Source organism: Natator depressus, chromosome 10 (genome assembly GCF_965152275.1).
Source record: "Natator depressus isolate rNatDep1 chromosome 10, rNatDep2.hap1, whole genome shotgun sequence".
Lineage (NCBI taxonomy): Eukaryota > Metazoa > Chordata > Testudines > Cheloniidae > Natator > Natator depressus.
Window position 1 is genome coordinate 19,583,564 of NC_134243.1, and position 204,880 is coordinate 19,788,443.

Here is a 204,880-nt window from a genome sequence, read left to right on the forward strand (position 1 = left end):
GGGCAAACGTTTTGGCCTGAGGGCCACAGCGGGGTATGGAAGTTGTATGAGGGGCCAGGAGTGCTCACAAAATTGGGATGGGCGTGTGGGAGGGGGCTCTGGGTTGCGTGCATGCTCTGGGGTGGGGCTAGGGATGAGAGGTTTGGGATGCAGGAAAGTGCTCCAGGCTGCAACCAATGGGTTTAGAGGGCGGGGGGGATGGGGTTAGGGATGGGGCAGACTGTTGGGGCACGGGGGGGAGGAGGCTCTGGCTGGGGGTTGAGCTCTGGGGTGGGGCTGAGGGGCTTGGGGTACAAGAGAGGGCTCTGGTCTGGGATCAGGGCTGTAGCAGGGGATGGGGTGCGGGGCAGACTCAGGGTGCAGGCTCTGGGTGGTGCTTACCACAAGCAGCTCCCAGAAGCAAGTCCCCCCCCTCTGGCTCCGAGGCATAGCCAGGCGACTCAGCGCGCTGCCCCAGCTGCAGGCACCACCCCCACAGCTCCAGGAACCGTGGCCAATGGGAGCTGTAGGGGCAGCGCCTGTGGACAGGGCAATGCATAGAGCCACCTGGCCATGCATCTGTGTTCTACGTAGGAGCTGGGGCAGGGGGAGGGTGTCACACCGGTTGCTTCCTGGGAGCCATGCGGAGTGGGGCAAACCCCCAACCCTGCTCCCCGGCAGGAGCTGAGGGCCAGATTAAATGGTCTGGTAGGCCCGACGTGGCCGGCGGGCTGTAGTTTGCCCACCTCTGCCCTAGTGTAACCTACTCTACACTGCTATAGGGCCCATGGTGCACATTACATTTATGTAGATGACATACTATAAGTGCAGTGTAACAAGTTCTCTAACTGTGCGCAGTGGAGGGCTGCAGAGCATTTGCTGATGATCTACCCTGAGCTAGTGGGTCAGAGGATGCTGGTGCTCCCTATTTTCAGTTGAGAGAAACAGAACTATTGGGAGGAGTAAATTAAGGGCCTAGGCCACTTCCCACTGAAGTTAGGGGAAGTCTTTCTAGGGGCTTGGTCAGGATTTAGATCAGGCCCTGCATGAACCAGTGTAGTTCATATACCTCACTTTTTTCAAAACAGACCAAATACTGGCCTAAAACACAGCTATATGCACATACATTTCCAAACGTTCAGTGCAAGCAAGTGCTGTAGTTACCATGTTTTTAATAGTGAATGCAAGAAGATATGAGCAACACTGAAGATGTTTGAGTACATAACATGTAGAACAGCACACACTATATGGCCACTTTTCTTCGCTACCTTATGTACACTATACAGCCAGCAACTATATGAAACACATCTGATATGCAGAGCTGGTGTAGGGCTCAGACAGTATCTCTTAGGCACGGTATCAGTGTTCAACTGATAATGTGTACAGTCTATAGCACATGTAGTGCAAAATATCCCTGTGCAGCGATGGCACTATACCCAGCAGGAAAGGGTGATAAGCATACATACTACACTACTGTGATTAAGCAATCAATATTTGGAAATATTTATTTTGTAGGTCCCATAATCAACCTGCATTTAATTTTCCTTGTAATGTCTTATATAGTTAAGCTAAATAAGATTGTGTAAAAACACAGATTAACTACAGGTAATACAAGTGGAGTTAATCAGAAATCTTTGTATTCTCCAACAGCACCACATACCATATCTTGGTTTCCCCTTACTTGTCTTATACTTAGATAGCTCCAAAACCCTTCGGGGGAAATAGAGATGTAGTGTATAACCACAGACAGACAATGGAATACTACTGTCCCACACAACGTGTTTGAAGGTCAAGATGGACCGACCCGCACGCACGCACACACACAAGCTCTCCACCTCAGGAGGGCTGAGAGTATGCATTCAGTACACAGTGATCTATCACACCTACTGCTGTTCAAGGCAGAAGAACTACTGACAGACTCTAGTAGAAGCCAGGATATGTAGCTCTCCTTCACAGCAGAGTCAAATGGCAGAATTTACATAGCTCATTATACTTGTAATTGTTCTTTATTCACTTTACACAATAAAACTAGAATGGTCCATTCACACCACAATCGAATGTTTAAATATTAACTTTTGACGGACTTAGTATAATTAAATATTTCTAAATCAGATTTCATGCATCCTGTTCTTTCTTTAAGATATTAAAAACTAGTTGGAAGTTGTTTAACCCTTCCATGTCTACCATGACCCATATCCAAAAAAAATGGGCACAGAGTAGTACTTAATGTGTATATGTACTACGACCCCCTACTACAATGGTTTTAGATGTGTCCTCTGTGGTGGCTGCCCCACGAAGGATATACACCTTAATAATACTGACAACTACTAAGGATTAAGTTGAAAACACTGAGGTTCTGGAGTTTGTAATTTATTATTTTTAATAGCACTGTAAAATAGGTAAAATATGCTGAAAAGATAATAGTCCTTCTTCTGAAGAGGTTACAATCAAAAGGCACATGTGGGTACAATATAAGGCAATACATTGCAGGACAGACAAACAAGAGGGTGATATAGCCAGAATGCTTCATGGACATGACAGGTCTTCCAACGAAGAGGGAGATGCCTTACTAGGAGCAAGGCATTTCCAAGCAGAGGGAAGGGAAACCTAGTATGAAGTCAGAAGTGGAAAGACAATACCTAATCTGTCTTTTCCTCATCTTTCTCTCCAGACAACATAAATGCAAAGATGCCCACACAAAACTTACATCACTACAAAAATACTCACACCTTCTTGTCAACTGTTGGAAATGGGCCACCTTGATTGCACTGGCCTCATTAGCACTACAAAAGTAATGCATCCGATGAAGTGAGCTGTAGCTCACGAAAGCTCATGCTCAAATAAATTGGTTAGTCTCTAAGGTGCCACAAGTCCTCCTTTTCTTTTTGCGAATACAGACTAACACGGCTGTTACTCTGAAACCTCCCTTGATATTCACCCCTGTTGAGAATAGGCCACTTCCACCTTAATTGAATTGGCTCGTTAGTACTGACGCCCCACTTGGTAAGGCAACTCCCATCTTTTCAGGTGCTATAATATATATTCTGCTTACTGTATTTTTCACTCCATGCATCTGATGAAGTGGGTTTTAGCCCATGAAAGCTTATGCCCAAATAAATTTGTTAATCTCTAAGGTGCCACAAGGACTCCCCATTGTTTTTACACAAAACTTAATTTCAAAGCCCAGGTTCAAGATCCAAAGTATTTTATGAAGACCATTTGCCTTGAACCATCAGGCTGTCATTATACCAATGATAATGACCAGAGTTGATGGTATTCTTGTTGTTCTAAAGTTTATCCAAAACATTTAATAAAAAAACCCCACAGACATTGACAGTACATTGTTCCACCAGCCTCTCAACTGGAACAGGTGTGCTATCGTATTTGGTGGGAGAGCATTCAGGTTGATAGGTCTCATAATTTCAAGCTAATTTGACAAAATAGATGGATTCTTTTTTGCAGTACTGCTAAATAACCTACAGCAGTTGGATTCTTTATTACTACATCTGAGGAAAGTTAGTTTAGTACTATACTTATTCTGATTTTGTTTCTTGATAAATTAATTATTGTTTTTTCCTGTAAAATAAAAGGAGTACTTATGGCACCTTAGAGACTAACCAATTTATCTGAGCATAAGCTTTCGTGAGCTACAGCTCACTTCATCGGAATGCATCCGATGAAGTGAGCTGTAGCTCACGAAAGCTTATGCTCAGATAAATTGGTTAGTCTCTAAGGTGCCACAAGTACTCCTTTTCTTTTTGCGAATACAGACTAACACGGCTGCTACTCTGAAATCTGTTTTTTCCTGTGTAATTTAAGTATTTCCATACAGCTTTCAGATATTTGGATGGGCTGTTTAGATGCCATCTTGCTTAAATTGGTAAAGTCTGACACAGTGGGATTTCAAGAATGCAAGTAGGTGTAAATCTATGTCATTGTTAAATAATTTGTTGAGAATTATACCCGCTTGCATTCTTGAGATTTCACTGTCAGACAGTACCAACTTTAGCGAAGATGGCATCTAAACCAACCCATCTACATATAATGGAATATAACAGAGAATGTATACTAAATATTATTTTAAAAGTCTATGGGGCTGATTAGTATTGCAACATGAGTGGCAATAAAAGATGTAAAAGCATCAAGAGAAAATGAAAGTCCTGCTGGATTTAGCAGGAGTTGGATCTGGCTCTAAATTAAACTTCTATACACTTCATTCACCACAGAAACTTTGAACAAAATAGGCTACACCACATCACCAAAATGAACCATTGCCCCAAAAATACAGAGCACTTTGCCATAACGAAGGGGGGGGAGTTCAGAGACAGGCATTATAGAATTCCAAAGACTAAAATCATGAAGGGGAAAGGGGAAAAAGAAAAAAGAAAAAAAAAACCACTGAAAAGGTCAAATGTGTACTCAAGCAGTGCAAAAATACAAAAGCAAAATCCTGAACTACAGGGAAGCCCAGTGTGGACTTCAACTTGGATTTCATAAAACACTTGTACATCAGCAGCTGGTTATACCTGCTTTGCAGAAAGATAATACATACAAAAGAAACCACAAAATTACACAGAAATTAAATAGCCTTTGGGGTACCAGAAAAAAAAAGTTCTATTTTGAATTCAAAGATTTTCTAAAAAATGATAAAAATCAATGGCAGAGAGACCAGGAGAGAGTACTGAGGGGAGGGAGGAGAAGAGTGCCAGTGCATCTGCTGTAAATTAAGGGGTAATCTATAAAAATGCACATGGTGGAAGTATTAGACAAACAAAGGGAAAAGCAAGGATTTCCAACTTGCTATGCATGTTAAACAAGGGACCAATTTCATCCATGGGGCAACTCCATTTATTTACATCAGGCATAAATTCAATATGATAGAGAAGGTGCTCTTTGTAACTATCAGGAACAAGTTGATGAAATTTTACCACCATATTAAAGAGGGACGGTTCAAGTGATTTTGCTGCTGCTAGTGGAGATCTTCCCTTTCAAGGTATTGCTAAATCATCCCTGGCAGTTTGGATTTACCCCTAGGGTTCAAAAACAGTTGTGTAATACAAATGTTTTGCTTTAACAACACACTTAGAAAATAAACACTGTAAATAAAGGAGTCATGTTCCCACATAACCAAAAGCAGACTGATCTATTTAGATCTCAGCAAATCCAGGTTATTTATCCATACTGATTGAGTTGCTTTCACATTTTACACACACACACACACACACACCCCCAATCCTGCATGGAGAACCAAACAGAACTCTACATGCACACAGAGTCCCAGTGATTTCAACATTTCACAACATCCACTTTCACAGGTCCTTTTTATGTTTTTTAAAATCTCATTTTTATTGTGAGCCTAAGTACAGAGAGCATCCTTTTATCACAGAATATAAAGGGGTACAATTAAAAAGCAAAGATCATCCACTTCCTAGCAGTACCATGTTTATAAGGAAAAATATTGACACCCCATACAATTACAAAAAAAAAAAAAAAAGGCAGGGGGAGGCCAAAATGAAAGTTTCCATGGTAGGGATAATCTATAGTTGCAAGTCCCTGCTTATATTTGTTCCAATAATATTCATCATTTTTATATATGATTTTACTAACAACCTTGAATCCAATCATAAGACCAGGGCCTGAGTAGGCAGACCCTCTACAGCAGGCGTTCTCAACTTTTTTCTTTCTGAGGCCCCCCAAACATTCTATTAAAAACTCCACAGCCCACCTATGCCACAATAACTGGTTTTCTGCATATATAAAAGCCAGGGCCAGCATTAAGGGGTAGTAAGCAGGGCAACTGCCCAGGGCCCCATGCCACAGGGGTCACCATGAAGCTAAGCTGCTCAGGGCCCCAGGCTTCAACCCCGTGCCGTGGGCCTTAGACTTGCTGGGGCCCAGGGTAGAAAGCCAAACACTGGTCGTGCTTGGAGGCTGCCCTGAAACCTGCTCACAGCCCCCCAGACCCATGGTTGAGAACCACTGCTCTACAGCAGCAGTTCTCAAACTGTGGGTCAGGACCCCAAAGTTAGTACCAACCCCATTTTAATGGGGTCACCAGGGCTGACTTAGATTTGCTAGGGCCCAGGGTCGAAGCCCGGGGCCAAAGCCAAAGGGCTTCAGTTCCGGGTGGCAGGGCTCAGGTTCCAGGCAGTCCTGGGGCTTCGGTCCTGCCCAGGGTGGTGGGGCTTGAGCTTTGCCCCACCCCTCCTGAGGCAGGGGGGCTCGGCCAGACTCAGGCTTTGGTCCCTCCTGGGGTCATGTAGTAATTTTTGTTGTCAGGAGAGAGTCATACTGCAATGAAGTTTGAGAACCCAGGCTCTACAGAGACACCAAAGACTATATATGTGGACAGACTCCCCAGGTAGAGAACATTAAAAAAATAAATAAATAAATAAAAATAAAAGGTAACTGAGAAGACAAATTTCAGAGTTGCAGCCGTGTTAGTCTGTATTCGCAAAAAGAAAAGGAGTACTTGTGGCACCTTAGAGACTAACCAATTTATTTGAGAAGACAAAGTGAATAGTTAGTCACTAAAGGCATATAATCACCATGAGTAACATGATGCATATATAATCAAGTGTATTATTTAAAAATAAGACCTCCAGAACTTTTCCTCTCTGCATATGCTTTCCTCCACCCCAAAAGGGCCTTCCCTTTCGCATAGCTTTCTCTTCTTCCTCAAAGAGTAGCTAGGCTTCCTTTCCTTCCAGTTCCCCCACTGAACCCCGCAGAGGGTCCGCCCCCCGAAGAGGTCAGAAGGAAATAGATCGTTGTATATTTCTTTGTCAGCCAAAGCGATTAATGACAAACTCATATAATGCAGCCAAAACTTGGGGATTTATGCGAAGGGCTTCCTTCCCTTCCCCACCCACCCACCCACCCACCCACACACACACACCCACACACACACACACACACACGGCTAAATCCACCGCAACAAACACTCCTCCCACCTGCCCAAACTCAAGGGCAGAAACTAGCTCCACCCCAGGCTCAGTGGACAACATCTCTCCGTCCCGCCCCAGAGAGCCACTTTCTCCCATTCAAAACCCCCCACGCTTCGGAACGCTCCAGCTGCCACGCACCCTGAGTGGCTCAAGGCGCAGCGATGGAACGTTGAGACAAGCGCCATTTTCGCTCCGCCTCCCCGTTGCCGGTGAGCACAGTAGGCATGCGCAGCGCGCCCGTTGCCCTAACCGTGACGTTTTCAGCCGGGGCCTTTCACTCTCCTCCTAGTCCTCGCCCCTCAGCGGAGTAGTGGCCGTTGGAAGATGGCGACTATTGCCGATTTGAAAGCAGGTAATGGCTGCCTGCAGGGAGCAGCTGTTCCCGGAGCGCCCGCGCTGCGCGGGAGCCCCTGCCCGCACCGGGGTGGCCTCTGGCGAGAGGCTGGCAGTAGGAGCCGCTGGGGGCAGCGTGTGCGCCTGGCTGGCGTTGCTGGGGAAATCCTTGGAGCCAGGTCCCAGGGAGGTCGAGCGGCGCCTCCTCAGCTAGCGCCGGGTGGCCCCGGTTTCGTAAGCGGAGATTCGCTCCCAGCCTGGCCCACTGGGGCTTCGCCCTGACAGACAGTGGGGCTAGAGGCCCTGCCCCCGGTAGCGCGGCGCTCTCTCCCGGCGGGGTGGGGCGGCGCTACACGTGTGGACACAGCCCGCCGTCCACAGCCGCTGGAGGAGCTCTGTGGGCAGCGCCTGTGCTTGAATCGGCTTTCCTCAGCCCCAAGGGCCGACCTAGCCCTAGAGTAGACAAGGCCCCAGGGGTAAGCTAGGCGATGAAGGCACTGCTGCGCCCCCTACCCGTAGCTTGTCTTCTCTCCGCTCTGTCTTGCACAGAGTAGTTACCCCTTGTTATAAACACACCTTCTCTTAGCAGTGAGGCCAACGCCAGCGTTGGGCAGGAAAAAGAGGGCAATCAAGCCTGCATTTATAATGGAGAGAAAAAAATAGGATAAAAGCTCCTCACATGTTTCCTTTATACATATAGAAACAAACAAGGGCATGGATCTAGTTCTCCCTTCCCCCCCATCAAAATCTTTGAGTTAAAAGCTGCTTTTTTCTATATAGAATCATAGACGATTAGGGGGGTAAGAGACCTCAGGAGGTCATCTAGTCCAACCCCCTTGCTCACCACCAACTAAATATAAAGAACATTGAGAAAAATCATCTTAACGTTTGAAGTTAAGCTTTGTAAACATGGCACAATAGGTCATGTACTGTATTAAGGGCTTGATCGGGTGGGGCCCCAGGGGCTATACTACTGGGTGCAAGAGACTGGCAAAGTCATCACAGGCATTGGGACCTAGCCTTTGACTCCAGGAGACACCATTATTATTTTATTAGGATCATCCACTGAGCTTGCCTGGGTTGCCTCATACTCCTGAGCTGTAGCTCACAAAAGCTTATGCTCAAATAAATTTGTTAGTCTCTAAGGTGCCACAAGTACTCCTTTTTTTTTTTTGCAAATATAGACTAACACGGCTGCTACTCTGAATCCTATTTTAGATTTTTTCTGCACCTATGTTATGATTGGCTCAGTTCTTAAATTACGAATATTTAAGACTCCTCCCACCACAGAAACTTACTCATTTCATGGAAGGAGGGGAGAAAAAAAAACCCAATTGATCTGCCCAGTAATTACCAGCCCTTACTTCTGGACAGTTTTGGGCACTTCACGTAAATGGCCTTGCTCTGTCTCTTTGCATCTGTACACAGATGAGAAAATAACGGGTTTGTTTAAGGGCCTCCCTTTTGTCTCTAAACAAATAAAATATTTCAGTGCAAAAGACATATGGGTCATATAAGCAAAAGTCTTGGATTGTTAGTTCTTTTGTTTTCTGGGGGTGGGCGGTGGGGGAGTTATGTGACAAGGGAAGAGGAGCAGAGTGTTTAACCAAAAAGGAGCAGCATTGGCGTCAAAGCAGGACACTGAAGAAGGGACAACATTCTTCAGAATGCAACCTCTAGGGTGGATTTCAACACCTGGGAACTGGAGGAAAAAAGTTGCCATGGCTGCAAGTCATAAAAATACACTAATTGGGAATATTTTCAATAAATTTCTGTACCTCTGGCTAAAAATGAACACCTGCCAAATGTAAATAATGCAACAACGATGCAAGGTCTGGTTGTCAACATGAAACCTTATGAAAAATGTTACTCAGAAGGCAGTGACTTTGAAGGTGTGGACATTTCTGAACAATCTGGATCAACTGGTTAGTAAACTTATTTTTGCACTGTTTATATGGGCTGCCTACCATGTCTTACTGTGCTAATAAATAACTTAGATTGTCATAAGTTTGTGTTTTAGCTTACTTATTTTGAAAACAAATATTTTGAAATTCATAATTGGTATGTTTGTTTACTGCTGGATGTGATGGTTAGTACTTATTGGAAGCATCAGCTAGGGTCGGGGGGTGTCAGGCCCTTAATACAGAAGGGAAATGTTTTACGAACCCCAGGCCCTCCCACCACACTAGATGCCGGTCCAGTGCCCTATGAGGTCTGGCACCCAGGAGTGTCTTACAGCTGCCCTCCCGGGGCCACTTCCTACCTCCTCTCTATTGATCACGTTTTCGAGTCTGTACCAAAAAGGTAATAGAAAAAAAAAGGTACTAGGTGCACCTTCAGTAGGCTCCCCGTTACCAAGAAAAGGCTGCTATGCCATCCCTTCTCACGAGTTTCCAGGGCAGCTTCCTTTCCCTGTCTTGTCAGGCCCCTTTCTGAGTTGCCTGGCTTCCTTTTAAGCTTCTCCATCTGGAGCATTATCTGCAGGTGTTCCTGAGCAGGGTCATCAGAGTAGCTCTTTAATGCCTTCATTTTTAGTGCAGTGTTTATATTCCCCTGTCACACTGGACTTCTGAAATGGTTTATCATTCAGTATAATCAAACATCCTATGTGAAGATTTCCTTAGGCATTTGTGAATTTGAAAAAATTTCAAGCTGTTTGATATGTTACAGATAAGGGTTTAAATAGATTTAGAGTATTTGATTTAATCATTTTCCTTTAAATATGATTTATTCTAAACCTAGTTTTATAAACAGTTGTACAAACAGCTGCAATAGGAAGACTTTCATTTACAATCTTTTTTTAAGCAGTGCACTGAGTAATAGTGAGTGAGTGACTTTTTTTACCGTTTTGTTTCAGGGTCCACTTTAGATATAAGGGGTTATGAAGGTCCATCATCTGCAATGTCTACAACTTCAGAGTCATCTGCTGGCACCTCTAGTAGTGCTGTAACTAAACATACAGGCAGTAAATACCTGTATCGACAAAAAGACTCCTCTTCCAGTAAAGCCATGAATAAATTCATAAATCAGGGCCAGCAAATAAAAGACTCCATAGATGAAAAGATTGCTCAGTTCATTTATGCAACAAATTAGCCCTTCCATCTTGTTCAGACCGACCATTTCATCGACATGACCAGGCTACATGCCACCAGGCGGAGCAGACATTGCTGGAAGGTTGCTGCATACAGTGTATCAGAAGGAAATTGAACAGTGTGCAAAAAGCATTGATAGGAAATTTGTTAATCTAAGTCTTGATGAGTGGAGCAATATACACAATATGCAGTAATATGTGTTTGTGTGGCAACAGAAGATGGTGATGTCTATCTTACAGAAACAGTCAATACATCAGGAAATGCTCATATAGCAGAATACTCAAAAGTAGCAGCAGTAAAAGCGGTAACAAAACAGCAAAAATTCAAGTGTGAAGTACATAACTTGGTCACAGACAGTGATGCAGATGTAGTAAAGATGAGAAGAAATCTAGAAGATAAAGAAGGGAGCCTGTAAACTGTGTAACATGGGTGAAAAGCTCATTTGCTTCACTGAAAAGATCAGGAGGATCCAAGCTAATTCTCCCCTAAGATGTAAGATGGAATTCAGTGGGTGACTGTTTTGAGCTATTTATTAAGTACTGGCCTATTCTGATGACATTTTATGAAGAAAATAATGGCAAAAATAGATGGAACTATTACACCTAAAGTAGTCAACATCGGACTAAAGAGGAATGTAGAAGATATGCTGAGTGTACTGAAATCTATTTTCATAACCTTGGACAAATTGCAGCAGAAAGATTGCTACTGTATTGCTGATGATGAAGAAATTTGGAAAGAATTCAGACATTGAAGAAATGCCAACAACAAAGTTAAATTGCAGGCCATAAAGTAGCAGATGGATCAAGCACCTATGCTACCTCATTTCTTTGCCAATATTCTCAACCCAGAGTATGAGGGTAGATGCTTAATTGCTGAAAAAGAATATGTAGCTATGACATGGGGATATAATAATCACCCAATCATTCTAACCATAATACATTTCAGGGCTGTTTGCTGCTGTTTTAAAGACAGCCATGCTACTGAACTGGTGGAAATCATAGCTAATCACCTGAAACAGAGCTTATTGAAGTATTAAACCAGCTTTTGACCACAGAAGTCTCTATTGCAGGCACAGAAAATATATTTTCTTCATCTGGACTAATTCGAGGTTGAAAAATTGATTGGGAGTTGAAAAAAAGCAGGAAAACTTGTCTTTTACAGTCTGTGAATAGAGATGAGGAGGGAGGGGTGAGATCTAACAGTCTTAAGTTTGAAGGACAGCCTAAGTAACTTAAACGGTCTCATTTTCAGGAGACTTAGGCAACTAGGACTTTAAGCTCCAGTCGCTTTCACTTAGGCATATTGGAAAATTTGCCCAAAGCTGACCCAAAATCAGTTTAAGTCACTGACTACAGTTAATACCTGTTTCTTTAATAATGATTGAGTTGTAAAATGTGAAACATGTTTTGATGAGAACATACCCAAAAACATTTAAGGTTTTAATAAAAAAATAAATTTTACATGCTGTTGTGTAACTCTAGTTTCCAATCTAATGCAGCTTGAGCAAAAAGTTATCTAGTAAATGAGCAAGATATTCACCATTTTCTAACATTCTATAAATGTACAATTAAGAATCTGAAAATTGTAAGCTATAATTGCATAAATGTATTATAGTGTATCTTCCTAAGTGACAAAAAGATGTAGCAAATCTAGTGTATAGACTATTTAGTTGTAAATCAACATTTTAATTTTTATATGAACCAGTGAGTGCACCTTTCTTTAGAAAAATAAAGGAAGTACAAAAAGTTTATTAAAATTGATTTAAATAGCTGAAAAAGTAGTATCTAGACTTCATGGTTGCAGAGAACGGTTTGGAAACACAGATTCTAGTGACCCCAGAAGGCAAATAAATAGAACTCATTAAAATATTTCTCAAAATTCATTATTGTTTACCAACGTCATGATTAGTTTTGGGCCCTGACTCATGATTTTTGAACACTTGGTTGGCAGCACAATACATAGTATGTATTGCTGACCAGCCAATAGGTAATACCCAAATCAGATACAATGCGAGTATACTCTGGTCTTTCCTATACTAGGAATTTTGAAATAATTTCTTACTGGTTTTAGCAACATGGGAACCTTCATAGAATCATAGAACAGAGTTGGAAGGGACCTCTGGAGGCCATCTAGTCCAACCCCCTGCCCAGAGCAGGACCAATCCCAACTAAATCATCCCAGCCAGGGCTTTGTCAAGCCTGACCTTAAAAACGTCTAAGGAAGGGGATTCCACAACCACCCTAGGTAACGCATTCCAGTGTTTCACCCCCTCCTAGTGAAAAAGTTTTTCCTAATATCCAACCAAAACCTCCCCCACTGCAACTTGAGACCATTACTCCTTGTCCTGTCATCTGCTATCACTGAGAATAGTCTAGATCCATCCTCTTTGGATCCACCTTTCAGGTGGATAAAAGCAGCTATCAAATCCCCCCTCATTCTTCTCTTCTGTAGACTAAACAATCCTAGTTCCCTCAGCCTCTCCTCATAACTCGTGTGTTCCAGTCCCCTAATCATTTTTGTTGCCCTTCGCTGGACTCTCATATACTTGAGCTCCCAGTGGCTGATATTGTTTTTAATTTCATGTTATCTAGCTTTGCTCGGAGATGGTCTCTAATCAGTGCTTAAAAAGCCAGCCGCCTTGTCCATGCTTCAGATCCCATGCATTTCTCTTCATAATTAATAATCCTTAACCGCCATTCCAAATAGTTTGGACAACTGACTTTTTTTTAATGATTAAGTTACATAAAATGACTGATTCTGGGGGTTAGTATTGAATAATAAGTTTATGACTATATGCAGTAATAGAAATTCTTTATGTATTTAATAGTACTAAAGGACACGTTGGAAAAGAGAGGTGCACTGGGACAAATAAAAGCAAGAATCAGAGCTGAAGTTTTTAATGCGTTGGATGACCAAAGTGAACCACGGCCACCACTGTCTCATGAAAATCTTCTAATCAATGAGCTAATTCGTGAATACTTGGAATACAATAAATATAAATACACTGCATCTGTTCTAACAGCAGGTATCAGGTTGGCTTACTGACTTCAACTGCTTTATTTACAATCTCTATTTTAATGTATAATAGGTGGATTAGCTCAATAAATCTGATCGTATTACATAATGACATAAGTCAGAAAATCTTCAGGGTTATGTGTGTACCCTTTCCCTTTCTCACCCCCCTCCCCCCCCGTTCCCTTCCTTCCCCTCAGCTTGTCTTGTGAAGGTTAGTGAAGATAAATAAAGTGTAGGCGTCTCTCTTTTCCCTCAGACATCAGGCTAAATAATGGCATTAGTCTCTGAGAAGTGTCTATTTCCCAGGCTCCTTACCATAAGGTAAATCCTTTGAAGTAGCAACTGATGCACAGGAGATGATGGCTTTTTAAGGCAAAAATTAACAGTCTGCAATAGCAGGTGGAGAAACATTCTTGCCAATTAAGCCCAATCCCATGTGACGCACATATAGTATATGGAATGCAAACTGCCACCACTGAAATGTCCAAATATTTTCTGAAATGGGAATCAGAGTAGCAGCCATGTTAGTCTGTGTCCACAAAAAGAACAGGAGTACTTGTGGCACCTTAGAGACTAACAAATTCATTAGAGCATAAGCTTTCGGGGGCTACAGCCCACTTCATCGGTTGCATAGAATGAAACATATAGTAAGGAGAGAGGGACACACACACGCACACACACACACACACACACACACGGAAGTTGCCGTACAAACTGTGAGAGGCTAATTAGTTAAGATGAGCTATTATCAGCAGGAGAAAAACTTTTGTAGTGATAATCAAGATTGCCCATTTAGACTGTTGACAAGAAGGTGTGAGTATACTGAACATGGGGAAATAGATTCAATATGTGTAATGACCCAGCCACTCCCAGTCTCTATTCAAACCCAAGTTAATGGTATCTAGTTTGCATATTAGTTCAAGCTCAGCAATTTCTCGTTGGAGTCTGTTTTTGAAGCTTTTCTGTTGCAAAATTGCCACCCTTAAGTCTTTTACTGAGTGACCAGAGAGGTTGAAGTGTTCTACCGGTTTTTGAATGTTATGATTCCGGATGTCAGATTTGTGTCCATTTATTCTTTTGCGTAGAGACTGTCTGGTTGGCCAATGTACATGGCAGAGGGGCATTCTGGCACATGATGGCATATATCACATTGGTAGATGTGTAGATGAACGAGCCCCTGATGATGTGACTAATGTGATTAGGTCCTATGATGGTGTCCCCTGAATAGATATGTGGGCAGAGTTGGCATTGGGCTTTGTTGCAAGGATAGATTCCTGGGTTAATGTTTTTGTTGTGTGGTTGCTTGAGAGTATTTGCTTCAGGTTGGGGGGCTGTCTGTAAGCGGGGACTGGTCTGTCTCCCAAGATCTGTGAGAGTGAGGGATCATTTTTCAGGATAGGTTGTAGATCTTTGATGATGCGCTGGAGAGGTTTTAGTTGGGGGCTTAAGGTGACAGCTAGTGGTGTTCCGTTATTTTCTTTGTTAGGCCTGTCCTGTAGTAGGTGACTTCTGGGTACTCTTCTGGCTCTGTCAATCTGTTTCTTCACTTCAGCAGGTGGGTATTATAGTTTTAAGAATGCTTGACAGAGATCTTGTAGGTGTTTATCTCTGAGGGATTGGAGCAAATGCGGTTGTATCTTAGAGCTTGGCTGTAGACAATGGATCGTGTGGTGTGTCCTGGATGGAAGCTGGAGGCATGTAGGTCAGTATAGCGGTCAGTAGGTTTCCAGTATAGGGTGGTGTTTATGTGACCATCGCTTATTAGCATAGTCGTGTCCAGGAAGTGGATCTCTTGTGTGGACTGGTCCAGGCTGAGGTTGATGGTGGGATGGAAATTGTTGAAATCATGGTGGAATTCCTCCAGACTGGGAGTGGCTGGGTCATTACACATATTGAATCTATTTCCCCATATTAAGTATCCTCACACCTTCTTGTCAACTGTCTAAATGGGCCATCTTGATTATCACTACAAAAGTTTTTTTCTCCGCTGATAATAGCTCATCTTAATTAATTAGCATCTTACAGAGAAGGTGGAAGTTGCCATACAAACTGTATGGGGGTGTGTGTGTGTGTATATATATATATAAAATTCTTACTATACGTTCCATTCTACGCATGTGATGAAGTGGGCTGTAGCCCACAAAAGCTTATGCTCCAATAAATTTGTTAGTCTCTAAGGTGCCACAAGTACTCTTGTTTTTTTTTTAAATGAGAATGAGTATTTTAAAACATACAGTCCCATTTATATTTCCATTTCCCATCAAGTCAAGTGCTAAGTGGAAATATAAATGAAGGATGAAAATTCAGGTGTCAACAAATGATTCCAAACTATATTAGCACTCCAAATGAGGTGGAGGACGGTCTTATGTCTTGGAGTACTATGAATACACTATCTAATTGCACCCAAGACTTGGTTAGCGGATACTCAGTAAAACGTAGGATTGAGGGTAAAAAGGAGTAATCCGGTGTTTGAACAACTACACCTATGCTTTAATGCTATTGATTATATTTCAAATATTAGAATGATAGTTATATTATTTAATTGCACTGTTCATAAAATAAAACTGTCCTACATATTTATACATATTTGAAATTGGTATTATTGCTGCTGTTGCCTGTTTGAAATGTAGTATGAAAAAGACATGTAACATGCTCTAATTGTGCTTAGCAATAATATTTAAACTGGAAAGATGCAATCATTAGATTGAAAATAGTTGAGTGAAGCAATATGAAAGATGTTCGAGTAAGGAGCTAATATAATATTTGTACACATTGTGACATTGTCCTTCAGTCAACTTTCTCTTAAAAGGATATTTTAAATGTACAGATATGTCCACAGGTCTTTTGATGGGGAGAGAGAGGAAGGAGTTTGTGGATTCCATTATGTGCGGTATCAGCTTGATATTTATAACAGTATCCCTGTGGGGAAAAATAACTTACCAAGTATTATTTATTTAAAAATGACTTCCGTAGTGGTTTTTCTTTTATATAAAACTTTTCTTTAATAATTATCCTCTACTATAAAGTTCTTCATTTATTATAGGAATCCCATGTAGTATTGGACTCAGAACCATCATGGGAATAGAAAATATCTAAACAGTGGGAATATATGTTAAAGGTAACGTGCACTCTGATGTTGTTCCAAAGACTAGAGGGGGTTTTTTTGTGTTTTTTTTTTTAAACAAAAAAAAAAACAAAACAAAGATTAGCAAACTTTTAGTTTAGTTATTTAAGAACTTTGGGAAAATGTTTAAAATATTTTACTTTTCAGAATCTGGTCAACCTGAAGTACCATTGGATAGGCAATTCCTTGTCCATGAGCTGAATATAATGGAAGATCCAAATAGAAGATCAGTGTAAGTAGCTTTGAAATCACAGTGCACTGTATTCAATATGTGCGCCACATTTTCTATGCCTGCTGTAATATTTGTTTAAGACCCATGTAAATGCTATTTACAGTCTTAAGTCTTGGGGAACGTGCAAATTTTCTTCAGAGGAACTGGCCTGCTCCAAGGGTGTAATTCTGCTTTGCACAAGCATGTTACCAATTTATGTAGTAACTTATACACAGTTAGCATCTGAAATACATATGCTGAACTGTTCTACCTGGTTTGTGAAAGTCTCCAGACTGCGCATTAGGACCACAAAATGCAAGCCTCAGACGCTACTCTTTAGAGATCTGTTCTCTGTGATTTTCCATACATCTTTCAACTGACTCCAAAGTCAGTTGTAAAATTGTGCTTTGAGATGTCCATGTGAATTTGTGTGGTGCTCTTTGGCATGACATTCATAAACCAATGAAATGATTACCAATACAGAAACAGTTACTAATTTTGACAAATATGAATAAAGAATCAAAGGATAATTTTTTACTTACCCTGATTTAGGACATTCTGTATGAGGGAAGATGATCAAATAGGATTGCTTTTTACAAAATTAGAGGAATGTGTTTTAGGTTTATTTGTTTACAAACAGAAGGAAAAAGAGCATTAGCTGTGACAGTTTTAAGCTAAATAATTTTGAGACAGGAATTATAAACCTTGAGTTAAAAACCCAATGTTTGGGAAATAGTTATGCTGAAGAGTGAAGACATCTGTCTGTCTACATTCTGGGAACCAATACTGAGGACTAAATGGCCTTTTCCTGTTCCTGGACTCTTTATGTTCTTTGAAATTAAAAAAAAGGGGGAAGGGGGGATTCTTATGCTCAGCACTTTACATTCTGTGTACACTACTTTTTTTTTTTTTTTCCTCTTAACAGCCCTCTCTTGTATGGAATTATAGCTCATTTTTTACATGGTAGTAAAGGAGACATCCATGATACGTTTCCAAAAGGATCTTCACTGCAGTTTCCAGGACGGAACCTCAGCAAACTACCTAATGAAAGAAATCGAAAGGGTGTGTATGTCTTAATCTCCAGCTTGGTTTCCCTCAGGAATTTTTAGGTCCTACAAGAAGCGCCAGCACTGTGCCTTCTGCCCACCACTGACTCTGCTCTGATCCGTTCTCATGCTTCAAAGGGTGTAGTTTAGCACAATTATTAGAGAGAATTCTCCATTCCAGATAATCTGGTATTGTCAAGTAGAACTTGACCACTATTCCCCCCACCTCCCATGCCCTGTTTTGAGCTTGACATGGAGGTTTTATAGAACAAAGATGCTAACAGTTGGGAACAGTCATTGCCATAGATCCATAGGTGTTTTGCATGTAAAAGTGAATTCACAAGCTAGATCTCTATAGTCAAAAGTTTGCCTAGTCCATATTAAGTTATTTCTCTAGTTGATTTATACGCATGTATGAAGTTATCAAGAACATGAAAGTGGAACACATCAGAATGCAAAATAAAATACACTTGGTGTATAACCTCTTCTACGCAAAGAATGCATAAAGGCTGAGATTTGTTTTTCCAGTTTTTCTTGTGGTGATTGTTTTTGATAGAACTATGTTAATATTTTCAAAACTTGTTGGCTAATCATATTAAGATCCAGGGCCGCAGCATATATCCTGCTACAAAGTGCTACATTAATACTAGATGTAGCTGTATGTACATGAAAGAAATCTTTGCTCATACATACCATAGCTAATTTTATGAAGCAAGAATCCTTCACTTCTGAAAGTGTCTAATGGATCTCTTTTAAAAATGAAGTATTCGTACACATTACCTTGTAACATCTAGGTAGGAGAAAAACATACATTTCTGACTTACCAAGACCAAACACAGTGAAAAGCAGATGTGAAAACTGTTCACAGATCTTGTTTTTGCCATCAAATGTCTTGATAGTTAGAATTTTCATCTGAAATGGGAATGAACGTTATCTAGAAAACAGACATTTTTAAAATTGCACACAGTGAAGTTAAATATACAGCCTTATTTTAAGTATTAGATAGCTAATATAACGCCAATATTTGAAAAGGGCTCTAGAGGTGATCCTGGCAATTACAGACTGGTAAGTCTAAAGTCAGTTCCGGGCAAATTAGTTGAAACAATAGTAAAGAATAAAATTGTCAGACACATAGAAGAACGAAAAGGAGTACTTGTGGCACCTTAGAGACTAACAAATTTATTTGAGCATAAGCTATAGCTCACGAAAGCTTATGCTCAAATAAATTTGTTAGTCTCTAAGGTGCTGCAAGTACTCCTTTTCTTTTTGCGAATACAGACTAACACGGCTGCTACTCTGAAACATAGAAGAACATAAATTGTTGCGCAAAAGTCAACATGGTTCCTGTAAAGGGAGATCATGTCTTACTAATCTATTAGAGTTCTTTGAGGGGGTCAACAGACATGTGAACAAGGGAGATCCAGTGGACATAGTGCACTTAGATTTCCAGAAAGCCTTTGACAAGGTCCCTCACCAAAGGCTCTTATGTAAATTAAGTTGTCATGGGATAAGAGGGAAGATCCTTTCATGGACTGAGACCTGGTTAAAAGACAGGGAACAAAGGGTAGGAATAAATGGTAAATTTTCAGAATGGAGAGAGGTAACTAGTGGTATTCCCCAAGAGTCAGTCCTAGGACCAGTCCTATTCAACTTATTCATAAATGATCTGGAGAAAGGGGTAAACAGTGAGGTGGCAAAGTTTGCAGATGATACTAAACTCCTCAAGATAATTAAGACCAAAGCAGACTGTAAAGAACTCCAAAAAGATCTCACAAAACTAAGTGATTGGGCAACAAAATGGCAAATGAAATGTAATGTGGATAAATGTAAAGTAATGCACATTGGAAAAAATAACCCCAACTATACATACAATATGATGGGGGCTAATTTAGTGACAACTAATCAGGAGAAAGCTCTTGGAGTCATCGTGGATAGTTCTCTGAAGATGTCCACGCAGTGTGCAGCGGCAGTCAAAAAAGAAAACGAGATGTTTGGAATCATTAAAAAAGGGATAGCGAATGAGAGGGAGAATATCTTATTGCCCTTATATAAATCCATGATACGCCCTTTCTTGAATACTGCGTACAGATGTGGTCCCCTCATCTTAAAAAAGATATACTGGCATTAGAAAAGGTTCAGAAAAGGGCAACTAAAATAATTAGGGGTTTGGAACGGGTCCCATGTGAGGGGAGATTAAAGAGGCTAGGACTTTTCAGCTTGGAAAAGAGGAGACCAAGGGGGGATATGACAGAGGTCTATAAAATCATGAGTGGTGTGGCGAAAGTGAATAAGGAAAAGTTATTTACTCGTTGCCATAATATAAGAACTAGGGGCCACCAAATGAAATTAATGGGTAGTAGGTTTAAAACAAATAAAAGGAAGTTCTTCTTCACTCAGCGCACAGTCAATCTGTGGAACTCCTTGCCTGAAGAGGTTGTGAAGGCTAGGACTATAACGGGGTTTAGAAGAGAACTGGATAAATTCATGGAGGTTAAGTCCATTAATGGCTATTAGCCAGGATGGGTAAGGAATGGTGTGCCTAGCCTCTGTCTGTCAGTGGGTGGAGATGGATGGCAGGAGAGAGATCACTAGATCATTACCTGTTAGGTGCCCCAGAGGGAGCGAACCTGGCATTGGCCACTGTCAGTAGACCGGATACTGAGCTGGATGGACCTTTGGTCTGACCCACTATGGCCTTTCTTATGTTCTTAAGTATTGCTGAGCATGCTGCGGTTTCTATTGTCTTCAGTGATAGCTGCAAGTAGCCAGGACAACTGAAACACACGAGTTACGTTTTTTTCACTGCCTATGAAAATTTTAAGAATGTTACAAATGCTTGAACCTCATTAACAAGAGACAGATGAGTTATTCTGGTTGGTAGATAGTAGGAAAAGAGTTATGTGCAATTTTTCCTGTAGTTTTAGAAGTCAGGATTTGCTGACGCTGAACATTACCGGTGTTACTGATTTTGCATTGAGAATCAGTAAATCCCAACTCCCAGTGCCAAATGTCACCCACAACCTTTTTCCAATTTTGCTTCTGAGGAAAAGGCCCCAATTCCACTTTGTCACACAACTATAAATCTGGAATAGTTCTACTAGCATCAGTTGAATTACTTCAAGTTTACGCTGGAATAAGTAGGAGCAAAATTTATCCCATACTCTCAAAGGGTTGGGGGTGCATACACATGAATATATATTTTTATGCAAAGACATTTCTTGTATGTTCTGATCAAAATATTTCCAGTAGAAAGTTCTCATTAGTTCAGGCATCTTTCTTTAAGTTTAATTTACGCCTTTAGGCCTAAACACCCAATTTCCTTTAAGGGCCTGATCCAAAGCCCACTGAGATCAGTGGGAGTTTTTCCCCTGACTTCAGTCATCTTTAGATCAGGCCATAACTGATCGTACCATGTTATATTGTAATATCACAGTATTTACTTTCCTGTTTGTTTCTAGCCACTTTGGCCAGGTCCACACAGGTATTTAATCTCCTAACTTTCACTGAAATCAGTGGAAGTTGGGGCCTAAACACTTGTGGATCTGAGCCTTTCTCCCCACCTGCTACTGATTCTGACTAGATACAGTGCATTTTCCCCCTTAGTGTTTTATGCACAAGGGAGTGAAAGGGACAGTTGTTCCATGATTTTTTTCCTTGGATAAGCCACTCTGCCATGTTTTATTTCACTTATGTGTTTGTTGAGATTTGATACTTTCCCTTAATTGTAAATCCTGAAAATCCTGCTGAAGATTGAAATGTTTTATTCTCTTACATTATCTACAGATAAAAAGCATTGTATACAGGCTGTATTTTTATATATAGATTTATTTCTCATGTAGGGGTGTCAAAATGGGAGGCAGTGACAGTTAGTTTCCTTTCTGTCACAAGAGGGTGCTAAAGCAGCAACACTCAGTACAGAAGCTGGGCTTCTCAATAAGTAACTAGTTTCTATTTTAGTTACATCTCTTTCTGTGAAGTATTATCTCTAAGTGTTTACATTCAGTGTTGTGCTGGTTAGTTTAAACAACTCTAACTTTAGTCATCAGTCTTGCAATTGACTCTGCTCCAGAGCTCCTATGGAGAGCTCATTGATTTCAGTGAGACTCCACACCAGGAGTCAATTACAGGATGGGGTATTAGTTGTTAGACATTACTACCTCTTTATGTAGGAATGATAACTGTAGAAGAATATCTTAACGTTTTCATAGAGGAAGCTTTAGTCTTTAGCTTTAGCCTATTTGTATTGTGAAGAAGCTGATGTGCAAAACGCAGCTGAGGAGCCCACAAAAAGCAATTGTTTTAAGATACCAGATGTCTGATTAATTCTTCAGTAAGTCTTACTATGAAGAAGCAAAATCAGTCCAATAGAATAAATAAGTCATCTTGAGAAAACAAATATTTCAGCATTCTGGAATCTGTTTTCCCTTTCTGTATAAATAGAACTCTTAATGAGTCATATATGCTAAACAATGGAAGAGCAGACCTTTATTTTTCATGTTAGAAATGTTGTTCTTCATGTTGTCCTGTGAGTGTTCTGGTATACTTTTGAGCATGATACATCATGATGGGGGTCCTGCTATATACTGTAATTTACAGTATGTTCCAATATATAAATCCAGTACATTCAATATGTACGAGTTGAAGGTGCGTCCGAGAACTGTAAGAAGACTGAAAGCTCATTCTATTAATACTTATTCAAAAAGTTATAGCTGTATAGACAAATTTATGGTGCATAACTGCTAATGCAAAAACTGACATGGATGAGCTTCCTAGCCTCGTCCGGTCTTAAAATGTTCTGTGTACTGAGGTTCAGATTACTAAATTTTGTTGACTATGACATTTACATAGAAATGTCTCCCCTGACTCTGCAGATGCATAAATACTTATACTACATCTTTTGTTAATTTTCAGATTCAATTCCAGAACCAGGGAGGATGGCTGGCACTAGCATTGAAGATCCCCTAATTTTACAGGGTGTAAACAGATGACAATTCAGTTTTTTGTCCATTTTTCATTTAAACAATGAAGACTGGATCCTGCAAACCCTTATTCACATGAATAGTTCTTGCTTACATAAGTTGTCCCTTTGGCTTTGGTGGGACTTCTTGAATGAGTAAAGGCTACTCATAAATCAGACTTTGTAGGATGAGGCCCACAATAATTTATTGCTGGAAGAGCAAAGTTAGCTCAGGGCCTGTTCCTGCTATGCAAGAAGGGGCCCAAAATGTTTTCATCTATAAAAATAAGAATTTTCAGGAGTATTTATTCTATTCCAGAACTCACTATTTAACTCAATCTTTACTCTCATTACTTTACACTACTTTTTCTGCACCTGTGAAATTACTATTACTGTACATGTGAATAAAAGCTAACTCCATTTTCTGTTTTACTTTATGCTGCATTTGACTTGCAAGGGTGTAAACTTAATATTTTAAGCATTATTTGATAAGTGGCAGCCTCACCACTTCCTACAGATAATCAGTGGAAAAACTAACTATGAAAACAGAACTAAAATGCCTGACGGAATGTTTGACTTTACTTCCCTGGAAGCCACAACTATATTTATCTTCATGCTATTGAACAACTATTGTCAAGTCTTCTTTTCCAGCAGGAGTTATTATAAATTGTATGGAATTAGTATCAAGCACACAAATGGGAGGACTGTAAGGCCTATTTTTTTCCTAAGCAGCTTAAGAATCAGAATTAGAGGAAGTTAAAACTACAGCTACATAGTGAACCACCAGTTCCCAGAAAATTCATTCATTTTCACCAGGTACTTAAATTTCCAAACATAAGTAACTGAGTTTGAAAGGCATGTGTCTGTGTAAGTGGGCCTCAAGTTGATTTAACAGAATTAATAAGTGTATTTAAATAAAACTCCCAATGGCATGAATAGGAGGTTTGCCCGAGTAAAGGTTGTAGATTTGGATCCTTACTGCGGTTTTTTTCCTTTATCTTGGTGTAGCCTGAAGCGGACCTATGCTATAAAGTTAGGTTGGCTTGACTATGTCACTGAGGGCTGTGAAAAATTTCCACAGCCTATGCAATGTAATTAAGCCAACCTGCACTCCAGTGTAACCACCGTTAGGTCAACGGAAGAATTTTTCCATTGACCTAGATACTTACCTCACAGAGAGATGGATTTACTACAGCGACGAAGAACCTCTTCCGTTGTAGGGAGTGTCTGTGCCAGCAGCTATGCTGCTGTAGCATTTCCTGTGTGGACATACCCTAAGTGTGCGTGAAGAGAGGGGAGATAAGGTAAAATAGCAGCACAGGTAACTTTTGATTTAGTAAGCTCTCAAGGAGAGGACTGTCTTCTTATTTGTGTTCGTACACTTCCCAACAAAATTGTGCCTTGATCCCGATTAGAACCTGTGGGCATTTATATTAAAAAGTGTTCTTTTGATTAGAACATAAAAATGGCCATATTGGGTCAGCCCAATAATCCATATTTAGCCTAGTATTCGGTCTTCTGACAGTAGCCAATACCAGGTGCTTCAGAGGGAATGAATAGAAAAGGCAATCAGTGTGATCCATCCCCTGTTGTCCACTCCCAGCTTCTGGCAGTCAGTGGGTAGGGACACCCAGAGCATGAGTTGCATCCCTGACCATCTTGGCTAATAACTACCGATGGACCTATCCGCCATGAATTTACCTAATTCTTTTTTAAATCTAGTTGTACTTTTGGCCTTCACAATGTCCCCTGGCAAGGAGTGCCACAAGTTGACTGTGCGTTGTATGTAGTAGTACTTCCTTCTGTTTGTTTCAAACCTGCAGCCTGTTAATTCATTGGGTGATCCCTGGTTTCTGTGTTATGTGAGAAGTAAATAACATTTCCTTATTTACTTTCTCCACACCAGTCATGATTTTATAGACCTCTATCATATCCCCCCCATAGTCATCTTTTTTCCAAAGTGAACAGTCCCAGCCTTTCTTCTCTCTCCTCATATGGGAAGCTGTTTCATTTTTGTTGCCCTTCTTTCTACCTTTTCCAATTCCAATACATCTTTTTTGAGATGGCGCTACCTGAACTGCACACAGTATTTAAAGTGTGGGTGTACCATGGATTTCTGTAGTGGCATTATGATATTTACAGTCTTATTATCTATCCCTTTCTTAATGGTTCCTAACATTGTTTGCTTTGTTGACTCCGGTTGCACATTCAGCAGATGCTTTTAGAGAACTATCCACAGTGACTCCAAGATCTTTCTTGAGTGGTATCAGCTAATTTAGATACCATCATTTTACGTGTATTACTTGGCATTTATCAACATTGAATTTCATCTACCATTTTGTTGCCTAGTCACCCACTTTCAGGTGGTGATCATGAGATCTCTTTGTAACTCTTCATAGTCTACTTTAGACTTAACTGTCTTCAGTAATTTTGTATCATCTACAATCTTTGCCACCTCACTGTTTACTCTTTTCCCAGATCATTTATGAATGTGTTGAATAGCACTGGTCCCTGTACACATTCTTGGGGGACACCTCTCTTTACCTCTCTCCATTCTAAAAATGAAGGATTTATTTCTAGCCTTTGTTTCCTGTCTTAACCATTTACTGATCCATGCGAGGACCTTCTCTCTCATCCCATGACTGCTTGCTTTGGTTAAAAACCTTTGGTGAGGGACCTTGTCATAGACCTTCTGAAAGTCCAAGTACACTATATCCACTGGTTCACCCTTGTGCACATAGGTTGACCCCCCCCTTTAGGAATTCTAATAGATTGGTGAGGCACGATTTCCATTTAAAAAAGCCAAAAAGTTAACTCTTCTCCAACAAATCATGTACATCTATGCATCTGATAATTCTGTTCTTTACTATAGTTTCAATCAGTTTGCCTGGTACTTAAGTTAGGCTTACTGGCCTGTAATTGCAGGTTCGCTTCTGGAGCCTTTTTAAAAAAAAATGGCATCACATTAGCTATCCTCCAGTCATCTGGTACAGAGTCTGATTTAAGTGATATGTTACATACCACAGTTAGTAGTTCTGCAATTTCATATTTGAGTTCCTTCAGAACTCAGAAGACCTTACTAGGATATAACAACGTGACCTGTAAGGTGAAACCACAGTCATGAAGGATAATTACAGGTTTAAACAGGAGAGAATTGTCAATAAAATAGATGCCCTACGTCCCTGATTTTATAACATATCAATTATATTATCCTCACAGGGTCCACTGACCACAGAGGCACCTCCCTGTTGGCCATCCTGGGAATTAGCTCTGCCAGACTTGTACTCCCCCTCCAGTGATGTCTTCCCCCATCCTGTCTTGCCATGCAGCCCCTCTCACTACAGGAATTGCAGTCTCCTCTTCATGGTTTGGCCGTCCAGCCAGATCACAAAGCTCCTCTCCTTCCAAGGAATTCGGAGTCTTTCTAGACTTGCTGGCTGGCATCTCCAGTGCCCCTGCCACTTCCAAGTAGCTGGTAAGGGAACCCAGGCCCACCCTCGCTTCTAGCCCGGGACCTTATAACAAGCAGCCAAGATCTCTGTACTGTCTGACCCTTTGTTGCTGTTTCCTCCCTATCTGGCTCCCAACTCGCTCCATGCAGGGAGTTGGTACAGAATACTTCCTCCAACTCCTCCCTCAGTTTCCTGCCTTTATACAGGTGAGCCTGTTTCTTTAATTAGGGCTTTCCCCTCTTCATTCTATCAGATTAATTGGCCCTCCATTTTCTGGCCTCCATTAACCCCTTTCACTGCTGTGTGCTGTGGACACCATATCACATGCTCCTTGCACTTCTACCTTAAAAAGCCTGAGTCTGAACTCCAGAGGACCAAATTCTACTCCCTTGTGTACACACGAGGTTCAGTTTAGTCCACAAGCATCATCCGAGAATTCCAATCATGTCTTCCTGTCAGGAGTGAGGAGTTAAGGTCCTCTGCAGGAAGGACCTTCCCCTACCCAATGGTTTAGATGAGATATACAAGGAGAATTCCCATGCAACACAAGCACTTTTCTCTGCAGCCTTTCATCCCCTCTAGTACAACTTCTACAGGAGTTGCCCTTGGCTGCCTGGGGACTCCAATGGGAGTTCATACTAACTTTTATGGAAATTTATTGGAGATGTATGTTGCTCCCATGGATGGAGGCGATAGCGAATCTGGTACTTGCCTGTTCCTCACCAAAAAGACAATTGTGTACTCTCTATGCAGGAAAGGAAAGGCTATTGGGGTCTACTTTAAACATATATACTCCACTAAATTGTGGAATGGGGATTTAAATTTGGATTCAAGCCAGAAATCCATTTTAGGACCAAAGGAAATGGATGGGCTATTTTCTTACAAAAGTTTAGTAATTTGGAGCCAACTTAAATAATATGCTGAGGTTCCATATTGATCTGGGGGTGCGGTAGCTGCCATAGCATTTGTTTTTAATCCAACCCTTAATTTGTATTTACTTGGGCATAAGGTTTTTTGGGTAAAAAACCTCACTTGTTCAAATACATGGAGTGAAAATTACAGATATTTATGCATGTATCTGTAATTTTCACTCCATGCATCTGACGAAGATGGTTTTTTACCCACGAAAGCTTATGCCCAAATAAATCTGTTAGTCTTTAAGGTGCCACCGGACTCCTTGTTTATGTGGATACAGATTAACACAGCTACCCCTCTGATACTCAGTTTGTATGTACTTTAATCTTTTTACATTTACAGAACCTGATTTTTCTTTGGAACATGACGAGTTTATTATTGTAGCAACCAAAGCTAAAACACACTCTTAGTGATGTTTATTTGTATAACACAGCCTTGGAACATTGACATGAACATTTACCAGCCCAGCCACAAGTGTTGCTACTTGCATTTTAGCATAATAGTTGATAATAATGAAAGATGGATCATCCACCAAGATCCAGGCATGGAGGGATGCTGTGCATAAGGGATTTCCCCATTCTGATGTGGTGGAGGGAAGGTTCAACTCCCTCCACAGTATAAGTGTTTATTTCATAGTTTTCCATAAAAAAAAACGTACTTAGGTAAACTAAGCTCTCTTATTAAGTACTTGAAAAGTCAAACCTTAAAGGTATAGATTCCTAAAAAAAAACCCAACCCTCTATGCACTAAAAAATAGATCATATTAGTGATCTCATATTTCACAAATTGCAGTTAAATATATTTACTCTAGTGTAACATTAATCTTGAAGTATAATGGCTTTGGGATATTTTCTGACCAAGTTCTTTCTACAGAAATCAGAAAATGAAAATAAAAAATAGAAGTAAATAGCTAAGTAATTGGTTTTAAAAGTACCAGCTACTAGCAAATGCACAATTCCAAATTATTTTGAAGAGGATGCTTTTAATGTGAATATTATGTGCAAGAGTGATCTAGGGGTTTTTGTTTGTCTTGTTTTGTTTTAGCTAGAGAGAGAGAGAATGAATTTGGGGTTTATGTGCTTAGCGGAGCGTGATAGCACAAACTGAGGTGACAAGGAGCCTTAGCACTTCCATGCAGCTATCAGATCTGGAATGTTCTTTAGAACAATTTACACACAAGAGGGAAACATATTTATATCCAAATCTTTGCTGTCCCTTAAATTCAGAGGAAGCTACATTAATGGGATTCATAGCATCAATGTAATTTCAGAGATATTCGCTTCTGTTAATTGCATAGAATTTTCCTATCCATGCCAGCACACCTCCCGAGTTCAGTTACATGTTCCTTCCTTAGCACCCATTATTCCAGGCTGCAGCCAGACAATCACTTTGCCAGATGGGTGACTATCACGCACTGGTAACATTTTGAAAAAGAAAACCTGGAAACGTATTCATGTTTTAAAAGAACTTCTTCCATTAATAGCTGGTCACTGAGTGGCTTAGAGACTAGATCTGTGTGACCCAGCCAGTCTGCATGCATTGGTCAATAAGGGCTTGATGCTGCAAAGTATTGAGAACTCTGACCCTGATCCAACAGTAAGCACTGGGACTATGCACATACTTAACTGTTTTGCTGGTTTGGAGGCAGACTGTTTAGCACCTGGCAGGATCCAGTCCTAACAAACTACCGTCCTACCCCAAAATCTGTTAGATTAAAGAGAGACTCAGTGACAGGTAAACTGTCATTTAAAAAAAATAAGCTTCCTAATCTTTATAACCACCAATAACTTAGCCATTACAACATATTAGAGCCTTTAGTTGATGTTTCATTATTTATACTCTTACTTTTCTGCATTTCATTCAGGTTGCACAGTGGAAAATAGACTAGTCAGTTTCATTTTTATTCCTAGAACCTAATCATTTCCAATTTCCCCCCCCCGAGGCAGCAGCAGGATATTTGGTCTGAAGACCCAGCAATCAGATATTTAAATCCAATCTCCTCAATGAGCTAAACTTTTTCTAGAAAATAGACATGAAAATATTTTTGCAAACCCTACATTCGGGGCCTCTGGGGTGACAAAAATCTTTTTAAACCACAAAGACATTGTAAAAGGACAAAGCTGGATATCAACATCCCTTGCTTTAAAAGTAGAAGTCTAATTTCACTCAACATTTATGTTTCATAAATGCCCTCGTATTCAGGAGACAGGTGACAGTTAGCCTCTGATCATATTCTATTCCACTGACATTTTCTTATTTAGATTTTATCTTATATATGGCTTGCTGGCAACTTGGCCTCTGTGGCAGTTCCTATCACGCATGGCTTCCAATTGTAACTCTGATATATACCCCCCCCTCTAGCTTTTTGTAAACTTTCCAGTTCAGTTTAATATCACATCATACATCACTCACCACCATTTACTCTGTTAAACATGCAACCTGTGTGTGTGCATGCAGCAGTTCACCAAACTGGAGGAACAATTTCCACTCCTTTTTAAGCTGCTATTAAAATTCATATATATTTGAGACACAGCTCTATACATTTGTAGGGAACATTTTAAGGTAATTTTGATGAATGCTATATAATCCAGTGACACTTTTCAGAGGGCCCCGTGGTTTTCTTTACCTCTCTGTTTAATAGCTAAGAAGCAGCAGAGGAAGGGCAAGATACAGGGTGAGTTACCTAGCAGATAACCTACTATCAAGGAGGTCCTAGCTTTCTTTAATTTGGGGATTGATTTTCCTCTGCCTGGATTTGCCATAGTCATTTACACCTGTGTAAAGTGGGTGTACATTGCTACCTTTCTGACTTTGGTAGGGTCAGGACCAGCTGTAGGCACCAGCAAAGCAAGCACGTGCTTGGGGTGGCACAACTCCAGGGGCAGCATTCCGGCCACTCTTTTTTCTTTTCTTTTGCTTGGGCAATTGTGCTCTCTGAACTTGGGGCAGCAAAAAACCTAGAGCCTGGATGGGGTTATGCTCTTACTTTGCCCAGGTGGAAATGATCACTCAAGGTGCAAGGCAGAGTAGAATCTGGACCTACATCGGCAGCTAAAGGATGCAAACAGCAGGAGAGCCTGCCTGCCTGCACTGGAAGTTCAGATTTTCCCCGCTGACCAGAGTTGGTCAGATAATTTGCTGACATCCATGAATTTTGTGATTGTTTTTCAAATAAGTTATTCACATATAACTCGTCCCCCTCCCCCACCCCCCCCTTATTTGTCCAGCTCTGCTAAGGCTCCAACAGCTGGTCAGGTGCAAAGCAACAGTCTGGGTCTCTTGTACCACACAATGGTTAGATTAAAAATTAAAATGATACAAAATCACCGTAGCGCACACTGAATGGATTAAAAACTGGCTAACTGATAGGATGCAAAATATAACTACATGCAGAATTATCATGGAGTGGGTGTGTTTCTACTGGACTCTGCAGGGACTGGTTCTTGGCCCTATGCTAGTTAACATTTTTATCAATGACCTGGAAAAGAACATAAAATCATCACTAGAAAAGTTTACAGATGAAACAAAAATTGGGGCAATAGTAAATACTGAAGCCAGGCGCAAGGAAACTATGCTTTTTAATACAGCTCAGTGTAAATGTATTATGTACCTCTAGGAACAAAGAATGGAGGCCATATTTACAAGATGGGGGACTTTATCCTGAGAAGAAATGACTCAAAGAAATTTGGGGGATGCTGGTGGATAATCAGTTGAACATGAGTTACTAGAGCAGAGGTGGGCAAACTACGGCCTGTGGGTCACATCCGGCCTACGGGACCCTCCTGCCCAGCTCCTGGCCCAGGAAGCTAGCCCCCAACCCCTCCTCCGCTGTCCCCCGTCCCCTGCAGCCTCAGTGAGCCGTGCTGCCAGCTCAATGCTCTGGGCGGCTGGGCAGCGCAGTTGCAGAGCCACAGCCTGACCCGGTGCTCTGGGCAGCGCGGCTGTAGTGCTGCCATCCACCCGCGCTCCAGGCAGCGCGGTAAGGGGGTAGGGAGCAGGGGGTTTGGATAGAGGACAGGGGAGTTCGGGGGCTGTGATCAGGGGTCGGGGGTGTGGATAGTCAGAGTGTGGGGAACAGGGGGGTTAGATGGGGCAGGGGTCCCGGGGGGGCAGTCAGGAATGAGAGGAGGGGCTTGGATGGGGTGGCAGGGGGTAGTCAGGGGTGGGAGGTTCTGGACTGGTCAGGGGACAGGGAGGAGGGCGGGGTGGATGGGACAGGAGTCCCTGGGGGAGCCATCAGGGGGTGAGAAGTGGGCGGGGGGTCGGATAGGAGGCACAGACACAGCCTCCCCTAACCGGCCCTCCATACAATTTTGGAAACCCGATGTGGCCCTCAGGCCAAAAAATTTGCCTGCCCCTGTACTAGAGCAACACTGTAGCCCAAAAGGGCTAGTGCAATATTTGAATGCATAAACTGAAGAATCTCAAATAAAAGTAAAGAGATTATTTTACCTCTGTGTTTGGCACTGGAGCCAAACACTGCTGGAATAATGTGTCCAGTTCTGGTGTTCACAATTTAAAAAGGACGTTGAAAAATTGGAGAGGATTCATAAAAGATCCACATAAATGATTAAAGGGTTAGGATAGATAAGGATAGATTCAAGGTGCTCAATCTATTTAGTTTAACAAAGAGAAGGTTAAGGGGTCTGATCACAGTCTGTAAGTACCTACATTGGGAACAAATATTTGCTAGTGGGCTCTTCAGTCTAGCAAAGATAGGTTTAACATGATCCAATGGTTATAAGTTCAAGCTATATTCAGACTGCAAATAAGCTGTACACTTTTAACAGTGAGGGTAATTAACCACTGGAACAATTTACCAAGGGTTGTGGTGAATTCTCCATGACCGGCAATATTTAAATCAAAATTAGACTTTTTTTTTTTTTTTTTTTTTTTTAAGATATGCTCCAGTTCAAAAGGAATTATCCTAGGGGGAGTTCTCTGGCCTGTGTTATACAGGAGGTCAGATTAGATGATCAAAATGGTCCCTTCTGGCCTTTGAATCTATGAATCTTTATTCATCATACTAGGAAACTTTGGTTTTTAGTCCTAATGATTTCAAAGGTGAACAGCCCAGCCTCCTTTCACGGAGGATGCCCGTCATTCCCAAGGGAGAAGGGGTTATTTCAGGGGACGGAGAGGACTATTTGAAGTCAATAAATGCCATTTCAGCCAGCACTGTGTTCTGGCTTTCTGGGTAGCTCTGTGCACCATATTTAGTCTGTTGCAGCGTGCGGATAGCTTCAGTGTTTCATATCCGGTATGCTGATGGGAATTCCTGGAGGATCCTAGCTTTCCCTTTTTGGGATGTCTCCCATGCACCGGTCTTGCTGAACAAAACTGTTTGCTACTGGGGTTGGGGGGGTGCAGCTGAGGACTGAAGGTTTCAGAGGAGTTGACAAGGACCAGATTCACTCCCAAGGCTGGCTCCAAGCACCTTGTCCTCCACTCCCCCAGCAGCTGGGGCCTGCCTCCTGTTCTTTCCACTACATCGTAGGGACCATTGCCCAAGCCATTTAACAGTCCTCTTCTTCCTTTTATGGACAGAGGGAAGTATTTTTATATAGATAAGTTATTTACAACACTTTCTCAGGAACTGGGCTGAGCTGCAAAAAGCAAGACCAACTTCTTCAAAATTGGTGGGGAGCTGGGAAAAATAACCTTATTATGCCCCAGAGACAGACAAGGCTTAAAACAGCCCCAGGCTCTAAATGTTACATAAACACAAGGCAACAGAGAAAGACCTCCACCCCCACACCGCTGCTGTGTTGGAAATAACCTCCCGCTCCCAAACAACTCATACTGAACCCATCTTAGCTCCACATCAACAGGCTGATAGTCTGACAGGCTTTTGTAATGGGATCTCAACTACAGCTACCCATGATCTGGCTTTCCCCTCTTGCTGGACCCCCATCTGGGAGGCATACATGAGAAGATAGTTTATGTAAGGCAGGAAGGGGTTAAAGTGTCTCATTTGCTTGGTCCAACACACCAGTTCCATTCTGGGAAGTGGCAAAAAGAAACAACCCTGTTAATTTCAGGCACCTCCTAGAGCTATTGCACAAGGTGAAATTGGATGTCAGGAAATAAGGGGCGACACCCAGGACATAGTTCTGTTTGGATTTTTGTGTTTGATAATACTAAGGGAAGGTTTGGGGGAAGAGTCACCAGCCCTGAACTGGGCCCCTCCAGGAACGAGGTTCTTGACTGATGATCTCTCGTTTTTAGCCCAGGTACTGAGGATTTTCCAGCAGGAGGTGGTTTCTAGGGCCCCTCCCCATTGACCAGATTCTCCTCCTCTATATAGGGAGGCTGCAAAGCCAGAGAGGATTTGGACTGTTCCAGTTGTTAGCTGTACAGGTTCCAGACTCTCCAATTCACTCTCTGCTTCCCTACTTGGATATTTGTAAGTACTACAGTGACTGAGGACTTTCCTGCCGGGGGAGGGAGCTGGTAGTGAACAGATGTTTCTAACATAGTTACTTTTAGCAATCTAAGCTATTGTGTACCTTTGCAAAAGCAATTTATTTGTGAATTACTTTCAGGTTACAAACACTTGCTGCTTTACTTAAACTGTATTGTGACAGACCTACAAAACATGCTTGATTGGCTTACACCTGATCTGCATGTTGCGAACAGAGCATTCAGTTTAAAATTCACTGAAAGATCATGGTAAACTCAAAATTGCCAAGTGGTGTGAGAAATTCAGAATTTGTTTTATATCACTGCCATAGCTGCATCTGTTTACATAGAGATGTAGAGAAATACACAGTAGATGTGTGTAATATAATAATACTTGGCAATTCTATGGCACCTTTTCCAGACAATGACAGGCACAAGCACTAATTAACTTTAAATACGTATCCAATAAAGATGCTTTAGTAAAAGATGCAGTAGGAGTTTAGCAGTAGGTTTTCTTTATATGTTTTCAATACTAATATATAAAATAACTTAGTTTTAATATTTAGTTGATTACAATATACTGGTAAATGTATTTCTGATTAAAATATAATTAGCTTTGCAAATTTTATGTTTAATTGCATAGCAAAAAATACCTTTTAAAATACGAAAGAAAAGCATCACCTTTATTATTACATAAATAACAACGTAGATTTGCATGTTAAGAATAAAGAGAAGGCACTGCTAAATCAGATTTCTTCACTGTTAGTAAAGTTTATATGCGTAGGTCTGAAGATTTTTTTTTTCCTTGAGAGGAAGAAACTAAGCAATAAACTCAAATTTGTAATAAAAGTGATGTGAATAAAGAAAAAAGTCAGTAGATGGCAGTATAGAAAGCATCATTGGTATCCCAGAAGAAAAAAAATCTCACTGACTTTATATTATCATTTTTTTAATTAATTAAAATATGACCCTTCCAACCTGGGACAGAAAAGTCAGTAAACCTGATTTGTTATTTCACTGTTAGATATTTTGTAACCAATATTTTTATTGCAAAAAATGTTCATACTTTTTTTTTAAATAAATCACATTGTATCTTATTCAAAAGTTTCCATTAGCTATCAGCTCCTAAGAATGTACTTTGTAAAGGGTCAATATTCTGAACTACTAATAGTCAACATCACTTTTAAACCTCAACCACTGAAACCAAAAGAATGAACTGGAATATTAACTACTGGAAAGCTAAAAGCTGGATGGAGTGGTAGTTTTAATTTAGTGCATGTTACTGCTCTGGCTGTATTCACTTGGATGTAAACAATGATTTTTTTTTATCACATTTGCAATGGACATGTTATTCCCTAAAAGGTATTTGTTTTGAATTTGTTATCATTACATTTTTGTGGAACAGTTAGTATTGAGAAGAACATGACCATATATGGTAGCATCATGCATGGATGTATGCAGTGGATCCAGAGCTCTTTACAAATTACTATGATTTGTTAGCTGTGTATGTGCTGGCTTTTCTTTTAAACCTGTTCATATTATAAGAAATTAGGGACAGCTTCTCTAGACCTTGTCATTTACTGCTCTGATTAAAAGATGGCTCAGTACATGCTGCTTATATTCTAGTGAACAAACATCCATATTCCAGCGTATATTGAGGCAAATTCACTTCTGCAGACAGTGGAGTTAAATTTGGCAGGAAACTGGTGTATTAACTTTTTTTCTACAGTTCATAATGTATGTAATAACCTAAGATAAAGCAATCATTCTGATTTCTTTGAAATCTTTAACTAGCTGTCAGTTACACAATCAGTGTTATGTAACAACTTGAATTATAAGAGACTGGAAAGTCTGCCAAGCAATCAAAGTAATTAAAAGAAAAATAGACACTAAGTTTTTCAGTACTGATAATTTCATTAAATGGAGAGTTTAGAAGAAAGAGCCATATGAAACAGTTAAAATACTAGCGCTTAAAACCAGCTCAAGAGAAGTTGAAGTTAAAGCTATCAATAAGTTAACACTTAACTAATTAACATACATATTAATATCCTCTTTGTTCAGGTGGGAAATGGACATTCAGAGATTGTGTCTCATAGGAGAAGTCTGAGAGCCAATATTAGAATTCAGGAGTTCCTGGTTCCCAGTCCCACACTCCTACTACACTACTGCTGATTGCTTCAAAAAATTTGATATATCGAGGCTAGTGAATTCACATGTTGGGGGGTTGACAACAAAGCAGCATGGCACCTCATGTTTGATTTTACTGACATCAGTCTCACCTGCATTCTGAGTACAATAGCAGCTGACTAAACCTCATCCTGTCAGAAAACAACAAACTATTATGCCCGTGCCAGTGCTTTAATTGATGCCAGGCATGGGCTGTTAAGTGCAGCTTCAGAACCATGGAATTCCTGTTAAGAATATTTAGGTCCTGGGGGGTGAAAATACTTCCCCACTCCCCAGCTCCCCTCTCAGGAAAAAAAAAAAAAAAGAGAGAGAGAGAGAGATAAGAAAGATCTTTCTAAGGAGTTATCGTAGCACAAGAAATTATGAATTTGGGCCAAACAGCTGGTTACTTGCTGTGTTCTCTATTCTGATACTCCTTATGAGGACAGGAGTTGTTTGTGGAAGTCATATTGTGCAAGTGGTGATGGGCAGCCACTAATCTAACAAATATTTCCCCTAAGCCTGTGATAAGTCTTTTATACTGGGAGGCATGTGCTATAGAAAAGAGGGGTGAGGAGTAATTGCTTTCCCATTTAAACAAAAAAAAAAGAGTCTCTCTTAGCCAGGATCAGGGAGGCAACACCACTTGATCAACAAAGTTTTAATTAATTGCACTTCCTGGAAATGTTTATACTTTTCTCCAAGAACAATGTACACTGTGTATATTTATTGTAAAGCACAGCGGTCAAATTCCATCATTTGAAAGGAAGTGCAGAAGGGCAATGAAGACCATGGAGAAATGATCTGGGGTTGGGAAGAAAGAAGGAAGAGTATCCTCTCGTGAGAATGTAGGGGTACATGTTCATGTGTGTTTGTGTACAAATATATATTCTGCACTCCTTTATACTGCTGATTGGTGCATTCCAAAGGCAAAAAATTCACACTTCAAAACTGTTTTGTGAACTACAGAGATGTCATCTCTAGCAGGACTGATTGAGCAGCAGCCAGAATGGGGGAGATTCCATCACAACCTGGGCAATTGCCCCAGCTCTCCCTCCTGTTTGATGTGGGGATTTCTAACAAGGGCCCTACAGCACATCACTATGTATAATTGTGCATATAGTATTGTGGCAAGACCAATGTTCAAATTGTGGCAAATTGCCAGCACTACTTTGATGGGTCTCATGCTTTTTCTTCATGGGGAGGGTTCAGGGCACCATTTCTCACCCCTGAACTGGGGTATTAACTGCCCCACTAGTGTCCTAGAGGAGGGGAGTGGAGAGGGAGGGACCCAGGCCCACTCTCTATTCCGGGTCCCAGCCCAGGGGCCCTACAGATAGCGGTAAACCACTTGAACTAGCGGTTTCTTCCCCTGGGCTACTTCTCTCTCCTGCCCGTCAGCTTGTGGGGCTTGCTGCCCTCCCTCTGCACAAACCAGGTGTCCCTTTACCTAGGGTCTTGGTCTTCTTAGCCCACCGCAGCACTTCTCCAAACTCTCCTCTGCTTCCCTCCAAACTGCTTTCTACTCCAACATCAATCCACTCTGCTTCAACTCCTTCCCTTGTCTGATTGAAGCAGGGAGTTTTTATCAGGTGACTGGCTTCAGGTGCTTTAATTGGCTTCAAGTGCTTTAATTAATGTATAGCAAACTTTCTTCCTTCTACAGGGAGTAAGGCTCCCTCCTAACACTCTCCTGCTGCCCTCTGGCCATGCTGTATCACAAAATATAAAAGTTTGATTTGTTTTAGCACCCAACTGCAGCCATGGATTAAGGCAAGATCTATGGGGCCAAGCCTTGGGGTCATAGGGTGCTTGAAACGAGCAGTGGGTCTCATAGGAGAATCAAGTGGCAGCACACAGCTGATGGCTGACTACTGGCTGCCTGCTTGGGTGGGCTGGGTTGCCTTACACGGGTGGGAGATCAAGGGCTCATGAATGGGAGGAAGAAAAGAAACCACCTGGAGGACCTGGGGGGGTGCGGGGGTGGATTAATAAATGTCTTTTGAGGAGGGAAAAATGTAGGTTAATTTGAGTCCTGTTTATCCGTAATCTACTTTCCTATAAGTTTGACACGTAAAGGGTGCAGCGAGAAAGTTTAACATGAGCTGTCTTACACAAGAGCTCCTGACTGTAGACCAAATCCTACTCTTGGATACATACATGCACCTCCCATTGAAGTCAATGTATTCTGCACTGTCTGAAGCTTCTGGGTACTTTTCAGCGGGAGCCTCACACAGAGTGGAATTTGGCTCTCTTGTGTAACAACTCAAAGCAGTCATTAACTTCATGCCAAAACTCTTCCAGAATCAATAGCAATAATCAGCTCACATATGAAAAGTATCGGAAGAGACAGGAGAACATAGTTCAATGGGATAGACCTCTTTCTCTGTGTATCATTCTGTGCTGCATGTAAAACGCTTGTGACTTCTGTCAACACTTGTTTTTAGGCACAGTAAGGAAGGGAGATGTGAACTTTTTCTTAATCTATGTGACTAAAACTGTTATGCCCCTCCGTGGGTTCAGCTGGTGCCAAGATCCAGTGGGTGAATTTTCCATCTTTCATTCTTCTGACAATGCTAGTGTCAGGAAAACAAGACATTTAGAGGAAAGTCATTTAGTGGAGTTTGAGATTTTCAAAGGAGTCTAAAGAAATTAGGTGCCCAATTTCCACTCAATTTCAATTAGACTTGTTCATCCAACCCCCTTCAGCTCCTCTAAAAATCCCAGTCTTTCTTTAAGGTGTAATATTCATGTTACTCCCAGAGATCCATGTGACACTTGGATACTAAAGTGTGTGTCCGCTTTGCCAGACAGAAAATTGTTGTGCAATTATGTTCACAGTGACTCTTATCTCCTTCCAGGTGAGGACTGTTTTGGTTAGCTGTGTGTAGTCTCACTGGTTGACTGTAGTGGTCCATAGCACTCTGGTCTTTGAACTCGCTCCAAACTTTTTGTTTGGATACTGTGAATATTCAATTCATTCTCACCAGGGAAAGACCTGCCTTTTGTCTCTGGGCTGTTTTCTTCCCTTTCTCCCATTTTTCCTCCCTGCCTTTTCCTCCTCAGATTTGCTGCCTCTCTTTCCCCAGTTCTTCTTCCTGCAGAACCAGGCAACCTTACCTATTCTCACATATTCTCTTCCCGGCTTTAGTGCCTTTGCTACCATCACTTTAACTCCTCCTTGTCTTCCTTGGTGCAGCCACAAGGAACCTGACTGGGGACCTCTTTTCTGACCTGTTGGAGCAGGAAAGAAAACCAAACAGCCACCTTTTCACCCCGCTCTGGAGTGAGTGTGGTGGGCTAGGGGAGATGGCTTACAGCTATCTGTGCTTGCCGTCCCCAGCTCAGCCACTTGCTGACATCTGGTCATCAACCAGAGTGCTGGAGGAAGCTGCTGGCTGGGAGTAAGCAAAGCAGCTACAACTTTCAGCTGAGGAAAGGAGCTGTACTGCAGCTGCTTTATCTGAGTGCCATTAGAGTTGGGTACAGGATGCTGGTACAGCATCCCAGCTTATACCAGCCCTCTTTGAGTACCACATTAGATGAGGCCTACGGTTCCAAGACTAGTTTCAGGCTTGTTACATTTTTTCTGTCCACTTCTTGTGTGCATATCTATCCTTGGACAGAATAGTATGGAAAGAGTAAATTAAGCTGGCTTCATCAGTCATGGATATCAGAGTTAGTCTGAGTCTGCTGCTAAACTCTTAACTTTCTTTTCTTTTTTTCTCTTGACCTTTTTCTTAATCTGGCTTTTCCCTGACTGCAACGGAATTAAAATGGTTTGAAGTAGTGTTTGGCAATCATTTGTTTCCATCCTTTTTTGGAATGCAGTCTAGGAATTTGTTCTTTTGCTAATTATTTAATTATTACATTGGCATTTCAGTATGCACCCAGAAAATATTTAGATAACAAGATATCTTATTTGTCTCTCATCTCTGTTAGCTCTGAATTGAACAAGAAACAGGGATATGTCAGGCTTTTGCTACTCATTTTAAAGCGGTGCACTGAAAATCTGAATTATATACACTAATTACACATTATTTTTTCTGTCGATCTTTTGTGTAAAATCTCCAAAAAAGAAATACAAGTGATAAACCTATGATCATGTCATTTTAGTGTCATCAAAGCTTTCAGTTTCCCTAGATGATTTCGTACACAGTAATCCAAAATGACAATGATCTTGCCCCTAAAAAGCGTCTCTCAGCCAAATCAGTCCTATAACGCTTCACCAATTTTCCTGCTTGTCTGAGCAAATATAACTGATTAGGAGGAGCAGTATTATGTGTGATGGTAATACACTCCTCTTCTTCCTGCACCTCAGTCAACTTCTCTGGAGAAGCACAGGGAAGAGCTCAGTCTTTTCAGGACTTTAACAAATAATAAAACTGCATAGAAAGTGCAATACAATTTCATACTATAACATTTAATATAGAAAGACATTTGCTACCAGCATTAGGAATACTTATGAAAACTTTTCCTAGAGAGCTATTTTGTTGTATCTCTACTGGGTTTTCTCATACAGATTTCACCAATTGGTTGCTGTTATGTAAGTTTCAGTGCAAGGAATACCTTAGCACCTACACATGTACACTCCCCTCCAATCTTTTCACAGAGATGACTTCTCTGTCTCTGCAGTGTGGCATCAGCAGTGCCTATGTATCACCTAGGCTCCTCAGAGCCAGAAGAGAATGGCAGCTCCAAACTCTTTAATCTCTTCAGCAAAGTAGTCTGAGCAACCTCATGGCCAGTCGCAATTCTTGTCCTGGAGTCAATAGTTGGCGTCTCCTTGGCTTCCAGCAAGATAAGGAATTTGGATTCAAAATGGCACAGGCTCTGGAACACAGGAGACGCATCATAGTCCTGCATTGTTCAGCTACTGAGTCCCCAGGAGTGTCACCACATCCCCCAATCTTTTCCCCACTGAGCTCTGATTGGCTCAGCTCTCAGATGGTGAATATGTGGTACCTGTGAGACTGCTTGCCCTGAATGGAAACCTTCTGCATTGTTTCAGAGACAGCTACTGAGCATGCCCAATAACTACCACACCCCTTCCTCTAAATGTCTTGGTGCCCTTCTAACTGACAGTATGTCTACACAGCAAAAGCTGTGAATGGGTAGGCTATCTAAACCAGCTTGAATTCAGGCAGCACGTTTAGCAATATTGGTAGTACAAACCCAGCATGGACCTTGGGCATGTACTTGACTCAGACCTTCATCCTAGTTCAGTTTATGAAAAGGTCCAGCTAAGCATTACTTTGTGACCTCATTATCCACAGAGAGCTCACAATTCAAAGTGACAAGTGGCCTAAATAAGCATTGTCCCTAGCTTATATATTTTCCTCCTCTGACTCCCCATATTCTCATTATTTCTTGTTTAGTGCCCATCACCATTATCTAGGTCTATTTTTACATGGTTTAGAATGATTAATATCGATCAATATTTTCAACAAAGAGGGAATTCAGACCTGGTCTACACTACAAAGTTAGGTCAATATAAGCCACCTTGTGTTGACTTAGTTTGCATATGTCTACACTTAAATTTGTCTCCCACCAACATAAGTGTCCTCTTACAGCAACACAGTAAAACCGCCTCCCCAAGTGACATTGAGCCAGGGTCAATGTACTGAGATCAATGCAGCGCAAGTGTGTTACTTATATGGGCCCTAGCAGTCCTACAGCAGCTGTCTCACAATGCCTGACAGTAAAAGATCCGATCACAATTGTGAACTCCACTGCTCAGGGGTCACAGAGACCAGAAGACAGCCTCCCCCTTAAAGTCATGGAAATTTTTGAAATGCCTTTTCCTGATTGCCCAGCTTGGCAAGACACCCAGCTGCTCTCCTTTGTTGTGTGCAACTGCCCAGCTGACGATACCGGCTACATGCTCCTCACGCGCTCCAGTTTGGGGTAGACAGGAGATATTGGATCTCCTTGGCTTGTGGGGAGAAGAGGCTGTGCAAGCACAACTACAGACCAGCAGTAGAAACATGAACATCTGAGCAGATTGAACAGCGGATGCAGGAGAAGAGGTATGACAGGGACCAGCAGCAGTGCCATGTGAAAGCGAAGGAACTGGATCAGGTATACCAGAAGGCAGGGGAGAGGCGAACAGTTAATCTGGTGCCAGGCCACAGACCTGCCACTGACAAAGAACTGCATGCCATATTTGGCAGAGATTGCACCACCACCACCCCGCAGACCACCATGTATACCTCCAAGGAGCCCGAGTCACAGGTCCTTGGTGGGAACAGTGAGGATGAGGAGTAGGTGGAGGAAGAAGAGGCAGAGGATGGGGGAAATGCAACCACGGAGTCCAGCTGTGCTGCAAGCCAGGACCTGTTAGACTCCACATAGTCCAGTCAGTCCCAGCAGTTGAGCATGGGCGAGCCCAGTGCATGGAAAGGTATCTCAGGTAATAGTGTAATTGTATTTCCCATTACAATGATGTACAGATGGCACCCACAACTTAACAGGACACAGCTACTGACTTTCATTAATTTACTCCTGCCGGAAGAGTTAATGTTAAAACGAAGAGAGGTGGTGTTGTCACCTGCTTTTCATTCCCCTGTAGAATTAGGCAATGGAAGGGATTTGTTTATGTGCACAGGGGTGTCCCTGGAATTCTTCTCAGAGAGCTCAGCGGAACTTTCATGGAGGTATTCTGCAGTCCTCTCCTGAAGGGATGGCGGCCGTATTTCTTCTCCGCAGACTTTCCCACTGCAGTCAGCGATAACTTCAGCTGGCACCCTTACAGTACACAAGCTAGCCGCATCTGGGCCTGGGCAGCTTCAGGACACCAGCAGCCCCTGTGCTGTCTGTGCCTTTGTCACCCTCAGAAGAGAGATGTCAGCTAAAATCACCACTGCCTGTGGAAATGGTGCTAGTATTCAGTGCCATTGCCCTATACTCATAGTTTCAGGCAACTGAGCAAATCCCTCCTCATTTCCCTCACCCCTGGGTGGCCAGACTCAATATGCCTGATGCTGTGAATGGAGCCATGCACATGCATTCCAAAGCAGAAGTGTCAATAAGCAGGTCTTTGCTTAAAACTTTAGGGGAGCAAGGGAAGGGAGTTCTGAATCTTCACTTTTGTGTTCCGTTGTGACTATATCGACAATGGTACCTCTGCGTCTTTTATCTGTAGCTGCTGCCATTGCGGACATGAGGGGTTACCCCTCCACATCCGCGAAACACCTGAGGCAGATAAGGAGGAGAAAGATGACGACTCTGGATGACTCGTTCAATGAGATCCTGCAAATCAGTGCTGCATCAGCCATAAGCAAAGGGTCTGGAGGGGGAACATTGCAGACAGCCTGGAGAAGGAAAGAGTGGACAGGAGAAAGACCCAGGAGCCCTACCAGGAAAAGGAGAGGGAAGTGCACCAGGACATAATGGGGCTTCTCTGTGCTGCAGACTCTTGTGGACCTACAGGTTCAACAATCCCAGGCTCACCTCCCTTTGCAGTTCATGGAGAACTCCAGTACAGCACCTCCCTACTCACCCCCAAACATTCCACCTGCCATTAGCGTCCCCATCCCTACCCCACCACTCCACCCTGGGTGACGTTAAGACAACCACAGCTTCACATACCCTGACCTGTGAAAGCCACAGTTGCTGTATATGTAGGTAAAATGGACATGAATGTCTTTCCCCTTATAAAATTCTGTTCCATTAATTTATTATTTTTTTAATGTATTTGCTTTTCAGTTGCACAGATTTTTCTTTGCACTGGTTTTGTTACTGAATAAAATTCTATTATTTGGAAAATAGTTCATCTTTATTAGTTCACAACATGTGCTGCAGGGTGCCTAGCAGTTCTGAAAGCACCCACTTGTTACTGTACAGTGTGACACAACTCAGAGGATAAGTGACGAACAGTGTAATAATCAAAAATATACAGCAAGCACTGCAAAATTAATAGGTGCATTGACAGTGGTAGATTCAAAGATATACACCAATCACCACACAGTTCCTAACTGGCCCCAAAACAGCAGGGCACAGTGTACCACAATGGCTTACTGTGACTCTCTGTTAAAGTGCTCTTTCAAATCCTCCCTGAGCTGTATAGCTCCGTGTTGAGCTCTTCTACTAGCCCTTGTGTCTAACTGTTCACACTCAGCAGACAGCCACTCCACCCCAGCAGCAACTTTCCCCCCTTGGCTTTGCAGATGTTATGCAGGACACAGCAGGCAGCTATACCCATTGGGATGTTTTTTCATTCAGATCCAATCTTGTGAGTAAACACTAGCATCCCTTCTATCTAGAAAAAGTGCATTCTACAGTCATTCTGCACCTCCTTTCCTTGAATCTTTCCTTGGTACTGTCGAGGGGACTGGTATATGGCTAGATGAGCCAGGGGAACAAGGGGTAGGCCGGGTCCCCCAGGATCATTATTGGTTTTTCAACATCACCAATGGTAATCTGCTAGTTGGGAAAGAAGGTCCCTGCTTGTAGCCTTGTGAATAGTCCTGTGTTCTTAAAGATGTGAGCATGATGCAACTTCCCTGAGCAGCCAACACTGATGTCAGTGAATTATTTCTGGTGATCCACCAATACTTGCATAACCATAGAAAAGTAGCCCTTTCTGTTGATGTACTTTGTGGCAAGGTATCCTGGTGCCAAAACAGGGATATATTCCACCCCATTTCAGGAACCTCATTGCTGCAAATCCATCAACCTATGGTCTGCATATTGCTGGGACTCAGATCTGCATGGCCAGAGACAATTAACAGCCCTGTACACTTGCATGACAATGGCCCCCCGAGTGGATTTTCCAACTCTACAATAATTTCACACTGACTGATAGCAATCCATCATTGCTAGTTGCCAGAGCACTGTCACCACTCACTTCTCCACTGTCAGTGCAGCTCTCGATTTTGGTCTCTGCACTGGAGGGCTGGAGCAAACTCAGCACAGAGATCTAGAAATGTGGCCTTGTCTAACTGAAAGTTCTGCAGCCACTGCTCATCATCCCAAGCCTGTATCATGATGCAATCCCACTACTCAGGGCTCATTTATCGGGCCCAGAAGCTGCACTCCATCATCTGCAGCTGCTCTGTGAACACCAACAACCACCTTGAATTGGTTCTTGTTGTGTCCCACAGCACTCTGTTCTCCAAGAAATCATCACGTTTCTCATTGCTTTGATTCTTCTCCTGGCTCTGTAAATACCAGGCGATCATGCATCCTGTGCTTACAGTGCGTATGACAATAGTGAAGAGCTGAGCAGGCTCCCAGCTTCTGTTAGAGATGGTGGACTGCAAGGGTTTGTGGGATTTTTTTTAAAAAGGTGCAACAATTATGGGATATAGATGAATCATAGAATCATAGAATATCAGGGTTGGAAGGGACCTCAGGAGATCATCTAGTCCAACCCCCTGCTCAAAGCAGGACCAATCCCCAATTAAATCATCCCAGCCAGGGCTTTGTCAAGCCTGACCTTAAAAACTTCTAAGGAAGGAGATTCTACCACCTCCCTAGGTAACGCATTCCAGTGTTTCACCACCCTCCTAGTGAAAAAGTTTTTCCTAATATCCAACCTAAACCTCCCCCACTGCAACTTGAGACCATTACTCCTTGTCCTGTCCTCTTCTACCACTGAGAATAGTCTAGAACCATCCTCTCTGGAACCACCTCTCAGGTAGTTGAAAGCAGCTATCAAATCCCTCCTCATTCTTCTCTTCTGCAGACTAAACAATCCCAGTTCCCTCAGCCTCTCCTCGTAAGTCATGTGTTCCAGACCCCTAATCATTTTTGTTGCCCTTCGCTGGACTCTCTCCAATTTATCCACATCCTTCTTGTAGTGTGGGGCCCAAAACTGGACACAGTACTCCAGATGAGGCCTCACTAATGTCGAATAGAGGGGGACGATCATGTCCCTCAATCTGCTCGCTATGCCCCTACTTATACATCCCAAAATGCCATTGGCCTTCTTGGCAACAAGGGCGCACTGCTGACTCATATCCAGCTTCTCGTCCACTGTCACCCCTAGGTCCTTTTCCACAGAACTGCTGCCTAGCCATTCGGTCCCTAGTTTGTAGCTGTGCATTGGGTTCTTCCGTCCTAAGTGCAGGACCCTGCACTTATCCTTATTGAACCTCAGATTTCTTTTGGCCCAATCCTCCAATTTGTCTAGGTCCCTCTGTATCCTATCCCTGCCCTCCAGTGTATCTACCACTCCTCCTAGTTTAGTATCATCCGCAAATTTGCTGAGAGTGCAATCCACACCATCCTCCAGATCATTTATGAAGATATTGAACAAAACCGGCCCCAGGACCGACCCCTGGGGCACTCCACTTGACACCGGCTGCCAACTAGACATGGAGCGATTGATCACTACCCATTGAGCCCGACAATCTAGCCAACTTTCTACCCACCTTACAGTGCATTCATCCAGCCCATACTTCTTTAACTTGCTGACAAGTATACTGTGGGAGACCGTGTCAAAAGCTTTGCTAAAGTCAAGAAACAATACATCCACTGCTTTCCCTTCATCCACAGAAGCAGTAATCTCATCATAGAAGGCGATTAGATTAGTCAGGCATGACCTTCCTTTGGTGAATCCATGCTGACTGTTCCTGATCACTTTCCTCTCATGTAAGTGCTTCAGGATTGATTCCTTGAGGACCTGCTCCATGATTTTTCCGGGGACTGAGGTGAGGCTGACTGTCCTGTAGTTCCCAGGATCCTCCTTCTTCCCTTTTTAAAGATGACATGGGATGGAAACAGTTGCATGCTGGAAAGTTGTCCCTTTGCTCCCAGTCACCCCTGCATTGCATTACCAAAACTTCCCAAAAGACCATGCACTGGACGATGGTGGGTGGCACACCGGGATACTTTCCCATTGTGCACCTCACTGTGCACTGACACAAGCACTCCTGGTGAGTATGCCCAGTGTCAACATAAGAAACCAGATCTGACACACACAAGTGATATAACAACTGTGGTGGCTTTATGCAGATGTAACTTGCGTCGACCAAAGTTTGTAGTGTAGACATGGCCTCATACTGCATGCCTGGCCCTTCTGCTTCTCACTCTCCCCACAATCATTCCCCTCTCTCTACTCCCACCCAGCACACACAACACTGAGGGTATATCTACACTATGAAATTAGGTCGAATTTATAGAAGTCAGCTTTTTGGAAATCGTTTTTATATATTCGAGTGTGTGTGTCCCCACAGAAAATGCTCTAAGTGCATTAAGTGCATTAACTCGGCGGAGTGCTTCCACAGTACCGAGGCAAGCGTCGACTTCCGGAGTGTTGCACTGTGGGTAGCTATCCCACAGTTCCCACAGTCTCCGCTGCCCATTGGAATTCTGGGTTGAGATCCCAATGTCTGATGGGGCTAAAACATTGTCGCGGGTGGTTCTGGGTACATATCGTCAGGCCCCCGTTCCCTCCCTCCCTCCGTGAAAGCAGCAGCAGACAATCGTTTCGTGCCTTTTTTCTTGAGTTACCTGTGCAGACGCCATACCACCGCAAGCATGGAGCCCGCTCGGGCAACCGTCACCGTATGTCTCCTGGGTGCTGGCAGACGTGGTACTGCATTGCTACACAGCAGCAGCAGCCCCTTGCCTTGTGGCAGCAATGGTGCAGTAGGACTGGTAGCCGTCATCGTCATGTCCGAGGTGCTCCTGGCCACGTCGGCCAGGAGCGCCTGGGCAGACATGGGTGCCGGGACTACATTAGAAGTGACTTGACCAGGTCATTCTCTTTAGTCCTGCAGTCAGTCCTATTGAACCATCTTATGATGAGCAGGCAGGCGATATGGATTGCTAGCAGTCCTACTGCACCATTTTCTGACGAACAGCCATGAGATGTGGATGGCTTGCAGTCCTTCTGCACCATCTGCTGCCAGCCAAAGATGTAAAAGATAGATGGAGTGGATCAAAACAAGAAATAGACCAGCTTTGTTTTGTACTCATTTGCTTCCCGCCCTCCCCCGTCTAGGGGACTCATTCCTCTAGGTCACACTGCAGTCACTCACAGAGAAGGTGCAGCGAGGTAAATCTAGCCATGTATCAATCAGAGGCCAGACCAACCTGCTTGTTCCAATAAGAACAATTACTTAAGTGCACCATTTCTTATTGGAACCCTCCGTGAAGTCCTGCCTGAAATACTCCTTGATGTAAAGCCACCCCCTTTGTTGATTTTAATTCCCTGTAAGCCGTGTCGTCAGTCACCCCTCCCTCCGTCAGAGCAACGGCAGACAATCGTTCCGCACCTTTTTTCTGTGCGGACGCCATACCAAGGCAAGCATGGAGGCCGCTCAGCTCACTTTGGCAATTAGGAGCACATTAAAAACCACACGCATTATCCAGCAGTATATGCAGCACCAGAACCTGGCAGAGCAATACCAGGCGAGGAGGCGACGTCAGCGCGGTCACATGAGTGATCAGGACATGTAACCAGATTTCTCTCAAAGCATGGGCCCTGCCAATGCATGCATCACGGTGCTAATGGGGCAGGTTCATGCTGTGGAACGCCGATTCTGGGCTCGGGAAACAAGCACAGACTGGTGGAACCGCATAGTGTTGCGGGTCTGGGACGATTCCCAGTGGCTGCGAAACTTTCGCATGCGTAAGGGCACTTTCATGGAACTTTGTGACTTGCTTTCCCCTGCCCTGAAGCGCATGAATACCAAGATGAGAGCAGCCCTCACAGTTGAGAAGCGAATGGCGATAGCCCTGTGGAAGCTTGCAATGCCAGACAGCTACCGGTCAGTTGGGAATCAATTTGGAGTGGGCAAATCTACTGTGGGGGCTGCTGTGATGCGAGTAGCCCACGCAATCAAAGATCTGCTGATATCAAGGGTAGTGACCCTGGGAAATGTGCAGGTCATAGTGGATGGCCTTGCTGCAATGGGATACCCTAACTGTGGTGGGGCCATAGACGGAACCCATATCCCTATCTTGGCACCGGAGCACCAAGCTGGCGAGTACATAAACTGCAAGGGGTACTTTTCAATAGTGCTGCAAGCTCTGGTGGATCACAAGGGACGTCTCACCAACATCAACGTGGGATGGCCGGGAAAGGTACATGACGCTTGCATCTTCAGGAACTCTGGTCTGTTTCAAAAGCTGCAGGAAGGGACTTTATTCCCAGACCAGAAAATAACTGTTGGGGATGTTGAAATGCCTATAGTTATCCTTGGGGACCCAGCCTACCCCTTAATGCCATGGCTGATGAAGCCGTACACAGGCACCCTGGACAGTAGTCAGGAGCTGTTCAACTACAGGCTGAGCAAGTGCAGAATGGTGGTAGAATGTGCATTTGGACGTTTAAAGGCGCGCTGGTGCAGTTTACTGACTCGCTTAGACCTCAGCGAAACCAATATTCCCACTGTTATTACTGCTTGTTGTGCGCTCCACAATATCTGTGAGAGTAAGGGGGAGACGTTTATGGCGGGGTGGGAGGTTGAGGCAAATCGCCTGGCTGCTGGTTACGTGCAGCCAGACACCAGGGCGGTTAGAAGAGCACAGGAGGGCGCGGTACGCATCAGAGAAGCTTTGAAAACCAGTTTCATGACTGGACAGGCTACGGTGTGAAAGTTCTGTTTGTTTCTCCTTGATGAAACCCCCCGCCCCTTGGTTCACTCTACTTCCCTGTAAGCTATTCACCCTCCCCTCCTCCCTTCGATCACCACTTGCAGAGGCAATAAAGTCATTGTTGCTTCACATTCATGCATTCTTTATTAATTCATCACACAAATAGGGGGATAACTACCAAGGTAGCCCAGGAGGGGTGGTGGAGGAGGGAAGGAAAATGCCACACAGCACTTTAAAAGTTTACAACTTTAAAATTTATTGAATGCCAGCCTTCTGTTTTTTGGGCAATCCTCTGTGGTGGAGTGGCTGGTTGGCTGGAGGCCCCCCCACCGCGTTCTTGGGCGTCTGGGTGAGGAGGCTATGGAACTTGGGGAGGAGGGCAGTTGGTTACACAGGGGCTGTAGTGGCAGTCTGTGCTCCAGCTGCCTTTGCTGCAGCTCAACCATACACTGGAGCATACTGGTTTGATCCTCCAGCAGCCTCAGGCATTGAATCCTGCCTCCTCTCATCACGCTGCTGCCACATTTGAGCTTCAGCCCTGTCTTCAGCCCACCACTTACTCTCTTCAGCCCGCCACTTACTCTCTTCAGCCCGCCACCTCTCCTCCCAGTCATTTTGTGCTTTCCTGCACTCTGACATTATTTGCCTCCACGCATTCGTCTGCGCTCATGCTGTCCTCCCACACTGACAGAGCACAGAGAACATTTCATCATGAGTGCGGTTTTTCTTTCTTTCTAATCTTCACTAGCCTCTGGGAAGGAGAAGATCCTGTGATCATTGAAACACATGCAGCTGGTGGAGAAAAAAAGGGACAGCGGTATTTAAAAAGACACATTTTATAAAACAGTGGCTACAGTCTTTCAGGGTAAACCTTGCTGTTAACATTACATACATAGCACATGTGCTTTCGTTACAAGGTTGCATTTTGCCGCCCCCCCACCGCGTGGCTGCCCCCTCAACCCTCCCCCCTCCCTGTGGCTAACAGCGGGGAACATTTCTGTTCAGCCACAAGCAAACAGCCCAGCAGGAACAGGCACCTCTGAGTGTCCCCTGAAGAAAAGCACCCTATTTCAACCAGGTGACCATGAATGATCTCTCTCTCCTGAGGATAACACAGACAGATAAAGAACAGATGTTGTTTGAACACCAGCAGACATACACTGCAATGCTTTGTTGTACAGTGATTCCCGAGTATGTGTTACTGGCCTGGAGTGGTAAAGTGTCCTACCATGGAGGACGCAGTAAGGCTGCCCTCCCCAGAAACCTTTTGCAAAGGCTTTGGGAGTACATCCAGGAGAGTCGTGAATGCCAGGGCAAATTAATCCTTTCACATGCTTGCTTTTAAACCATGTATAGTATTTTAAAAGGTACACTCACCGGAGGTCCCTTCTCCGCCTGCCGGGTCCAGGAGGCAGCCTTGGGTGGGTTCGGGGGTACTGGCTCCAGGTCCAGGGTGAGAAAAAGTTCCTGGCTGTCAGGAAAACCGGTTTCTCCACTTGCTTGCTGTGAGCTATCTACAACCTCATCATCCATCATCCATCTTCTTCTTCTTCTTCTTCATCCCCAAAACCTGCTTCCGTGTTGCCTCCATCTCCATTAAAGGAGTCAAACAACACGGCTGGGGGAGTGGTGGCTGAACCCCCTAAAATGGCATGCAGCTCATCATAGAAGCGGCATGTTTGGGGCTCTGACCCGGAGCGGCCGTTCGCCTCTCTGGTTTTCTGGTAGGCTTGCCTCAGCTCCTTCAGTTTCATGCGGCACTGCTTCGGGTCCCTGTTATGGCCTCTGTCCTTCATGCTCTGGGAGATTTTGACAAAGGTTTTGGCATTTCGAAAACTGGAACGGAGTTCTGATAGCACGGATTCCTCTCCCCATACAGCGATCAGATCCCGTACCTCCCGTTCAGTCCATGTTGGAGCTCTTTTGCGATTCTGGGACTCCATCATGGTCACCTCTGCTGATGAGCTTTGCCTGGTCACCTCTGCTGATGAGCTCTGCATGGTCACCTGCAGCTTGCCACGCTGGCCAAACAGGAAATGAGATTGAAAAGTTCGCGGTTCTTTTCCTGTCTACCTGACCAGTGCATCTGAGTTGAGAGTGCTGTCCAGAGCGGTCACAATGGAGCACTCTGGGATAGCTCCCGGAGGCCAATACCGTTGAATTGTGTCCACAGTACCCCAAATTCGACCCGGCAAGGCCGATTTAAGCGCCAATCCACTTGTCAGGGGTGGAGTAAGGAAATCGATTTTAAAAGCCCTTTAAGTTGAAAAAAAGGGCTTCATCGCGTGAACGGGTGCAGGTTTACATCGATTTAACGCTGCTAAATTCGACCTAAAGTCCTAGTGTAGACCAGGGCTAAGTTATACAGTCTTGAGGAACAGAAGTGGCCAGACCTAGCAAATAGATTAAATGCTAAGGAACCTGAAGTTCCTGAACTGCCTGGACTGAAAGATTAATTTTAGACTGCTCTGTAAAGGCCTGAGCCAAAGACTATTGAAGTCAATGGAATGATTCCCACTGGTTTCAATGAACTTTGGATGAGACCCTAAAAATGGCAGTATTGTAGCCGTGATGGTCCCAGGATATTAGAAAAAGGTGGGTGAGGTAATATCTTTTATTGGACCAAATGATTGGCAGGAGAGAACTCCAGAGGCAGTGACCTTCTAGTGAGAATGCTTAGTGCTAGAAGCACGAAGATACACAAGGGCAAACACTGTTGCACTACAATGACATGAGTGGTTCCTATCTACAATGTATTTTTCAGTCAAACTGATCCAGAATACAACCATGTATGTTGTTGCAAGCTTTCCTATGTATATATGAGTTTATAAATTGCAGTAGATTTCTGTAACATTTCTAGGCTCTTGTCAGATTTTACAGTTTCCCAATAAGACTTTAATTAGTAACAATTTCCTGCAAGAGTCAATAGTATTTTGTAAATACCATCTGATTAACAGTTTTAGAGGGATATTAGTGAACTCCACTCTGCCCTGACAGGATTAAGGTAATTGAGTGATGGTGGCAGCCGTATATAAATTAATGAAAATCTGCCCAAACATCTTTTATGGACAGATTCAGAACTACTAGGTGATGTCCATGACACTAACAATAGTACTGTGTAATTTCTGTGTGATCACTATTTAACCATGTTTTGTTTGGAACTCAGAATTCACATTTGCCTTCTTTTAAAACAAGGTTTTACTTTCTCAACAGGTGACTCTTGAGTCAAAATGGCCCAGAAAACTCAGCTAAGTGATGATGAGAAGTTCCTCTTTATAGACAAAAACTTCCTTAACAGCCCACTTGCCCAAGCAGACTGGACAGCTAAAAGATTGGTATGGGTCCCCTCAGAAAAGCAAGGATTTGAAGCAGCAAGTATCAAGGAAGAGAAAGGAGATGAGGTTATTGTCGAGCTGGCAGAAAATGGAAAGAAAATTGCAATCAGCAAGGATGACATCCAGAAGATGAACCCTCCAAAATTCTCCAAAGTGGAGGACATGGCAGAGCTGACTTGCCTCAATGAAGCTTCAGTGCTGCACAATCTAAGGGAGAGATACTTCTCAGGCCTAATTTATGTAAGTAAACTCAGGCTCATCGCTGTTACCTACTGATATGTTGACCGAGTCCTGTCATGAAACTGACACACCTTAGCCAGTACAGAGGTTCTGTGTTTCTGAACAATAATGACATGTGTAGATTATGCCTTTCCTCCTGACGCTTTCCAATGTAAAATGCATTTGATTCATTTTCCCATTTGACTTTTTTGTATATTCTACATTTTCCCCTGTTTGACTTCTCCTATTGTAACTAAGGATACAGCCTCTGTAGTTCTGTTGCACACCAGCTCAGGGGAAGGCCCAAAGACTTGCTAATTCTGAAAGAACAGTGGTGGCTTTGGAGGTTTTCCTTAAATAATCATAGAATCATAGGCAGGGCCGGATTAGCTTTTTGTGGGCCCAGCACTAAACATATTTGTGGGCATGGGGATGGGGGCAAAAGCACAGTGAGGCAGGAGCTAGGGTTGGTCCCTGGAGCAAGGGAGGGGCCATGGGTAAACTGCAAGTGCAGCAGGGCTGGGGAGGGAGTAAACAGGACCCCCGCCCCTGCCCACATAGAGCGGGTACATACCTGGTTCTACCCTATTCTCTTCGTCTGTCTGCACTGAGCTGCCCCTCCTCCCGCAGCAGCAGGACAGGTTCTCTTCCAGCCCTGTGGGGTGGGTGTTGGGAGTGGGAGGAGCAGAGGCTAATGTGGTTATTCCTATAACTGGACTTTTTGTTTCCAGTCAGCACTGCTAACCGGACACCCAGGTTCCATTTTCTACTGGAGTTTCCAGGCTAAAACTGGATACCTGGCAACAGGGGTGCCAGAAAAGCCTGAGGGGGGAGGAGGGGCAAGCAATCATTTTTAAAAGTGAGAGGGCTAAGCCTTAAGGGCGGGGGGGGGGGGACAAGGGGTGAGTGGGCTAGGGAGTGGAGAGGAGCTAGTGGGCACGGCCATGTCTGCTGTACTGCCCAGGTAGGTTGGAGACTGTGGGGATCAGCTGACACAGTATTCCCAGCCCAGGTGCCGTGACAGCCAGTGGTGGATTTAGTGTTAATGGGGCCCCCTGGCCCTGTGCTCAGCTTCATTTTTGGGGCCCCTCCTTGGGACCCAGACAAGAAAAAAAAATTCTCTCTTATCTCCCCCCGCCCCCGTTTTTCATTCTTTTTTTCTTCATCCTCCTCTTATGAGTAATAGCAAGTAAATGAAAATAAAGTGAGGTACCTTGATTGTTCTTGTAGTCTAACTTATTTTTCCACAGACCACTTGAAAATCACGGAGGGCCTCGATGGACCACTTAATGATCTTTCCAAATATTGTAAAAAAACGTTTGGGTACGGGGTCTGGCCAGGAGCTAGGGTGAGGGACGGGGCTCAGGGTTGGGGCAGGAGGTTGGGGTGTGGAGCGCTTACCTGGGGCAGCTCCTGTTTGGTGTGAGGGGTGTAGGTGGGAATTTGGGGGGGGGGTGCAGGAGCTCTCGTTTGGTGCTCAGGATGGGGGTGGGGATGTGGGAGGATGCAGGATTCAGGGCATGGGGTGTGGGGGGGGCTGGGTATGTGTGGGGGTGCAGGAGGCAGGGCAGGGGGCTGAGCAGGGGGCTAGGGGTGTGTGCAGGGGTCAGGGTGGGCAGAGGGTGTGGGCTCAGATCGTGGGGGGTGCACCCCGATTCCAGCCCCTTCCCCAAGGCCCTGCCCCCTCCTCTTCTCCTCCCTCTCTCTGGAGCGGCGAGCATGCTGAGGCTCTGCTCTTCCCCCTCCCTCCTGCCAGCAAACAGCTGATTGGCGGCAGGGAGAGGGGAAGGGGCGGGAACGCAGCATGCTGGGGGAAGAGGTGGGGGAGGAGCTTGGCTGCCGCAGAGCCTGCCCTGCTGCAGCAGGAGCCCCAGGAGGCAGCACCAAGCTTCTGCCCCCGCAGGAGAGAATGGGGTGGGGCGGAGAAGAGTGGGCCGGGGCCCCCGTGGGCCCAGTGCCATGGTAAATCCGGTACTGATCATAGGATCATAGGACTGGAAGGGACCTTGAGAGGTCATCTAGTCCAGTCCCCTGAACTCATGGCAGGACTTATAATACTTAGTCCTGCCATGAGTGCAGGAGACTGGACTAGATGACCTCTCGAGGTCCCTTCCAGTCCTACGATTCTAAGTATTATCTAGACCATTCCTGACAGGTGTTTGTCTAACCTGTTCTTAAAAATCTCCAATGATGGAGATTCCACAACCTCTCTAGGCAATTTATTCCAGTGCTTAACCACCTTGACAGTTAGGTAATGTTTCCTAATGTTCAACCTAAACCTCCCTTGCTGAAACTTAAGCCCATTACTTCTTGTCCTGTCCTCAGAGGTTAAGAAAAACAATTTTTCCCCTCCTCCTTGTAATATTCTTTTACGTACTTGAAAACTTATGTCCCCCCTCACTCTTCTCTTTTCCACATTAAACAAACCCAATTTTTTCAATCTTCCCTCAGAGGTCATATTTTCTAGACCTTTAATCATTTTTGTCGCTCTTCTCTGGACTCTCTCCAATTTGTCCACGTCTTTCCTGAAATGTTGCACCCAGAACTGGACACAGTACTCCAGCTGAGGCCTAATCAGTGCAGAGTAGAGCAGAAGAATTACTTCTCATGTCTTGCTTAAAACACTCCTGCTAATTAAACGGAGCCCCAATCTTGTTCCTATTGAAATCAATGGGGGGTTTTCTCATTGACTTCAATGGAAGCATGAGTCAGCTCTCAAGTGTTTCAGACATACTTCTCCCCGCCCCAAAAAAACCCAACACCACCAAAACACTACCCACCTATAGGGCCTAACCCCGCGGTCCTTTCTCAGGCAATATTCCCTTTGAAGTTAGTGTGGGTTGCCAGGGTATAAATCAGCACACAGGCTCCAGTTCAGCTAGTTACTTCAGCACATGCTTAAATTTAAACACATGAATAGTTCCACTGGAAATCAAACAGAACTACTCGTATGCTTAAGTGCTCTGATAAATCAGGACCATAATTCTGTTCAGTATATTCCATTCTTCGTCTAAAATGTTTCCCTTTTTTGTTCAAATTACTGATCAAAACAATTTGGAATTCTCTTGATGTTCCTATGCATTGGACTTGTACAGCCAAGATATTTCCATCCACCAGTCCGCACAGATGTATTTTATCATTACCAAATCCTATAATTAAACATAACTACATCTACTGAATTGTAGAACACGAGACTCCATGATATCCAGTAGGGACTTCACCATTGCTCTCGATTTTATGTGGCAGATACTCAGATACTGTGGTGCTGGGCAGCAGTATAATGCCTCAAGATGGGTAAATTGTGCTGCTGTGATATTTGTCACCAATGATTGGATGGAAATATGGAGCTGATCTGACAGATTTTACTGTTTCTTTTAAAACTTTCTCATTAGTAACATGAAAATCCTTAAAGTGGAAGGTAGGAAATCAGGCAGAAAATTAGGTAGTTATGCAGTGCTACACAGAGACTTATTAATCATCAAATAAAACCTTTTAAGAGGTGTAAAATCTGGTGCCTTTCATTTGGGAGCTTGATAAACCTAGCAAAATCAAGATCTCTGAAAGAAGTTCACTATTGCAAGTTCCAGCATTTGAGGTTATGATTAGATTCTAATCCGAGAGAGGAATATATTGAACTGTTTGTTAAAGCGTCATTGAAGGGACACCATCAATTTAGAAATCACACTTCTGTCAAAATGTTTTGCTGCTGTTACAAACAGCACCTAACATAACTAAGTGAAAGAAACTAGAAGGGGAAATTTTATCCATTTTTTGTGTATTTACTTTGCTCATTTGACAGCACTTGTGAATAGTCAGTCCCACTTTCTCTTACATAGCTACTCAGTTTCCCTTGTTACAGGACTTACATGTAGCAAAAGAGGAGAGAAAAATATTTTTACGAACAGGAAAATGTGATTGTAAAAATCAGAAAAAATTGACGGGGGACACAAGAGCAAGCATAGTATCTGAAACTACTTTAAACTTTCTCATTTAACTAGATTTCAATATGATCGTGTTAATTTAACACACAAATTAATTAATATAATTTGCAGTACAATGGCTCACTATTTCTTGCAGCAGTAAGGAACAATAGCTTCCATCTACTGTTCTGTGATATACAAAACTGCCCATCCTTACTCAAGCACTTAATACTAGTGAACTCGCTTATAGTTCAGAAAAAGCGGGAGGCATTTAAACAGAGCTCCTAGCTTCATTCTCATTCATTCCTTAACTAATCGGAAGAATTCTCTCCTCACTTTTAGTCATGCAATGCATGCATTGACTTCTTTGGAACACATCGACATAACTGAGAGGAGAATTTGACCTAAGTTGTTTTTAAAAAATCTTTTTCCCTGAAGAACATCTCTAATGAAATGTGGACTCCTCATTTTGCTATAGATAAGGATAACTTGAATAGAAAGTTCAAATTACCTGCCCTGTCCATTTACATTATATTGCCTTTTTAATATACATTCAACAACAAAATTGATCAAGCATTATAAAAGCTCCCTGCAAATAAGCTTTGAGGAAAAGGTTAAGATATGTCCTTTTTTTTTAGTGCTTACTAAAAGTATGTGAAATGGGGATATTATCAGAGGAAAAACAATCTGACCATGCAGAACTAGCATTTAAGCCAACGATGCTGTTGACTTCGCTATTATTGCCTGCTGGCATTATCTTATTTAAGAAAATATGATTTGAGCACTTCCCAGACATGAACTCTAAGCACGAGTGCTCAGTTTTCTTGAATGAGAATGGCTCATTTGCTTCTGTTTTCCACGGGGCAGGCTGAGGCACTGGAAGAAGATAGAACCTTTACTGCTTTCACTGTAGCAGACTCCCCTAAAGTGGCTATTTTCTGGAAAAACTCCAAGCCTATTTTAGCGCATCATGGAAAATTAAGAAAGAAATAAGGATTAAAATTGTCCTTCCTCTTGCTATCATATTTCATGTTGCTCAGAAAAAATAGAATCTGCCTTCTAAACAACCAAGTCCTACACAATCCTAGATCAAAGGATGATGATAAACATGAATATCGGTAAAATATTTCATATATATTTCAAGCAACAAGTGACAAAACTTCCATTGACTCTATTGGGAGCAGAAGCAGGCCATTTGTGTAGGTAGATTAGATTAGATTGATAATTTCCCATTAACACTAAATGATGTCACTATGAATCCCAGGAAACATACTGTCTGAATTTTAAGGCAAAAATTGGGTGTAAGTATTAAAATATAGAAAAAATATATTTGGACTAGAACCAGATTATCTCATGGTGTCTTTCCTTAAATAGTTTTTATCCTAGAACCATATAACAGAAGACATATTAACACAACTCTCTGACTACAGGTAAAATTTTAGGGTAAAATTCCACTGTCTGATCTACATACTGGAGGCCGGAGTCTCAGGTGGTGTAAATCAGCATAGCTTCTTTGTATTCAGTGAAGTTATCTCAATATTATCTGTTGTGGACCTGGCCCAGGATGTAGACTCTACTGTTTGGCTCTCACTCCATGGCTGGGGGATTGATGTCGGTGGGAGATTTGCTCACATAGAGCAGTATAGTGAAGGTCAGGCCCATTGTTCACATTGGAAAGACAACCTATGGGCTATGTCTTTCCACATTGTCTATGAGGTTAGGGCATTGCAAGGTGAGCAAATTCAGTTTCCAAGGCATGGCTGTATCAGATTAGTATTTGTCTTTCTGAGGCTTGAAGTAGGAGAGATGTAAGTAGTTTGCCCAATTCCAGTAAGTGCATCTCAATCAGATGACTAGAGAGAAACCATAATGTCCCAGCTGCCCAGAACTCAAAGGAAAATGATGTGTTTTTAACGGAGAGAGCAGAAGGAATATTTCTAACACTAACGGAACACACAAAGTTTACATCCTTAGCGCTTACATAAGATTTTAAAAGGCTCACTTCTCTCCCAGGAGTCTGCAAGGACAGCTGTGGCAGAGGGGCGTTCACCTCCTAAGGAGGCGGGGGCAGGAGTAACATCTGCCCTTTCTCAGAGGAGGAGTTTTAACCAGCCTGTGGTTGGTAGGAGTCCCATGAGTGGAAGCTGCCCAGAAGATGCACTGAATCAACACGTATCCAGGGTGCCATGGCCCTGCCCCCATCCCTAGATGGCCCAAACTATTTTCTGGGCTGTGCCTGCCAGCTCCAGACCCTCTGTGGACTGGCATGTGGGTGACTTGAGCTTCTGAATCCCACTGTCCGGGCAGACTGTATCGTTGGGGCTGGCAGCTTGATTTAACACATGCAGAAATATCTTTTAACCCTATGATAGACTATCATAAAATCTTGCCTACAGAGTGCTTCATATGCACTAATTCTCCTTCTCAATATCCTCACCAGGTAGATGACCTGGGATTGTAGCTGAGCTTTCACAAGCTGGGAAAGGAAGATCTCAAGTAATTTGCCCAAAATCAGACAGAGCCTATGTCAGAGCTAAGATTAGAATTCCGGAGTCCTGTGCGTGGATCAGTAGCTCATATTGTCTCCCTGCTTAAATAACCACTTCACTATTAACTTCTTACTCTTTAAGGCCCTGATTCAGCAAGGTACTTAAGCACATGCCTAATTCAAAGTACATGAGTTATCCTACTGACTCCAGTAGGACAAATCACATGCTCAAAGTCAGGTATATTCTTAAGTACCTAGCTGAATTGAAGCCTAAGTTAGAACTGTTCTTAAATGGGAAGTCTACATGCTTTTTCGGGGGGAGGAAGTGATGTTAGGTATGCAAGATAAAGTTGCCCAGCTGTCCTTGCTTTTAAAAGCCTTAAGGGAATCAATCTTTCAATCACTATGTAACCTTAAACTGTTATTTAAAACTTCTAATTGTTTTAGACATATATAGTCCTTCAACACTGGTTTATAGGAGTCTGAGACAGATTTTTTTTTTTAACTGAATATTTGCCCAGTCTGAAAGAAACCCCACTATCCATTTAGTTCTGAGCTCTTCTCTCTTTCCAGTATACGGGATCATTTCAGAATGTTTGGAGTTGGGACTTCCCTTCAAGAGTCCAATGCCAAAGAGAATCCAGTGTTAGTAACTAGTGACCTATCAGTTCTAGCGTAGGGACCTTGAAGGAAGTGAAGAGCTTGACCATACTTTCCTTGATATCTCACATAAGAACATGCAAATGCAGCAGTAGAGTTTCCAAAGGTAGTAGACATGTGAGCACTGGGATCCTTTGACCTAACCAGAATTAGACCACAGGAGTTCTCCTGCACAGTGCAAGTAACCAACCTGTTGATCAGCACTGCAAACTGATGGATGCTATTTCTGTGTTTGCCTAATACCATATACGGTGTTCAGTCTGTATTTAAAACTTGTACTGTTTCCTAATATAGTCAAGAAAGGGAAATCCCTGTGCCCATATTTTAAGTCTCTGCTCAAGGACACAAGCCTGCAGAGATGCCTTTGCGTGGTCACATTTTGGAGGTTCTTGTGATGGCTACTGTACAGCTAGACCTATACTCAAACATATTCCTTAGATTCAGGAAGGAAAAGATCAAATAGAAGCAGTCTCCTGTGAAATAACTCAAATGGTATATTAAAAAACTGTCCAATAATAATTCATCTATATAAATATAAATTAAAATAATGGGAAGATGTTAAATTCGTAAATGATTGTAGTTCCCATTCTACAACACAACTTTTTTCCTTCTCATTTTCTTTTTTAAATCTAACATGAAGTTTTGATTATGAATAAATGATCAGACAGGTTTATAGTTCTTTACCTGTGAATTGTTTAAGAGCGGATACTGAAATCTGCTAGCTAGCCACAGTCATGCAAACAAATTTCAGCCTGTGAAGTGCTTGCAAACTGTTCACTTTGACTACCTGCTATTCATTATTTGTGGTACGTGATTAGTCACTTATGTCATGTGCTATTGTTTCTGCTACTGATTGGATAGCTGAAACCTGTTAAAATAAAAGCATAATGAAAAGCAAATGATGAACAACAAATAGTCAATGTTCTTGTTTGCGTGAATATCCTTATTCACATGTAAAGAATTATTCCCTAAATTCTTGTGTTAACAAAAACCCCAAAGCCAGGTAATAAGGACATTCATGTGGTCTGACCAAGCAGCAATTTGGAACTAGAATGAATTTTTTGCAAACAGCCTTTGCAGTATTCATCCAGCTCTACATTATGTACATACCACCCTACTTTAAAAAAAAAAATCAATGTCAGTTTCAAGTTTTTTCCCAATTATCCTGAGATTTTAATTTAGAGAATTGCTATCTGGTTAAACAGAGACTGTAATGTTTTTCAGCTCATTGAAATTGCTCATATACAGATCCATAGGCATTTCCATGTACATGCAAGCACTAAGAATGGTGGTGGCCAGTTCTGCCCATTCACCCTGTGCAACCCCAGCAAAGTAACTGCAGTCAAGAACTATGGCACGTGGTATGCAAAGTATGATATTTCTATCGAACTTGACATTTGAACATTCTTGTAGCTATCTCTTATTGTTAGAGATGATTAGGTGGATATGTAACTGAAAATTCTTACTTCACCCAGGTATATGTTCTGATTTCTCTATGGCTATATCATCGTTGTGTTGTATAAAAGGCTGTATAGGAAAGCGATTTTCTTATTAAAATATTGTGTTAAATATGTTTGATCTTCATGTTTCTCAATGTTTCTTGAAACATTCTGAGTTACACTATTCTTCTCTATTCGGTTTTCCTTGCAGACATATTCAGGCCTCTTCTGTGTTGTGGTAAACCCATACAAATACCTGCCCATCTATTCAGATAAGATTATTGATATGTACAAAGGGAAGAAGAGGCATGAGATGCCACCCCATATCTATGCTATTGCAGATACAGCATACAGGAGTATGTTGCAAGGTAAGGCTGGAAAATATCCTGGCTTAGCAATGTTTATAAAACTTAGAAATCCCTGAGCAGCAGCAGAATATGATTGTTATAAAAGTTTATTCCATCTAGGAAAGGAGCACAGTCAGAAGAAGATTTATAGCTCTCTTCAATTACAGAAAAGAGACATGGGCTTTCTAAAGCTTCCCGAGGAATTCTTTGGCAGGAATTGCGGTCCATGAACATTATGTGACTCAAAAAGGAAAAACAATCGATTCACCAGTCTGAGTGGAGGCATGTGGGCAGGGTTTAAAGTCAAGCAAATAGTTTTGGCAAATACGGGCATGGAAAAAACTCCCTTTGTACATGGAGACTATTCCAAGGCTAGCCGCTAAGTTTTGCTGACTCCTGGTCAGCGTTACTGTGTGCGTGCTGCAGTAAAGTGAAGCCAAGTGAAATCCAGTAACTTCTTGGTGACTATCATTTGGTTGCATTCTCACATTTTGGAGCTGGGGTCCTATCTTCGGCATCAAGAATGCAATCAGCTTTCTAACGATAAAGAGAATGAGCTGCAGTGGGAACAGGATCAGGCCCAAAAAGTAATGTGGAAGAGACTTTCGAGGTAACATACCTCCTCTCACTCGTGCTGTCATTGTTTTATCATAGACTCAGAGAAATAACCTCTTGAGGCCCCATCCAGTCGTTTATCTAGTCCATCCCCCACATATTGAAGTGGGACCAAGTAAACCTAGACCATCCCCGCCGGGTGCTTGTCTAGCCTCTTCTTAAAAAGCTCCAATTATGGGGATTCCACAACCTCCCTGGGAAGCCTATTCCTGTACTTAACTATCCTTAGTTAGAACAGTTGATCCCTGTCTTCCTTATAACAGTCTTTATCACAGAGGTTCCCAAACTGTGGGGTGCGCCCCCCTAGAAGGCATGGAGGAACGACTAGGGGTGTGTGGCAGGACCCAGGACAGCCCCGCAGGGGGGCAGGGAGGGAACGCCACCCATCCCCTCCCCACCACCAGATTTGCTCTGGGCCCACTCCCACGCCTGGCCCCCTCCTAGTCTCCTGTCCCAGCACCTACCCCCATCCCCAGCCTCGGTGCGGTTCCACTCCTGGCCCCGCCCCCAGCCTCAACTGCTGGCTGCGGTTCTGTTTTCGGCCCGGGGCCGAGGCTGGGGGTAGGGCTGGGAGGGGAGCCACATCTGGCTGCGTGCCCGGCTGCCGGCTCCCACGACAGCACGGCTGCGGCTCCACTCCCACGCCCAGGCCCTCTCCCAGCTCCACACCCATCCCCAGTCTTGCCCCACCCCCCCCACACACGTGGACCCGCTCCCATCTCCAGGAGGGCGGCAGGGTGCGGATGGAGGTAAGGGGGGGTGCAACCCTCAAAAGTTTGGGGACCGCTGCCTTAACATATTTGAAGACTGTTATCAGCTCCTTCCCTCAGTCTTCTTTTCTTTTAAGTTTCTAGTCCTGTTTTTTTAAACTTTCCTCACAGATCAGATTTTCTAAATCTTTGTTTTTGTTGCTCTCTTCTGGACTCTTTCTTCAATTTGTTCACATCTTTCTTAAAGAGTGATGCCCAAAACTGGACACAATATTCCAGCTGAGGCCGCCCCACTACAGAGTAGAGTGGAACAATGAACTCCCATATCTGACATATAACACTCCTGTTAATACACCCCAGAGTGATATTAGACTATTTTTTGCAGCTTTATCACATTGTTGACTCATATGCAGTTTGTGATCAACTAGAACACCCAGATCCTTTTCAGCAGTACTACCACCTAGCCCAGTGGTGGTCAAACTTTTTGGCCCGAGGGCCACATCAGGGAATAGAAATTGTATGGAGGGCCATGGATGCTCACAAAATTGGGGTTGGTGGGGGAGTGGGTGTGGGCTCTGGGGAGGGGCTGGGGGTGAGGAGTTTGGGGTGTAGGAGGGTGCTCTGGGCTGGGACCGAGAGGTTCGGAGGGAGGAGGGGGAGGGGAGATTATGGCTAGGGCAGGGGTGTGGGAAGGGGTTCGGGTTCTGGCTGGGGGTGCGGGCTCTGTGGTGGGGTGGGAATAAGAGGTTTGGGGTGCAGGAGGGTGCTCTGGTTTAGAGAGTGGGAGGGGGATCAGAGCTGGATCTGGGGCAGGGGGTTGGGGCGTGGGGAGAGGCTCGGGGTGTGGCCCCTGGTGGGCTGAATCTGGCCCGAGGGCCATAGTTTGCTCACCCCTGACCTAGCCAGTTATTCTCCATTTTGTCTGTGCAGTTGATTCCTCCTTCATAAGTATAGTCCTTTGCATTTTGTCGCTACTGAATTTCATCTTGTTGCTTTCAGATATAAATCTGTAAAGCCTTATGTAAAAGCTTTTAGTCTAAGAAAAACCAACAGATTTTGGGTGGTGGTGGGGAATAGAAAACAATCAGTTTATAACACTGCACCAGTACAGGGTAAGTTGACATATTGGTCTACTGTCTCAGAACCAGCCACAAATGTGGTTCAGAAAATTGGGGTTCAGATGAACTGCACTCTTTGTCCCCTGATTGTTTGAGCATTTAGATGTTGAAAGATATTGAAAAATGAAGTTCAAGGGCCCAGTCCTGCAGTCCTCATCGAAAAATTTTGCCTGAGCAAGAACTCCCCGACTGGGCCCTGAGCTTGCTTGACTTGGGAAAACAAACCAGGAATGTTTACAAAGCAGTATTGCAGCCCAATAGCTGAGCTACTGAGAAGTACTGATTTCTTTGTAATATATTGTTTGTGTAATAAGCTTAAGCATATGTACACAAAAATGTGATTGCTATTCAGAGAAATTGTGCAGAGCTCAGCAAAGCATTTTGCACCCTGTATTATTTGTGTCATTTTCCTATGTAGTCAATTTATTCAAAACTCTATGAAATACTACAAGTATTGTTCTGATGCTGTATTTGTGCCTTCTCTCTGAGAAATATAATTGATAATCTTAGTTGCTAGGTATAAGGAATCAAAAATTAAAGTTACCAGCCCTTAACCAATAATCTGGAATATCGTAAATGGTGGCAATTGTTTCATTCACAAGACTTACCCAAGACACAACAAAGGAAGCTAATTTCCTGTTTTTCCATGAAAAGCAGTGCTCCTCTTGTATAAGACTGGCTTTGTTGTGTTATTATGTAACATCAACAGACCCCAGTTGTCAGGATTGAACCTGGGACCTCCGGAGCTTAGTGCATGAACCTCTACTACGAGAGCTAAAAGCCACAGGGCTGTTAGCTAAGGCTGTAGAGCAAACTCATTAATCGCTGTCTCACTAAGTGATCTCTGTGCCACTAGATGGGACAGAACACTACACCCAGAAGGTGTGTGGGTTACAATTAGTATGTTAGGTTCTGCTTGCAGCCTATATTAACTGACCGTAGATAAATAATAGACTTCAGCTGACTTTAAATACCTAGCAGGGTATTTTAATGTAGTTGGATATTAATATTGAAATACATCTGTTGCCTATAGGCCAACAGTTTCAAATAGTGGGGACCTAAAGTGAGGTCCCAGAATCCATATTTAGGAAGTAGCCGGGTTTTTTTATTATTATTATTTTCCCCCCAGAAGACGTGAGCACTCACAGCTCCCTCTGACTTCAGTGGAAACTGTGAGTGCTCAGTACTCCTGAAGATCAAACCACTTACTTCGGTCCTAAATATGGATTCAGGTGTCCAACTTTACACATCTGCACTTTCAAACATTGGCCAGAGTGTGTAGAAATATATATAATCCTATTTAAATCCTGGGCAATCAAGTAGCTGCCATATTGTATCAGCCTTTGTTAGCTTTGTGGCTGATGTGATGAATGCACAATTTGCTTTTCTTATCTAGAAACCACTTTGACTTCTCCAGCTGAGTGGGAATGGAAGATAGGGTCACAGTCTGACATGGAAAGCAGGGAGTTTTGACACTTCACCATAATGCACAGAGAAGATAACAGACAATGTGCCTCCCTCCCCTAATTATAGCAGCAGTTACTCTTATAAAAACATGCATATCAAATCCTCTTACACTCAAATTTATTGCATAAACATACAAGGGTCAGATGCTGGAATCTAGCTTAATGAGATCAGGGAAGTCTCTTTCCAGAATAGCATAACCATGGTAGAGTAACCCACGCAGTATAAATTGATGCCATATCCAGTCCGTACTGTATTTGTCTGGTTTTAGAACTACCCCTTGACATTAGGGACACAGTGCTGTCTAGTGGCGAGAGCTAGAAACTCAGTCAGGTTATGCACTGACGTGAAAGAGGAGAGGTGTGTGAGAAGGATGAAGGCCAAACATCAGTGCCTCTCTCACAACTTCACCATCACCGGCCACAAATTAACGCCTGACAGGAATGGTGCCTTTGCTCCATAGGAAGCTTGTTACAGAGTAAAACAGAAAGGAGAGGGTTAAAGGCTACCTGGCTGACATATGATCCAACAGGGGTTTAAGGAAGTGGTGTCCTCTTTCCAGGAGAGAAGGGCAAGGGAAAAGCCTCTGGAGATTACAGCCCTTGTAGGGCAGGGGAATTACTTTGGTTTTGGTGTTACTTATCAGTTTTAACCAGAAAACTGTGCCCTGAGGCAAAGACCTGAAACAGACTTGGGCCTGCTTCGGTTCTTTCCTGAGCTGGTGAGATAGCCCATGGGCTTACAGAGCATCCTCACTCTTGCTTTTCCTGGCTACCTCCCCACCCTCCTCAGTCTTCCTGAAATTCACTTGCCGTTGAGAGATTGCAACTGCTCGTCTCACAGATTTTACCTTGGAGGACTTTGGTTTGTTTCTGTGTTCCTTGTTGTGTTTGAGGGGTGGCGTTTTAGGAGTTGTGGTGAGTTTTTTAAAACGGCAAATAGAATTCCTTGTTTGTTTACCCTGCCCTTTTTTGACTCCTATTGCTGGCACCAGTTCTGAGGGGATCTCTGCTGTTGTGGCAATGTGATTAATGTACTTCTTTGAAAGTTACCCTTCTTGACAGCGGAGAGGAAGAGGACGGGTGGGAGGGAGAAAAAGGGGGATGAGTTCATGAGAAGAACCTAAGAGTCTTTAACTGGATGTACTTTGACTGTCTGTAACACTCAAACCCTACACAGCAGCAGTTCAATGGGAGGAGCAGTCCCATGAGATCTTGTCACAAGCCCAGGACACCCCCCCACTTCTTATTTTATTTATTTATTTGTAAATGGTATTTTGGATTCTCTCCGTTTCAGCGAGAGCCCCAGCTGCTTTTGATACTTTAAAAACTGTGCTTTTGTCTGTTTGTGCTTTGCACACCTATCTGAATCCAACTTCAAAATATCTCCATTTGTTCTACCAGACTTTACCCCCAGCTGGAGTGGTGAAAGTGCATTTCGGTGGGAGTTGCGGGTGAGCGACAGAATATGTATATATAAAGTGTATGGACACGCACTGGCAAATATGGGGTTTGAACAAATATGTTTACAGTTGGAGTGTAAACAGAAAATCATGTTAGCAAAGCATGCATTGCAGCACTAACTCCCTGCATATTTTCCTTGTGAGTTTTTAGTATCTTGCTTAGTCAACAGGCATACAGTGTCCTTTAAAAACCAGGAGTATCTTTATGTTTATAAAGTGTGAAGAATTGTGCTTTAATATTTCCTCCTCAGGACAGCATGGCCCAGGGCAATCCACTCACTTATCCTTGGCTGACGGACTTTGCTTTCATAAGGGGGCAATCCCTCAGCTGGTATAAATTGCCATAGCTCCATGGAAGACAACAGAATGACGATGACAACATCACTGGCTGAGGATCTGCCCCCAAGAGTTTGTAATGCTGCTGGAGTAAAAAACATATCCAAATACCTAAGCAGAGAACTCTTCTTCTATTATGCATTTGGTCCTCGCTAAGTGGCACTCCCCCTTTGTTTGGTTCATATTTAGGCATCAAATATGAAGTCTGAGATAAGTTTTTGAGTTGTTCTAATGCTCAAAAACATAGCCAAGGAAAACCGACGTTAAATATTTGGGTACCTGCCCAACACCCACACAAATGTGTATTCAAACGAGGGGAAAATGTAAGGAGATATTGACTGGGAGATAGACACACAATTCCCATTAACTTCACTGGGAGTTGAGCACCTAAATCCCAGAGGTGATGTTGAAAATCTTATCTATTAGCTCTTCCTCTGAGAGTAGGGGACTGGGAGTCTTGACTAATCAATCTAGCACCATCTGTCACTGGCAGTGTGACGAGGGCCCAATCACTCTCTTTGAGCACCCCTGTTTCCTCATAAATGTAATGGGCATAATAATACTTAATATCTCACGGGACATGTTGTGGTTCCATCCATTAATGATCACAGAGGAGTTAGAGATCTTTGAATGAGAAGCAGTATCAGTGTGCAAAGAGTTGTGCTTCTGATAAGGGGTTCTGAATCTACTTACAAGTTTTCTGCAATGTTTATCATCTAATGGTGATGGTATCTTTGCCTCACTCCCCCTTATTTATCTTGCCATCTCACAGATGGATACTCTTCTGCCCAAGCATCTTTAGAACTGCAGGTAAAAACCCACTACCATCTAAGGCTATGTCTACACGGGGAATTGAACAACACAACTTGTGTCTTTCAGAGGTGTTTAATCCCCACCCGCCCAAAAGACAAAGGTTTTGCCTGGAAAAGTGCCAGTATGAACAGTGCGTTGTCAGCAGGAGAGCTGCTCATTGGGGGTGGAAGTTTTTTGTCAGCAACAGAGCTGACAAACAGCAGCTACCTGCACAACTTTTAGCGGCACGGCTGTACCGACACAGCCCTGTCGCTAAAAGCTGTGTAGTGTAGACATAGCCTCAGACAAAGAAATGCTCCTCTTGAGCTGAATGCATTATTCACTCAATCTGCTTCAGCCTCTTTTCCTTCCCCTCGCACCCCCGTGCTCTTTTGGTGAGCTCTTAATGAGTGTTAATGCAATTTGTGGCAGTGCATCAAAGATTCAAGTGTCCTGCTCTTTATAATGGAGGGGAAAAACTAATACACTCAGGTGAATAAAGTACTGTACTGACAGGATAGAACACAAAGCAGGCCAGGAACCAGATGCTGTAGCATTGCTTCACTTCACAGTTCAGTGTGCTAATAGTTGAACAGTCAAAATTTACACAGGTAAAAGTGGGGTGGGTAAGTACTCCTTTGGGATCCAGGAAGTGGGTGGGCAGAAGCCCGCCCACTGCTACAGGACCTCCCCCCAGCCTAAGGGGTGGATCCACAGGTCCAGGATTCCAAATAATTACGGGGGACAACTAAGGAGATAACAGGAACCGGAGTGAGGTCACAGGGCTAAATGAAGAGAACCTGACGGGGACACCAAGAAGAGAACCCCGGACAGCGGCCAGATCTGTGCCATTGATGGGGCCTTTCAAAATGCCTTCTATATCTCTCATTGCCCATTTGATATCAGAAGTCTTGTGAATTTGAAAAGTGTTCAGAACTATGAATCAAGTGCTCATTGACTGCCCCTAAGCACAAGTAAGTGCTTGAAGCACTGTGCTGTTAAGATTCTGCCCAGATTTTCAAAACAGTCTTGTAAGATCTTCTCTTCTGGCAGTGGAACTGGAGGGAGGCAATTTTCTGATTTCCCCACTGCCACTAGTAGTGAATGTAGCCATTTTGTCTCTGTATGCATAGGTAGACGAATTCATGGTACACACTCTGGCTCTGCTCAGATAAGGCAGAAACATGCCAAGTTATCACCATAGAGAGCAGCCATGAACTTTTTTCTGCTTTTGACTTTGTTTCCTTTAATCTAAATGAAAGAAAGAACATATGAAACGTCTCCTTGAGACAGCACTGTCTCTATCGAGTTGAACTAAGTAATATTGAACGTCCTTGCAGACGAACTATCAAGCTAACCTTATACTTAAAGATGAGGTACATAGAAAACAGCCTTACAGATACATAGCTACATACTTCACAAAAGTGTGGTCATCACTTCCCCACCCCCACCAAAAGGCGATTGGACTTAAACACGGAGGGATGTCAGTTTAGTAGTATTGGTCAATGCTGATGTGCAAAGCCAGCTTGGGTAGCAGTAACAATTGGGATAAAGCATGCATATGGATGTGAAGGCTCTGTCTGTAAGAATCAAAGATGAAGAGAATCTATTACAGCCTCCTGCCAACTCCAGAACCTTGTTTCTTTGATGTAAAAAGCCATGAAATAAACAATTTTAAAAACTGTATTGCTTGGAAAGCTTGGGTTAAAAATAATGAAAGAAAATAAACTAGTTAATAAGTGGGGGAAGAGGGAGGGAGAGAACCTGCACCTTTAAAGTTTTTATTAGATTCATACAAGTTAAAATGGTGAAAGGGGGCTGCAGATGAAAAGCCATCTTCCTGCTGTGACTTTCATGGGACTGCATCAGACACATCCCCTTTAGGCAGTGTAGCCAGTATAAATGTAAAGAAGCCAATGTCTGATCACAGCTTCAGTCGGTTTTCTCCTTTTATGGTAAAGCTGCCAACTTGCTGCTTCCTTGTGAAAAACCATCAGATCATGTTTGTGATTAAGCAGAACTAACTGGTCTATTGAGAACCTTGGGGCACACAAGAGTTACAAACAGACTGAAGGCATATCAATAAAACAGCTCAATAGCTTCTAGAGAAAACAACTTGGGTTTTCAGAAAGACTGGTAGGGGTGGAGATGATTTTAGGGCAGTAGTCCCCAAACTTTTTACCTTGTGCCCTCCCCTTATCCCTGTCTTTGTGCACACATACACACCCACCCACCCCCCAGAGCCGAGCCACAGCTCAAGGGGGACGGGGACGGATGGGGATGGGGTAATGGGGCTGAGGCTGGAGCCACAACTGGGGGGTGGGGCCGGAGCCCCAGGTGTGGGGCCGGCAGCCAGGACCAAGAGCCAGGAGCGGAGCTGGGTGGCACTGTGATGCTCCCATAAGGGCTGGCCCAGGCCCCAGCGCGCACACACACACATACACTCCTCTGCGCCCCCTGAGGGCGGCACACCACACAGTTTGGAGACCTCTGTTTTAGGGCACAAAACTGGGTCTGTATTCGCTGGGGGGGGGGGGGGGGGAGGAGACTAAGACTTAAATAAAGTCCCCACAATTCTGAAGGGAATACCGAGGATGGTTATAGCAAGATTATTTGAGTTAATGTCAAATCCAAGAACAAAGGCTATGAACCAAAAGGCCATTGGGCCCTGGAAGAAATATTTTGGATTTTTTTTAAAAACACAGGCCCAGATCCTGTAAACACATATGTATTTTAAGTACTTGCATGCGTAGTACCCTCAAGTCGAACTACTTGCATGAGTAAAATTAAGCACATGTATAAGTATTCTCACAACAGGGCAGTGAGTATAAGTACTCTCGCTATCAGGGCTGACCTTAGGATATTTTGGGCCCTACGCCCTTATGCCCAATGGCAGCCCCGGGGGGGGGGGGGAGGACGAGGCAGCAGAATATGACCCCTACCTAAGGAGACTGCAGTGCGCACTGGGTGCGTGGGAGCCGACTCGCTCTTACCTACTATCATGAGTGATGGGTGAAGTTGCCGCTTGGGGAGGCTAGCTCCCCAGCCCACCTCTTCTGCCTGCAGCCCCTCCCATACTCCACTCCTGCTCCGCCCAGGCCCCCGCCCCACTCCACCCAGGCCCTCCCCTCTCCCCACTGTCTCCCCACCCTCTTCCCTCCCCCACCCTGCTCACCCTCTTCCAGCCAAATCCCTGAACCCAAATGAAGCAAATGATATTGAGGGGGCAGGGGGGAAGGAACCACTCTCCTGCAATTTCTTTCTAAAGCAAATGAAGCATGTTTTCCACTGCATGCCAGATGGTGAAGACTGGACATGCAGAAGGAACCTAATTAAAAGTACTGAATTTTGGAATAAAAAAAATATCCATCATAGGTTGTTGGTTTTTTTTTTTTTAATATATATGCCCTGAGGTTTGTCAGAGATTTATTTGCAAAAACTTTGTAGTAAGGGCGAGTCAGCTGTCTTGCTGAATACTATGGGATACATGGTGCAGCTCTTCTCTGTTTTACATTTTCTTAAATTAGTATTGCTAAGATGGTTTTATATTTTAAATGTACTCTTAAACCTTCATAAAGTAATCATTCCAGATTACTACATATTTAACTCACTGAAACAAAGACATTATTTTAAACTAATCAGTCACAGACTTTTCCTGTGTTCATAACAATTTTCATTGTTTTTAGAAAAAGGGAACACTAATTTACTTTGTGTGATCTCCCTAACAATAGACATGTTTATGAAATTTCATCGAAGTGAGCTGTAGCATTTATTTATGCGCAAATAAATTTGTTAGTCTCTAAGGTGCCACAGGTACTCCTTTTCTTTTTAAAAAATATGTTTCCAAAGATTTTAGGCATAACAAAGGAGTTTATATCTTACTAGGTACTGATTTTGCTGGAGCGTTCTCTTAAAACTAATTCATCAGATAGTCAGAAGTAAAGAAAGGGAAACTCTTTGTCCAGCTCTCTTGAAGGAAACAGTTGTTGTCCCTTTAAGAAAAAAGAAAAGGAGTACTTGTGGCACCTTAGCGACTAACCAGTTTATTTGAGCATGAGCTTTCGTGAGCTACAGCTCACTTCATCGGATGCATAGCATATCGTGGAAACTGCAGAAGACATTATATACACACAGAGACCATGAAACAAAACTTCCTCCCACCCCACTCTAAGGTGCCACAAGTACTCCTTTTCTTTTTACGAATACAGACTAACACGGCTGTTACTCTGAAACCTGTCCCTTTAAGGGCTCTCTTCACTGGGTGGGGTTGGGAGGCGGGGGGGGGGGGGTGAAAAAAGAAGGGGATGGACAGAAAGGACAGGAAAACTTTGGAACCAAGTTTGTTTTTAACTATAGTAATTAAAAATGTGTATTTTAGATAAGGGTGGTCTTTTGAAGGATTTATTTAAAAAACTATATGTCTGAAGACCCAGGCATTTAAGGCTATAGATGATTGTGCATCTAAAAAAATCTATGCAAGGATTTTTTAGAGATGTTATTTTATAATCTTTACCAACTCACTAATTAAATATTTTTAAAGCAAATTTTAAACCAAGGTCCTGTAGACTAACATGTTCTGAGTAAATATTATAGTAATGCGCCACTGTTTTTGTCAGTAAATTCAGAAACTGACAGTATATACCTGGGGGTTGGCAAATGCCTGTTAAATGGCTTCATTACCACTTAACATGGCTGTTACTCTGAAACGGCTCTTTAACAGTTTCACTGTTGTGCTAATAAGTCTGGCAGGCTTTTTCACTTTTAAATTACTAGATCCCCTGTGGAGGAAGACTCACCAGGCTGCAGCAGCCAGTTGTGGTGGGAGCCTGCAGGAAGGGTCAGAACAGGGATAGGAAGAGGCGGGAGGGTAGACACTAAGACCCAGTAAGAAAAGGAGTACTTGTGGCACCTTAGAGACTAACAGATTTATTTGAGCATAAGCTTTTGTGAGCTACAGCTCACTTCATCGGATGCATGAAGTACTGTCCCAAATTTTCAGGTGCCCTATGCAGCCGCGTATGCCTAAGGACGGCCCTGCTTGCTATCCGCGGCAGAAATAGCAACCAAAGTGGATAATTCTAAAAACTAAATGAGACATTATTTGAAGGACAAGACATGTTGAGGTCTGACCATTAATTCAAACGAAAGGATGGCTCTTAACAGGCTCTCTCACTTCGTTCATCCTTAACTTTTGCCATTTGTTAGAACAGCTGATGTGCAATCTATTGGTATTTGTATCTTTGGAAACCTCTTTGGAATTATCTTTGGAAACCTCTGTTCATGCATGTTCACGATTAGTTTGTCAGTAAGAGGATTAGCAGGATTCAGAGAATGCATGGGTCAATGAGATGGAGCTGAAAGCCTAATGACTTTGTATGGCTGCCAGGTGGGAGGAGGGGAAGATGGGGATAAATCCTGGGGGCCAGTGCATGTGAGTGAACAGGATTCTATGGGTGCCTTGTGCAAGTTCCCCTCAATGCCAATAAGTCTCTTCTCACAACATTCCAACTCAGGTGGTGACATACACACCAATGCTAGCTTATGGGGTGTACCTCTGAGAAGCCTGAGCTGCTGTATGGTCTCTGCTTCACTTTGTACTCTCCGATTGACACATAAATTACACCCAGAGCAGAGCTGGGAACTCAGGACATTTCTGCTGATGTCCATCAGGGCAGTAAAAGAACACCCAGAGGTTACAGTCTGCTTGGGTCAGCCAGACTCCAGCTGGTAGATGCAGAAGCAGTCAAAGCAGGGACTGCTGCACCCCCAGGTGCAAGACCCCACACAGACTCTGGGGACACTGGGACCCAGGTGGTGTCTCTCCCACCCTGCTCCCCCACCCACAGGCAGTCTTAGCGGAAAACCATTGAGAGGACCCAGCCAAAGTCTTTGGCTGGCAGATGCAGAAGCAGCCAAAGCAAGTGCCTCTGGAGATTGAGAACTTTCTACAGTTTTGACTGGACTGTCTCTGCCCTGTGCTGAGTAGCTGCTTGCTCCAACTCTCTGCCTCAGTCTCTTCACCTACTTGACCCACTTCACCTTCTTCTCTGTTGCCCCATACCCCCTTCCTTTCTATGTGTATTTAGCTTATCTCCTCCTTACTAACCCCCTCCACTTACCCACCCAAATAACTGTGGAACTAACATGATGTTTACTGCCATCACACATTGTTCACTCAGCTGGTGTGTTCTACCCCTTCCCCCAGCCTGTGTCCATCTTGTCTATTTAGACCATAAACTCTCTGTGGAAGGGATAATCTGCTATTCTAGCACAATGGGGCCCACTCTTGGTGGCCCTCAGACACTACTGTTATCAACCATGATTATTACAGTATTGAGAGAGCAGAGAGAACGGTCAATGGTGAGTGAGGGACACAGTCTTTACTGAGAGCAGGGCACTACTAAAAGGTGGAATTAAGTACTGCTGTTTAGCAGTTGAAAGGATTGAGAGAGAAGGGAAAATGGGGAGAAGAACAAGAGCAGAAATGGATAAGAAAAGAGAAGTGGTTAGAAAATCTTGGGCTGCCTTATCCCATCCGAGTATTTTCTCATGTCCCCAGGGCTCAGAAATTCCATTGGAAGCTCTGTATCTAGGAGTTACTGTTCTGTTTTCTTTAGGGTATTTATGGCTTTATGATGCGATCATCAATACATACCAAATGCTTTGGTTTATGCACAAGTCTATTTTTAGCAAAAATTCTATCTCCAACTTAAAAGAAGTCCAACTCAGCCCTACTTAGAAGTTTTAGTCCAATGAAGATGGCTCACTACTCCCCTGGTCAAGAGCATTTTGAGAGGACCCTATCATATTACCTTCTAGTAACCAACTTCTTAGTAAAATAAATGTAGCTATTTAGTTTGTACCAATCTACAAACTAAAGCTTTTAAAGTACGCTACTTACAGCATGAGTATTCAATGAAGAAAAGGACTATTATTGTTGTAGGATCTGATCCTACACCACTGAAGGAATGGGAGCAGACTCTTAATATCATTTTATGATAAGTAGAATCAACCACAACCATTTCTAGACTTGTGATATGGAAGTCGGTTTACAATCGTACAAACTTAAGAGGCTAAATTCACCCTATTTTGCCACATTTTTATATATATATTGTGATGAAGTTCCTCCTCTACCTTGGTGGGTCCTCTGCTTATTGGTGGATTTTGCTTGCCTCAGAGATTCACAGTAGCCCCCAGTTTGGCCACTTTCATGGCTCAAATCTGCCATACAATCAGATAACCTTATCACTGGCCAGCATGGGGGAAAAAAAAGAGTAAGAACAATCCCTATAGTCTCTGCCGATCCACCATGTGGGTCAGGGAACAGCCTAGAGACCTTCCCCTCTGGTGGAACCTCCTGTGTTGGATCAGGAGTTGGGAGGTTTGGGGGGAACCTGGGCCCGCCCTCTACCCCGGGTTGCAGCCTAGGGCCCGTGGGCTGCAGCTGCGTAGAGTGCCTTCTGGAACAGCTGTGCAACAGCTACAATTCCCTGGGCTACTTCCCCATGGCCTCCTCCCAACACCTTCTTTGTCCTCACCACAAGACCTTCTTCCTGATGTCTGTTAACGCTTGTACTCCTCAGTCCTCCAGCGGCACGTCCTCTCACTCCTAGCTCCTTAAGCACCCCTCACTAACTGGAGTGAGAGCCTTTTTAAACCCAGGTGCCCTGATTAGCCTGCCTTAATTGATTCTAGCAGCTTCTTGATTGGCTGCTGGTGTTCTAATCAGCCTGACTACCTTAATTGTTTCCATAAAGTTCCTGTTTGTTCTGGAACCTTCCCTGTTACCTTACCCAGGGAAAAGGGACCTACTTAACCTGGGGCTAATATATCTATCTTCTCTCACTCTCCCGTAGCCATCTGGCCCAACCCTGTCACAATATGTATATAGTAGAGAAAGCTTTGATTAATTAGATATGGTATGAATTAGCACCCAGTGTTGGTAACCTAGTAGCAAAGCATACATAATTAAAGGGGATGTGCAGCACTCTGTACCTCAAAGCAACACCCTGGAACCCCCATATTTACCACTGTCATATAATTGATATGTTTTGTACAAAGTATGCCTTGCGAGGTATCATTTTGAAAAACCTCATCTGTTGAACATTAATGTCCTAGTGGATTGTATGTGCTATCATTGTATGTGAAATTAGGAACTTTTGCTACATGTGTGTGTTACTGAACTATGTTGTGAGGTGGGGACACCCACAACCAACCTTTCAGGTACAGAAATGGAGTAGCCAGATGTGCTGATGGCCTATTAAAGGGAATTCACTTTCCCAGTGACCATCCCAGAAGACTTCTCAGAGAGAGCACATAGACAATGCTTTACCAATGGGGGAAGACCCCCGTGTCAAAAGCATAGATCTTTCCAGCAAGCTGGAAAAAACTATAAAAGAGGGGAAGTGACATCATGACTTGCTTCATTCCCCCCACAACTCAACACTTGGAAACATGTCTGGAGGACAAAGACTTTGAACTAGGGACGGTTGTCCTGGGCTGGAGGGGAGTTAGAGCCTGTGTACTGAAGATCTGTGACCTGTTTGTACCATCTATCACGGTGACAAACTGCTTGATTCAAGTCATGTTTAGATTATAGAACTCAGACTGCAAATTTACATTTATTTCTTAGGTAACCAACTTTAATCTCTATGCTTACTACTTATAATCACTTAAAATCTATCTTTCTGTAGTCAATACATCTGTTTTGTATTTCATCTAAAAACAAACAGTGTGTTTTGGTTGAAGTCCTTGGCTCAGTTTACAAAGGTTTGTGTGTATCCTCTCCAAATCGGGGGAGAGGCGGACTGGGTAATGAACTTACACTGGTCAGGCTTTTGACTAGAGCAAGATGGTATAGTTCTGGGGTGCAAGGCTGGGGAGAATTGTCTGGAGCCTCTCTATTGTTGGTTCATGAGTGGCTGGGAGAAGCATTCATCTAACTCAGTTGGGTGTGTCCCTGACTGTGGATATCTGTGTACAATACCTGCCAGAGGTTTGTAGCTTGCCAACAGGATCATAGTGCAAGACAGAGCCAACATTGGTGAGACAGAGGGCTTAGCGGTCCCACAGTTCAGGTTACACGCTAGAAACCCCGTCACAGGATTAAAAAAATGTTTAAAGAAGTGTTTAAAGAGAAGTCTTGAAGACAGTGATTCATGCACTAGGTACACAGTCCTATAAATATACTTTTATTGCATGATAATTTGTCTTCCTAAATGAGAACAGGATTTCCCATAGTTAAAACAAGCCAGTTTCTGTTAGCAATGTCAAATGATTCTATCAAAATGTCACAGATCTCTAAAAAATATTGAGTGCTACACCTTCAGGAATCTAAAAATTGCTATCCACCTTTTCCTGTAATTGTGTTATTTGACTGCTTATAACTAGTGATGTAGAATCTGACAAATAACTTCCTTGCATTAAAGCACAAATCTATGGTTAGCAGGAAAACCGCTTGATTTTGAGAAACTGAATTAAGAACTAATTTTGTCTCAGCAATTGCTCATTTTTAAAATAGCTTTATGTTGCACTGGAGCATTTCATCATCATGTTTTGTTTCTGCAAGCTACTGTTTTATGACCGGATTCAGAGATCCTAACTCGTGCTAAGCAGTAGGTTACTCTGCAAGCATTCCCCCTAAAAATCAGTGGCTACTCACAGAGAAAGGTCCTACTCAGTGTGAACATACCTGGCTCTTATAAATTTTTACTGTAAATTCTATAGGTCAGATTCTGAAGCCTTTACTTAGGCAAAACTCCCATTGACCTTAATGGGAGTTTTGCCTGAATAAGGAACCAATTGAAACTGGGAAAAGACTTTAGGATTTGGCCCTAAGTTTATTAGGAAGTGTCCATTGATTATAGGGGCCTACCTTGATGCTAAACCAATGACATGTTAAATTCTATACAGAGACTTTGTGGGCAATTGGAATAGTACTGTATATACAGTAAAAGCTATTTTATCTGTCACTTCACCAATTGGAAAGCTCTATAAACCAGCATTTTCAATCTTCATTGAAATGCCGGTTATAGTCTGGTTGGTGTGGGGCCAGCAGGGGATTGGGGCACGAGATGGGGTGCTGAGCATGGGCTCTGGGAGGGAGTTTGGATGCAGGAGTTGGCTTGGGGCGCAGGGTGCCAGATCTGGGGGCCACTCACCTCGGATGGCTCCCCACAAGTGGCAATCTGTCCCAGCTGCTCCTAGATGGAGGCGCAGCAGGTGGCTCTGTGCACTGCCTCCGCCCTCAGGTGCTGTCCCCGCATCTCCCATTGGCCGCAGTTCCCAGCCAGTGGGAGCAGCAGATCCAGTGGGTGCTACAAAATAATAGTCATAGAGCTTAAGGCCAGAAGGGACCTTTAGATCATCTAGTATCTGACTTCTTGTATATCACAGGCCATTATATTTCATCTGGTTACCCCTATATTGAGCCCAATTACTTTAGTTAAACTAGAGCACTTCAGTCCTCAAGAGACTGAACTGTTGTGTGCCACAGCTAGAGAGACCAAGATGCCAGCAATGTTTGAGGACCCTGCAAATGCCAGGGAATTGATTCTGAGAGAGATGCCCAGCTGGTCCTAGTGGGTGACTCAAGCCCCATGCTGCAGAGGAAGGCCAAAAAAAAAAAAAAAAAAAAAAAAGTCCCTGCCAATCTGTCCTGGAGGAAAATTCCTTCATGACCCCACATCTGGTAATCAGTTTAATTCTGAGCATGTGAGCAAGACCCACCAACCAGGCAAGTAACAAAGAGAAGTCTCTGTACTTCCTCAGAGAACCAGTCAGCCCTACCCAGGGTTCCCATCTGCAGCTGTGGCCAATCTCAGGTATTTCTAAGGAGGGGGGAGGGGGGGGGAGTTGAGGAGGGGGAAAGAATACACCTGTATCATGGGGAAAAAATTCTTACCTGACCCTTATGGGCAACTAGCTGAAGCCCTGAAGAATGGAGATTTGATCAAAGCCATTGTCTGCCTGCAGAGCTATAAGCATTATGGGTATGTTGAGGGCAATATAGGCAATTCTGTTGGACTCCACTGCAGAGAAATATGCACCCCATAGCTGTACTTCTACATGGTGGAAGCTGATCAATGAATATTCTTTGGCCTACTTCTTAGCAAAATTGGGATTTGAGGTGTATTTGAGGATTCTGCTCAGAATCAACAGCCAGAGCTCATGTGAAATCTGTCAAGGAAGTTGGCTTGTTCCTTGGGGGCCTACCACAGAGAAGACTAGTGGGAGTTGAGCCCTCAGTGAAATTATTCTTGCCACCAATGACCAGCAACAGCATCTGACATGATTCACGGTTACCAGAATTTTGCCTAACATGATCCTATACGTTATTTTTCAGTTTTTAAAAGTAACTCAGCACAGAGAATATTTATGATTACCTCTCCCCTGAATTATGGGCTCTAAATGTCAGAATGAATAGCTCTTCCAATATTCCTGACTGGAAACATATCAACAATCATATTTGGGTCAATAGACTTCATGGGTATTTGTTTTAATGACATGATGCCCATTCACAAGTTGGCAGAATGTTTATCCTAGAACGCAGGTGACTGCAGATGGGAACCCTACAAAATGCTAAAATGTGATGTTCGATCTTCAAACAGTTGCAGAAGAGTAGGAGACTGAAAGATGACAAAGACAGGCCCTGGGCCCTGATTCTTTCCCCTTGGGGTACCAGTAACTTCAGTTGAAGACAATGGGAGTTTCTGGTATTCCGATTAGGGTGGATCAGGGTCCAACTGTAAGTTCATCAGTACATCTTGAGAGGGCTCAGCACAACACAACTTCAATTGAATTGTTGAGAGCTAGGGACACTCAGCACTTCCTACTGTATCTTATCAGGCTGAGATAAGGTTTTCCCAGATAAGCTGTTGAAATGCTAGACTGCATTTCTTTGGGATCACTTCTGGTTTGTTCTTCAGTTTGCATTTGTGAAATCTGAAGTTCAGGTTTGTCCAGTACAGATACTGTGGTGGTTCCCTGGGCACAACCACCACCGGGGTGGCTTTCATTTTTTACTTTGCTTTGGGGTTTCTCCTAGCCACAGTTTCTTTTGAATTTAACTTTGGATAGGTGATTTCCAGGGTTTGTTGTAGAGTAAAGCCCTCTCCAACTACCCTGTTTGCCTCTGGCCCTACTAAGCACCCTTGACATTTTTTCTTATACTTTTCAATTTAATTCAGTGTCCCCTTCTTGCCCTAGACCAGACCATTACTGTTACTTCCAACCCCTAAAATCACTCTTAACTCTCTTCTGTGCTCCCTGTTCAACCCCTTCTATGGTCTTCTCTGCTCCCTGATGCTCCTCAGTCTCGTGCATATTTTCCTGGCCTTTCCCCAGAGCCTTTACCATTCATTCTGCTGCTTTTCCACTCCCTCACAGTCCTCATCGCTCATGGTAGAAATCTCCTCTCGAGCTGCAGCGGAGCTGAAAGAGCACTTTACTTAGGCTATTTGCACTTCCCAACTTTTATAGTTCCTATACTACCAGAGCTTCAGCTTCTAAAGCTACTGATCTACTAGCATTTTAGCTTTGAGTGGCTTATCTATTGGGTCATTCACTTAGTCTCGTTAGGAGGCTTTTATTGGTAAGTGTAGTACAAACTTCTTTTCCAGTGCTATGATCCTCTCTAGAGAGTATCATTACAGTTCATCTCTAATTAAATTTTAAAAAGGTGTTTGAATATTTAACCTTTTGTTCTTTTTGTACAGAATCCTGGTGTTAGGGACACTTAGTTTAACACTAGGACAGATTGCCCGAGATGTGATCCCAACATTTTTGACTGACTGTATCATCAGAGTTTGGAGGTCCAGGCAGGTCCTGTTTGTTCAAAAGAATTCTTGGTCAATACAAATAGCTCTGTCAGTGTGCAACTTTTCTTGTTTAATGAATGGATTTTTCTCTTTATTCACAGATCGAGAAGACCAGTCCATTCTGTGCACGTAAGTAGAATCTGATGTTTATCTTGGTTCAGGGCCTGACTTAAAGCCCATTGAAGCCAGTGGATAGAGTCCCTTCATCATCCATGGGCTTCGGATCCTGCCTTCAGTGAAAGGCATTTAACTATTTTTAAATTGATCAGATTATAAAGCAGTTGTATTTGCAGGAGGAAGCATGTCACCAATAATTTCAATGATCTTCTGAAGTTCAGAAAATTCAGAGCTTACAGAAGGACTTGTGAGGAGCGTAGGTGGGTAAATTCTGTGTTTAGGAAACCCTTAGGAACACAAAGCCTCATGGACATTTGCTAGTGTCCATTCCATTTTTTGCTCGTAGTAGCTTAATGGAAAGTCCCAAGTCAGGTGTCAGTACAGAGATATGTGAGTAACGTGCATGTTTTTTTGTTGATTTTGCCCCCTACTGGTGTTGGCTATAACAGGATCTGTCCTGAAAAGAACTCCCAAGAACAGCACAAGCCCTTGAGGCTTGATCATCAGTAACTTTAGTAGCAGGGCTCCTCAGTTGCTTGGAGTCTATGCAGAATGCATCAGCATGTTAATTCAGTGGGCTCAGTGACTCTGACCATAGCATAGCTGCTCTGCATTCTTTACATTGCCTTCCAAGAGAGTAGAAATGTGACTTGGAGCTGACACAGTTTTTAAAAGCTCCAATTAGTCTAAGCCTTGGCTGTTCTCAAAACCTCCTCTTTGAGCCTTGGCCTGATGAGTGTCTGCACTCAGGTAGCACCTGCTTTTAGAGATTTGATGGTTGAGCCTTGGTTGGAAGGTGGGCCTTACTGTGTGGAACATACTGCACTCTGCAACCCCTCTGCTTGTTCTTTGCCCCTGTTTAACAAAACATGTTAAGACTTAAGCACAGGTGTTTTAGATTTGATTCCATATCTGTGACCTGCTCCTCCTCCTCCCTTTTATCAGGGTGCAGCCCCTCAATTGGCTTTAGTTGCTTGAATGTCAGAGAGAATGTTTTTATTGCATTAGATTTTGTGTTTGTTAGGTAGCACCCACTTAGTCTCAGTGGAAGTGGGGATGGGGATGTGGTTCATAAATAAAAATCATCATAAGCTGCAAAAGATGGTGATTATATTAGGAGCTGGAGGGAAGTCAAGATCATACAGTGAAGTCATACTCAAACCCTCTCTGTGGGAGGTCACTCAGTCAACGTGTGATCTCTTGGGTCTATGACCATGTACCTCGATCCTGGTTTTAGAACAAGCTGCATTGACCCACAGTGCCTCAGACCCTGGAAGGTGAGGAGAATTACTCATTGGAACAGTTTTATGCTATGTCTAAGAAACACTAAAATTATGGGCCAGACCCTCAACTGGCACAGACTGCAGTAGAGCAACACAGATTTACAGCAGCTGAGAATGTGGCCCTGGATGTCTTTAAAAAAAAAAACACTACAATGCTTAGAATATTAATGAGGCACTATAAACTGTCCATTTACTTCATTTTCCCAGGACAAGACTTGTCACTTTAACAGAGCCTAAATTTATGATGAGTACTTGCTCCTTCCATTCTTGTGCTTTAGGTTTATTTTTCCATTTGTGTCTCATCTCTTCCTGTTTTCACTCTTGAAGGTCTGCATTTTTATGGGAGAAATCTCTTAATAAGCCATGCCTTTTTGTTAAGGCTTGCATTTCTGAAAGTCATAGTACATGTCCTGTATGTGCAGCAAATCTAATGTTTCTTCATCCTGACTGACAAAGTTGGATCAAGTTGTTAGATTTCACACAACCCAATGGAAAGGAAATGGATTCTTTATTGGATCTCACAGATTGATTTGTGCCCTCTGTGCCATTCTACAACTACAGCAGCTGATTTTCCAGATGCTTAGAGTAATTCTTGTGTGCTGGCAAGATCGTTGCCTTTGCTTTAAAGCAGTGCATAGCTCCTGATAGCTGCATTTAGTTCAAACACACTAGGAAAGCTAAAATATTTTTGAAGAACTGTAACTTCTAGTGCGTTATCAGCAGCGGCTGGAGCCCCAGGCCCTTTAAATTGCTGCCAGAGCCCCACTACCGGAGCCCTGGGGTAGCAGCGGTGGGGCTGGAGAGGAGATTTAAAGGGCCTGGGGCAGTAGCCGCGGCCGAGCCCTGGGCCCTTTAAATCATCCCCGGAGCCCTGCCGCCACTTCCCCAGGGCTCCGGCAGGCTCCAGGGACGATTTAAAGGGCCTGGGGCGGTAGTGGCGGCTGGAGCCCCATCCCCGAAGCCCTGCTACCAGAGCCCTGGGGAAGCAGTGGTGGGGCTCTGGGGATGATTTAAAGGGCCCAGGGCTCCAGTCGGAGGTCCTGCCCAGGGCCCTTTAAACCGCTGCCAGAGCCCCCGGCTGCCGCTGTTATCCTGGGGAGGGGGAAGGAGGTACTTGCCGGTACAGGGTGGGCCCCGGCTGGCTCTGACATCCAAAACACTGCTTCCAAAATCCTCTCTTTCTTGCCTATCATTTAGGTCTCATTTTCATCCCATCACAGCTAGTAATATTCCTTCATACTACTCTAAATAACTTCTCCATCTTTACTATTTACAGCTTTTAAATGGATACACAGTGTCATGTTCCCACATGTTTTTAAACCAAGTTCTACATGTTGGGCTCTAAAACTTTCCTCATCAGTCCAACAACCAAACCATTTCTGTTCTCTGAACTCCTTCAAATCCATCATTCTGGTACTGAGGTACAATGGGCTACACACTATTTAAGGTGCAGACTCCTGAAGGATCTTATAGAAAAAGGACTCTTCCTTCCCTGCTCAGTGGTGAGTGCCTTCTGTGACTACAGCCCCAAATTGCTTTTTAGCTCTGCTCTAGGATACTGCTGACTTGTATCTAATCTCTTTCTTAACACTTCACTCTCAAATCTTTGAGCACATCCTTGTGCAATCACATCAGCTGTTTCCTGTTGCTTGCATTTTGTTCTTAGTAACTGCTGTTTGTTGCGATAAAACAGCACAATCAAGGATTCTCTAGCTTTCCTCCACACTCCTGAATTATACTTCCTCCCAATTCACTTTGTTCGTGAGATAAAATGTTTGTGGAGCAAATAAATGAATCTTTCAAGTGAATCTATTCTGAATTTGAACTGCTACCTTCTTTGCATCCATTCCTTACTGCATTCAGTTCAGTTACCTCAGGATCACCAGGCTTCCTTATTCCATTCCCACTCAGATGGTTTCTTTTTTTTGATCAGTTAGTTGTAGATCCAGATTCTGAGTGTGTAAATGGTTCTGGCTTTTACAACTTTAAAAGTTTAAGTCAACTTGTTGAAAAGAACTGTGGTGCTGAGGAGTTTCTAGACTGTTAACTAATGTTTCTAGCTGCTAAAATTAAGTAGATCAGATGATTTCAATATATAAAATTTATATTAAAGGCTAAAAATATGTGAAAGCAACTTTTAAATTTGCACATTTTGAAGTGCAACAATTCAAGAAGTGCAAAGGTAATAAAGTTCCAACAACAATGCTGTATCAGAGAAGTTATATACACCTGTAGGGGAGTGTGTGTGTATACAACCAAGAGAAGGATTATTGCATAATTTGTTTTTAAATTGAAGCCATGCCTTTAATTAACAGTGTTCTGACAAATAGTTTCAAACCCTAATTGGTACCCACACTTCATTTAGGGGCATTAGGTAGAGAGGGGAGGAGTTCCTACTTGTTACTATTTCTGCTGTTTGGCTAAAGATTGTTTTGTGCAAGGCTGGGTTTAAAAGGTAGTAGCACATGGGTTTACATTGCAATGGTTGTAGCTTTATACTGAGAAAGCATAGTATCCTATGTATCTATAAATGAAGGTTTAGAATCTGTAGAATTTAGTGCAAATTCTTGGGATGAAAAAGATTTACTGTATTTTTCACACCTGTGAGCTGCTTCTGATGCTAAAGGGTTGTTGGGGTTTTTTTTTTTTTTAATGGGGGGGCGGGGTGGAGGGGATTTTGCTGTGCTTGTTTCAAAGAGATCTTTACTGGACAATCACCCTCATCCAATTGTCCCAGCAGCAGCTCCAGTTTGAGTTAACTGGTTAGAGTGGATGGGAAGGGACAAATGTACACAGATGTCAGAGAGAGAGAGTAGGATTTCATAGCGGTTGCCTAATAAGCATGCTCAGAAGTGATTTCCCAATCCCTTGTTTAGGTTGGAGAAAAACTATAAAGGCACTAGTCCTCAGTAAGAACCATGGGCCAGATTTTTTAAGGTATTTAGGAGCATAGAGATTGGTGGCGTGGCATTTTTGAAAATCCCAGTAGGTGCCTAACTCCTTTAATTTCAAGGGGGCTCATTTCCATGGGAGTTAAGCACCTAGGACCAACATCAATATGCAGTCGAGTGCATCAGGTTCAGTCATTTTGACTAAGGAGAAAAATTCTAACCATACTCTTTTCTCCTACTGTTCTAGAACTCAACTGGCTGAAGGGAGTTTGCTCAAACTTAAGACACACCCACCCTTCAAGTAGAGACAAAACATGAAAAAATTCAGTTAAAAAAAGTGAAGGTGTTAGATGTTATGAACCTGGGAAAACAAGATTTAAAAAAATTGTTGAGATCTTAACCACTGAGAGCCCTCCTGGGTGCCTACTAGAATGGTCCCCATGAGAATTCAAGCCATGTTACTTTCAATTCTATCTACTATTTTACAAATTTGTTTCCTTTAATTTTTATGTATTATAAGCTATTGTTCTTCAGTCTAGTTTAGGAAATGGCAGCTAATCCCCAGAAGAGCTGGTGAGGCTGGGCTGTGACCTCTCTTTACCATCCCCTGGGCAGCAGCCCCAGAGGCACCACAGACATACACCAGGCATCAAAGCCAATTCAACGGCTAGTGCAGGCAAATGCCTCTGCCTGGCTTCTCTCCCACACAGACGCCTTGTGTAGCTCCAGAACAGGGGATAGAGCTTTCGGCTGAACTGAGGCTGCTTGGACTCTTTCAAGCATGCACACATGCTGAGCAAACTTCATGGTAGGCTCACTGGGCCCAATTTGGAGCCTCTCCAGAGTCACTGCTAGTATGGAATAAAGACAGCTTTCCATTACCCTCACCCCTCTCAGATTCTCAGGCCTGGGCAACACTAGGGTGGGGTTTGAACTAAGATATGCGACTTCCACTATGCTATTCACGTAGCTGAAGTCAAAGTATCTTGGTTTGAGTTACCTGGCCATCCGCACCGTGGCAAGTCAACTGCGGCAGCTCCCCTGTCAACTCCACTTACTCCTCCTGCCGAGGTGGAGTACAGGCGTTGATTTGGGGATCGATTTATCGCATCTCGATGAGACACGATAGATCGATCACTACCCGCCGAGCCGGTGGGTAGTGAAGATGTACCTTGAGTGTGGAGCATGCCAAGCACGCCCAGTGTAATTTAGAGCAGCCCCTGGGATTGCTCTTACTTCAGGAGGCTTTCCACATGGCCAGAATATCCAGAATGCAGAGAGCTCTAGCCACATCCCCATTCACCCATGCCAGTAGCTTAGAGCTGTTACACCAGTTCAGCTAGATTCTGAGAGCGAGGTATAGGCCCAGTGTAATGCTCAGCCATGGGGGTGCAGAGCAATCCGGCTGCTGGACTAGTGTAGAAAGGCTGGAATGCAGCTGAGAACCCGGGCCAGTAGTGTGCTTTTATTCCCCTATTGAGTCCTTAACCGACAAGGCTGGTAAAGAGTGGCTTAGAGAGGGTACAAATTTCAGCGCCCCTAAGCAAAGAAAAGAATGGTTGCTTTTCACGGACAGGGCCTCTAAACTCAGCCATATGTTTTTACTTTGGCAAGAATAATTCATTGGAAGGAAGTGGGGTAGGAGATGTGCATTGTAGGTAGATGAAATGTTGCATTTGTAGTCCACAGACTCACGAGATAGGTGTTATTTGGTTTCTATTGCGCACTGTGAGGAGGTTTCTACCTTTGCAGTTATAATTATTGTGCTGCCTCTTTATTATAGAGAAGTGGGATTTACGCTTTCAGAATGTCTCAGATACATGACCAATCTGTCTAGTTCTTCAGGGCCAGGATCAAAGAGCAGCGGCCGACTTTGGGAGATAGGATCCCATACTCCCACTTGTGAGCAATCCAGAAATACATGCTGAGATTTATAGACCACCACAAGAGAGGGCCAGGCACCTCCAGGGAGGTCAGGGGCCCTGCTGTGGAGTAGACCTTGTATAGGGTTCAATCCTAAAACCCTGAAAGATGCTTGTCAGACAAAGCCCCACCTGGAAACCTATAATGGGGGAGATAGTGACCAGGTGCTGGGAAGGGAAGTGAAGATTATAGAGACCCAGGAGGGGAGAGAGCTAGGAGGAAAACAAGGTACCAGAGAGTTTCTTTCAACTACTTTACCTACTGTAGGGCATGGCACAGCAATAGAGTATATTTTTGGCATCCCAGGACCAGTTGTTTTGGAAGGTGATTCTTTGGCATACTATGTCATGACAGGTCAGCAGGACCAGTGCTTGGCTAAATTGTGCTACAGGGCAGTAGTTCCAGAAAGGACACCATCCAAGATGCTGGCCACCAAGATTTCAGTAGGTCGAACAAGCAAAACACAGAAGGCACCCTACAAATACCTAGATGGTTGGGGAGGTGAGGGTGGTGGGAACGGGTGAATCTGGGCCAAGCCATTTTAGCCCTCCATAGTTTGATATCAGTTTTCACATATATGTGATGTTTAATCAGTGGGATCAACTGTAAACCTTGAAACTATGATGTTCCCTTCAGATTACAGATGCTACCTATTTTGCTTAATGGATAGCAGCGCATCAGACCTGTTGATCTCCATGGTCTTTTAGCAAAGATCAGGTGCAGCATGTTAGATACAGTCTCTTGATAGGAGGATGCATCTCTTATAACCAGACTTGATCTAATAGCTCTTTACTCCATTTCCTGCTGCTTTGATCCTATCTTTTTATTGCATGCAAAAGCATTTGACATTTAGGAGCATATTTAAACTTTTCATTGTCCACTTCAAAATAAAGTAAATAAGCCTCACAATTGATGTGTAGAAAACAGGATGGTGTTCAGCCAGCTTGGAAGAAAAAAGGGTTAAGGAGACAGCACAGAGCAAAATGTTAAGTAACTTGAGAGCTGCTGTATCATAGTATAATTACAAGTAAAATGATGCCATATATGGTAATACTCCCAGGGATTTAAGAGAGAGCCCAGTGATGGGCACTGTTGCCCTGGGAGAGAGGAAATGCAGTTCACGTAGTGATGAACTGAAAATAACCTTTCCTAAATGAAATCATTCAAAGCTCAGGGCTTGTTAGAAGAAAGTTTTTTATTTTTCCAAAAGGCAAAGTTGTAAGGTAGATTTGTTTGAAAAGTCTGTATGCAGAAGATTTCAAATTGGTGTGCTTAGCTTGGAATCATTCCCAGGACACTTAATTTTTTATCAATAAAACATGGAAATGTTTCAACTCTGAAGCCCATGCAAGGAGGGATCTGTCTTCTAAATTGTGCAAACTAACCCAGTCCTGTGAAAAGGAGCCTGTTAATTTTGTTAAACTTCTGCAAACAAGAACACGTATCATGGAGTACCTACCATAGGAGGGAATTGTACAGAAAAAAATTATATTTCCTAATTAGGAAAAGAACCATAATTGATGCTATGAAATAGGTCCAACTTCAAAGGACCTGACTAAATGTCAATGGGAGTTTGTATATGCTTTTGTAAACCCACTTAATGCAAAAAACAAAGTCTAAATAAGAATCAGGCCCCTAAGATCCCTTGATGCTGGTTTGGTAGCGTGAAGGGGCATTAAAGGGAGTTTAAATTATATTCATACTCACTTTAAGGCCCTTTCAAACAGCCAGGGGAGTGCAGAGGGACACCTTAGGTTATGTCTAACCTGCAATCGCTGGGTATGACTCAGCTCATGTAAATACATCCAGACTAGTGTTAACCTAGCTCGTGAAGTACTGACACAGGTACTGGAGTATGGACCGTGGCAGCATGGGGTGGCTTGCCTGTGCTGAAGCCAAGTAATTACTCAGGATTCTAGGCAGGCTTGCCCACACTGAAGCCCATGCCACCACATCTTCACTGGCAGTACCCAAGCTAGCTAGCTAGATTAAAGCTAGCTCAGATAGGTCTACACAAGCTGCCATTACTCTCCAGGATTGCTGTGTAGACTACCTTTTGCTAAAATGAGACCGGGGCCAAAAGAATCTAGAAGAGGCAAGGTAGAGTAACATTAGGTGTAGGGAAGGAATAGTTGGGCTCACAGTGTAGCTCAACTCTGAAAAGTGACTATGTAAAAATGGTACCCTCTCACTCAGATCTGCTCCCAACCGTCTGATTTCGGAGTCAAGTGTGTTTACTTTAGTGCCAAAGATAAATGTTTGATGCTTTTGACAGTTAGCCCAGTAGAGCTCTGGGCAGAATGAGCTGGATTCTTTTCTGGCTCGTACATGCTCAGTAAAGTGAGCTAAGTTTCAGTTGCAGGGCCAGATGTGCCCCTCACTTTTATCTGTTTAGCTGTGTTGAAAACAGAGCTATAGAGATGTATTAAAAATTTAGCAGGCAAAGCTGGGGAGTCCAAAAGAACCCAGCTTGGCTTCCACATCCCAGGCTGATTTTGCTGTTGTTGGGGGAGGCGGGGGAGAAGGACATTATTTTATTTGTAAACAAACTTGATCTGGAAATCCATTGAGAGTGTCAGTGTGGAAATAGAGCCCCACTGCACCAATTCACAGTTGCTTTACCATCTAGAACTGCACCAGTTAGGGTTTCCCCACATCAAGGAGCCCTCTGTGAGAGTTGCACACAGCAATCTTATTGGGCTAGGTCCTGGCCTCTATATGATCCAAGCTCAATGGGAGTTTCACCACTGTCTTTGAGGGGAGTCAGATCATTCCCATATTATCTGAGATTTTTAAAAAATCTGAGCAATTAGCTCTAGGATTAAAATAAACTATGGAGTGCAAATGATTCTTGCCACTGCTGTTGGGTCCCCCACCTTCCCACTTCAGAGTATTTGCAGACTTATCTCCTTCCCTTTATAAATGCTCAAATATTCCCAGAGTGAGAACAGTCTTTCAAACATGCACGACGTCTTAGCCAGTCAAGATACAAAAAGAACAAAGCTATGGCCCTCATACTGCGTTCGTGGCATCCTGAATTCAGGTAGAATGTGGGGTGTGCAAGAGATGGCAGGTTGGGGTAGAATGCTGAACTTGATTAGTATAGTATTCATGCTCTTACTATTTACCCTACATACCGAATCACATCATGGAGGGAATCCAAGAGTCACCTGTGTTTCTCTTTTAAATCCCCTCCCCCCAGAGGTGAATCTGGTGCAGGTAAAACAGAAAATACCAAGAAGGTCATTCAATACCTGGCTTTTGTTGCTTCCTCGCATAAGGGCAAGAAGGACACCAGTATCACTGTAAGTGACCTCTTCCATATTCAATAGCTTGCTGCTTTCCTTTTTTGTTTAACTTGTAGTTTATCAGGACTGTACTTAGCCAGCTATGTTAACAGCAAGTCAATTAAGTGATCAAAATGTTTGCTACTTCCATGTCTTGCCAAATAGTTGACATATTAAGAGTACACAATCACAGTTTCATGTTTATGGAAAAAACCCAACAACTTTGTTTGGCATCCCTTTAGGCACAAAGTCAGAATGTACTGAGCTGGAAGAGAGTATTCATAGCTTTCCATGGGGATATCATCTATTTACAGCCTAGAATGGACTGCATGAGCTTCACAGGGAGTTACATTCCCTATTTTCCCTACCTTTGCCTCTTGGCAACTAAAAAAAAGTAGAAAAGCCATTAAATAATATTGTTCAGCTCTACTAGGGAAAAGTATTTGAGCAAGATCAAAAGCAGCGAGGCACTTGGGAGCCTATGTCCCAGTGATCTTCAGAGTGATAAGGGCTATGTCTACCCTACAAGCATTACAGCAGCACAGCTGCAGCATTCCAGCTACATCTCTGTAGCATAACAGCAACAGAAGGATTCTTCCCTCACTGTAGGGAATCTACTCCACCCCAAGAGGCAGAGGCTAGCTCAATGGAGGAATTCATGTCAATTTAGCTGCATCTACACTAGGGGTTAGGTCAACCGACCTACCTACCTCACACAAGAGGAGGAATGTTTCATAAACCTGTGTGATGAAGTGAGGTTGATCCAATTTTTAGGTTTTTGAAAAGTTTACCCAACATCAATTTTATAAAAGCTGTAGCAATTCAAATTTATGACACTGTCACAGGGTGCACCACTCACCACCAGACTGGTACCTCCTCCTGGTATACTGGAGGCTGAGATCCCTCCCATCTGTGGTTTGCACACCATCACTCAGTCTCTGCTGTCCACCTGCAGCTCCTCTCAGCCTCAGGAACCCCAGTGATCTCTTCATGGCTCAGCCCTCCAGCCATGTTAATGTCCATGTTCCCTCCTTCAGGGAGGTTTAGCACCTCAATAGTCCTAGACAGTCTTCCCACTCACTGCCTCTGTGCCCCTCACCCAGTGGCTGGTCAGGGAATCCAGTGCTATTGTCTTTTCCAGGTTCCAGCCTAGGTTCCCTCAGCTCAGCAGTCTGTGCTTTCTCTCTTCATAGCCTCACTACCATAACCCTAGGCTTCTTCCTACTGAAGATGCCCCTTTTCTTCCTGGGCCTACCAGTTCCTAACAAACTCCTCCCTCTTCTCAGGAAGAGTACCATCTCTACTTATTCATCCCTCTCTTCTCAAAGTGTCCACCTTTGCCCAGCAGCTCCTGGGCTTTATAAGCCCCACCTATTCCTGCCCAGCTAAGCCTACTTACTTAATCAGCTGCTTATTGTTTTAATTGGCCCATCTGGCCTGCATTAAACCCCTTACAGGGTGAGTGGGGGATAGTCACTCCATCACAGACATAATGGGCCCGCTTCAGTAAGAGATTTCCATGTACCAGGAATGCAGCATTAGGCCCAACATGCAGGTCTGGCTGGCTCAGACAGGGGTTTGGTAATAGAATATGAAGCATTTTTCTTTTTTAGGTCATCAGTTAAAATTTAGCTCAGGCTGGTAGTGCCTGGAAGTTGAACCATTAGATGGTTGTTTAGACTGTGTGAATGAGACAGTCTTACCAGTCCTTGATAGATAAGTATCCACAGCACACAACAAGCGTGGGGAAGCTTGTGCTGCTCTTGCTGTTCCTATACCTATTATGCAGACATATAGAGAACTCCAGCATCCAGGGTTTCAGTCCGGCACCTTTCACTGGCATTATGTTCACTGAAAAGAAACTGAGAATAAAGGCCTGGTATTCCTGAGGTGGAGCACTTCTGAAAAATCAGGCCCTAAATGTGTAAGTGTTCAGTGGCCTACGGGAAACAAACAAATGGTTTCAAGGCCATTCCTAATGGCCAGCTAGCCACTTTGCCACTACAGCTGGTGCTAACTGATACTCTTTTGGGAAGACTCAAGGGCTAAGCACTGAACTGGCCCTGAGACCGATCTGGTCCTGAAACTCTCACCGCTGAACATGAATCCTGTCAAGTAAGGACGAGGCAGAATGGTGAGGAAAACTCAAACTGCTCTCTGTTCTATGGGCAAATAGAAGACTTCCATGTCTGGGGCTGCTGACTCACTTATATTCACCCTAAAAATCTCTAGCTGCATTAAATGCCCTAGAGGAGGCTTAGGAATTTATCCTGAAAAAAAATATTCTTTGGTTTGTATTGAGGGACTAATTTTATGCCTGATCCAAAGTCCATTGAAGTCCATGGACAAACTCCTACTGGTCTCAAATGGAGTTTGGATCAGGTCTTTTATAAATCAACTCCTTTTCAAATGAGCCATGTGCGCACTGTAGTTATACTCTTGGTATGTCTATAACAGATTGTTCCCATTTGTTTCCCCCAGTTTAATTTGTATAGAGAAACTGTTGGTTATTTTTATGTAGAAAAAACAAAACAAAAGAGCCACAAATGTATGTGTGATGGAAATACTGATGTTTGTTTTATACCACATTATTCAACTACAGCAAGGTCCATCTTTTGCTTACGTGAGTAACTTAGACTGTTCGATGTGTGTTAAAGGCACTGAGTGTAGATGTGCATGCTATTGTTGCACCCAAAAAATTAAGATTTTTGTTGGAACATGTAGTTCTTGTATCACATGAGAAAAAAGCAACAATAGCACCAATGTTCACATGTATTAACCCTAACTGTGTCAAACTCCAGGAAAAGTTGAAGTCTGACACAGAGGGTTGTCTTTCAAGTGGCACCGTTTTCTCTGTGTGTGTGCGTGTGTATATCCAGATTTTCATAGTTTGAATGAATTTTCCCACGATCCTGAAAGAGCCAATCAGCCTGAAATTTGACCATATGGTTTCTGAATGAAAGTACCCAGAGACTTTCTGTGCTTCAGGTTGAACTTTTTAGGACTGTTGTGAAATAATTCCCAATCCATCACAGTGTGTGATTGATTTGTAACTCTGCATGCTTTCCATTTGATATTGCTTATAATTCTGCATTTTTCTACAACCATGGAAAATTATGCCTGTCTGCAAAACTTTGCATGCTTCCCAACTTGCTCCTACAATTAGTAATAGTACAAAAGGCTTTCAGTGTGTCTTCTGCTCTTTTATTAGTGTGGTTCTTGAGATGCAGTGTTGCTTGTGAATTTCCACTCAGATTTAGGTTAAGATTGAGGATCATGTTAGTTTAACCTCTGATATATCCTCTGTTGATTGTATTTAATATTTCATTTGACAAGCTGCTTTGAAATCTCATCTAATTTCTATCAACGATGGACTAAATTAACTGCTAGTGTAGACAACGGAGGTTAGTGGAGATACACCTGCTTACACTAGCTGCAAATTTGGAACTATGATTAGACAACCAATGATTTGTACTGTCCAAGTGGGGCTTACACTGTCAAGTTAAGGTCTTTGTGCCACTCTAGTGGCTGATCCAAAGCTCTGTTATAGCTCTCCATTAATGAGGTTGCTTCTTTAACTCAAGCAGTGGAGGTCTGTGCTTACAGTGCTCTAGAACATGGGTTCTCAACCGTTTTCTTTCTGAGCCCCCATCCCGCCCCCAACAGGCTATAAAAACTCCATGGCCCACCAGTGCCACAACAGCTGTTTTTATGCATAGAAAAGCCAGGGCACACATTAGTGGGTAGCAAGCAGGACAATTGCATGGGGCCCCCTGCCACAGGGGGACCCACAAAGCTAAGTTGCTTAGGCTTCAGCCCTGGATGGTGGGGCTCGAGGCCCTGGTTTCATCCCTGTGTGGTGGGGCTTTGGCTTTCTGCCCCAGGTCCCAGCAAGTCTAATGCCAGCTCTGCTTGGTGGACCCCCTGAAACCTGCTTGTGACCCCCCCAGGGGGCCCCGGACCTATACCTATACCCCTGGTTGAGAACCACTGCTCTAGAAGGTCCTAGGATCAAACCCTGCTCTTGGCACAACTGGGGTTGTTATAATGGCAGAGTATAATTGGAAAGAATTGCCCAACCCAGTGTAGCATGGTAGCAGCCTTGCACAAGGAACCTCTCTGGGTTTTATTTCCAGGCAGTTATTTTTCCTCTAGGGCTCTTAAATTAGCTAATTTCTATTCCTCTTCTTCCAAACTACTAGCTAGATATTTTCATAGTTCAGCCTGGTTGAGACCCTTAGCTGAATAACCAGGACTCCTACACCTATACACCAACCATGTCCAAACAGAAGAGTTTAGCAAGATGTTAATGAGCTGTTGCCTTTTCTATGGTCAGGCCTCTTCCCTGTCACACAGTACAGGGCATCTATGAATGACAGTGATAGTGTTGCCAGGTGTCTGGTTTTTGACTGGAATGCCTGGTCGAAACGGGACCCCGGCGGCTCCAGTCAGCACTGCCGACTGGGCCGTTAAAAGTCCAGTCAGTGGTACTGCAGGGCTAAGGCAGGCTAGTCCCTACCTGTCCTGCACCATGCTGTGCCCTGGAAGCAACCAGCAGGTCTGGCTCCTAGGCAGGGAGGGCCATGGGACTCCACGCGCCTTCCATGCCCTGAGCACCACCTCCACATTCCCATTGGCAGAGAACTGTGGCCAATGGGAGCTGGGGGGGCAGTGCCTGTGGTCGCTCTTGGGGCTCAGTGTGGAGCTAGGACAGGCAGGGAGCCTGCCTTAGCTCTGCTGCGCCACTGACCGGGAGCCGCCCAAGAAAAGCCTGCGCCCTGACCCCCTGCCCCAGCCCTGAGCCTCCCCAAACCCCTCATCCCCAGGCCCATCCCAGAGCCTGCACCCCCAGCCAGAGCCCTCACCCTGCACACAAACCCCTGCCCCAAGCCCACTTCCACACCATGAACCCCTCATCCCTGGCCCCACCCCCACTCCAGAGTTCACACCCCCAGCCCAGAGCCCATAACCCCTCCTGCACTCCAATCCCTGCCTCAATGCACAACCCCCTCCCCCACTCTGAATCCCTTGGCTCCACCCCCCCCCAACTTGGAGCTTCTTCCAGCACCCCAAATCCCTCATCCCCAGCCCAACCTCAGAGCCTGCACCCCCAGCCAAAACCCTCACCCCCTCCTTCATTCCAACTCCCTGCCCCAGCTCAGAGCCCCCTCCTGCACCCTGAACCTCTTATTTCTGGCCCCACCCCAGAGCTCATATCCCCAGTTAGAGATCTCACCCCCTCCCACCCCACATTCACTGAACTGGGGCAGGGGGTAAGTGAGTGAGGGTGGGGGAGAGTGAGCCACCGAGGGAGGCGGAATGCAGTGAGCCGGGGAGGGGACTCGGGGAAGGGGTGGGGCTAGGGTGTTAGGGTTAGCCAACTTTCTAATCGCACAGAACTGATGTTTCGAACGAGAGGGAGCTAGCCCTGCATCGGGGATGGCCTTATAAACAGATGTATACAGAGTGTACATTTTTCTGTTTCATGGCAAGTGGTAGTTTCCTAAGTTATTCCCTCTGGACTCAGTCCAAAAGTTGCCTTCGTTAACTGTTAACTGAGTAATTTACATTCTTGTAAAAGCTTAATATTTTTTTTAACAAATTTCTACTTTAAAAGCTATGTTTGAAGTGGTATACAGAGCATTGTATAAAGAGTGGCACATAGCAGGAGAAAAATAAAAGAATAGGACACCTGGAAATAAAGGTTAATACGGATTCAGAATGTGACAATGAATTATTAGTATAGATGAGGAGGAGGAGGAGGAATTCAGATGCAACTCGCCTCAGGCAGAATTACTAATTGTTAACATCATTGTGCTAGAAGTAGGATTAAGTGCATATTTGCTTTCATTGCATGATTTGCTTAATTCACAATTACTAATCAAAATTAGCAATATAAGAGTGTGTAAATTTGCATGGGAATTCATGGTCATGTTTTGAAATAAAGTAATTCATTTCCATATTCAACCTAAATAGCCCTGCATGTAATGTGATTAATAGACTTGGTGTAATCTGCTTTATATCTTTGTGCAGCATTACATTAAAATTCTCAGCAAGTTTTTTTCTAATTACATCATTTTCTATCATGAGATCTCAGTACACTAACTTGGAAAAAAGTCAGTAGGTTCTAAGTATTTCAGCAGGTAATAAAGTAAAAATATCCATATTTGACACAGAACAACCCTTTTCATTAAGGCAAATCAGTAAAGAGGCTAAAAAGATAAGCAGACTTTGATCCTCAACAAGTAACAATGCTGGAAAAGGGTCTTATTTATTTTGTGTACAGAACAGCAGTAAACTGCAGTGCACCATTATATAAACACAAAGATTACTAGAGGAAAAAATAAATTTACAAGGAGTGCAAAAATAAACTCAAGTTGATTTAAGCCTAAGTGTCTCAGGTATGTGCATTTTCTGTTTTCATTTAAATAACCGATTAATTCAAGGTTAACTTGCATCTGCATGAATTTTAGGGTGAGCTGGAAAAGCAGCTTCTTCAGGCAAATCCGATTCTTGAAGCTTTTGGCAATGCCAAAACTGTGAAGAATGACAACTCCTCCAGATTTGTAAGTAGTAGAAATTCTCTGAGTGCCCCATAATGACAGTGTGCAGATGGCTAAAAACCCTCAAACATTGGGAGGTTTTTGGTTTTTTGTTGCTTTTGTTTTTGTTTTTTTAAGAGATTCTCCATAATAACTCCCCTTAAAGAAGTGATTTAGGATTTCTCCCTGAATCATTATTTTGGCATGTTAGAAAAAGAACAACACACTAAAAGTTGTCTGTGTCATAGTCTACTCAACGTTTAGCAGTACACGCACCTGGCCTCTGCCAGAGGTATTTGGCTTAATATTCACTTTCAGAACATTTTGCCAACAAGGTCAGTTTTCTTCTGGCATGACTTATTTAGCAGGAGTGTTAACATGTGAATTAATGACTGTAAGGAAGAGAAGGGAAAATCATGAAGTTTCAACTTGACATGATACAGGCTAGGGTTGGGGTTTTTTTAAACAAACATTATCTAAGTCTGCTCTTGATGAAGTAGTAACTTCTGTGGGAGCAGCATTAACCCAACCTTTCCTCCTTGTGTGCGTGTGTGATGGTCTAGATGGCAGCCATCACACTAGGGATTGAACTCGGCACTTGCAGAACTAAAAGCACAAACTTGAGTTAAAGAGCCAAGACTGCGACTAGGGACTATAAGTTGTTTGGGCACAGAGAGGGATACATAACATCACTCAAGCAGGCTACACTATTCAAGGTTTTTTTTTATTTCAATACACTACTAAGATAAGATACTAAAGTGGCTTTCACAATAAATACCTGTGACAATAATACACTATAAAAATGAGGGTGAAAATCCCAGGAAAATCAGACTACTCTTCTCAAATGTGCACAAGCCTTAAAATAGACTTTATTTTATTCTCAAAAACTGCCCACTTCCTTTCAGTAACCTTCCCATTTGGCCAGTTTTCATATTGAATAATTTAGTCTCGAATGGAGCCAGGATTCTGATCTTCACTGGCTTGGATTGTCTCATTTATTTCTTAAAAGAGTCTTAAAATAGATGATGCTTCTATGTAAAGATAGCGCCATGATCTTGTGTATTCTTTCATGGATAATAGATATTAAAAGAAAACAAATTTGTTCTGATTTTTAATTAAGGAGTTGGGAATGCAAGATTCAGAATATTAATTTACATGTTAAAAACAAACATTTGCAACCAAAAATCACTAATTTAGTAGGAGGTAGAAATGCTACAACAGTGGAAGGCTTATAAAATAACTCGACTCAAGCGCAAAGCATTTTACCATTAGCTAAGCTATAACTTTAAAGTAAATAAAAGTAGTAATTTTAATGGTCACTAATATTCAGCTTGTTTGGGTATAATCCTCTGTTAGCCCTTTAGCGTGGCTCATGACCTAGTTTGTGAGGTACCAGGTTCAGTTCCCAGTGACAGCCAAGATAGTAGTGGTTATATCTGTACCCTGATCAGCATGTGGAGGGTCCTCTTTTGTTGAAGAATCAGCTACTGCCATGGTATTTCCCTGCCTGTCCCCCACCCGAAGATATCTTTCAGGGATCTGTGTTGAGGAGAAAGAAGAGATTCACACCATCTCTCCACTGACCTTTCAGAAATCAAGGTGGAACTATAAATTCCATGGCCACTTGCAGGATCCCTGGGGTTTGTGAACTGCAACAGAGGCAAATCTCTGCAAGGAGAACCTCAGAGGCTTGCTTCCCTTCAGCCTCCTTCCAAGAGGTTTTGCTACAGGAGGCAGCAATTGGGCCTGTTATTACAGAGCGGACATGTTGTAACATGCCTCTTAAAATATGCTATAAAACGCAGAAAGAGCCCAAGCCATGTCCTCTTCTCGTTGACAGGGTAAGTTCATCCGCATTAATTTTGATGTCACCGGCTACATCGTTGGAGCAAACATAGAAACTTGTATCCTTTTCAGTGAGCTCTATGGGAAACTAACTAGGGGGAGCAAAAGGAAATAACATAAACAGACTTCCTTGCATGCCTAAGAAAGGCAAATATCACTAAGACTGATATAAACAAAGGGCAGGGAGGGAATTAGCTCCATTTATGCTGATACCAATTTTGCAGTTTGTCTCACTCTCACGTTTACATTTTCTGTTCAGACTAATCAGTTTGTTTTCTCAGCTATCTGGACAGAGCACACTATCCCCCACGCAGCATCTCAGAAAATACTGACAGAACATCCCACCCAATCAGAGTATACTTTACTATCAGAGTCAGTCAAATAAACCATGTGTTATGGTAATAAGTCTTGTGGTTAAGACCCAACTTGGGAGATACGGGTTCAGTTTCAGCTCTGTATCTGTGTGACTGGGGCGGGTCACTTAACTCCTGTGGCTTAGTTTTCCCCATCTGTAAAAGAGGGCTAATACTTCCTCACCTCTCCATGGGGCTGTGCAGATAAATTCATTGTGTATGAGATGCTTCGGTACTAAGGCATTGAAGCCCATATAAGATTAGATTAAACTCGATAAATTTATGGAGGAGATGGTATAACATGATTTTGGCAATTAATTGATCTTTAAATATTCATGGTAAGTAGGCCCCATGGCCTGTGATGGGGATGTTAGATGGGGTGGGATCTGAGTTACTACAGAGAATTCTTTCCTGGGCATCTGGTGGTGAATCTTGCCCACATGCTCAGGGTTCAGCTGATTGCCATATTTGGGGCTGGGAAGGAATTTTCCTCCAGGGCAGATTGGAAGAGGCCCTGGGGTTTTTTTTGCCTTCCTCTGTAGCATGGGGCACAGGTCACTTGCTGGAGGATTCTCTGGACCTTGAAGTCTTTAAACCATGATTTGAAGACTTCAGTAGCTCAGACATAGGTGAGGTTTATCGCAGGAGTGGGTGGGCGAGATTCTGTGGCCTGCATTGTACAGGAGGTCAGACTAGATGATCATAATGGTCCCTTCTGACCTTAATATCTATAAATCTATGAAGTACTAAAATAGATGGACTCAAAGAAAACACTAGTGATAATATGCTGTTGGAAACTGTCTTTTGTACAGTGTCTACTACAACAAGGTCCTAATCCATGACTGGGGTGCCTAGGTGCTATCTCAATACCAATACATAAGACATTTACTTTTTCTTCAGCAAAGTTACAATAGGAAAGATGCAGGAATCAGGATTAAACCGACAAGAGGTGCTCTCCAGCAGGAATGCGTTGGAATCATTTCAAATTCCCCACCCCTTGTTAAGCTTCTCCTGCCAAACTGATGGGAGGATTTCCATTCCTCTGGAATCACCTTTTCTGTATCTGTACTGCTAACCCAGCCTTGCCAGACATTACTTATCCTTGGGGCTCATAAAATATTTGTTCCGTGCCAATATTTCTGGCACTGGAGTGCACCACCTATGTCCAAATGCTGGACATTTGCAAACAGCTTTTCTGGTGCAGATTCTGCAGAGTCCCGTACCTGGTCTTCACATCCTTTCCCCGCCCCCCCCTCCATTTCAAATGGCAGACTGAGGGTATGTCTACACTGCAGTTAAAAACCTGTGGCTGACCTATGTCAGCTGACTTGGGGGCTTAGGATAAGGGACTCTTTCATTGCAGTGAAGATGTTCATAAGCCAAAAGCTTTAAAGTTTGCCCCAGCCTGAACTAAAGGTCTGATCCTGTTCCTTCAGGAGACCCTGGTGTAGAACCAAGGGCTTAAAAGAACCATTACTGCACTATTCTTCACAATTCATCATTGGCAGATGCTGTGCCATATGTACATGTTGCCTACTCTAATTTTAGCAGATTAGATATTCATAAAAATAGTTAATCATTATTTTTACTTTTATATCTCCTACACGGACCTTGAAAGCAGTACTTCTGGAAAGGTGCGAAGACACTGGTTGATGTTGAAAGATTTATGCTAGGATCTGATTCCCGGACTGGTTATTCTTGAGGAAGAAGGACATCACAGCATGACATGACAGATATCATGTAAACTATTCAGATTAGGCCTGGTTCTGTAAACACCTAGGCCTACATGTAACGAATGCTACCATGTTTAGTGCCATTGGTCAGATATAAAATGGGACTACTCATGGTACTAAGCACTCAACCAAACATTCGTATCACTTCTTGTGAGTATTTCAATTGACATAATCAATAAGCACTGTATATGGTAGCAAGTGATTGCAGAATCAGACCGTTGGATGTTAGACATGCTAACATCCAACATGTGCCACTGGTTATACGAAGGCAATTGGCAGTGTTAGGATGCACGGAGTGAAATATGCCAGTAAGATTTTTTTTTTAACCTACATAACGCCCAGATTTGCTTGAAAAGTCTCGTGCTATTCGCCAGGCTAGAGATGAGCGGACATTTCATATCTTTTACTATATGATCGCTGGCTCTGGGGAACAAATGAAAAGTAAGTTCAGCTTAAGACAGGTGACTATCTGAGCAGCAGTTGTGAAGGGCTGAGTTCCATAATTGACCTTAATGTCTGAAACTAATTTCAGTCATTCAATCCTTGCTATAAGTAATGAGTTCCTTGACTATTCTAAACAATTCTACTTAAGAGTTGTAGAAATTTCCCAACTTATGTGCATCTGTTACTGGTGGTTTGTAGTTCATAGGTCACCCCAGCACAAATAGGAAAGGGTCCACTAATAGATCAGGTGCAAGTCCCCAGGTCTAAAAAGGCCTAGTTCTAAAACAAGTAAAAATGTGGGATTTTTTAAAAATTTGAAAAAGCTTTATGGAAACAATGGATCAGATCCCAGATGGTCAGGAAGCGCACAGCACTGCTCAGAGATATAGTACACGCTGTTTTTTTAGCATCATTCCAGCAATCAGGAATTGCCAGGACAAATGCCCTCTTTCCTATAGCCATTCCAATTTCACGGCAGCTGTGAGAATACATTTTTAAAAGCTACTAGTGAGTGGAGACACCCACACTCACTCACAAGTTTTGAAAAATTATGTCATGGTAACTCTACACCACCCAAAATTCCATACACCAGGCAAGTCCACAGTTGTCAAACAACTGATTTTGGGGGGGGGGGGGGGGTGTGTGTCTGATTTGCATCAAGGGAATGGACTTAACGGTCCAAAGATTTGAGAACTTAAAACGACTTTATACTCTGAACAATCAATGGGATTCAGATTTCTCATATGGGGGTGTGTGTATCTCTCTTTTCTCTAAGTAGATTTCTCTCTTCACCTTTTATAGAGGATTTATTGCTGGAAAGTTTCAACAACTATACCTTTTTATCTAATGGCAACGTGCCTATTCCTGGTCAGCAAGATGATGAGATGTTCCAGGAGACTTTGGAAGCCATGACAATTATGGGTTTTAATGAAGAGGAGCAGCATGGTAAGAACTGATAGCAAGCTTTAGGTCAAGTAAAGCAAGTACTTTTACAAGCATCAGCTTATAGCTCTAAGAAATATTGCTGTAATCCCTGTGCACACTTTTACAGCAATGGAGTCTTCTCAAGATGTGCCACTATGTGAGCTGCATGTAAATGAACATCTAGTTTCATATTAGGAAGTTAATATTATTCAAGGCTCAAGTCCAGGCCTCTCTGGAGATGCATGGTCTTGTCACTGGACTAGGAACCAGAAATCCCAGAGTTCTAAACCTACCTTTGACTCCCTCTGCAAGTCATTCAGCCTCTATCTCAGATTCACCATCTGTCGAATGGGGTAATACCTCTCTCCCTCCAAAGTGCGCTTGTGCTCTAAGAACTAATGGCGCTATGTTCCCTTCTACTGCATGCTGAGGAGGTGAATAAAACCACACAAATTCCATGGAAATGGATCCAGGGTTTTCCCATAGAGAAAATCTTCCCAGACATACAGTTGCCTCTTCCATCTGCAAGAACATGGGAACTCAACGCTGTATGATCAAGGGAGATATAATCAGATGGATAAGGGATGATGTTGGAGGACAGCTATACTACATGGCATGCTCTCCTTTCCATTGTGGGCCACATAGCATGCAAAGCAGAATTAGTTAGTGGTACTGGAACAGCATTAACTCCCCATAAAATCTTTGAAACCCATTGTAGGAGATGATATAACCAGCGCTGGTCAGCAGCGAACAGCATGGTGATTAAATTGCTCATACTGTCAATGCTTGAGGAAAACCCCTAAAAAACTAGGAGACAGCTCGTGTGTGTGTCAGTCTGGCTGGCGATCTATGGGGTTTGGGATCAGAGAGGCCACTAGAACCCTGGCAAACAGTCATTATCAGCCTCACCTCAGCTCTCTAAACTTTTCATACAAAAAGAAAGGGGGAAGGATGATGCAGCAGGATGTCTGGGGTGAATGTTGGATTTGCTATGCAAGGAGGCCTAATTGATTTAATGTTTGAAAAGACTGACAAAAATAGAAACTGCTATGTAAGCGTTATGTTGTTTTAGGGTGGAGGTTTTCAAAAACACTTAGCATTAGCCTAATTCTGTCCCCACAGAAATAATGGTCAAACTGAACATCTTGAAAGTCCCACCCAGAATGTGATTAAACTGGCAGGAGTTCCAGAACTGAAAATGGAATAAGTTATAAGAGGAGAAGAGTTACTATTAGATTATATACAAAATATAATGCATAGAACAAACACAGAGATGTAGTGCATATGTATCTTAAATGTGGATCAGCTGAAATTTCTACATTTTTTTTTTTGCTGTCTGTGTGACAAATTACAAAGGTTTTTTCCATCAGTGTCAGAAGTGACAAATCCCATGAGAGCTGCTTGGAGAGGGAACATCACATGCATTCCAAACCCATTTGAATGCCAAACCATCAATACAGTTGTCAACATCCAGTAGTATTTTAAAAATTGGGTCTTGAAAGGTAAAACATGGCTATTAAAGGACAGACTTTTAAGCATCCTATCTGACAGAACTTCACACATGCTCACTATTAATGACCATTTAATGCTACTTTTTAGGCACTTTCCAACAATGATGACCAAAAAAAAGTTGCAAAATATTATTACTTAAATTTGAAGTAATTGGACCTGCCTTGGGCAGTTAATACTAGTATTACCTGCAGGTTCAGGGCAGAGGGAAATGAACAACCACCTAAACTATCTTGAAAATGTACACGATGCAGACATAGAAGAACCATCTTAATAGTAGATTTGTGGTTTTAATTGTCATGACACTGTATGTATGCTTCTCCCCCCTGCGTAGTGTTAGTCTTCATACCTGAAGTGACACCTGGTGGCCAGGACAATGGAGATCTCATTACTGACCACATTGATCAAAACTGAGCCTGTGGGATGCTGTGAACTCCATCAGCTCCCACTGATTTCATTAGGAATGGAGGGTGCTAAACTCAGCATAGCACCTCTCAGGATTGATTCAAAAGTGTCTATTTTAATAAAGGTGGCAGGTCTCACCTCCCATCAAGGCATGCAGGAGGAGATGATGCCTGCACCTTTCACTGGCATCAATAGTAATTCTTTGTATTGATCCCTTAATCCCCCATGCCTGGACCCCCAAAATATGAACCTGCTGAAGCATCATTCTCTGCTTGTACAAGTTTAGGAGTCTAGCAAAAAGAAGAATTAACCCCTGAAAGACAATCTGGTTTGTAAAGTGACAGTGTATTTTAACATCTAAGGCAATGCAGTGTTATGTTAATGCACACTTTCGGAATTGCATTTTAATCAGATGTTTTGTATACTAAATACTTAGGCCCCAATCTTGCAAGACTTATACACGTGCTTAACTTTAATTCCATGGAACCAATAAATTAACAAATAATCTACTTCTAAGAGCAAAAGACAGACAATTACTATAAAATAACGTACTGCAGCACAGTAGTCCCCAACCGATGGTCCATGAACCATCAACAGTCCTCAGAGCACTAAGTGGTGGTCATAAATACCTGACATGGTGCTGGCTGCTCTTATTTCCAGCTACTAAACGGTATTCAAAGTGAGCTACAGATACACCACCTGCTTTCCTAACAGGACTTCCCCGGTAAGCAATTGCTTTAGTTGCTTCTGGCGCTTTGCAGTCACCAAGGCAGGGAGATGGCCCTGATAATCATGAACGGAAGGGGAGGTGAACTCACAAGAGACACTCTCTAAAGATATGGTCTACACTATAAAATAGCTCTTGTAGGGAACATATTTGATTATATACATATTATTTCTATTGATAGAATTCCTGACATTTTACTCTGATTTATTTTACAGCTATGCTGAAGGTTGTTTCATGTGTCCTACAGCTGGGTAATATTATCTTCAAGAAGGAGAGAAATACTGATCAAGCTTCTATGCCAGATGACACTGGTATAATTTTATCTCTTCAAAATTTAAATTGAAAACCATGAATAGCATAATAAAATGACTGTCAAAGGTGGACTCACTGCTTGTGCACAGCCTCGTAGTGTGGCATAATGTAGCATGGCATAATGTAGCATAGCAGGCTCTTCTCATCTAGTACCCTCTGCTGACAGCTGCTTCAGCCCTTCAAGGCTCTGCCTCTTCTCACCACTCAGCCCGCCAGCCAGGTCACATTCAGTCCAACCCTTTCCAGGGTAACAGAATCCCACAAAACAATTGTCCAGTGACCTTACATCAGGTGTCTGACCCCCCAACTCTGAGCCCTGTGGTCTTCACTCCCCTTGTCTCAAGGCTCTCCATAGCCCTTGCCTCAAGGATGTGTGTGGGAGGGAGGTTCACACCACCTTTCTCCAATCACTGATAGGGGTGCCTAGATCCTCCCTCTACAGCTCAGTACTACTGTAGTGAGCAGTCAAGTTCTGCTCCTTTAGACCCCTTGCTGCCTCCCTAGACTGTTTTCTACATTGGTCCATCTGTAGGCCCCTTTTACCCTCTCTAGGTTCTACAACATTCCTTCCAGCTCTTGTAATGAGCAACACCTCCCAGAGCTTCCTCCCCAGAAGTCCAATTCCTACTCTTTTTCTGGGATCATCATAGCAGTTTTCACCACTCCCCTGTCTTTCAAGTGTTCCTCCTGACCTTCTTTCTAGTCTGGGCTTCTTCTCTTTATACTAACCACCCAGCTCCTCCCTTGCTGGGTCTTGACTTTAATTGGGCCTGACCCACCCTCCAGGTGCAACCAGGGGTGCTAATTGCTCTCTGACTCCTATTAATCCTTTCACTGCCAGTGTGGAAACACACCCCAAGACAGACTGTTAAGTAAATGTAATTTGTACCAGTCTTCTCATTTTCATTGTTGATTTTCACTGATGCTGCAACTATTGAAAAAGAGATTCTACACTTTAAATTAACAAAATTAACATGCATTGTATCTGGTGATCTTGAGTTCCTAGGTGGCTGAACAATACATATGCTGCTGGTGTTGTGAATGACACTTATGGAGTCTCTTTTGCGTATGCATGAGGAAGATATTTTCATGGAATGGAGGGATAATGTGTTCATCACTAGTCATACTGCTAGCATGAACATTTATTGATCTACCATGAGAAAATCCAGTGTGAAATAGAGTTTTATTCTCTTTATTGTAGCTGCACAGAAAGTGTGTCACCTGAGTGGTATTAATGTGACCGATTTCACAAGGGCAATTCTAACACCACGGATCAAAGTTGGACGAGACGTTGTTCAGAAAGCCCAGACGAAAGAGCAGGTATCAATTTGTGATCTCCTTAACTCCGCTAACCTTCTTCTTTAAAAATCGGTGTGGGGGAGAAATGGCAACCCTGTCCCCTGCACCCCATGTACTGTTCTATATGGAAGATAAAGTTTGATTTTGATTTGTTCTTTCATTTCATTTCTTCTTCCCTGCCCTGCTTTAATAGGCAGACTTTGCGGTAGAGGCTTTAGCCAAAGCAACATATGAACGTCTGTTCCGTTGGATTCTTAGTCGTGTGAACAAAGCTCTGGATAAAACAAAAAGACAAGGAGCTTCTTTCCTGGGGATCCTTGATATTGCTGGATTTGAGATTTTTGAGGTATGTGCTATTTTGGCACAAGATGATCTGAACATTTTAACTTCCCACTCGTGTATTTCACTCTTTCGTTTTAGTTAGTCTTATTATCTGTCTTTTTCTAAAAATCTTAAACCCTGATCCTGCACTGCGAACCAGGTGGGCAGACCCTCTGCAACTGTGCAGCACCAATAGGCTCTGTATGGATGCAGAGATCAACCTGCTCCATCCTCAGTGGAGCACTGGGACCTTAAGCAGCGCACTAGACCTGTGTGGGGTGGGAATACACTGAATATTGTTCTGTGAAGTTTGTAAAGAGGCTGCCTGGGTACTCAGAAATTTAAGGAATACAGTAAGTGGATTATAAACTCGTACTACTTCAGTGATAAAGTGGCACCTACATAAAACTATTGAGAATTACATTGAGTTGAGAAAACAAACTTAACTATAGCTGGTTAACCTAATGTCTAAGAGTTTAATGTAAATTTTCAGGTAAAGCCAAGGTTAGGGTAGTAAAATCTACTCCCTTATAATGTAACGATTATTGCTAATGAAAGTACTAGATGATACAAAATGTTATCTTACTATTCAAATTTCTCTTGTACATTTATTTTTAAATATAATCATTCAGTTCTTTCATCCCATTTTCAGGTCAATTCCTTTGAACAATTGTGTATCAATTACACAAACGAGAAACTTCAGCAGCTCTTCAACCACACAATGTTCATACTGGAGCAGGAGGAGTATCAGCGTGAGGGCATTGAATGGAATTTCATTGACTTTGGCCTTGATCTGCAACCTTGCATTGAGCTGATTGAAAGACCAGTAAGATTACATGTCTTTCTGTGGGACAACATTGTGTAGGTTGGATAAGGGATGTTTATATCTCAGTCCAACAGGGAGTTTGGGTAACCTTAGACTTTTTGGCTCAATTGTTTCAGAGTATGATTATAAATAACCTAGAGGAAATTGAAGGTGGTTTTCTTTCATTGCATATGACTGATGTGTCTACTGCTCATGTTGCAGAACAACCCGCCTGGTGTCCTGGCTCTCCTGGATGAAGAGTGCTGGTTCCCCAAAGCTACAGATACATCCTTCGTAGAGAAACTATGTCAAGAACAAGGCAGTCATGCCAAGTTCCAGAAGCCTAAACAACTCAAGGACAAAACTGAGTTCTCCATAATCCACTATGCAGGAAGGGTACTGGACAGGACTAAGCTCTCTCACTATATAAAACTTGTACCTCTTTGATGTCCAAACAGTGAAATATACAGCCAAAATGTGATAGATTGCCAAGAAATAGAATCAAAGTACTGAGAGTGACTTAGTTTGCTGGAATAAAAAGTGCTTTCATTCTGTAACATATAGAAAGCGCTCAGAACTGGTCTAATTCTGCTCCCATTGAAGTCCATCCCTGGTGAAATCCACTGATTTCAATCTGAGCAGAGTTAGCCCAAAGCTGAATGTTTCTCAAAATGCCACTACTTTGGATTCGCCAAATAAATTCACAAAGATAGTAGGGGTCCACTGATGTGGATATGGCAGGAGGATTGGGGCCCTGAAATATGAGTGCATTAACCTTGAAGAGCTGGGCATGTACCAACCTTAATCCATGTGAGCAAATCCTATCTACACAGGGCATTTCACATTAATTATTATTATTATTATTTGGAGTGTTGTAGTGCCCAAAGTTCCCAGTCAGGTTCAGGGCCCTCACTATCAAAATTCCTGACTGACAACAGATTTTTACACGAGTGATATTTTCTAAAGGTTAACTACAGTGCAAGTGCCTGGCTAACGAAGAACATGGATCCACTAAATGACAATGTGACTTCTCTGCTGAATCAGTCTTCAGACAAATTTGTGGCAGATCTTTGGAAAGATGGTATGAATCTGAACTCTAAGCTTGTAACGTTGTGTAAAGAGCTGACAATGATCCTTTAGGAACTATTCTGATTGCTTTCTGTCCCTTATCAGTGTTAGGTACCGGGCATTAAACTCCTTTTCCCTAAACTTATTAAATCTTTAAACTATACTCCTCAGAGACAGCGTGTATGGCTTAAGCTCCATCAAATCAATTACTTACTTAAAAATGCCATCCAAAAAGATCATGAAAATGAAGATTCAGCATGTAGCTGTTATTGAACATGTAACATTGAGCAGCTTATATTATTGTTACTTCTGAAGAGTGATCATGTACAATCCATATCTCACTCCCACCTCTCAAATAAGTGTCCCATGGGCATTGCTAAGAAGACGTAATTTCACTGGCCCCTGCGAGTATGATCTTCTATTACATAGCACTTTTAATCTAAAAGAATCACAAGGAGCTGTACAAACATATGTGTAATATAAACAGCAGAACCCTAATTTTTCCAAAGGACATGGAGGATACCCCAAACATTCAGATAATCAGGGGAAATGACCCAGAAGGGAGTGTGGTCCAGTGTGTGCAACACTGGGGTGGGAATCAGGAGGTGTGGTGGGGAGTTTTCCCAGTTCTAACTTGCTAGGTAATTCTATATAGGGGTGTTGTGAGGAGACATTAATGTTTGTAGACTAAATGTAAATGTAGCCCATACATAAGGGCTAAGTGTTCTATATTAATAGCCATGCGTTCAACAGCAATGTATTCAGTCATCAGTCCCTGAGAAGTTGTATTTTCAGCATTGACACAGAAGTAGTAGACCTTACCAGATATTTAATCTTCTCTATATCTATGACTATTGCCACTAAACTTTTATATAGTACCACAATATACGGTTAGATTATACTAGATTTTAATATGTGCAATCGTGCCAGAAGCAACGAACTTTGAAGATGGTCTGTCCGAGAGGTTCCATTCACACTTGTTTTTATGTTTCAGTGGACCGCATAGTGGGGCTGGACCAGATGGCAAAGATGACTGAAAGTTCACTCCCTAGTGCCTCAAAAACCAAGAAGGGCATGTTCCGTACTGTTGGGCAACTCTATAAGGAGCAACTGACCAAGCTGATGACCACCCTAAGGAATACAAATCCAAACTTTGTCCGTTGTATCATTCCAAATCATGAAAAAAGGGTACGTTTCAAATGCTCAGGTTTCAAAACCTTGGCACAGAGCCCATTGTTCCTGTCATGTTCTAGTAACTCTAACAGTATACTGTAGACTCCACTAATTCCCAGACTTTTTACTAAGGAAATCCTATCCCAGCCTCATGTGGAGGGGAAGCTCCAGGAGTGGGGATGGGTTGGAGAGGAAGCTACCCCATACTCGCCCCACAATGGCAGCTCCTGTCCATGGTGTTGGACCTGGCAGTGAGTGGTGTTACCTGGCACATGGGATCACAGCAGCACTCAGGTTTGGCCCAGCTGCCCCTAATGTCATGACAGAGGGAAAGCCAGACCTCATTTGTGTGAATGGCATTGCAACCTGGTGCACAGGGTCACAGAACCACTCAGATTTGGCCTGGCCACCTCTCCATCATGACAGGGGGGCAGCCAGGCCAAATTTGAGTGAGTGGCACTGTGAACTGGTGCACTGGATTTCAACAACAGGTCACAACACCAAGACAAGGAAGCCAGGCCCAGGCCCAGGCCCAGCCTCCCGGGACAGGAGCCACCACTGTGGGGTGAGTGTGGGGCAGGGTTGGTCTCCCAACCTGCCCCCTTGAGGCCTCTACAGCAGGCCCACAATCCATGTACAGCTTTCCCATGACCCACTGGTAGATCATGACCCACTGCCTGGAAAACACTGTTGTAGATGACAGTAATATAGAAGTATAGAAAGAAATGTAGGGCTGGAAGGGACCCTGAGAGGTCATCAAGCCCAGTCCCCTATGCTGAGGCAGGACCAAATAAACCTAGACCATCCCTGACAGGTGTTTGTCCAACCTGTTCTTAAAACCTCCCATAATAGGGATTCTGCAACCTCCCTTGGAAGTCTATTCCAGAGCTTAAATACTCTTGTAGTTAGAAAGTTTTACCTAAATCTCCCTTGCTACAGATATAGCCGATTACTTCTAGTCCTACCTTCAGGGACGCAGAGAACAACTGATCCCCATCCTCTTTAGAACAGCCCTTAGCATGTCTGAAAACTGGTATCAGGTCTCCCCTCAATCTTCTTTTCTCAAGACTAAACATGCCCAATTTTTTTAACCTTTCCTCATAGGTCATATCTTCCATTATAATGCTATGCCAGTAATACACTTTCCAAACGTCTATCTTCCTTCCTCATTTATTTTATATGCTAAAACTGAAAATATCTTTATTCCATAGGCTGGCAAACTTGATGCCCATTTGGTGCTGGAGCAGTTACGATGCAATGGTGTCTTGGAAGGGATTCGTATCTGTCGGCAAGGATTCCCTAACAGAATTGTCTTCCAGGAATTCCGCCAGCGGTAGGACACTGCTATAGGACCATATGATTTGGAGTGTTGTAATACACATTCACCTGTGCTGAAACTAAGATCACGGCTGTGCTAAATAATCAGTTTTCCTTTTCTATGCCATTTCCGTTTACAGATATGAAATTCTTGCCGCAAATGCTATTCCTAAAGGATTTATGGATGGGAAACAGGCTTGTATATTGATGGTGAGCAGAGTGTTTTCAACCAAAATTAATGAAGTCAGGAACATACATTTTACATGGAAATGGTTAATTTTTCTGCTAACGGTGTAAAAACCATTCCAATGAAAAGTACTTAAGACTGTACTGTAATGACAGTGTCAACAAAATATCCTTGTTTCCCTCCCAATAGATCAAAGCATTAGAACTTGATCCCAACTTGTACAGGATTGGACAAAGTAAAATCTTCTTCAGAACTGGTGTTCTGGCTCATCTGGAAGAGGAAAGAGACTTGAAAATCACAGATATCATTATTGCTTTCCAAGCTCAGAGTCGAGGCTACCTGGCAAGAAAGTAAGACTGCACTGTCAGAAACACAATAAGTCTACGGCGATGTATATCATGGTGTGTAGTTATCTGCATTGCATATTGAGGCTTTTTTTTAAAATGAGGTTTATGGTTATTGTGACATTTTGGGTGCCACTGTAATGCAAAGGTGTCAGATGCAGTACATTACATAAGACGGCATACTCCTTCCCCCTAAGATCAATTACATAGAATAGATGTACTTCAACTACTTAGACTGTAAACTGTAAGTATTGTCTTTTTTATTCTGTATTTGTATGACCCTTGACACAACAGCGTTCTGGTCCATGACTAGGAATGCTAGATGCTACCACAATACAAATAATAAAGCTGATGCCATTTGCAAAGTGTTAAACCCCATTGATACAGAGCTTGGACCTGAAGCACTGCGCACTTGAGTCACCTGACCATATGTCCAATTAATTTGAACCCAACTAAGCACTCTAAGAAGTAAAAGTCCATTTTTTAAATATTAACAGTAAAGGTTCTTCCCTTGGGCCCTGCCATCAAAGCCCTCAGACTTCTGAGCAAACAGTTTTAAATATGATATGATTAAAAGAGTGAGGACCTGAATAAAAAGCCTAGATCTGACTGCCTGCATACCCAGGATTCTGGAGACGTCCATACTCAGATCTGGATTTTGTGGTTTGATCCCATCTCTACAATTAAGCCATCCTAAAAACAGCAGAATAAAATATTGAAAAGGCAGACAAAATTACCACCTTTCCTACGGGTACCACAAATAATGAGACACTTTTAAAGTGAGAGCTTGCACCAGACATCCCAAACTTTCACCAGTGTTGCTTTTTTTGAAATGTATTGTGCAGACAACTTGTGCTCACTATTTTCAAATTATTTGAAGGAAGTTGCTTTGTATTTAATTACAGGGCCTTTGCCAAGAGACAGCAGCAGTTAACAGCAATGAAGGTCATTCAGAGAAACTGTTCTGCTTACCTGAAGCTAAGGAACTGGCAATGGTGGAGACTGTTCACTAAAGTAAGTGATTGTCATTCAGTGAATTTCTCTTCAGCCTTCCAAATGAGAGAGATTGTCTAGGATTCCAAGTCATGTTAGGAGGAAGGACTTTTACTGATCTATAGGGCCTGCTCCAAAGTCCATTGTAATCAGTAAAAGAGTCACATTGATTTCAGAGAGTTTAAGATTAGGCTCATTGTCAGAAAAGTTTTGAGCATATTTCTGGAATGTTATTAAAAGTATGGGTCATTCGGTCTTTATTCAGATGATGAAAATAAGCCCCTGAAAAGGATTCACACAAGAAGAATTAGCATGTTTAGATCTTTAATTTCATATCAGAAGTTGAAATGAGTTAGTGAAGAGGTGCCCTGCATCACAACTCCCCAGGAAATCTTGTTCTAATTGTCCCGCTTCATAAGTCTCACCGGAGAGTCAAAGGACTGACATGACCCAAAGAATGAAATAGCTTTTTTAACAGAGAAGTGGCCTTTCATGAGCGTTGCTGAAGCTCAATGGTGTGAGGAAGCTTGCACTGCAACTGACTGTGTTGTATTTGTCCACTACCTTCATAATAGAAAAGTTCGTCCGTAGGGCTGTCAGTCTGGCATCCTTGATAAATATTGCATTCACTAAAATAAATGCTGAAAAGGAACATTCACACTTGTTTTTTCAGGTGAAACCACTATTACAAGTCACCCGCCAAGAGGAAGAAATGCAGGCCAAAGATGAGGAGCTACAGAGAACAAAGGAAAGGCAACAAAAAGCAGAGAGTGAATTGAAGGAACTGGAGCTGAAACATAATCAGGTGACATACAGTTGTGGACCACTACTGGAAACTTTATCAATTATTTTATTTTTAGAAGCTTATTAAATGTTACAAAATACATCAAAAGGGTCTGTTCTCCTTACGCTTCTGATCCTCTTAATGTCAATGGACCTGAACCAAAGCACTCTGCAGTCCACTGCCAGACTTCAAGAGCCTGGACCCCTAGATCTCCTGTCAGTGTAATAATCTCTATTTACTGGCAGTCTAGGAGAACCATGGAATCATAGAAATGTAGGGTTGGAGGGGAGCTTACAAGATCATCTAGTCCAGCCTCCTGCACTGAGACAGGACCAAGTAAACCTAGACCATCCCTGATAAGCATTTTTCTAAACTGTTCTTAAGAAGCTCCAATGATGAGGATTTCACAGTTTACCTTGGAAACCTATTCCAGAGTTTAACTACCCTTATAATTAGAAAGCTTTTCCTAATATCTAATCTAAATATCTCTTGCTGCAAATTAAACTGATTACTTCTTGTCCTACCTTTGGTGGACATGGAGAACAATAAATAGGTCATCGTCCTCTTTATAACAGCCCGTAACATATTTGACTTAACACGTCGCCACTTGTCTTCTTTTCTCAAGAGTGAACAAACAAACTTTTTTTAACCTTTCATCGTAGGTCAGGTTTTCTAAACTTTTTATTACTCTGGTTGCTCTCCTCTGGACAATCTCTCCCATTTGTCCATATATTTCTTAAAGAAAGCAGCACTGGGTAACTTGTGAGCTAAGTTTGAAATGCATATCCATTTATCTGCATAGCTATGTGAAGAAAAGAATCTCCTTCAGGAACAGCTTCAGGCCGAGACCGAGCTATATGCTGAAGCTGAGGAGATGAGAGTCCGCCTAGCTGCTAAAAAGCAAGAGCTGGAGGAGATCCTGCATGAAATGGAGGCCAGGATTGAAGAGGAGGAGGACCGCAGTCATCAATTGCAAACAGAGAAGAAAAAGTTGCAACAACAAATGCTGGTACTGTAACCTATGTACAGGTCATGCACTTGCACCTCGCTGAAAAAAACTGGCAACTACTGATCCTATGAAAGTGGCTGCTATATAGTGCTTTATGGAATATGTATCCGCTGCACGAGTGGTTCTCACACATTTGTACTGGTGACCCCCTTCACACAGCAAGCCTCTTAGTGCAGCCCCCCCTTATAAATTAAAAAAACCTTTTTTACATTTAACACTATTGTAAATGCTGAAGGCGGAGAAGGGTTTTGGGGGGAGGCTGACAGCTAGTGACCCCCCATGTAATAACCTCGCGGCCCCCTGAGGGGTCACAACCCCCAGCTAGAGAACCCCTGTGCTACACAGTAGTAGGAATGCTTTTCTGCTGTTTTCCCCTCCATGTAATTCTTTATAGTATACAGGCACATTCTTCCCCATCCCTGTTTAAAATATTTAAAGAGTTTCTTTTCTAAATAGCTAGATTACTAAATCTTTCCTTCCTCCTTATGGTTCACCCATTTCTTAAAACTAGAAAAGTTTTTAATATGCCCATATCTGTTTGGGCAGGCCTGAAATAGGCCCTGTAGTACATTCATTTTTAGAGTTCATGTTTTTGGGGGCTTTTTTCCCCAACAAAAAGGACCTTGAGGACCAGCTGGAAGAAGAAGAAGCTGCAAGGCAAAAACTACAACTTGAGAAAGTAACAGCAGAGGCCAAGATAAAGAAAATGGAAGACGACATTCTCGTAATGGATGATCAGAACAACAAGCTGACCAAGGTCAGTGTCATGGGCCCAGTTTTCTACTTAGTGCAAAATCAATGTAAGATGAAAAGATCTCCTCTTCAGCTACAATGATAACAATAACTTAGCACTTCATAGTCACGTAGCTAGCAGGCCATAAGCCCTTCGTGTCTGGAATGGGCTGGTGACAACGTTGCCATGTTTATCCTAGACCATTTTAAATCTTATTAAAAATCTAAATGTTGTTGGCTTTTTGAGTCCTCTAATGGCAAAAAATATTTCCAAGCAAAAATCCCCATAGCAGTTAAGCAAGATCAGTGGAAACATTCCCCTTTAGCTCCTAGAAAGAACAGACAGCTCCCCCTATGCACAAAACTTACTAATTCCTTTTAACTTGTAAAATTGTACATTATCATCTAACTGTTGTTTAACTGTATTACTGCTACGTCTTGATGCTACCTCCATTAATGTCTATACCACTTAGTTTCTAAAATAACTGAATACTAAGAGATAAAAGACAGTTGAGCAATAAACTTTGCTAAAGGATATCTGCGTGTTCCTCCCAATCTGGGATAATTGGTATAACTTCTTATGCATCAAGCTAAGTATATAGGGTCACCTCATGCAGAGGGCCAACACTTCATGCACCACTTACCTCCTATTTTGAGGGCTTTAATTATGCATAGGCCTTGTGCTGGTCCTCTGGACGGGAGGAATTTCACCCATAAACCCTAAGGCCATGATTCAGAAATGCACTTGAAGTACACATGTGTTAAAATACTTTCCTAAATCGGCACCCAAGTGCTTACTAGCATAGAGTGGGTATAAAGAATCTAATCGTCTAGTTCATCTCATAGAAAGCATCCACCACTTTCCATTGCCTCTATAATCAAAGTGCTACATGACACTGTCAGGAAATGTGGCATTTAAAAAGACCTGATTTATTTTTTAGTGTGTACACTGGCATTTCATAAGCATGAATAATATATGTTCTATCTGTAAATGGAAACTTCTTTTTCTTAAGGAAAGAAAACTCCTTGAAGAGAGAATAAGTGATTTAACAACAAATCTTGCAGAAGAAGAAGAAAAAGCCAAAAACCTTACAAAGCTGAAAAACAAACATGAATCAATGATTTCAGAACTGGAAGGTATTGTAAACCAAAGGTGGTTTTATATCAATTGCTTACTTGACTTGTATTTTTAAAAGACTCCTTTAAAAAATAGAGATAATACATTTACCATCTAGGTTTTCTGAAATTCCGGAACCAGAAATTCTGTAGTAATTACCAAGTAAAAATTATTTTTAATGACAGTCCTGGTGGGCTCTTTCCAAGTAGGCACAAATGTAATTTTAATTGTTTTGTATGTTTGTTTTTCACTTTTAATTTCAAATGGTATTTGCCAGATTCAATATTCTGGGGCCAGTTAGAACTACGTATTACAATATTTATGAGAAACCCAGGCTTTCATTTATTACAAATCATTTTTTTAAAATCCAAGTCAGACAAAGGTAAAAGAAATGAACAATTTCATTTGTGTTTCTTGGAGAATGAACCCAACCTACAAAAGCTATGGGATGGGAACAATGCATAAGCAAAACAGAGGTCCCTATTTTGTTACAAAGTCAGCACAAAGAAAATATGGCAAAAAGTAGTGCTTCAGAATACTGGGGAGCAGAGAGCTCATAATTTATGGATGGACAGAAAGTAAAGTTTGTGTGCTAGTTGCAAGTCACTAGCCCTTAACCACAAAAGAAAATTGACTTGTAATTCCGTGTATAAGCAAATGGAGAAGTACAGTGACCTCACTGGTTTTCCATGTATACGTTCCTATGTTCAGGATCACTTTGAGAATTCCTTGGGCTGACTCACTACCCTGACAAGAATCCTTATTTTTCCAGTGCGACTGAAGAAAGAAGAGAAGAGCAGACAAGAACTGGAGAAGACAAAGAGGAAGCTGGAGGGAGAAGCTAGTGATCTGCATGAGCAGATTGCAGACCTACAAGCGCAGATTGCCGAACTAAAGATGCAGCTGGCCAAAAAGGAGGAAGAGCTGCAGGCCGCTCTTGCTAGGTATCCAACTCCTACAGACAGAAGGGCCTGAGCTGAAAGTGCAGATCTGGACATGCACACACCAATCCCCGCTCACACTTTGGGAAAGTTCAGCTCTGAATCTGATCTCTGCACTTTGAAGTGCAGGTTATAGACAAAATACACGGCAAATTACTACAGGTCTGCCCCGACCGTGAATCATTCAAATAAATGGGGGAGAGAGGGGAGGGTTTCCAATAAACTTAAATAGAAGCAGGATCCTCAGGCCATGAGAAATCAGGGCTTGAAATGTCACTGGCCACCATGCCCCCACTGAGCAGTAAGATCCTTCCACACCTCAATATCCTCTGGGATACTGTCTCTCCAGACAGGTGCAACAATGATTTTCCCAAGTCTCCCCTCCCCTCCCTTCCATATTTCTTTCCTGCATTGGGGGCCCAGTTTCTTACATGTCAAACAGTTGAGAAAGTCTTACTCTGCAGATACCAGTGATCCTCCCAATTGTCTATGTCATCCAAGAGATGAAGACACCACGTCTACTTCTGTCATTCTCTCTCCATGCTGGTTAGGACTGTCTGCACAATGAGTTAAAAGCTGAACCTAGCACATACATTCAAACATATATTTAGGATGGGATTTTCAAAAACTCTTGGAGTTGGCCTAATTCTGTTCATACCGAGGTCAATAGTAAAAGCTCCTATGGATTTCTAAAAGACTAAGAGTTAGGTCACTCAGAAAACCTTACCCTTAAATACACAGTTTAAGCTATACTAACATAAGATGTTGTGTTATCTTATCTATTATCTGGTGTTGATTAATTACATTTCCTAGTAAAATTAAAATTAAAAAACAATGAATTCATTTAGGTTATGTGGATTGAAATCATACCACCAGCTCCCAACAGCTCAACACACTTGAAATTTTTTTTTATATTTACATCATACTTTTTTTGTCCAGGCTTGAAGATGAAATTGCTCAGAAGAATAATGCCCTCAAAAAAATCCGTGAGCTGGAAGGTCACATCTCTGATCTCCAGGAAGACTTGGATTCTGAGAGAGCAGCAAGAAACAAAGCAGAAAAACAAAAGAGAGACCTGGGTGAAGAGCTGGAGGCCCTGAAAACAGAACTTGAAGATACCTTGGATAGCACAGCTACACAGCAAGAACTCAGGTATAAAGACCTAGCATATGGTAGAAAAACAAATGTAGCCAAAACTCACTATAAAAAGACATAAAATCAGAAAGCACTATTTCAGTAAAATATTGCATAACACATATCTAGTGATATGTAAAGATCTGCACATCTGGCGGGAACAACATGCACAAACCCCAGTGCGAGGAACTCTTGGATTCTTATTCAGGCTCTGACAGTGTTGCCCTACGTAGGATTGGACAAGTCACTTAATTAACTAATAGTTCTAAAGTGCTACTATAAACGTGCTGCTGCTGCCGCCATTATTTATTATCACTCGGCTGTACAATAACACAGTATTCTGTGTGATTAGATTGTCTCCTAGCTGTTCCATTCGTGTGTGTATTGCTTTGCAGAGCAAAGAGGGAACAGGAGGTCACAGTGCTGAAGAGAGCTCTGGACGAGGAAACTCGGACTCATGAAGCCCAGGTCCAGGAGATGAGGCAAAAGCATAGTCAGGCTGTGGAAGAGCTAACAGAACAGCTGGAGCAATTTAAACGGGTAAACTGAAACCACCACCCTGAAAATGGGTTTATCTATTAGACGTGGATTTCTTTTACACAACGTATTTTTCTTTGCCCTATGCATTCAGGCCAAAGTAAACTTGGACAAGACCAAGCAGACACTAGAGAGAGAAAATGCTGACCTGAGTACTGAAATCAGGTCACTAAATCAGGCCAAACAAGAGGTGGAGTACAAAAAAAAGAAGCTGGAAGTGCAACTTCAGGAGCTACAATCCAAATACACCGATGGCGAGCGCGTCCGGGTGGAACTCAATGAAAAAGTCCATAAGTTGCAGGTAAGAAATACCTTCTTCAGTGACCTGAGAGGCTCAGTGGGACAACTGGATATAGAGTGACTGACTTATTCTGGGTCCCACACAATGGTGGTGCTAGTACAAACCATTAGTCATTTCTAATTAAATGCCCATTCCCAACAACTGTTAACTCACAAATGCAGCAAAAAAAGGCTTCTTAGCATGTTATGTAGTAAAAATAGAATACGGTTTTATTCTGTATTTGCATTTGAAAACCAACTTTTCCAAATCAATTTCTTCGTAACAAGTTGCATTCCATTGGGTATAGACCTCTCCACTCAACTAGGGAGCGTGACAGAGGGAGTGGGGCACAAAAGCAAGGCACCCTTTGCATGGAGCTGTTCTACAGCAGTACTGGACAAATGGAGGTTCAATAAAGTTGCCGGTGACAGAATTCCAAGAAACCTCCACCCCAAACATAAGCCTACCTGCTGTGGATTGGTTCCACAGCCCTGAAATCTCACAAATTCTCTTAGCAAAACTTTGGCAATATCCACCATTCTGACATGATTTTTGCTGTCTTGAATTACATCTGAACTGGAAAACAGGCCTCTTCTTGGATTCTGGAAGTGACCCAGAAGCACAGGAGCAGGTTCTGGTCCTGGCATTCAAATACAAACTGCGATTCAGGAGTCCAGTCTGGACCCATCTCAAACATAGCTGGGGTAGATGAGATTGAAGCTATACAAAATGACTGAAAACATTCAATGTGATTTTTCTTTAGGTTGAAGTGGAAAATGTTACCAGTTTGCTCAGTGAAGCAGAAACCAAGACAATCAAACTCACTAAGGATGTTGCAAGCTTGGGAGCTCAGCTACAGGATACACAGGTAGGCTTCCCACTGGGACAACCTGTATAAAACATATTGAAAAAGAACAAAAAATGACCATGTTCTATTATGATGATCTCTGTAGGAGCTGCTTCAGGAGGAAACTCGGCAGAAACTGAATGTAGCTACCAAGCTTCGCCAGCTGGAGGAGGAAAATAACAGCCTGCAAGAGCAGTTGGAGGAAGAAGCAGAAGCAAAACAAAACCTAGAGCGACATATTTCGACACTGACAGTACAGGTACAGTGGCACAGTTAGAACATTAGCTCTGGTGCTCAGTCTTTACAATAGGTCCATAGATTACAGATCTCTAATTATCCCTATACATCTTAGCCAGTGAACTATTGTTACTAGGCCAGAAGCACCAAGTATAGGACCTGTAGGCCAACTGCAGCCTGTGGAATTCTACAGGGCAGCCAGTAGCCACCCTCTGTAATGCAGAGGAGAGTGTGACCACAGGATTACTGGTGATACCTTGGTGCAAGATCACTCGCCTCATGATGGAGTCTGGTGCAGTGGGCCTATAGCCTCTGTAGGCTGCCTCATGATGTTAAAGATGAGTGACTGCTGTCAGCCTCATATTGAGTGCGTTCGGTGCGCGCCTGTGGGTTCCTCGGACTATGTCAGGTGCAGCCCACTGTTGTGCAGACTTAGAGTGGCTCTGCTTTACAGACTTATTTCATTCCTTGAATTCAAATATCAGCTTTCTGACTCGAAGAAGAAGCTCCAGGAATATACCAGCACAATAGAGAGTATGGAGGAAGGCAAAAAGAAGCTCCAGAAGGAAATTGAAGGGCTCACGCAGCAGTTTGAGGAAAAAGCTGCTTCTTATGACAAACTGGAAAAAACCAAGAACAGACTCCAGCAGGAGCTGGATGATCTGATAGTAGACTTGGACAACCAACGCCAGCTGGTCTCCAACCTGGAGAAAAAGCAGAAGAAGTTTGATCAGGTATGAGCTTATGGTCAACTCCCTTCATGTTATAACCTAACTCTGCTGGGAGTCATGGATGCAGAGAGTAAGTTGTTGAGTGGGAATTAACATAGTTATAGAAAAAGATTAAAGTTGCATTATTTACGCCATGATTAATTTTGTATCTGCATATTCAGGGACCTTTCTCTGTAGTCATTAGTAATCGACAAGACTAATGCAATAGAAAACCCTACACTTAATGGCTTTCTGTATTAATAGGATTACTGTGCTCAAACTGAGCATTTTTATATTATTGGTTTATAGATGCTTGCTGAAGAGAAAAACATCTCTTCCAAATATGCAGACGAAAGGGACAGAGCAGAAGCTGAAGCTAGAGAAAAAGAAACAAAAGCTTTGTCCTTGGCCCGGGCTCTTGAGGAAGCTTTGGAAGCCAAAGAAGAACTGGAGAGAACCAACAAATTGTTGAAAGTGGAAATGGAAGATCTAGTTAGCTCCAAGGATGATGTAGGCAAGAATGTAAGTCTCACAATATATATCACATATAACTCTTTCAGGGATAATCACTTAAATTAATAGTTAACACAAAGATCTACATTTTCAGTGTGGAAAGTTCTTCACAGTATAAAATCCATTCAACAGTGTCAGAAGTTTTATGCAGAATTCCGTGAGCAATTCCATCTGCATCCAGTCCTATCAGAGACTCAGCAATGAATTATGCTTACAAGCCTTCTTTAGTCTTGATCAACAGCAAGTTATTGATCTTGAAGAGGATTATTTGCCTCATTTCTGAGAGAAGACAAAATTAAAGCAGAGATTGAGAAGTATTTGCTAACCCCGTAAGCAGCTTCCAAGTTGTGCAGTTCACAAATCTGAATTGATTAATTGGATTTGATTTTGCCAGCAGCTACCACTGTGACTAAAAGATATGTCCACAGCTGACTTGGCAGAGTTCAGTTGTGACAGGATCCAAAGCAGTGTGATGGCTCTAACAGGTGTCTGTGTCTTTGAGCTAAGAGCTTCAGAAGGAAATAAAAATTAAAAGGAACCCTGTTAACTTGATTTGAAAGGGGATATTTCTTCCTCTCTCTTATTCTAGTGGCATGATCACATCACTACCACTAAGCGTTTATTTTCACAATTGTTGGTGTTTAGACTAAAAATGAATGCTAGGATAACATTTGGTATCCAGGGTCTCAGTCTATGAATAAGCTGAATTTTGCCTTTTAAAATAGATTTATAAGGGTACAAAAAATGCTAGTTTGCCACTTTTTTGTGTGTGCTCTTGAAACTCAATCCATCCTCTCTCCACAATTCATATATTCCAATTTTTTCCATGCTATAGAATGATCACATTACATTACATGTATTTTTAGATTGATTACAATCAGTAAAAACATTGTATTGATTTCTCATTGCATGAAAGGTCCATGATTTGGAGAAATCCAAACGTGCCCTGGAACAACAAGTGGAGGAGATGAAGACACAATTAGAAGAGCTGGAGGATGAGCTACAGGCTACTGAAGATGCCAAGCTTAGATTGGAGGTTAACATGCAGGCCCTCAAAGGACAGTTTGAAAGAGACTTGCAAGCTCGAGATGAACAGAATGAGGAGAAGAGGAGACAGCTGCTTAAACAGGTATAATTCGTTATCAGTGACACTGTAAATGCTTACTCAAAGTAACTGCAAATCCCCTGGCTTATACCATTATTAGTAAGTGCTTCAGGATAATAAGAACCAAACATTCTTCTTCCTTCTGCTTGGCTGAATAAAAGTTATATAGACCATTTTGCTTTGCTTAAAAAATAAGCTGCAGTTATAGCAGTGTTATTGCTCGTGGGTATTTCAGTATAAGGAATTTGACTGTAGAAGACAGTGATTTAACAGTGAGATTCCATTTAGTGTAAATCACCTGAATAATGAACTCTGACATAATGGCTAAAATGCTCCCCAGGCTTTCAGTGCAAGTAGTAAAAGATAGGTCCCAAATATAATACCTGGCTTCCCTGGATGAATCATTAATGACAGTGACCTGATCCAAAAATTCTGGCAGGGAAAACAAACAATGCTGAACCTGTTGGTAGAGGTGATATTGTGACTACAACACAAATATTCCATTCATCAACTGTACTACACATGTATCCCTCAGGACAGAATCAAACTTTGGTCTTTTACCACCCCGAACTCCAGTATTTGAGCCAAACGAGGATTTATTTCAGCAGTCAGTGGTATTGTAAAACTACTGGAGCTTTTATTACCTGTTGGCAAGCCCCTAGAACAGCATAGTACACATAAGTCGGGAGTAAGTAAAGTGTGTCTAAGGGTGCTAAAGTGTACTAGTAATCCTAAACAAAATCTTCTTTGCTATTGGTTAGCTCCATGAGTATGAAACAGAACTGGAAGATGAGCGTAAGCAACGTGGCCTGGCAACTGCAGCTAAAAAGAAATTAGAAGTTGACATTAAGAATCTGGAAGGTCAGGCTGACTCTGCTAACAAGGCTCGGGAAGAAGCCATTAAGCAACTTCGTAAACTACAGGTTTGTGGCTCCTGAGACTGAATAGTTTTCTGTTGGGTCATTGATGTGACTTGTATAACAGCAAGTGGAAATTAGATGTCATTTGTGACCTCGATGCTAAATAGATATAACAGATATTATATTAGAGAGGGGTTTGAACCAAGACCCCAGATCCAAAATGCTTAGTTAATGTAGTTTGAGTGACCTTGAGATAGCTGGCTTAGAGAGTGAAAAATATCATGTTTTGCAGTAGACAGAGACGCCACAACTAATTGATCAGCACGGATGTGCTATTGGCATCTCTGTGGAAAACCTAAGGGTTCCATCAAAGAGGTGAAGCAAAAAAGGCCAGATGTGTTGATAGGACTCAAAATTGGCTCTCCACTACATGGACGTAGCACTGTGTATTTTTGAAAAACCAGCTATCACATTTGCACCTGCATGAATAGTAGCCAGTTTTCAAAGACGCTGTATATAATGATCAGTGATCGAGGGCAGGATTGAGACTTGACAGGACAACTCTTAAACACACGAAGGGATTGTCTAGATGGTGAGTTAGTGTGCGGCAAGCTGGAGTATAAATCTACAGCACGATAGCCTGCAGCATACTATCTATCTGCGTGGATGCTGTAACTGTGCACTAAAAGTTCCCAGTCCTGTTTCAAAGCAGAGTAGATCAAAGTGCATTATGGAACTGGGTTAGTGCGTGACAGAAGGGTCCACACGGACAGTTTTGTAATTACATGGAAATGAGTATTTGTTTTGTTCAATTTTCTTTTCAACAAAATTGTGATAAACGCAGACAAATACAAATCCATCCTTTTTCTTTTTAACTGTCTGAAACCAGGGTCAGATGAAGGACTTCCAACGAGAGCTTGATGATGCCCGTGCCGCAAGAGAAGAGATATTTGCGACCGCTAGAGAAAATGAGAAAAAAGCCAAGAACCTAGAAGCAGAACTTATGCAGCTGCAAGAGGTAAAGTGTGACTCTTAGAGAGTACTAGAGTGCAGGCTGCACAAGATCTTTGGTAACAAAACAGAGTTGTACCTGAGGGAACCAAATCATTAAAAAAAAAAGAAGTGATATTGGCCGTGGTGCAGGGAAAGCTACAGTCAGAATCTCTTATAACAGGTTCTGTGGACCTCAGTAAAAACCAAGGCCCAGATCCTCAAAGGAATTTAGGCACATGACTTCCATTTAAATGGGCCGCGGTGCTTAGAGATGCTGAGTGCCAAGAGCTTCCTTTAAAACCATTAGCCTATAAGAACATATTTTTCACTGGATGGAAAAGAAAAATGTACTGTCTGTTACAACCCCTATGACCTTTTCAATAATTTTGTACTCCTGACATCTTTCATCATGTTTTAAATGGATACAATCCTTGTATCTGGAAGCACAATAAAACACAAACTGCGGACGGGTTGGATAATGCATATTTTTGTTCCATTAGTCTATGACTATAGAATCATAAATTGATATTCTGGTGACAGAAACGTCTGACAGAGGTTGGGTTTAAAGAGACATCATGGCTGATCAGTCTCTCACCCCATGGTTGGACTGAACTTTGTTTAACCCTCTTCATTTCTTTAATACACTGGCTGTTTGTTTCCCCTAGGATCTGGCTGCTGCCGAAAGGGCCCGCAAACAGGCTGATCTGGAGAAAGAGGAACTGGCTGAAGAACTTGCAAGTGCTGCTTCTGGGAGGTAAGAATTGGTAATTATTTTCAAGTGTACCAAAGCCTTGCTAAATACCTCTCAGTAGCCAACGTTTCTGTCCTGAAAAGCGATCTGTAGCTCCAACTTTGCCAACGCATACACATATGCTTAGCTACAAATATGTGGCTAATTTCATTAAAATCAATGGGACTACTTATAAGTTACTCATAGATATGAAGGCCAGCAGGGAGGAGCAAGTGAGGTCTCTAGTAACATAAATAAGATGGCAACACAAGACTCATTTCAAGAATACTTCCAGGTTCTCCATGAGTCTTCAGCACCTGCCAGTGTGTTGCAAGACATGGTCAACTGCTCAAAACCAAAAACTACATGCTTTACAAATTTAAATTTACAGGACTAGCCTCCAGGATGAGAAACGTCGTCTGGAAGCTAGAATCTCCCAACTGGAGGAAGAGCTAGAAGAGGAACAAAGTAATATGGAGGGAATGAGTGATCGCTTCAGGAAAGCAGTACAGCAGGTACAGTCCATTTGAGTGTGTCTATAAGTAAGAGGGGTGTAAGGTGTACGTATGTATTATTAATACATGTGTGTTTCTGTCTGTACCCATCCAAGTGTGAGTTTGTTTTTGGACACACCTTCAGAGAGCATCCAGAAAGAGACTTCATATTTTATATTAAATTGCTCTAACTCCCTTTTCCCAAATCTAAGGTAACAGCTGTAGATTTTAAAGTGCTCTCCCTAAATATTTCAGTCAGAGCAGCTGAATAACGAGTTGGTAACAGAGCGCGCTGCGGCACAGAAGAATGAAAGCGCTCGGCAGCAACTGGAGAGGCAGAACAAAGAGCTGAAGAGTAAACTGCAGGAAATGGAAGGAGCTGTGAAGTCCAAGTTTAAGGCTACAATTGCTTCTCTGGAGGCCAAAATTTCTCAGCTTGAGGACCAAGTGGAACAGGAATCCAGGTACTTGGACACTGCAACTCAACCCTCACAGACAAAGCCATCCTTTTATTTAATTTTAATACAGGTAATCAATTATTTTTGTCAAGGTCCAAATTTCTTGGTCAAGGTATAGTCAAAGTCCAGACTTCAGAGAAAATAATACAAAAGCAACAATAATAATAATGGTAATAAGTAAATAAAAAGCTTTCACTATCCGTTCAAACGTGTCTGGCAGTCCGGGTTTGGCCAACGCTCCACCTATTGACTACCCGTGTTTTAATATATAAATACCAAAAATACTAAAAGGTTTTCCAGGATTCTATTAGTGGCATTAAGGTTTGGTAAAGAGGCTCACACACATGAGCAGTGTTTCTTTGGAAAATGATTGGTTCGTATCAAAACCTTGCATAGGACCAGTTTTGGGAAGAATTTATTATTGAAAAGTCTTCTAGAATGTAATAGAAAACAGTTTCCCTGCTGTAGAATTGTACAGGCTTGCCAAAAAGCCTAGATGAAGCATCTTATTCTCTAGGTTTTCAGAGTAGTTTCTGTAGAAACCTATTAGTTTACCCTCCTTTACATTCTATACTGGCTGTAGGACCAGTTCATTAGCGCTATAGTCTTGTTGTTTTGGGCCAGATCCTGACTGCACTGGCAGGACAGCAAGTTCTGCAAAGGTGTCTAGTTAGCATGGTACTCTGCCTCAAGGGAGTTCTCTGCTTGCCAGGGTGCATGGCTGTCTGGTTCTATTTACCTCCTCCCCTCTCTCCCCAGGCTACTATCAACTGAGGGTAACATTTAAGCAGGGGGACGGAGCAGAGTTTTGAAATTTGAGGACAAAGGGAAAGATTCCTTCTGTCTCAATACAACAAGGACCAGACCATTTATTCTGGCTGGACTTGGCCCTTTACGCATGCTGATGCAACTGGGCATCATTTCAGGCCTCATTGTGCACATACAGTAATTGCCATCCTTCTTGCACCTCCAGTGCAGCATAGCCGACTAGCTGCCAAACTGTCCAGGATTGTGGTCAGTGGTGTGGGTCTGCACAGTCGTCACTTTGGACTCTCAGCTGCATTTGCTTGTTGCAGGTTGGGGGTGCTGTTGGTGTCTGCATCAGGCCAGAGCCTCTAGTTCTCTCACTGCAGCTGTTATCTCGGACACTAGTGTGATTCTGAGAACTGTAGACTATTCAAAGTAAATATTTGAGAATACCCAGCACATTGTCAATTGCCTGTGATAAGAAGCCAGGCTGCTGTCTGTCTTAACTCTCTCTTCTAGCCCATTTAAATGGGAAAAGCCTGCACAGGTGAGGTGGTAAATGACTCCATTCTATGGCAGCAGGAGGCCTAAATCACAGTGGAAATGATACATGAGCAGGGACAGGTAAAATGAGCCAACACTGCATCTCTCCCATGCTGTGAAGCCAAGCTGTGCAGTGGGAATACATGGAGAGAGGGGAGTGGATTGTGAACAGGCCAGCAGGGTTAGGCCAGGCCAGTGGCTCCACAGGATGCATAGATCTGCTGGACCATAATCCTGCATGGAGAAGACCTAGTAAGCTATGAGCTGGAGTAGAGCTGTGCTGAGCACTTGCTCCACACCTGCCATCTGGGGAGGAGGGAAAGTGTTCTGTCCTTCCCCCCAAAAACACTCTTGCAGGTCCCCATTTTTATTCACTTTCTGACTAAAGAAGCAGGGTTTGGCTGTAAGCAGAAAACTAGTAAATAACTAGTTAAAAAAAAAAAACACACCCCAAAAAAGCAAAACAAACAAAAAATCCCAACCATTAGAAATGTGGCAGATGGCTATACAAAGATACCAGGGCGGGCAAACGCTCCCTGCTCTCATATCTAGAAACACACACAGGACAGGTGCATAATGAGTTGACCCATGGGAGAAGCTGCTGCTTCCTTCAGTTTTTACATAAGTCAATAGCATTATTCTGAGGAAGGCTTTTGATATGAGGATCACTCATAGAATCATAGAATATCAGGGTTAGAAGGGACCCTGGAGGAGGTCATCTAGTCCAACCCCCTGCTCAAAGCAGGACCCAATCCCTAACTAAATCATCCCAGCCAGGGCTTTGTCCAGCCTGACCTTAAAAACTTCTAAGGAAGGAGATTCCACCACCTCCCTAGGTAACGCATTCCAGTGTTTCACCACCCTCCTAGTGAAAAAGTTTTTCCTAATATCCAACCTAAACCTACTCATGCTTCTTTTCACAAGCCCTGTGCTCCTAAGAATTCTCCGTTTTCCAGATCAGTAAGTGTCATGCTGTCATTTGCAGAGAGAAGCAGACCACAGCCAAGACACTGCGTCAGAAGGACAAGAAGCTGAAAGAGGCCTTGCTGCAGGTTGAAGATGAAAGAAAGCAAGCGGAACAATACAAGGACCAGGTAATGCACTCTGTGATAGGGATCCAGCAGGGGAGGAAGGGGCTGCTGTGACTACCCAGGCTTGTGAGGCACCTCTAGCATGAAGTAGTCGTCTGTGCTCCCTGACACAAGCTGCCTCTGGCCACACAAGCACTGCCTTCCCAGCCTCCAGACCTTTATGCAGGTTAGTGCTAGGCATATGCCAACCCAAGTCCTACCAGGTTTGCTATCCCGAGGGGGACAGCATATACGCTAGCTTGTTGGATTCAAGTGAGGATCTGCTCCTAATAACCTCGCAGCTCTGAGATCTTAAGATAATAATGGAGACATAAATGGGTACATATAAAACAAAAAGTATAATGCTTCCTAGAGTCTAAACTCCTCTTTAACAGGCTAAACCCTGGTCTAAAGTAGTTTGCCTTAGGTCAGAGAATCTCCCAGCATCTCCCACCACCCTGGCTGTGATCTCTTTCAGGAATGCAAAAAGCACTGCCCTTTTTGCTTCCTTGGTGAAGGATAAAGTAATGTCCTTTTGCATTCCTATATCCTCCCAAATTCATTGTTGGTCCCCAGAGTCAGGATGCCCCTCCCCCTACCCCTCGCTTTATTCCCTGACATGCAGACTTCACGTTGACTTTACATCCTCATATTGACTTTGAATGCAAAGGGGGGTTTCCATTGTGTTGGCTTACAATGCTTAATGTGCATGTGAACCAAGGCAGATGGGTGAATCTACATCCTTTGTCTTGCAAAAACTTGTTTGTTTATCAACCTGCCTGGATTCAGACTTAAAAAATATTTTCCAGTGTATACATAAATTCCTTACATATATTTCACAATGATATTAATGACCAGTGTTATCCTGGCTTTCATTTAAGATCTCAATGACATTCTTTATAGATAAATACCATGAAAACTGTGTGCTAAGTGTAGCAAGTTTGTCAGGCCTGATAGGAGTTGCTGTTATAGAACAATCAGCCCTTTTCCAGTTAAAAGAAAAGGAGTACTTGTGGCACCTTAGAGACTAACCAATTTATTTGAGCATAAGCTTTCGTGAGCTACAGCTCACTTCATCGGATGCATTCAGTGGAAATGCTGAATGCATCCGATGAAGTGAGCTGTAGCTCACGAAAGCTTATGCTCATATAAATTGGTTAGTCTCTAAGGTGCCACTAGTACTCCTTTTCTTTTTGCGAATACAGACTAACACGGCTGCTACTCTGAAACCTTTTCCAGTTGGCATTGAGAAGTTTTTAGGGTCACACCTGTTCTGCCTCAAAAGAGCCCAAGAAGGCGGGGAAGACAGCTGGGCCTCGTTCTGGAGCAGGCCTTTTAAAGGAAGGGTTTAGGTTCAGAGAGAGCAACACACTGCCTAGATCCCAGCCTGACAGGGCCTCTGGTTGCTGGGCCTAGGAGGAGGAACTCTGTACTTTGGATTAATGAGACTGTTGGTGCAGTGTCTCCCAAAGAGTCAGGGCAACTCTGGCATATTACACTGTGTAGTGGCTCACTGTGAATGTAAGTCAGCAGGACCCCACAGGGGCTGCCACACAGGCTGTTTGCCAGTGGAAGAGAAAACAGCTTTTTTTCCCCTGTAAAGTCCTTAACTAGACTCATGCTTGACAGCAAGATTTTCTATCCTCCATACCAAGACAATGACCAACTGCCAACGCACTGGTCCTGGCCAACCAGCCACCTAGAACAGCCTGACCTGGCACTGGGTCATAACTTACTGGGTTCAGGTGCCTGTCCCAACTGGCCTCCTGTAGCCATCTGAGCTTTTCACAGGGCTGTTGACAGAGACCACTCTTCATCTCAGAACCTAAAGTGTTAATTTCAGTTGAGACATATCAAATACATGCAGTCCAAAAGAGCAGAGCTAATCTTACTGGAATGTCACAATAGCGGCCACAGCAGCTACTTGCAAGTGTAGAGAGTCAGGAAAGTACATCACCGTGAATAAAGGGGTGCAGATGGAGGAACGTAAAACGTTCTGATCTCTTTAAAGGAAACTCAAAACTCTAAGCATTCCTCTTACTTCTCGCTCAGGCTGATAAGAGCACCGCCCGAGTAAAACAACTGAAAAGACAGCTGGAAGAGGCTGAGGAAGAGGCCCAGCGCATCAATGCAAACCGCAGGAAACTGCAGAGAGAGTTGGACGAAGCAGCTGAAAGTAACGAGGCCATGGGCCGGGAGATGGCTTCACTGAAGAGCAAACTCAGGTAGGGTGGCTTTGTTTTTTACTAGCTTTTTTCTGTCTACTAAGGAGAGATTTAGAATTCTAAACTATAGCAGAATTTGAGGAAAGAAACTTGGTTTAGAAGAAACACCCTGTTGATGCTGGGGAGTTATGGGTTCCCCACATCTGCCCAATTAACATCATAAAAATGCTACTCATGGGTCAAAGACCTGAGGTGAAGTTATGACCCAATCAAAATCAATGGCAACACTCTTCTCGACTTCAATAGGGCCAGGGATTCACCCTTCAGGAATGAGATGTTTCAAAAGCATTCAGCACTCAACTACCTCTGCTCCCATTGAAGTTAATGATAAAACTTCTATTGGCTTGAATAGGAACTGAGTTAGGCCAACAGTGACTTTTTGAAAATCTTATGCTGGAGTTGAGACCCTTGAGGGTGATATTAAGAACATATAAGAATGGCCATTCTGGGTGAGACCAGTGGTCCATCTAACCCAGTATCCTGTCTTCCTACCAGGGGCCAGTGCCAGATGTTTCAGACGGAATGAACAGAACAGGACAATTTATCAAGTGATCTGTCCCCTGTTGTTCAGTCCCGGACAGCTCCTTGCAGTCAGGTTTAGGGATACACAGACCATGGGGTTGCATCCCTGATCATCTTGGCTAGTAGCCATCGACGGACCTGCCTGCCATGATATTTATTATGTGCAGTACTAGTTAGCACTCTTAAAGCTAGTCACCTGTCCCTCCTCACCCCACTCACACTGGAGAGATGACTGAAGTGATACCCCTGAAGTTCAGAGACTTGAAGTTCTGTAGGGAGTCAAAGGGCTTGTCAACACTTACAGTGCTGCAGCATGCAGTTTTGATGCTGTAGCGCTTAGTGAAGACACCATCTATGCCAACAGGAAAGTGTCTCCCATCGGTGTAGGTACTCTACCTCCCCGAGGCGGTAGCTAGGGCCACAGGAGAAGCCCTCCTGTCCATATAGCACTGTCTATGCCAGGAGTTAGGCTGGTATAACTACGTCGCTCAGGGGGGTGGATTTTCCACCCCCCTGAGTGACATTGTTATCCCAAGGTAAGTTTGTAGTGTAAACCAGGGCAAAGGCAAACCACATGCACCCTGTGACACTTGCCCAAGTTGCCTCCCTATTTCATACATTGACCAGTCGGGTTTCAGCGTCACTGTGTAACTGAGAAAAGTGTCAAACTAGCCACTTCCATTTTCTCATTAAATATAACACGCCAAATAATACAGTAGTCATGCAGCTCTATTAACACTCCTAAGCTTTAATACAGCTGTCGAGCCTGTGATACCAGTGACATGAACAAAGAGACCAATTGGTTAGAGGAGAAACAGCTGCCCCTACAATATCTTCCTGTGTAACTTTAGTTCATGCTCTTTAATAAAATTTTTTTTAAAAAATTAAACTATCTGCCTAATCAGATCCTTCCAGCTATTGTCCAAGTGACTGCTAGATGTATGGGTAGTACATTTTCATAATGCAGTCCAAGGCTCACTTCTACTCACCAGGGTTTTCAATAATATGCTATGATATACTTTGTTGAATTATTTTAAAGTAACTTACCTGAAAGTGATAATGACCATGTGCTTAGCATAACTGCTCGGGACTCTCTATCTCTGTTTCAGAGGGACACAGGAACCTTCGCAGTGACTAAGCAGGTATCATGCCTTCAACTTTGCAGCTAGCTTGTGGTGCACAAATTTCCATTTTCCTTTTGCTCAAGTAATTTTTATGTGAGATTTCTGCAAACTGTGAAGGCTTGGATATCTTGTCATCAATTTGTTGTATCAAAGGAGACAAATATTACAATAACTCTTTTCCATCAGCTGTTTGTCAGTTATTCATCTTTCTTACAGCTAGGTTGTGTTATGACATGGATTTGCAAACATTGCATTCTCACTTTTCTCATAAGCTCTGCTGACAGAAGACATAGAGTTGCTCTTTTTTAAAATTTCTGCATGAAAGTAGTCTTCCTTGCACTTTTTAAAGTCCCCATTAAACATGGAAATTTTGCAAACAAAATATAGCTTTGATTAATTAAAACAGCTGAAAACATTAAAGGCACATGGATATGAACAGAGATGTTGCAGCATGTTAGAATTTCACAGTACTACCAATGCACATTTCATATGGTGAATTCTTTAATGTAATCAATTGGTAAAAATATCTAATCTTACATGTGCTTTGGAAAAAAATTATTTGCATGAAGTCTGCCATACAAACAAAGCAATCTAATCATAGATTGTGGATAAGCTCCTGCCCTCCAAAGCACATCAATATATGCCTGTATTGAATAGCTACTATACATATAGCTACTATACATAACGTATAGAGCAGCTATTTGTGTATATTACGAGGCATGCCTACGTGTTCCGAGATAGGATAGAGTCACTGCTGTTTAACGCATGGAAATACCCTATTGAAGTCGTATTGCTTTGATGCTTTAAGCTAAATAGCATCTTACTTTACACCTGCAGAAGTGATGCTAAGCAAATAGCATTCTGTAATATTTGTGGATCTTCTCTGTTTACAAATATGGGGCTTTGTTCTCGTTACACAAATATTTAAAGATGACATTTTGTCCTAGCAACTGCCTTTAAATCAATTTAACATATTTGCATGTGATTAGTGCAGGGCTATACAGTTAGTGGTTGAGGTGTAGTAGTGCTTGTTCAAAGCTAGATTAAATGGAAAGCGAAATACAAACAAAATGAAGTGCTTTGCAAGGGGTTTTCATCTTGCAGTAGACATGGGGGAGCTTTACCTCTGGCATAACAATTTCCCTTTTGCCCTTTGTCCACATGCAAAGCTGCACCAGTTTATCTAGTGGTGTGATTAAAGTTGATTTTAGGTAAACCAGCACAGATGACTGTGTGGACATTCTTAAATAAATATAAACCTGGTTTATATCCCAGTTAGTTTAAGAAGCATGATTTAAGCTAAACTGAAATAAGCATTACATAGGGGTTTGCACCAATTTAACAACCTGGACTTCAGTTCCATTATTGCAATTTATATATGTAAACTAGGGCTTGGTCTATAGTGTGTTAGCGTCTGTGTAGTTTGCATTATCTAATCTAGGCGGAGGTTTCATTGCAAGTCTGGGTTGGGCTCTTCCCCCTTCAGTCCAGCCCCATTATTATTCTCCCATCCCAAATTCTTCTGTCACACTGATGCAACTCTTTGAAGTCTGAGGTTGTATCTACTACAGAGCCTAGGGCTTTTTCCCCCCCACCATTCAGTGCATTCATGGGACATTTACAAGACCAGCACTTTAGCACCTTTGATATCTTAAACAGTAGAAGTGAATCTTAAATATTGCAGATTGAGACAAACTGTACAGGAGAGAGAGCTGTTTGCCAAGTGTGTAACAGAACAGAAATGGATGCCCCCTTTGTTTTATATTGCATGTTATCAGTGACAGGATAACTAATTAGTTCTCAAACTAGGTTTTAGTGGCTAGTTAATTGCTTGCTGTAGCAGAGAGAGCGGACATCACAATGAAAGCTTAATTTAAGGGTAGTGACATACTGAGCAGCCTAGATACCACAGAGTGTCACAATGGACATAATAGGCTTTTTGTACCCTTCTAACAACTTTAGAATTCAGCTAACATTCTCACATGCTTACCCATTATGGTAGATTTACTTTTGGGCTTGATTAGTGGCTTCAATATAAGTGAAACTGACTTAGACTTTTGCTAGGACAAAAGAAACCTTAAGTATTTAGGCATGATTGCTATACCCCAAAATGAGTAGTTGGACGTTTAGCCTCACATTAGTAATCTTTGCACATTGTTCAGTGATCATGAATTTCCTTGCTTATATCTGAGCTCTCAAGCCTTTACAGAAGGTTTGCTTAACAATGGGAAGGTGATAGCAGCCACCATTTTACTAGCAATTTTACTGTCATGTTGAAGTAATAACACTATGGCTGAGAAGCTGTTTTTACTTCTAAGCTGCCACCTGTAGTACCTTGCTTCTTCTTCTCCTCTCTCTCTCCTCTCCCCTCCCCCCCACCTCTTTTACTCTAGCCCCACAATGGAACTAGGATGTGGGGGGAATTCTCCATGCTTGGTCTGTGACGGTGAGATTTTGGGGGGGGGGGGGTGGGGGGGGGAAAAGGAGCAAGCTGGAAGAAAGTGCATTCAATGAGCTTCTCTGTGAAACGCACATCCCATTAATTTCATGAGAGGCATGGATGTAGTCCCTGGGGAGGAAGGAGTGCATTGCTCAGTGCTGAATGAGTGGCACTCCACTCCTGTGCACAGTGGTAGAGTCCTTAAGGGGGTGCATGCAGGGAGCGGGAGCTTCACTGTTCTACACAAATCAATTTCCCCTCCCTACCTACTAAGCAAGCAGAGGGAAGCTCTTCATTCGCTACGATAGAAAAAGATAAACACTTGTGCACCTCTGTGGTGGGAGGTGTGACTACTGCAGAAAAGCAGCTGTAATATTACAGTTCCAACACACTAAAGGCCTTCAGCAGTCACTACTTGGAACAGTATATTCATGCTCTGTTCAGAAGTCCAGGGCAATCCCTCTGAATCTTCCTCTGGCAGCAGGGATGCAGTCCTGACTGCTGCTAGATCCAAGTACTTGCATTTCCACTCCCCTCCTTCACATACACGCAACACCACACCTTTATGTGCAAAATGAGTGACTTAGTCTCTCTGTTTGGACTGAGCTTTTCAAAACAAACAAATGCAATAGCTACACCAGGGGCTGCGATTGTGCATGAACAAAGTCAGAAATCCAGTTACAGTCCCATGTTACACAGACTCAAAAGTCCCACCCAGCCATAGACACCAATACAAAGTACCAACAAGGGCTACAGAAAGTTGCCTTGAAGCCATAACTTCCCTGACTACTTCGCATTTATGATCTTCAATCCCACCGATGCAGTTACTGGGCTTTGTACACTTCATCCAGTCTTAATTTGTAAAGAGTTTAAACAAACTAAAGCCTGTTTTCTTACTGCAGGAGGGGAAATGAGCCACCATCTTTTGCCCCCTCCCGTAGATCTGGAGGCAGAAGAATAATTGAAAATGCAGCAGAAGGTTCAGAAGAGGAAGCTGATGCAAGAGATGGAGATTTCAATGGAACGAAAGCCAGTGAATAGATAACACGCTCGCAAACTACACTGCAGCAAGGTGGAAGAGAATACAATATTTAGCACTGCATAAATCAACTTAGTTCCAATGCCACACCCACCCACTCTGATGGCAATGATAAGCGCACAGCTGCCTTCTCTCCAATGTATAAATGGAAGTTTTAGGTGTTGCAAACTTATTTTATTAAGAAAGGTATTTTGAAAAGGTTTACATTGAGTAATTCACCTTGAGAACTCAGTCAGAAATGCAAATTCGAGAGAGAGAGTCAACTTAAATCCCAATGGACAGAGTATACGTGCAGTTATGCTACAGAGAGCCATTGGCCAGCTAATCCTTTCCTAATCCAGCCGACCCTTCCTTTCGTCTTCCTATTCAATTAATACAGTATAGGCATTTTCTTTTCCTGGATGCTACACCCTGATGCACTGGTCACAAAATGGAAGTGCCTTCTTCAGTCACTTTTCAAAAATAAAGTATCAATTGTTCAAATGAAGTCAAACTGTTATTGTTTTATACGCACTTCAGACACAAACATGAATAGGTTATAAATCATTACATTTAAGTATTCTCTTTAGGAATCAGTTGGGTGCAATCTGATATACTGAGCAGGAACTTAAGCTGCTGTTGACCTTGTTAGTATTCACATACCTTTTTGAAAAAAGTCAAATTACAAAGTGATTTTATATGAAAAATTCAACATGTAATTCTTTATATTCCTTAGCAAAGAGGTTCTCAAACTGTGGTCCGTGGACCAGTGGTCCGCAGATAGTTCCCTCTAAGGCAAGCACCTGGGTGGTGGCACACGAGAGAACGAAGGGCCACCCACCTACTTAGTGAAGCTGCGCGGGCATGGCTCCACTAATTAGGTGCCTGGACCCTGGAGAAGAAGCACATGTAAGGTGAGGTGGTGGCCTTAGGAAGAATAGGGGGTAGGTGGGAGGGCAGTGGGGTGAGAAGAGGTGGCGGGGAAGTTTGGGACTTGCAGGGCTGCGGTGGCCAGAGAAAAAGAGGCAACTTTCCCCAGCTCCAGGGCTGCAGCTGCTGGGAAGAGATGGCTCTCCTTCCCAGCCCCAGCTCGGGGGCTGCTGTGGTGGGGGCGAGAGGGCACATCCATCGCATTAGAAAGGTAAGACTACGGATATTAATATATGAGTTGTGTGCGGTTTTTTGTAAAACAAAAAAAACATTATTAAGGTTTACAATAGTTAGCTAACGGCATGAACAACACTGGGAAAGATCATTAAGTGGTCCGAGACCCTCAGCAATTTTCAAGTGGGCCGCGAAAAAAAAAGTTTGAGAACCACTGCTTTAGCATATACTGTTCATTGCTAAACAACTCTGCGAGGACTCTTCTTTTAGGCTACACATGACTGTAGACGTTTTCCTTTATGTATCCTTCTCAGAGACTAGCGGTCATACTCAATACCTCTGGTGCAATTTTGAAGCCTTTTAGAAGAGGTATTTAATACAATGATCAATACCATGCTAATTCTGCACATTCAGGTACTAGCTTGAAGCCATTTAGCACTGGCTGCAGTGCTCCAGCTGGACTGCAACCCTCCACTCAGGGAAGTGCCAGGAACTATTGGACAGGCACCACAGAAGCCCCACAGACACGCTGGTACTTCCAGCAGCTGGGAGAGCGTGCTAGCAGTCCAGCAGGAGCGCACACACAGCAAGGCAAGTTAATGTGACACAATTAAGTGAGAGCAGACAGTTAGACTCTAGATTTTAGGACAGATGATCCTTAAAGAGCAAGCCTGAAGGCCAGGAAACAACTTGGGTGTAGATTCCAAGGCGGTGAATATGCATTCAGATCAGTAACTTTAAAAAAAAAAGTGAACCCAAGCCCCATTTCAGCCAGCAGCAGTGAGTCCAAGGAATTCAGAGGGCAGCCACATTCTGTTTATAAAAAGACCAAACTGATTAAATGAGAACCCAGCAGGGGCCATTAGGCTGAGAGATTCTGAAGAGCTAACACTGAATTGGTGCTTGGCCGATTTCTCTGCTCAGCTACTTATTACAGTCCAACCCTAATTCTGTAAAGATGCTTCCAAGTTTGGCTTTGCAGCTCATATGGCTGGTGACCCAGCATGCAGGAAGAAGGGAGATTGAGGCAGTCAGGCTTGAAACTGCTGAGCTGAGAATGGGCCTAAGCACAGAGATCTGGAGTGGCAGCAGCACAGTGGATGCTGAAGGTTTCAGGAAGTCTTCAGGCCCATGGAGGGGCTGGGGAGAGAGAGAGAGAGAGAGAGAGAGTGTACTAACATGCAAAATGTGCTTCAGAGAAAGGCCTGAGAGATGAAGGATGGTCCAGTAGTTAGGGCACTATCCTAGCATTTGGAAGTCCTGGGTTCAAGCCCTTGTTCTACACATCCTGTGTGATACTGGGCAGGTCAGAGGGTTTATCTGCACTTTGAAATTTACCAGAGTAATTATTCCAGAATACTGTATTCAGTATAAGACCCCCTGGGGACACTTATTCCAGAATAAGAGCGTCCACACAGGGAGCTATTCCAAAATAGATATTTTGGTAAATTTTCAAGTGTAAACAATATCCTTCGCCTCTCTCTGCTTCAGTCCCCCATTTGTAAAATAGGGATAATAGTACTGCCTGACCTCATAAGGGCATTGAGGATAAATACATTAAAGACGGAGGCCGTCAGGGACAAATTTTTAAAGATATTTAGTCTCCTAAAGATGTGGATAGGCACCTACTGGGGTTTTCAAAAGTGCTTATCCGCATCTTTAAATTCCTCTATCTGTCCCTCAGCTACTACAGTAATGGGGGGGCCATATTAGTACAATACACAGATCTCTCCTTGGGCAGCCACTCCTAGAGGTATGGGCGGAAGGACCAACCCCACTTAGGGCAGAGAACATGAACATTTTTTCAAATCATTTTCCACTAGATCTGCTGATTGTGGCCTTGTTTAAGCTCCCTTTTGCAGGAACACAACTGAAAAACTGGTTAGCCCAATATATGCAGGTAAACTGTAAATGCAACTGGCAACGAATTCACAGATCAGATAATATTGTCCACAGACTAATATTCAGAATAAGATTTATTCTGTTCACTGATTAAACCAGACAATTTAGATTTACAAAGAGTGAGATTAAGATGTGGTTGCTTACTATACAATAGTATCTGTATATGCAGAGCTGAATATTAAGAAAAAAAGTCATGTATTCATGTGTTGTGCAAAAATAGTTTTTGCAAATTCACATTTCTATAACATGGTATAATTATTGTTAGTGAACCTACTCCACTTAAACTCGCAGCATTATTTTGTTAGACAAAAACCCATCTTAAGAGTTCATTATCCTAATAACCTTGGCCAGCATTAAGAATTTCTGGGGTTACAACATGATTTCTAAGTTAATATCACTAGCAACTAGAAGGGGTACGTTCTCACATTAAACACACAGGGCACATCATCAAGTGTAGGGTCAGAAAACAAGAAGCCCCAACCCATCAACTGAGATTAACCCTATCAATAGATCAGTGTTGTATATCTTGCTATGTCCTGCCATCACATAGTGACTGCAGAAGACATGGGTTTGTTACATCGGTGCAAATACCTCTTTTCTGCATTACTACATATTTTAGAGTCTCTTCAATATTTGCAATCAAGGCATTTTTTCCTTCTTTAACCATTAGGAAATCTTAATGGCAAGTTGCTCTCACCAATACCATCTTACCACCTGTAAGGCAGATTGTTATAGAACGGGATTCTGACAACGAATTAATTTCCCCACACGGCTTTATTTTAGACTTGCAGTTGCATTGATTTTGGTTTAAAAAAAAAAAAAAAAAATCTTGCCAAGGAACTAAAATGTAGATGGAGACAAACATTTCTCTAATTTAAGCCATTGATCCATGCAGCACACTGCACTGGAAAGTTATAACACCATAACTCTCTTGCTAAAACAGTAGTTGTGCTCCAGAAAATAATTCCGTATTTATGGGGAGGAATACTGTCTCTACATTATATAGCAGGTCATGAGTTTTGACCAGCAGTTTTACAGAAGCAGCTTTCAAGAAGCGATTTACAGCAGCTGATGTAGGAAAGTGATTCACAGTATTAGACTGACCAGCAGTGCTACTTTGTCACAGCACCACACAACTCAGTCTTGTGGAAAAGGCTGAGATTGCAGGGGACTGTTGCCAATTGCTTGGTGTAGTTCTCATCCACCCTTATTCAAATTAACTACTGTGACTGCTTCTTTAAAAGACAAGGGTTTAAAAAACGAAACAAACTAATAAAAACACCCTAAACCATCATGGCCTCGTCATCTCAGAATCTTCTCAGAGTAACATCTGGACGACACCCTGTGGGGAATGTGCCACGGGTGCAGGAATATTTGAAGGCCGGGTTCCAAACTCCAAGCGCTTCCCTAACCTGTAAATACAAACAACAGCCTGATTGCAATGCGGTGTATTGCATTCACTGTACATGCATGTTCAGTTTTTGCAGTCTGTTAGGTCACTGCTGTGTAGTAAAATGCATCACTCAGCATCAAACAGCACAAGGAACTAACAGACAAATAGTAACTCTCAAATCCAAATGGCAGTTCTGACACTAAACTTGGTAAGTCACTTAACTTCTGTGCTTCAGTCTCCCCATCTGTAAAATGGGGCTAAAACAAACCTCTCTCCTGCCCACTGGTGTGAAGTGTATTATGCTTGCTGGTGCTAAAATACTCTTTTCAACATTACATCAGTAGGAATATTGTTTACACATACTAATATGCAAACAGATTTATAAAACCCAATAAGGAAAAATCTACAAGAGCTCATGAAGATTCTGCTCTTCCTTTCACAGTAGTGTCTCCGCATCAGAAACTCTCCTTAAGTTCTACTGCTTTTGGTAATAGGGCAATGAGAATTACCAGAATTCCAGCACTAGGGGCTTGGTTCTGAGGGAATACAATCAACTGGGAGTTATCCAACTCCTTCTCCAGAAGGAGCATTTTTATATTTTGGGTGAGCATTTTATGTGCAAGTTGGAATGGATACTGCATACATCTGATTCACAAAGAAAAGAATGTGGACTAGATCATGGGTCGTCTTTAGACGGGCACCGAGCTGCAGCTGGAAACACCTTTGTTGATTATTTACAAAAAGCTGATTAAAGTGTTCAGACAAAAATTTACAAGGTTCCAGACTTAGAATGTAATTGAATTACACAAAAGAGGTCTAGGCAGCTGCACCCCAGGAAAGAGCCTTGGTGATGCAAAAGCAGAACTTTTATTATTCCATTCTCCCATAATAAGAGAGCATAAGTAATGACAAGGGAAGCAGGCTCCCCATCCATCACTAGCCTCCTGGGCCATCCTTTGACAAGAATATAGTGCATGCAAACCTTTAACTGACCCCCTGGCTGTCAACATCCCACTCACCAGGAGCCCAAAATAAAACACTGGATCGTACATTTATGCCGAAAGTGTTTTACATACGCTCTATAAATTATATATGTTTTTCAAACAGAGCCCCAAACTAAGCTCTGGCATAGCACATTTCAGCATATAGTGTTAAACATTTACAACTTGGGGTAAAGTTTTCAGAATTGCGACAGCCTCCCAAGGAGCCTAAATGGCCAAGTCATTTCTGAATTTTTTACCCTTATATTCAAACTGTTTCCATTACACTTAAAGCCTTCAGCTAGCTAGTTTGAATGGTCAGCGATCACGTGATACACAATATAGGACAACGTGCTTTTAAAGGAAATATACATTAGCCTGTTGTAGTTGGCTAGTCCATGCCCTTTTTAGTATCTTCTTTTCCATTATGCTAAAGTGCAATGCAAAAAGGATCCTGAAGTAGTTCATCCCTTTTGAGAATGAAGTATGGAGGGACAGTGTTACAGATGTAATGTAATGGCCCCAATTTTATAAGGGACTGGGAGGTCTACCAGAAGAACAGAGAAAGGGCATTTTCCAGCCACTCAAGACAGGACTGGTCAGAACACAGTGTCTCAGCTAGCTCCCTGCCTCCTCCTCATGTGAGCAGTTTACTTCTGCCAGATCAGACCACTACTTTACGAAAGGAGCCAGCAAAAAGTGTGAGGCATATCAGGAAGATGGACCATTTATAGGAAGCTCAATCAGCAAGGAGCTGGATATCTGACTGGACAGGAGCAGTTTGCAAATGTCAGAAGATATCCCATAGGAAACAGAGAACAGGAGGCGTTTGATAGAGTATACTCCTCTTAGCCCAATCCCCAGCCACTCTGTACCTTACCCCCAACCCCCCAGCTTTTAGCCCCAGACTTCAGACTCACTTTAGAGCATCAAGATCTGTGTATAACCAAACCACAGGATCAGCGTTAAGAAACTGCAGCCGACCAGCACTTACCCGTTATTGCTCAAAGGCATGTGGGAACTGCTCAATCGTTTTTCAAGGCCATCTCTGCTCTTGTTCAGATACATGGATGAGGACATGGCGGGTCTGCTTGGAGACTGGTCATACACAAAGTTTCGACAAGATGCAAGTTTGGATTCCAGAGCCTAAAGCAAACAGTTTATCTGAGAGTTAAACATCATTCTCTCCCCCAGCACAGGGCCCATGGAAGAATTTTCTAATAATTTACAAGGACTCTGACAGAAGAAGCTTTTAGCTACTAGTCCCAAATCCATACATGAGCTCTGAATTTGAAGGAAGAGGTACTGCTGATACACAAGTCTCTCTGGCTTCAGGATCAGGCCCTTAAGCGTCTCATTAAATGGCAACATTATTTTGTATTTTGGGGGGGCTGGGAGGGGAGGAGAGAGGTAGAGGAGTTAGCGCTTATGTTATGGAGGGAGAAGCAACTGAGAATTCTGTTAGTTAAAACAAGAGCCTCGACTTCCCCAGAGGTTCACGCACCTTTTATAACTAGGCTGCTTTTAGAAGCATCACTTCTTTATGAAGCTAAATGTTCTTTCAAACCTTCTCCCCAAAGCCAATACACACCCACCCACCGTGTGGTATGCCTGGGGTCTCCTGAACACATTACTAAAGCTGTCACCACCAACAAGCTAGATTCTGCCTCAGACACCTCGGAGGAGGACTTGGCCGGAATTCTTCCCGGGCAGCACTTCTGGTGCACTTGAAGCGAGTGCAGTATATTCCCTTAGCATCGCACTCATTCACACTGCCCTGCTCCACTTTTCCCTCCCCCTCTCGATGCTCTTTCAGATGGGAGAAAAGTCTACACTGGCTGGCACATTGAGTGGTGCAAAAGCCACAGGAGAGAACGATTGGCCCTTGTTGAGGTACATTCTAGCTACACAGAGGCCTGAGCTACAAAATAAAGTTCACAATTTTCAAATCTCTTTCATGCAGAATTAGAGTCTGTTTGGATCCAAGTTTTGGTCTGAGTTCATCTCTACAGTTTAACTCATTCAGTGGTACAAAGGGTTAACGCTGGTTTTCATTCTCATAGTACAAACATAGCCACCCATCCCCTTTCTGCATAGCTTTAGCTAATGACTAAATCCTTCTTACCCCTACTTTCCGTAGTAAGTCTCCCACAATGTTTAGCGCCGATATCCTGGCAGCTGGTGTGAGAGGAGTCCTGCTGTAACTATCCTCAAAACCTTTGAGAGAGAGGAAGGGTAAATAAAAGGGATATATTTTACGCATTATATATGAGAAAACTTAGCAAAACCTTAAGAGAGAGATTGTAAATGGTGAATACCAATCTTCTCTCCTCTCTTTTTAGCTGAACTGCAATTTTCTTGTTTCCCATTAGAAATATAAATCACTGTATCTTTCCGACATGACAAGTTGCACTGAAAAGATGCTGGACTTTAATTTGCACTGGTTTTGAAAGCAGCTTTTAAACCTTTAGATTTCATGAGAAGTGTTCTAGTCTGTCTCTATAACTTGCAATGGAAGCAAAGAGAGAAAGAAAGGCAGGTCATCCAGAAAAGTTCACATGACCCAAGGCTTTATGGTCTGTGTTGCAAGAATTCCTGGATCCTCTCTCTTTTATGTGAACATACTATAGCGTGTCAAGTGCTTCCAGCTGGAACACAGGATTTTAGGCTGAGAGTACCACAGTCAGGATATACACACATTTTATTAGCCACTTACTAGAACTGTAACACTGAATTATTAAGGTCAGAAACTATCACAAGAAAACACTCATGGTGTATGCGCGCACACACACACACACAATACAGTGAAGTTCCCTAAACCGAATTTCTATTCCTTTTTACTCAATTTAAAGAGTCTGGGCAGGTGGATTTGGGAGTTATTTAAATTTTTAGTGTTCATAAAAATGAGCAAGTAGTACCACTGGAGAGAGCCCATATTTTATAATTTGGAACAGACAAGTCTCCCGTTGTTCCAGAATGAAGTATCTCTAACTGGCTAATTCAGATGAGTGTGTCTGGCGTGAAAGATTGTGTTGAGACCTCCAATCTCCTTTCTACCAAACTCATCCAGATTCAGGGATGGTTAATGACTGCAAATTATAGCCTCGTGAACTACCTTGCCCCGGAAGGTGTTTTGTTTTTTTTTTTAAGCTCATGTTTTAATACAACTGGCTATAAATGCACTACATTTATAATGCACTGGCTATAAATCTACTCAGACATTCATACTGAACCCATGACAGGTATTCAAAATAGATTACTGTACTTCGCTGTGTTAAATACTTCAATACCTGTCATGTTCAGTTCCACTTTTCTCAGCTTCTTCTGTAGTCAGTAGTTTGATAGAAATTCAACATGTACCAGGAACAGTGACTCTAGACTGAAAAATTACTCAATGCACATTGGTATTGTGCATTAGCCTTACGTTAGCAAATGCCAGTCACTTACCTCTTCTAAACGTTCCTGGGGTGCTTATACTGACATTGGGTCCCCTATGAACTGCAGGAGTTGAAGGCACAGATAAGGTCGCTTGCACGGCTGTGTCCGTTCTTTCTGCCTCCCGTGTACTTTGTATCGGTGTTTTGGGTTTCTCCTGTTTCTGCTGCACTGCAAGTTCTTGCCTTAAGTCTAAAGGAGAAGGAAAAGGTACAAAGCATTTGGATACATGTCCCAATCTGAAGCTACAAGGTGCAAGAAGTGTTTTTGCTTCGTCAAAGTACGCTGTTAACACTGATAACCCCAGAGTGTTTCACCAGCCACAGCTGAAAAAAAGAAATTATTCAGCTTCCAAAGAACGTGTACACCCCACGAATCTTGGCACTAGCCACTTATAACTGGTTCAAAATCCCAGGTTCCAGAATGGGAGATCAGCAAACTAAGCTTTGTTGGGACAGTGTAACTCAAAACACCCTCAAGCTTGTGGTCCCTCCCCTCCACACCACCTCCTCCCCAAAACAAGCACAGGGCCCTCCCTCCCATTATTGTTATCTAGTTGTAGGTTCTTCTGTGGCGCTCATTTTCCTAACAGAGCGCTACACAAATGTGAATGAACTTATCCTCCCTACATCCATGTAAAATGTGGAGTTTAGTACCCCTGCTTTACAGATGGGTTACAGAGGCACAGAGAGGTGAAGTGACATGCCCAAGGCCATGTGAGGTCTGTGACAGAGCTGGAAATAGAACCCATTTCTCCCAATTCCTTGCCCAGTTCTTTACCTACAAAGCCATCCTTCCTCTCTTCTGGTCCTACTGCCAGAGACAGCAATCAGGAAACTAACTATTGCAGCTGTGGAGGGGAATCAGCACTCACTCATGGCGTCTGTGTTACACACTGTCCCTCCATACTCCACGGTCCCTTTATTCTCCTTACTGGCTCCGCTCTCATGACAGAAGTGGACAATATCTCTGTTGCATTTGTTAAAATTCATGTCCTGTCAGCTCACAATGAAGCAGGCAGTCAGGCCACAGAACGCATCCCTCCAAGTCGGTCAGCTTTTCTTATTGTTTTAAAGTACAGAGGCAACGACAGAGAAGAGAGCATTCTGGGATACGTCTCTGCCTGCATGGTCTGCTCTAGAATGACAGCAGTACTTCAGAGGAGCAGGGTGGACAAGGCTACAATTTCCTTGGGTGTTTCTACAAGTCAAAAGAATATTTAGAAAATGCACCCAACATAGCTAAAAGCCCAACTGACAAAACACTGAATTCTACAATGTTTACAAAGTATGCCTCCGATTTGCAGAAACATGCCAGAAGCTACAGTACCACCCATCCCGCTCTCCCTAGGCAGGGAGGAGAGTGGCATGCGACTACTATCCAAGATAAGTGCCCAGACAGGATCTCTATTCCACACCATCAAGGAAAGTGAAGCTTCCATCGACAGTATTTCTAAGGTCTCTCTCTTACTATCTCAACACCATATTCGAGGGGCGGATTTAATGAGAACTTTGGAAGGCGGGAGGACAGGGGTGTATATAAATCAGTTAGTTGACCTCTGGCTTCATCTTTCAATCGCTGCACTGATTCCAGGAGGTTCTCTTTCTCATCTAGCTCACTCTCCAGAAAGGCATTTCTTTCAATGGCCTGGTTCAAACGCTGTTCGAAGTCCTCCAGAGACATTATAGTGGCTCTGTGTGTAGAAAAAGGATGTCAAAGAAGTCATTAGGTTCCTAGCGCATCTAAAGCGCCAACTCAGATGCAAAGAAACTGCTGTATTTCTGGTGTGAGAAGCTCCAATGTTTTAATTTTAAGTTTGCAAGAAACAGACTAGCCTCACATTCCACTCACCCACTTATAGGAAGGCAGTAGCTCAACACCTGTAGCAAGAGCAGACAAGTACCACAGTGGACATGCTCAATTCTGCTAGCTTCACAAAAGAGAGAGAAAGAGCTGGGTAGGGAAGGGTTAAGAGCATCTGCATTACCTTTTTGCTCTTTCCAAGTCATCATTTGCTTGCTCGAGTTCCCGAATGTACTTCTGTAGTTGATCTTTAATAGCTGTCGTCTGTGCCAGGTCATCTTCTAGTGCAGAGATCTGCTGGTAGCCTTCTGAATGTTGCATTTCAATTTTTTCCTAAGCAAAGGTAGACCAAACACCACATCAGGGATTTAGCACCGCACAGCCCCTTCCTTTCTGCTCCGCTGTGCTTACTCAGCCTTTCCCAGTCAGAAAGGAGGAGGTCCTGGTAAGCCATCTTAGAACTACCATCTTTCACATGGGTTAAAACCAATAAGGACAGACACTAGCCTCTTTCCATCAAGCCAGACCTCTGCAAGCTGATCCCAGGAGCTATCTTCTTGGCTGCTGGGTGGGAGGGCAGGATCTCTCTTCCTCGCTCCCTACACGTTGATGGAGCTAGGAGATCTAGCCTCACTCACCTCCATCACAGACTGCTCCCTACTCTCATGAGTGCTTACACTAGTTCTCTTTCTCTCCTTCCCCATTCCTGCCCTTCATGGGGAGGAAGCAGTTCTATCCTCTGTAGCGAGTTGGGATTTTCAGTGGTTCTCTCTGTGGGAGAGGCACAAGACAACACCATCTCATATGCTCACAGGTGAGCTCCCAGCTCTGTTTGAGGCACATGTATGTACCAGACAAAGAGCACTCCCTGCTTCTACCCAGGACCAGGCAGAGCATGATCAGTGTGCTTCAGCAGCACAGCACAGCACAGCACAGCACAAGAGAGCCTAGACTCCAGGAGGGAGGAAAGAAGAGTGCCTTGGAGACAACTTGGAGGAAAAATACTAGTCCCTCTGCTTTAAGTCCATGCAGGTGGAAATGCAGACCCACCCCATCACCAACCTCAAGACCTGTTTCATGACCAACAGCCACAACAGACCTGTGTAGCGGACCTAGATCTTTTGTGAGTACATGCTTTGGTGCTCTAAGCACAGGAATGGAGGTCAGATAATCCTGAGTTAATACCCTGGCTGTGATGCTGTTATACAAGGCCTTGAGCAAATCACATAATTTATGTGCTTCATTCCCACCCACCCCATACTGTGAAAAGAGAGAAGTACTGACCTGCCTCCCGGGGTGAGGAGCATTAGTATGTGTATAGAGCGCTTTGAACATGAAGTGCTGTAAAAATGCTGAGTATTATTTTTATAGTGCCCAAGGATATCCTGGGACCTTTGCAACACAAGACCTAGTAAACTGACTATAAACAAAAAGTGAAACTGTCCAAAAGGAGCAACAGGGTAATACAGGAGAACCTCAGACTTATGAACACCTCAGGAATGGCGGTTGTTCGTAACTCTGAACAAAACGTTATGGTTGTTCTTTCAAAAAGAAATGTTCAGTTGTAAACTTAATACAGCTTTGAAACTATGCAGAAGAAAAATGCTGCTTTTAATCATCTTCATTTAAATGAAAAAAAAAAAAAGCACAGAAACAGTTTCTTTACCTTATAAAATCTTTACTTTAAAAAAAAAAAAGTTTACATTTAAACACATTACTGTTCTGTATTTGCTTTGGGATTTTTTTTTTTTTTTTTTTTGGTCCCTACTGCCGCCTGATTGAGGTGTGTGGTTGACTGGTCAGTTCATAACTTTGGTTTTTGTAGCTCTGAGGTTCAACTGTAGTATATTAGGAGCATAAGTGGCAAATATTCTATTAGATCCCAGTGCCTAATCAGGGCTTATCATCACATATCCTGTAAAGTCCTTTCAGTTTCTGCAAGGCTCTTCAAAGGCTCAGGGTTCTACATTAGCAGATCCCAGTGCAGGGATCTAGAGTCCTAAAATTCTTCCAGATGTATGCATCTGGGATTATTGCCTATGTTACTAATAGAACATTTTTTAAAGAGGATGTCAGTATCCCTTTAGGGCAGAGACACAATCTAGCCTGTATTGCAATAATTCACGCACTAAAACCTTGGCACCAGATCACCTTAACATGCAATTCCTTTTTCTATGGTCCCAAGATTACCATCTATTAACACACCTAAAGCATTTATAACTGCAGGAGCTAAGCGCAACAAACTAAAGTCACTGAAAACAAATCCACATACTGGAATTAACAAGATGAGAAAAAGCAAGGTCTGTAGCCTATTTTTCACGTATTTAAAGAGCGTTATTTCAAGGTGTGTATTAAGTGGTACAGAGACAATGAAGTTGGGGAAATACATTTTCTGAATTCAAGAAATTCTGTATTGATTATAGGATCAAAAGTGTTAACACTTTTGCTCCCTCTCATTTTGAATTTCTTGGATAATTACCAGTCTAACTTAAGTCACCAAACACATAGCCCAATTACCTACAGCAGTGGTGGGCAACCTGCTGCCTGCACGCAGCCAGCCAGCAGATTACCCTGACGAGCAGTGTACAGCCCGCGGGCCGCAGGTTGCCCACCAGACCTATAGCTAGTCACATAAGGTTCACTAAACAAGCCCTCTGAAGCACTGTTTCCAATTAGTGTGAACTGTATTTCGGAGGGAGGCGGAGGAAGCACAGAGGGCAGCCTGGGAAGCTCAAAGCCATGAACCGCATGGGCCTGGCAAACTTTGTATTTTTGACCTAAACGTAGATGCAGGTCCTTGAAGTAACCCAGTTAACAATGCTGCTCAACAGCCTCATGAGTTTAAAGCTTCTCTCTTGAACTGACTCAAACAAAAGACAGAACGGATAAGTTTGGGCCTTTGTTTTTAGCTAATTGTAATAAACAGTCAGCTGATTTGCTCATCAATGGAGACACTGTTCCTTCACTTGCAGGCTGCTACTGTCATTTTCAGTCTGCATGAATAAGCCAATTGTTAAAGAGTTTGTGTCACACAGAATAAGTTCTTTGCAGTGGAAAACAATAATTTTGTTTCCCCTAATGCAGTATGTTTATTCTCCACTTTTGAGTCAATTTTTATTATTCCTATCCCAAACTGCCCTGGTAATATTGCTTCTCATCTTCTCCCCATGGCGGAGAGAGAATTTATTCTTCCCTCATGGGAACTGATTGGAAGTTTTATTTTTGCAGAGATATTTTTCCTCCTCTTTCCCAAACCTGTCAGCTTGAATGGGTTTATGTGGCTTGTGTGACAAACTAGGCCAACATTCCATACAAGAGGTTACACAACTAGAATTTTAAGGGTGTTTATATGGGATTGTTTTGTTTTAAATCACACGTTGTAATAGCAGCAATGTCTGGATTTGTTTTGGGTTGAAATAAACAAAACTCCCACAAAGTTGAGAAAAACAGTATCTTAAAAGTGGACTAGAATTCTTTAGTATCCCCTTTTGATGTTTCTTACCTAATTACTGTATTTGTGTAAGCAACACATACAGCAAAACCCAGTTATAGTTATACTTGACTCCTGTTAACTCAGTACTGGATCCAACTGAGTAAAGTAGATCTAATTAAATTAATCTTGGTCTCCACAAATATTGAACTGGCCCTTGGAAAATGCTAAGCGTTTTACTTCATTTTTTTAGAGAGCTGATGTTTTAAATGATTTGCAGATTAACTCCTTTTAAAAAATAATCTTGTTGGCATTTTGTAGCTAAATTTTGGTGACAAACTTTTGTCAAGTTTAAATGAATTTAATGAAGTTAAAGCTCTCAATTGTGGAGAGGAGGAGGTATTTTTTGGGGTTGGTTTTTTTTTTTGTAAAGGATTATTTTCAGCATCTTGTCCTTCTTGGAAACTGAACCAGACTAACTTCTTTTTATCCTGCAGCATTATAGCCCAACGGCATCACCATCTTATGTCCCATCATTACTATCTCCCAAGATATTCTTTTAAAAAAATTTAATTATATTCCCTATTAAATAAAATACTTTGCATTTTTTCCTTAGAGATTTTAATTCGTAAATTCATTATCCCACTTCACAGATGGGGAAACCACATGCAGAGAGGTTACACACCACTGGGAGACGTAATTTAGAGACATTTTCAGAGCCAGGAATAGAAAACAAGTCTCCCAACTTCCACTGAATCATGCTTCCTCCTATTTAGACATTAGGTACCAATTGACATTTAGACATTAGACATGAGTCACAACGACTACTTTTTAAAACAGACTTAATCCACCATTCAAGTGCAGCAGCTCAGCACAACTGACTTTCCTTCTCCCGGACCTTGACAAGATCATAGACTCATAGGGTTAGAAGAGACCGCAAAGGTCATTTAGTCTCACCCCCTGCCAAGATGCAGGATTTGTTGTGTCTAAACCATCCAAGACAGATAACTATCCAGCCTCCTTTTGAAACCCTCTACTGAAGGAGCTTCCACACCTCCCTCAGCAGTCAATTCCATTGTCCTACTGTTCTTACAGTTAGGAAGTATCTCCCAAGATTTAATCTAAATCTGCTATGCTGTAGTTCGAACCCATTGCCCCTTGTCCTGCCCTCTGTGGCAAGAGAGAATTATATCTTTTATTGCTTTGGTCTATTATATGAGACTGTATACTTGCATTGTACAACAAAAGAAACGGGGGGGGGGGGGGAAATAGGGCAACAAATGAGGAGGAATTCTACTACAAATGTAAGGGTTCTCCCGTCTGGAATCCATCCGAAAATACATCCAGTGTCTCAGCAAACAGATGGCTAGTAATATTAACTACAGTATTCAGACCTAAGAACGGGGAAATATATTGATATTTTCTTATTATCAAAGCAAACTATATTGTTGCAATTTGTTGATAAACATCTTTATGAACACCACATTTCTAATGCTGCAGCTCCACATTTCCCTGATCATCTGCACACACTGCCCTTTCTCTGCTGCTCCTTTACCTTAATTGACTCCAGTTCCATTCGAAGGCGATTGTTTTCCGACAGAAGGTCTCGATTTCTGAATTCCGTTTGTTGCAGCTGGGTCTCCAATTCTGCTTCATATTCTCGGCTCCCTTCTTGGAACTCACGTAGTTCCTCCTGTGTATTTTCTGCACTGGAAGCACAATTCCAGCCAGAGAATTACTTGGGTTCATTTTAATAAAACAAGGAAATTCCGCTCACCTTAGTATAAATGTATGACAAAATAAAATGCTCCTCTAATACGACAGGCGGGCATAGATCCTTCAGTTACCTATGCGTGTTCAGAAAGGAAAATAAATGATTGTATGAAAATGCCTTTCAATAGTTAAATCATATTTGTTCACCTACACTCTCGCAGCAATTTGTCCTGGAACAGAGGATTACAAACAACACAGTCCGTCTTTACGTTAACAGAGACCAAGACAACAATAGCATCCACCTACCTTTATGCACCATATCCTCAGTCATGCTCACTTATCTGCCAATTTAAGCTATTTATATTAAATATTCACCTGGGTGAAAACTCATTTGCTGAAGTTTGATATAAGAGATAGAACGCAAACAAGCCTGTCTTCAGAGTTCATTCAAATATTGCTACAATGATTAAGAATAGATATGAATATTAAGTATCAACATGCCATCTCAAAGCCTGATCCCAGGAGGGATCCACTGACAGCAGGATTGAGCCATCTGATTTGCAAATCTTAAAAATCAGCAATTTGACATATTGAGTCATGAAAAATTCCATTTACTCTGACACAGTTTGAACTGGAAAGAGATGCAGAAAAGACTCTCTACCTCTGCTGGGAGTTCACTCCCTCTGTGGATGGTGCTAAACCATCCCTACTTAGCCAACATATTCCTGACTGAAACATATTTCTGAAAGATTATTTTAATCTCACTTTTGGAATGCTGAATGTGGCAGGCATCTAGGTATATTGCCCCAGCAGGCTTCCTCTACACAAAGTCAGATTACATAGCCACAGTCGTCCCTTCTGGCCTTAGAATCTATTAGGGCTGTCAATTAATCACAGTTAACTCATGTGATTAACTCAAAAAAAATCAATCATGATTAATCACAGTTTTAATCGCACTGTTAAACAATAGAAATCCAAAATATTTAATAAATTTCAATTGGTAGTTTTTCTACATTTTCATATATATTGTATTCTATGTTGTAATTGAAACCACAGTGTATATTTTTATTACAAATATTTGCACTGTAAAAATGATAAAAGAAATAGCATTTTTCAATTCACCTCATACAAGTACTGTAGTGCAATCTCTTTGTTGTGAAAGTGCAACTTACAAATGTAGATTTTTTTTGTTACATAACTGCACTGAAAAACAAAACAATGTAAAACTTCAGAGCCTACAAGTCCACTCAGTCCTACTTCTTGTTCAGCCAATCGCTAAGACAAACAAGATGTTTACCGTTACAGGAGATAATGCTGCCTTCTTATTTACAATATCACCAGAAAATGAGAACATTTGCATGGCACTTTTGTAGCCGGAATTGCAAGGTATTTATATGCCAGATATGCTAAACATTCGTATGTCCCTTCATGCTTCAGCCACCATTCCAGAGGACATGCTTCCATGCTGATGACATTCGTTAAAAAAAACAAAAAACAAAAAAACATTAATTAAATTTGTGACTGAACTCCTTGGGGAGAACTGTATGTCCCCTGCTCTGGTTTACTTGCATTCTGCCATATATTTCATGTTATAGAAGTCTCGCATGATGACCGCACATGTTGTTCATTTTAAGAACACTTTCACTGCAGATTTGACAAAACGCAAAGAAGGTACCAATGTGACATTTCTAAAGATAGCTACAGCACTCAACCCAAGGTTTCAGAATCTGAAATGCCTTCAAAAATCTGAGAGGGATGAGGTGTGGAGCATGATTTCAGAAGTCTTAAAAGAGCAACACTCCAATGTGGAAACTACAGAACCCGAACCACCAAAGAAGAAAATCAACCTTCTGCTGGTGGCATCTGACTCAGATGATGAAAATGAACATGTGTCGGTCCGCTCTGCTTTGGATTGTTATTGAACGGAACCCGTCATCAGCATGGATGCATATCGTCTGGAATGGTGGTTGAAGCATGAAGGGATATATGAATATTTAGTGCATCTGGCACGTAAATATCTTGCAACACCGACTACAACAGTGTCGTGAGAACAACTGTTCTCACTTTCAGGTGACATTGTAAACAAGAAGCGGGCAGCATTATCTCCTGCAAACGGAAACAAACTTGTTTGTCTGAGCAACTGGCTGAACAAGAAGTAGGACTGAGTGGACTTGCAGGCTCTAAAATTTTAGATTGTTTTATTTTTGAATGCCGGGTTTTGTGTACATAATTCTACATTTATAATTTCAATTTTCATGATAAAGAGATTGCACTGTAGTACTTGTATGAGGTGAAATGGAAAATACTTTTTTGTTGTTTTTTACAGTGCAAATACTTGTAATCAAAATATAAAGTGAGCACTGTACACTTTGTAGTCTGTGTTGTAATTGAAATCAATACATTTGAAAATGTAGAAAACATCCAGAAATACTTAAATAAATGGTATTCTATTATTAACAGTGAGATTAATGGTGCAATTAATGTTTTTTAAATAGCTTGACAGCCCTAGAATCTATTAATTTTCCTGGAGGACTGTAGCCTCAGGCTCTCCTACACAGATTTCATCATCTCACTAGAAGTTCCTACAATGAATTACAGGATCTATAGCCCTCTAGGAAGACAAATTATGGACATAAATTCATTGTCTTTACCATTGTTTATATTTCATAGCCAATTCTTTCCAGTAGCTGGTTTCTTCTTCCACTGAATTGAAGTGATTTCCTTCCAAATCTTCCATGATGAAATCCCTAGAAGTCTAGAATTCTTGTTTCATGTTTTTCTGAAAATTAAGGAGTTGCAAATTTAGGAGTTAGCATCTTCCTGTTACTGCATTATCCCATTGCTTCTTCCAGTGGAATTATCCCCCAGGCATAGTAGAAGCAGCCTCATTTTTGGAGACATGCTCAGGGTTTAGTTGATCACCATATTTGGGATCGGGAAGGAATTTTCCTCCAGGGCAGATTGGCAGAGGCCCTGGGGGCATTTTCGCCTTCTTCTGCAGCGTTGGGCACGGGTCACTTGCTGGAGGATTCTCTGCACCTCGAAGTCTTTAAACCACGATTTGAGGAATTCAATAGCTCAGACGTAGGTTAGAGGTTTGTTATAGGAGTGGGTGGGTGAGATTCTGTGGCCTGCGTTGTGCAGGAGGGCAGACTAGACGATCACAATGGTCCCTTCTGACCTTAAAGTCTATGATTCTATGACACTTAAAACCAGATTGGACAAAACACTGCCAAATACGCATCATGCGAGAGGGAGGACTAGATCATTTAATAGGGATTTTCTCTCTCAAGTTTCTCTGAATCTATTGAAGGTTGGTACCCCCACCAGATTACCCAGTGTCTTCCACTCCCTACCTGACTATATGGTACTTACTGTTCAACAGAACATTAATAGACATTCCCAGCATAAGCAGTAGGTACAGAAAGCAGCTGAGGAGGGAGACACCCCAAAACACACGCTGCCCAGTGAGAGAATGAGAGAATCCCTGAGAAATGCAGAAAGGCCATGTGAGCAAGAAACCAAATGCTCTGATCTAAAAGAAAATACAACTAAGTTTGACTTTAGCAACTCCAGAGACATGGCAGCTACCCTTGAAAATACGCAGGAATTTTACTGAAACATATAAAGGATCTGGGGATAATGATTTCCTTTGGTAAAGGTTTCAAAAGTGCCTATGTGATTTAGGAGCATATAGATCTAAGTCATTTAAAAGGTAAAATTTAAGAAGTATCTATCTAAACTCTAAGACTCTATAAAGTACAAAATAGAAATAGAACGCAATAGAACAGCTATCACCCTGAAGCCTGTGATGCACTATAATAAATGCATTAAAGTAGAAATGGTTTTGTGTGTGTTAGTCACAGGGCTTGTCTACACTTACGGAGCACTAAACACTAGAGAGGCGCAGCTGAAGACGCTACCTATGCAGACAGGAAAGCTTCTCCCATCTGCGTAGGTACTCCACCTCCGCGGGAAGCAGTAGCTATGTCAACGGGAGAAGACCTCCAGTCGACATAGCCCTTCTACTCCGAAAATTAGGTTGGATTTTCCACACACCCCTGAGCAATGTAGTTCTACGGACATAAATTGGCAGCGTAGACCAAGCCTCAGAGTGGAGAAAGGTCACAATTAAGGCCTCTAGACAGTCTGCTCTGTGCAGTGCTGGGCAAGGCAAGGATTACACAGAGGCTGACATTATAAACCTAACAGCATCCTCCAGAGATTGAAAACTGTAAATAAAGGTGGAATCTGGCTCTTCATTTACAAAGGCAGGCAGCAGAAATACTGGAACCCTAAACTGTGAATGGGAGACGCAGAGTCAGCAAGCCAACTCCAAATTTTAAAGTCTCAGCTTTAGATCTGTTTATTAATAAGCCAGTAAGTCTCCAGATGGCAAGCTTAAAAAGAGAAAGAGCAAACACATTCAAAGCCATCAATGACCATTTGAAGATTTTTCCAGTCACACACGTAGAGCCTGATCCTGCATTTCACATGCACCCTAACCTTTCAATTTCAACTGGAGCTTTTGGTGAGCAAGAAATGCTTGAAAACAGGATTATATGATTAAACAGTTTCAAAAGCATCTAAGCCTCAAATTTGTAAAGATATTTTAGGCATTGCTTTGTTTGGGCATAAGTCCCATTTTCAAAAGTGACTTGGACAATTAGAAGCCTGAGACTCACTGAAAATCAATGGGACTTAGGACCCTAAGTGCCCAGGTCACTTTTAAAAATGGGACTTGGTTCCCTAAATCACTTAGGCCTTACAACGTTGACTGGACCACCACATGAGTACCTTTAAAATTCATGGCCTAAGTCCCCACTTGACACTCAAAGGGAATTAGACACTTCTGAAAACCTTTCCTTTAAATACCTGGGGTGAGGGAGGGGCGGCGGCGGCTGGGGGAAGTGGGGAAAACCTGAAAGTGTTTAAACTCATAGGAGTTTGGTTTGTTTAAAAGGGACCAGCGAAAAAAAACAAAATGCTAATAAAACAAGAGGTTTACACCCTTCTGCAAACAAACAAGACCACCACACTTGACCTAGTGACATTTCCTGAAGAAGTCTCAGGACTTCCAATTGTGGATATATTTATGGAAATGTATGGAAAAAGCTAAGAATGGGATGGGTGGGAAGTACTAACTCGCTCCAAATTATATTCATGTCTAGTAATGTGAAGCTAGACCATGCACAATTAAGATTCTCGCTTTATTTTTAACAAGTTGAAAGTGCCTTTGATTTTAAATAAGCATTTCACATGCGGAGCGCTCTGCACGAACATTAATTAATCCTCACACCACACTTGGGAGGTGGATAAATATTACCCCCATTTTACAGATGGGGAAACAGAAAGGGAGAAGGAAAGCCACTTAGGCCACAAGCCAGATGTGTCACTCAGATTAGAAATCAAGAGTGGCCAACCCCCAGTACTGTGCTCAACCCACCAGAAAAGACAACAGACCACATCATCCCTTCGGTGGGTGTTTTCCACACACTCAGAACAGGAACTTTCCAAATTCCATTGACAGCTGGGGCAAAGGTTGCACCCTTGTCCATCTCCCACCTCTCAGGGAAGTGACAGGGTTTGGCACACAGAAACTACATATCTTGGCGATGTGCTGGAGCCATCCGCAGAGTGGTCTGGGTCAGGTTTCCAAGGTGTAAAGAGATGTGGGAAAAGCAAAGGTGGTTTTATGGGAAGGAAGGATGGTCTTGCAGTAAGTGCACCTGACCAGGACTCAGGAAATCGGTTGTTTTATTATCACTATTATTCCCAGTTCTGCCACAGTTTTCTTGTGTGACCTTGGGCAAATCAGTTAATCCCTCAATGTCTCCATCGCCATCAGGGATAATACATGCCTACCTCACACGGTATTGAAAGGATACACCCATTAACATTTGTGTGATGATCAACTACTACAGCAATGAGGCATAGTAAGTAGCTAGACAGATAAAGGCACCTTCACACCTCCCTAATTCTGGCCCCAGCCTCTGCTGCAATTTTAGAGTAACTCTACGCCAACTGGAAAACGGAGGTTTAAAAATATTTCAATAGAGACTTCTCTCCTGTTGGTCAGTTTTTTTCCCCACTAAAAATTTTGGCTAATGTGAAAATGATCCGGCAGAGCGCCTTCAGATTTACATTGTAGCGTGTGCACTTTCCTAACAGATTATAGATAAAACTTCCAAAAGTTTGGTGTTTGAAAAACAAAAGGGTTGAATCCTCCACCACCAAGACCCAGTCTTGATTGCAAAAAGGGTGTGTTTTGAAAGTGTTTCATTTTAATACAATTGCAACGTCCTCTTCGGGCTCACTTACAGGCCTTGTCTAGCCTAAGGCTTAGAAGTGCGATATCCAGTCACCTAGCTTGATATAATTAATACCCTCTTAAAATTCTAGTCAAGACAAAGGAATGGTATACTTTAGGGTACTGCTAAACTCAGCCTAGCTTGACCAGTTTAGCATGTGTTAAGGAGGACATGCCTTGTCTAGATTAGATTACAAACACATTAGTTAGCACATATCAACTAACACAAACTGACATCCCATCTTTAAATGCTAGTCTAGAGAAGGCCTCGGTTGGGTTTGGTAAATATGAAATCTAATTCCACTTGCAGAGCTTGGCATGTAACAGCAGATCTCATATATTAAATTCTATGAAAGACTGTGGGCTGTATAAAAGTACCTCAGATGCACAGGAAAGCTTTCACATGTGGAACAAACCCAGTGGTACAGGATTCAGAGAGGACACTGTAAAGAGGGTGTGATGTAGGCATGAAACTTGAAATATTCTCAACGTCCTTTTCTAGAGAGTTTGTCTTTCTGGAAATTAAACTATGCATATGACAAGGAAACACCAATTATGCACTGAGCTTCAGAAAGTCATCAACTACAATTCAGTGTGATCTTTGGAAAGGAAAGGATACCAACTAGTTTTAATAACACAAATCATTCCTTCCCCAGTCCCAAATACTATTAAAAATAGACAAGTTTCAGAAACAAAAGAAGCTTTTTAGACTTGGAACATTCAGGGAAGGAATAGGCAAAAGAGGAGAGAGATTCAATACCTAACCTCTTTCCAGTTTGGATTGGCCAGGAAAAAAAAGATAGTACACGTGAGCAATTACATAGGGTTGCATAGGACCTCTGAACTTTCTTTTTTCCAAAGACTATCATCTTTGGGTCTTGTCAGAATGGTCATTCCACACTTCCTCTAGGAACCTGGTATATGCTTAGACTGCCGTTCCAGCCAGTCTGGGCTATCTCGGGGTCAGCCCAGCACTAGCATAAGACAGAGTTCACCATTAACATGTACTGATCCTCATGAATTCCAGGACAGCAATTCCCATGGCTGATTCACGAGTTGCACTAGTGGGCCCAATGGAACCTGTATTCAGAGAGCGAACAAAATTAGACATGATGGAGAGTGGGGTGGGTCTTTAGAAGTAGGGTCCTCTGGACTCCTCCTCTTCCTCACCCCAACAAAGACATGGAGCCAAAAGCCCTGCAATTTGCAAGCATAGCTCTTACTGGCTCAATGGGAGTTGCATGTGCTTACATCAGGGCTGGATTTGCTCTAAAGCCTGTTTGCCCCCTTACATGGTGACATGTATTTTGGGGCCGGGGAAAAGGGGAATTTCTTTTTAGATTTCTAAGGTCTTGTCTACATAGGGAAATGTACTGGCAGACCTATTTTGGTATAAATTATAGTACTACAGTTATATCCATATAATTTCCTGTGTGCATACATATTTCAGGGAATTATATGGGTAATAACTGAAGCAGTACAATTATACCAGCATAGTTCTGCCGGTAAATTTTCCCATGTAGACCAGCCGTAAGGTACACTCCCCAGGCATCCCTTTGGGACCATACATGACTGGAACACATTTTGTTATATTATATCTATCCCTAAGTAATGCCTACAGTAAGCTAATTGCAAACTAATGTGGAGACTGCGAGTACATGTATGAAAAATTTGAGGCCCTACATTTGTTACCACAAGATAACATGATATGACATGAACTGTTTTTCTTCTGGTCCATGCCTCAGGTGCATGCCTCGTGCCTGCAGTGAGCCAAGAACTGCAATTAAACATTAATACATTCCCCCCCCCGCATGTCTTATTACTAGCCATTTCACACAAGGCCCTGTCCAAACATAGGCCGCACGTCAGGTGCTAGAGATATTTAGGGTGAGAGTTTCAAGACAGCCTAAAATGCAAAGGGAAAAGTTTGGTTAAAAGAAAACTATTAAATTTGGTCCCAAAATTAGGTTGTCAAAAACAAGATTTAACGAGACTTCAGACCAATCAAAATGTTTCCATGAATCTTCCGTTTTCTTTTTCAATGACAACAAAAACAGTTTGTGTTTGCCACATGCGAACAGGCAGCTGCCTCCCAAGTGCCCCCTCACTGTCAGAGGTGGCTATGCAAGTGCACTGTCTCAGCTGCCCTCAAATCAAACTACCAAACAAAAACAAGGACCAGTGGCACCTAAAAGTCTAAGATTTATTTGACTCCTTGTTGTTTTTGTGGATACAGACTAACACAGCTACCCCCCTGATACTCTATACCAAACAAAGCCTTCCCTGGTTCTGCCACACCCCTCCACTGGGGATCTCCCAGGCCTTCCCTTAATCAGGGTTCCCTGCTACAACTTATTCACTCCCAGCAGTCTCTGTCCCTGAGCATCTCTTCTCTTTCTTTGATAGCTTCCTGATGCTCTCAATCACTTCTTCCATACCCAGATGGTTCTACTAATTAAACCCCACACCCCATACCAAGTGTGGCAGGCAAGGCTAATTGTATGGGGTTGTTCAATGGGGGCAGGCTACCATTACACAATTAAAGCAAACAGAATTATACATAACACAATTTTGTAGTTTTGTTGAGAAGAGGGTTTTACCAGCATTTTGCTCACAACTTATTATTGCCATCAAAAACAGAAGGTTATAACTTTATCTAATGCACACAGTTTGGCTACACCTCGTTTGTTTTCGTACATGTAGAAACCAGAAGGAAAGATTTGGCCATACTTCCTGCTTGTAAGCAGCACAGCTGGTCACAGACATTACAAAATGTATCTGTATCATACAGGAACTAAAGTTTTCTGGTGGTATGAGAGGAACTTCTGCAGTGAGAAAAATGTTTACATGTTTCGTTCCAGGAAATGACAACAGTACTGCAAAACACTAGTTCATATCACCATGGCATAGACCATCTTCAAAGTAATTTTAGAATGGGGATTGAAATACTGTAATCAGAGTCAGACCTAATCAAACTCAGGAGAACTCTATGCTGGATTCTAATATAAGATTGTAGAACCCATTCCAAAACAGCTCTGGGACTTAAATATATTTTTAAGGATCTATTTAATTTAGTTAACAATGTCAGCAATGTAGTTTACCACAGCATTCAGAGCAGTTCCATGTCCCCCAACCCCCCAGAGGGGAGAACAGGAGAAGGACCCTCTGAAAAGGTAAGCACAAAGCAGAACTCTCACAGGCCAAACTTTTATAGATTCCATAAATGCTCTTTGGACAAGTAATTTGTTCCATAATCAGGGCAAGGGGAGAACTAAGTTCATATGGGGGAACCTTCCTCTAACCATCAGAAAAGAGGTTCTTTTGTCTCATACAAAAGAGGTTTTCACATCCTCTACAAAAACTTCAAGCAGCTTCCCAGGCTGGACTTCATGTCACATCAGGGACTATTTCCCTATGTTTAAATGCCACAAAAGGGAATAAAGAGAAAGAGGTCATCCCAAAGAGAAGGTCACAATTAATAGTATATTCAGAGGCCAGTCTAAGAAGGTTATCATTGCATGTGAGTCTCTCTGCAAAAAGGGCTTAATTTAAAAAAAAAAAAACACTATTCAAGAGTTCAGGTACTTATCCAAATCCAATACTTTTGAGTCTCAAACTTTCTTAAGGAAACTCAGCAGATCAGGCACATTCTCTCCTGAAATACCTATTTGTTCCTTGATGCTTCCTGGCTCCAGCGCGAGAGGCTGTTCTCACAGCAGGAGGGGTTTCTGATTCTATTGCCAGATCAAACACCGAAAGGGAAATAAGCTACTCCGGACATTTCCAAATCTCGACAAAATATAAAAGTCCAGTTCCACAAAGAATCTAAGGTTCAGGCTGGCAATTAGGGGTGGAAGCGATGGAGAAAGTACAGGGTCTTTATTTTGTCCCAGTGGGCTTACCCGAGCCCATGCTCCCGGCAGCCTCAGAGAAGAAGAAAGGCAGAGAGCGATGCAAGCAAGATGTGGACACAGTGTAGCGAGGGGGCACAGAGGGCTGTTGCTTCCCCCGTCCTCACAATAGGATGCATCCCTCACACTGCCACGTGGAAACCCTCCCTGCCCTACCCCGTCCCCACACAGCAGTGGCAGCCACAAGGGGAGACGGGAGAGGAGGATCCTAGGGGTTTGTCCTCCCCAAAACTTTCCAGAGACCCAGCAAAGCCCTGAACGCTCACCACTTCCGCAGGGAAAAGCAACCAGCTCCAGCCACTGCCACCTTCTATGCAGGCTACAGGCACCTTCTGCCACCCTCCTATAGCCACCGGCCGGGACTAGTACGAATCTAAGCTCTTACCCTGCCCAGCTCTTTGTGCCCCCATCCGAACCATTACACCCAACCTCTGCCCAACACCCTATTGGCTGCAGGGTCACGTGGCCTGAAGAGGCTCCTCCAATCAGCTCCGGCAGAATGCTGCTTTTGGAACGTTTAGAAACTTTTGTCTTTCGAATGGGGTTTGTTTTTTTTTTGTTTGTTTTTTTAACTTTTCAGTTGCAGCCGGGCCGGAGGGCGAAGGTGTCAGTGGGACAGGGCTCTGAGCTCAGGGCATGGTGCAGTACCGCCCCAGGGATCTCAAGCAGACCTCCGCCCTTTAAGCAAGGCAAGATACGGTGGAGTTATGAAGACTCGATGTACTGAGCAAACTGCAATGCAAAGCTCCTCCCTTATTATTAGCTACGTTTTTATGGGTGTGTTACTTATTTTATAACATCCATAAGTGTGCTTGGGGCTTCACCGAAGGCGTAAGAAGACAGGGGCACTAATTCTGCAAACACAAATATATGTGATTAATTTTTTTACTGACAAAAGTTAACCACTTGCATTATTTTGTAAGATCTGTAGTGTGAGTGGAGCTTAAATCGCCTCTGCAATCGCCTCAGTTATAATTTTATTAACTGTGTATTTTTTTCCACACTCCCATAACTTTAAAAAAAAATTTCTCAGGATGTGGTGTTTTGTTGTTCTTTAAAAAAAAAAGTCACCTTTGGGCTGACTTGTGAGTTTAGACTCCAAGGTGTAAATTTTCAGAAAGGTATCTCAGTATGTAACCTTAACTATTTTAAATGCCATAAAAGTGCAAAATTTATACATTCAAGATACCCACTCAATCCACTTTTTGCTTACCATGGGATAAGATTCTGTGTGCAGTACTGCTCCTGCTGAAGTCAACATGTATTAGGATTAGGCCCTCTGTGAGACATTAGAAAGCAGCATTTACTTACATGTCATTTATGATCTCCCCATTTGGGACATGTTTCCACAAAAACCACAGTAAGACTAAACAGAACCTATGAATGATGTGAGCACACCAGTATAATGTTTTTGTGTCTCCAAAATGCTGGGAAGGACAAGAATGTTCACCAGCAGTAAGCCTGATCCAAAAGCCTAATGAACTCAGTGGTACTCTATGATTTGACTTTAGTGGAATTTGGATCCAGTTCTTTTTGCTTATTAATTATTAATAGGGATAAGACATACTCAGTGTTGCTCAAGTACAATAGGTATGTGCCCATATTATAATGCACACAAATACCTGCTCAGTAGGTGTCTGATGTTTGCTTCCTGAAAGACTCAAAACAAAACCACAAATTACTACTTTGGAGGGTGATCCAGCCCACATATATGTGGACATACATCACTGAGCATTTTATTATTAATTATTGTGCACATCCAGCCGCCAGTTTAACAAGATGCCTGTTGATGGGCACCCACATATCTAAGCAGAGGACTGAGGACCTCATCCTAGTCCCGTTGATTTCAAAGATTCAAGTTCAGGCTCTAATTCCATTGATTACAATGACAGATAGGTGCCTAAAAACCTTTGAGGATCTGGGTCTGAGTCCTTAGGGCCCAGTCCTACAAAGACTTAAACACTTGAGTTATTACAATTCCAATGGGATTGCACACATACTTAGAGTCTTTGGAGGACCAGGCCACTAGTGTAATTCTGGTGGCAGTTCGTGTTACTGTAGACGATTCAGATATTAATGGAACACTCAACAACCAAGATAACTATAACTGAGAGAAGTTAGCAAAATAATTTTGGAATCAGATCCTCAGCAGGTGTAAATGGGTGCTGTTATTTTGACATGAACAGAGCATCTCCTATGTACACCAGTTCAAGATCTGGCCTTCTGTTTTTTTCTGTTTGCTTACTTCATGCATTTGAAAGGATTTTATAGTATATAATCAGTTTATCTGTTTCACCTGTACGATGAGCTTTATCAACATCGACAGGTCTGGAGAAAAAAAATCTCCCAACAATTATTATTATTTTTAATTTCTGGACAAACTATTAAAGGATGTTATACCAGCACTGGAAGTTTCTAAAATTAGTGGATTTAAAAAACTTAAGTTGACAGTGCCCCTTAATTCTGCCCTTAAATTACTAAAAAATGTTTGTTGTTTTGGACTGGTTAAGAAAACAGGCTAAACACCACCTGACAATTATCCTGATCCTGCAAACACATATGCTTAACTTCAGCTAGTTAAGCACCTACGTTCATGTCTGCAAGATAGGGACCAATGTCCCAATATCCTGCTGATTTTTTTAATATTAATTAGTTACCATTTGTGCACTAATTTTAAGATTGTAAGAATAGCTTGTATGATTATTCAGACCTTAAAATAAAAAAAATTATGTCTTAAATGGCTCACATTTTGATGAGTTTTACAGTAGCTTCTCTGTAACAAGATTTAGATTTCAGACGATAAGCTATTAGAGCTATAGTCCAGTTCCAAAATAGCACAATGGGGTCCTGGATCAAAGACTGGGGCTCCTAAGCACTACTTCAATACAAATAATAAATAATAATAAAGGTTATTGTAATTACCGTGTTTGTAAGAAGACTATAAAAATGTGTCTGTTTTACAATTAGCAGAGAAGTGGAGATGATGACATCTATAAGACTGAGTTTATTTCTATTTTGCTGATGAATGAATATTGGTTTTGTTGTGCTAGGGTTACCTGCTAGATATTTTTACATTGAATTTCCCGTAAACTGGTGACATAGTATCTTCTTAATCCATTTTACCCATATAAGACCATACCAACTTCCTCAAAAGTGGTCTTAACTGTCCAGATTTTGTATACATATTCTTTAGAAGGCCAAAGACCAACAGTCTCTGTGAAATAGAAAATACCAAGTATTTTTTTAATGTCTGGATTAAGTGGGACTTTTCCAAATTGACACACCCTAATGGTGACCTAAATCCAACTTGACTGAACAGAGTTGCATGACTCAAGGTATGTCTGATTTGCTGAAGACCTTGAAGGAAAGTGCTGTAAAGTGAAACAAGCAAGATTTGTAAAACATAAGAATCCAGGGTAAGGCTGGGTAAGCCTTGTCTTTTGGGTTCACAAGCCATCTGAGGGAAAACTGATGTTCCAGATTCTTCAAGACGGATCATCTTGGGAAGAGGAAGTCATGATATTGTAACATTAAGGGTTTTTTATTTAACTGCTACAATTGAAAAACAAGTGGCATTTCAGTCTTTAAGTGTGGGCATAGCCATCTCAATATAAAAATGCTAAGATCAATATAAACACTTTTCTATCAATGTAACTGCACCGACATTAGGTGATTGCACCATTTAAATACTTTTTTTAAATAGTGATTTAGTTAAACCAGTGAAAACTGTGTGTAGATAAACCCTAATTTTCCCTCTCAGAGGTCAAATTGGGATGAAGTAAAGATGGGGGTGGTGGTGGTGGAAGTGCAGGGTCCTGGCCATAGGGACTGGGGAGGAAGGCTTTGACCCTTCCTTGGGGCAGGTGGGATGAGGTCCTGATGCTCTACTCAAACTCCTCCCACAATCCAACAGTTGAACAGCAAGCAGCAAATTAATTAGCAGTTTTGATATTTAAACTATTATCATTAAGTTTCAGAGTTTACACCCTATTGAAATGAAAGGGGGCTTGGAATTTTATTATTCAAAACCATTTATGACTCAATCATTTGCAATGCATTCTTTGCAACCATGAGGTCTAGGACTTTTTTTTTTTTTAGGAAAGCATAAATTCTAAAAGGAACTGATGGAGCCACGCCAGAAACACTGGTATGGTGGATGTGTAATAGCTCAGTTGAACACTGTACTAATTGCTCCTTTCCTGCAGTGCAGGAATATCCTCCCACTTCTTGTCCACTACTAATCCATCATTAAAACATGCGTTTCCCATGAATCTTTCCCAGGCTGATCTCTCCAGCACTATCCTGACCTTCCAGTCCCTGGGTTTTATTTCTATATCTGAGGCCTTTTTCTACATCAGTACAGTTACACCAATTGTTGGCAACCAACGGTTGAATGAAGGCTACTCCCTAGTGTAGACAAGACCTTAGTTCCCTTGTAACTACCCCAAGGCAGAGACTACTACGGTGTAGCCGTCTTGTAAAATGCTATGCACATTTACCGCTCCCTAATTACAATGATTTTCTGGTGTCCTTTCCTGGACTACGGTGTCATGAAAACTACAGTAGGAATGTGAATGAACTGGAGCTGCATCCTGGCTTGACTGACACCAGGTGCCTCCTGAGCATTTCCCGCCCTGGGGGGGGGGGGTAGAGTACCAGAGGGTGTAAGGGTGGAGAACTACCAAGTACCCCTGCTTCGAGGCCTGTTCCAGGTACTCCCCCATAAGCCAACCCCCAGTGTAGAGACGAAGAGGGGGGGGGAGTAAAAGGCGCCTATAAAAGACAAAGCCCCAAACAGCCTGACCGTCCCTATAAGAATCGGGACATCTGTTCCCCCTCGTAGGGCCCCTATTAGTGTCTAGTAGGATTGCTATAGGCTAGAGGGCTCTGTCTCCCCCTTTTTGTCGTGACGCAGTTGTGAGGCTGACGAGAGACGCAAGCCCTGATCCTGGGAGGGGGATTAAATGTCTGCCCCCTCCCCGACCCACTCCGGCTCCCCCCGCTCTAGCCTCGAAGGGGAGGGGGAGTGTTACGGCCGTCGCAGCTGGTTTACGACAGTGAGTTCATTTCCGGCACTGGGTGTTGCGCTTGGGGGCGGAAGCTGCGGAGAGGAGGGGGGAGCAAAACAAAGGGGGTGTGTGGGGCTGGGGGAGCCGGGATGTGAAGAGCGAGCGAGACAGAGGCGGCTGCGGCGGCGAGAGCGGCCCAGGTGACGGGGGAGGGGGAGTCGCGCTGGGACGCCGGGCCCGCTCCGGGTGGCGGGAGAGAGCCTGGGTGCGGAGTCAGGCTGGGGGCCTAGGCCTCAAAGGGATCGGGCCTCGGGCCTGGGGAAAGCCCAGCGGGAGGGTGGTGCGCAGTCCTGGGCTAGGAGGGGGCTGAGCACCGGCGGCTTCCCGTGTCTCCGGTTGCGGCCCCCTCCTAACCAAGCCCGGCGCTACTTGGCGTCGTTGGGGGAGCCTGCCTGTGTGGGAGCAACGGGGGTGCGGGGTCCTAGGGGCGGGAGGCTCTGACCCTTTCTCGGGTGGGGTAAGGTCCTGGCGCTGCCCTGGGCGGGGAGCAGGTCCCCGGAGTGCCGTGGGGGGGGGTCCTCTCTCGGTGGGGTTACTCTCTGCGCTCGCTTCCTGAGCCTCCAAATCCTGCGCCCCCGAGCTGCGACCCCTTTCCCTTAGGCGATTACCCACGTGGGTTTGAACGTGTGTTTTCATCCTTTGTCGCCTGGCCATGTGCCCGGGCGGGGCTCAGTGGGAGCCCATTTCCCAGACAAACCCTCGGCAGTTTTTCTGGATTGCGCTTCAAGAGGCGCTCAAATTAAACCAGGCTTTCGTTTGGATGTAAGCGTTTCCCTGTAGCGTGTGAACTAAAAGCGTGAGCCCAGAAGAGACACTGCCTCGAGAATCGCTATTAAATAAAGCAAAACAGAGGGGGGAAGGAAAAGTAAACACAAAAGAGTTTAAAAGAAATCAGACTTTTAAAATCCTTTTGTTTTAATAATTTTGAATGTTATAATAAGGGATCAATACGTTTATTTTAAAATTGTTTTTAAATCGAATGTCCTCTTAAAAGAAACCGGCCAAGGTTTCAAGATTTAATAAACGTGATCTAAGTTTGAAGAGGACAAATATCAGAGTACAGTTCAGAGTAGAGTTCATATAGTTTTATTGTCAAATTTGGATAGCTTTAACATGGAATAAAGGCCAGTTCACCTATTCAGGGCTAAACTTTCAAAAATGTAACTAAAGAGCAGAGGCAGCATGGTTTCTGCTGAATAGAATATATGGCTGTGAAGTCAGGAAGTTTGCATTTCTAATTATTAGCTCTTCTAATAATTTGCTGTGGGGTGTTGGACAAGTTGTTTAGCGTCTTTGTGACTGTGAAACAGCAGTAAGGTTTACATACCTCCATGTGTGCTGAGGATTAGTAAAAGAGCTTTCGTTAGGTAAAGCTCTGTATAAATCCTGAGTACTTAAATTGCACGGTTTGTATTCCTTCATTTTTTTCATTACATTGCACTCACTCTTTGTGCTCTCCCGTTGGACTTTCTGTCATGAAACTCTAGCTCCTGGATTGCAGACATAGCAATTAGAGCCCTGCAGCGGGACTGGGATGCCATAATAGTGGCAGTGGGTAAAATGTACTTTGTTGTGGGCAGAATTGGATAGGCCAAAAAAAATCCAGACTGCACTAATTTGCAGGCAAACACTAAACCTCTCGTCAGTTTGTCATAAATAGAATTTCAGCAGTGTAAAACAAGTTTTTCTTTTTTAAATAAAGGTTTTCATACTTTAAACGAGGGATAGAAAGAGAATTGATGCCTATTATAACAGGAGTTAAAGTATATTTTTACGTGGTTTAAGCAAGATTTGTTTTATTCTTTAAGTGGTAAAAATTGTTTCTGAATTCCATGTATATATAATTCTGTGTATATATAATGTGTACGTGTGTATGAATGTGTGTGTGTATATATATATACACGGAATTCAGAAGCAATTTTTACCACAAAGTATAATAACCAACCCCTTTTTCTTTTTGTTAAGTAGCATGCGGGAATCTGTCTCTCTTGTGGGATTTGCGGGATCTAAGATATTTTACAGCTGGGAGCCAGATAAAAATGCAAGAAACAATGCGGAATGTGTATTGTGGGACGGGAGTGGGATTTAAAAAAATAGTCCTGCGCAGGGCTCTAGTAGCAATATCTGTTGTTCACAGAGTGTTGCTAGATATCCGTTGCTTAACTGGTTTTGTGTATTTACAGAAGCCACCATGAATGGAAATGTTGCTTATGTTCACTTACCAGTGCTTCGGGTTCCCATTTTAAGATACAGGAGTAAGCTACAATAATAACTCATATTGTAGAAATAAGTCTAATCTGTGTCCAAACCATTTTATTAAGTTGAATGCAAATAGTGCAGATCTACTGACTTTTCAACTTTGCAGTTCATAATCAAGACAAAAGCATGGCTGTGTTACGTTTTAAAGTATTAATATTTAAAATATGCACAACTTTAACAGGTGGGAAGAATGAAAGAAAGGAGGGATAAAAGAATGTTGAACTATTCTGTATGGCTGTATGATGGAAGGAAACAGAACGGAGAATCTCTGCAGTAGATCATTTGGATGGGTTCAACGACAAGATAATGATGCTAAACCATGGCTCTGGAAATTCTCTAATTGCTTTTCTACCACTGAACAGACTTCGCCTTTCAGTGCAAAACCGGTAATTCTTTGGTATACTAAGAACATAACTGATACACTGGAACAGAGGAGTACACCAAATTGTCATATTATACCGGGGGGGGGGGGGGTTCCCGACTTCCACAGTTTATCGACTTATGCCCTGAATCATAAGATAGTCTTAAGTTTTTATATTAATTACTGGTTTCAGAGTAACAGCCGTGTTAGTCTGTATTCGTAAAAAGAAAAAAGAAAAGGAGTACTTGTGGCACCTTAGAGACTAACCAGTTTATTTGAGCATGAGCTTTCGTGAGCTACAGCTCACTGCATCCGATGAAGTGAGCTGTAGCTCACGAAAGCTCATGCTCAAATAAACTGGTTAGTCTCTAAGGTGCCACAAGTACTCCTTTTCTTTTTTCTTTATATTAATTACTATAACTGCAAGATGATCTTATAAATGTCTAACCCCCTAAAATAACATCAATTATCCAGCCACCATATAGATGTTCAATCTACCTGTCAGTAAAACACGGGGGAAATAGATGAGCCTGGTCCTGAACTTCCAACAAATTTGCCAAGATGGGAGAGTAAGTTCGAGGGTTGATGACACCCTATGGAAATGGCTGTTTGTTTGCAACAGAGGTGGAATCGCATGAAGGGGGCAGACTTGAGTACCCAGGTTACAAATCATCTAGGGCTCTGCGGGGGGGAGAAATTCCTCAAACTCCATTTAGATTTTAGAAACTAATCCTTTACAAATATTGCCAAGATATTTGCCTGAATAGTTGTAGTAGTGAGTTCTACAATATATGTGGCATGCAAGTGTATTCCCCTTTATCTATATTACATTCTTTTTTTAATCTTGCTCTTGTATTATGGGAAACAGTAAATAGGAATACCCAGCTGATCTTCTCGGAACCAATGGCTGCTAATTTTGATAATCTCTTGTAGAGCTCCTTACGTTATCCAGTCTTGGCTAACCTAAACATGTGATGTCAGCAGTTCTTACACAGTGTGTCTGTCCTTTATAATGCATCTTGCTATAGTGGCTTGGGGTTCAGAACTACTGTTCATCACCCAGCCTCCATAATATTAAGTATATCAAACATCAGTCTTGTTAATACCAGGGGCATTCAACATCTGTATGTTGAAAATTGCTGCTTTGTCTTGTGTTTGCGTTCATACTTTGTCTTCTATCTGTTTTTTGTCCTTTTAAGGTATTCATCTTTCACCTCATGGCTACCAGTCTTCTTTAATAGCCTTTTCAGAGGGACTTGATCCAAAGCCTAAGTAAATTCTATATGTTCCTGTTATCTTTATCAATTTTTTTGTTCTCTACTGTCCAGTCAGCTAGAATTTACCATTACAGAAGTGGTTGTATATCACTGTGACATTACTTGCCTGCTTTCTTTGCGATTTCAGAATATCTGTAATAATTGTCTTGTCTTCCTTCTCCACCTCCAACATAGTAGCTGACCTCAGCCACTATCTTTTTATCTCCAAGATTTTGGGGAAATATCAAAACTATACAACATTCATCCCATTAGTTTTGTGCATACAATTTATATACGAGTTGTATGGATTTCAGCACGTGCAGCTGGTGGAATGATGGTCCTCTTGATTGTTACAATTTCCTGGCTCCTGTCACTGTCAGAATTGTAACTGGTGTGTGTGTGTGTGTGTGTGTATATATGTATATATAATTTTTTTTAAACTATAAACCACTAGCTCATACATAAGAGTTACATTCAGGGGCATCTATATGGCTTTTTTTTCCAGAAAGATTACATGGAGAACAAGAAAACTGTTGTGGAATTGAAGGATGCTTCATCTCCTCTTCATGCTGGCTCTAAACTCTTTCCAGCAGTACCACTTCCTGATGTTCATTCTCTTCAGCAACAGCAAATACAGCTTTCACCTAGCCCCAAAGTAAGCTGCTGTGCTCATGGATCTGACTCCTCTTGTACTCCTAAGATGCATTGTGGTGGTGGTGGTGGTAGCTTGATTCATCCTGGCACAATATTAGACTCTCAAAGCACTGGGACAATTACTTGTCAAGTAGGGTCAGGGTTTGCTTGTCAGTCTGCATCTTCGCTCAAGAATGCTCCAGCTAGAAGCAGTTTGTCAGGCATTGCAAGTGACTTCCCCAGCATGTGCATAGAAAATAATGTATCTTCCTGTCAACATCTGCCATGTTGTGGAAAACTCCATTTCCAGTCCTGTCATGGTAGCGTGCACAAACTGCATCAATTTCCAGCCCTTCAGAGCTGCACATCTTCTGGCTATTTTCCCTGTTCCGAATTTACAAGTGGGGCTACAGGGCACTTGGAGGAGCATATTACACAGTCGGAGCTAACATCACGTGTATGCACCAACTCTTTGCACCTAAATGTGGCACCTTCGGTCTGTTTAAAGGGCTCTCACTACTGTAATGAATGTTTAAGCAAGGTTTGTACATTTCTTCTTAAAGTACTATATGTTGTAAATGCTTAAATAATGAACGTTAACTGGGAGACAAAATAGTTATGGTGGCCTATAGTTTGAATCATCTAGTTGATGTTAATACGTAGTTTAAGGGCCATGGTATCAGAAGCCTGCTCTTAATCTGAAGGTGGGAGATTCATGGAGGTAGCATTCAATTTCAGGAAGATAAAACGGGTTATCACACTATTGAAGTGTATCTGAGATTCTTTATTAATTGAATAGAATCTTTTCTAGTTCTGAAAGGAGCTGCTCACCTGTTCTGACAGCTCCAGATAAACCACTCCATTAGTAGTGATTCTATGAAGGATTACATGCAGATAATCTGTATGGAGCATGAGCAACTAATCAAGATAGATCCATCTCATGAGTTGGGAAAGTTGTTGTTTTTTTTTTTTTTTTTTTGAGCATTAAGGTCAGCCTTCCTAATCTATAATTTATTTTTATGCTTCAGTACCAATTTAGTACACTTAATTTAACTACCTTCAAATTTAAAATCAGTTTGCATTTCAACAAAAGATCAGAAGTGAAGTATAGTTAAATGTATTCTACGTCTTGTAATGCCAGGCATCATTGAAAATGTCATTTCGGTTTTCAAGTTTGGTCTGTTTTTAATGTAAAACTGTACATAGAAAATCACTTCACAGAACTAAACAATGAGGCTAAGATTTTAAAAAGGGATGAGTGATTTTTGGGTGCCTCCATGTTTGTATGCTCAATTTGAAATTTTTTAAAGGCGCCTGGGCATTTTGGTGGTTGTTTTTTTGCCAGAGGTTAGGTGATTAGCACTTTCCAAAAAGAATGCCCCTTTAATATGTTGAGAAGGACACTCAAAATCACTAGTCGCTTTTTGAAAGTTAGGTCTGAATACATAAGGGAAGAAAGTCTGTGAGATGAGCACACTTCATTCAATCAGTTAATATTACTATGGATTAGTTTCCAGATTAACATCTGTACTCCCAGTCCATTGGAAGGTTGTTTTTTCATTGACATGAAGAGTAAAAATAATACAAAATGTTCTAGCTTAAATTAATGCTTAATATTGTACATTAAACTAATTGGTGTTTTTGAAAAAAATTGCTCCAACAGCCAACCAGAAATAGCTTAATTGATGCTGCTAAAATCTGGCCAAATATTCCCCCTCCTAGTACGCAGACGGCACCCATATCTATCCCAATGTGTAATGGCTGCGGAACCAAAGGAACAGGAAAAGAGACAAGTTTATTACTGGCAAGTAGCCTGGGCAAATCACCACAAAAATATGGTAAGATACATTTATTTGATTTAATGGATGCACTTCTTAAAATACCATTGAAAGTTAAAAGGTTATCTTAAAAACTGCATGTGTCTCTGAAGATATTTCTTATGAAAAAGACTAAATGGAAAAAAAATTTTTTGTTCATTTGACAGTTCTGTGTATTTCCTGTTTCTACTGTATAGTTAGTTTTTCCATATTGTTTGTGTGGACCTTTTGCATAGCAGTATAAGCAAAGAAAACTTTGGGGGGGGGGTGTCTTTCTTTTTAAGGAAAACGTAATTGTGAAACATTGGCGTGTATTTAGATTAGGTGTAATACCAGAAACTTACCTTAACCTACTTTTCCAAAATGGACGATGTACCAGGTTGATGATACCTCTTTAATACTTGAAATGCTCATATATTTTTGTAAAATTTTAATATTTGTGCTTCTGGTATAGTTACTATAGTTATAGTGCAAATTTTTAAAAGACTATTGACAATTGTATAAAATGATTGATGATATTTGTACAATGGTATGCTAAATATGTTCTCCAGCTCCATTTGACAGTTTGCAATTTAGGTGTTATGACAAATCTTATTCTGGTAGTGCTGTTGTCTTCCTGTACGGACTTGAGAGACTTAGGCCTGGCCTACACCGAAAACTAATGTCAACATAGCTTCATTGCTCAGGGGTATGAAAAAATAAAAATGCCCTGACTGATGTGGCTAAACAGGCCAAACCCCCAGTGTAAATGCTATTATGTCAACAGAAGAGTGTTTCGTCATTCAGGGAAGTGGTGTTCCTCCTGCGCTGACAGAAAACCCCCTTCCATCGGTGTAGGCTGGGTCTCTGCTACAGGGTTATGCTAGCATAGCTATAGCAAAATAGTTATGCCAGTATAGTCTCTGTAGCATGGATTTTCCCCAGTCTTTTGGTTACCAGTAGGAGTGCTGAGTGGCAAGCTGACAGTCCAACTCTCAGTTCTTGTCTGTTTGTGCTCAGCTTGTGAGAAGCTGTGTCATTTCAGCTTGGGAAGCAAATAGCTGTAGCCATTTTAGGCTTTTTATCCAGTTTTATGGTTTTTCCAAGATATGATTTCTGACAAATCCGTGGAAGAATAATTCATCAGACATCGTAACCAAAAGTCCACCAGAAAAGATGATGTTTGCATGTTATCTGGCACTTATTCTTTTCTGTCAGTTGTATGTTCACTTCTTTGGACATTCCAATCGCTGACCATCTGTACGGAGTCCCTTTAATTTATCATCCATTGCCTTTCGTTTCTGTTTATTGTAGGTTAGGGAATGTATGTAAACATGATTCAGCTTTTCCTGTGGCCATTCTGTAAGAGCAGAAACTTGTCTTTGTCCCTCCTACTCCATAGCAAATTCCAAGCCTCACATCTGTTCTTCAGTTTAGTTTGTTCGCCTATAGGAGAACCTTGCATTTACTGCGTAGTTCCTTGGTTCTTGATAACCACTTATCCCAGAGTTGGCATTCCGATCCAGATTTCTTTGTTTTGGATGCTTTCTCTGACACAACATTTTAAACCATACGGTTTAAATATTTCTTTTCCAGTACGAATTCAGTATTCATTATGAACTTTTAACTGTGTGGTGTTACTTCAGATAGTCTACATGGCTATTTCTAGCGCTGTAGCATGAGCCCAAGTTGTAGACCTGGGCTGAGACTTACTGCTATGGGTTATTTTGCTATGTAGACATACCCCAAATGTCTTTTTTAAATGAAGAAGAATCCTTACATATCAGAGAACTACAACCTTGGAGGTGTTCAGATGTGATCAGTTTCCTAGCTGTATTTCTTTGATTGTCTTCCCATGCCTGTAGTTCTTTAACATCTGAAACGTCCCATCTTTTATATGTTTGTCCTTTATGCTTATAACTAGCGAAGTGTCATATAGTCTCAGCATTTCCCAATTTAACGTAAAGGCTGTTTTGTTAAATTTCTACAGGGTCTCCAGAAGTTGCAATAACAGGCCAGGTGCTGGAGAACTTGCCCCCAATTGGAGTCTTTTGGGATATTGAAAATTGCTCTGTTCCCACTGGCCGTTCAGCTGTAGCAGTTGTACAACGAATTCGTGAAAAGTTTTTTAAAGGTCACAGGGAGGCAGAATTCATCTGTGTATGTGACATTAGTAAAGAAAATAAAGAAGTTATTCAGGAGCTGAACAACTGCCAGGTATGAAAATGTTGTAATCTATTCGCTGTATAAAAAAATAATGCAGATCATCTTTAATGAACAGAAGCAAGTCTTTTTTTTTAATTAAAACAGTTTCACTGGGGAAGATAGAAGTTATAATTTTAGCTGAATTTATACATGCATTAATTTTCTTAAGAAAAAATAGACATGACGGCTATCTCCTCAAATGGGGTGGGTGTGTGTGTGTGTGGTTGTTTGTTCCACAGGTAATGAAGTGCATCTTAAACAATCTTTTGTTTTTGGGAGAATCTTTGTTTCATTTGGTAATTTAAGAAACATTTCTAGCACAGTTCACAGAATTTGCAGCTAAATCACCAACTCAGATGACAGTTCAACCCACAAGGCAACTGAAACTTGTCGCTGATATGAACCTTTCCTAAATGGAGGGTGCACTGGGTGGAAGGGACATTGGAGCACAGTTAGTGTTTTTTGGGACTCCTTTACTCCACATTTCCACACTTTCAAACACTTTTTAAGAAGCTTTCCCTTAAAATTATGTGGCATTCTAATCTCTTTGGTTTAATTTTTTAAACATTAATACTTTTGTAAGGTTTTTCTCTGAATTAGTATACACAATCACCATCTTTAGTACTTTTGTAATGTTTGGGCATTCAAAAATTCTGTGTTTTGGCTGGCAACTAGCCTGCTTAGATTGGGTTAGATGATGTGATAGGGAGTGCCAGACTTCTGTCATTGGGTTTTTTAAGTGGAGGGAATGGGTTATAATTAAGACCCTGCCAAATTCATGGCCGTGAAAAATGCATCACAGACCATGAAATCTGGCTATAATGGTGGTGGGTGGGGTGGTCATGGCATTGCCACATTTACTTCTGTGCTGCCTTCAGAGCTGGGCAGCTGGAGAGCGGCAGCTGCTGGCTGTGCCCCCAGCTCTGAAGGCGGCAGCACTGTCAGCAGAAGTGAGGGTGGCATGGTATGGGGGCAGGGGGTTGTCCGTTTGCAGGGGCAAGGCTGACCTTACGGGTGGGCAATCACCCGGGGTGAGGTGATCGGCGCGACACCATGGACAGCTCAGTGTCTGTGCGCGCGCGCGCACACAGAGCCCAAGGCCCCTTTAGCCCTTAAGTTCTGGGTTATTTCCAAGGGTCAGTTCCCTTTATCCGTTACCAGTTTGTGTGAAATGTTAACCCTTCAAGGCTTACCTTATGAATACTAAACAATCTTCAGTAATAACTTCGTTTACCTAGCAAAAGTTTTGATCACTAATACAATATGCTGAAGTTTAAATATTTCACACTTCAGTTGCATTTTAGCATTAAGTTTCAGTAAATCTTGTCCACTCATCTTGGAACATATTGAGTAGACACTTAAGCCGACTAAATGTCTGTTTTCTTTTAATGCAAGTCCCTTATGTATGTTGTGTTGGGAAAAAGAAGGGGGAAGCCCCATTTCACAGGTAGACTTATGCTTTGTTAAAATGGTCAAAAATATGTAAGTGGTTTTTTGGGGGGTTTTTTGGTTTTTATTGTATCTCTCTTTTGGTTTTTATGAGAACAGTAGTTCAATTCTCCTCCTTTTTTGATTATTGGCGCTGTATATTCAGGAAGGCTGACACTTATCAATTGCTTTTGTGTTTTCAAAAATGTGTATCCATCAGTCCTTCTGACAAGTTGTTTTTGTTCACTGCACTGCTGATAGTTTAGCAACTGGTGTATGTTTTCTCTTCAGATAAATAAGTTGAAAATAACAGCTGCACACAATCATTTATCAATAATTCCCATGCATAACTATTTTACAGTTTTTAACTTCAGGTATTCAAAGCAAGGTGTAAAGAGTTTCCCTCTTCATAAACAACCCTCTTACTGTATCTCAATAAAATATAGATGCAATACTGAACTATGGTTTGTTCTGAATAAACTAATTTATATATCTGTAGTAAAACAGTCTTGTTTGCTGTATTATAATTTCCTCAGTTATACATTTAAGTGCATGTACCTTCTTTTTTCTCTTTAAAGGTAGAGTTAGATGTGCCAAGGTAAACTAGTTAGGTCTGCTTATTTCAACAGGAATCTCTTAGGAATTTTTAACCACTTTGAAGTTCTTATAACTTCTCTAACTTTTTTTTTTCTCCCAGGAAACCTTTGTTCTAGTTCATAGCTTTTGTATACTGTATACTCTATATCATTATCTATACAGTGTGCATTAACTCCTTAAAATACATGGAACTATGCAATTTTTTCAGTGGCTAATCCCTATTATGTGTTTTTAAAAAAACCTGTCAGATTTGTTACCAGTTAATGCAGTCTTCACATTCAGTTCTTTTCTGCAATTCTGCAGGTGACTGTTGCTCACATCAATGCCACAGCAAAGAATGCAGCTGATGACAAGCTCAGACAGAGTCTTAGAAGGTTTGCTGATACACACACTGCACCTGCTACTGTGGTCCTTGTATCAAGTAAGAATATTAATCACATTGAAGAACACAGTGAAAGGTTTTATGTAAGATGTAGGGAACAGAATCTTGTTGAGAATTTCCAGTCAAACTTTCAGACATTACACTGAGTGTTCTTTCCCCCAAGTTGTTTAGAATCCATGCTATTTTAAGCAAAGTGCTCAAGTGAGAATTCATGATGAGTTCCAGTGATGCTGGTAGAACAGTAAACTTAACTATGAGAAAATGAATATTACTGTTTAGTGCTTCTGTTAAACCAGCATGGAAACTTATTTGCCACATCACATTGACTATCATAGACTGCTCTTAATAATAATGGTGTTAGCCAGTAGGAGGCTTAAGTGCCAACTTCAGATAAATTTTGTTATATTGAGTACTTGTCTCTATGAAAACTCTCTAAACTTTCAGAGTAGCAGCCGTGTTAGTCTGTATTCACAAAAAGAAAAGGAGTACTTGTGGCACCTTTAGAGACTAACCAATTTATTTGAGCATAAGCTTTCGTGAGCTACAGAGTGAGCTGTAGCTCACGAAAGCTTATGCTCAAATAAATTGGTTAGTGTTTAAGGTGCCACAAGTACTCCTTTTCTCTAAACTTTGAGCATAATGAATGCAGATATGTTTAATGCTTCACTATTACAGGAGAATAATACAATATACACACTTAAATTTACAGTCACAAGTATTTAATGAACTGTGTGATATGTACTGGATTGGGTTTCACTTAAGGCTATAATATTCCATTTTAAGCAAAAACAAATGTTACAGAAACATACAGTACCAGTTTAACTCCTCCCGATTAAATTTTTAATGCTACTATTTGAAAATAAAACCTTGATTCCTAAATTTCTTAAATACTAACTGCTGATTAAATCTCTGCCATGAATGTTTATTGCCATTGCTATTCTTTCCCTGGAAGGTTTTTTTTGTTGTTGATTTGGTGACAGAGCTTTTTAAAGTAGTCTTTTTAACCACTAATAATTGCCGGGGGTGTGTGTGTGTGTGTGTGTGTCTCTGTTTCAGCTGATGTAAACTTTGCTTTGGAACTCAGTGACCTGAGACACCGGCATGGTTTCCAGATAATCTTGGTACATAAGAACCAAGCTTCTGAAGCACTCTTGCATCATGCTCATGAGCTTATCAGATTTGAAGAATTTATTTCAGACTTGCCACCAAGGTTACCATTGAAAATGCCAGTAAGTGACTTTTTTTGTTGTTGTAGAAAATATGAAGTAGATATTGACCTTTATTTCCCTGATTGTGGGAGAAGTAAGTGAATATCAGGACACTTCTCAGCAGAACTGCTATTTCTCACAAGGCTGTAACTTTTTGGAATTGGTCTTAATTTCAACTGAATACCTGAGCACTAATCCCTAATCATTAAATGACCAATATCTATTTTTATCAATGACTTATCTAAAGCTTAAGATTTATTAAAATGAAACAATAAAAGCAGAAAAAAAGTAGCAGTCCGGTTAAAATCCTCATTGTTTACCTAATGAAATGTGCATTTTGTATAAAAGTTTGTTAAACTCAGACATTTGTTAAACTCAAACACTGTTTCTCTTTCAGTGCTAAAAGCAAGCTGTGTCGGAATGCACTTGTATTTTAAGACAGTCTTTCTGTGCTTTTGTGGTGTAAACAAAAGATAAGAAATGTGCCGTAACAACTTATTTACTCTAGGCTGCCTTGATTTTTCTACCTCGTGAATGTGATGTCACTATTTTAAAGAAAAGGCCCCTTTCAGGGAAGATTTCATATAAATTAAAGAATCTCTTTAACATCAGGAAAGCTGATGATCTGGTTCACATCGTGGCTGGTATATTTGGTGAAAATTCTTTCAAGTTAGGCTGGATGGTTCTTCCTTTGAGAATTCTCCCCTCTCTTCTTGCCCCTTGAAAATCAGCCCCTTTGCAATGCAATTTCATCCTTCCAGTCTCACTTGGAAGGGTTATGAAACACTCGTGGAAGAGTTAAAATTAGTTTGAAAGTATTCCTGCTGGAAAGGAGTACTGATCTAGAAAACGATGATAGCTGTCTTGTTTTTCTTATCTACCCACCTCTTTGTTTGTAACATGTTCAGTGAGCAGCCTGTTGGCCTCATCCTCCGTCTGCTGGGCTGGGTACAGTGAAATTGTAATAAGGCTGATGGCAGTGGAGGCTGAACTCATTAGATGGCTTGGCATGGAAGGAGCTGTGCAGGTTTGGACTGTTTTTCCACCACAGTTTAACCACCAGCTCTTCCATAAGTTTCTAAATGTAGCTACATACATAAAAATGTCTGTTTCCTGAGTCACTCAGATCTTAATAAGGGTGAAGGTATCATCTGAGAATGGGTGGGAAAGCAGTTATTTTCTTAGTTTTGCATATTTGCACTTCTTGAGTAGGTTTTTACCACTATGGGTAATCTTGTGGTATTGAAGCAGCAATTCCCAATTTCATTCCAACACATCCCTCTGTATTTATCTCAACTTTTTTATACCTGTTCCTCAATTCTGTGATTGCTATTTCTTCCATTCTCTCCTCTTTCTATCATTGCAGTACCCATAATTTTCTGAATGCTCCAGCTAATGGGATGACTGCTATTCTGTGATGGGGTGTATCAGGCATTTGCTGACCTCTGCCAGAGGCCCCACTGTCTTGGCACACCCAACTATAAGAAGGTGCCCTGCTGGAAGGCAAGAGCTGCAAGTTCAGAGTTTCAGTGGATGTCTAGAGAGGCTTCCCATGATCAGCTGCATGCAGAACTAGTGAGAGTTGGTCCTTCGGTACCTAGAAGGGCCAGGAGCAGGCAGAGACCTATTGATGCCCAGCAGGCCAGATAGAAAAGGGCTGGCTGATTGTATTGGGGCCAATGCTGGGTGAAGCCAGCACAGGGAAAGAATACCTGTAACACCATGTCCTGGAGGTTGTCTTGTGGCAAGTGCACACTACAGAATAAAATCCTCTGAGGCAATGTTGCTCAACCCATAGTGTGATCCTCAGGTGGATTGTGATTTGGGCACTAATTGGTTCACAGCCTACAGTTTGGAGAGGGGGTCAAAATCTCTTGGCTGCTAGGACCCAGTGAGAGCAGGGCATGGAGGGAATGCCTCCTGCTGCTACTGCTCCCCTCCTATCCACAAACCCAGTACCTGTGGAGCTGACTCCACAGGCTTCAGAGTGGGCAGAACGGCAGAGAAGAGAAGCAAAACCCCACCTACCTGGTAGCCAGTACTCCTCCAGCCCTGATATCTGTGCCCTGGTACACTACTTTGTTCTGCAGCACCCAAACGCTTCCAGTGTTTCTTTCCATAATGCAAATTCCATAATCCTGTGCGTTCAGAAATGCCTCTATGTTATGATGGGTCATGAGACTTTTCACCGATTTTTGGGTTGCAAACACAAAGGATGAGAACCACTGTTCCAGGGCAGTGATTGACGATTCGTACTGTACTAATCAACCAGTATGAGTCTTAATAGCTGCTTCTTCTCCTATCCTTCAATTATATGGGAGTTGAAGGCTTGAGACTTCTTGAACCTGGATCTCCCAACTGAGTTAAATCTTGAATAACTAATCCTATTACTTCTATGATTGAATTTTGGAACAGTAGAAAATAACCTAAAAAGTAGTATCTGATATTTTAGATCTTGGCTTATTAAATATTTCAGTTCTTACATGACAAAGTCCTTACATGACCTGCTTAACCAAATAAAATCTGTTTTGTTTTTTTCCCAACAGTCATGCCATACACTGTTATATGTTTACAACCTGCCAACAAACAGAGACAGCAAAAGTGTCAGCAACAGACTCAGGCGTTTATCAGATAACTGTGGAGGGAAGGTGATGAGCATTTCTGGCAGCAGTGCAATTCTCCGCTTTTCAAACCAAGAAAGTGCTGAACGTGCTCATAAGCGAATGGAAAATGAAGATGTGTTTGGCAACAGGATTATTGTGTCTTTTACCCCCAAAAACAAGGAACTCAATGAAACAAAAAATTCAAACTCTGTTGGAGCTGAAAAGGTGAAGTCTCCAAAAAAAGTGAACAAGAACCCAAAACTGTGCCTCCTCAGCAAAGATTCAAATGATCAGTCTTCCAATGCCAAAACCACTGTGGGAAAGGGATTGCAGACACATGGATCTGCTACAAAACCCACAAATGTTAAAACATTACAGGTACCACCATTCTTCTCTGTCCTGCTGTGTTCTGCTCGTGTTTCCAGATTTGCCCCATTCCCCTCCTTTTATCTTTACCTCCCTGTGCTAGCATGACTTTAATCAGTGGAGGAAGATGGGCGGTGCTTTCTCAAAAGGAGTATAGAGTTTCACTTTCTGCCTTCTCCTCACATCCATATCCAGGTCTGAGCGCTAACAACTTTTACTAACCAGGGATCCAAGTCTGGTTCTTGTCCTCTATATGTGTCCTCTATAAGTGTGCACAGAACTTAATACAAATTGCAGTGAAAATCTGTACCTCAATATACTGTTCTTCCTAGTTTATTTCTAAAAAACATAATGCACCTGGCTCCTTCTAGGAAGTCATGTCTTGAGTTTAATTTTACTTTACATTTAATAAAGATGGAAGATTTATGAAGAAAAGGAATAGTAACTTTTTAGTGGCTGATCTACCTTTGTGTTTTACTCATTTTAAGGAGCTGTGCCGCCTTGAATCAAAGACCATCATAAAAATTGAAAACCAGCAAGACCAGTTAAGAGAGCAAACTCTTTCTCCACAAAACTCTAATGCAGCAAATCTTGTGTGCTTGGCAACCAAAAACACAGGAATAGGAGAATTGACCTATAAATGCAGTCAGAAGTATGTTAAGGAAACAATTATGTTTTTAAAGTTAATTCATGTAGTGAAATTGAGCTATTCGATGATGATGATTTATTTTTTTTAAACAGAAAAGACACGCCCGCTTCTAGAAGCATTACCAACTCTCCTATAGAGAAAACAGATAAAGATGCAGTTGTATTCCAGGTCAGCTACCCATCTGCTTTCAGTAAACTGACAGCATCAAGACAGCTCAGTCCTCTGCTCATGTCTCAGAGCTGTTGGTCATCCCGGTAAGTATCCGTATGATGTAGCATCATCTCCTATCTGGGAGATGGAGTCTGGGGTTGGTGTTAGGCTATTTCCAATGTATAAGTAAACAGTTTCATATATCTGTGTGTGGACTTGAGTACAAGAGATATTTCTGTTTAACATTTACAGGTTGTGGCATTGCTCAACCTTAGATAAGGATGCTAATCTGGTAATACTGTGGTAGCAGCTAACAGGACTGAATTTAAAAACAAGACTGGAGAGACTACCTTTTTAATTAAACTTATTTTGCGTCAGCTGCTCCCTGTAATCCTTATCTCCTTGGGCAGGGGGGTGTGGCAGAGCTCACAGTATTTCAGAAGCATTCAATTTCTTAAACATTTTGGGGCCTAAACTTGCAAAAGTATTTAGGTGCCTCGTGGGATTTTCAGCATCCTCACAGACACCTAAATATCTTTGAAACTCTGGTCCTTTGCTACTGATAGATTGTTTGAACAAGTGTGACTCACTCAACACACAGTAGAAAATACATTTTATGGACAAAAATTTGTATCCAACCCCAAACCTTATGCTGTCCATGTTGATCAGTCTTGAGACAGATTTTAGAGTTTTTCCAGGATTGTCTTTGAGATTCTAATCCTTTCCCTGTTTCCAGCAAGTTTACAGTGTCTGTGTTTAGTAATGTAAACTAAATGCATATGTACCAAAACCAAAATGTATTGAGATTTGCAAATTTATTTACTTAACCCATGCTTAGAATTTTTTTATTTGCACTTTTAACATACATATATCAACAGAGAGACAATTGTATAATTATCATATTTATTGAATAACACTAAAATGTATTTGTTTTAATTAGGAGTATGTCTCCAAACCTCTCAAACAGATCATCTCCACTTGCCTTTAATATGGTAAATCACACCAGTGGTACAGACTGTCCCGATCCCTTTGCAAATGGTGCAGATATTCAGATCAGCAATATAGACTACAGATTGTCCAGAAAGGACCTGCAGCAAATTCTGCAAGAAATCTTCTCTAGATATGGCAAGGTAAAGGATAAAATCCCTTTGAGTTCTGTTTTCCCTTTCCACAAGCCTGTGTGCCCTACTTTTGAGGTACAGAATACAGCTATCTAATGATACCTTAAAATATTGGCACTCAGAACTTGGTATTTCCTGTTACCATGCCATAATATATCTTACCTTAACTCTTTCTTTTGTGTATAGTTTTATAGGTCTGCGCACTAAAGGCTTTGTATGTAAAACTCTAAATGGAGCTCATGCTTTTGCTTCATTGGGAGAATAGAATTTTGAAAATGTACATCCAGGGTCACTGGAAGAGTTAAATTAATGCTTTGAGCTATCCCATGTGTTTAGATAGCTCAAAGCATTAATTTAAATAAATAAATTTTAAAAAACCCTGAAAACTTTGGTTCCTCATGTCCGCTTCAAAATTTTAAAATATACAGTCTAAATATTGAGGTGAAATTTTGAATCACTATAAAAATGACTCGAAATAAAAGGTAGATGTTACTTCACTGTCAATTCTAGAAAATAAAACTTCAGGGAGAGGCCATTTCTGTGACTTCCACTTAATAACATCTTTAAAAGAAGCTATGGTAGTTACATAAAATAATTTGACACTTCTCAAGTCTACTTTTCTATATCTAAAGATGACAATTGACTCAGGTTAATCTTTTGTGATAAATTTGTATGTTCATTTTTTTTCTTTCAGGTAAAGAGTGTGGAGCTCAGTCCTCATACGGATTATCAGTTGAAGGCTATAGTTCAAATGGAAAATCTACAAGAAGCAATCAGTGCTGTCAACAACCTTCACAGATACAAAATTGGCAGCAAAAGGATCCAGGTCTCCCTAGCTACAGGAGCTGCTAATAAATCTCTGTCTCAGCTTAGGTAAAAAGCAGCCTAGACAATTGTTAGATTATGTGTACTGGCTAAGGATTGTTCCTGTAGCTGTCAAACTAAAAATACTAAGTGAAAGAAAACTGGAAACAATATAAGCAAAACATAGCTTGTGCCAGCTGATTACAGTTCATTAGCAGATGTAACATTTAGATAAGATGAAAAAAGTCTCTTATTGTATTATGTGGGTCAACACTACCTAAATTTAAGCAGTCTAGAAACTCCAAATGAAGTCTGAAGGTACCAGATCTTCATGTAGAAGCATCCTTCTCCTGGGATAACTTCCTTAGCTGCACCTTTATCACCCAAGTCACAGAGAAAAATTAATTATGTTCACTTCTTAAAGTAAATGGTATTCAGAAACTTTCGGATATGCTTATTCTGTTAGTATAGGCAATTGACGTTAAATCTCACAGATCCTTTTCAGTCATTTAACTTTTTTGACTATCAGTAAACCTAGGTTTTATACTTGTATACAACTCAGATTTACTGCAAAGAATAATGACAGGTTTCAGAGTTGCAGCCGTGTTAGTCTGTATTCGCAAAAGGAAAGGAGTACTTGTGGCACCTTAGAGACTAACAAATTTATTTGAGCATAAGCTTTCGTGAGCTACAGCTCACTTCACAAAAGCTTATGCTCAAATAAATTGGTTAGTCTCTAAGGTGCCACAAGTAATTTATTTGAGCATAAGCTTTTGTGAAGTGAGCTGTAGCTCACGAAAGCTTATGCTCAAATAAATTTGTTAGTCTCTAAGGTGCCACAAGTATTCCTTTTCTTTAGCAAAGAATAAAGATGCCAAAAACTTTTTGTTTTTCAAGGAAAAGTTGTATGAGGAGAGTCCTCTCTTCCACCGCATTTAATTATGTGACTAAGTTCACATGTCTAAGAAACAAACACCTGAATATGGTTTTGTTGTGGGTTTTTTGTGTCTTTTTAAGATACAGCCCTTCATTTTATTTATGGACGATTATAGACCTAGAAGGTTGAGAGGATTCTAATAGAAGAGGAAGTATACTTCTTCAGTCTTGCATCATATACTTTTTATGCTGAAAGAAATCATTGGAAGGGAAAATATTTATTTTGTCACACACACAGAGCTTTGGTTTAAGGAAAAATGGTGCTCATTATTCCTTGAAATTTTGGGGAGAGGGTTAATTTTTCTAGCAAACCAGTTTTTGTTATCACATATAGTTGACCATTTTATTAATTCTCATTATTCCATTGTCCTATCCTTAGTTTCTTCCTGGCCAAGCCATCTCTTAATATGGTCAAGATTTAATCCAAATTGATAACTTTTAATGATGTAGACTTAGTATTACTTTGCATAAATATCTGCTGCTTGCCTTACATGCAAGATTTTCGATAACTCCTTTAGAAAAGTCTCCTAGATGATGGAACTAGAGGGCAGGAGTCTAATACTTGTAGTTATATCCTTCTCTGAAGTGCGTTGACCTCCATGGCGTTGCCTGGATATAACAGAATTTGTACCACAATCTCCTTATGCCTAATATCCAAACGTATTATTCACAGATGTAATTTAAGTGCTTCCTAATTCCTGCCTCTAAGTTGTGTTCCATCATTTTCAGCTGTCAAGAATGGCAGTGGGTTCTGCTCATTTAAATACTTTTTCTTGATTTGAGATCATAGTAGACTGAAGAGTCCTAGCGTTCAATATTCATTTTTCCATGTGAGGGGTTTAAACTAAAGGCATCCTCTCACTTATACCATTTTAATACGATTGACTTAATTAGAATTAAGTGATGTAATTTAGCAATGAAAGAATTCCTTATGTCTATAAGTGAAGAAACTGAATATTTGAATGCTACTAGAGGTTACATAGATAATTTAAATATCAATAAATATCTTAAACTTTTCTAACACTTCAAAATTATATTTGCAGCTCAGAAACAATGTCCATTCTTCAGGATGCTCCTGCTTGTTGTCTGCCTATATTCAAGTTCACAGAAATATATGAAAAAAAGTAGGTTCTAAATTGCACTTGTTTTAAATTACTCTTTTCAGAAATTCACAATTCCTGTCTTGTACAGTAAATAACTTTTTGTTCCTGTATCAGCCTCTGCGTACACAGTCTATTGCACAAATATTTTTAACTGGGCTCCCATAACTAGTTTTTTAAAATCTCTTTAGTTTGGCTTCTTCCAAGATGGAAACTTGTGATTTTAAATTAGCCTCTTGGTTAATTTTGAGTAGCTTATAATCTACTTGTGAATTATTTCTTACACTGTGGTTCATTATTGCATTCTGTAATTGAACATTTGTTCTAGTTTTGTATGTTGAATGTTTATTTTTATGAATAAAGTACACTTAAATCTTTTCATTTTAGATTTGGACACAAGTTAATAGCATCAGACCTGTATAAATTAACGGATACTGTGGCAATCCGTGACCAAGGAAATGGACGTTTGGTGTGTCTCTTACCCAGCAGCCAAGCCCGGCAGAGTCCTTTAGGATCGTCACAGTCTCACGATGGCTCATCAGCAAATTGCAGTCCTATAATATTTGAAGAACTGGAATATCATGAGCCCATTTGTAAGCAGCATTGTCTGAATAAAGACTTTAGGTAGGCTGCGTATGAAATAGTTTTGGGGGGGGGTTTTTAACAGAAAAAAGATGGTTTATCAAATTGATTTGTCCTTATACTAAAGTTGTACCTTTTTTTTTTTAAAAAAAAGTGAACCATCTTTTGAGATGTATATCTTATAGCAGTTTTAATCACTGTTACATATTAAAAGTTGAAATGTCTGATCCTAAGGCCTGATCAACAAAAGAGCAGAGATGGTACAACATCCATCTTCAAATCAAAGTTAGTATCATGGTTTAGTGGTATCATCTGTTGAGGATGTGATGTTTATGCATTGCAGCCTAATTACTGAGGATAAAATATGCTTGTTCTGTTGAGACTGAAATGCACACCTCAATCCCACTGTTAGAGGGGAATTTTTTTTATAGCGGTTAAGAAGAATTGCTTAATTTTTCACTGTGACTATAATTGTGAAGTCTTTAATAATTCCACTTACTTTACTCTCCAAATATCGTTAGTCAGTTGGCAGCCCATTGTGACCTGAAAACATCACTGTTTTCTCAAAGTTAAACTTTGAGCAAATTTCAGTGACAAATTGTGCGATTTATAGGATTAGTTGTCAACAACCAAAGTTGGCAACAGAGCACTCGCTGGTAGTGTGCAGATAGCTGACTGGTTACATGGTGTTGGCTCTCCTAGTTGTATCCAGCTGCTAAGTCACAGTACAACAGCTTCAGTAAAAGTACATGAAATGTCTTCCTAATGACTCCTGGGTGAATTCTGTGCCAAAAAATGTTTAAAAGCTACATACAGTATTTTGAAATTGGCAAAATTCTGCATATTTTATTTGTCAAAATAACAATATATAATCACATCAGTTTCATTTATTTTGGTAATGTATTTCAAAATACCTGTCAACAAGTATGTCTAACAATACAGACAACAAAAAATGGAAATTATTTTTGACAAATAGATTCCTGACTAGGCAAATTAATACATAACTGAGTAATAATTCCTTTAAACTACAATACAGAAATGTATTTCCTACACCCCTCAGAAGCAGTGCTTGGGGAGTCAGGGGTAATAGAAGAGCTGAGAGAGAGGGAAGTAATTGCTGGGAAGAAGCCTGGGAGCGAACCTGGAGGGTTGTTGGGTGTGGGTGGGAGAAGTATGGAACAGGGTGGGGTTTTTTTGTTGGTTTGTTTTGGGTTTTTGGGGGGGCGGGGGAATTGTTAGGGAGTTCGGGAGCCTCTCCCATGCAGACCCTGGCTAACCCCTTGCCTCTCCCATTCAGTCAGGCACATCTACCCGATCTCCATTTGTCCCTGCACCCTCCCTCCCATTGAGCCCCCGCCCTAGTCTGTCTCTCCCCACCCGCTAGCCCTTCTGAACCCCAGTCTGTGAGACTCCCCAGCAATCCCATGTTCCCTGCTGTGTCTGTTCTCTCACTCCCCCCTCCCCCCCCATCCTGTGCCTCCTCACCTGGCCCGGGGGGGGGCAAGGGGCTGAGAGGAATGCAGTCTCTCCTCCCCCCCATCAGCTGCTCACTATGCAGGTGAGCCAGCTGCCCTCTGTTCTGGTATCACAGCAGCCTCTGGTGGGTGAAAGGCGTAACTGCAGCACCTCACCAGCAGAATGTATTTTCTGCATAGTTTAAAAAAAAAATCTGCAGTGGACATGAATTCTGCACATACGCAGTGGAGCAAAATCCCCCCAGGAGTATCTAATGTTACTTCTTCATTTAAGCAATTGCTGTAGTTGACCTATAAATATTATGTGAATGGGAAGGGAGGTAGTCCATGAGACTAACATAGTTTATACTGTAAAAAGTATGAAAACCCCCATGCTCTAGCTTTTTCTCAACCTTCTCTCCAACTAGCACCAGTTTTGTACCTATATACGCTTTTCTTCAATTTGAGCATGATGTAAACATAGTTAAGTACTTCTCTCGTCATTACAGTGAACATGAATTTGATCCAGACTCCTACAAAATTCCTTTTGTGATTTTGTCTTTGAAGACATTTGCACCACAAGTGCATAGTCTGCTGCAGACCCATGAGGGCACTGTGCCTTTATTAAGGTAAACAAGCTTAACTGTGTTTCTTTCAATGTACGAATAGATATGGTAAGGATTTTATCTCCTCTTTTTTTAATTAAACTTTTATGAACATGCTGAAGTGCTGTTTCTCTCAGGTAACTGAGTTTTGGATACTTCAGCTTCGTTTATCAAAAATTCTGGGAGCAGTTGAACAAAGACTACTTTATTGTGGATTAAAAGAATGTTTCCAATAAGGTGTTTTGGTTTTGGGTTTTTTTGTTGTTTTTTTAAAGGCATACAAAATCTAATTTGTGTCTTGGTTATGAAATATTCACAGAAAAATTTTGTTAATAGGATGTCTAAAAAGTTCTTTGTGCAAGAAGTGTATCCTTTATATTATTTGTGTTTGTGGATGGGGTTATTGGTTATGGTATGTTGTTCATACTATTTTAGTAATTATTTTTTTGTTCTTACCTCTTGTTTTTTTAAAGCTTTCCTGATTGTTATATGTCAGAGTTCAGTGATCTAGAAATGGTGCAGGAAGGCCAGGGAGGTGTTCCCTTGGAGCATCTCATCACCTGTGTTCCTGGAGTTAATATTGCCACTGCCCAAAACAGCATTAAAGTTGTTAAGTGGATACACAACAAACCACCCCCCCCAACTACAGGTAGATATCGCTTTTTATCTGCAACTGGGTAGCCAGCAGTAAAGGGCAGACTCTGTTTCACTGTGATTTTTAATAGTGGTTAAATTATTTAGCACTAATACCCTTTTTATTCAGTCTCCATAACTTTTTTTTTTTTTAAATTCTGTTTTTTAAAGTATGTCTGAAAGAAAAGTTCTGTTGAATAAAAAGGTGCTCATATTAGTTGCATACAGTAAATTGATCCCTTATCAAAGGTTTTAATAGAAAATTTGAGTATTTAAGTTGAGTTTTCAGTGTATATTAACATTTCTAAAATTTATTTAGATATTCCCTCATTTGTGGAGGAATAGTATTAATAAACTCTTAGTAACATGATGTCTGTCTGAAATGAACACCTCATTCTAAAAAAAGTTTTCTCCTTCTAGATCCTTGGCTTTTACGTTCGAAGAGCCCCATAGGTAACCCACAGCTTATTCAGTTCAGTAGAGAAGTGATAGATCTGCTTAAAAGCCAACCATCTTGTATCATACCTGTCAGTAAATTCATCCCAACATATCATCATCACTTTGCAAAGCAGTGTCGTGTGTCTGACTATGGGTATTCCAAGTTAATGGAGTTACTGGAAGCAGTGCCGCATGTATTACAAGTGAGTTCAATGTCACGTTCTTTCTTTTGTTTACACATATAGTCACAGCTTGAATCAGCTGAGTTCATGAGTGTATTTGTTCAACAACCTTGTAAATTTCTACAAAGGAGATGGCTGTACCTAGGATTCAATTGTTTACCAGTTCATTTATTTTTGAGATTATATCCATGACAGCTATTATTGTGTTTTCAGATCTTATAAATATATGTAAAGTTCTCTTAGATCTAACTGTCACAGATTCCAAGGCCACAAGGGACCATTATGATCATCTAGTCTGACCTCTTGTATAACAGAAGCCATAGAACTTCCCCAGAATAATTCCTAGAATCTATTTTTAGAAAAATAACCAACCTTGATTTAAAATTTGCCTCTGATGGAGAACTTTGGTAAATTGTTCCAAAGGTTAATTACCCTCACGTTTAAAAACTTAGCCTTATTTCCAGTCTGAATGTATATAGTTCCAACTTCTAGCCATTGCATCATGTTATACCTTTGTCAGCTAGATTGAAGAGCATATTATCAAATATTTGTTATTCATGTAGGTACTTGTAAACTGTGATCAAGTCACTGCTAAACCTTCTTTTTACTAAGCTAAATATATAGTGGTAGACTCAAGGAGCTCAAACTTGAGGCTATTTAGTTAATTTTGAAGTGTCCTTTTTGTCTTCATGCTTGTGGTGTTCTCTTCAGCCGCCTTGGTTAGCTGGCTATTTGGATAATACTCTGCATTTAGACAGAGCAGAGCGTCAGTATTGCTAGTTGGGACTGTCTGAAACTGAGTAGTCCTGATTTTTATGAAGTAATACTGCCTTTGAGTGATCACGGAATCCTATGCAGTCTTTTGGAACCGTGTAGCTTTTTAGTGCAGTGTGTTTGTTAACGTTAGCTGGTCTTAGAGGAAGTATAGTGTTGTGGATTTTACAACAACCTCCGCTAAATCACCCGTACAGCAGGTATGACAGTTCTCTTGGAGGAAGTGTTCGTTGTGCTTTCCTAATGATCCATGATTTGTTATGGAAGAAGTATATGGAAAGAGAGCCTTTCATAGTCATGCACTTGATATTTCTTACCACAGTCTGTTCTTCTTTTTACCGAAATAGCTCATAACATTATTTACTGTGGGGGGTGGCAGGAGGTCACAAGTGATCAGTGCTGAGAAATCACTGCTTGGCTTTTATGCTGATAAGAGATTTATTGTTGTTTATGTTCTAGATTCTTGGTATGGGCTCTAAACGCTTGTTAACCCTAACATACAGGGCCCAAGTAAAACGTTTCACTCAAGACTTATTGAAACTTCTCAAATCCCAGGCCAGTAAACAAGTTATTGTGAGGGAATTCTTACAGGCTTATCACTGGTAAGTTGGTTTTGTCTTTGCCAAATATCAAGACATCTGCTGTCATAATGAAAAGGCAACAATGTAGTATCATGTGTCTGTATTAGAATTCTGCACTCAGAATTCTAATACAGACACATGATACTACATTGTTGCCTTTTCATTATGATGTTAGATTATCAGAAGGTGGAATTTATCAGATTTTAGAAACGATTGAAAATAGTCCATTATTACTATAGGAACTTTCTGGAATGCAGTGCAGCATTACTTTAGCACTTAATTTTTCAATTGTCTTAAAATTCTGCTACTTCAAATTGGGGTACTGTATCTTGTTAACTTATTCCTTAAGGCATGCGCTTAAATCATTACATTTATTCACCAGTGCGTGGCATACTTGTAATGCAAACTAGCTTAAGAAAGTATGTCCTATTTTGTCGGGGGGTTTTTTGTGGAAAAGGAGAATGTCTTCTTTCAACCAGGGGGTTGGGGGGGGGGGGGAGAGGGAGGAGGAGGAAAAAAAAAGGAGGGGGGAGAGGGGAATTGCCCTGAGCATTTTTCAAACCAGTCTAATTTAGTAGCTCTAGCAAGGGTATCTGATTGATTGGGGGAGTAATAATGGGCAAAAATCCAAGAAGGAATTAGTGCTGTCTTCACATTGCCAGTAACATTCCATCTCTCTGATATTCTTAGATTAGCAGAATCTTTTTTAAATCAATCTCAGCACATTACTTTCCCTAGTGTGAAGTCAGGAGATAGCAGCTGGCACATGCCTTCCGGAGACTGTAGCACATGAAGTTTTATATATGGTAATTGCTGCCTTCTTGCAGTATAAGAAAATATGCCATGTTTGCTTGTTTGTTGTTTAACTCCAAAGCTACTGTATAAAGTTCTGAATTAGTGAAGTAACGTTCTTTAAATTCTCATTTTTATCATGTAAGTCAGTCTGAGGCACCCAGTAGTTGGTATACATAACTTCACTCTTTATTCCACATACATCTGAAGCACCAGTGTGTATGACTCTTAGTTCTGAAGTCAATAGGAATATTTGATTTTGTGTACTTGATTTACAAATGTCTCCTGGGTTTATGGGTTCTTAAGTGCTTATGTCACTGGCAGTGTGAAAATGCCTTTAGTTTCATTGAGATGTGGGTTTTGTCTTGATAACTAATATATTTATATTTTTTTGTTTGTGCAAACTGCTAACTTTCACATTTAATTGTCCTGTGTAAAATACATCAGCGCTCTGAAATTGCTTTACAATTTTCTTCTTAAACTGTTCAGGTGTTTCTCTAAAGATTGGGATGTTACTGAATATGGAGTGTGTGAGTTGGCAGATATAATATCAGAAATTCCAGATACAACAATCTGTTTGTGTCAGCAAGACAATGAAATGATAATTTGTATCCCCAAAAGAGGTATGGCCATATCATCATTTTGATCTGTAAAAATTTTAGTTTATTAATTTATAAAAATCACATTCTGCCGTCACTATTGCCAGTATATTTTGTGTTCTCACATAACTTCAAATTAGCTAATTGGAAAAAGCAAATCCAAATGTAGAATTAAGATGTCACTCTTCTCTCCTTTGACGATTTTCTTCTGTACTTGTTGCCAAATTATGCCATTATATTATCATCATCCCATGACTAAGAGGTAGTTATGTATAATCCTAGCCATGTAAAAAGCAAAATTTCTGTAATGGAATAAATTGAATGTTATGTTAGTGTTCTGTTTTTGTATTCATTTTGCTAAGTAATATTGGGTGTAGTTTAAACTTTGTGCAGGATGCCTAGAGGGGAAGAAATTGTTGGAGTATGAGACAAGAAAACTTGCTTAGTAAATACTGTACAGTGATTGCTACATGATTGATTATTTTACAAAGTAAATATGTAAGCATGGCAGAGACTTTCTGCTGTATTGGCAAGTTCTTCCAACAAAAAAATAATAGTTTTTGTGGCTGATACAAAGATAAAAATATGCTAATGTTGATGCCCTGTATTTTCTTTATATTCCCTTTCTTGCCTTGTAAACTAACTATTCTGTGGCTGTTCAATTCCTTTTAATGTCTTTCACTTTTAGAACGTACCCAGGAAGAAATTGAAAGAACAAAGCAATTCTCTAAGGAGGTAGTTGACTTGCTGCGTCATCAACCCCATTTCCGAATGCCCTTTAATAAATTTATTCCTTCTTACCACCACCACTTTGGCCGTCAGTGCAAACTTGCTTATTATGGATTTACCAAACTACTTGAACTTTTTGAAGCCATACCAGATGTCTTGCAAGTAAGTTCTAGAAATTCTAAGGTATATTTAAGCATTTTTCAGCTCTCACCTGAATAGACTGTATTCTTACTATCATCAAGAGCTATTTCCAGGTAGTTAACTTCAGTAGGAGTTGTGAATTGTGTATCCGCCTGCACTTCTAACCTTTCATGATTATACTTGGTTGGTTAGTTATATTTACTATTTTTCATAGACCATAAAATTTTTTTGTTTAAAGGACACTATCAGGTTAAAGACTTAAAAAAAACCACCTTTGTTAATAACCTTGAATTATTGAAACTGAATTTTAAAAATCTAGTTTACAACAAACTTTATTTACTTTCTCTATTTGACTTAGTTTAGACAATAAAAGCAGACTAAATTCAATAGCTTAAGTGCGACTTACGTGATTTTTGCTCTTGAGGAATGTGTAATTCTGCTTGCTTTCATGTAGATGTCTTGTGTAAAGTAGCTGAATCGTTATGTAAAATAGTTATATAAATATCCTTTACTGAATGCTAGTTGCAAACTGGGTTTTCCAGTCAGCTTAGGTAAGTAACTTCATTAACAAAGTGTAACTTCATTTTTTTCCCCCCCCCTTAAGGTATTAGAATGTGGAGAGGAAAAAATTCTGACGCTGACAGAGGTGGAACGGGTCAAAGCTCTAGCAGCCCAGTTAGTTAAACTGCTGCGATCTCAGAAAGACAACTGCCTTATGATGACTGACTTACTTACAGAATATAGTAAAACATTTGGTTACACATTGCGCCTTCATGACTACGATGTCAGCTCAGTTCTAGCTTTAATGCAAAAACTTTGCCACGTTGTGAAGGTAAACTGTTTTTAGTGTGGACTTAATTTAAAAAAAAAACCAAACTTAGATTTCGTGTGTTTGTAGAAACAAAGACATTAAATTCCTTGTCTAAACTGTTTTAAAATATCAAGATTGCACGTTTAATTTATATTTTTACCTCATTTCATTGTAATGGGAATCATTGGGTTTTTTCCTCCCTTTGAAATTCCTTTGTGTTTTGCCCAGAGAATTGGTGCTTTGACTTTTTCTGACTGAAAGAAAATAAATAGATCTGTAAACTGCTTTGTCCTATGGGGCACCAGAGACTATATAAAACTGCTGCAGCAGAATTATTTCTAAGGTCAAAATATTTCCATGTAGAAAGCTTTTTTCTTTTACAGTTTAGATTATCTACTGGAAAATGTTTGTTAGGCCTTTTTGGATACAAACAATACCCATTTTATAGAACCCAGACATTCATTTTTCTTCTGTTTTTTAACATCAAAATTCTTCAGGCTGCTGACACAGAATCTGGTAAACAGATTCAGCTGATAAATAGAAAGTCTCTACGTACTCTGACTGCACAACTGCTGGTATTGATGATGTCTTGGGATGAAACCACCTTTCTTTCTGTTGACGAGCTGAAAAGGCATTATGAAACTATCCACAGTGCTCCCCTTAATCCATGTGAATATGGATTTATGACCTTATCTGAACTCCTGAAGAGTCTGCCTTACTTGGTTGAGGTATGGAAGCTACTAGGAAAACTGATTTGGTTTTTAGAACCATATTTAAAACTTATTCACTTTATTTGGTTTTAGTTGTGATACAGTATGTGGTACTTCCTTGTACTTTCAAAGGATATTACTGTGACTAACAGAAGCATAAGTTTGTATGGTGACATTTCTTTGCTTTTGTGCAGGTTTTTACCAATGATGTGGCAGAAGAGTGTGTGAAACTCACAAATCTGTATTTGTTTGCAAAGAATGTGAGATCCTTGCTTCACACCTACCACTACCAGCAGATCTTCCTTCATGAGTTCCCAACAGCATATAGCAAATATACAGGAGAAGTGTTGCAGCCCAAAATATATGGATATAATAGTCTAGAAGAGCTCCTGGGAGCAATTCCACAGGTCTGAAGAACGTTGTTATTGCATCATAATCTTAAGTTAATTTAAGATTCCTGAATATCTTCAATAACAGTTTCCTAGAGCATTTAATTTAAATACATCATGCAACTGAAATTCTGCTTCATACTCTGTGTGATCTGCTGCTATAGTTTACAAGGAAATTCATACTAGACATGTTACATATTTTAACAATCTCAATTTTGCTGAACTGGACTTGTCAACAGAGAGTCATATTCACTCAGTGTATTCATTGTTTGAATCGAATGCACATGTAAATGCAGCAAAAAACTCCATAAAACCCCCACTCCTTTATGGAGCAAAAATGTTGCTAGCATCCACCAAGTGAGAATTGACTCTTCCTATAGTTGCTAAAGAGAAACAATGTAGTGCAGTTGCTGAGTTGCATATTTATTGTGCTAGGTTTACCTCCTAATATCCCAGTAGCCATGTAACTTTGAACCCTTACTACGAATCTAAAAGCTATGGGAATGCCACATATTTGAATTCTAGTGGTGGCATCTCAGATGTCAGCCTATTATCTTTGGTTATAAGCTTTTCAAGTAAACTAATCTTTTTGGAGAGCAATTAACAATAACAGCTCTCCAATCTGTTCTGAAAATATGGGGCTGAAAAATGCATGAGCATCAGACATCCAGTTATGCTGTTTAGCTTCTCTTTTTACTTATCAAGACAAGACTTTTAATTGAGCAATCTAATGTGAATAGTCTGGTGGGTTAGCTTGCATTCCTTTAGAAATGTTGTCATAGTGTGTGAGAAGTGGGGAGTAGTATGGATTAGGTGTTGAGGTTAGTGTGTGCGCTCTGGTTAGATTGTACTTTTGTCTTATAAATAGGTGGTCTGGATCAAAGGACATGGGCATAAGAGAATTGTAGTACTAAAGAATGATATGAAAAGTAAGTAAGCCAATTGAACTTCATAAACCAACTATCACACTGAAGTTTACAAGTATCTTTTTAGAGGCGATCAGAGACCAATGAACTTGCCTTTTTTTTTTTTTTTTTTTTTTGAAGCTCGTTTTAGCTCACCCAGTTTTTCCCCTGCTGATCATGTGGATGATCATGGAAATAAACTTGCTGACAATAATGGACACATTATGGAGATTCTAGGATCCACTGCGTCAATGGAATTAAAACTAGGAACACCTAGTGATGGTAATGCAAACTTAATGTGTATAATAAAGTGGTTCAGTCTGCGGAGAAATACACTGAAAGCAAAGCAGCATGGGGAAAGAGCTGTGTGACTTAGTTATTTGAAGTAAGCTTCTATGATGTATGGAGTTTAAAGCTATCAGACTTCTTTCACGAAGGTCTTAGACGTACATTCCTCTTTGTGAGGAGGAGCCTGTTTCTGTGTGCTCCTCCTCACAAAGGTTTGATCTTCCAAGTTGCTGAAAATCTTTTTCAGATGAGTTCCCTTAATTCCCTTCATCTCAATGGAAGTTGAAGACAAGCTAAAGTGATATTAAATGTAAATGACAGTGGCCCACTGGAGAATTCCACAAGCACAGTATTGTCTGTACCTTGACGTGCAGCTGTAGTACTGCCTTTTTTGCATATGATTTGCAGCCTTAGCTCTCCCTTGCTGCTGCTACATCTGCTAATAGCAGTATTAGTTTTGTTGGTGTAGTCTTTTTCCAGCTGCAGGTAGCCAGGAGCCTGTGCCTTGTTGCACAGACCTTGCCATGGTTACCAATTCCTTTGTCACCTCTATGCTAGATTACTGTAATAGAATGGCCCTTGAGACAGACGCTTTAGTTGATGTTGGAACACACTAAGACTGTTCCTGTGAGGAGTAGGATATTATGCCCTGAACTCACTACCGATTCAGGGTATGTCTACACTACAGACAATGCTGGCATAGCTACATTGCCATAGCTATGCTGGTATATAACCCTGTAGTGTAGACACAGCCTACACTGATGGAAGGGGTTTATACACTGATGGAAGGGGTTCATCTACCTCCCCGAGCAACAGTGGAAGCATTCTTCTGACAACATAGCTCTGCCTACAATGGGGGTTAGGTCAGCATCGCTGTGTTGGTCAGGGGTGTGGATTTTTCACACCTATGATAGATTGACATAGCTACATCCAACTTTTACATGTAGACCAGGCCTCATTCAATATGCAATTAAATATGTTCTTTAAGATCTTATCTGGTTAGGGATCAGTTCCTTAAGAGAACATGTCCTCCTGCAATGGTTGATAGGAGCTTGGTATTTCTACATGGAAATAGTGTCTGAGTGTGGCAGCTGACTTTCTTGCTTAAAGTTCTCTTCCTCTGGAACTTACTCCCTTGCCTTTCTCTCAGGGTCCAAGCTTGGCAAAGGTCAGGTCATGTTACAAGGGGGTGGGGTGTGTGTCAGACTTGGGTCGAACAAATTTCAGTGTGGGTTTAGTCTATAAATCCCCTTAGAGCATTTTGGCTGCAGACTTGGCATTTACCAACTATTAATATATTTACTATGGCATTTAGATATTTAAAATTGGTGATATTTTGAAAGATCATTTAATTTTTGCAGTTTCTAATCAAACTGAACAAGAACTCCTTTGCCTCACAAATACATCACCTGTTGACCTCTTGTGTGAACCAGTTCCTTCCTGCCTACCATCCCCACAACTGAGACCTGATCCAGTCATTCTTGAGTCTGCAGACCTCATTCAGTTTGAGGAACGCACTCCACCTCTCTCTGGTAAGAGTTAATAGCCATAGGCACGTATCTGGAAGCCAGGTAAACGTTTACAGTGGCATGTAGAGTACAGACACTGCATGCACAGCTAGAATAAGTATAAATAGCAGTGTAGGTGGTGAGAGACAGGTTAGGCAAGTAGAGTACCCTGTGTGCCTGAATCCCCAGGTTATATATTCTACATGGCTCTCTCCCACATCTACACTGCTGCTTTTAGCAGTGTGGTGTCCCATTGCCTCCCCACTGCCAGAGCCTTTCCCTGCTGGAGCCTTTCAGTGTTACACATAGCTATACACATAGTGCCTGTACTCTACACCACACCCGAACTGTAGGCCTAGCCTACATGGTACTGATCAGACTTGACTGATAACTTTTTTTTAAAATTTGAAAACATCAAACAAATGGCTGATCATGATCCACTGACTTTTTGTGGATTTGCTTCCAATAAATTGCACTTTATATGGAGGTGTTCCATCTGAAGCTCTCAGTGCTTTACAAACAATATTCGACAGTGCTCTTGTGAGGGTAAATGCGGTATTTACAGGAATCGCTTCCTCCTCCATTAAAATGTAGCCATCATTACAATGGCACATGGCAGTAGTTTAGCAACCTGCAGCAGCCCTTTAACAGTAATTTTACAGTACTTCACATGAAGTATTTGAGATGCTTATTGTGGTTTGTGAATTAGACCCATTTTGCAGATAGATAAACCGAGACAAATATTTAGTGTTAAAACCAAGCATCAAATTAACAGCAGAGATGAGAACTGAACCAGAGTGCTGTGGTTCTTAAATCTGCTAGTCACACTTCTGCACAGAGAGAACTCTTATCAAATGATTTTCCTGCATAGCCATAAAAGAATCTGGTTTTGAAAGTAAAATATTTGTATATAATTTAGCTGTTATATTTATTTTAGAGATGATGATTCTAACAGAAGAAGAAAAAAACAGAATTGTTACCACAGTAGCAAAAGGAAACTTGAGCTGTGGCCCTGTGGTATCTAGTGTCACAGAGAATTCTTCAGTGCCTCCCTATCAATCTTCTGAAACTCAACTAAGCAAGGAAGCAATGGACAGCCCAGCCAAAAAGCAACACAAAAACAAAGTGAAATTGGCAGCAAACTTTTCACTTGCACCTGTAACCAAGCTTTAAATTTTGTTCTGGTGTGAAAGACAAATACTGTTGGACTCTGCACAAAAATATAGCTATTTGTTAGCCCTTATGTATTTTAATGAGACGGCCTAGAAGTCACTTAATTTGTATTTAGATGTATTCTGTGAAGTTTTTGTTCTTTTTACACTGAACACAGCTGTCAGCAGGGAAAACTATTTTTATTATTTTGAAAAAACTTCCAGTATTCATTAAATTATTCTTAACAAGTCATCCTCCCCCTCTCCCCCCTCAGATAAACCAATGGTGTTCAGTTACAGCAAAATTTAAACTCAGCTAAAGTGGAATGGATTTTATTTTCTTTAAGCCTCATCAGTGGTGTAATCCTACATGTAGCATAATATATTCTATAGGCTGTTGCTTACTGATTGTTTCAGACAGTATTAATAAAATGCATGATCTGTCTTTAAAAGCCTGTTGAGGAATTTTAACCGTTACTGGATTGGAATAACAAAGTGTGGTGGGTTTTTGATTGTACTAAGGGAAAGCTTGTGTTAAGTGCAACTTCTGGTGATTTGTAATTGCATTGTAATTCCTTTCATGTAAGATGTCTGTAGAAGATTATGTGGATTTATTGCAAAATTTGTTTTAAACGTTTTGTGAAACTTTCAGTTCCGTTGAGGAGCTTTCTAGGAAGTTGAGGATGTTTTAAGCTTCCCTTTTATGTTTAGTTCCAGTTTGACGTGGATTGGGTTAAGGAAAAAAGATTGTCTTGGTGTCATGAGTTTAAAGTAAAATGAAGACACTCTATTGTGTCTGGAAATGAGGTTACTAGGAAGATTCCAATATTTCTAAAATATGCATTTAATGCATAAATTATGGATCATAGAGCAGGTGATGTAAAGTGCTATAAGATGGAAGGTATTGATGCTATTTCCACTTGTAAGGAAAGTTCTAACTGTATGTGGAAATGCCAAGGTTATTCTGCTTAACCTTGTTTTCTATTTTTTTAAGCATGTTTGGTAAATGGGAAGCTTACTCTTCGTCACATTGTCTTTTAACTGTGTCTGTTTTTATTCTAATATTTACTTCTAGTGTTGGAAGCTATTTTCAGTTTTTTGTGGTATTTTGTGTTGGCTTTTGGAAAGGCCAGCCTTTGGAAGGAAGGTAAACCAGTGGGAATGACCTTATTTCTAGTTGGCTGAAATGTCCTGTGAGTGAGGCCTTATACCCATTTTGGGTAAACTTGGTATTTACAATGGGTTGTATTTGCCAGGCAGACTAAATTTCCTGTAAAACTGAAAGAATGTATACCTAAGGTTTTCCACTGGTTGAATGGTTTCTTTTTTAGATGGATTATATTTTGTAATGTACAAGAGTGATGGAAAGTGGGCTCAGATTTCATAGCCAGCAATTGAAAATGCCACGAAATAATGGCTATAGACAGAATTTTACAAGTCAGATTTTGTTAAAAAATCTTTTAAATATAGCCAGGTATTACCAATACTAAACTCTATAGCCATTATGAATACAGGGAAACACTTGGAAGTTTTTCTGAGCATTATGGCACAGTGTTTGAGTCCTTATTAAACCTCTACAGACATAGTGTTATAGAAAGCAAAAACAGAATGTAAATTTTTTTAGAATGCTTTTAATAATTTCATGAGTTAAATGTAATAACATCTGCTATAACCTTACATAGATTTTGTAAGGTTAACAGTGATCGTTTAGATCTTTGTTTCAGTAGTGTGTGCAAAAAAATAGTAAAAGTGTATATTTTCATGAGATGCAATTACAAGTCATCCAAAGTGCTAAGTAAACCAAATGATTGATGCTATAGAGGAAAAATTGAGGTACAACTCTGTACTATGTTTATGCGAATGTGGTGGTTATACCATTTATGGAGGTCAGCATATATATATATATATGTTGGTTTTTTTTGTTTGTTTTTGATTCATGTGTAATTCTGATTAAATTGCTGTTTGAAAGTAATAGAAGAAATTTTGGGGAAGTTGTGTTCATAGAGTAACAAAATAGCCAATTGAATTACAATATATTTTTTTATCCAAAGGGTTAATTGAATGATGTGACTTACTGATTCAAAACAATTAGGACCTTGAAATTCTTTAATTTACAAATTAATTGTACTAATTTAGATTCATGTCTGTTTAAAAAAAAAAAAAGTGTCACCCTCAACTTACATGCACTATATCTTCTCGAGGTGGGAGGAGGAAGAAAAATGTTTTTCATAGCTGTCTATTTTGTTAGACACTTTCTTTTGTGACTCAAGTGCTGTTTTGTGTGTTGGGACCAAACGGTTGTGTCAATAAAATTTTCAAGCAAGCATGTAACTCTTGCCTTATTTACCTAAGAACAGACAAATATCTTAAAATTCTTGCGTATTACTTTTTCCCCCACTCACACCAAGTTCAGTCATCCCGGCAAAGTAAAGCAGTAAAACATTTTGTTTTGTAAAAACCCAGATTAAAACCAACAACAAACCTTCCCATGGAATTCTTTAAAATTCCAATTATATCCAATTTAGATATAAATATATTCCCTCTGCAGTTTTTGAAGAGCTGGATGAACATACCAGAAGTCCTGAAATTTTACTAGTCTGGATTTTTAAAAACATATGCTGCTTTTAATGAAACCTCCTCAAGTGTTTATATGCTATTGGCACAAAGGCTGCTTCATATGCATAATAGGTCCTGAATGAATAAGCACTACTTTCAATAATAAAGTGAGCAATTTTAGTTGCAGCTATTTAATTCAAGATTAATAGAGAACTTGTTTACCTGGGTACTGTATACAAGATGAATGCCATAAATTATTGCTCTTAAATGGGGGAGAAATGAAGGGGGATAGAAGCAAGAGGATTCTCTAAAAGTGGTGTTATAGTTTAATGAAAACTGCAACCTCTGTTCCATAATTACAATCACATCCCCTCTTTTTTTAGGGTTGCCAACCCTCCCAGTTTTGCCAGGAGTCTCCTGGAATCAGGCTCTATCTCCTGGAGGCTACTGAAGCTAAACTGGGAGATTTTAGGCTGCTAAAAGTCTGGCGGCGCAGCGGGGCTAAGGCAGGCTCCCTACCTGCCCAGGCTCCACGCAGCTCCCAGAAGTGGCTGGCACATCCCTGCTGCCCGGGAGTGGGGGAGGCAGGGGGCTCTGCACACTGCCCCTGTCCGGAGCACCAACTCCGCAGCTCCCATTGGCCAGAAACTGCAGTCAGTGGGAGCGGCGGAAGCAGTGCCTGCAGGCAGGGGCAGTGTGCGGAGCCCCCTTCCCTCCTCCTTCAGGGGCCAGACATGCCGGCCGCTTCTGGGAGCAGTGCGGGGCCAGGGTAGACAGGGAGCCTGCCTTAGCCCCGCAGCACCACTGACCGAGGTAAGCGCCGCCCAGCCAGAGCCCACACCACTCACACCCTCCCACACCACAACCCTCTGAGCCCCTTCCAGAGCCCTCACCGCCTCCTGTACCCTGCCTCCCAGCCCTGAGCCCCTTCCCACATCCAAACTCCCTCCCAGAACCCACCACATGATCCATTGTCTACAGCCAAGCTCTAAGATACAACCGCATTTGCTCCAACCCGTCAGATAGACAAACATCTACAAGATCTCTATCAAGCATTCTTACAACTACAATACCCACCTGCTGAAGTGAAGAAACAGATTGACAGAGCCAGAAGAGTACCCAGAAGTTACCTACTACAGGACAGGCCCAACAAAGACAATAACAGAACACCACTAGGCAACACCTTCAGCCCCCAACTAAAACCTCACCAGGATCATCAAGGATCTACAACCTATCCTGAAGGATGATCTCCCCCCACTCTCACAGATCTTGGGAGACAGGCCAGTCCTTGCTTACGGACAGCCCCCCAACCTGAAGCAAATACTCACCAGCAACCACACAACAAAAACACTAACCCAGGAACCTATCCTTGCAACAAAGCCCATTGCCAACTCTGCCCACATATCTATTCAGGGGACACCATCATAGGACCTAATCACATCAGTCACACTATCAGAGCCTCGTTCACCTGCACATCTACCAATGTGATATGTGCCAGCAATGCCCCTCCGCCATGTACATTGGCCAAACCGGACGGTCTCTACATAAAAGAATAAATGGACACAAATCAGAGGTCAAGAATTATAACATTCAAAAACCAGTCGGAGAACACTTCAATCTCCCTGGTCACTCGATTACAGACCTAAAAGTGGCAATACTACAACAAAAAAACTTCAAAAACAGACCCCAGCGAGATACTGCTGAATTGGAATTAATTTGCAAACTGGACACCATTAAATTAGGCTTGAATAAAGACTGGGAGTGGAGGGTCATTACACAAAGTAAAACTATTTCACCATGCTTATTTTTCCCCCTACTGTTACTCACACCTTGTCAACCATTGGAAATGGGCCATCCTGATTATCACTACAAAGGGTTTTTTTCTCCTGCTGATAATAGTCACCTTAACTGATCACTCTTGTTATAGTGGGTATGGCAACACCCATTTTTTCATGTTCTCTCTGTGTGTGTTTATATATAATCTTCCTACTGTATTTTCCACTGCATGCATCCGATGAAGTGGGTTTTAGGCCACGAAAGCTTATGCTCAAATAAATTTGTAAGGTGCCACAAGTACTCCTCCTTTTTACAGCTTAACATGTAACTTAACTTCAGCAGACAAGTGTTTGATTTTTTGGTTTTACATTATCTTGTTTTAACCACTTCCCTTGTTTCATTTTCCCCTTGTCACCCTCTTATTTCTTGCTAAATAAGTCTTTTCATAGAATCTCTATTTGTATAAATCAGTAGGCTATAAATTTAATAA

General features: G+C 41.8%; 4 protein-coding genes across 8 annotated transcripts; 3 read left to right on the top strand and 1 right to left on the bottom strand.

Moving 5' to 3' along the window:
- The first annotated feature begins 7,145 nt into the window (after positions 1-7,145).
- CEP20 (centrosomal protein 20) lies at positions 7,146-23,506 on the top strand. Its single transcript, XM_074964615.1, has 5 exons — positions 7,146-7,278; positions 13,179-13,376; positions 16,638-16,722; positions 17,627-17,763; positions 22,659-23,506. Exons 1-5 carry the CDS (start codon positions 7,251-7,253, stop codon positions 22,733-22,735), a joined length of 525 nt encoding a protein of 174 aa, XP_074820716.1. The 5' UTR covers positions 7,146-7,250; the 3' UTR covers positions 22,736-23,506.
- A 9,872-nt stretch (positions 23,507-33,378) lies between these two features.
- MYH11 (myosin heavy chain 11) lies at positions 33,379-135,928 on the top strand. The gene is made up of 41 exons (XM_074965401.1): positions 33,379-33,477; positions 52,401-52,762; positions 61,460-61,616; positions 81,012-81,039; positions 90,327-90,429; positions 96,885-96,977; positions 98,794-98,857; positions 101,227-101,325; positions 102,130-102,273; positions 105,109-105,204; positions 106,407-106,525; positions 106,698-106,850; positions 107,478-107,651; positions 107,853-108,026; positions 108,597-108,711; positions 109,693-109,886; positions 111,083-111,204; positions 111,329-111,398; positions 111,565-111,725; positions 112,625-112,733; positions 113,386-113,517; positions 114,299-114,505; positions 115,125-115,262; positions 116,251-116,374; positions 117,127-117,298; positions 118,235-118,447; positions 118,825-118,969; positions 119,061-119,267; positions 120,010-120,114; positions 120,200-120,352; positions 120,816-121,064; positions 121,350-121,562; positions 122,470-122,682; positions 123,420-123,581; positions 124,408-124,536; positions 125,177-125,265; positions 125,633-125,756; positions 125,991-126,199; positions 128,469-128,577; positions 130,606-130,778; positions 135,767-135,928. Exons 2-41 carry the CDS (start codon positions 52,418-52,420, stop codon positions 135,903-135,905), a joined length of 5,925 nt encoding a protein of 1,974 aa, XP_074821502.1. The 5' UTR covers positions 33,379-33,477; positions 52,401-52,417; the 3' UTR covers positions 135,906-135,928.
- A 3,034-nt stretch (positions 135,929-138,962) lies between these two features.
- Positions 138,963-162,620, bottom strand: NDE1 (nudE neurodevelopment protein 1). Of its 2 annotated transcripts, none has more exons than XM_074964617.1 (9): positions 162,249-162,620; positions 154,294-154,421; positions 151,485-151,638; positions 146,684-146,832; positions 146,253-146,389; positions 144,709-144,888; positions 143,387-143,478; positions 142,256-142,407; positions 138,963-140,300 (listed from the first exon to the last, which is right to left on the bottom strand). In XM_074964617.1, exons 2-9 carry the CDS (start codon positions 154,377-154,379, stop codon positions 140,207-140,209), a joined length of 1,044 nt encoding a protein of 347 aa, XP_074820718.1. In that variant the 5' UTR covers positions 154,380-154,421; positions 162,249-162,620; the 3' UTR covers positions 138,963-140,206. The 2 variants fall into 2 exon arrangements, with proteins under 2 accessions (XP_074820718.1, XP_074820717.1); XM_074964616.1 differs by having other exon boundaries at positions 138,964-140,300; positions 162,130-162,270.
- A 4,152-nt stretch (positions 162,621-166,772) lies between these two features.
- On the top strand, positions 166,773-202,456 carry MARF1 (meiosis regulator and mRNA stability factor 1). Of its 4 annotated transcripts, none has more exons than XM_074965403.1 (27): positions 166,773-166,920; positions 169,373-169,577; positions 171,314-171,982; positions 173,105-173,279; positions 175,228-175,454; positions 177,771-177,888; positions 178,906-179,078; positions 181,604-182,038; positions 182,515-182,678; positions 182,768-182,929; positions 183,766-183,955; positions 184,641-184,819; positions 186,730-186,810; positions 187,174-187,410; positions 189,332-189,451; positions 189,901-190,076; positions 190,481-190,701; positions 191,914-192,056; positions 193,317-193,450; positions 194,115-194,317; positions 194,901-195,128; positions 195,605-195,835; positions 196,012-196,224; positions 197,075-197,135; positions 197,253-197,393; positions 198,761-198,931; positions 199,845-202,456. In XM_074965403.1, the coding sequence occupies exons 2-27, from the start codon at positions 169,431-169,433 to the stop codon at positions 200,078-200,080; spliced, it is 5,235 nt and encodes a 1,744-aa protein (XP_074821504.1). In that variant the 5' UTR covers positions 166,773-166,920; positions 169,373-169,430; the 3' UTR covers positions 200,081-202,456. The 4 variants fall into 4 exon arrangements, with proteins under 4 accessions (XP_074821504.1, XP_074821503.1, XP_074821506.1 ...); XM_074965402.1 differs by lacking the exon at positions 166,773-166,920 and adding an exon at positions 166,993-167,072; XM_074965405.1 differs by lacking the exon at positions 166,773-166,920 and adding an exon at positions 166,993-167,072 and having other exon boundaries at positions 171,314-171,463; positions 199,845-202,454.
- The last annotated feature ends 2,424 nt before the right edge of the window (positions 202,457-204,880 follow it).

What these genes read in the sequence shown, in the direction of transcription:
- CEP20 (XM_074964615.1), top strand. Translation starts at nt 7,251, where the DNA reads ATGGCGACTATTGCCGATTTGAAAGCAG. An exon ending in TATTGCCGATTTGAAAGCAG is followed by an intron (nt 7,279 to 13,178) that starts GTAATGGCTGCC and finishes TGTATTTAATAG; the next exon opens with TACTAAAGGACACGTTGGAA. An exon ending in GATCCAAATAGAAGATCAGT is followed by an intron (nt 16,723 to 17,626) that starts GTAAGTAGCTTT and finishes TCCTCTTAACAG; the next exon opens with CCCTCTCTTGTATGGAATTA.
- MYH11 (XM_074965401.1), top strand. Translation starts at nt 52,418, where the DNA reads ATGGCCCAGAAAACTCAGCTAAGTGATGATGAGAAGTTCCTCTTTATA. An exon ending in GACCAGTCCATTCTGTGCAC is followed by an intron (nt 81,040 to 90,326) that starts GTAAGTAGAATC and finishes CCCTCCCCCCAG; the next exon opens with AGGTGAATCTGGTGCAGGTA. An exon ending in AGGATGATGTAGGCAAGAAT is followed by an intron (nt 121,563 to 122,469) that starts GTAAGTCTCACA and finishes ATTGCATGAAAG; the next exon opens with GTCCATGATTTGGAGAAATC.
- NDE1 (XM_074964617.1), bottom strand. Translation starts at nt 154,379, where the DNA reads ATGGAAGATTTGGAAGGAAATCACTTCAATTCAGTGGAAGAAGAAACC. An exon ending in GACTTGGAAAGAGCAAAAAG is followed by an intron (nt 146,390 to 146,683) that starts GTAATGCAGATG and finishes TTCTACACACAG; the next exon opens with AGCCACTATAATGTCTCTGG. An exon ending in ATGCCTTTGAGCAATAACGG is followed by an intron (nt 140,301 to 142,255) that starts GTAAGTGCTGGT and finishes TTGTATTTACAG; the next exon opens with GTTAGGGAAGCGCTTGGAGT.
- MARF1 (XM_074965403.1), top strand. Translation starts at nt 169,431, where the DNA reads ATGATGGAAGGAAACAGAACGGAGAATCTCTGCAGTAGATCATTTGGA. An exon ending in GTAATGAATGTTTAAGCAAG is followed by an intron (nt 171,983 to 173,104) that starts GTTTGTACATTT and finishes TTGCTCCAACAG; the next exon opens with CCAACCAGAAATAGCTTAAT. An exon ending in AAATCTCTGTCTCAGCTTAG is followed by an intron (nt 184,820 to 186,729) that starts GTAAAAAGCAGC and finishes TTATATTTGCAG; the next exon opens with CTCAGAAACAATGTCCATTC.